At 47.1% G+C, this 288358-nt stretch overlaps 2 protein-coding genes across 5 annotated transcripts in view; both read right to left on the bottom strand.

Annotated features, from left to right (window-relative positions):
* The window catches only part of LOC148480777 (low-density lipoprotein receptor-related protein 1-like), a 363634-nt gene extending 312528 nt beyond the window's left edge, over positions 1 to 51106 (bottom strand). The window contains exon 1 of the mRNA XM_088453863.1: positions 50763 to 51106. Coding sequence (XP_088309989.1) covers positions 50763 to 50877 — 115 coding nt within the window. The 5' untranslated portion in view covers positions 50878 to 51106. The remainder of the gene's footprint in view (positions 1 to 50762) is intronic.
* A 61723-nt stretch (positions 51107 to 112829) lies between these two features.
* On the bottom strand, positions 112830 to 255630 carry STIM1 (stromal interaction molecule 1). 4 transcript variants are annotated; one of them, XM_088453870.1, is made up of 13 exons: positions 255133 to 255630; positions 204162 to 204292; positions 196829 to 196943; positions 188747 to 188858; positions 187077 to 187192; positions 171980 to 172157; positions 157364 to 157541; positions 155170 to 155337; positions 154982 to 155082; positions 153003 to 153238; positions 152624 to 152704; positions 146518 to 146908; positions 112830 to 113883 (listed from the first exon to the last, which is right to left on the bottom strand). In XM_088453870.1, the coding sequence occupies exons 1-13, from the start codon at positions 255239 to 255241 to the stop codon at positions 113385 to 113387; spliced, it is 2415 nt and encodes an 804-aa protein (XP_088309996.1). In that variant the 5' UTR covers positions 255242 to 255630; the 3' UTR covers positions 112830 to 113384. The 4 variants fall into 4 exon arrangements, with proteins under 4 accessions (XP_088309996.1, XP_088309998.1, XP_088309997.1 ...); XM_088453872.1 differs by having other exon boundaries at positions 146842 to 146908; positions 255133 to 255628; XM_088453871.1 differs by lacking the exon at positions 152624 to 152704 and having other exon boundaries at positions 255133 to 255629.
* Positions 255631 to 288358: the final 32728 nt, after the last annotated feature.

Genomic DNA, 288358 nt, shown 5'->3' with positions numbered 1-288358 from the left:
AGATGCAGGGGCTGTGGTGACATGGTGTAGGTTGTTATGAGATGCAGGGGGCTGTGGTGAGATGGTGTAGGTTGTTATGAGATGCAGGGGCTGTGGTGACATAGTGTAGGTTGTTATGAGATGCAGGGGGCTGTGGTGAGATGGTATACACTGTTATGAGATGCAGAGGGCTGTGGTGACATGGTGTAGGTTGGTATGAGATGCAGGGGCTGTGGTGACATGGTGTAGGTTGGTATGAGATGCAGGGACGGAAGTGACATGGTATAGGATGGTATGAGATGCAGGGGGCTGTGGTGACATGGTGTAGGATGTTATGAGATGCAGGGGGCTGTGGTGACATGGAGTAGGATGGTATGAGATGCAGCGGGCTGTGGTGACATGGTGTAGGTGGTTATGAGATGCATGAGGCTGTGGTGACATTGTGTAGGATGGTAAGAGATACAGGGGGCTGTGATGACATGGTGTAGGATGTTATGAGATACAGGGGGCTGTGGTGACATGGTGTAGGATGGTATGAGATGCAGGGGGCTGTGGTGAGATGGTGTAGGATGGTATGAGATGCAGGGGACTGTGGTGACATGGTGTAGGTTGACATGAGATGCAGGGGGCTGTGGTGACATGGTGTAGGTTCACATGAGATGCAGCGGGCTGTGGTGACATGGTGTAGGTGGTTATGAGATGCAGGGGGCTGTGGTAACATGGTGTAGGATGGTATGAGATACAGGGGGCTGTGGTAACTTGGTGTAGGAAGTTATGAGATGCAGGGGGCTGTGGTAACATGGTGTAGGATTTTATGAGATGCAGGAGGCTGTGGTGACATGGTGTAGGATGGTATGAGATGCAGGGGGCTGTTGTGACATGGTGTAGGATGGTATGAGATTCAGGGGCTGTGGTGACATGGTGTAGGATGCTATGAGATGCAGGGGGCTGTGGTGACATGGTGTAGGATGGTATGAGATGCAGGGGACTGTGGTGACATGGTGTAGGATGCTATTAGATGCAGGGGACTGTGGTGACATGGTGTAGGATGGTATGAGTTACAGGGGGCTGTGGTGACATGGTATAGGATGATATGAGATGCAGGGGGCTGTGGTGACATAATGTAGGATGGTATGATTTACAGGGGGCTGTGGTGACATGGTGTAGGTTGTTTTGAGATGCAGGGGGCTGTGGTGAGATGGTGTTGGATGGTATGAGATGCAGGGGGCTGTGGTGACATGGTGTAGGATGGTATGAGATGCAGGGGCTGTGGTGACATGGTGTAGGATGTTATGAGATGCAGGGGGCTGTGGTGACATGGTGTAGGATGATATGAGATGCAGGGGGCTGTGGTGACATGGTGTAGGATGGTATGATTTACAGGGGGCTGCAGTGACATGGTGTAGGTTGTTTTGAGATGAAGGGGGCTGTGGTGACATGGTGTAGGATGTTACGAGATGCAGGGGGCTGTGGTGACATGGTGTAGGATGGTATGAGATGCAGGGGCTGTGGTGACATGGTGTAGGATGTTATGAGATGCAGGGGGCTGTGGTGACATGGAGTAGGATGGTATGAGATGCAGCGGGCTGTGGTGACATGGTGTAAGTGGTTATGAGATGAATGAGGCTGTGGTGACATGGTGTAGGATGGTAAGAGATACAGGTGGCTGTGATGACTTGGTGTAGGATGTTATGAGATACAGGGGGCTGTGGTGACATGGTGTAGGATGGTATGAGATGCAGGGGCTGTGGTGACATGGTGTAGGATGGTATGAGATGCAGGGGCTGTGGTGACATGGTGTAGGATGTTATGTGATGCAGGGGGCTGTGGTGACATGGTGTAGGATGGTATGAGATGCAGGGGTCTGTGGTGACATGGTAAAGGATGGAATGAGATGCAGGGGGCTGTGGTGACATGGTGTAGGATGTTATGAGATGCAGTGGGCCGTGGTGACATAGTGTAGGATGGTATGATATACAGGGGCTGTGGTGACATGGTGTCGGATGGTATGAGATGCAGGGACTGTGGTAACATGGTGTAGGATGGTATGAGATGCAGGGGACTGTGATGATATGGTGTCAGATGGTATGAGATACAGGGGACTGTGGTGAGATTTTGTAGGTTGGTATGAGATGCAGGGGCTGTGGTGACATGGTGTAGGTTGGTATGAGATGCAGGGACTGAGGTGACATGGTATAGGATGGTATGAGATGCAGGGGGCTGTGGTGACATGGTGTTGGATGTTATGAGATGCAGGGGGCTGTGGTGACATGGAGTAGGATGGTATGAGATGCAGCGGGCTGTGGTGACATGGTGTAGGTGGTTATCAGATGCATGAGGCTGTGCTGACATGGTGTAGGTTGGTATGAGACACAGGGGGCTGTGATGACATGGTGTAGGATGTTATGAGATACAGGGGGCTGTGGTGACATGGTGTAGGATGGTATGAGATGCAGGGGGCTGTGGTGACATGGTGTAGGATGGTATGAGATGCAGGGGCTGTGGTGACATGGTGTAGTATGGTATAAGATGCATGGGCTGTGGTGACATGGTGTAGGATGTTATGAGATGCAGGGGGCTGTGGTGACATGGTGTAGGATGGTATGAGATGCAGCGGGCAGTGGTGACATGGTGTAGGTTGTTATGAGATGCAGGACGCTGTGGTGACATGTTGTAGGATGGTATGAGATACAGGGTGCTGTGGTGACATGGTGTAGGAAGTTATGAGATGCATGGGGCTGTTGTGACATGGTGTAGGATGGTATGAGATGCAGGGCTGTGGTGACATGGTGTAGGATGCTATGAGATGCAGGGGGCTGTGGTGACATGGTTTAGGATGGTATGAGATGCAGGGGGCTGTTGTGACATGGTGTAGGATGGTATGAGATGCAGGGGACTGTGGTGACATGGTGTAGGATGCTATTAGATGCAGGGGGCTGTGGTGACATGGTGTAGGATGATATGAGATGCAGGGGGCTGTGGTGACATGGTGTAGGTTGTGTTGAGATGCAGGGGGCTGTGGTGAGATGGTGTTGGATGGTATGAGATGCAAGGCGCTGTGGTGACATGGTGTTGGTTGTTATGAGATGCAGGGGGCTGTGGTGAGATGGTGTAGGATGGTATGAGATGCAGGGGACTGTGTTGACATGGTGTAGGTTGACATGAGATGCAGGGGGCTGTGGTGACATTGTGTAGGTTGTTTTGAGATGCAGGGCGCTGTGGTGAGATGGTGTAGGTTGTTATGAGATGCAGGGGGCTGTGGTGAGATGGTGTAGGTTGTTATGAGATGCAGGGGCTGTGGTGACATTGTGTAGGTTGTTATGAGATGCAGGGGGCTGTGGTGAGATGGTATACACTGTTATGAGATGCAGAGGGCTGTGGTGACATGGTGTAGGTTGGTATGAGATGCAGGGGCTGTGGTGACATGGTGTAGGTTGGTATGAGATGCAGGGACTGAAGTGACATGGTATAGGATGGTATGAGATGCAAGGGGCTGTGGTGACATGGTGTAGGATGTTATGAGATGCAGGGGGCTGTGTTGACATGGCGTAGGATGGTATGAGATGCAGCGGGCTGTGGTGACATGGTGTAGGTGGTTATGAGACGCATGAGGCTGTGGTGACATTGTGTAGGATGGTAAGAGATACAGGGGGCTGTGATGACATGGTGTAGGATGTTATGAGATACAGGGGGCTGTGGTGACATGGTGTAGGATGGTATGAGATGCAGGGGGCTGTGGTGACATGGTGTAGGATGGTATGAGATGCAGGGGCTGTGGTGACATGGTGTAGGATGGCATGAGATGCAGGGGCTCTGGTGACATGGTGTAGGATGTTATGAGATGCAGGGGGCTGTGGTGACATGGTGTAGGATGGTATGAGATGCAGCGGGCTGTGGTGACATGGTGTAGTTGGTTATGAGATGCAGGACGCTGTGGTGACATGGTGTAGGATGGTATGAGATACATGGGGCTGTGGTAACTTGGTGTAGGAAGTTATGAGATGCAGGGGGCTGTGGTAACATGGTGTAGGATTTTATGAGATGCAGGAGGCTGTGGTGACATGGTGTAGGATGGTATGAGATGCAGGGTGCTGTTGTGACATGGTGTAGGATGGTATGAGATGCAGGGGCTGTGGTGACATGGTGTAGGATGCTATGAGATGCAGGGGGCTGTGGTGACATGGTGTAGGATGGTATGAGATACAGGGGACTGTGGTGATATGGTGTAGGATGCTATTAGATGCAGGGGACTGTGGTGACATGGTGTAGGATGGTTTGAGTTACAGGGGGCTGTGGTGACATGGTGTAGGATGATATGAGATGCAGGGGGCTGTGGTGACATGGTGTAGGATGGTATGATTTACAGGGGGCTGTGGTGACATGGTGTAGGTTGTTTTGAGATGCAGGGGGCTGTGGTGAGATGGTGTTGGATGGTATGAGATGTAGGGGATTGTGGTGACATGGTGTAGGTTGTTATGAGATGAAGGGGGCTGTGTTGAGATGGTGTAGGTTGTTATGAGATGCAGGGGGCTGTGGTGAGATGGTATACATTGTTATGAGATGCAGAGGGCTGTGGTGACATGGTGTAGGTTGGTATGAGATGTAGGGGCTGTGGTGACATGGTGTTGGATGTTATGAGATGCAAGGCGCTGTGGTGACTTGGTTTAAGATGGTATGAGATGCAGGGGGCTGTGGTGACATGGTGTATGTGGTTATGAGATGCAGGAGGCTGTGGTGACATGGTGTAGGATGGTATGAGATGCAGGTGCTGTGGTGACATGGTGTAGGATGGTTTGAGATACAGGGGCTGTGGTTACATGGTGTAGGATGGTATGAGATGCAGGGGGCTGTGGTGACATGGTGTAGGATGTTATGGGATGCAGGGGGCTGTGATGACATGGTGTAGGATGTTTTGAGATGCAGGGGGCTGTGGTGACATGGTGTAGGATGGTATGAGATGCAGGAGGCTGTAGTGACATCGTGTAGGTTGTTGTGAGATGCAGGGGGCTGTGGTGACATGGTGTAGGATGGCATGAGATGCAGGGGGCTGTGGTGACATGGTGTAAGATGGTATGAGATGCAGGGGGCTGTGGTGACATGGTGTATGTGGTTATGAGATGCAGGATGCTGTGTTGACATTGTGTAGGATGGTATGAGATACAGGGGGCTGTGTTGACATGGCGTAGGATGGTATGAGATACAGGGGGCTGTGGTGACATGGTGTAGGATGGTATGAGATGCAGGGGCTGTGGTGACATGGTGTAGGATGGTATGAGAAGCAGGGGGCTGTGGGGACATGGTGTAGGATGGTATGAGATGCAGGTGCTGTGGGGACATGGTGTAGGATGGTATGAGATACAGGGGCTGTGGTGACATGGTGTAGGATGGTATGAGATGCAGGGGGCTGTGGTGACATGGTGTAGGATGTTATGGGATGCAGGGGGCTGTGATGACATGGTGTAGGTTGTTATTAGATGCAGGGGGCTGTGGTGACATGGTGTAGGATGGTATGAGATGCAGGAGGCTGTAGTGACATCATGTAGGTTGTTATGAGATGCAGGGGGCTGTGGTGACATGGTGTAGGATGGTATGAGATGCAGGGGGCTGTGGTGACATGGTTTAGGATGGTATGAGATGCAGGGGGCTGTGGTGACATGGTGTAGGATGGTATGAGATGCAGGGGGCTGTGGTGACATGGTGTAGGATGGTATGAGATGCATGGGGCTGTGGTGACATGGTGTAGGTTGGTATGAGATGCAGGGGGCTGTGGTGACATGGTGTAGGATGGTATGAGATGCAGGGGGCTGTGGTGACATTGTGTAGGATGGTATGAGATGCAGGGGGCTGTGGTGACATGGTGTAGGATGGTATGAGATGCAGGGGGCTGTTGTGACATGGTGTAGGTCGTTATGAGATGCAGGGGACTGTGGTGACATGGTGTAGGATGTTATGAGATGCAGGGGGCTGTGGTGACAAGGTGTAGATGTTATGACATGCAGGGACTTTGGTGACATGGTGTAGGTGGATATGAAATGCAGGGGGCTGTGGTGACATGGTTTAGGTTGTTATGAGATGCAGGGGACTGTGGTGACATGGTGTAGGATGTTATGAGATGCAGGGGGCTGTGGTGACATGGTGTAGGATGGTATGAGATGCAGGGGGCTGTGGTGACATGGTGTAGGATGTTATTAGATGCAGGGGGCTGTGGTGACATGGTGTAGGATGGTATGAGATGCAGGAGGCTGTAGTGACATCATGTAGGTTGTTATGAGATGCAGGGGGCTGTGGTGACATGGTGTAGGATGGTATGAGATGCAGGGGGCTGTGGTGACATGGTTTAGGATGGTATGAGATGCAGGGGGCTGTGGTGACATGGTGTAGGATGGTATGAGATGCAGGGGGCTGTGGTGACATGGTGTAGGATGGTATGAGATGCATGGGGCTGTGGTGACATGGTGTAGGTTGGTATGAGATGCAGGGGGCTGTGGTGACATGGTGTAGGATGGTATGAGATGCAGGGGGCTGTGGTGACATTGTGTAGGATGGTATGAGATGCAGGGGGCTGTGGTGACATGGTGTAGGATGGTATGAGATGCAGGGGGCTGTTGTGACATGGTGTAGGTCGTTATGAGATGCAGGGGACTGTGGTGACATGGTGTAGGATGTTATGAGATGCAGGGGGCTGTGGTGACAAGGTGTAGATGTTATGACATGCAGGGACTTTGGTGACATGGTGTAGGTGGATATGAAATGCAGGGGGCTGTGGTGACATGGTTTAGGTTGTTATGAGATGCAGGGGACTGTGGTGACATGGTGTAGGATGTTATGAGATGCAGGGGGCTGTGGTGACATGGTGTAGGATGGTATGAGATGCAGGGGGCTGTGGTGACATGGTGTAGGATGGTATGAGATGCAGGGGGCTGTGGTGACATGGTGTAGGTTGGTATGAGATGCAGGGGGCTGTGGTGACATGGTGTAGGATGGTATGAGATGCAAGGGGCTGTGGTGACATGGTGTAGGTTGGTATGAGATGCAGGGGACTGTGGTGACATGGTGTAGGATGGTATGAGATGCAGGGGGCTGTGGTGACATGGTGTAGGATGTTATGAGATGCAGGGGGCTGTGGTGACATGGTGTAGGTTGGTATGAGATGCAGGGGACTGTGGTGACATGGTGTCGGATGGTATGAGATGCAGGGGACTGTGGTCACATGGTGTAGGATGGTATGAGATACAGGGGGCTGTGGTGACATGGTCTATGATGGTATGAGATGCAGGGGGCTGTGGTGACAGTGTTGGTTGTTATGAGATGTAGGGGACTGTGGTGACATGGTGTAGGTTGTTATGAGATGCAGGGGGCTGTGGTTACTTGGCGCTGGCATTCTGACAGTAAGTACCGTGTTAAGGGTTGATGGTTAGGGTTAAGCTTTAGGGGGATAGTTAGGTTTAGGGTGAGTTGAGGGGGAGGTTCAGTTTAGGCACTGGGGCGGAGGTTAGGTTTAGGGAGAGGGGGGTTAGGATACAGACTGACAAGTGTCCTCCTAACCCTGTTGGGTTGACAGCTGCGTTATGACACAGCCACTAAGCAGGAGAACAATGCAATTTATTTACACTTATAGACCATAACTTTCTCTTGTTTCCACCATCTTTTTCTATGCTGCACATTCTTGATGTCACATGCGCTGAAGGTAGGTGGGAGGAGATATCTCCAGAAATGGATGACTGAGACAAACATGGCTCCTTATTGTGTTGGTTGCTCTCATCACACCGTCCTTGGTATAGACCTATTCATGTGGTCTTTTTTTTTTTTTAACCACATTGAAAACGATATTTGCTTTTTGGTCATACCATAGAAGGGGATATGGTTCCTGGCTGGTGGATCACCATTGGGCTCTTAAATGTATGAACAGGTAAATGGATATTTTTTGTCTCAGGTGAGGGGCCAAATGTAATAGGGTGAGAGTTTAGAAAATGTGAGAGTTTAGCAGTAATCTCTCACATTGATTGAGTTTTATCTTCAAAATGGGAAAACATCTGAATGAGATTTTAAATCGTGAGAGTTTTTTAAGTCTAAAAAAAATGCAAGTTCACTCTGTTACTTTGTTTTTGAACTCTATTACATTGGCAAAGTTTAAAAAGTGTCAGAAACTCTCACCCTATTACATTTGGCCCGATGTCTCTATTTCATTACTTACCAACAGTATATAAATTCCCTATTATTCTATATAATAATAAACTGTAATAGCTATTTTGTTATTAACTGCACTTTTAAATGGACCTTTTGAAACATCATCTTAGAAATTTGCATAAATTTAATTGGAAATAAGATGAACAAACGTTGTGTATTGGGTGTTACATTGTATACAGATCTAGACCATTCTGCACGTTGTGCTGAGGGAGACACACCTTGTCGGCAGCATAGGAGGCGATTCAATTGTTTTGTGTCAGCAGCTGTTACAAATGAACCCCTGATGGAGCAATTCAATTGTTGCTCCGATTGGACATGAATGCGCAGACGCACACATTTATGCTCGCACCCTCCTGAGGAGTTCAGACGGGCTCAGCCATTCTACACGGCTAAACCCAGTGTATTTGGGCGCGACATGCACAAAAAGCCATGGACCTTTGAGTATCGCCCCCTCCCCCCCTTCCCAAACTAAACAAAAACAAACCAAAAAACTCCTGTTACTTTAGACTGTAGACTGGTTGCAGCACATTTGCATTAAAATCATACAAACTAATGGGATAAATTGTCTGCGGACCAATAACCCTATGAGCCCAAGTTATTTTTGAGTGTTTCGCTTAGTGACCAATAATTTCACAGGATCATTCATGAGACAAGAGAGTGTACAAAGGGTTTTCAATAGAATCGATCATGGAACATGACCAGTGAAATTAGCCGGCATGCACTGGTTTATCTGTGATAGGTCATGTCATGCTGTAATATAACCAGGGAGGATTGGGGTAAACTGGTGTTTCTGGAAGGAGCCAGCAAAATGTATTTCTCTGTGCTCCTTTAAGAAATATTAGGTTTATGGCTACAGTAATGGTACAGAGGTTATGTTTTTCAGTGATGGCACTTGCTAAGGAACTAGATTTAAAGTTTTTGTAAAAAGGATATCTTCAGAATATTGGGGGTGATTCAGCATCGATTGGAATTACATAACTGTACACAGGCAGCTTTGCAATTCTGTCCTTGCTAATACGCAAATGCAGTGCAAATTTAATTTGTGACCCCAGCACTGCGACCGAGATCTCAGACTGGGATCACCATCAGTGGTTGATGGTCACGATGGTGGACGCTGCCGGCCAGCTGAGAAAGCCTCAGCTTATTCAGGCTTGCCAGCTTGTGAGTCCTGGAAACTGCAGTCCCTGACCTTGCCACACCTGGAAAACGGGGCGGACACTGTAACGTAGCATGTCGCATGCAGATACACCCACATTCACTCAGAGAACATAGGCATGCTGCATATCATTGGTAATATATATTAGTAAGGATGGCTTGGTATTCCCCCATGCATACACACTTGTAAAAGCAATTGCTGGAATGTTGCCTTTGTGGGAGGAAATTTGCTAATGAACCACAGCATTGCTTTCTGTACTTACATGACTGCGGGTGTATAATAGATTGCCAATGTCTGTGTTCTGTTTATGCCACCTTGTTTTGTGTGTGGCCAGCAGACTAAGCTGCCATGATTGATGTTGCCTGCTGATCAGTTTTCCAGCCAGTGGCCCTATGAGGCTGAAAATGCAGCATTAGAAGCAGTCTGTGCCCAGGTGCAGTATTGTGAGGCACAAAAAGTTATGTGCTGTAGGCATAACATTGCAAAAAGAGTCCTGATGAGCCCACTTGGTTGATGCATACATGCAACTTAAAAAAGGGTTCACATGCTTCACTTTAACTCTGATCATTACTTAATAAGTCACGCAGCTAAAGATTATCTTTCCAACCATCCAACTAGTTGGCTGGTTGGAACGAAAATCTGGTAATCTGTGGGAACAAATGAGAATCGATCATTCAGCCCCAAACCCTGGAAAACAGACAAAAACATTTGATCTGACTATTCCACAGGTTCTCAAACTCGGTCCTCAGGACCCCAAACAGTACATGTTTTGCAGGTCTCCTGACAGAATCACAATTGAAATAATTAGCTTCATCTGTGGATCTTTTAAAATGTGTTAGTGAGTAATGAGTACACCTGTGCAGTAGCTGGGTGACCTGCAAAACATGAACTGTGTGGGGTCATGAGGACCGAGTTTGAGAACCACTGGACCCCGATGCGCATCCCCTCCGTCATCTAGTTGGATCACAGATCAGATGGTTTTGCAGAGAGACCTACGATCTTTTCAGTAAAATCTGATTCACTTCTATGCATCTTATCCTATGATCATAACCATCAATCGTACATCTCACCACATCTTATCCTATGATGGTAACGATCAATCGTACACCATTTCACCACATCTTATCCTATGATGGTAATGATCAATCATACACCATATCACCACATCTTATCCTATGATCATAACGATCAATCGTACACCATTTCACCACATCTTATCCTATGATGGTAATGATCAATCGTACACCATTTCACCACATCTTATCCTATGATGGTAATGATCAATCGTACACCATTTCACCACATCGTATGAAGAATTTCAAGGGAAGAATTTCAAGGGCAATCGTACAACACATCTTACCAGCTTTGAATGGCACCATATATGGGGGTCATTAGTTTAAGCAGTAGTTGGGTGCTCTTTGGCCCTGCTTCTCTAGTCCATGTGGCAATGATTGCAAAGGGCACAGTATCTGCAAGCTTGGGAGTGGGCTGGTTTTGGGGCTATAATTAGAGATGATTGCCCCCTTTTAACAGAGAAATTGATCTCCCACCTCCACGTGTACCGTTCATGTCTGTTATTACTTACAGCATACACTGGAGCACAGCAGTGAAGCACCCAGCATGCCCTCCCCTACATGCTGGTACTTGGAGAACCACAAGTACCAGCATCGGGACATTGAGGGCCCAGTTGTACCTGTAGTTCACCTGTAATGAAATGTTGAAATAAACACAAGACACACACACTGTACACAGCAGATGCCAGATGGACCGATGGCCAGATGGGCCGAGCAGCAGCAGTTTTTTCTAAAGAAACAGCTTCAGGGTCAAACGCAGTGCACTGGTTCCTGCCCCCTCCCCCGCTTTGTAGCTCTGCCCATTACCCACGGGAGGGTGGGGCCAATGCAGTTTCAGACAGGTCACAGTCTACTCTATACTATAGCTTACTGAATTTGGCAGGACAGGATGGCCCACCCCTATGCTGTGTCCGTTTCAACTTTTGCAGAATGGTTATCTCAGTGGTTCTCAAACTCTGTCTTTTGCAGGTCACCCAGCAGGTTCACAGGTGTATTCATTAGTAACTGACACGTTTTAAAAGATCCACAGGAGCAGCTAATTATTTCACAGTAATTATGTGAGGAGACCTGCAAAAAATGCACTGTTTGGGGTCCTGAGGACCGAGTTTGAGAACCTGTGGGTTATCTGATCGGAACAGGATCTTCTCAACAGTGTATGAAGAGCACCGATTGGCTGAGTGACACATCAATCGGAGCATAGACACGCCCCCCTACATACACTGATTGCAGGCATAGTTGCCAAGTCCGCTTATAACAAGCAGACTTGGGCTTGTGTTTTTTGCAAGTAGCTTGTTTTTGGGCTTATTTTTTTGTGTGCATTGCTGAGGCACCCCTAGATGTAAGTAACTGTGTGTGTGTGTATTTTACGCTGGTAGTGACTGAGGGAGGGGGGAAGGTTGTGTCTGGGGAATAGAGGGCAGTAGCTGGAGTACAGGGTGAAGTTGTAGGGGGGAGGCAAGAAGGAGAGGTAAACTAGATGATAGAAATGAGGCGAGTTATAATTACTGAGGCTGTTAAATGGAAATGGAATTAGACAGGTGACAGGAATGAAGGAGGTAAAGAAGAGGGGTGAGAGAAATGGGGAGTCAGGTAAAGGAAAGGTGAGTACACACTAGACGATATGTCACCTGATCCTGCGGATTGGGACGACATAACGTCCAAATCGGCCAGTGTGTACCCACTATGCGTGACCCTGCGCACTCCCTTGGGTCTTCCATCGGGGTCGTTCCGTCGGCCTGCATGTAGGGCCGATGGAACGACCCAGATGCCGACGCCGGCATAGTGGATGGAGCCGGTGCCCGACATATCGAACATTTGGTCAACACATTGTCGAAACCGAATAATTGGGTAAGACAGAATCTGTTTGCCAATCAGGAAAACATGCACGACGCCATCTTGTGAATGGCAGCAAGACTCCATTTTAGAAAAGAAAGCTTACACAAGCGCCATTTTGTCAAAAATACATAGTACACAATCCACAGTGCAAAATTGATAAAAGTAGCAATTTTGCTACTCACAACGCAAAGTTGCTAAAAAAGTAGCACGAACAGCTTTTTAGCAATCTTACCCTAACACCTACCGACAGTGTTTAGCAGACCTAAAATAACTTTCCAACACATTAAAATCACCACAAACTTATATTTGAGCAGTAGCAAATTAGTGGTGTTTTCCCCTGCATTCACATTAACACAACGCAAAGTTGCTAAAAAGTAGCACGAACAGCTTTTTAACAATTTTCCCCTAACACCTACCGACGGTGTTTAGCAGACCTAAAATAACTTTGCAACACATTAAAATCACCACAGACTTATATTTGAGCAGTAGCAAAGTAGTGGTGTTTTCCCCTGCATTCACATTAACACATACCCGATGTAGCAAAAAGCAGCAAATTAGTGGTGTTTTCCCTGCACTTCATGTTAAACATAGGACAAAGCAAAATAGCTATTTAGACGCACCGCCAGCTTTTTAGTGACCTTTCCCAAACCCATACTGGCATGCTCATACACATACACAGAAGCCTTTCCAACTTAGTGCTGGTCGCTAAGTGCCCCACAGACCCTCAAACACACAATACAATTTAGTGTCATTTCTCCCCGCATACACATTTAAAAGCAATGGTCCCGCAGCACGAAAGGAATGATTATTACTTGGTTTAATCGCAATGTCAGCATATAAAGAAATGAATGTTTTCTGTAACTATGGCTTAGTAAATGACAATTGGACCGTGTTTGGTGCCGTACTGATCTATTCTGTTCCCACAGCATTCCGGTGGCATCGGTGAGAAGATCAGAACATACGGCTATGAAATATGAATGTTAGAGAGAATAACTTCTTGAAATGTTGTATGCCATAGTTAGATTAGATTTATTATGCAGCGGGAAGGTGAACACAATCAGGCTGTTAGAGGCTGGGTTTAGTCTTTGCACTGACCTATGAATTGTACAGTAACGGAAGAAGCAAGAAAAGGAACCAATGAGAACCTGCCAACGTATTCTATTGTATTGCTTATCCCAGTACGGGTATATATGTGAGTGCTCTGAAACAGGATGCCAGTCTGCGGTGTTCCTGTTATGCTGTTTGACGAAAGGTCTCATTATTGATGCCGGTATCTGGTCCCAGAGCGCACGCGTATGTATTGACTGTACCTTATGACCTAATGTTTGTACAATTTATTTAGCGCTCAATGTTAGATCATAGCGTGGTAACATCTGTACTTTTACCTGAATAATAATCTTTAGTGCGTTGGACCGCTATTCAACTGTCTTAGAGTTTTATTAATGGTATAATTAAACACAGCGCTAATTTACGACACCTTATGGTTTTAGAAGGTATAGGCAGGTTTTGTCTTAGAGGTTCTAGGCAGGTGAATCTTAGAGGTTTATAGGCAGGAATGTACTAAAGGTTCATTGCACGATTCAATAGTTGGGGGCTCGTAGGTTTATCACGTTATCTGATACACGGTAACACTCGGTCAGTTCTCTCTCAGCAAAAGGGAGGAGGCGCCATTTTGAGAGATGCATTAGTCTTTGATTACCACAGTGTTGCTGAGAGCGTACTGCCGGTTATTGTGTAGAGGAAGCGCTGATCAGAATTCAGGGACAAGGAGAGAAAAGTCGTTTTCTCTCATTGATAAAAGTTTAGAGGGAGTAGCATAATAGCATTAAGGTAATAACACGTGGGCCTGGTCGCATCACTGTGTATGCAACTAGTCGCACAATTGCGTACACGTACTTCCGGTTGTGCTGCCACGTGTTTGAACAAAGCCATTGAGGTTTTCATTTTTTTTTCTATTTCCAATATCTGGGTTAACGTGTATTTTTCTGTGCAGGAAAAAAGTGTGTAACAGTGAATACTTGTTGAACAAAGTTAAGGGTATCGTATGATCCTTAAGGGCTAGGTGCAAGGGTTAGCCTAGCTGCTCGGTAAGCAGCTTACCGTTCAATACACAGAGCAGGTGTATGGTTTGTTATTTTTGTTAGGGACCGGCTCTCAGTGTGACTGCAGTGTTCAATAATATTTGAGCATTGTAGTTGAGCCACACTAGGTGTGATTGTGACCTGAGATATAATAGGTGAGCGGGGGCATCTAGAATTTCTTCCGTAGATGAGCGGGGGCATCTAGAATTTCTTCCGTAGGTGAGCGGGGGCATCTAGAATTTCTTCTGTAGGTAAGTGAGAGTATCTAGATTGTCTGTCACCAGTTTAAATCTGTATTGAAAAGCATAGGATTTTGTCCCAGAATGGGAGCCATGCAAACAGTAGAGATGTTAGACAATGATGTGCTGCTAATGGAGGCGCTGATCGGATCGGCCCGTCGTATCATGCATACTAAGTATGGTACTTATGCAATAAGGTATTGTGATTTATGGTTTAATATGACGAAGAGTGTTAGACCATTTCCCAGAATTGGTAGTTTTGATAAAAATGTGTTAGGCAATGTCCGGGATCACATCAGTTTGATGCGCTCCCGAGAGAAAAAGGTTAAATATTTGGAATGTTTAAAACTGTGGCAGCACGAGGGGGAAATGTGGCTGAAGGAGGTACCCGCGACACAAACAGGCGTCATGGGCACAGTCTCGGGCAATGCGCCGGTGACACTAAATAGTGCCGCGGACGCATTGCTTAATAGCGTGCACGCACTGCAAGGTAGCATCGCAGAAGGTAGTACAGATGGTTCACGCGCACCACCACCACCCTATGCGGATGGGGGTGTAGGTGCAGTCAATGTAAAAAAATACCCATAAAAATGTAACAAGCAATTTGTACCCTCTCTTAAGCAACCATAAAGAAAATGTTCATGATGCGGATAATGAGCCTATTGTAATGTCTGCCATTTCCCATGCTGTGCAGATGATAGATGCTGCATCACCACAATTACGAGTGGTGCCGCCATCTCCATCGGTAACAGCAAGGGAAGTGTTAATGCCCTCTGCACCCGTAGAGGAAGTTGTTCATACCATATGCAGCAGCAGCAGACTAAACCCCCAGCCAGGTAACCAGGTCAAAGGTAGCAGCACTACCGGTCTGCATCCCATTCGGACAATAACTGTTCCGAATGGAAATGCAGACGCAAACGGTGTAGTGCCCACGAGGGAAGTAGTAATGCATTGTCCATGGACAAGAGCAGAACTAAATTCCATCATAAATGATTTCCCCGATCCCAAAAAGGAACTAGCCAAATGTCAAAGATTTTTGAGACATTTGGGTAGTTCACATGAGCCCACTAATAAAGATTGGCGTGTGGTGTTAAGGGCCTGTCTGCCACGCAATACCGACGTGACAAAATTTATCATGGATTGTGTATTGGATGGTGAGGTTCCCATAACAGACCAAGTAAACCAAGGTAACATTTCCCGCATTGTAACTCAATTGGGTATATATTTTCCAGTAGTAGTTAACTGGAACAAAATTTTCACAATTAAGAAAAAGGAGAGTGAAACTGCAGAAGACTATTGCGACCGGGCTCTGCAGGCTATCACCCAGTACACTGGGATAGAAGATATTAAAGATAGCACTCACCACAGGGGAATGATAGTCACGGTACTCATGGACGGTCTGAAAGACGATTTAAAGATTTGGGTTCAGACCTCACAACCTGGCTGGAGGGGACTCACAATAGATAACCTCATAGAGTCTGCCATAGAACATGATAAAAATATCACAAAGAAGAGAGAGACCCAGAGCGAAAAACTAATGGCTGTCAGTATCCAAGCTCTGGAAGGAATGACAATAAGATCACAGCCAACCAACACACCTGAACCTGAACAATTACACGTCCTCACCAATCCTACACCACAGCAAACAAATCCTTACCCCACATATCATACACAACCACAGGCCTCATACTACCCACAAACTTCATACCTCCCACAATACCCTTATCCTTCACATCCTTACCCTCCCTATCCTTACCCATACCCACCATCTTTCCCTCTTGCTCAAATCCCACAACAATCTTTTCATCCACCTCGTTAAAAATTATGTTTTAACTGTCACCAAGTGGGACACATAAGTAAGTACTGCAAAGTGAAGAACACCACACAGGAACACGAGTTTCCCATGGGTTCATAGGTAACCCCAGTATCTTCTCCCAGGCCTTATATGACTGTTTATAATCTTTTCAACCTATCAATGGATCTGTTCTAATGTAAAATGTGGATGATTTATTGTTGTATTTTAGGTCATGTTTAAATGATATTAAACTGTTGGGCTTTATCTCCCACTCATAGGACACAAGGTTGCTAAGGATAAACGGCAGCCATACCAGGCTGAGGTCGACTACTCGGAATACTATCCAACCCAGTGGCCCAGGCATTATTTAGAGCAGTAGCTATTAATAACAAAGATTTAATTGCAGGAACCTGTATGCAGATACTATATCCATAGAATTATTAAAAATGATAGGGGGACTTATTTTACAGGTGACGTTTCCCAGAACATGTGTAAGATGATGAGTAACAACACTAAGATTATCCCAGACTGTCTTTTCCTTTATTTGCCCCCCCTTGAGATACTGTTCAAACAGGCAGCCTCATGTGAAAAATTGATAATGAGGTTACTGTGCAGGGTCTCACAAAGATGAATGAGAATAACCGAAATTGAAAGTGTTATTAACTAACATGTCTAATGCAAACTGTCATGATGTCAAATCTGGAAGAATTTGTTATCATCCAAATTTTTTTTAGCTCAGGTTGTTTGACTGATCGGTGGAAAGGTCCGTATCTGACGATACAACATCCACAAAGGGTGGCCGGGGAAGATACGTGGGTCCATTCCACTCACTGTAGGGAGGTTAACCAACCGGTGGAGATACAAGGCAGAGACAAGGCCAACAACATGGACCTGTCGATTGCGAGCTTGTACCGGAAGGATTAAAAAGGTGACGGTGAGATATCTGAGCTAAAGAAATGTGTAGATCAGTGCTTCCAGCAATGGAGTGGTCTGCTGTGGTCATCCTAGTTCTTTTTCTTTCCAGAGTTTTTTTTTTGTCATGATGATCTGTTTGGGGATACTCAGTGTCTGTGATGGGGGACCGATAAAGGAGATGTGAGCTGATGGCGGAGCTGATGGAGTGGAGTCAGGAGGAGGAGTGCTATACCAAATCAGGGGAGTGCCGGTCCAATTTCAGTACAGTAAATTGTTGTGAAAATGTGAATAACAATAATAAGGAAGAACTGTATTACAATCTTGAGTTATGATGTAGTGTATAACAATGTAGCCTGAGTTTGAGTGGTCGTGCATGGATATAACGTTTATGTTGTTTTAAGTCATCTTAGGTAATGCAGTCCCAACCCCTTCCAAGGCTCTACTTATAGGATGGGTGCATCCCCACATCTTTCCCATGATCCCTTAAGGATCCGCACTGTGCGTATAAGGGCAGTTTTATGTCCCTCCCGGAGACGCATTATCTGAATGGTTCAAATGACCACACTGTGTCATACCATAATAACATTGAACGGTATATTCTCATGCATGGTTAAACAGATTCAGAATAGGTTGTGATAGCGCTTGATTGGCTATCAAAGGGTGGACTGTCGAAACCGAATAATTGGGTAAGACAGAATCTGTTTGCCAATCAGGAAAACATGCACGACGCCATCTTGTGAATGGCAGCAAGACTCCATTTTAGAAAAGAAAGCTTACACAAGCGCCATTTTGTCAAAAATACATAGTACACAATCCACAGTGCAAAATTGATAAAAGTAGCAATTTTGCTACTCACAACGCAAAGTTGCTAAAAAAGTAGCACGAACAGCTTTTTAGCAATCTTCCCCTAACACCTACCGACAGTGTTTAGCAGACCTAAAATAACTTTCCAACACATTAAAATCACCACAAACTTATATTTGAGCAGTAGCAAATTAGTGGTGTTTTCCCCTGCATTCACATTAACACAACGCAAAGTTGCTAAAAAGTAGCACGAACAGCTTTTTAGTAATCTTCCCCTAACACCTACCGACGGTGTTTAGCAGACCTAAAATAACTTTGCAACACATTAAAATCACCACAGACTTATATTTGAGCAGTAGCAAAGTAGTGGTGTTTTCCCCTGCATTCACATTAACACATACCCGATGTAGCAAAAAGCAGCAAATTAGTGGTGTTTTCCCTGCACTTCATGTTAAACATAGGACAAAGCAAAATAGCTATTTAGACGCACCGCCAGCTTTTTAGTGACCTTTCCCAAACCCATACTGGCATGCTCATACACATACACAGAAGCCTTTCCAACTTAGTGCTGGTCGCTAAGTGCCCCACAGACCCTCAAACACACAATACAATTTAGTGTCATTTCTCCCCGCATACACATTTAAAAGCAATGGTCCCGCAGCACGAAAGGAATGATTATTACTTGGTTTAATCGCAATGTCAGCATATAAAGAAATGAATGTTTTCTGTAACTATGGCTTAGTAAATGACAATTGGACCGTGTTTGGTGCCGTACTGATCTATTCTGTTCCCACAGCATTCCGGTGGCATCGGTGAGAAGATCAGAACATACGGCTATGAAGTATGAATGTTAGAGAGAATAACTTCTTGAAATGTTGTATGCCATAGTTAGATTAGATTTATTATGCAGCGGGAAGGTGAACACAATCAGGCTGTTAGAGGCTGGGTTGAGTCTTTGCACTGACCTATGAATTGTACAGTAACGGAAGAAGCAAGAAAAGGAACCAATGAGAACCTGCCAACGTATTCTATTGTATTGCTTATCCCATTACAGGTATATATGTGAGTGCTCTGAAACAGGATACCAGTCTGCGGTGTTCCTGTTATGCTGTTTGGCGAAAGGTCTCATTATTGATGCCGGTATCTGGTTCCAGAGCGCACGCATATGTATTGACTGTACCTTATGACCTAATGTTTGTGCAACTTATTTAGCGCTCAATGTTAGATCATAGCGTGGTAACATCTGTACTTTTACCTGAATAATAATCTTTAGCGCGTTGGACCGCTATTCAACTGTCTTAGAGTTTTATTAATGGTATAATTAAACACAGCGCTAATTAGCGACACCTAATGGTTTTAGAAGGTATAGGCAGGTTTTGTCTTAGAGGTTCTAGGCAGGTGAATCTTAGAGGTTTATACGCAGGAATGTACTAAAGGTTCATTGCACGATTCAACAACATCGTGCAGATATATATTGCATGGTCGGGTGTCGCATCACTGGGTACGCACATCGGCAAGTGTGTACCCGGCTGAAGACTGGTAAGGGAATGAGGTATGAAAAGAGGGAGCAGGTAACAATATGGAGGCTGGTGTAGAGGGAGAAAAGCACTATAGGCAGATAATAAGGCTGTGCATACACTAAGATATTTAGGTTAGAGAAGAGGGGGAATAAAGGAAGTTAGGCAGGTAGGGAGTGAGGGCAAAGAGACACCCCCATAAATTGGGCTTTTTAGGATTGTTTTGGGCTTGTTTTGGGCTTCTTTTTTACTTATATGTTGCTTGTTTTCCATTTCATAGTTGACAACACTGCTAGAGAGACACTGCATGCAGCAGCCACACAGAGGAAGAGCGTGGTCAGTGTCACACTCACACTAGTGTAGTGTGTGTATTGTGTGAGTGACAACCTGCCAGCTTTTGTGGCTCACCAGCATTGCGGAATGAGGAGGCTGTGAATACCCTGCCACAGTGCAAGCTGGGACTTGTTGTTCTAACAGGCTGGAGAGACCTGTGTTACCTTACTGTTGTTAGACTTTAGAGCACAAGAGCTGACTGAGACGCATGCTGTAATGGTTACTGCTCAGATCTGCACATTACACTTCTCTTTACAGCTTAGTCCATGGACCAATTACATAATCTAGAAGCAGAAAGTTCCCTACCTGTGTTTTACATCGTTCTGACACGTTGATCACGGGACAAAGAAACAGGGGGGGGGGGGGGATATATGAAGATATTAGCACCAGGTATGGGAACAGGACCAGAAATGTCTTTATAGTCAGTTTACAATATTACAGGCCTTTCCTACGCTGATGGGGATTCTGGTTAGTGCATACAAATCAGCATACTACAAAAAGTTGTCATAAAATAAACTGATCTACTTGAAATACATATTTTTACTAGGCATCATAAATTCTGTGTATTATTATTTTCCATCCAAATGTTTGTTTCCTGTGTATTCCTTGTGTATCTTTAGTAGGTGAGGATGCTGTGGTTTGGGTGTTTATGGCTCATGTTTATATTCATTCATGAAACCATCATCTGTCTCCTTCCTGATGTATGAGTGATAGATGCCCCTCACAGAGAGGAACGGCCCTTTTCTGGTGATCACTGATGCCCTAACCAAATCCTAGAGTGAACACTACAGTACATAGGACACCAAAATCTGTAGTTACTGTACGGCTGTGCTCCGGTGTGTACAGATGTGTCCTCCTCTGTGCTCAGCACCCCTGCCCTAAAACATTCCTACAGTCATCACTATCTAAAGGTGGGTACATACTACACCACAGGTTCTCAAACTCAGGGTCTCATTCAGACCCGCTTGCGAGCGCAAGACGCTCGCAAGCGGGTCGATGGTACCAAAATGCGCATGCGCACAACGGAGGCTGCTCCGTCGTGCGCATGCGCGAGACCCGGCGAGCGACGGGGAAGCCGTCAATCGGGGTCTCGCACCAAAGGGGGCATGCTGTTGATGTTGATTGACAGCACACCCCCTTTGGTGGGTGTGCCGGGGGCGTGGTTGCCCAGACGGAGGCGTTCCCATGCCTACTGTCTGGGTCCGGCCCCACTGACATCACTAGTGATGTCAGTGGGAGTGATTTTGGCTCTGATAGAGCCAAAATCACTCTAGGGCTTGCGGCAACGAGACCCTACCGCAAGGGTCTCGTCTCAAGGCTGATGGTCGCGATGGTTTGACCATCGCGACCATCATTATGGACGCTCGCATATGCTGTGGGTGGTCACCCACAGCTATGCGAGCGGCCAGGAGGCCGCTCCAAGTTTAGGTAGGAGGGCCCTGATTCAGAGCAAGCGCTCTGGTCAGAGCGTCCGGCTCTGAATCAGGCCCTCAGTCCTCAGGACCCCAAACAGTGCATGTCTTCCAGGTCTCCTCACAGAATCACAAGTGATATAATTAGCTCGACCTGCAGACTTTTTAAAATGTGTCAGTGAGTAATGACTATAACTGTGTACCTGCTGGGTGACCTGGGAAATGTGTCAGTGAGAAACAAATACACCTGTGCACCTGCTGTGTGACCTGGGAAATGTGTCAGTGAGTAATGAATACACCTGTCCACCTGCTGGGTGACCTGGGAAATGTGTCAGTGAGTAATGACTACACCTGTGCACCTGCTGGGTGACCTGGGAAATGTGTCAGTGAGTAATGACTACACCTGTGCACCTGCTGGGTGACCTGGGAAATGTGTCAGTGAGTAATGACTACACCTGTGCACCTGCTGGGTGACCTGGGAAATGTGTCAGTGAGTAATGACTACACCTGTGCACCTGCTGGGTGACCTGGGAAATGTGTCAGTGAGTAATGACTATGCTGTGCACCTGCTGGGTGGGTATGCAGTCGGGAAGTTGGCGGACATAATCTCAACAGCCGGCTTCCCGACTGTCTTATCCCGGCAAGGGTCTAAAGACAGGCGTCGATATGCCGAGGCCTGTTATTAGACATACGCAGGGAGCCGGACGCCCAGCATCCCAATTGAAGGGGCGCCATGCGCGGACAGGGGGAAAGTTAGGTTAGGGGCTCACAGGGGGGGACTTAGGGTTAGGCACCCCTCGGGAGGTTAGGTTTAGGCAAGGCGAAGGGGGTTAGGGTTAGGCACTGGGAGGAAGGTTAGGTTTAGGCACTTAGAGGGGGGATTAGGGCTAGGCACTGGGGGGAGGTTAGGGTTAGGCACCCCTAAGGGAGGGTTAGGGGGTACAATTAGGTTAGCTAATACTTACCTGAGGACGATCGGGATTTCCACTGCTGCCGGGATTCCAACTGCCGGGCATGAGGTCCAGTGGTAAATCATACCGATTCTGCTGGGTGACCTGGAAGACGTGTACTATGTGGGGTCCTTAGGACTGAGTTTGAGAACCTCTGCACTAGACGATGTAACAACCTCATTAGCGATGCGCCCCGGCTGATCCCGGCAGCGGCAAGTGCATATACACTTGCCAATGTCTGGAGCGACATTGCGACGGTGGGGGCCATGCTGCTTGTCGGACCTGCAGCAGGTCCGATGGGCAATGTCTCTGACGATGCACAGGACAATGCATCGTCGGTGACATTGAGGGTACACACTGTACGATTGTTGTTCCGATGTCTCATAATCAGCCGAAACGTGCATAAAATCATCTAGTGTGTACCCACCTTAATCCTCTACAGCTGCTAAGCTAGGGCTTGGTTATTGGGAAAATGCCTTTCCTTTCTTTGTGTGTGACCTACACCGATGTAGTGCCAGCTTTAGCCAACAGAACCAACCAAATGTCTGACTACTGCACATGTATGAATCCCCTGCACAGTGAGCTCCGTGGTGTGTATTGTAATGATGTACACTTGTATGCTGTCTAATATAAATTATATTTGTAAGAGTATAGCCATAAATTACAAAGTGGGAGAAGTCAGGAATAGAGGCGGGGGCTGACCTCTCTCAGCCAATGAACGCTCAGACACGGATCTACAAAGCAGGAAGCCACATCTGAGCGCTTCAGTCGGGAAGTAATAACTAAAATACAGGTTGGAAGCTTCTCAATCACTTCAGTAATATCACTCAGGTGCATGTAAGGGAGGGGTTAGTCTATACAAGAAACAACAAAAAGTATTCCCCCAGCACTTAACTATATGTTAATAAGTGAAGGTGTAATTAAAAAGCTAAGAAAAAAATATATATATATACACAAATTATATCCCAATATATTTTGTGTATATATATATATTTTTCTTAGCTTTTTAATTACACCTTCACTTATTAACACATAGTTTTTCCTTTAATCCTATACTAACACTTTAGTCTCTCACTAGTGTGCTTCGCTGGGGTGGCTGGCTATCGCCGGCTTTTTGGGGGTTCTGCACCCCAGATTCTGACCAAGTGATAGGGACCTCCGGTATCAGAGACGCCGTGACGCGGCCCGGAGGCTTAGCCATATCTTTGCAAATATATGCAACTGAGATCTCTGAATTATCTACCACCATGTAGTTTTTCAAATCTTATTGCTGATTTCATTCTGAGTGCTGGGGGAATACTTTTTGTTGTTTCTTGGGAAGTAATAACTATCCTGGTTAAGGATGGTTATTACTTAGTGCGAGGGTCGCATTTTTCATTTTTTTACTTTAAGAAGACCTTGGATGCCTACAGAGACAAGGGGTCCACTCGAGGTAATGTAGGTGAGTATTTGCGAGTGTGTATGTATGTAATAAACTTATACTGTGTGTTTAATTCAACATTTCATTACAGGTGAACTACAGGTACCAGTGGGCCTTAATGCCCTGCTTGCTGGTACTTGTGGTTCTCCAAGTACTAGCATGTGGGGGAGGCCTGCAGTTGCTGGGACCTGCAGTTCTACTGTAAAGGTAAGACCATCACGACCATCGGGGCTTGCGACGAGACCCTAAGGTTGGGTCTCGGCAACTGCAAACCCCAGGGAGCTTCCTGCTCTGATCGAGCAGGAAGCTCCCCACTGACATCACTGCTGATGTCAGTGCGGCCGCCCACAAAACGGCATGCGTTCCTTAAGGAACGCCTCCGTTTGTGAAACCAACCCCCGCCATCCCTACAAAACGGGGCGAGATGTCGATCACCGTCGACAGCCGATCCTTTTGTAGTGAGCTCCGGAGCAATAAAATTTCTCTCTCGCTCCGGGGCTTGCGCATGGCCTAAACATCGACATTCCGGTTTCTGTGATGGAGGACAGATAGAGGAGATGGGAGCTGATGCTGGTGTTAATGGAGTGGAATCGAGAGGAGGAGTGTTACACCAAATCAGGGGAGTGTCTGACCAATTTTAGTACAGTAAATTGTTAAGAGATATGGATACCAGTATTAAGGAAGAACTGTATTACAATCCTGAGTTAGAATGTACTGTATGACAATGTAATATGAATTTGTGTGGTTGTGCATAAATATATTGTTTATGTTATTTTAAGTCATCTTAGGTAACACAGTCCCAATCCCCCTTTCCAAACTTCCCTAATAGGCGAGATGAGTTCCCACATCCTGCCAATGATCCCTTGAGGATCCGAAGGTTGTTTTACCCTCCTTGAGATGCATTATCTAATGGTTCAAATGACCAAACTGTGTCATACCATAATAACATAAACGGTATATTCTCATGCATGGCTAAACAGATTCAAAATAGGTTGTGATAGCGTTTGATTGGCTATCAAAGGGTGGACTGTCGAAGCCAGATAATTGGCTAAGACAGAGTCTGTTTACAATCAGAATCTGCACAACGCCATCTTGTGAATGGCAAACTAGATGCCATTTTACAACTAGTCGCAAGATGCCATTTTTAGCTATAACTAAAGTAAAATCCTTACATTAACATTCAGGGTTGACAAGACTGGTTTTTGTGGATTTGTCTGTGACAAGTGATTGAAGAATAAACAAAACTACAGTGAGCATTTGCTCTGCACACAGAACAGTATGCCTATGAAAATTGAACTACAATACAGACATTGATATACTCAGACAGAGTGAATTAGGAAACCATTGTTAGGCATTTAAGCTATCGATAGCCATTGTAGGCCGTTAGTATCTGATGTGGTTTAAGCTAAATAAACCAGTGTATTTATGTCTGAGGCTTAAACGAATTAGCCTTGCCTTTGTGATTTCATCGTTTGATCCTCTGTGTAAACCCCATTGCCTGTCATTTTTGTAAATCCAGACAAATAATATCAAAACCAAGAAATTCATAGACAGATATATATATATATATATATATATATATATATATACAGTTGATATTTCATACACATGAACGCACAGCGCTAACTAGCGTCCTTTCCTCATATTCCTAATGCTCATATTACACAATTACATAAAAAAAGGTTCTGCATTAATAAAGGTTATTTACCAAAGTGTTATTTATATTTGCAATGATGTGAAGTGCATGTTATATGATATTTATGGTTTAGTACATAATAAGTAGATCATGTTTGGTGCCATTCTGATCCGCTGTGTATTTGCAGATCTCCGGTACTATCGGTGGGGAAATCGCTACAAGCATCTGCAAGTTATGAACTATAGGGAATTAGGTGATAGAATGTACAATGTATGAAGTGTTCATTGCTTAGTTATGCGGCAGGAAAAAGTACACAAAGAGCCACTGGGAGGCTGGACTTCTCAAGTACAAACAGACCAATGAACTATGGCCCTGATTCAGAGCCAGACGCTCTGACCAGAGTGCTCGCTCTGAATCAGGGCCCTCCTCCATTAAAATGGAGCATCCTCCTGGACGCTCGTATAGCTGTGGGTCACCACCCACAGCATATACGAGCGTCCAAAAAGATGGTCGCGATGGTCTTGACCATCGCGACCATTGGACTTGCGACGGAATCCCTGCGGTAGGGTTTCCCAGTCACAAGCCCTGGAGTGATTTTGGCTCTATCAGAGCCAAAATCAATCTCACTGACATCACTAGTGATGTCAGTGGGGCCGGCTTCCATGGGAACGCCTCCATCTGGCAGGCACGCCCCCAGCACGCCCACCAAAGGGGGCGTGCTGTCTGTCACCATCGACAGCACGCCCCCTTTGGTGCGAGACCCCGAGCGATGGATTCCCCATCGCTCGCCGGGTCTCGCGCATGCGCACGATGGAGCTCCCTCCGTCGTGCGCATGCGCAGTGGGGAACATCGACCCACTTGCGAGCGTACTGCCGCTTGCAAGTGGGTCTGAATGACCCCCTATGTTGTAACAGAAGACCAAAGTAGAAGAACCAATGAAACAATACCAGCTCATGTCCATTGTATTGCCAATTCCTGAAAGAGTATATATGTGCGCTCTCTGACCCCAGTCTGGAGTCTTCTTGCTGTGCTGTTGATGGAGGTTTCTAATGCTGATGCCGGTATCTGGGCCCAGAGCGCGTGCGTATATAACAACTGTACCTTGGGTCTGTATGATTTATTTGCGCTTATTATATTAGATCACAGCGTGTAACTATCTGTACTTTTCTTGAATAATAACTTTTGTGCGTTGGACCACAAGTGCCAAAGTCTGAGAGCATTTATTGGGGTGTGCGATTGGTCATAGCGCTACTTAGCGCCATCTATGTTTAGAGGTTTATAGGCAGGATAGTCTAGAGGTTTATAGGCAGGATTGTACCAAGGTTTAATCAGGATATAACAGCAATAAAGAGACCGTGTAGAGATGTTTCTATAAAACTCAGTTAATTCTATATGGATTTAATAAGATTAAAGGCAATTGTTTTTGTTTTTATTTTAGGTAAACAAGCAACATCCCTTCTCCCAGGCTTATGTTACATAGGGGTCTATATACTACGCCTTGGAAGGAGATAAAGTGAATGGGAGATAAAGGGTCTGATTCAGACCCGTTCGCTATCTGCGTACGCTCGCTAGATGCGTATGCAAAATTGTCAAAGTGACGCCACGGGAAGCGATCGTTCGCCAAGGCATAAGCATGCCCACCATGTCTTAGCGTGCGGCCACTTTGTGTATGCGTACGCCCAATTGCACAGGCAGAGCTGCCCACTAGCACCATGTCATCTCCAGGAAGTGTATTAAAACACTGGTACATTGAGCACCATCGGATGTGAACGCAGTGCTTGAGGTTGCTTTACCCTGCCGCAAGCATTGCGAGGAAATCAGTGTAAAAAAAGGCAAGTGACGTGTACTATGACGCTGCCTGTTAATTATGCACGCCTCTAAAACGGCGTTGAAATACCCAGGCACGCCTGCGTTCACATCTCCAACCCCCCGTTATTAGTGTCCTGCCCCTGTTACCACCCACAAACGGCCTCTCCTGTCACTCATTATCCTGGGCTGCCTTTGCTGGGCGAGCGAGAGGGTTGCGATCGCAGTGTGTAGAGCTCGCACGCGCAGAACGAAGCGTGCGCATGTGCGTACACAGAACATTGGGCCGCTTGCGAATGCACAGTGCGAGCGAGCGGCTTTGAATCAGGCCCAAAGTCCCAACCAAACAGCTCTTAACTCTCAATTTTCAAACACAGCCTGTGACTTGGCAGTTAGGGGCTGATTGGCTGGAACTTTATCCCCGGCCAAGGCTTAGTACATAGACCCTATATTTTGCCATTTGGTGTTCTGTGTTTGATTTGGTAAACGAGCATACTTCTGTCACATTACAAGCACACTGTAGTCCATGGTACAAGGACAATGGAAAAGATTGTACGGATCTATGTACTGAGGCGTCTGCTCACATTGTAAAATCTATTGTGAAATCACCATTTTTATTTTTTTTTCCATTTAAATTCTTAGGAAACAGGAAGAATCCTTTTGTGAGTCATCAAAATCTGTTACCAATAAAGAGTAATTCATTCCAAATTATACGGACAGACTCATAAACAACCAGTAAGAACAGCACTTGTCAAAAGTGTTGCTTTATGGTACAGTACAAAATCCTGAAACTGAATATTGGATTCTCTTCCCATTGCAAATACACATATATAAATATTTCTGTCATCAGTGCTTAGTGATGTCATTAATCACTTTGTGTCATTTTGTATATTTCTTGCACATCATTGATATTATCTAAGCAAGTCTAGAGAATAGGTATAGATAGTCCATATTGCTGCAATTGGTCACTACTGGAAAACATTAACATCCGAGATGAAACGATTTGTAACTGAAAAACAATGTTATTATAAATAAAAATATATAAAGTGTCTTCAAGTAAAGTAATGTGACCTGTACTGAGATGCCTCACCAACATCTAGGGTTAGTCAGCCAGTGAATGAACATTATCAGGTTTATTCAGTAATCTTACATGTTAGTACATACACTTAGATTAGATCTATTGACTACTAGCTGGGATAAAGGGTGCTGCCTGGGTTGAAGACTGGACCCTGAAGTACACCTGCAGCCAGGGTTTAAAGTGGTCCTGGAGAGGTGGTGGAACTCATCTCTGCCACCTACTCGGAAAGGAGCTGCTGGGGGGGGCAAAAGGTGTAAGGGTCACTACTATTGTGTGGAATGTGTTATATGTGGCACTACTACTATGTGGCATAATCTTAAAATGGCATTATATGTCATTACTGTGTGGCATAATGTGTAAGGGGCATTACAGTGTAGTATAAGGGACATTGCTGTGTGCCATAATTTAGAAGGGACACTACTACTGTGGGGCATAATGTGTATAAGGGGTACTACTGTGTGGCATAACCTGAATGGGCTCTGTGTGGCATAACCTGAATGGGCTCTGTGTGGCATAACCTGATTGGGCTCTGTATTTGGGGAAAATGTATTTTTATTACCCCTGGGGGGCCCTTTTAGGATCTTGCTATGTGGCCCACAAAGTTCTAGTTACGCACTTGCTTGCAAACACAGAGGCTCTAGATTTAATATGCACTTGCATGAGTCATCAAGTTTGCTCAGACTGAGGCTAAAAGGATACTTTTGTTGCTTTCTCACAGGTTTTTGGCAGACTGACAATTTCCACTGGAGCCAGCCCCAGAACCTGTGTAATTTAAGAGTGTACCCATTTTTAGGGATTGTGTCACAATGTGTGCCCTGACGTTCAAACATAGGCAAAAACATAATCCTGGCCAAACTACACCACCCATGCCAAATTTGGTGGACCTAGGTCCAAAACTCTGGTTGTGTATAAAAGGACAAAAAGACGGGACAGACAGACACGCTTTCTCGCTTATTATATAGATGTTTTATTGATGCAGGTCATTAGTCATTTATTGGACTTTTGTGTTCATTTGCTAGCAGTGTGTGTTCATCCTGTATGTTTTATCATTTATAATAGGAGGTAATTATTCCTCATATAATGGACAAGTAATGCTTATAGAAATATGAACTTCTGCAAAATACACATAACATTCCTGAAAGCATTTCCCCCATAGACACTACAGATAAGGAGTATAGTGCCATCCCAGATGTCATGATGCCAGGGCTCAGAATACCGGTGCTGGAAACCCGACACCGGTCAGAAACCCGGCGCCTGCATCCAGACGGTAAGTACTGGGGTTAGGGGTTAAGGTTAGGCACTAGGGGGGAAGTTTTGAGTTAGGCTGCTGTGGGGAAGGTTAGTTTTAGGCACTGTGGGGGTTCGGTTTAGGCTGCAGGGAGGGAGGGTTAGGAGTAGGGTTAGGATATTTACCGACAGGTGTCGGTATTCTAACCCTGTCGGGGTATAGTGATCTATACTGGTGTGCACACATTGACTGCAGCTCGACTGTACTGCAGTCGGACAGAAGACCTGACCAACGGGACAGTCTCTTGGTATGTGCACTCTCTTGGTATGTGCACTCTCTTGGTATGTGCACTCTCTTGGTATGTGCACTCTCTTGGTATGTGCACTCTCTTGGTATGTGAACGCTAGACGTTCAGTCTTTCAGGTCGCCTAGTGGATAGACCCCATTAAGGGTCTTCTACACTCTAAACAAGTCTTCAGAGACTTTGTTATATAATTTCAGAAAATAAAAAAATATTATATCTTCTTGTTTCTGGAACTATTTAGAATAATTCAAGATTAAACCAGAAGAGAAAAAAAAGTGCAGCTACTTGGTGCACACACACATATACAGTATAACGGCCACATATACAGTATAACGGCCACATATACAGTATAACGGCCACACATACAGTATAACGGCCACATATACAGTATAACGGCCACATATACAGTATAACGGCCACATATACAGTATAACGGCCACACATATACAGTATAACGGCCACATATACAGTATAACGGCCACATATACAGTATAACGGCCACATATACAGTATAACGGCCACACATATACAGTATAACGGCCACACATATACAGTATAACGGACACATATACAGTATAACGGACACATATACAGTATAACGGCCACACATACAGTATAACGGCCACATATACAGTATAACGGCCACATATACAGTATAACGGCCACACATACAGTATAACGGCCACACATACAGTATAACGGCCACATATACAGTATAACGGCCACATATACAGTATAACGGCCACACATACAGTATAACGGCCACACATACAGTATAACGGCCACACATACAGTATAACGGCCACATATACAGTATAACGGCCACACATACAGTATAACGGCCACATATACAGTATAACGGCCACATATACAGTATAACGGCCACACATACAGTATAACGGCCACACATACAGTATAACGGCCACATATACAGTATAACGGCCACATATACAGTATAACGGCCACACATACAGTATAACGGCCACATATACAGTATAACGGCCACACATACAGTATAACGGCCACACATACAGTATAACGGCCACATATACAGTATAACGGCCACATATACAGTATAACGGCCACATATACAGTATAACGGCCACACATACAGTATAACGGCCACATATACAGTATAACGGCCACACATACAGTATAACGGCCACACATACAGTATAACGGCCACATATACAGTATAACGGCCACACATACAGTATAACGGCCACACATACAGTATAACGGCCACACATACAGTATAACGGCCACATATACAGTATAACGGCCACATATACAGTATAACGGCCACATATACAGTATAACGGCCACACATACAGTATAACGGCCACACATACAGTATAACGGCCACATATACAGTATAACGGCCACATATACAGTAGAGGCACAGCAAAGATGCTGATGGCTATACCTCCTGTCAGAGAAAGCTCCTTACACACAAAAAATTGCAGGCCATACCTTAAATGGGAACAGTTGTAAGGTATATCACTTCTGTGAACTGAGGGCCTGATTTCGACCCGGACGCAAGCGCAGAGCGCTCGCAACTGGGTCGATGTTTGCCCACTGGGCATGCGCACTATGGAGCCGGCTTAGTCGTACGCATGCGCGAGACCCGGTTAGCGACAGGTGCTCCGTTGCTCCGGGTCTCACACCAAAGGGGGCGAGCTGTCGATGGTGATTGACAGCTCGCCCCATTTGGTAGGCGTGGCCGGGGGGTGGCTTCACAGACGGAGGCGTTCCCAAGCGAACACCTGCCGTTTTTGGGCGGCCCCACTGACATCACAAGTGATGTCAGTGGGAGAGCTTCCGGCTCTATTAGAGCCAGAAGCTCTCTGGGGCTTGCGGCCACGAGACCCTACCACAAGAGTCTCGTCGTGAGGCTGATGGTCGCGATGGTCTTGACCATCGCGACCATCATCCTGGCTTCTCACAATAGCTGTGGGTGGTCACCCACAGCTATGCGACCGGCCAGAAGGCCGCACAAAAAATAAAGAAAAACGCCCAGATTCAGTGCGAGCGCTCTTTCAGTTCTGAATCAGGCCCTCAGACTGGTCTGATGTTTCTGAGGCAATAGAAATTAAATTATTATATCAGCAGAATTTGTTGGTCATTAATAGAATTCCTTTTACCATCTGTTTAGACATAAAAATTGTTTTAGTGAATAACATGGTACCTCAACATGTTTACTTTTAGCACACACAACCGAGCTACATGTCTAAGGACGGGCTGCTGGACAAGGTGTCACTTCTGTACCTACATGGGTTCAATCAGACGTATGTAAGAAGTTGAGGTCATATCTACATTTTAGAAACATGTTTGTAATGCTTAGAAAATACTCACAGACATTTTAGGATAGTATTTTATTTTAATTTTTTATCATTTATCAAAAACACTACATTTATCAAAAACATTGTGTTAATCCAAAAGAAGGCAGTTTATTTGATAGAAAAATAATACAATGACTAAGTATTTATTAAATATACAGTATGCAAAGGTACATTTTGAGGAGGTCCTAAAACAAGACATCTTGAAGGCCAGGAAAGTCGTATTTTGGACTATTAAAAGCTAAATATTCCTGCTTTCATACCTAAACCTTTAACCACTTAACTGAAGATTTTTTTTTTTGCCCCAAAACCTGTCAGGGGTTTTATTTTGTATAATAAAGCTTAGAAAGTATTTTTTTTTTTTGTAATATTTTATAGAAAAATTATTATTTATACTGTAAATGTATATATATATATATCTTGCTGTAGGCCCCATTGTAAAATTACTTCCCATCTCCATTGGCAAAGAACCCCGCCCAGTTGCAGAGACTTAAGATGCGTACACACTAGGGGTGAGCGGGTTCGGATTTCTGAAATCCGAACCCCCCCGAGCCCCCCCGATCCGAGTCCGATCCGAGCCAGGCTCGACTTTTCCCGCCTGACTCGGATCTGAAATCGAGGCAAAACGTCATCATCCCGCCTTCCGAGTCTCGCGGGTTTTGGATCCTATATAAGGTACCCGCGTCGGCGCCATTTTCTCACTCGGCTGTGGACAGTGAAGAGGGAGGGTGGGAGTTAGGGCTGTGTAGTGTAGTGTAGTGTAGTGCTGCTGTTGTCCACTACTTCAAAGTCCATAGGGGCTGGCTGTGTTGTGCTGTGCTGCTGTTGTCCACTACTTCAAAGTCCATAGGGGCTGGCTGTGTTGTGCTGTGCTGTGCTGCGCTGTGCTGCTGTTGTCCACTACTTCAAAGTCCATAGGGGCTGGCTGTGTTGTGCTGCTGTTGTTAATAGGGGCTGTGTCCACTACTTCAAAGTCCATAGGGGCTGGCTGGACTGTGTTGTGCAGTCAGTTCTCCATAGGGGCTGTGTCCACTCCAAAGTCCTGTGCAGTGTCCCAGTCCTAAAGGGGTGCTGTAGTGTTGTCCAGGGGGTGCTCTGTCCATCAGGGGTGCTCCCCCCAAGTGCTAAAAAAATAATATATTTTCTGTGTTTGTGAATTGTGTGCGCAGCAGCCGCACGTGCATCAACAAAGTAGTCACAAGCGTGCGCCTGTGTCATAAGTAAAGGGCCGGCTGGCTTGACCGTTAAAGGGTGCTGTAACCCCCAAAGTACACTCCAGTCCAAACCAAAAAAATAATTATTTTCTGTGTTTGTGAATTGTGTGCGCAGTAGCCGCACGTGCATCAACAAAGTAGTGCCAAGCGTGCGCCTGTGTCATAAGTAAAGGGCCGGCTGGCTTGACCGTTAAGGGTGCTGTAACCCCCGAAAGTACACTCCAGTCCAAACCAAAAAAAATATTATTTTCTGTGTTTGTGAATTGTGTGCGCAGTAGCCGCACGTGCATCAAGAAAGTAGTGCCAAGCGTGCGCCTGTGTCATAAGTAAAGGGCCGGCTGGCTTGACCGTTAAAGGGTGCTGTAACCCCCGAAAGTACACTCCAGTCCAAACCAAAAAAAAAATTATTTTCTGTGTTTGTGAATTGTGTGCGCAGTAGCTGCACGTGCATCAACAAAGTAGTGCCAAGCGTGCGCCTGTGTCATAAGTAAAGGGCCGGCTGGCTTGACCGTTAAAGGGTGCTGTAACCCCCAAAGTACACTCCAGTCCAAACAAAAAAAAAAAATATTTTCTGTGTTTGTGAATTGTGTGCGCAGTAGCCGCATGTGCATCAACAAAGTAGTGCCAAGCGTGCGCCTGTGTCATAAGTAAAGGGCCGGCTGGCTTGACCGTTAAAGGGTGCTGTAACCCCCAAAGCACACTCCAGTCCAAACCAAAAAAATAATTATTTTCTGTGTTTGTGAATTGTGTGCGCAGTAGCCGCACGTGCATCAACAAAGTAGTGCCAAGCGTGCGCCTGTGTCATAAGTAAAGGGCCGGCTGGCTTGACCGTTAAGGGTGCTGTAACCCCCGAAAGTACACTCCAGTCCAAACCCCAAAAAAAATTATTTTCTGTGTTTGTGAATTGTGTGCGCAGTAGCCGCACGTGCATCAACAAAGTAGTGACAAGCGTGCGCCTGTGTCATAAGTAAAGGGCCGGCTGGCTTGACCGTTAAGGGTGCTGTAACCCCCGAAAGTACACTCCAGTCCAAACCAAAAAAAAAATTATTTTCTGTGTTTGTGAATTGTGTGCGCAGTAGCCGCACGTGCATCAACAAAGTAGTGCCAAGCGTGCGCCTGTGTCATAAGTAAAGGGCCGGCTGGCTTGACCGTTAAGGGTGCTGTAACCCCCGAAAGTACACTCCAGTCCAAACCAAAAAAAAAATTATTTTCTGTGTTTAGCCGCACGTATATATCAAATTGATATAACATAAATGGAGGACCAAACTTTCTCCGATAAAAATAAAATAGAGAAAGATCAAGAAGCACTTCCTCCTAGTGCTGAAGCTGCTGCCACTAGTCATGACATAGACGATAACATGCCATCAACGTCGTCTGCCAAGGCCGATGCCCAATGTCATAGTAGAGGGCACATACAATCCCAAATGGCAAAGTTCAGGAAAATGACCTTGAAAAAGACATTTAAATCAGCTGAAGAGAAATGTAAACTTGCCAATATGCCATTTACGACACAGAGTGGCAAGGAACGGCTAAGGTCGATCCCTAGTATGTTCATGACTAGTGGTTCAGCTTCACATGACGATGGAAGTCCTCCTCCCACTAAAAAAATCAAAAGAGTTAAGCTGGCAAAAGCACAGCGAAGAACTGTGCTTTCTAAGAAGATATCACAAATCCCCAAGGAGAGTCCAAGTGTGGTGGTGGTTGCGATGCCTGACCTTCCCAGCACTGGACGGGAAGAGGTGGCTCTTTCCACCATTTGCACGCCCCCTGCAAGTGCTGAAAGGAGCACCCACAGTCCACTTGCTGATATGCAAATTGAAGATGTCACTGTTGAAGTACAACAGGATGAGGATACTGGTGTAGCTGGCGCTGAGGAGGAAGTTGGCGAGGAGGATTCTGATGGTGATGTGGTTTGTTTAAATCAGGCTCCGGGGGAGACAGTTGTTGTCCGTGGGATGAAAAAGCCCATCACGGTCATGCCTGGGCAGAAGACCAAACATTCCACCTCTTTGGTCTGGCAATATTTCTATCCAAATCCGGACAACAACTGTCTTGCCATATGTACCATATGTAAAGGTGAAATAAGTAGGGGTAGGGACGTCAACCACCTAGGAACATCCTCCCTTATACGGCACCTGCAGCGCGTTCATAAAAAGTTACTGTCAAGTTCAGAAACTTTGGCTAAGACCGTAAGCAGTCCAGGGACATCTAAATCCCGTTGTCCTGTTGTATCCAAGCGCCTGCAAACCACACCGTCAACTCCCTCCTCGTCAATTTCCTCCTTAGTCAGGATCGGAAGTAGTCCTGCAGGCCATGTCACTGGCATGACTGACTCTCCTATCCGGGATTCCTCCGGAGGATCCTGCATTGCTACGCCTACTGCTGCCGCTGCTGCTGTTGCTGCTGCTGGGAGTCGTTCATCATCCCAGAGAGGAAGTAGGAACACCACTACTTTTACTAAACAATTGACCCTCCAACAGTCCTTAGCGAGGAGGATGAAGTACGACAGCAGTCATCCTGAAGCAAAACGTATGACTGAGGCCTTGACTGCTATGTTGGTGTTAGACGTGCGTCCGGTATCCGCCATTAGTGCAGTGGGATTTAGACAATTGATGGAGGTAGTGTGTCCCCGGTTCCAAATCCCGTCTAGATTCCACTTCACTAGGCAGGCGATACCGAGACTGTACAGAAACGTCAGAAAAAGTGTCCTCAGTGTCCTGAAAAATGCCGTTGTACCCAATATCCACTTAACCACGGACATGTGGACAAGTGGAACAGGGCAGACTAAGGACTATATGACTGTGACAGCCCACTGGGTAGATGTATCACCTTACGCAGCAACAGCAGCAGCGTCACCAGTAGCAGCATCTCAGAAACGCCAGCTCGTTACAAGGCAGGCTACGCTGTGTATCACCGGTTTCAGTAAGAGGCCACTTTCGCCATTCAGCGACTGCGTGCCGAAGACTGGAGCGCCAGCAAACACTCTTGAACCTGCCCCGCCATCACATGAAGCAAGAGGTTGTGACGTGGTGGAACTCAACCCTCTATATGCTTCAGAGGATGGAGGAGCAGCAAAAGGCCCTACAAGCCTATACATCCACCTATGACATAGGCAAAGGAGGGGGTATGCACCTGACTCAAGCGCAGTGGAGAATGATTTCCGTGTTGTGCAAGGTTCTCCAGCCCTTCGAACTTGCCACACGTGAAGTCAGTTCAGACACTGCCAGCTTGAGTCAGGTCATTCCCCTCATCAGGCTTTTGCAGAAGCAGCTGGAGAAAGTGAAGGAGGAGCTAAGACGGAGCGATTCCGCTCGGCATGTGGGACTTGTGGATGAAGCCCTTCATTCGCTTTGCCAGGATTCCAGGGTGGTCAATCTGTTGAAATCAGACCACTACATTTTGGCCACCGTGCTCGATCCTAGGTTTAAAGCCTATGTGGTGTCTCTCTTTCCGGCCGACACAAGCCTGCAGAGGTGCAAAGACCTGCTGGTGAACACACTGTCAGCTGAAGCGGAACGTGACACGTCAACGGCTCCTTCTTCATTTTCTCCCGCAACTGGGGCTGCCAGGAAAAAACTTAGGTATCCTAAGCAACCCGCTGGCAGTGATGCAGGACCAAGTTTGGACATCTGGTCCAGACTGAAGGACCTGGCAACAATTTCTGACATGTCTACTGTCACTGCATATGATACTGTCACCATTGACAGAATGGTGGAGGATTACATCGGTGACAGCATCCAAGTAGGCATGTCAGACAGTCCATACCTGTACTGGCAGGAAAAAGAGGCAATTTGGAGGCCCCTGTACAAACTGGCTCTATTTTACCTGAGTTGCCCCCCCCTCCAGTGTGTACTCCGAAAGTGTTTAGTGCAGCCGGGAACCTTGTCAGCGAAAGGCGTAGGAGGTTGCTTCCACAGAATGTGGAGAAGATGATGTTCATCAAAATGAATTATCAGCTCTTCCAGGGAGACCAGCCTCCAGAAGGTACAGAGGGACCTGTGGTGGTGGATTCAAGTGGGGATGAGTTAATACTTTGTGAGGATGAGGATGTACACACTGAAGAGGGTGAGGAATCGGTGGATGAGGAGGATGAGGATGACATCTTGCCTCCGTAGAGCCAGTTTGTGCAGGGACACATTAATTGCCAGCTTGTTTTGTGGGGGCCCAAACGAACCAATCATTTCAGCCACAGTTGTGTGGCAGACCCTGGCGCTGAAATGATTGCTTTGTTAAAGTGTGCATGTCCTGTTTATACAACATAAGGGTGGGTGGGAGGGCCCAAGGACAATTCCATCTTGCACCTCTTTTTTTTCTTTGCATTATGTACAGTTTGGGGCCTAGTTTTTCTAACTGCCATCCTGTCTGCCACTGCAGTGTCACTCCTAGATGGGTCACGTGTTTGTGCCGCCCACTCGTGTCGCTTAGCATAGTCATCCAGCTACCTCGGTGCAACCTTTTGGACATAAAAACACTATTGTGAGGTGTGAGGTGTTCAGAATAGACTGGAAATGAGTGGAAATTAAGGTTATTGAGGTTAATAATAGCATAGGAGCAGAAAAACCTACAAATTCTGTGATTTTAGCTGTTTTTATGCTTTTTTTCAAAAAAATACAGATCCAAAACACAAAACCCAGAACCCAAAACACGGAAGGGTGGTTTTGGCAAAACCAATCCAGATCCAAAACACGAAGAAAGATCCAGATCCAGATCACAAAACACGAAAAGTGGCCGGTGCACACCCCTAGTACACACTAGGCGATATTTTGCACGATTTGCCTGATTTCTACATATTGGAATAACAATTTGTGTAAAATATGTCCAAATCGCGAGTGCCCACTCACAATAACGATGCCCGTGCGCATACATAGCATCTTCAGATCTCGACTACAGCAGGCAAGATTTGCCAATCTCGTACACAATTTTGTGCAGATCGTTCGTGTTTTGGTACTAACGATCTATCGTCCAATTCACGTCACTTAATATATGAAATCTTGAAGATCATCGTGAGGTGTTTGGTTACAAACGATCTATCGATTTGCAAATCGTTAACGATGCACGATAGATCGTAAGATCGTTGGTTGGATTGGACACCTTTTAGCACCATATCGTGCCCTGGAGTGCCCGGGGAGAGTTCAAGGGAAATCGCGCACGATATCGCATCGTGAGCACATTGGACCTCATTCAGACCCGCTCGCTCTGGAGCTCACTACAAAAGGGGCGGCTGTCGATGTTGATCGACAGCTCGCCCCGTTTTGTAGGCGTGGCAGGGGGGTGGTTTCACAAATGGATGCATTACTTAAGGAACGCCTGCCATTTTGTGGGCGGCCGCACTGACATCATCAGTGATGTCAGTGGGGAGGTCCCTGCTCGATCAGAGCAGGAAGCTGCCAGGACTTGCGGTTGCCGAGACCCAACCTTAGGGTCTCGTCGCAAGCCCCGATGGTCACGATGGTCTTGACAATCACGACCATCAACCTGGTCGGTTGCTAAAGCTGTGAGTGGTAACCCACAGCTTAGCTAGCGACCAGGAGGCCGCCCTTCAGAAGGCAAGCGGCCACCCACATTCAGAGTGAGCGCTCACATTTTGCAAGCACCTCTGAATGAGGGCCGTTGTCTAGTGTGTACCCACCTCAAGTTTCCCTACTCGCACTTTGGTTCCCTGCGCATGCGCTCAAAAATGCAGTTTGCTCGGCATTCTGGGTTGCGATTCCGAATGTGATATCGGGTATCCCTGTATGGAGGGCCAAAAAGTCAAACAGGAGCACGCAGTAGGGGGATGCGACTTTGACAGCTAAAGCACAGCGGGCTGCAGTCGCATCCAATGCGACCATACCAGTTAAGTGGTTAATTGAAGAAAAAGCAACAAAACCCTATAACAAATCAGTAAATATCACAGAAACATTAATGCCTGGTTTGCCAGGTAGACACTGCTGCCTTCTCGTACAATAAAAGCAATACTATGCTTAGCATTACTGCCTCCCAGCACCGAGGTCGTGGGTTCAATTCCCAGCACTGACCAAACTGTCCTTGTGTTTTCTCCCTGTGCTTGTGGGGGTTTCCTCCGGGTGCTCCGGTTTACTCCCTCAATCCAAAAATATACTGGTAAGTTAAATGGCTTCCAACAAAGATTAACCCTAATGTGTATGTTTTTGTGTACATGTGGTAGGCAACATAGAGTGCAGGGGCGGATTGGGCTGCCGGGAAGCCGGGCCATTTCCCGCTGGGCCGGTCCCTTATTTTATCTTTAGGGGCTGGCGGCGGCCCTTCCCTCACCCGCCCCTCTGCCGGCCCAGCTGCAAGCTGCTGCGATCGGAGCTCACCTCTGATCGTGCAGCATTACAGCTTCCGCACATGCCGGCAACTGCCCCATTCCCCACCCACCCTTCTGTTTAGACAGCCCAGCTGCCTTCCGATCGGGCAGCGTTACAGCTGTCTGTGTGCACTTAAACAAAAATGGCAGACGCATGCCCAGCTGCTGCAGCTCCCCCATAAGCCCTTGCGGATGCCTGTCAGTCACTTCTGATGGCACCGCCTCCAGGCTGTCAGCGGGCCTGCATGGCCGCCTCCAGGACAAGTTATGTACACGCCGGCAGGGCAATGTGCACGGAACAGCAGCATCCTGCACACAGGTGCCTACAGACCAATTGTTATAGTAAGTAAACTATATTATTTGTACCTAATATATGTCTGCCTGCCTAGATATATATATATATATATATAACATACACACACTGTGTGTGTGTATATATATATATATATATATATATATATAATATACTGTGTGAGTGTATGTGTATATGTATGTATATATATATATATATATATATATATATGTATATATACACACACCCAAAGTGCCGCCCATCATTTACTTGCTATATACTGTGTATGTGTGTGCATAATAAATATATATATATATATATATATATATATATATATAGTTGCGTACAGAGATGTTGAATCGATCTCGTTGGAGGCCATACTGTGATGAAATGCAACTTGAATATGGTTGGGGCAAGTTTTGATGGCGTAAGCAATGGTGTCGTCTAAAGGTACACCAAGCAGTATTGCAGCATTTGTAGCGTTAATGCTGCGTACACATTTAACGAGCATAGTCTCAGTGATGGGCCCAGTGGTGGTGTCGGGAGCAACATCGCCATGGCAGGTGCCATGCTGCATTCGGCAGCATTGCCCTCGCTAACGATGTCACCTGTCGGACCTGCATGCAAGTCCAAGGGGCGATGTCGCTGACGATGCACGGGAGTGTGCATCGTCAGTTAAATTGAGGATACACACTAGACAATGTTCCCAATATGTCGTCCAATCCGTCCAGATCGGACAACATATCGTTTAGTGCACAGGTTCTCAAACTTGGTCCTCAGGACCCCAAACAGTGCATGTTTTCCAGGTCTCCTCACAGAATTATTAGTGAAATGATTTGCTCCATCTGTGGATCTTTTAAAATGTGTCAGTGAGTAATGAATTCACCTGTGCACTTGAAAATGTGAACTGTGTTGGGTCCTGAGGACCGAGTTTGAGAACCACTGGTTCAGTATGTACAGGCCATAAGACTATGTGTTTCAGTCCTTGCAGATTCAGATGCACGGCTGTGCACCATGCAAGGGGTTAGTAGTAGCCGCAACTGCGTTCAATTTAGAATCAGGGCCTATAAAGAGGGAGTATCCCATTCCCTCAGACCCCGCCTCTCAACAGAGCCCGCCCCCATCAGGGCTGCTTCCAAAAATTTCCCGGGCTGGTTTTCCGTCCCAATCCGCCCCTGATAGAGTGTAAGCTCCACTGGTGCAGGGGCAGATATGAATGGCCAAATATTCTCTGTAAAGCGCTGCAGAATATGTGTGCGCTATAGACCAGTGTGTGCTAGAAGCACCAGAGCAGAGAGCACCACTACAGTAAAGGCATGTTCACATATGCAATAAGTTCAGATTGACTAATTGCATATTCACCCTCCGTCAACAGTAATTAAAACTTTAGCATTACATATATCCATTATATTACAATCCTACACAGACGATGTCCCTGACATGCACAGTGCACGCCCCACTACCAATAATTATGGCTCTTTTGTCTGAGCCCCACATTGCCACCATATTGTTGTGTATGTCCCGAGCAGGAGAGAGAGGGTCTCGGCAACAGTTGATCAGGGGGATCCCACGGCCTATCTACCTGTATTTAAAATTACTGCCACCTACATGCAAATGACTGAACGGACATACTGTATGCGCTGCTGTATGAATTCAAAAGTTTCCCTTCTGGTTGATTAAGGAGTAAGAAGAGATCATGAAGATTTTATACATCATTATCAGATAATATTCTTCCACGTATAGGACACTTCATTATTGTACTGTATACGAATAGGGTAATGAGAATTTAGCATTTACCATGAATACTTCCTTGTGCGATGAGGATGTAGCAGTTACCATTGGCAATGTCAGAATACGTCCTTGTGCGATGAGGATGTAGCAGTTACCATTGGCAATGTCAGAATACGTCCTTGTGCGATGAGGATCTGTACGCCTGATGCAAATGTTACAGTTTTCAAGCTGGAAGCACCTTTAGGATACATGCACGCAGGTATATTATTTGGGTTGGGTATGAAATGCCGACAGGGTTAACATACCAAAACAAAACTTGCTGGTCGGTATGCATAACCCTCCCCCTCTCCCTACCCTAACTCTCCCTAATTTGACGCCTAAACCTAAACTCCCCCTGGAGCCAGCCCTAGCCAATTTATTGCCCAAGGCAATATATATATATATATATATATATATATATATGTAGTGTCCATATACAGTAGTAATACCACCATAGTAATGCCCCTGTCATGCTGCTTATAAAAATAAAAAAAAAACACCTTAAACCCTCTCCTGCATCCGCCGCCGTCCTGTCCGCCCGGCTGCTCCTCGGAACTATGGGTGAGACGTCATGACGCATGGGGAGAGCCGGAAGCTGGAGTTCAGGAGAGAACTCCAGCCTCCGGCTATCGCTCCGCTGCAGGGAAGGAGCCGGGTGCCCGCTGGTAATCACATCTCAGCAGGAGTCCGGCTTGGAGCCCCCCTGCGGTGTCGGGCGAAGCTCATCCTGACCTGGCCAAACGTTGAGCTGCCGATCGCGGCAGCACCGGGGGGGTGGGGGGGAGGCAGCAACAGGCGGGGGCTGCACCGTGTGGGGGGCAGCAGCAGCAAAGCTGACGTATTCCCCTGGGCATTCCAGTCGCCCCTAGGCGTTTGCTTATAATGTCTATGTCTAGGGCCGGCTCTGCCTCCCCCTCCCCGCACCCTAAACCTAACCCCCCCCCATAGTTCCTAAACCTAACCCTCCTCCCCACCCCATTACTTATCTTCAGCATCCTGGTGGTTGGAATGACAGCACCAGGATTCTCGCGCCAGTACGGCGGCATCCCTAATATTTAATTTAGTATGTGCCCCTTTCCCTACATAAGTTTACAGAGTAAATACGTCCACTTCTACATTAACCTGTAGGTGAAAAGCTCTTTGTCACATTGCGCATTGTTATAAAGAAAACGGAGGGGTGGAAAAAGATGCTCTAAAGTGCCGGAGAGCAACGTCATACTAGGGCGTGCCACAGACACTGGTCATACATCCAAGGGCGTGCCACAGACACTGGTCATACATACCAGGGCGTGCCACAGACACTGGTCATACATACCGGGGCGTGCCACAGACACTGGTCATACATACCGGGGCGTGCCACAGACACTGGTCATACATATCGGGACGTGCCACAGACACTGGTCATACATACCGGGACGTGCCCCAGACACTGGTCATACATACCGGGACGTGCCACAGACACTGGTCATACATACCGGGACGTGCCACAGACACTGGTCATACATACCAGGACAGACACTGGTCATACATACCAGGACAGACACTGGTCGTACATACCAGGACATGGCACAGACACTGGTCATTCATACCAGGACGTGCCACAGACACTGCTCATACATACCGGGACGTGCCACAGACACTGGTCATACATGCCAGCCACCAGAGAAAGCATACTGTACTACTTACATGGTAATTGAACACTGAAATAATTTTAAAATAAAACTCACACATTTGCCAAGTCAGATTTTCTATGAGTTGTACCAGCTGTATATGTGCACTTATACACACCTTATACACACCATATACACACCTTATACACACCATATACGCACCTCATACACACCTTTCCATTATACACACCTTATACACACCTCAAACACACCATATACACACCTTATACACACCATATACGCACCATATGCACACCATACGCACACCTTATACAAACCATACACACACACCTACCTTATACACACACCATATACGCACCTTATACACATCATATGTGCTGCATTTCAGATGGGCCAATTCCGAGAACAACGCGATGTTGTTACATGAAGCATATGACGATATATCGAATCATCGTATGGCGGATTGTGTAGCGTGTATGATATATGGTATATGTGTGTACCCAGCTTTACTAGTCCCTTTGTAGGTTGAACATTTTTCCTCTGTTGTTTACCCTTTAAACACATTTTAAGTTGTATATTTACTAAAGTGCGGGGTTTTATAAAGTGCGGTTGTTGCCTTTAGCAACCAATCAGTCTCTAGCTATTATACTCTAGAAGTAGAATCTTATTCATTGCTATGGGCAACATCTCCACTTTAGTGAACATGCCCCGAAATCTGTAACACTGTTTGGCTTATAACTGGCTGTTTGGTGATTATACTGATGAGATCCTTAGACCCCAATTAAATTGGTGCATTATTGATATAGATATATATTAATGGGGGGAATTATTTACTATACATTAAGCACAACTTTATTTTACAGATGGTTAAATGAAAGTTGCTACATTGTAGCTTAGGTTTTTAGCAAGCAGTATGGACTTTGGCTTTTTATTGATTTGTTCTAGCAAGTAGAACAAATCAACACAAATCTGAACTACCTACCCGAGTGCCATTACCCCAATCGTGGCGCCCTAAAGTATCAGCATTATTTTTTCACGGCACTCCCGGTCCAAAAGTATCATCTTGAGAAATTCAGAAAAATAAATGATTCATTTAGGTAAATTGTGCTGAGCTGTCATCCTTAGGGTCAGTTATGTGGTGAGGGACAGGGATGTGCTGAGCTGTCATCCTTAGGGTCAGTTATGTGGTGAGGGACAGGGATGTGCTGAGCTGTCATCCGTAGGGTCAGTTATGTGGTGGGGACAGGGATGTGCTGAGCTGTCATCCTTAGGGTCAGTTATGTGGTGAGGGACAGGGATGTGCTGACCTGTCATCCTTAGGGTCAGTTATGTGGTGAGGACAGGGATGTGCTGACCTGTCATCCTTAGGGTCAGTTATGTGGTGGGGACAGGGATGCGCTGACCTGTCACCTTTAGGGTCAGTTATGTGGTGAGGACAGGGATGTGCTGAGCTGTCATCCTTAGGGTCAGTTATGTGGTGGGGACAGGGATGTGCTGACCTGTCATCCTTAGGGTCAGTTATGTGGTGAGGACAGGGATGTGCTGACCTGTCATCCTTAGGGTCAGTTATGTGATGAGGACAGAGATGTGCTGACCTGTCATCCTTAGGGTCAGTTATGTGGTGAGGACAGGGATGTGCTGACCTGTCACCCTTAGGGTCAGTTATGTGGTGAGGACAGGGATGTGCTGACCTGTCACCCTTAGGGTCAGTTATGTGGTGAGGACAGGGATGTGCTGACCGGTCATCCTTAGGGTCAGTTATGTGGTGGGAACAGGGATGTGCTGACCGGTCATCCTTAGGGTCAGTTATGTGGTGGGGACAGGGATGTGCTGACCTGTCATCCTTAGGGTTAGTTATGTGGTGAGGACAGGGATGTGCTGACCTGACCCTTAGGGTCAGTTATGTGGTGAGGACAGGGATGTGCTGACCTGACCATTAGGGTCAGTTATGTGGTGAGGATAGGGATGTGCTGACCTGTCATCCTTAGGGTCAGTTATGTGGTGGGGACAGGGATGTGCTGACCTGACCCTCAGGGTCAGTTATGTGGTGAGGACAGGGATGTGCTGACCTGACCATTAGGGTCAGTTATGTGGTGGGGACAGGGATGTGCTGACCTGTCACCCTTAGGGTCAGTTATGTGGTGAGGACAGGGATGTGCTGACCTGTCACCCTTAGGGTCAGTTATGTGGTGAGGACAGGGATGTGATGACCTGTCATCCTTAGGGTCAGTTATGTGGTGGGGACAGGGATGTGTTGACCTGTCATCCGTAGGGTCAGTTATGTGGTGGGGACAGGAATGTGCTGAGCTGTCACCCATAGGGTCAGTTATGTGGTGGGGACGGGGATGTGCTGACCTATCATCCTTAGGGTCAGTTATGTGGTGAGGACAGGGATGTGCTGACCTGTCATCCTTAGGGTCAGTTATGTGGTGGGGACAGGGATGTGCTGACCTGTCATCCTTAGGGTCAGTTATGTGGTGGGGACAGGGATGTGCTGACCTGTCACCCTTAGGGTCAGTTATGTGGTGAGGACAGAGATGTGCTGCCCTGTCATCCTTAGGGTCAGTTATGTGGTGAGGACAGGGATGTGCTGACCTGTCATCCTTAGGGTCAGTTATCTGGTGAGGATGGGGATGTGCTGACCTGTCATCCTTAGGGTCAGTTATGTGGTGGGGACGGGGATGTGCTGACCGGTCATCCTTAGGGTCAGTTATGTGGTGGGGACGGGGATGTGCTGACCTGTCACCCTTAGGGTCAGTTATGTGTTGAGGACTGGGATGTGCTGACCTGTCACCCTTATGGTCAGTTATGTGGTGAGGACGGGGATGTGCTGACCTGTCACCCTTAGGGTCAGTTATGTGGTGAGGACGGGGATGTGCTGACCTGTCACCCTTAGGGTCAGTTATGTGGTGAGGATGGGGATGTGCTGACCTGTCACCCTTAGGGTCAGTTATGTGGTGGGGACAGGGATGTGCTGACCTGTCACCCTTAGGGTCAGTTATGTGGTGAGGACAGGGATGTGCTGACCTGTCACCCTTAGGGTCAGTTATGTGGTGAGGACAGGGATGTGATGACCTGTCATCCTTAGGGTCAGTTATGTGGTGAGGACAGGGATGTGCTGACCTGTCACCCTTAGGGTCAGTTATGTGGTGAGGATGGGGATGTGCTGACCTGTCACCCTTAGGGTCAGTTATGTGGTGAGGACAGGGATGTGCTGACCTGTCACCCTTAGGGTCAGTTATGTGGGAGTGGACAGTGTTGCACTTTTGTTCGTCTACATATATTATGATTGGCAGCCAACATCTATGGTTTTGCCCATCAAACAGACCATAAATAATTTGATTTGATCTTGGGTCATCAACCGGTGGTACCCCTGCAAGTGCCACAGCGCCCAGTTTGGGAACCACTGGGTTGACGGGTCACGTAACTATAAGGTGCTGAATATTTAGTTGGCAAGATATCTCTGTGATGTGGTAAGGAGCAGACATAAGTATTCATGTACTATATTAGTCATCTGAATGCGAGTGATATTTTATATCATTCTTCTCATTAAATAATTTTCTAACTGGCCTACAGGAGTTTACAATCTTACAGTTATCACGCTTGTGAACATTCATTAATCGCGTATATATCACCTGCGAAGTGTCAGAAAGCAGAGTGGAAGTTGCTATTCTACCAGACACTCCTATACACAGAGGTGCAGGGACCAGATGATTTAAAAGATTGGTGAACAAATCCATATGTTGCAGATTGTGACAGAACTGATTATTGCTTTATTTATAAATGATATGAAACAGTATTGAGGGCAGCTAGGACCATGTCTTCCAGCAGATGTTTGCTATACTGTACATAGCTCCCACAGTGCATATCTGCAATATTTTATTTTACCTATCAACCTACTATTAGAGGTGCAAACACACGCAATGATCTTTTGAACAATTATCGATAACGATATCGTTTATCGTTCAATCTATGAAAAAAATCGTTCACTGAGTTAAAACGATGAACGACTATCGTTCATGCGCGTTCACGTTTGTAGTTTGTAGTTCAGTCAGACTGATCAACTCAACGATTTTCAGTAAAGGAATATGCTAAAATCGTTTGTAGTTCAAAAAAATCGTTCAGTACATTTAGTAAATGAACGATTTTAGTAAATGATTTTCGTTAATTTTTTCAAGGGAAAAATGAACGAAAATCGTTTACTAAAATCGTTCATTTATGAAATCGTTGTGTGTGTATGCAGCTGAAGTTTCCCTTTCTTCAGTGTTACTGTGATTGCCGATTGATCATGCTGGTAAAGAATATTGGCATTCTTGCAACAAGTAAATTGTCAAATAATCCCCCCCTACCCATTAAAAAGAATGAAACAAACCAAAAATAAAGATAACCGATTTAGAACAGTTACACAATCTCCTGACGTTAAGTATGAAGATTTCCTGTGGTTCCCCCACATCTGGTTTCTTTCTCCCATCCATCTCCCTCTCTCTTCCTGCCCATGTTATAAGTGCCATATCACGCACCGAGAGCGCACTACAGCCTCGCTCTGTGGAGGAAGCCGCTGCTGTGCTTACAGATGAAGGGGTCTAGTTACTAAGCAGTGTTAGGAGACAGAGTGAAAAGTGAGAAGAAAGTGATAAGGTGCCAATCAGCTCCCAACTGTCATTTTTCAAACGCACCCTGTCAGATGACAGTTGGGAGCTGATTGGCTGGTACCTTATCACTTTTCACTCTGTCTCCTGAAGTTTGTAAAGTGCAATGGAGATGCCTTCACAATGTCAGCCTAGTGTGTTATTCATCAACAGCCCCAACTGCTTATGAATAAATAATTAAAACGAAGGCAGAGGGGAATCACAATGCATACATATAGATGGGATATAAGAGAAAATATATAGGTGCGCTCCTCAAAGAGTTGTTATATTAGGTCACAGGTTCTCAAACTCGGTCCTCAGGACCCAAAACAGTGCATGTTTTCCATGTCTCCACACTGAATCAAGTGAAATAATTAGCTCCACCTGTGGACCTTTTAAAATGTGTAATTGAGTAATGATTACACGTGTGCACCTGCTGGGTGACCTGCAAAACGTGAACTGTGTGGGGTCCTGAGGACCGAGTTTGAGAACCACTGTATTAGGTTATAACCTAGCAGCTCCCACAGCAGGATCTGCTACCTAGGTCACAAGAACATGGATGGGTGTGGAGCGCTGGTTTAAATAACCACACAATTTGTAAAAACAATAAATTTATTATGATAAAGTAGTATAAATCAACCAATAAAATGTAAAAAGATAATACAATCCAGTGCTATGATCTAATCAGGATCTATAATCTGACCCCAGAATCCTTTCTTAAATAGATAGCTGAAGAGAATGACCGAATGCTGACATGTGGAGACGGTAAGTGGTTTTTGGGAATTGCCTATTCTTTAGTGAATGCTTATACGAGAATATTAACCCCAGATGACAGTTAAAAACTTGGGTATGCAATGCAATGTATCGGACTTGATCCACTTGTTATGTCGGAGAATTGGATACAGAAATACAGTGTGGACTAAGGGCCTGATTCAGACCCACTCGCGAGCGGCTGTCCGCTCGCAAGTGGGTCGATGGTGTGCACTGAGCATGCGCACGACGGAGGGAGCTCCGTCGTGCGCATGCGCAAGATGCGACGAGCGAAGGACTTTCCTTCACTCGTTGTGTCTGATCAAAGGGGGCGTGCTGTCGATGTTGATTGACAGCACGCCCCCTTTGGTGGGCGTGCCGGGGGCGTGCCTCCCATACGGGGGTGTTCCCAAGGGAACGCCTACCGTCAGAAGCCGGCCCACTGACATCACTAGTGATGTCAGTGGGAGTGATTTTGGCTCTGATAGAGCCAAAATCACTCCAGGGCTTGCGGTTGAGAAACTCAACCGCAGGCTCCGGCTCGCAGTGGCGATGGTCGCGATGGTCAAGACCATCGCGACCATCATCCTGCACACTCGTATGTGCTGTGGGTGGTGACCCACAGCTATACGAGCGTCCAGGAGGACGCTCCATTTTTATGGAGGACGGCCCTCATTCAGAGCGAGCGCTCTGCTCAGAGCGTCCGGCTCTGAATGAGGGCCTAAGTGCTTTATATTGTGTACTCACTGATAGGAGTCTTATGCAGACATGCTCTCCACCGCTCGTTAGCGGGAGTGCAGGTAAGTTTTGAGTCCGCTTGACAATCCGGTGTGGTCCGGTGTAATCACTTGTGGCACAATGAGTGATAGAGTAGCAGCGGGACCACTGATGTCTCCGGTGAAGTAGCACTGAGCAAATTCAGTGTAAAGCTATCTCCTTCCATGCAGTACCGAGGTGCAGAAGCTGGTTGGTCTATGAGCGGGGTAATCTGGAGGGTTAGAGCTGATCAGGATCTCCGTCCTTCACGCGTTTCTCCGGGAATGACAACCCCTGGTTCTTCAGAAGGTGTAGGAGGATTTGTTTGATAATGTAAACCTGTCATTTGGGTACATATTTCTGTAACCTCCTGAGAAAAGGGCTTAACCTGGCCACACATCTAAAGATTTTCTGTCCAACCAGCCATCTAGTTGATTGGTTGGAATGAAAATCTGGTAACGTATGGGAGTAACTGATTATCAGCAATTTGCTCCTAAATGCCAGAAAACAGATGAAAATGACGTCAGACAAGTTTGTTAAATGTTTGATCGAAACAATTTGTTCAAAACTTGTCTGACGCCATTTTAATCTGTTTTTCTGGCATTTAGGAGCAAATTGCTGATCATCAGTTACTCCCATACGTTACCAGATTTTCATTCCAACCAATCAACAAGTTGGCTGGTTGGATGAAAGTTGGTCTAGTGTGTAGCCAGCTTTATACTGAAAAGCAGACCCTTAAGAAAAGGAATCACCCACCCCCCCGAATGGCACTTTTCTAAACAAATCACATCCCATTGTTACAGTAAAAACCACAATAGAGCCGATACCTTATCACACACAAGGGCACAGAGGAATGAATCTTTCAATATTCCAATTGTGTTAGGCAGGGACCCCTCCATGGATAGTGGGGTCTTCATCTTGGTGTCACAGTGCCTTTCCCTACTAAGGTAGAGGGACAATGGGGGATGGAGGGAATGACACCGGTGACCGGCAACTTTAGATAAGAAATAATGTGAGCAGATGACCCAGATGTATTGCACAGACAGAACTGTTACATTGTTGCATGAAATCATTTCGGGCTGTCATTCAATGCATGAAAAATGTACAATAGACCTTATGGTCCCCTGCTACAAGCCTGCGCAAACATAGGAACGTCAGGGGTGATTAGACAAGTGTGGTGCCGCCAGGCTATGCTGCACAGTACCCAGGTTGCAATCCGTGAGCAGGCTGGCAGCGAGTAGGTGCAATAACAGGAGACATCCCCCACCTCCCGTGTGCACGGTGCTGTATACCGGGCATGGCAATGACAAGGCTGTACTTACCATCCTTGACAGGGGTGGCATGGACATGCAGGACGCACAGATGCAGCAGCAGCAATCCCAGAGCCACAACTACTGGAACATCTGTCCTGAAAGACGGCATTATCAGGCGAAGCATTAAAGAAGATGGAGCGGAGCGGGTGCCTTTATCCCTGGCTAGCCTCCACCTACCAGGCTCTTTCCACCACCCCGGATACCTAGTCACCGACAGGCTCAAGGGGCGGGGAGCAGTCAACCCAAAATGGGACTGGTGGGGAAGAAGGGGGGAAACACCAGCAAAATCTGTTTTCCAGCGTTGGGAAGATTTAGTGGTCAGGTATCTCTCACAGCACAGCAGCCGTCTTCCAGCCTGGGTGTCCCCTGCCCTGATCATGAGCAGCGGTGCCAACTCTGAAATGGAAAACAAGCAACATAGAAGTAAGGAACAAGCCCAAAACAAGCCCAAACCAATCCTAAAAAATCCAATAAAAAAGCCCAATGTATGGGGGAGTCTCTTTGTCCTCGCTCTCTACCTGCCTAACTTCCTTTATTCCCCCCTTCTCTAACCTAAATACCTTAGTGTATGCACAGCCTTATTATCTGCCTATATTGCTTTTATCCCTCTACACCAGCCGCCATATTGTTACCTCCTCCCTCTTTTCATACCTCATTCCCTTACCAGTCTTCAGCTGGGTACATACACACTTGTGTGTACCCAGCGATGCGACGCCCGACCACGCAATATATATCGGGCAGTGGATACATACTGCGCAATGTGGTGACCAAACGTCTGATATGTCAGGGACAGGCTCCATCCACTATGCAAATGTCGGCATCTGTATTGTTCCACATGCAGGCCGACGGAACGACCCCGATGGACTACCCGCAGGAGTGCGCAGGGTCACGCATAGTGGGTACACACTGGGCGATATGTCGGCCCAATCAGCAGGATCAGGTGACATATCGTCTAGCGTGTACCCACCTTTCCTTTACCTGACTCTTCTCCCCATTCCTCTCACCCCTCTTCTTTACCTCCTTCATTCCTGTCACCTGACTGCCTACCCTCCAACATGACACGTTCCATTAGGTACAAAACATGCATAATATATCTCCATGTTTACTTTGCTGAATATGTTGTTTAGGTGTCTATTCATTATGCTAATTATCGGGGTCCGATAATTAACATACTAACTCGCTGCGAGCGCCAAAGCAATTCATCATTTCTCCAGCGTTGAGACAGCTGATCTGGAAATGAGCTGTCTCCACGGAGTGGAGCAGTGAAACTTAGCACTGCTGAATCGACTCGGCAGTGCTAGTGCGCCTGAGTGACCCTGAGTTTTCACGCAAAGCCCCGACTTCCGGCGGAAGAAGCCATACAGGGGCAGAGGGATCCTCTTCGGAGCCCAGGTGTGTGCTGTGAGCAGAAGCAAATGCTATTTAAATATTGTATTTTTGGAACTTCTGTCCCATGCTAGTGTATGGGGACATTGGGCCACATCGGAAGTCAAAGGTTAGCTGAAGACATCTGTGATACTAGTGTATGGAGACAGATATCTGTGATACTAGTGTATGGAGACAGATATCTGTGATACTAGTGTATGGGGACATCAGGCCACATCGGAAGTCAAAGGTAAGCAGGAGATATCTGTGATACTAGTGTATGGGGACAGATATCTGTGATACTAATGTACGGGGACAGATATCTGTGATACTATTGTATGGGGACAGATATCTGTGATACTAGTGTATGGGGACAGATATCTGTGATACTAGTGTATGGGGACAGATATCTGTGATACTAATGTATGGGGACAGATATCTGTGATACTAGTGTATGGGGACAGATATCTGTGATACTAGTGTATGGGGACAGATATCTGTGATACTAGTGTATGGGGACAGATATCTGTGATACTAGTGTATGGGGACAGATATCTGTGATACTAGAGTATGGGAACAGATATCTGTGATACTAGCATATGGGGACAGATATCTGTGATACTAGCGTATGGGGACAGATATCTGTGAAACTAGCGTATGGGGACACAAGTCTGTGATACTAGCTTACGGGGACAGATATCTGTGATACTAGCGTACGGGGACAGATATCTGTGATACTAGAGTATGGGAACAGATATCTGTGATACTAGCATATGGGGACAGATATCTGTGATACTAGCGTATGGGGACAGATATCTGTGAAACTAGCGTATGGGGACACAAGTCTGTGATACTAGCTTACGGGGACAGATATCTGTGATACTAGCGTACGGGGACAGATATCTGTGATACTAGCGTATGGGGACAGATATCTGTGATACTAGTGTATGGGGACAGATATCTGTGATACTAGTGTATGGGGACAGATATCTGTGATACTAGTGTATGGGGACAGATATCTGTGATACTAGTGTATGGGGACAGATATCTGTGATACTAGAGTATGGGAACAGATATCTGTGATACTAGCATATGGGGACAGATATCTGTGATACTAGCGTATGGGGACAGATATCTGTGAAACTAGCGTATGGGGACACAAGTCTGTGATACTAGCTTACGGGGACAGATATCTGTGATACTAGCGTACGGGGACAGATATCTGTGATACTAGAGTATGGGAACAGATATCTGTGATACTAGCATATGGGGACAGATATCTGTGATACTAGCATATGGGGACAGATATCTGTGAAACTAGCGTATGGGGACACAAGTCTGTGATACTAGCTTACGGGGACAGATATCTGTGATACTAGCGTACGGGGACAGATATCTGTGATACTAGCGTATGGGGACAGATATCTGTGATACTAGTGTATGGGGACAGATATCTGTGATACTAGTGTATGGGGACAGATATCTGTGATACTAGTGTATGGGGACAGATATCTGTGATACTAGTGTATGGAGACAGATATCTGTGATACTACTGTATGGGGACAGATATCTGTGATACTAGTGTATGGGAAAGATATCTGTGATACTAGTGTATGGGGACAGATATCTGTGATACTAGTGTATGGGGACAGATATCTGTGATACTAGTGTATGGGGACAGATATCTGTGATACTAGTGTATGAGGACAGATATCTGTGATATTAGTGTATGGAGACAGATATCTGTGATACTAATGTATGGGGACAGATATCTGTGATACTAGTGTATGGGGACATCGGGCCACATCAGAAGTCAAAGGTAAGCAGGGGATATCTGTGATACTAGTGTATGGGGACAGATATCTGTATTACTAGTGTATGGGGACACAGGTCTGTGATACTAGTGTATGGGGACAGATATCTGTGATAGTAGTGTATGGAGACAGATATCTGTGATACTAGTGTATGGAGACAGATATCTGTGATACTAGTGTATGGAGACAGATATCTGTGATACTAGTGTATGGAGACAGATATCTGTGATACTAGTGTATGGAGACAGATATCTGTGATTCTAGTGTATGGAGACAGATATCTGTGATACTAGTGTATGGAGACAGATATCTGTGATACTAGTGTATGGAGACAGATATCTGTGACACTAGTGTATGGGGACAGAAATCTGTGATACTAGTGTATGGGGACAGATATCTGTGATACTAGTATATGGGGACAGATATCTGTAATACTAGTATGGGGACAAATATATGGGATACTAATGTATATGGACAGATATCTGTGATACTAGTGTAAGGAGACAGATATCTGTGATACTAGTGTATAAGGACAGATATCTGTGATACTAGTGTATGGAGACAGATATCTGTGATACTAGTGTATGGAGACAGATATCTGTGATACTAGTGTATGGGGACAGATATCTGTGATACTACTGTATGGGGACAGATATCTGTGATACTTGTGTATGGGGACAGATATCTGTGATACTAGTTTATGTTGACAGATATCTGTTATTCTAGTGTATGGGGCAGATATCTGTGACACTAGTGTATGGGAACATCGGGCCACATCAGAAGTCAAAGGTAAGCAGGGGGTATCTGTGATACTAGTGTATGGGGACAGCGGGCCATTCCAGGAGAGAAAGGTAAGCAGGAGATATCTGTGATACTAGCGTATGGGGACAGATATCTGTATTACTAGTTTATGGGGACAGAGGTCTGTGATACTAGTGAATGGGGACAGAGGTCTGTGATACTAGTGAATGGGGACAGATATCTGTTATACTAGTGTATGTGGACAGATATCTGTGATTCTGGTGTATGTGGACAGATATCTGTGATACTAGTGTATGGGGACAGATATCTGTGAAACTAGTGTATGGGGACAGATATCTGTGATACTAGTGTATGGGGACAGATATCTGTGATACTAGTGTATGGGGACAGATATCTGTGATACTAGAGTATGGGAACAGATATCTGTGATACTAGCGTATGGGGACAGATATCTGTGATACTAGCGTATGGGGACAGATATCTGTGATACTAGCGTATGGGGACAGATATCTGTGAAACTAGCGTATGGGGACACAAGTCTGTGATACTAGCTTACGGGGACAGATATCTGTGATACTAGCGTACGGGGACAGAAATCTGTGATACTAGCTTATGGGGACAGATATCTGTGATACTAGTGTATGGGGACAGATATCTGTGATACTAGTGTATGGGGACAGATATCTGTGATACTAGTGTATGGAGACAGATATCTGTGATACTAGTGTATGGAGACAGATATCTGTGATACTAGTGTATGGAGACAGATATCTGTGATACTAGTGTATGGGGACAGAGATCTGTGATACTAGTGTATGGGGACAGAGATCTGTGATACTAGTGTATGGGGACAGATATCTGTGATACTAGTGTATGGGGACAGATATCTGTGATACTACTGTATGGGGACAGATATCTGTGATACTAGTGTATGGGGACAGATATCTGTGATACTAGTGTATGGGGACAGATATCTGTGATACTAGTGTATGGGGACAGATATCTGTGATACTAGTGTATGGGGACAGATATCTGTGATACTAGTGTATGAAGACAGATATCTGTGATACTAGTGTATGGAGACAGATATCTGTGATACTAGTGTATGGGGACAGATATCTGTGATACTAGTGTATGGGGACATCGGGCCACATCAGAAGTCAAAGGTAAGCAGGGGATATCTGTGATACTAGTGTATGGAGACAGATATCTGTGATACTAGTGTATGGAGACAGATATCTGTGATACTAGTGTATGGAGACAGATATCTGTGATACTAGTGTCTATGGACAGAAATCTGTGATACTAGTGTATGGAGACAGATATCTGTGATACTAGTGTATGGAGACAGATATCTGTGATACTAGTGTATGGAGACAGATATCTGTGATACTAGTGTATGGAGACAGATATCTGTGATACTAGTGTATGGGGACAGATATCTGTGATACTACTGTATGGGGACAGATATCTGTGATACTAGTGTTTGGGGACAGATATCTGTTATACTAGTGTATGGGGACAGATATCTGTTATTCTAGTGTATGGGGACAGATATCTGTGACACTAGTGTATGGGAACATCGGGCCACATCAGAAGTCAAAGGTAAGCAGGGGATATCTGTGATACTAGTGTATGGGGACAGCGGGCCATTCCAGGAGAGAAAGGTAAGCAGGAGATATCTGTGATACTAGCGTATGGGGACAGATATCTGTTTTACTAGTGTATGGGGACAGAGGTCTGTGATACTAGTGAATGGGGACAGATATCTGTGATACTAATGTATGGGACAGATATCTGTGATACTAGTGTATGGGGACAGATATCTGTGATACTAGTGTATGGGGACAGATATCTGTGATACTCGTGTATGGGGACAGATATCTGTGATACTAGTGTATGGGGACAGATATCTGTGATACTAGTGTATGGAGACAGATATCTGTGATACTAGTGTATGGGGACAGATATCTGTGATACTAGTGTATGGGACAGATATCTGTGATACTAGTGTATGGGGACAGATATCTGTGATACTAGTGTATGGGGACAGATATCTGTGATACTAGTTTATGGGGACAGATATCTGTGATACTAGTTTATGGGGACAGATATCTGTGATACTAGTGTATGGGACAGATACAGTTTATGGGGATAGATATCTGTGATTCTAGTTTATGGGGACAGATATCTGTGATACTAGTGTATGGGACAGATATCTGTGATACTAGTGTATGGGGACAGATATCTGTGATACTAGTGTATGGGGACATCGGGCCACATCAGAAGTCAAAGGTAAGAAGGGGATATCTGTGATACTAGTGTACGGGGACAGATATCTGTGATACTAGTGTATGGGGACAGATATCTGTGATTCTGGAGTATGGGGACAGATATCTGTGATACTAGTGAATGGGGACAGATATCTGTGAAACTAGTGTATGGGGACAGATATCTGTGATACTAGTGTATGGGGACAGATATCTGTGATACTAGTTTATGGGGACAGAAATCTGTGATACTAGTTTATGGGGACAGATATCTGTGATACTAGTGTATGGGACAGATATCTGTGATACTAGTGTATGGGGACAGATATCTGTGATACTAGTGTATGGGGACAGATATCTGTGATACTAGTGTATGGGGACATCGGGCCACATCAGAAGTCAAAGGTAAGCAGGGTATATCTGTGATACTAGTGTATGGGGACAGATATCTGTGATACTAGTGTATGTGGACAGATATCTGTGAATCTGGTGTATGGGGACAGATATCTGTGATACTAGTGTATGGGGACAGATATCTGTGATACTAGTGTATGGGGACAGATATCTGTGATACTAGTGTATAGGGACAGATATCTGTGATTCTAGTGTATGGGGACAGTGGGCTATTCCAGGAGAGAAAGGTAAGCAGGAGATATCTGTATTACTAGTATATGGGGACAGATATCTGTGATTCTGGTGTATGGGGACAGAGATCTGTGATACTAGTGTATGGGGACAGAGATCTGTGATACTAGTGTTTGGGGACAGATATCTGTATTACTAGTGTATGGGGAGAGAGGTCTGTGATACTAGTGTATGGGATGGAAAAGAGAGGGGGGATTAACCCCAATTGTTTCTCAGCACACTGAATTATACTAGCAACAATATATGAACACTATATGGTAATAGAATTTCAGAGATATTAGTTGCATGCATTTGCAAATACATGGGATGCTGCTAGGCCTCGTCAAGGCTTCTCTGTCACTAGCAGTCCCTACACTAAACGGTTCACGTCTGGGGCGCAGAGCACCCCAAAATAACGTCCAGCCCAGGACCTCCCCAGGGCATCACACGAAAAATGGAAAAAGAGTGACAGTGCAGTGTAAAGTATAGAAGTGTGCAAGTAATTACTAAGTGTTAAGGGGTTAAAATATATGTGAAAAATTACATGAATAATAAACAAACATAAAAAGGTGATGTGAAAAGTAACTATGTGTATTAAGTGGTGATGCCCTCAGGAGGCCCAGCCAGAGCAGCCTCGGGGGCCCTACGCCCAAACGCTCACCCCAAATGTAATGTATGCCAGTGTATGGAGGACAGCTATCTGTGATACTAGTGTATGGGGACAGATATCTGTGATACTAGTGTATGGGGACAGATATCTGTGATACTAGTGTATGGAGGACAGCTATCTGTGATATTAGTGTATGGGGACAGATATCTGTGATACTAGTGTATGGGGACAGATATCTGTGATACTAGTGTATGGGGACAGATATCTGTGATACTAGTGTATGGGGACAGATATCTGTGATACTAGTGTATGGGGACAGATATCTGTGATACTAGTGTATGGGGACAGATATCTGTGATATCTCCTGCTTTCTTTTAGATGAATGACCCGGACACAATTTCTACAAAAGCAGGTGAAAATGTTAATTTTCAGTCCTCTCAGAGTGCTCACCCATGGTAATTTGTGTAACACATAAAGGGGCCTATTCATTATGCCGAGAATAACACTAGTAGAAATGGTATTGAACTCACCATAAGTTCTGTGCACATATCGGAGGCATTCATCATGTTTCATTGGCTTAAGTATCACTTCTCTTTCAGCGGAGTCAGCCTTTCGGAAGTGTGAGACTTTTCCCTCGGAGCTGCGGTGTCCAGTTGCCGTTTGCATGATTTGCTTAAACTGTGCTGTGAATGTATCTTGTGAATGAAAATAATATCCTCACCAGAGGGATGTTATCAGTGGGTCAACGTTTCGGGGGCTTCTACCCCTTCCTCAGGACAACATAGTGAAAAACTGTGCAAACATACAGTGTTTGAATACATACTGTGAAAAGCCTTACCCCCCTGTACGACCATGCCCACCTGGATAGATACTATTCCCTCTCTGCGCTACCTTACCACAGCTGTAGTCTGTGCTGCACATGCACCGTTACATCCATCAAAGCAGCGCATGCACAGCACTGCCTACAGCCGCGGTAATTCTGTCCTACTCCTTCAGGGGTGCAGGGGGGGTGTGCGGGGTTACCCAAAAATCTGGAGCCACCTGCAACTCCTGGGAGATTAGGTATGTATGCCCTGTGCATGTGCATTAGGTTCTCTGGCTCTGGAAACAAAGTGATAGCGAGTGGTACTGTATTCACTCATCTCAAGATATCTCCCAACCCGACCTCTCTGCTCAGCACAAGATCTGCATTTCTCATCCAGTGGCATAACTAGGGCAGGGCGGGTAGGGCACGTGCCCTGGGCACCGTGGGACCAGCGGCGTGGGGGGCGCCGCCGGCCACGTTACCAGCCCGTCCTAGTTACCCAGTGTAGTGCCGACCGCAGTGAGTGCAGTCAGTGATACACATTTACACAGGACCGGCGCTAGGCTTCCCAGCACCGGTCCTGTGTTGCACAGCAGAGCACCTTCCCTCCATCTGAGCACTTGCCCAATAGCGCCAGGAGGAGGGTGGGAGGTGGGTGGGCTCAGGCTGTGCTAACACACACATCACTGCTGCGCGGCGGCAATGTGTGTGTTAATCAGCAGCCAATGAGAGTCAGACAGAAGTCTCTCCCATAATGCAGAGCGCGCCAGCCCGTGAGGGCTGACGTGCAGATGTCGCTGCCGCGGGAGCCAGAGCGTGGATTTAGGTAAGTATTATTTTTATTTTATTTTTTTGCTATGTATTTGGCGGGGCACCTCTACTGGGGGCAGAAATCGGGGGACTACTACTGGGGGCAGTAATTGGGGCACCACTGGGGGGAACCTCTACTGGGGGCACTAATTGGGAGGACTAGTACTGGAGGCACCTCTACTGGGGTCACCAATCGGGGGACTACCACTGGGGAGAACCTCTACTGGGGGCACTAATTGGGGGGACTACTACTAGGGGCAGTAATTGGGGGCACCTCTACTGGGGGCACTAATCAGGGGGACTACTACTGGAGCACTCCATCAGGGACCACTACTGGGGAGACTACTACTGGGGGCACTATATAAAGGGCACTGCATACGGGGGCACTACTGGTGGGGGCACTATATAAAGGGCACTGCATAGGGAGGGACTACTACTTGGGGCACTATAGAAAGGGCACTGCATAGGGGGGACTACTACTGGGGGCACTATATAAAGGGCACTGCATACTGAGGGACTACTACTGGGGGCACTATATAAAGGGCACTGCATAGGGGGCACTATATATAGGGCATTGCATAGGGGGGCACTACTGGTGGGGGCACTATATAAAGGGCACTGCATAGGGAGGGACTACTACTACTGGGGGCACTATATAAAGGGCACTGCATACGGAGGGACTACTACTGGGGGCACTATATAAAGGGCACTGCATAGGGGGGGAATACAACTGGGGGCACTATATATAGGGCACTGCATAGGGGGGCACTACTGGTGGGGGCACTATATAAAGGGCACAGCATAGGGGGACCATAACTGGGGGCACTGCTTGGGGGGGACTGCTACTGGGGCCACTATATAAGGGGATTACTACTGGAGCCACAAGGTACACTGCACTGGGAGCACTAAATAGGGAGGACCACTACAAGGGGCACTGGATAGTGGGGACCACTACAGGAGGGCTGCATAAAGGGGATTACTACTGGGGGCACTGTATAAGGGCAACTAATGGGGAGCTGCACAAGGGGGACCACTACTGGGGGTACTGTACAAGGGGCACTACTGTGGGCCTGCATAAGAGGGACCACTACTGGGGGCACTGCATAGGGCGGACTGTATAAGGAGCACTACAGGGGTTAAGGTGCATATGGAAAGGAATGTTAAGAGTGACGAGAAAGGGGTATATGTGTCCTGTTGACACGCGCCCATTGTTAAGTGACCCCTCCCCTTGTGACCATGCCCATTTTTTGCCTTCGGCGCATGCATACGGGGGTGGCCTCCTTTTTAAAATTTGCCCTGGGCTCCAAGTTATGCCACTGCTGTCATCCCCACACATTACTTGCTCCCATTCAAGGTTACAGGATTTTCTTCGGGCTGCACCCACTCTATGGAATGAAATACCTCGCACAATAAGACTTTTCTCTAGTCTCCAATCCTTCAAGCGTTCCCTGAAAACTCACCTCTTCAGGCAAGCTCATCAAATTCCAGAACCACCCACATAACCTTCATAGCTTCCATGTCTTATTACATCCCTTTTCACATTCCTCACATAACCTCACACATAGGGCCTGATTCAGAGCTGAACGCTCTGACCAGAGCGCTCGCTCTGAATCAGGGGCCTCCTCCATGAAAATGGAGCGTCCTCCTGGACTCTCGCATAGCTGTGGGTGACCACCCACAGCATATGCGAACGTCCATGATGATGGTCGCGATGGTCTTGACCATCACGACCATCGGGCTTGCGACGAAGACCCTGCGGTAGGGTCTCGCTGCCGCAAGCCCTGGAGTGATTTTGGCTCTATCAGAGCCAAAATCACTCCCACTGGCATCACTAGTGATGTCAGTGGGGCCGGCTTCAGACGGTAGGCGTTCCCATGGGAACGCCTCCCTCTGGCAGCCACGCCCACCAAAGGGGGCGTGCTGTCAATCAACATCGACAGCACGCCCCCTTTGGTGCGAGACCCGGAGCGATGGAGAGCCCGTTGCTCGCCGGGTCTCGAGCATGCGCATGACGGGGCTCCCTCTGTCGTGCACATGCGCAGTGGGGGAACATCGAACCTGCGCTCACGAGTGGGTCTGAATGACCCCCATAGTCTCTCTCTCACATCCTCCCGACATTTGGCCGACATTCCTATGTGACTGGATCATGCAGCCCACCAAGAAACTCTGCATTCTGGCCGGACCAAATGCAATAAATATAGCACCTATCCTTATGTATCAATGCCTATTTCCCTATAGATTGTAAGCTTGCAACGCAGCGCCCTCTTACCTCTATGTCTGTCTGTTATTACCCTGTTTTGTTCTATAAATGATTCCATTTGTAAAGTGCAACGGAATATGCTACGCTATATAAGAAACTGTTAATAAATAAATAAATACTGTACCTGTTACAATGCTGCCAACTACGCTCCGAATAAGCTCCAGACAGGGATTCAGTATATTATGTCTCCATTCATAATGTCCACTTGTTCAAAATGGCGACTTTGACCATGTCAACACTGATGACACTGTCTTTCTCAAGTCACCCTAACACTGGCGTTACTCCTAATGGTAACCCTAACACTGGCGTTACTCCTAATGGTAACCCTAACACTAGTGTTACTCTTAGTGGTAACCCTAACACTGGCGTTACTCTTAATGGTAATCCTAACACTGGCGTTACTCCTAAAGGTAACCCAAACACTAGCGTTACTTCTAATGGTAACCCTAACACTGGCGTTACTCCTAATGGTAACCCTAACACTAGTGTTACTCTTAATGGTAACCCTAACACTGGCGTTACTCCTAAAGGTAACCCTAACACTGGCGTTGCTTCTAATGGTAACCCTAACACTAGCATTACTCCTAATGGTAACCCTAACACTAGTGTTACTCCTAATGGTAACCCTAACACGAGCGTTAATCCTAATGGTAACGGTAACCCTAACACTGGCGTTACTCCTAATGGTAACCCTAACACTGGCGTTACTCCTAACTGTAACCCAAACACTGGCGTTACTCCTAATGGTAACCCTAGCACTGGCGTTACTCCTAACTGTAACCCAAACACTGGAGTTACTCCTAATGGTAACCCTAGCACTGGCGTTACTCCTAACGGTAACCCAAACACTGGCGTTACTCCTAATGGTAACCCTAGCACTGGCGTTACTCCTAACTGTAACCCAAATATTGTACCTGTTACAATGTTGCCAACTACGCTCCGAATAAGCTCCAGACAGGGATTCAGTATATTATGTCTCCATTCGTAATGTCCACTTGTTCAAAATGGCGACTTTGACCATGTCAACACTGATGACACTGTCTTTCTCAAGTCACCCTAACACTGGCGTTACTCCTAATGGTAACCCTAACACTGGCATTACTCCTAAAGGTAACCCTAACACTAGCGTTACTTCTAATGGTAACCCTAACACTGGCGTTACTCCTAATGGTAACCCTAACACAAGCGTTACTCTTAATGGTAACCCTAACACTGGCATTACTCCTAATGGTAACCCTAACACTGGCGTTACTCCTAAAGGTAACCCTAACACTGGCGTTACTCCTAATGGTAACCCTAACACTGGCGCTACTTCTAACGGTAACCCTAACACTGGCGCTACTTCTAACGGTAACACAAACACTGGCTTTACTCCAAACGGTAACCCAAACACTGGCTTTACTCCTAACTGTAACCCAAACACTGGCGTTACTCCTAACGGTAACCCTAACACTGGCATTACTCCTAATGGTAACAGTAACCCTAACACTAGCGTTAATCCCAATGGTAAAGGTAACCCTAACACTGGCGCTACTTCTAATGGTAACCCAAACACTGGCGTTACTCCTAATGGTAACAGTAACCCTAACACTGGCGTTACTCCTAACTGTAACCCAAACACTGGCGTTACTACTAACTGTAACCCTAACACTAGCGTTACTCCTAATGGTAACCCTAACACCGGCATTACTCCTAATGGTAACCCTAACACTGGTGTTACTCCTAACGGTAACCCTAACACTAGCGTTAATCCTAATGGTAACGGTAACCCTAACACTGGCGTTACTCCTAATGGTAACCCTAACACTGGCGTTACTCCTAACTGTAACCCAAACACTAGCGTTACTCCTAACTGTAACCCAAACACTGGCGCTACTCTTAATGGTAACCATAACACTGGCGTTACTCCTAATGGTAACCCAAACACTGGCGCTACTCCTAACGGTAAACCTAATACTAGCGTTACTCCTAACGGTAACCCAAACACTGGCGCTACTCCTAATGGTAACCCTAACACTGGCGTTACTCCTAATGGTAACCCAAACACTGGCGTTACTCCTAATGGTAACCCTAACACTGGCGTTACTCCTAACGGTAACCCTAACACTGGCGCTACTTCTAACGGTAACCCTAACACTGGCGCTACTTCTAACGGTAACACAAACACTGGCTTTACTCCAAACGGTAACCCAAACACTGGCTTTACTCCTAACTGTAACCCAAACACTGGCGTTACTCCTAACGGTAACCCTAACACTGGCATTACTCCTAATGGTAACAGTAACCCTAACACTAGCGTTAATCCCAATGGTAAAGGTAACCCTAACACTGGCGCTACTTCTAATGGTAACCCTAACACTGGCGTTACTCCTAATGGTAACCCAAACACTGGCGTTACTCCTAATGGTAACCCTAACACTGGCGTTACTCCTAACGGTAACCCTAACACTGGCGTTACTCCTAACTGTAACCCAAACACTGGCGCTACTCCTAATGGTAACCATAACACTGGCGTTACTCCTAATGGTAACCTAAACACTGGCGCTACTCCTAACGGTAAACCTAACACTAGCGTTACTCCTAACGGTAACCCAAACACTGGCGCTACTCCTAATGGTAACCCTAACACTGGCGTTACTCCTAATGGTAAGCCAAACACTGGCGCTACTCCTAATGGTAACCTCAACACTAGTGTTACTTCTAATAGTAACGGTAACCCTAACACTAGTGTTACTCCTAATGGTAACCCTAACACTGGCGTTACTCCTAATGGTAATGGTAACCCTAACACTGGCGTTACTCCTAATGGTAACCCTAACACTGGCGTTACTCCTAATGGTAACCCTAACACTGGTGTTACTCCTAATGGTAACCCTAACACTGGCCTTACTCCTAATGGTAACGGTAACCCTAACACTGGCGTTACTCCTAATGGTAACCCTAACACTAGTGTTACTCCTAATGGTAACCCTAACACTAGCGTTACTCCTAATGGTAACAGTAACCCTAACACTGGCATTACGCCTAATGGTAACCTCAACACTGGTGTTACTCCTAATGGTAACCCTAACACTAGTGTTACTCCTAATGGTAACAGTAACCCTAACACTAGCATTACGCCTAATGGTAACGGTAACCCTAACACTAGTGTTACTCCTAATGGTAACAGTAACCCTAACACTAGCATTACGCCTAATGGTAACGGTAACCCTAACACTAGTGTTACTCCTAATGGTAACCCTAACACTAGCGTTAATCCTAATGGTAACCCTAACACTAGCGTTACGCCTAATGGTAACCCTAACACTGGCGTTACGCCTAATGGTAACCCTAACACTGGCGTTACGCCTAATGGTAAGCCTAACACTGGCGTTACTCCTAATGGTAACCCTAACACTAGAGTTACTCCTAATGGTAACCCTAACACTGGTGTTACGCCTAATGGTAACCCTAACACTGGCGTTACTCCTAATGGTAACCCTAACACTGGCGTTACTCCTAATGGTAACCCTAACACTAGCGTTACTCCTAATGGTAGCCCTAACACTAGTGCTACTCCTAATGGTAACCCTAACACTAGTGTTACTCCTAATGGTAACGCATATGACACTGATCTGTGCATTTTCCCCTCTATCCCAGGTGCCTTCCTCATCCCATACTCCATCATGCTGTTCTTCACCGGCCTCCCTCTCTTCCTGATGGAGCTGAGCCTGGGACAGTACGGAGCCGCAGGACCTATAACCGTGTGGAAGTGCTGCCCTATTCTGAAAGGTACGGTGCGGTTATAGAGACGCCAGCCTCTGTCTCATTCTCTCTGCAGCTCACACAGAATGGGGCTTAGATGGTACAGTCTGTGGGCCTGATTTAGCACAGATTGCACTGCTGCATTCGCACGCAACCTCTAACTGCGAAAATATGCTAATGAATGCAATCGCACAGAACTGGTTAAGGGTTAAAATAAGAACTGTACTTAGAAATCTATCTAATATTTATAAATGTATAATTTATGAGGTAAAATATATATATTAGGGGTGTGCACCGGCCACTTTTCGTGTTTTGTGTTTTGGTTTTGGATCTGGATCTTTCTTAGTGTTTTGGATCTGGATTGGTTTTGCCAAAACCACCCTTCCGTGTTTTGGGTTCTGGGTTTTGTGTTTTGGATTTGTATTTTTTTGAAAAAAAGCATAAAAACAGCTAAAATCACAGAATTTGTAGGTTTTTCTGCTCCTATGCTATTATTAACTTCAATAACCTAAATTTCCACTCATTTCCAGTCTATTCTGAACACCTCACACCTCACAATAGTGTTTTTATGTCCAAAAGGTTGCACCGAGGTAGCTGGATGACTATGCTAAGAGATACGAGTGGGCGGCACAAACACGTGGTCCATCTAGGAGTGGCACTGCAGTGGCAGACAGGATGGCAGTTTGAAAAACTAGGCCCCAAACTGTACATAATGCAAAGAAAAAAAAGAGGTGCAAGATGGAATTGTCCTTGGGCCCTCCCACCCACCCTTATGTTGTATAAACAGGACATGCACACTTTAACAAACCAAACATTTCAGCGCCAGGGTCTGCCACACGACTGTGGCTGAAATGATTGGTTCGTTTGGGCCCCCACAAAACAAGCTGGCAATTAATCTGTCCCTGCACAAACTGGCTCTACGGAGGCAAGATGTCATCCTCATCCTCCTCATCCACCGATTCCTCACCCTCTTCAGTGTTGTGTACATCCTCATCCTCACAGAGTATTAATTCGTCCCCGCTGGAATCCACAACCACAGGTCCCTCTGTACGTTCTGGAGGCTGGTCTCCCTGGAAGAGTTGATAATTCATTTTATGAACATCATCTTCTCCACATTTTGTGGAAGCAACCTCCAACGCCTTTCGCTGACAAGGTTCCCGGCTGCACTAAACACTCTTTCGGAGTACACACTGGAGGGGGGGCAACTCAGGTAAAATAGAGCCAGTTTGTACAGGGACCTCCAAATTGCTTCTTTTTCCTGCCAGTACAGGTACGGACTGTCTGACATGCCTACTTGGATGCTGTCAGCGATGTAATCCTTTAACAGACAGACGCACGCTTGTCGCTGCTACTTTGAGGATGCAAGTGCGGCTACAGCCCACACAATTCACAAAGACAGAAAAAAGAAGAAGAATATTTTTATTGTTTGTGTAGCACACTTTGAGGGTGTCACCACCCTTTAACAGACAGACGCACGCTTGTCGCTGCTGCTTTGAGGATGCAAGTGCAGCTACAGCCCACACAATTCACAAAGACAGAAAAAAAAGAAGAATATTTTTATTGTTTGTGTAGCACACTTTGAGGGTGTCACCACCCTTTAACAGACAGACGCACGCTTGTCGCTGCTGCTTTGAGGATGCAAGTGCGGCTACAGCCCACACAATTCACAAAGACAGAAAAAAGAAGAATATTTTTATTGTTTGTGTAGCACACTCTGAGGGTGTCACCACCCTTTAACAGACCGACGCACGCTTGTCGCTGCTGCTTTGAGGATGCAAGTGCGGCTACATCGCACACAAGTCACAAACACATTAAAAAAATAGTTTTTTATTTTTTGGAGCACTTTGAGAGTTACACCACCCTTTAACAGACAGACACACGCTTGTCGCTGCTGCTTTGAGGATGCAAGTGCGGCTACAGCCCACACAATTCACAAAGACAGAAAAAAGAAGAATATTTTTATTGTTTGTGTAGCACACTTTGAGGGTGTCACCACCCTTTAACAGACAGACGCACGCTTGTCTCTGCTGCTTTGAGGACAGTATCATATGCAGTGACAGAAGACTTGTCAGAAATTGTTGGCACGTCCTTCAGTCCGGACCAGATGTCCAAACCAGCCCTTGACTTATGACACAGGTGCACGCTTGGCGCTGCTACTATGTTGATGCACGTGCGGCTACATCGCACACAAGTCACAAACACATTAAAAAAATAGATTATTTTTTGGAGCACTTTGAGGGTTACACCACCCTTTAAGAGACAGACGCACGCTTGTTGCTGCTGCTTTGAGGATGCAAGTGCGGCTACAGCCCACACAATTCACAAAGACAGAAAAAAGAAGAATATTTTTATAGTTTGTGTAGCACACTTTGAGGGTGTCACCACCCTTTAACAGACAGACGCACGCTTGTCGCTGCTGCTTTGAGGATGCAAGTGCGGCTACAGCCCACACAATTCACAAAGACAGAAAAAAGAAGAATATTTTTATTGTTTGTGTAGCACACTTTGAGGGTGTCACCACCCTTTAACAGACAGACGCACGCTTGTCGCTGTTGCTTTGAGGATGCAAGTGCGGCTACATCGCACACAATTCACAAAGACAGAAAAAAGAAGAAGAATATTTTTATTGTTTGTGGAGCGCACTTTGAGGGTTACACCATCCTTTAACAGACAGACGCACGCTTGTCGCTGCTGCTTTGAGGATGCAGGTGGAATCTAGACGGGATTTGGAACCGGGGACACACTACCTTCATCAATTGTCTAAATCCCACTGCACTAATGGCAGATACCGGACGCATGTCTAACACCAACATAGCAGTCAAGGCCTCAGTTATACGTTTTGCTTCAGGATGACTGCTGTCGTACTTCATCCTCATCGCTAGGGACTGTTGGAGGGTCAATTGTTTAGTAAAAGTAGTGGTGTTCCTACTTCCTCTCTGGGATGATGAACAACTCCCAGCAGCAGCAACAGCACTAGGAGGAAGTGGTTCTTGATCTTTCCCTATTTTATTTTTAATCGGAGAAAGTTTGGTCCTCCATTTATGTTATATTGATATATACGTGCGGCTAAAGTGCACACAAACACAGAAAATATTTTTTTATTTTTGCTGGAGAGTAGTGCACTTTGTGGGTTACACCACCCTTTAAGAAATGAGCCAGCCGGCTCTTTACTTATGGGACACAGGCGCACGCTTGGCGCTGCTCCTTTGTTGATGCACGTGCAGCCACAGTGCACACAAGTCACAAACACAGAAAATATAATTTTTTTTGGTTTGGACTGGAGTGTACTTTGGGGGTTACAGCACCCTTTAACGGTCAAGCCAGCCGGCCCTTTACTTATGACACAGGCGCACGCTTGGCACTACTTTGTTGATGCACGTGCGGCTACTGTGCACACAATTCACAAACACAGAAAAAATATTTTGTTATTTGGTTTGGAGTGTACTTTGGCGGTTAGAGCACCCTTTAACGGTCAAGCCAGCCGGCCCTTTCCTTATGACACAGGCGCACGCTTGGCACTACTTTGTTGATGCACATGCGGCTACTGCGCACACAATTCACAAACACAGAAAATATTTTTTTTTTTGGTTTGGACTGGAGTGTACTTTGGGGGTTACAGCACCCTTTAACGGTCAAGCCAGCTGGCCCTTTACTTATGACACAGGCGCACGCTTGGCACTACTTTGTTGATGCACGTGCGGCTACTGCGCACACAATTCACAAACACAGAAAAAATATTTTGTTATTTGGTTTGGAGTGTACTTTGGCGGTTAGAGCACCCTTTAACGGTCAAGCCAGCCGGCCCTTTCCTTATGACACAGGCGCACGCTTGGCACTACTTTGTTGATGCACATGCGGCTACTGCGCACACAATTCACAAACACAGAAAATATTATTTTTTTTGGTTTGGACTGGAGTGTACTTTGGGGGTTACAGCAACCTTTAACGGTCAAGCCAGCCGGCCCTTTACTTATGACACAGGCGCACGCTTGGCACTACTTTGTTGATGCACGTGCGGCTACTGCGCACACAATTCACAAACACAGAAAAAATATTTTGTTATTTGGTTTGGAGTGTACTTTGGCGGTTAGAGCACCCTTTAACGGTCAAGCCAGCCGGCCCTTTCCTTATGACACAGGCGCACGCTTGGCACTACTTTGTTGATGCACATGCGGCTACTGCGCACACAATTCACAAACACAGAAAATATTTTTTTTTTTGGTTTGGACTGGAGTGTACTTTGGGGATTACAGCAACCTTTAACGGTCAAGCCAGCCGGCCCTTTACTTATGACACAGGCGCACGCTTGGCACTACTTTGTTGATGCACGTGCGGCTACTGCGCACACAATTCACAAACACACAAAAAATATTATTTTTTTCAGCACTTGGGGGGAGCACCCCTGATGGACAGAGCACCCCCTGGACAACACTACAGCACCCCTTTAGGAGTGGGACACTGCACAGGACACATCCCCTATGGAGAACTGACTGCACAACACAGTCCAGCCAGCCCCTATGGACTTTGAAGTAGTGGACAACAGCAGCACAGCGCAGCACAACACTACTCTGCACTACACTACACTACACAGCCCAGCCAGCCCTAACTCCCACCCTCCCTCTTCACTGTCCACAGCCGAGTGAGAAAATGGCGCCGACGCGGGTACCTTATATAGGATCCAAAACCCGCGAGACTCGGAAGGCGGGATGATGACGTTTTGCCTCGATTTCAGATCCGAGTCAGGCGGGAAAAGTCGAGCCTGACTCGGATCTGCCTCGGATTGGGGGGGCTCGGGGGGGTTCGGATTTCAGAAATCCGAACCCGCTCACCCCTAATATATATGTATAGTCACAATTCATGATATATGTATTTAATGTATTAAATTATCATATCAATTCATGTGATACTTTTTTATCTCTGTGGTGAGGATGTGCACAGTGTGTTGGATGCACTGGAGGAAAAGGGGTGGAGTAATATAGCTGGGAGTGATTCGGTTCCTGTCAGGAAAAAAAGGATCCGGTGAGAGGGAGGATATATAACAGCTGTTAGCAGCAGCTGACAGGCAGTCTGCAGGTCCCTCCCTCCAGTGCTTGCCCTCCTGTGCCCTCCTGTGGCAGCCAGTGAGCGGCAATGAGCTGCCGGGCGCAGGGGGTCAGAGCCGGAGAGGGAGCCCAGCCAGAGCTAGGGAAGAAGGTGAGACAGCGGTACTCACCATGTCTGGTGGGAGAGGCGGCGCCACAGTAGGTGGTCCCGGCGGCAGAGAGGAGCGGAGGGACCCGCGCCGATGGGGGCATTCCCTGCCGGAGGAGGCGGTAGTGCTGTTGCCCGGCGGCGCTTGTTGCGAGGGGAGCCGGTGCACAGCTATGAGCTCAGCGGCTGCAGGGCCATCAATCACCGCTGCTATATGCCGCTGATTGGGAGCCGGTCCGGCATGCAGCCAATGAGAGCCGGAGACTGAGAGGCGAGGCAGCTCCAGTGTCAGGTGACCGGTATCAGCAGTGCTGGACGGGCTGTGAGTAATTAATACCTGGTGCTCACACAGACACAGATATCCCTAGTGACAGCACAGAGGCTCTATGGGGACAGGGGCTTATATCCCAGGATCATAAGGAGCACTAGAGGGTTTATATACTAGTACAGTGCTTCTACCACAGCTGTATCATTACATAGACATTTGTCTAAGAGGTGTAATTAGCAAACTTCATACCAGAGAAACTATAGATATTTACCTTTTACACTATATCACAGCAGGGCCGCCATCAGGGGGGGACCGCCGGGACTGGAGTCCCAGGCCCGGACACTCAGGGGCCCGCCTGCTCCTACCCCAGTAGTGCTAAGACCCCCCCATCCCCCGGCGGACCACAAAGGCAGCCAGGGACAGACTGGGCTGGGGGCATGCAGGCAGAGGACGCTCCCCGGTAATTCCAATTGTGTTTGTAAACACAATTAGAGTGGTCGGGCAACATAATTCTGCCTGTCACTGGCACTCACCACTACACGCAGCACCCGGCGGCCGACAGCTCTGTTTGGCTGTGGTCAGTGATGTGCCACTGTGCGATGCCGATTGGTTAATGGCTCCAGCCATCCACCAGTCACAGTGATGGGATGTATTCATGCACTGATTGGTGAATGGCTGAAACTATCCACCAATCACAGCGCAGGATTCTGTGTGATACTGTAATTCAGGAATCAGGAGGACTATCATGAGATGAGATGGCAGGGCCAACCAAAGGCAGCCAGGTGATGATTAGAATATATATTTTAATACTTAACAAGAGGTGGAGAAAACTGTGGGGTCTTTAATCAGTGAGTGGGGGCATTGTAGTTTTGGGACATGTTTTTCAATGATGGATGACAAATTGATTATTTCTCATGATGGAGTATGGGTAAATCATGTGTGTGTGTGTGTGTGTGTGTGTGTATATATATATATATATATATTTATATATACACACAGAATATATATATATATATATATATATATAACTGAAGGGCGAATAAAGAAACCCTCCCGACAAAATTTGCGCTTGCCCCTGTACCCCCCGCTACTATCCCCCCCACCACACAATAGCAGTGAGTTATTGACAGGCCCAGCCCAGGGTTGCCCTCCTGCTCCGCTCCTACCAACACCGTGGCCAGACTCTCGGGGGGGCTTGCTCGCATCTAGTACCGCCCACCTTCCTGCTACTACTATCCCCTTGAAAGTGAGGTGAGTGACAGGCCTAGCCGGGGCCGCCTCCTACAAGCACGCCACCTACCGCTACTCACCCGCGTGAGTCACTTCTCACCCAGCTGCCCAGGGCCACCCTCTTGCTCCACCTCCTACCTACATCGCGGTCGGCCCGTGCAAAAAATTTTGTCATGTTAGCCAGCATGCGCGCCGCTGAATGAGAGAAGAGTCGCGGCGTGTGAGGGTGGCCCTGCCTTTATTGTCAGTCCCGGGCCCCACAACTTCTGATGGCAGCCCTGTATCACAGGAAAGCTCTAAGCACATTCTGTAGAGATAATCCAGGGTGTGATACAGAACCTGATACAGTGTAATATGAGCCAGAGGAATCTCAGAGACAGTTACACTATAACTACGTACTGAGTATTACTATACTTATGTATCAATGTATATTATCCATGTCCTTGTCCTATTTTTTACTGCAAGTCCGTATTTGTTTATGTACTATGTAAGGCGCTGCGGAACACTTGTGGCGCCATATAAATAAATGATAATAATAATAATATTGGGAACAGCAAAAGCTACAGTGTAACAAGTGGATATGTAGGAGAGTAATTGCTCATTACTTTAACATATACAACAAAGTTTCCAAGTAAATTCTACAGAGGAGTCCAAATCTTATACAGGCACACTGCCTTGTTCTCTGGCTTTTACATGAATAATCCCACAGGATATTATATACTGACATTGGAAGAGTTTATTATTACGCCAGGCATCAGCATAGATACTTGCATGAACTTTACTGTAATTTAACCTGGAATATACAAATACTAATTTGTGGTACAACCATAACTTCACTTGTCTAAGAGGAAGTCCCATAACTAGATTACAGGACCATTGGACTAATACCAGGGACAGTATCTGTGATTTATGAACTTGAAATATTTATATCCTTAGTCCTTAGGACTGTAATACATTATTGAGTAGAAGTTTAGGATATTAGGTGCCATATTCAAGGTAGTAGTATAAGCATTGTAATTGTAATAATATTGTTACTGCGTTGTCATTAATGTTATGTCAGATGTAAAGTGAATGCCTATGTATGGGAACAACTTTCATTTAAGTTCTTCATTAAAGTAATATATGACAAGTCCACTATCTGTATGTTACTTACCTGGAGTGATTACAGTGGGAGATCCATTACTGTGTGTTACTTACCTGGAGTGATTACAGTGGGAGATCCATTACTGTGTGTTACTTACCTGGAGTGATTACAGTGGGAGATCCATTACTGTATGTTACTTACCTGGAGTGATTACGGTGGGAGATCATTACTGTATGTTACTTACCTGGAGTGATTACAGTGGGAGATCCACTATCTGTATGTTACTTACCTGGAGTGATTACGGTGGGAGATCATTACTGTATGTTACTTACCTGGAGTGATTACAGTGGGAGATCCATTACTGTATGTTACTTACCTGGAGTGATTACAGTGGGAGATCCATTACTGTATGTTACTTACCTGGAGTGATTACGGTGGGAGATCATTACTGTATGTTACTTACCTGGAGTGATTACAGTGGGAGATCCATTACTGTATGTTACTTACCTGGAGTGATTACAGTGGGAGATCCATTACTGTATGGTTACTTACCTGGAGTGATTACAGTGGGAGATCCATTACTGTGTGTTACTTACCTGGAGTGATTACAGTGGGAGATCCATTACTGTATGTTACTTACCTGGAGTGATTACAGTGGGAGATCCATTACTGTATGTTACTTACCTGGAGTGATTACGGTGGGAGATCATTACTGTATGTTACTTACCTGGAGTGATTACAGTGGGAGATCCATTACTGTATGTTACTTACCTGGAGTGATTACAGTGGGAGATCCATTACTGTATGTTACTTACCTGGAGTGATTACGGTGGGAGATCATTACTGTATGTTACTTACCTGGAGTGATTACAGTGGGAGATCCATTACTGTATGTTACTTACCTGGAGTGATTACAGTGGGAGATCCATTACTGTATGTTACTTACCTGGAGTGATTACGGTGGGAGATCCATTACTGTATGTTACTTACCTGGAGTGATTACGGTGGGAGATCATTACTGTATGTTACTTACCTGGAGTGATTACAGTGGGAGATCCATTACTGTATGTTACTTACCTGGAGTGATTACAGTGGGAGATCCATTACTGTATGGTTACTTACCTGGAGTGATTACAGTGGGAGATCCATTACTGTGTGTTACTTACCTGGAGTGATTACAGTGGGAGATCCATTACTGTATGTTACTTACCTGGAGTGATTACAGTGGGAGATCCATTACTGTATGTTACTTACCTGGAGTGATTACAGTGGGAGATCCATTACTGTATGTTACTTACCTGGAGTGATTACAGTGGGAGATCCATTACTGTATGTTACTTACCTGGAGTGATTACAGTGGGAGATCCATTACTGTATGTTACTTACCTGGAGTGATTACAGTGGGAGATCCATTACTGTGTGTTACTTACCTGGAGTGATTACAGTGGGAGATCCATTACTGTATGTTACTTACCTGGAGTGATTACGGTGGGAGATCATTACTGTATGTTACTTACCTGGAGTGATTACGGTGGGAGATCATTACTGTATGTTACTTACCTGGAGTGATTACAGTGGGAGATCCATTACTGTATGTTACTTACCTGGAGTGATTACAGTGGGAGATCCATTACTGTATGTTACTTACCTGGAGTGATTACGGTGGGAGATCATTACTGTATGTTACTTACCTGGAGTGATTACAGTGGGAGATCCATTACTGTATGTTACTTACCTGGAGTGATTACAGGGGGAGATCCATTACTGTGTGTTACTTACCTGGAGTGATTACAGTGGGAGATCCATTACTGTATGTTACTTACCTGGAGTGATTACGGTGGGAGATCATTACTGTATGTTACTTACCTGGAGTGATTACAGTGGGAGATCCATTACTGTATGTTACTTACCTGGAGTGATTACAGTGGGAGATCCATTACTGTATGTTACTTACCTGGAGTGATTACGGTGGGAGATCATTACTGTATGTTACTTACCTGGAGTGATTACAGTGGGAGATCCATTACTGTATGTTACTTACCTGGAGTGATTACAGTGGGAGATCATTACTGTATGTTACTTACCTGGAGTGATTACGGTGGGAGATCATTACTGTATGTTACTTACCTGGAGTGATTACAGTGGGAGATCCATTACTGTATGTTACTTACCTGGAGTGATTACAGTGGGAGATCCATTACTGTATGGTTACTTACCTGGAGTGATTACAGTGGGAGATCCATTACTGTGTGTTACTTACCTGGAGTGATTACAGTGGGAGATCCATTACTGTATGTTACTTACCTGGAGTGATTACAGTGGGAGATCCATTACTGTATGTTACTTACCTGGAGTGATTACAGGGGGAGATCCATTACTGTGTGTTACTTACCTGGAGTGATTACAGTGGGAGATCCATTACTGTATGTTACTTACCTGGAGTGATTACGGTGGGAGATCATTACTGTATGTTACTTACCTGGAGTGATTACAGTGGGAGATCCATTACTGTATGTTACTTACCTGGAGTGATTACAGTGGGAGATCCATTACTGTATGTTACTTACCTGGAGTGATTACGGTGGGAGATCATTACTGTATGTTACTTACCTGGAGTGATTACAGTGGGAGATCCATTACTGTATGTTACTTACCTGGAGTGATTACAGTGGGAGATCCATTACTGTATGTTACTTACCTGGAGTGATTACGGTGGGAGATCATTACTGTATGTTACTTACCTGGAGTGATTACAGTGGGAGATCCATTACTGTATGTTACTTACCTGGAGTGATTACAGTGGGAGATCCATTACTGTATGGTTACTTACCTGGAGTGATTACAGTGGGAGATCCATTACTGTGTGTTACTTACCTGGAGTGATTACAGTGGGAGATCCATTACTGTATGTTACTTACCTGGAGTGATTACAGTGGGAGATCCATTACTGTATGTTACTTACCTGGAGTGATTACAGTGGGAGATCCATTACTGTATGTTACTTACCTGGAGTGATTACAGTGGGAGATCCATTACTGTATGTTACTTACCTGGAGTGATTACAGTGGGAGATCCATTACTGTATGTTACTTACCTGGAGTGATTACAGTGGGAGATCCATTACTGTATGTTACTTACCTGGAGTGATTACAGTGGGAGATCCATTACTGTATGTTACTTACCTGGAGTGATTACAGTGGGAGATCCATTACTGTATGTTACTTACCTGGAGTGATTACAGTGGGAGATCCATTACTGTATGGTTACTTACCTGGAGTGATTACAGTGGGAGATCCATTACTGTGTGTTACTTACCTGGAGTGATTACAGTGGGAGATCCATTACTGTATGTTACTTACCTGGAGTGATTACGGTGGGAGATCATTACTGTATGTTACTTACCTGGAGTGATTACAGTGGGAGATCCATTACTGTATGTTACTTACCTGGAGTGATTACAGTGGGAGATCATTACTGTATGTTACTTACCTGGAGTGATTACAGTGGGAGATCCATTACTGTATGTTACTTACCTGGAGTGATTACAGTGGGAGATCCATTACTGTATGTTACTTACCTGGAGTGATTTCGGTGGGAGATCCATTACTGTATGTTACTTACCTGGAGTGATTACAGTGGGAGATCATTACTGTATGTTACTTACCTGGAGTGATTACAGTGGGAGATCATTACTGTATGTTACTTACCTGGAGTGATTACAGTGGGAGATCCATTACTGTACGTTACTTACCTGGAGTGATTACAGTGGGAGATCCATTACTGTATGTTACTTACCTGGAGTGATTACAGTGGGAGATCCATTACTGTACGTTACTTACCTGGAGTGATTACAGTGTGAGATCCGTTACTGTATGTTACTTACCTGGAGTGATTACAGTGGGAGATCCATTACTGTACGTTACTTACCTGGAGTGATTACAGTGGGAGATCCATTACTGTATGTTACTTACCTGGAGTGATTACGGTGGGAGATCATTACTGTATGTTACTTACCTGGAGTGATTACAGTGGGAGATCCATTACTGTATGTTACTTACCTGGAGTGATTACGGTGGGAGATCCATTACTGTATGTTACTTACCTGGAGTGATTACAGTGGGAGATCCATTACTGTATGTTACTTACCTGGAGTGATTACGGTGGGAGATCATTACTGTATGTTACTTACCTGGAGTGATTACAGTGGGAGATCCATTACTGTATGTTACTTACCTGGAGTGATTACAGTGGGAGATCCATTACTGTATGTTACTTACCTGGAGTGATTACAGTGGGAGATCCATTACTGTATGTTACTTACCTGGAGTGATTACAGTGAGAGATCCATTACTGTAAGTTACTTGCCTGGAGTGATTACAGTGAGAGATCCATTACTGCGGAACCCGTGGAAGGAGAAGACATTGGTGGTAAATGTGAAGTGAAATGATACAGTATTGTATTGTGATTACACATTATCTATACACCACACTATGGGCCTGACTCAGAGCCACTCGTAAGCGGCAGCTCATTCCCTCCGAGCAATGTTTGCCCAACTGCGCATGCGTACAGATCGTTATACGCATGCGCGAACCAGTCAGTGCGGCCAAAATTCATGTGCTCGCAAAATAGCGAATGCCTGCTAATTTGAGTGACAGGATGAGGCGTATGTGGGTGGTAACAGGGGAAGGTGCTTGAAAACGGGGAGTGGAGATCCGATCGCAGGCGTGCTTGAAGGTCAAAACGGGCGTTTTATGGGTGTGCATATTTAAAACAGCAGCGTCATTGAGCACGTCACTGGGTTATTTTATAGCCAGAACTGCTCGCAAAATTGTGGTAGCAAAAACCAACCACAAGAATAGCGAGCAGTTCATACCCTGGTCAATTTACTCGATTAATCTAATAAATAGCGGACATGACGTAGGATGCGAGCGGCCAGGGGGCGTATTTTCCCAAAAAATGACCGCAAGTTCTGTTCGCTCGTTCAGACCTAGAGGCGTGAACAGACCGCAAACAGCGAACGGTTCATTTGAATAGCCACCCCTATTTTCTGGACGAGCGAGCGCTAATTGTGTCCGGCTCTGAATAAGGCCCTATATATTTTAACCATTGAGTTTTCCCAAGTAGACCCAGATAAACCATAAGTACTTGGGTGGAGACACTGACATTGGGGATGTACACCACTTAGAGCAGGGTAGGGGAACCTTTTTTCTGCCGAGGGCCATTTTGATATGTAAAACATTATTCATGGGCCTAATGCAGACCACGCCCCCTCTGAGTGACGCCACACGGGGGGAGTGGACACACTCGCCGGTGATTATAGCAATGCCCGGAGCATCCTGAGGATGCTCTGGGGAGCTGTAAGGGCAGCGGTGTGACCATCTGAAGCGTCCTAAAGACGCTCCAGGTGACACTGCTGCATAGATTCTGGCTACAGGGGGACATTCTAGGCACAGTGATAGCCAGATGAGGCTAGCAGAAAAAACTCAGAAAGCCAGACCAAATGATTCCAGGGGCCATATACGGCCCCCAGGCCTGAGGTTCCCCATCCCTGACTTAGAGGAATGCTAAGGGTGGGTACATTAGGAGTAACAAAGGTGTTAGTAATCTGGTGGCTCTTTAGTGGTAGACTGGGGGTTACAATACCAAGACCCCATCACTGTATAAAGCTGCCCACTTCCAATGACGGGCATCCGCAAGTCAGCAAAAATATCTGTAACATCGGAACCAGTCGCACAGATGTGGGTGACCTGACCCCTACCACACAAACTGCTAAACTTCCTGTCGCCATCTAGAAATCGCAGGGGGTTAATTATGCACGCCCCTGTAACGTGTGAGGACTCTGCGTGCTCACTGCAGTCACTTCCTGATCGCAGCAGCCAGTTTGCGCACGCGCACTGCGATGCATGCGCGGATTGCACACATCGACCGGCTGCGTGCGATCCTTGCTGAATCAGGCCCTGTCTTCACTCTGCGCAGGATGTGTAATAATACCCATTAGTACCGTGATAGTACCTGTGTAATTATCTTCCTAACGCTGCGCAATTCTGCTGCCAGAGCCTAGACTGCACCGGACAAATTTACTGCATAATGTTACTGCTGGGCCCGCAAACCATTGGTAACTTTTACTGTGTATAGTACCATAATATCTGCTTTACATCATTATGAGGTTGTGATGAGAAACACAGACCAAAATTCATTTATGTATTGCCCCCCCCCCCAACATAAAATCATTCGATGCCCCTGATTAAGAGTTAGAGGTTAGGATTAGGCACTGGGGAGGGTTAGGGGTTAGGATTAGGCACTGGGGGAGGGTTTGGGATTAGGATTAGGCACTGGGGAGGGTTTGGGATTAGGATTAGGCACTGGAGGAGGGTTTGGGATTAGGATTATGCACTGAGGGTTAGGGGTTAGGATTAGGCACTGAGGGTTAGGGGTTAGGATTAGGCACTGGGGGAGGGTTTGGGATTAGGATTAGGCACTGGGGGAGGGTTAGGGGTTAGGATTAGGCACTGGGGGAGGGTTAGGGGTTAGGATTAGGCACCCTGGGGAGGGTTTGGGATTAGGATTAGGCACTGGGGGAGGGTTTGGGATTAGGATTAGGCACTTGGGGAGGGTTAGTGGTTAGGATTAGGCACTGGGGGAGGGTTAGGGGTTAGGATTAGGCACTCGGGGAGGGTTAGGATTAGGTACTGGGGGAGGGTTAGGGGTTATAATTAGGCACTGGGGGAGGGTTAGTGGTTAGGATTAGGCACTGGGGGAGGGTTAGGGGTTAGGATTAGCACTGGGGGAGGGTTAGGGGTTAGGATTAGGCACTGGGGGAGGGTTAGGGGTTAGGATTAGCACTGGGGGAGGGGTTAGGGGTTAGGATTAGGCACTGGGGGAGGGTTTGGGATTAGGCACCCGGGGAGGGTTAGGGGTTAGGATTAGGCACTGGGGAGGGTTTGGTATTAGGATTAGGCACTGGGGGAGGGTTTGGGATTAGGATTAGGCACTCGGGGAGGGTTTGGGATTACGATTAGGCACTGGGGGAGGGTTTGGGGATTAGGATTATGCATTGAGGGTTAGGGGTTAGGATTAGGATTAGGCACTGAGGGTTAGGGGTTAGGATTAGGCACTGGGGGAGGGTTTGGGATTAGGATTAGGCACTGGGGGAAGGTTAGGGGTTAGGATTAGGCACTGGGGGAGGGTTAGGGATTAGGCACTGGGGGAGGGTTTGGGATTAGGATTAGGCACTGGGGAGGGTTAGGTTTGGGATTAGGATTAGGCACTGAGGGTTAGGGGTTAGGATTAGGCACTGGGGGAGGGTTTGGGATTAGGATTAGGCACTGGGGGAGGTTTAGGGGTTAGGATTAGGCACTGGGGGAGGGTTTGGGATTAGGATTAGGCACTGGGGGAGGGTTAGGTTTGGGATTAGGCACTGGGGAGGGTTTGGGATTAGGATTAGGCACTGGGGGAGGTTTGGGATTAGGATTAGGCACTGGGGGAGGGTTATGGATTAGGATTAGGCACTGGGGAGGGGTTAGGGATTAGGCACTGGGGGGGGGTTGGGATTAGGATTAGGCACTGGGGGAGGGTTAGGGATTAGGATTAGGCACTGGGGGAGGGTTTGGGATTAGGATTAGGCACTGGGGGAGGGTTTGGGATTAGGATTAGGCACTGGGGGAGGGTTAGGGGTTAGGATTAGGCACTCGGGGAGGGTTAGGATTAGGTACTGGGGGAGGGTTAGGGGTTATAATTAGGCACTGGGGAGGGTTTGGGATTAGGCACCCGGGGAGGGTTAGGGGTTAGGATTAGGCACTGGGGGAGGGTTTGGATTAGGATTAGGCACTGAGGGTTAGGGGTTAGGATTAGGCACTGAGGGTTAGGGGTTAGGATTAGGCACTGAGGGTTAGGGGTTAGGATTAGGCACTGAGGGTTAGGGGTTAGGATTAGGTAGTGGGGGAGGGTTAGGATTAGGCACTAGTAGGAGGGTTAGGGGTTAGGCACTGAGGGAGGTTTAGTGGTTAGGATTAGGCAGTGGGGGAGGGTTTGGGATTAGGATTAGGCACTGAGGGAGGGGTTAGGGGTTAGGATTAGGCACTTGGGAAGGGTTAGGGGTTAGGATTAGGCACTGGGGGAGGGTTAGGGGTTATAATTAGGCACTGGGGGAGGGTTTGGATTAGGCACCCGGGGAGGGTTAGGGGTTGGATTAGGCACTGGGGGAGGGTTTGGGATTAGGATTAGGCACTGAGGGTTAGGGGTTAGGATTAGGCACTGAGGGTTAGGGGTTAGGATTAGGCACTGAGGGTTAGGGGTTAGGATTAGGCACTGAGGGTTAGGGGTTAGGATTAGGTAGTGGGGGAGGGTTAGGATTAGGCACTAGTAGGAGGGTTAGGGGTTAGGCACTGAGGGAGGGGTTAGTGGTTAGGATTAGGCAGTGGGGGAGGGTTTGGGATTAGGATTAGGCACTGAGGGAGGGTTAGGGGTTAGGATTAGGCACTTGGGAAGGGTTAGGGGTTAGGATTAGGCACTGGGGGAGGGTTAGGGGTTAGGATTAGGCACTGAGGGTTGGGGGTTAGGATTAGGCACTGAGGGTTAGGGTTAGGATTAGGCACTCGGGGAGGGTTAGGGGTTAGGATTAGGTACTAGTAGGAGGGTTAGGGTTATGGTGCGTGCACACGATTAGAATGGACCATATGAATGATAATGATATTGATCATATCATTATCGGTTATATTGTGCATTTTTCGGTACCCAATGACCTGCAATGCGTGGGCACGTATGGACGAAATCAATATCGTTCATCGAGCGTGCATGCAGGTCAACCTGGTCGATAATGACCAGGTTACTATAGGGACCGGCGATCGTTGATCGCGGATCGTTTTAGTCATTGGTGGGTTGGTGGTGTGCTGGATGATCGATATCGATCATCCAGCACACCTGGGGAGATCATGCAACAAAATAGTTATCGTTGTCGATCGCCCTGTGTGTAATTATGCACCATTAGGCTGTGTGGGGGGATTAGGCTGCTGGGGAGTGTGGAGTAGGGTTAGAGGCTGCGGGGGGGAGTTTAGGGTTAGTGTGTGGGAAAGGTGGGTTAGGGTACTTACATAATCCTATCGGTGTTCTGACTGTCGGGATGTCACTGTCGGTATTCTGTACGGCAGCATCCCGGCCACCGGAATTCCGTAGCCAGCCTGTGTCGTGGTGGTGATGTGACACAGGTCTGACTCCCCTCATGTCCAGGGTCACCCACTGATAACAGAGCCCAATTTGCAGTAGTAACCACGGTACCATCACTTACTGATGTATGCGCCTGTCATTGCTTTATTAATGAGGATGATATTATGTCATAGTCTATCTTTCAGCTCCCTTCTCCACCATATCAATGTCATTAAATAATTCCTAAACCCCGTGTTCACCACTTCATACAATGTAATAAGAAATCGTTTATTCTCCTAGAACCAAATTTGTAAAAATAAACGTCAAACCGCATTCATTCAGCCATTCTCGACAAAAAAACTGCAACATTTTTCTCAAAAAAACAGGTCAAAAGGCAACAAGCGAAAAAAAACTGGAGAAAAGTTTTCTCCATCCAAGACCAGGTGAAATAAAATGCAAAATTCCCCATGTGGCCAGCGGTAAATCATACCACTTCCAATTGCCCTGTTTACTGCAAAACAGGGCGGTATTCCTGCTTTGTGAATAGACCTGTAAGGTCTCCCACTGTGACACTTAACACAGTGACAAGATGTGCCGCACATGTGCAGTAGCTAAGTCCAGCAGGCATCTTGGTAGCTAAATCCGGCAGCCATCTTGGTAGCTAAGTCCAGCAGCCATCTTGGTAGCTAAATCCGGCAGCCATCTTGGTACAGGGAATGAAACCTCCCTCTGAGGAGTGTGTACAGCAATTCTCCCCACTCTCACCATGTCCCTCCTTTACACTGTACTGTAGCCGGGACACCAAGATTTGGCCCCATGAATGAGCGTAGGGAAAGGCGATACACTGGGATTTCTTTCTGGTAAATGAGGATTGTTCATGAGAAGTAACAAATTATGAAAAAAGCGGCGCTTCAAGTGTAACTATTGAAATTTATACTTAAATAAATATAGACCACACACATTTGTGTCCTGCACATAAAAATACAGGACGGTCGTTCCAAAAAAGTGGCCGTCTATTTAAATTGAGCGCTCGCTCTTTGCGGTTTGTTGACGCCTCTATGTCTGAACGAGCGAACGAAAAATGCGCTTGCTATTTTGTAAAGACGCCCCTTTGCCGTTCGCATCATACGTCATCTCCGCTATTTGATTAATCGGGTACATCGAAAGGCATCTGAACTGCTCGCAGTGCTTGTGGTAGGATTTTCTTACCGCTATCATTGCGAGCAGTTCTGGCTAAAAGACAACCAAGTGACGTGGTCGATGACGCTCCTTTACTAATTATGCACTCCCATTAACGCCCTTTTGACCATTAGGCACGCCTGCGTTCGGATCTCCACTCTCCCGTTTTCAAGCACCTTCCCCTGTTACCACCCACAAACGGTACATTCTGTCAATCAAATTACCAGCCCCTCGCTTTTTGCGAGCGCACGATTCCTGACCGCAATGACTGGTTTGCGCATGTGCATTACGTCCCATATGCATGCGCAGTTGTGCAAACATCGCTCACAGCCAAACGAGCGGCCGCTAACGAGCGGCTCTGAATCAGGCCCTGAGTTCGGTCACCTCTAATGGTAGGGGGAACTAGTTCCACCTCCACCGTCCCTGCACAAAAGTAGATGGTGGGGGAGATGAGTTCCACTACCTCTCCAGGACCACTTTAAGCCCTGCATGTTGATCATGTGTATAAAAATGATTGTAGCCTTCAAAAACACTTGTATTTCAGAAGAATATATTTCACCCGACAATTGCTATCCCGTTACATGTATAGCTTTCATAATATTAGCAGTAAAGGGGCGAGATGCATCAAGGGTAAAAATGCACTCAAACCCCCAAAACATGGGTCTGACTACATTTCTCATATGCACCAAGCCCCGGAGTGCGATGCAGTGGCTGCAGGGGGTAACGCCACCTTCGTGATGGCGTTACCCATAGAAACCTGTGGGCTTCTCTCCGCCGAGTGCTGATAGAGAGATCCAATCGGATCCCTCCCAGTACCCCCCGGGGCATGCGCAGAAGGATGCCAGAGGGGCTTCTGAGTCATAGACACAGAAATCCCTCCACCGCAAAGGGCCGCTCTTACTGACAAAGTGGTATTTTGCGATGATCGTCATACAACCCGCCGAAGAAGAGATGGAATAAGCACTGTTGTGGTATTTCGGTATAGTTACCAAAGTTCATAAAGTCTGATCCAGGGGATATCTGCTCTAATAGGAGAATCTTCTTCTAATAAAGCAGGAAGAATTGTCCAGGTATATGGTAGAATAGCAATGTCAGGTGTTCTGGCTAATTCGTTTCCCGCGGAACACCTGACCTTGCTATACTACCAAATACCTAGACAATTCTTCCTGCTCTATTAGATTAATCTGATCCAGGGATTGTGGTGTCTGACCATAACCATCCTCCCGCGGCCATCCTGCCCTACTGAGTCCCCTCCAGCTGGAATTGCACTAAGCTGCAGCCTGATTATTCCCCCGCTGAGGTCTCTCTATGCGTTATGGTGGAGTTTGTACTGGGCTTCTCATCGCACACCCTGCACTAAGCTGCAGCCTGATTATTCCCCCGCTGAGGTCCCTCTATGTGTTATGGTGGAGTTTGTACTAGGCTTCTCATCGCACACCCTGCACTAAGCTGCAGCCTGATTATTCCCCCGCTGAGGTCCCACTATGCATTATGGTGGTCTTTGTACTGGGCTTCTCATCGCACACCCTGCACTAAGCTGCATCCTGACTATTCCCCCGCTGAGGTCCCTCTATGCGTTATTGTGGAGTTTGTACTAGGCTTCTCATCGCACACCCTGCACTAAGCTGCAGCCTGATTATTCCCCCGCTGAGGTCCCTCTATGTGTTATGGTGGAGTTTGTACTGGGCTTCTCATCACACACCCTGCACTAAGCTGCAGCCTGATTATTCCCCGGCTGAGGTCCCTCTATGTGTTATGGTGGAGTTTGTACTGGGCTTCTCATCGCTCACCCTGCACTAAGCTGCATCCTGATTATTCCCCGGCTGAGGTCCCTCTATGTGTTATGGTGGAGTTTGTACTGGGCTTCTCATCGCTCACCCTGCACTAAGCTGCAGCCTGATTATTCCCCCGCTGAGGTCCCTCTATGTGTTATGGTGGAGTTTGTACTGGGCTTCTCATCGCACACCCTGCACTAAGCTGCAGCCTGATTATTCCCCCGCTGATGTCCCTCTATACGTTATGGTGGTCTTTGTACTGGGCTTCTCATCGCACACCCTGCACTAAGCTGCATCCTGATTATTCCCCCGCTGAGGTCCCTCTATGTGTTATGGTGGAGTTTGTACTGGGCTTCTCATCACACACCCTACACTAAGCTGCAGCCTGATTATTCCCCCGCTGAGGTCCCTCTATGCATTATGGTGGAGTTTGTACTGGGCTTCTCATCGCACACCCTGCACTAAGCTGCAGCCTGATTATTCCCCCGCTGAGGTCCCTCTATGTGTTATGGTGGACTTTGTACTGGGCTTCTCATCGCACACCCTGCACTAAGCTGCAGCCTGATTATTCCCCCGCTGAGGTCCCTTTATGTGTTATGGTGGACTTTGTACTGGGCTTCTCATCGCACACCCTGCACTAAGCTGCAGCCTGATTATTCCCCCGCTGAGGTCCCTCTATGCATTATGGTGGAGTTTGTACTGGGCTTCTCATCGCACACCCTGCACTTAAGCTGCAGCCTGATTATTCCCCCGCTGAGGTCCCTCTATGGGTTATGGTGGTCTTTGTACTGGGCTTCTCATCGCACACCCTGCACTAAGCTGCAGCCTGATTATTCCCCCGCTGAGGTCCCTCTATGTGTTATGGTGGAGTTTGTACTGGGCTTCTCATCGCTCACCCTGCACTAAGCTGCATCCTGATTATTCCCCGGCTGAGGTCCCTCTATGTGTTATGGTGGAGTTTGTACTGGGCTTCTCATCGCTCACCCTGCACTAAGCTGCAGCCTGATTATTCCCCCGCTGAGGTCCCTCTATGTGTTATGGTGGACTTTGTACTGGGCTTCTCATCGCACACCCTGCACTAAGCTGCAGCCTGATTATTCCCCCGCTGAGGTCCCTTTATGTGTTATGGTGGAGTTTGTACTGGGCTTCTCATCGCACACCCTGCACTAAGCTGCCATCACCACATTTTTCGCTGTGAGATATAAAGGTATGAACTGAAGATATGACAATAGTCCCTGAGAAGTGTCACCCACAGGAGTAGGACTGAGACTGGGGTTTTTGGATGATGTTGAAAATGTCCCATATAAAATATGAAGCATTTACAGTATATAATATAAACCAGCGTTACCACGGCTGTAATCAGTTATTTATAGCGGTAAAAAGGTTGGCCATCGACCATGAAACCATCGATGGCCTCACACTATTGGGCAGAAGCCATCAATGGATGGGAACAGAGCATGTGCAGATGGCGGGAACAGACACCATCGCAGCTTCACCTTTGATGCTTAAACCACAACGGATGCATATCATTGGTGGTTTGCATCGATCGATGGTCGGTAATTCTGCCATGATTATCTAGTGGCGCTGGCGTACATTCATAGTAACCGTCAATCAGCTGCAGTTCTCCGATATGCAGGATACCTCCCAGAGCCCCGACTCCTAGGTCTGACCTGTGTACTGACATGTGTAATGAGGTCATGGTGCCATCTAGTGGCAGAACGAATGTACAGCTGGGAATCTAAAGAAGAGTAAGCCAGGAAGAAAAGCACAAAATCACCCAGTATTATATGACAAGATGCCACCTGCGACACCTGTACGAGACCTTTACGTGACATCTGTATGTGATGTATGTGACACCTGTATGGGACCTTTACGTGACATCTGTATGTGACATCGGTATGTGATGTATGTGACACCTCTACGGGACCTTTATGTGACATCTGTATGTGATGTATGTGACACATGTACGGGACCATTATGTGACATCTGTATGTGATACCTGAACGGGACCATTACGTGACATATGTATGTGATGTATATGACACCCGTATGGGACCTTTACGTGACATGTGTAACACTTGTATGGGACCTTTATGTGACGTGTGTAACTTGTATGGAACCTTTACGTGATGAGTGTAACACGTGTATGGGACCATTACGTGACATGTGTAACAGTTGTATGGGGACCATTACGTGACATGTGTAGCACTTGTATGGGACTTTTACTTGATGTGTGTAAAACTTCTATTGGAATTTTATGTGACGTGTGTAACACTTGTATGGGACCTTTATGTGATGTGTGTAACACTTGTATGGGACCTATACGTGACGTGTGCAACACCTGTATGGGACCTTTACGTGACGTGTGTAACACTTGTATGGGACCTTTATGTGACGTGTGTAACACTTGTATGGGACCTATACGTGACGTGTGCAACACCTGTATGGGACCTTTATGTGACGTGTGTAACACCTGTATGGGACCTTTATGTGACGTGTGCGACACCTGTATGGGACCTTTATGTGACGTGTGTAACACTTGTATGGGACCTAAACGTGACGTGTGCAACACCTGTATAGGACCAGATGGCGAGGCGTGATTCATCACTACAGGGAATACGTTTCTAGTCACTGAGCGCTACATACTGCTAACGTGTGACTATGGAGACTGCATGGCTGTGTGCTGGATGTTACATACTAATTACAGGGGTGTCCACATACTTCAGGCCATGTAGAAAACACACACACATGTGCCTGCTGCCATCCGAAATGACTTAAGGTTATACCGGTCAGCTCCACTCTCAGCCAATCAAAGTACATGATTTAAGCTTTAAATTATAAAAAAAAAAAATCCAGATCCAAAACTAATACACTTAATGAAGGGTTTGGTAAAAGCAAAACATGACGATGAATTAGAGCCAAAATATGGGGGTCTGCGCACATCTCTAGTTAATTATACGGTTTATATTATAATACATACATATATTTATGTATCAGTGTAGTTTACGCTATAAAAGATCATTAATCTCACTTTACTTACTATGGGAGCCGCTAACCATCTAGAACACTACTATAGACATTGGCAGCGATACTATTAATGGTATAATGGGTTTCATACATTGTGCTGATCATCACAACCCACTGGCCCATTTACAGTATAGACCTACCCCTGAGTAAGGCTGGGTACAGTAAAGACCGATCCCTGAGTAAGGCTGGGTACAGTATAGAGCTATCCCTGATTAAGGCTTGGTACAGTATAGAGCTATGCCTGAGTAAGGCTGGATGCAGTATAGACCTATCCCTGAGTAAGGCTGGGTACGGTATAGAGCTATGCCTGAGTAAGGCTGGGTAGGGTATAGACCTATCCCTGAGTAAGGCTGGGTAGGGTATAGACCTATCCCTGAGTAAGGCTGGGTAGGGTATAGACCTATCCCTGAGAAAGGCTGGGTAAAGTACAGAGCTATGCCTGAGTAAGGCTGGGTACAGTATAGAGCTATGCCTGAGTAAAGCTGGGTACAGTATAGAGCTATGCCTGAGTAAGGCTGGGTACAGTAAAGACCTATCCCTGAGTAAGGCTGGGTACAGTAAAGACCTATCCCTGAGTAAGGCTGGGTACAGTAAAGACCTATCCCTGAGTAAGGCTGGGTACAGTAAAGACCTATCCCTGAGTAAGGCTGGGTACGGTATAGACCTATCCCTGTAAGGCTGGGTACCGTATAGACCTATCCCTGAGTAAGGCTGGGTACCGTATAGACCTATCCCTGAGTAAGGCTTGGTTCCGTATAGACCTATCCCTGAGTAAGGCTGGGTTCCGTATAGACCTATCCCTGAGTAAAGCTGGGTACGGTATAGACTTAACCCTGAGTAAGGCTGGGTACGGTATAGACCTATCCCTGAGTAAGGCTGGGTATGGTATAGACCTATCCCTGAGTAAGGCTGGGTACGGTATAGACCTATCCCTGAGTAAGGCTGGGTACGGTATAGACCTATCCCTGAGTAAGGCTGGGTACGGTATAGACTTATCCCTGAGTAAAGCTGGGTACACACTAGACGACCCGGCAATCTTGCTGATGGTTGGGGTGATTTACCTTTGCCCGGCACCATGCAAGATTACTGGTACACATTAGAAGATTTAATGAACGACGGAATGTTTTGTCCTTCATTAATATCCACTGCACAGCATGCAGATCTGAAGATGCCATGACTGATGCATGGGAGTGTGCAATAGTGCGTGCACATGAGACAATGTGGACGATTTGTCGTTCCAAATAATATAAAATCATCCATTGTCTTAGGATGTGTCAAACTGGATACACACATCTTCCTGTCACCTCTGAGACTGGAATGTGAGATGCGGTGGGCCTTGGTTGCGGGAGGAAGTTGAGACGAGGGGCCTGGATATATGTCCTCCTCATTCACAGGTCTTGAGTGTTGGTGAGACCTGAGCAAAGGTGCGGAGTCTAACCCACAGGATGGTGTTCGCCAGTGACCCCTCCAAGCGGGATTTGGGCTTCACTGCACCCAGTGAGCAGGTCGCGGTCCTTTGGCCAGGCACCCAAGTGCCGTGGGAATAGACACAACACCCGTGGCCCAGAGAGAATATGCCTGGGTAGGCACTAAACACTATCCTAACAGTGCGGTGTAAACCCCTTGACACGTAGATCTCTTAGTAATGTAGATATTCAAGTGGAGATGGACTCACGGTTACACAAGGAATCACCAGAGACGGGAGGCACACAGGTAGAGATGGTATACGCTGCTGCACGAATAATCACCAGAGACGGGAGGCACACAGGTAGAGATGGTATACGCTGCTGCACGAATAATCACCAGAGACGGGAGGCACACAGGTAGAGATGGTATACGCTGCTGCAGGAATAATCACCAGAGACGGGAGGCACACAGGTAGAGATGGTATACGCTGCTGCAGGAATAATCACCAGAGACATGAGGCACACAGGTAAAGATGGTATACACTGCTGCACGGATAATCACCAGAGACGGGAGGCACACAGGTAGAGATGGTATACGCTGCTGCAGGAATAATCACCAGAGACGGGAGGCACACAGGTAGAGATGGTATACGCTGCTGCAGGAATAATCACCAGAGATGGGAGGCACACAGGTAGAGATGAAATACACTGCTGCTGTAACGATGGTTAGGAACCTGGACTGGAAACTCAGCTATAGCGCACTAGGAGACAACCGTTGTTCAGGCAACTTCCTGTAACCTGTGGGGAAGTTATATACCCAGGGGAACCCTTTGATAGATGCACAGCATCAGCTGATCACTCATCTATCCTGGGATGGAGATACTGTCACATGGGCCGACTGTCATGGCGGCGCCCATGTCCGGAGTTGCGATCCCAGAGACCGGCCCACCCGGAAGCCACTGCATGTGGGGAGAATGCTCAGCTTCTCCCCTGCCGCCGCGCCAGCTGCCCGAGCGCCCGGGATATCAGGGGAAGCCGGCAGGACGGTAAGCGAGAGCTGATCCGCGGCTGAGCTCTGACAGTACCCCCCACCTTTCAGGGTGGGCACCGAACACCCATCAGGCTTATCTGGAAATCTCCTATGAAAGTTCTGAATTAATCGCGGAGCGTGTACATCAGAGGCTTCGATCCAGGCGCTTTCCTCAGGGCCGTAGCCCTTCCAATCAATGAGATATTGAAGGGTGCTAAATCTGTTCCGGGAATCTAGAATCCTTTCCACCTCAAATTCAGTACCTTGTAACGTTTTTACTTGAGGTAACTTGGGAGAACAATTCTGAAAACACCAGAGGTCGTAAGCGAGAAACGTGAAAAGTATTTGAAATCTTCATTTCAGGAGAAAGTTCCAATTTATAAGCTACCGGACTGATCACCTTGAGGACAATATATGGCCCAATAAAGCGTGGGGCGAGTTTCATAGATGGTACTCTTAACCAAATATTCTTGGAGGATAACCAAACCCTGTCCCCCAACTCTCAGCAGTGGAACAGCCAATCGTCTCCTGTCCGCAAATTTCTTGTAATTTTTAGAGGATTGTTTTAATGATTTATGAATCTTACTCCACAAAACTGAAACAGATTGGATATCTTTGTTTACTGCTGGAACATCCATAGATTGGAGCTTTTGGAAATCTGGAACTCGAGGGTGTCTTCCAAAGACTGTAAAAAAAGGAGTGGATTTAGAGGAAGAGTGGTACTTATAATTGTGATAAAACTCTGCCCACGGTAGGAGGTCCACCCAATCATCCTGGGAGGATGATACAAAGAGCTTAATGAAGGTCTCCAGCTCTTGATTAACCCTTTCAGTTTGTCCATTCGTCTGTGGGTGGTAGGCCGAGGAAAACTTCAGTTTAATTCCACATGTATTGCACAGGGCTCTCCAGAATTTAGCTATAAATTGAACTCCTCGATCAGAGACCATTTCCTTTGGAATAAAAATTTGACAATTGAGGGGCTGAAGGAAGTGTGCGATTTTAGAAAAGCGATCCACGACTACACATACCGTGTTATGCCCCTTGCACCGAGGTAGTTCAGAAATAAAATCCATTGAAATGTGGGTCCATGGAGCAGCTTGAATTGGTAAGGGGCGTAGAGGGCCAATCATCTTCCTACGAGGTGTCTTAATGTTGGGTGCATTTAACACAAGATAGGACAAATTCTCTGACATCCTTCTTCATGGTAGCCCACCAGTAGGATCGAAGTAGAAATTGATAGATCTTGGTGATTCCGGTGTGACCAGCAAACAAGGATACATGAGCCCAAACCAATATTTTTTTACGTTAATTAGAGGGTTCAAAAATTTTCCCAGGTGGTGGAGACACTACTTGAGTGGGAGCAAAAACAATTGGGTCAAACATGGAGCGAACTTGAGAGTACTCCTCCTCCTCCAACTTGGTCATAAGAGAGCGTGATAATGCGTCGGCTTTTTTGTTCAACACACCTGGACGAAACTGAAGCTTTAAATTAAACCTAGAAAAAAAAAGTGACCATCGAGCCTGTCTGGCGTTCAACCAATGGGCAGTTTGAAGATAGATCAGATTCTTATGGTCTGTAATAATCGTGACTGGAAATTTTGCCCCTTCAAGGAGATACCACCATTCCTCCAAGGCTAAACGCATGGCTAAAAGTTCTTGGTCGCCTATAATATAATTCCTCTCTGCAGGAGAAAATTTACGGGAGAAGAATCCACAGGGATGGGTTTTCCCATCTTCGGCAATTTGAGATAATACCGCCCCTACTCCATCAGATGATGCGTCCACCTCTGCCAGCCTCAAACAGACAAACCATTCACTGTAGAGGATTGGGGCTCTGGAGAAAGCAGTTTTTAATTTTTGAAAGGCTTGTACTGCTGGAACAGACCAATTAGATGGGCTGGCTCCTTTACTCGTGAGGGAGGTAATGGGTGCCACCAATGTAGAAAAGTATGGGATAAATCGCCTATAATAGTTTGCAAATCCTAAAAACCGCTGAGTGGCCTTTAATGAAGTAGGCAGAGGCCAATCAGAAATTGCTTTTAATTTGTCAGGGTCCATCTGAAGACTTTTCCCGGAGATTATATGTCCCAAAAAAGGTACCGAAGTTTGATCAAAAAAACATTTGGAAAGCTTTCCAAAAAGGTGATGATCACGAAGGCAGGACAATACCTCCCGTACATGATGACGATGGCTCTGTAAATCTCTGGAAAAAATGTAAATATCATCGAGATAAATCACAACAAATTTATGAAGAATATCCCAGAAGATCTCATTGACATAACCTTGAAATATAGCTGGTGCTTTGCAAAGACCGAAGGGCATTACAAGGTACTCGAAGTGCCCGTCTCTGGTATTAAACGCAGTATTCCACTCGTCTCCAGCTTTAATTTGAATCAAGTTATAAGCGCCACATAGATCTAGCTTGGTGAAGACCCGAGCCCCTCTGAGTTTGTCAAAAAGTTCGGAGATTAGAGGTAAGGGGTACCGGTTTTTTATGGTGATTTGGTTTAAGCCTCTATAATGTATGCAAGGACGGAGCCCTCCATCTTTTTTCCCTACAAAAAAGAAACCTGCCCCTGCAGGAGAAGAAGATGGCCGGATAAACCCTTTAGCAAGGTTTTCCTTTATGTATTCTTCCATGGCAGCAGTCTCTGGAACAGACAAGGGGTAAACTCGACCACGTGGAGGACTTTTCCCAGGAAGTAAATCGATTGCGCAATCCCATCTTCGATGCGGAGGAAGTTTATCCGCTGCTTGTTCACAGAATACGTCAGCAAAGTCTTGATAGACCTCAGGCAAACAAGGTTGATAGGGGTGTCTTGAAGGGCAGAGGAATTTCTCCACAGTGTTAGTAACTGTTGCTTGGTTACATACAGGAATGACCTTGGTCAAACAATTTTGAAAACAATGTGAACCCCAGGATAGGATTTGCATTTTAGCCCAATTGAAGACAGGATTGTGTCTTTTCAACCAGGACAATCCTAATACTAGCTCATAGGAGGATTCGGGCAATACAAAAAATTCCAGCATTTCCTGGTGCAAACAACCAATTCGGACAGCCACAGGATGGGAGAGAGAAGAAATGGGGGGCCCCACCAGAGTTTTACCTAAACTGGAGAGTAGCAACTTATTAGGTAGGGGGACGACTGGGACACCTAAAGTGTGAATCAACTTTTCTGAAATAAAATTACCAGCGGCTCCAGAATCAATTAAGGCTTGGATCCTTCTTGTCCTGGACTTATGGGAAAGCGACACTAGTAGAAGACTATCCGATATTTGGGATGACTTGAGAATGACCCCCAACTGAATGCTCCCTACTTCAGTCAGGGTCTCGCATTTCCAGCAAGCAGAGGACAATTCTTCAAAATGTGATTAGGTGCAGCGCAGTAGATAAACAATTTATTCTGGAAACGTCTATTACGTTCTGCCGGGGTGAGTTTGGTCCTATTGACTTGCATTGGTTCATCCTCACTAGCTGAAGTGGGCATAGGCGGATTTGCAGATGAAGAACGAGCTGGTAAACGTTCACCTCTTCCCCTACCAGCCCACCGCTCCCGGTGACTAAGGTCAATTTTGATGCAGAGAGAAATAACGTCAGCGAAGGATTCTGGCATATCCCTGGAGTTCATCCTTCATCCTCTCAGAAAGTCCATGAAGGAAGGATGCCTTAAGGGCCTCCTCATTCCATTTTAATTCAGATGCCAGGGTCTGAAACTGAACAACATACTGTCCTACAGATCGAGTACCCTGACGCACACGAAGTAGATCAGAAGATGCTGACACAGAGCGACCTGGCTCATCAAAAATTCTCTTAAATGCTAAGACAAATTCTTCATAGGTAGATACAATGGGGTCGGCCCGTTCCCATAGAGGGGAGACCCAATCTAATGCTGCCCCTGTTAACAGCGACATCACATATGCCACTTTCACCCGAGATGTGGGAAAATTCTGGGGCAGACATTCAAATTGGATCTCGCATTGATTAATGAATCCTCGGCACCGCCTAGGATCGCCATCAAACCTCTCCGGGGTTGCCAACTGGAGTCGGGGTTTGAGAATTGGAGCCACCAGAGGAGGAACCGGAGGAGAGGGTGCAGGGGCTGCAGCCAGATGAGCCTGAAGAATAGAAGCCAACGTGGTTTGAATAGAAACCAGTTGCCTCGATAGCTCCTGTAAGTACTGAGCCACTTGTTGTTGGGCCGCCTCTTGGTTGTCCATCTGAGAGGTCAACTCTTGTAGGGACCCAGTACCTTGGGACCCCGCAGCCTCCATTGGGCCTGAACAAACTGTTACGTCTGAGACTGGAATGTGGGACGTCTTGGGCCTAGGTTGCGGGAGGAAGCGGAGACGAGGGGCCTGGATATATGTTCTACTCATCCACAGGTCTTGAGTGTTGGCGAGACCTGGGCAAATGTGTGGAGTCTAACCCACGTGATGGTGTTCACCAGTGACCCCTCCAAGCGGGATTTGGGCTTCACTGCACCCCGTGAGCAGGTCACGGTCTTTTGGCCAGGTACCCAAGCCCCGTGGGAATAGACACAATACCCGTGGCCCAGAGAGAATATGCCTGGTAGCCACTAAACACTATCCTAACAGTGCGGTGTAATAACCCCTTGACACATAGATCACTTAGTAAAGAAGATATTCAAGTGGAGATGGACTCACGGTTACACGAGGAATCACCAGAGACAAAAGGCACACAGGTAAAGATGGTATTACGCTGTTGCACGAATAATCACCAGAGACGGGAGGCACACAGGTAGAGATGGTATACGCTGCTGCAGGAATAATCACCAGAGACGGGAGGCACACAGGTAGAGATGGTATACGCTGCTGCAGGAATAATCACCAGAGATGGGAGGCACACAGGTAGAGATGAAATACACTGCTGCTGTAACGATGGTTAGGAACCTGGACCAGAAACTTAACTATAGCGCACTACGAGACAACCGTTTTTCAGGCAACTTCCTGTAACCTGTGGGGCAGTTATATACCCAGGGGAACCCTTTGATAGATGCACAGCATCAGCTGATCACTCACCTATCCTGGGAAGGAGATACTGTCACATGGGCCGACTGTCATGGCGGCGCCCATGTCCGGAGTTGCGATCCCAGAGACCGGCCCACCCGGAAGCCACTGCATGTGGGGAGAATGCTCAGCTTCTCCCCTGCCGCCGCGCCAGCTGCCCGAGCGCCCGGGATATCAGGGGAAGCCGGCAGGACGGTAAGCGAGAGCTGATCCGCGGCTGAGCCCTGACACTTCCTTTGTATTGTTATTATAAGGCAGAGTCGTGTGTGTGTGTGTGTGTGTGTGTATGTATATGTACAGTCGTGCCCTCATATTAAGGCTGAACAAAAAAAAACTGAATTCTCCATAGAGAACTTCTGAGCGGGGGGCAGGGTGTTTAAGGGGCTACACCTCAAAAGCTATTGGAGGTACTGAGCTAAAATTTGGCATGGACAGGTAGAGCTGTCGCTCGGTGCTGCGTGCCAAAATTCAGGGCAAAAACATTAAACATGAGGATTTGGAAGTAATCTAAAGTTCCAACTGTCAGTTTTTTTTTCACACTCATTTAGGACCTTTTCTGCTGTTCTCTATGGGGGATTATTGGGAAGGCATAACTCAGGGTAGGGGGCGAATTTAGACTTGGGGTTTGTTTTATGAGGTAGCTATTGTTCCAGGGTAGGGCCTTTTGGGGTTCAGATAATTGGGAAACTTAGTTTTTAAACTATTACCTCACAATTGCGCCATTATAGAGATAGGAAGCTTCGATTTGTTGTGCAGCCTCAGTAGGGGTCTTCAACAGGGGGGGGTGTACTCAAAGTGGCTTCACTTGGGTGCACTAAGATGGTAGTCCTTTGCGGGCCGTGGGACTCGGGGGAAGGAAGCAAGCATTAGCTGTGGCGGTGCAGGCTGCAGGACCCGGGGGAGGTAGCTGGCGGTGTGGGCAGTGGTGGTGCGGGCTGCAAGACCCGGGGGAGGCAGCGTGCATTAGCAGCGGTGGTGTGGGCTGCAGGACCTGTTTTCTACCCATCTGCATCACTTTGTCCCCCAATCCACACCACTGTTTTCCACCCATCTGTATCACTTTTCCTCCCCACCATCTGTGCTACTTAATTCCCCCCTCTCCACGCCTTTCTGTCTCCCCCATCCACCCCACTCTTATTCCATCTGCACAGCTCTATCTTCTTCTCAGACCTCAGTTGCATAGACTGCATGTGTATATTCCAATGAGCACACAATTCTGTGAATTAGCAGCTCCACCATTTTGTGAGTGACAGCAATCTCACGCTGTGAGAGTGGTGAATCTGCAGTTAACCACAGGGTGTGTTGGCATACCATATCTGTATTGCGAAGGAAGACGTCGATTAAGGCATCAGCCTTAATGATCAGAATGTCATTGCTTTTTTAAGTTTGAGTGGCACAAATTCAGTAAATGTCTAAGAAGCCTTAATGGGACATGTGAAACCGTGAGGTTTTTTGTCTATGGATTTCTTATATGAGCAGGAGGGAGAGGAAACTAGTAATGCAGGAAAGTAGTAGTAGTAGTAGTAGTAGTAGTGCCATGAGGGAGGGGACACTAGTAATGAAGGAACCAGGACTGGCCCTCTGTATATTATTATAATTATTATATGAGCAGGAAGGAGACACTAGTAATGTTATCTTAACCGCCCCATTATCTCTATCACCTTTATTACCCCAAAAATCTCCATCTACTCTGTCACTCCCATTATATGCATCAAACATTCACTACATTATCCCTGTCCCGTCTATCACCCCCAACCACCATCACCATTACTATCCACATCACCCTATCAGCACAATACCCTGATCCGGTACCCAGCCCTACGAGTGGCAGTTACCTGCCTGGCCCTCGGAGATGAAGGATAGTGGTCACCCATAGACGGGGTGAGATTCTACCTATCAGCCGACTGGGAGAGACTGAAGAGTGCTCAGGTATTTACCATGTACTGTATAAATTACCCTATTTAAACTCTTTTCTATTGTCCATATAATATATATAATTTACATGTGGTGTAATATTACCCTATATAAACATTTACTCTATAATATATAGGGGCCTATGTACTAAGCCTTGCAGAGAGATAAAGTACCAACCAATCAGCTCCTAGCTGCCATGTTACGGTGTCTAAAAATTTAGTTAGGAGCAGATTGGTTGGTACTTTATCACCATCCTCTTTATCTCTCTCCGAGGCTTAGCACATCTAACCCTTAATCATTAAATATCTGCAGCTGTTTTTCGGGGGTAACTGCAAATATTAAGGATCCCCCAAGTGCACTAAAGAGGGATCGCAGCAGATATCCCTACGTTTGTGTCTTCAAATGCATAAACCCGATGCATTGATCTGTGGGGATCTTTGCTCCCTATGTTACAGGTGTGGAACGATGCAGCATCCAAAATATTCTACTCCCTGGGGATCGGCTTTGGGGGCCTGCTGTCTATGGCCTCGTACAATAAGTTTGATAAGAATGTTATCAGGTGAGTGCCAATATAATGATAGATCAGGGTAGAGAACCGTTATTCACCAGATAATGTACCAGAGGTAGCAGACCATGCCCACCATGCCCCAACCTGTGGCCCTCACCATCACATGACGCTAAAGCCGGGAGAGCCCACTGACCGCCTCACCCTCTCCTGGCTACTACAGAGCAGTCCCAACATAATAACACGCAAACCCCAAAAATCTGACACCCAGCAAAAAGCAAGCGGAACAGACCAGATGGGCCTCCGGGTTCTCTCCCGCTACAGAATTCTATGCCCTTCTTAGGTTTTGGGATGTGATGTTCGTATGGTCGCAGTGATTTTGATGCAGCGACGCAGTGGCCCATGTGTTCTGGCTCTCACCCCTTGTCTGTCTGTCGCTCAGGGACACCCTGGTCATCGCCATCGGAAATTGCTGCACCAGCTTCCTCGCGGGATTTGCCATTTTCTCTATCTTGGGTCACATGGCCTGGAAAAAGCAGGTTCCGGTGGGCGAGGTGGCGGACTCCGGTAAGAACGCACAATATATTATGGCGGTAACCTGTTTATTAACCTGGCAGTGACCTCTTCTTAGGGAATAGCTGTCCCTGATCCATGACCCTCCTCCTGGTGGTCTCGCAGGATTTGTCACCAAGATCCAGGCATCGCTAAGGCTAATTTGGATGAGGCACATGCTGGGTGACGTACCAGTCTGCTACTATACCGTCATTGTGGTGGGAATCCTCGTTACGTTATATGTCCATGTACAGTGAAGGTGGAGGCCCTGGACCAGATGTCGTAGACTAATGTTAGGGTATTTGGATGAAAGCCCTCTTAGAGAATAGCGCTATATAAATATAATTATTATTATCACCCTGCTGTTTTATTATTGATGAACAGTACAAGGTGCAGATAATGAGGTATATAGGCTGTATACATACTGTCGCCCCCTATCCCGCACATGGGCAGCATCCGGGTAACCCGCCTTTTTGTCCTGGTAGGTCCTGGCTTGGCATTTGTTGCTTACCCAGAAGCCCTTGCACTCCTGCCTGGCTCAGCCTTCTGGTCCATCCTGTTTTTTCTGATGCTCTTCACTCAGAGTGGACATTCTGGTAAGTAGACTCACTGAGTGCACCCTAAGAACTAGAAGATTCCTGCATCCAACCACAGTAAAGAGCTCACAGAGGTTTTTTCTGAATTGCTATCTTACTATAATATAAACTGTGAGAAACTAGCAAATGACTTATCTGATATATTGGAATTTGTTGTTAATAACCTTAGAGCATCGTGTGTCTAATATGTAATGGCTGTCTGGCTGGTGGCCCACATGCTGTATTTCCTCTTCCTTAATAGCCCAGTCACCATTGGTCGTATATACACTGTATCAGTAAGATCTGGCCAGTAGGTGTGGAGTTTTCTGTCCATATGGGGAGTGAGTGACCTCTCACGCGCTTCATTGCTCTATAACTTATATACATATAAGGGGGTCTGGTGGTGGTCTCTGTGTCACTTACTCCATGCTCTCTCTACCCAAAAAGTTTGGGAACATGGAGAGGATCGTGACAGCCATATTGGATAAGGTCCAATATCTCAAGGAAAGGAAGAAGAAGACAATGTTCCTGGGAGCTCTGTGTCTGTTCTTCTACCTAAATGGGCTCCTAGTGGTAACTGAGGTGAGACCCCAGAGAATGTACCAGGAGATGAGGGGGCTGGGATATATGATTGGGCTACTGCTAGCCACTAAGGTGAGACACCAGAGAATGTATCAGATGAGGGGGCTGGGATATGATTGGGCTGCTGCTGGTCACTGAGGTGAGACCCCGGAGAATGTACCAGGAAATGAGGGTGCTGGGACTCATGATGGGGCTGCTGCTGGTCACTGAGGTGAGACCCCGGAGAATGTACCAGGAAATGAGGGTGCTGGGACTCATGATGGGGCTGCTGCTGGTCACTGAGGTGAGACCCCAGAGAATGTACCAGGAGATGAGGGGGCTGGGACATATGATGGGGCTGCTGCTGGTCACTGAGGTGAGACCCCAGAAAATGTACCAGGAGATGAGGGGGCTGGGACATATGATGGGGCTGCTGCTGGTCACTGAGGTGAGACCAAATAGAATGTACTAGGAGATGATGTGGCTACTGCTGGTCACTCAGGTGAGACCCCAGAGAATTTACTAGGAGGAGATGGGGCTCCTGCTGGTCACTGAAGTGAGACCCCAGAAAATGTACCAGGAGATGAGGGGGCTGCTGCTGGTCAGAGGTGAGACCAAATAGAATGTACCCAGAGCAGATGATGCGGCTACTGCTGGTCACTCAGGTGAGACTCCAGAGAATGTACCAAGAGGAGATGATGCGGCTACTGCTGGTCACTCAGGTGAGACTCCAGAGAATGTACCAAGAGGAGATGATGGGCTCCTGCTGGTCACTGAGGTGAGACCCCAGAGAATGTACCAGGAGATGAGGGGGCTCCTGCTGGTCACCGAGGGGAGACCAAATAGAATGTACCAGGAGGAGATGACTGGGCTACTGCTGGTCATCCAGATGACACCCCAGGGAATGTATCAGGAGGAGATGAGGGGGCTGGGATATATGATGGGGCTGCTGCTGGTCACTGAGGTCAGACCAAATAGAATGTACCAGGAGATGATGCGGCAACTGCTGGTCACTCAGGTGAGACCCCAGAGAATGTACCAGGAGATGATGGGGCTCCTGCTGGTCACTGAGGTGAGACCCCAGAAAATGTACCAGGAGATGAGGGGGCTGCTGCTGGTCAGAGGTGAGATCAAATAGAATGTACCTGGAGCAGATGATTGGGCTACTGCTGGTCATCCAGATGACACCCCAGAGAATGTACCAGGAAGAGATGAGGGGGCTGGGAAATAATGGGGCTGCTGCTGGTCACTGAGGTGAGACCAAATAGAATGTACCAGGAGGAGATGATGGGGCTACTGCTGGTCACTGAGGTGAGACCCCAGAAAATGTACCAGGAGATGAGGGGGCGGCTGCTGGTCAGAGGTGAGATCAAATAGAATGTACCTGGAGCAGATGATTGGGCTACTGCTGGTCATCCAGATGACACCCCAGAGAATGTACCAGGAAGAGATGAGGGGGCTGGGAAATAATGGGGCTGCTGCTGGTCACTGAGGTGAGACCAAATAGAATGTACCAGGAGGAGATGATGGGGCTACTGCTGGTCACTGAGGTGAGACCCCAGAAAATGTACCAGGAGATGAGGGGGCGGCTGCTGGTCAGAGGTGAGACCAAATAGAATGTACCCAGGGCAGATGATTGGGCTACTGCTGGTCATCCAGATGACACCCCAGAGAATGTACCAGGAGGAGATGAGGGGGCTGGGAAATAATGGGGCTGCTGCTGGTCACTGAGGTGAGACCAAATAGAATGTACCAGGAGGAGATGATGGGGCTACTGCTGGTCACTGAGGTGAGACCCCAGAGAATGTACCAGGAGATGAGAGGGCTGAGACATATGATGGGGCTGCTGCTGGTCAGAGGTGAGACCAAATAGAATGTACCAGGAGGAGATGATGGGGCTCCTGCTGGTCACCGAGGTGAGACCCCAGAGAATGTACCAGGAGATGAGGGGGCTGGGACATATGATGGTGCTGCTGCTGGTCACTGAGGTGAGACCCTAGAGAATGTACCAGGAGATGAGGGGGCTGGGACATATGATGGGGCTGCTGTTGGTCACTGAGGGGAGACCAAATAGAATGTACTAGGAGGAGATGATGTGGCTACTGCTGGTCACTCAGGTGAGACCCCAGAGAATTTACAAGGAGGAGATGGGGCTCCTGCTGGTCACTGAGGTGAGACCCCAGAAAATGTACCAGGAGATGAGGGGGCTGCTGCTGGTCAGAGGTGAGATCAAATAGAATGTACCCGGAGCAGATGATGCGGCTACTGCTGGTCACTCAGGTGAGACTCCAAAGAATGTACCAGGAGGAGATGATTGGGCTTCTGCTGGTCATCAAGATGACACCTCAGAGAATGTACCAGGAGATGAGGGGGCTCCTGCTGGTCACTGAGGTGAGACCCCAGAGAATGTACCAGGAGATGAGGGGGCTGGGACATATGATGGTGCTACTGCTGGTCACTGAGGTGAGACCCTAGAGAATGTACCAGGAGATGAGGGGGCTCAGACATATGATGGGGCTGCTGTTGGTCACTGAGGTGAGACCAAATAGAATGTACCAGGAGGAGATGAGGGAGCTGGGACATATAATGTGGCCGCTTCTGGTCACTGAGGTGACACCAAATAGAATGTAACAGATGATGGGGCTCCTGCTGGTCACTGAGGAGAGACCCCAGAGAATGTACCAGGAGATGAGGGGGCTGGGACATATGATGGGGCTGCTGCTGGTCACTGAGGTGAGACCAAATAGAATGGAACATGAGATGATGGGGCTCCTGCTGGTCACTGAGGTGAGACCCCAGAGAATGTACCAGGATATGAGGGGGCTGGGACATATGATGGGGCTGCTGCTGGTCACTGTGGTGAGACCCCAAAGAATGTATCAGGAGATGAGGGGGCTGGGATATATGATTGGGCTGCTGCTGGTCACTGAGGTGAAACCCCAGAGAATGTACCAGGAGATGAGGGGGCTGGGACATACGATTTCCATTTGTGTATATAGAGTAAATATGTATAATTAAGTATATATATACTTATATAATGAAAAGTAATACATATCATATATGATTTTTATATATATATATTATATGTATGAGGTATCTAGTATAGGGAGGGAGAATGGGAGAGAGGGGACTCACAGAACTCAGCGGTGGACGCTGGAAGCCTTGCACTGTGCTGCATCTGCTGACTGGTTGAACTTGTGACTTCGGAGGAGGCTGGAGACTGGCTGCGGAGAAGCTGCAGGCGGAGCAGTCAGTGGTGACGGCTCTGCAAAGGCTCATGGGAGGAGCTGCTGCGGCAGCTCCCCCGTCGGGCAGTTTTTTTCTGTGTAAGCTGCCCGATCGGAGCTTAAAGTTCCGATGGCGGCAGCGGAAGCCTGGGGAGGGGGGTGAGTGAAGGGCTGGCTGTGCGGCCGCCGGCCACCAAAGGCACCAGCCCAGTGGGACCTTGCCCAGAGTCCTGGCGGCAGGTGGCCAGGGTTCAATAGGAGAATGTGGCTGGGCATAGTGTGTGGGGGCCCCTTATGCGTGGGGGCCCCAAGACGACCGCCCCTGTCGCCCCGCTTATAATCCGGCCCTGCAAGCTACACAGAGGCCTGGACATCTGCTTATCAGCTGGCATTTTATTAGCTGAGAGGTTTTGGCGAGCGCTATGGTGCTGGTAATGCTAAACTAGAAAGACTATTCCACAAAATGTCCAAAAGTAACTAACAATGGGCATAAAAGGGCCGGAACTGGGCCTTGGACCGATGTTTTCTGTTGCAGCATGTGGATGGCCAGGTATGTATGCATCAATTACTCAGGGACGAGATGGCACCAGGATGCATTGTGGGAAGGAAACAAGCCAACAGAGGTAACATTATGTTTTGGGCAATGTTCTGCTGGGAACCCTGGTACCACCTACCTAAATATCATTGCAGACCAAGTACACTTTCTTGGCAATGGTATTCTCAGGTGGAAAGACCATGCACACTGGACAGGATGCTCAAGAATGGTGTGAGAAACATAATGGAGGGTTCATGGTGTTGTCCTGGCCTTCAAATTCATCAGATCTCACTCCAATCGTGCATCTGTGGTATATATTGAGGGGGGGGGGGGGGGCGGACACCAGCATATCAGGCAGCTAGTGATAATGTGTTGGCTCATCAGTATGTGAGTATATAATACTCACAGAATATGGTGGAACATAAATATTGCACAAATTCTCCTCCAGAAACCATGTTAGATAACGGGTCTTAAGCTGTGTAGGTTTCCCGTGACTGACAAAAAAGCGCGCCTTAACTATGGACCAACGCTCCGCTATTTCAAACATTGATCCATAACGCCACTAAGTCTTACCAAAACCACCTCCCATCCGGCAGACAGTGCTCAGCTTCCAGTCCTTGTAACAAGTTCTTCATGATCACTTCCCCCCCATACCATCACTGATTGTCATACCTCCCAATACACCCCACATGCCACGTACTGTATACTGGAACCCTGATACCTCCCAATACACCCCACATGCCACATACTGTATACTGGAAGTCAGATACCTCCCAATACATGCCACATACTGTATACTGGAAGCCAGATACCTCCCAATACATGCCAAATACTGTATGCTGGAAGCCAGATACCTCCCAATACATGCCACATACTGAATACTGGAAGCCAGATACCTCCCAATACATGCCACATACTGTATACTGGAAGCCAGATACCTCCCAATGCATGCCACATACTGTATACTGGAAGCCCGATACCTCCCAATACACCCCAGATGCCACATACTGTATACTGGAAGCCAGATACCTCCCAATACACCCCCACCTACTGTATACTGGAAGCCTGATACCTCCCAATACACCCCACATGCCACGTACTGTATACTGGAGCCCTGATACCTCCCAATACACCCCAGATGCCACATACTGTATACTGGACGCCTGATACTACCCAATACACCCCAGATGCCACATACTGTATACTGGAAGCATGATCCCTCCCAATACACCCCACATGCCACGTACTGTATACTGGAACCCTGATACCTCCCATATGCTGGTCTACGTGGCTGCACAGTAAGCTACATATTCTGAATTTTACATTCTTTGTAGGATAACCAGATATTACAGCAGGCTAAAGGAATAGGACCGGCCATGGTATATGGCCCTGTTCTAGACTATAGGCCACATTGAGAGCCAGAACAGCAACAAAGTCTTAGACCCCAAAGCAAAATTTGAATAGTCCCCAACAAGATTTATTGCACATAAATACCATTATGCCCCCCATATTACCAACCATACATTGCACAGGGCCCCCTCCACCGACAGCCCTATACTGCACAGGGACCCCTCCACTGACAGCCATACACTGCACTGGGACCCCACCACCGACAGCCATATACTGCAGAGGGACCCCACCACCGACAGCCATATACTGCAGAGGGACCCCACCACTGACATCCATTTCTACCCTAACCCTTCACTGACAGCCATATACCACAGAACTCAATCCCCCACTGGCTGTCATATACTGCATGGAGATCTCCCCCAGACAGCTGTATATTGCAGACCCCTCCCCTCCCACCCAGAATAGCAGCCAATCATTGCAGCCACCCTAACCCAGCACTTACCAAAGACCCAGAGATGATTATCCAGGCACATTGGAGATGAAGAGATACTGGGGTCAATCAAGACTATGACCCCCCGGCCCTGTAGACAGCGGAGGCACCACGAGAACGATCCACTCTGGAGAGAGAATTTAGCGCTCATAACAGTGTATGATCCAGATGGCTTGAATCTCTTAAATACAGTCAGGTGCATAAATATTGGGACATTGACAGAAGTTTCATATTTTGGCCTCTATTCACCACAATGGCTTTGAAATGAAACAAACAAGATGTGCTTTAACTGCAGACTTTCAGATTTAATATGAGGGCAATTACATCCAAATCAGGTGAACGGTGTAGGAATTACAACGGTTTCTATATGTGCCTCCCACTTTTTAAGGGGCCAAAAGTAATGGGACTATTAACTCAAAAGCTATTTCATGGACAGGTGTGGACTATTCCCTCGTTATTTCATTATCAATTAAGCAGGTAAAAGGTCTGGAGTTGATTCTAGGTGTAACATTTGCATTTGGAATCAGTTGCTGTCGACTCTCAATATGAGATCCAAAGAGCTGTCACTATCAGTGAAGCAAGCCATCATTAGGCTGAAAAATCAAAACAAACCCATCAGAGAGATAGCAAAAACATTAGGTGTGGCCAAATCAACTGTTTGGAACATTCTTAAAAAGAAAGAACGCACCGGAGAGCTCAGCAACACCAAAAGACCCGGAAGACCACGGAAAACAACTGTGGTGGATGACAGAAGAATTATTTCCCTGGTGAAGAAAAACCCCTCCAGGAGGTAGATGTATATGTGTCAAAGTCAACAATCAAGAGAAGGCTTCACAAGAGTGAATATAGAGGGTTCACCACAAGATGTAAACCATTGGTGAGCCTCAAAAACAGGAAGACCAGATTAGAGTTTGCCAAACAACATCTAAAAAACCATTACAGTTCTGGAACAACATCCTATGGACAGATAAGACAAAGATCAACTTGTACCAGAATGATGGGAAGAGAAAAGAGTATGGCGAAGGAAAGGAACTGCTCATGATCCAAAACATACCACCTCATCAATGAAGCATGGTGGTGGTAGTGTCATGGTGTGGGTATGTATGGCTGCCAATGGAACTGGATCCCTTGTATTTATTGATGTGATTGCTGACAAAAGCAGCAGAATGAATTCTGAAGTGTTTCGGGCAATATTATATGCTCATATTGAGTGAAATGCTTCAGAACTCATTGGACGGTGCTTCACAGTGCAGATGGACAATGACCCGAAGCATACTGCAAAAGCAACCCAAGAGTTTTTTAAGGCTAAAAAGTGGAATGTTATGCAATGGCCAAGTAAATCCCCTGACCTGAATCTGATTGAGCATGCATTTCACTTGATGAAGACAAAACTGGAGGGAAAATGCCCCAAAAAATAAGCAGGAACTGAAGACATTTGCAGTAGAGGCCTGGCAGAGCATCACCAGGGATGAAACCCAGCGTCTGGTGATGTCTATGCGTTCCAGACTTCAGGTTGTAATTGCCTGCAAAGGATTTGCAACAAAGTATTAAAAAGTGAAAGTTAGATTTAGGATTGTTTAGTTTGTCCCATTACTTTTGGCCCCTTAGAAAGTGGGAGGCACATATAGAAACCGTTGTAATTCCTACACCATTCACCTGATTTGGATGTAATTACCCTCAAATTAAATCTGAAAGTCTGCAGTTAAAGCACATCTTGTTTGTTTCATTTCAAGGCCATTGTGGTGGTGAAGAGGCAAAAATATGAAAATGATGTCAATGTCCCAATATTTATGCACCTGACTGTATGTGCACCCTACATACAGAGGTATCTGGTCCCTGATTCCGTGGACGCCAAACCTGAGACACATCTGGTGACCGGCAGAGAACAGACAACCGAGGACCCTATGGCATATGTGTGGACTCCTATCACTGTATCATCTGATCATGGGGCCATCAGCCCAGCATGTATTACGGTCACAGAGGGAGATGTATCATCTGATCCAGGGGCCATCAGCCCAAACATGTAATACCGTCACTACCGTCACAGGGGGAGATGTATCATCTGATCCAGGGGCCATCAGCCCCAACATGTGATACCGTCACTACAGTCACAGGGGGAGATGTATCATCTGATCCAGGGGCCATCAGCCCCAACATGTAATACCGTCACAGGGGGAGATGTATCATCTGATCCAGGGGCCATCAGCCCCAACATGTAATAGGGGGAGATGTATCATCTGATCCAGGGGCCATCAGCCCCAGCATGTAATGCTGTCACAGGGGGAGATGTATCATCTGATCCAGGGGCCATCAGCCCTGTCGAAGCCGGATAATTGGCTGAGACAGGATCGGTTTAGAATTAGATCTGCACTACACCATTTTGCGAATGGCAATGAGACGCCATTTTGCGACTGGCCGCCCAGCGCCATTTTAGTGAAACTCGCAATTATAAGTACATAAGGCGATGCCATTATTTAGCGTTGTGCGATTCCCATGCAATAGAAAGAAGTTAAGTCCTCACCATGTAAATACAGTCACTAAAACATATAAAATGATTATCCCTGCATAACACGTACCATAATGTACTCCACAAAACATAGACGCACAGCGCTAACTAGCGTCTTTTTCCTATTCCCCAATAATTACACACTGCACACTTACATAAAAGGTTCCCTAGTATTAAAGTGTAATATTCAAGGTTTCTTCAGTAATTATTAATGTTGTGAAATAAAGATTTGATATCTAAGGTTTAGTACATAATAAGCAGACCGTGTTTGGTGTTGTACTGATCCACTGTGTCTCAACAGATTCCCGGTATCATCGGTGAGAAGATCGCAACATGCGTCTGCAAGTTATGGATTATTTAGATATTTGGTGATAGAAATGTACTATGTATGTAGTATTTCCCTTTAGATTAGCACACCAAGAGCGGGAAAATCAAGAACAAAGCAGCAATGGAAGACCAAGAACTACCCCTAATGACATCATACTAATTGTCCAAGAAACTGTTGAAGGCTACTATGACCCTTATCAAAAAAGCCAATGAGATTGTGTTTGCCTGTTTGCATTTTGTACAGTGTGTACATCAATATCACCATATAATATAGAATATATTAAGACCAATATATAATCAAAAATATATATATTAATGTGAATCAGTTATCCCAGAGCTCAGATAACTTGTGATTCCAGTTCACACATAGAGACCACTTCCTGAGATCCTACACATCACAATAAGGTTATGGAAACGACCTCACAGGTGAGGGGGGAGGAGTATGGTTCACACACTGGGGATATTCTTACAGAGACACGGGCTGGCCTTCACACTGGGAGCAGACACACTAACAATGCAGCTACAAACGTCTGGAACAGATACCAAGTCCTCCGGGAAATATGGCCAAGTATATTGTTGTTAAACTATACAGTAGTTAGTCTATTTGGGTATCTGTAGCTAGTTGTGTGTTAATCTGTAATGTAGCTTATAAAGATTGTATGTAACAAGTTTGTAGTTAAAGGAATTCATAAGTCTGTGTTAGCATACAGTGGATGATATAGCGTGATCTAGCCTGTAAGATTATCATCCACGCCGCAGTGTACAATTGTCTGTTTATACTGGTTGTATTATCAGCATGCAGGAAAGGGATTGATTATGGAGTTTTTGTAATATGTGAAACAGAACTATGGTATTTGTAATGATTGGTGCTGGTTGATATAATTGTTTGAGATCCGCTGGTGAGCTGTGTTAGGGCCTGGAACCATGTACTTGATTCAATGGAATGGTGAGTGTTATTTCAGTGTTCCGATAGAATTGGGTACTGTGAGTACTGGTATTCTGGCTACTATATGGTGCTTACTATCTGAATAAGTTTATATAGTACCATGATTGTAATCATAGGCTGGTATCAGTGTTATATAATGGAAGTTTAATGAATAACAGATTTGAATGGTGTAAGTAATAACCGTGTGTAAGATAGAGACTGCAGTTTTTGTTAAAGATGGTTACCAGCAAGTGGGTTAGACAATGGCATTACATGTGATACTCCCCTCCCCCCCATTGAAACGTGCTTGATTCATGGAAGTTGTGAATTAATAGTCTTGTGATTATAGTTATAATTCTACCTAGTTTTGTTGTTGTACAGTACCAATAGGTTGTTGTAGTATTATAATTGTGATCATTAATGGATATATGATTTACAGAGTTACAACATAATGTGAGTTTTCTTACTTTCAAAATGGAGTTAGTCTAGAGACCATGTTGTTTGGACAATAGGGCATGTGTCATTCCCAGCATGTAATACTGTCACAGGGGGAGATGTATCATCTGATCCAGGGGCCATTAGCCCAGCATGTAATACTGTCACAGGGGGAGATGTATCATCTGATCCAGGGGCCATTAGCCCAGCATGTAATACTGTCACAGGGGGAGATGTATCATCTGATCCAGGGGCCATTAGCCCAGCATGTAATACTGTCACAGGGGGAGATGTATCATCTGATCCAGGGGCCATCAGCCCAGCATGTAATACTGTCACAGGGGGAGATGTATCATCTGATCCAGAGGCCATCAGCCTCAGCATGTAATACTGTCACAGGGGGAGATGTATCACCTGATCCAGGGGCCATCAGCCTCAGCATGTAATACTGTCACAGGGGGAGATGTATCATCTGATCCAGGGGCCATCAGCCCAGCATGTAATACTGTCACAGGGGGAGATGTATCATCTGATCCAGAGGCCATCAGCCTCAGCATGTAATACTGTCACAGGGGGAGATGTATCATCTGATCCAGAGGCCATCAGCCCAGCATGTAATACCATCACAGGGGGAGATGTGTCATCTGATCCAGGTGCCATCAGCCCAGCATGTAATACTGTCACAGGGGGAGATGTATCATCTGATCCAGGGGCCATTAGCCCAGCATGTAATACTGTCTCAGGGGGAGATGTATCATCTGATCCAGGGGCCATTAGCCCAGCATGTAATACTGTCACAGGGGGAGATGTATCATCTGATCCAGGGGCCATTAGCCCAGCATGTAATACTGTCACAGGGGGAGATGTATCACCTGATCCAGGGGCCATCAGCCTCAGCATGTAATACTGTCACAGGGGGAGATGTATCATCTGATCCAGAGGCCATCAGCCTCAGCATGTAATACCATCACAGGGGGAGATGTGTCATCTGATCCAGGTGCCATCAGCCCAGCATGTAATACTGTCACAGGGGGAGATGTATCATCTGATCCAGGGGCCATTAGCCCAGCATGTAATACTGTCACAGGGGGAGATGTATCATCTGATCCAGGGGCCATTAGCCCAGCATGTAATACTGTCACAGGGGGAGATGTATCATCTGATCCAGAGGCCATCAGCCTCAGCATGTAATACTGTCACAGGGGGAGATGTATCATCTGATCCAGGGGCCATTAGCCCAGCATGTAATACTGTCTCAGGGGGAGATGTATCATCTGATCCAGGGGCCATTAGCCCAGCATGTAATACTGTCACAGGGGGAGATGTATCATCTGATCCAGGGGCCATTAGCCCAGCATGTAATACTGTCACAGGGGGAGATGTATCACCTGATCCAGGGGCCATCAGCCTCAGCATGTAATACTGTCACAGGGGGAGATGTATCATCTGATCCAGGGGCCATTAGCCCAGCATGTAATACTGTCACAGGGGGAGATGTATCATCTGATCCAGGGGCCATTAGCCCAGCATGTAATACTGTCACAGGGGGAGATGTATCATCTGATCCAGGGGCCATTAGCCCAGCATGTAATACTGTCACAGGGGGAGATGTATCATCTGATCCAGAGGCCATCAGCCTCAGCATGTAATACCATCACAGGGGGAGATGTGTAATCTGATCCAGGTGCCATCAGCCCAGCATGTAATACTGTCACAGGGGGAGATGTATCATCTGATCCAGGGGCCATTAGCCCAGCATGTAATACTGTCACAGGGGGAGATGTATCATCTGATCCAGGGGCCATTAGCCCAGCATGTAATACTGTCACAGGGGGAGATGTATCACCTGATCCAGGGGCCATCAGCCCAGCATGTAATACTGTCACAGGGGGAGATGTGTCATCTGATCCAGGTGCCATCAGCCCAGCATGTAATACTGTCACAGGGGGAGATGTATCATCTGATCCAGAGGCCATCAGCCTCAGCATGTAATACCTTCACAGGGGGAGATGTATCATCTGATCCAGGGGCCATTAGCCCAGCATGTAATACTGTCACAGGGGGAGATGTATCAATACTTCTAAAGAGATAACGTGGAATATTTGCCCATAGCCACCAATCAGCTTTTGTCATGTTACAGACGTACCAGAGAACCAATAGCCTTTTCCTCTTTAGAAGGTTTGATGCAGCTTCCTTATAGTCAGTGTTTCATGTAACATCACCAATAACTAATATTTATTTGTTATACGTCTAATTACTGTAAATGGATAGAAACCCCCACTTAATTCCTTTAATAAGGATTGTGCCATTACTTTACATGCTTTAGAAAAAATAGGGATAAGCTAATGAATTGAGATGAATAATTACAAAGGCCTGGCTTGTCAGTCTCCTGCAGAATGTAACCAATACGCTACAAGTGCCAATATTAATGTGAGCACGGCACTTACCAACTGGCCCTATCACTAGTGATGTTGTAGATGTCGCTCCATGATAATGTGATGAGTAAGTTACATAAGGACCAGGAAATGTGTCCATGTGAATCTGTAATAATCGGCCATCACTCCTCAGTATCTGGGATATTATGTGGCACCTGCGAGAGGTGAAATAGAGGAATCGGTCATGTAGAGATCGGTATATTTGCTCCTAGTCTTATCCCAGAGACAGCGCCCTAAGGTTCTGAGTGAGTCTCTGGCAAAACATCACTTGCCGGGTAACTGTGTAGAAACACCTGCCGGTGGCACCAACACGCTGGTTAATAAATAGTCTTTTGTTTTTATTGTGTTTTGTTGTTTTATACGCATGCCCATCCAAAGCAAAGAATACAGGAAAAAAAACAAAAGGAACAAAAAAAGGTAAATCATACAAACATCCCCACAAAATAAAACTCAATGACCCACATCCCTTCCCTAGTAAAAATCTATCAATGCCCTCATAGGAGGCTTTTGTCTGGTGGCAAAGGGAGAAGACTTCCCAAAAGCCATGCATAGCAAAGCGAGGAGGCTCTTAACTGGGGGGGGGGAGGGGAGAGGTGCAGCAGGAAAGTGTGATCAGCCAGGGTCCCCGACATAAATACGAGGATGAACAGCCTGTCCCCTTTCCTCCCCTCCTGTGTATAAATACCGCATTGATTGTACGTGCAAGGTCTTTGTAAGGGGAAAGGAATGGGAGAAAGCAGGTCCTGGCTCCCACCCCACCGCCTCCATAATTCTGCATATATCATCTAATTGGAGGGTGACAAAGATAACAGAAGTGATTTCTCTCTTCACCTCACTGTGTTCTTTTGCTCTACAAGGACAAACCATGTCTGTTATTTCTTTGGCTTTTTGAAGATATTCAGTGTCAGCTTCTTCTTGCCACAGCTTGGGTCGTTCTCCTCTCCTGTAGAGCCGCTGTCCTCTTCTCCCGGGCTCTTCTTGGTTGCCAGTTGTGGGATACGTGTGCTCTTGGAGTGGTTGAGCTTGGACTCTGTACCAGGAGATGGTGTATCGGCTTCGGTGGAGCTCGGGCTGTGAGATCGGGAAGAGTCGGAATGGGACTGTACTGTCCCGGCCAAACTGATTTCTCCTAAGCTGATTGACTTCTCCATCAGCTTGGTCTCCAGCTGTGGGCTCTCAGACAGTCTCTGCTGAATGGTCGCTATACTGGCCATTTCCAGTTGGCGGTTTCCACCATTGGCAGTTTGGCTACTGGACAGCTGATCTTCCAAGCCTCTATAGGACAAGACTTTGGCACTGGGGATTTTGGAGCTGACTCGTTGCTCCCCCATGTAGGGGATGGATGAATCAGAGTCGGAACGACTCAAGTCCCTTGGATTAGAAGAAAAGACAATTTGTTAGCTACTGTGATACAACATTTCAAGACCCTTCATATATGGGGGAAATGATAGCACATTGGGAATAGGTCAATGTTTAGTATAAAATCTGCTAATAAGATAAATTAGTAATATGTCAGTATGACCCTAGGGCTGGGCAAGGCTCCTGCCGTGAGAGCCATTCTATAATATGCGCCAACATTACATTACACGCTGTACACTAATAGCCATCTGCTCTGCCGAATACCACAGCCAGACATAAAGGTCAATGTATGAAAATAAAAAACATGCTCTGCATATATTATGTTTCATCTGAATGCAGAATTTATCCTCATCTCCTGATGGGGGAATACATACAATAAATAGAATTTATTCCTCATGCCGTCACCTGTACAATAAGGACCACAGTCAGGATTTCTCTTCCAATGTCAGAAACAGAAATCTTTGTATACTTTTTAAATTGTATAATCTTGGACTTTAGGTGTCATAGCTCCCTTACATTGGATTCTCAGGCTTCATCAGTGGGAATATATATCCCGTACTCTGTCTACATCAGACCCCAGTGATCTGTCAAAGAGCGAATGTCATTGGGTTTGAGCGGATTATGGGGAATAGTTTTTCACACGGCTGACTTTGGCCAAAGTGGGGGCTGAGGTGACAGATTACGGTGTATATATTCCCATTGATGATAAATTCTCAAGAAAGATGGATACAAAAGAGACTGATGTAGCCTGAGAATCCAATGTAAGAGGGATAAGGGCGGGATGTACTAAAGCCTGAAATGTGGTGAAAACTCTGAAAACCAGAATTTGATACATTCTGGAGCTTGGACCCAGTAAGCAACGCAATCTGCAGATGGCACTGCCCAATAGATGCCTATGGGCTTCTTATCACAGTGTGCTCAGCACAACCATCAGCTCTCGCGTCGTACCGGGCATGCACAGAGGGATCTGGGTCATTAACCCAGAACTCAGTCTATCGCAAAGAACAGTTCTCATTGGTCGAGCTGTCCTTTGCGATTTTAATTCCATTTCTAGGTGCATACCGTAATTAACATGATATAAGATCATTTCCATTGTTTGTGGCATTGGGAGAAGAAATCTGACTGACTGCTGGGAGGATCCGAATTATGATAACAGGACCAAAGAACCTTGGACTTTCCCAGCAACTTATTGGTGAATATTATTCTAGAACTTAAGTATGCGCCACACATCTCTACCTCAATTTCTGATCTCCCGATGGGGGGCTAGGTGGGATCTGGGACGTTACTAGTACAGGATGATGGGGGTCTAGGTGGGATCGGGGACATTCCTAGTACAGTATGATGGGGGGCTAGGTGGGATCTGGGACGTTCCTAGTACAGTATGAATGGGGCTGGGTGCAATCCAGGGCACTCCTAAGTACAGGATGATGGGGGACTAGTGGGGATCCGAAGCATTTCTAGTACAGTATGATGCTAGGCTGGGTGGGTTCCATGGCATTCCCAGTACAGTATGAGAGGCTTGATGGTATATATGGCATTCCTTTTACAGGCTGGATGGGATTGGAGGCATTTCTAGTACACTATAAAAGGGATCTGGAACATTTATAGCAGAGCATGATGGAAAGGGTTGAGGGAGATCCATGATATTCTTAATAAAAAATGATGCAGATCTGGGTGGGATTGGAGGTATTCCCAGTACAGTATCAGGAAGGTCCTAGAAAGGTATGATGCAGGGCAGGTCAGGATCCATGGCGTTCCTAGTAGAGTATGACAGGGGCTGGAGGGCATTCCTAGAAGAGTATAAAGGGGAGCTGGGTGGAATGGAGGGCATTCCTAGTAGAGTATAAAGGGGGGCTGGGTGGAATGGAGGGCGTTCCTAGTAGAGAATATAGGGGGGCTGGGTGGGATGGAGGGAAATCCTAGTAGAGCAGAGGTTCCCAAACACGGTCCTCAAGGCTCCCCAACAATTCTGATTTTAGAGATATCCATGGATAAGCACAGGTGGTTAAATCAAATTGACTGAAGTACTAATTAAGTCACCTGTGCTCAACCATGGATATCTCTAAAACCAGGACTGTTGGGGAGCATTGAGTACCGCGTTTGGGAACATCTGTAGGAGGAGTATAAAGGGGGGGCTGGGTGGGATGGAGGGCATTTCTAGTAGCGTATAAATGGGGGGCAGGGTGGGATGGAGGGCATTCCTAGTAGAGTATAAAGGGGGGGCTGGGTGGGATGGAGGGCATTCCTAGTAGAGTATAAAGGGGGGGCTGGGTGGGATGGAGGGCATTCCTAGTAGAGTATGATGGGGGCTGGGTGGGATGGAGGGCATTCCTAGTACAGTATAAAGGGGGGCTGAGTGGGATGGATGGCATTCCTAGTAGAGTATAAAGGGGGGCTGGGTGGGATGGAGGGCATTCCTAGTACAGTATAAATGGGGGCTGGGTGGGATGGAGGGCATTCCTAGTACAGTATAAATGGGGGCTGGGTGGGATGGAGGGCGTTCCTAGTAGAGTATAAAGGGGGGCTGGGTGGGATGGAGGGCATTCCTAGTAGAGTATAAAGGGGGGCTGGGGGGGATGGAGGGCATTCTGAGTAGAGTATAAAGTGAGGCTGGGTGGGATGGAGGACAAACCTAGTACAGTATGATGGGGGCCGGGTGGGATGGAGGGCATTCCTAGTAGAGTATAAAGGGGGGCTGGGGGGATGGAGGGCATTCCTAGTACAGTATAAATGGGGGCTGGGTGGGATGGAGGGCGTTCCTAGTAGAGTATAAAGGGGGGCTGCGTGGGATGGAGGGTATTCCTAGTAGAGTATAAAGGGGGGCTGAGTGGGATGGAGGGTATTCCTAGTAGAGTATAAAGGGGGGCTGGGTGGGATGGATGGCATTCCTAGTAGAGTATAAAGGGGGGCTGCGTGGGATGGACGGCATTCCTAGTAGAGTATAAAGGGGGGCTGCATGGGATGGAGGGTATTCCTAGTAGAGTATAAAGGGGGGCTGGGTGGGATGGAGGGCATTCCTAGTAGAGTATAAAGGAAGGGATGGGTGGGATGGAGGGCGGTCCTAGTAGAGTATGATGGGGGGCTGGGTGGGATGAAGGGCATTCCTAGTACAGTATAAATGGGGGCTGGGTGGGATGGAGGGCATTCCTAGTACAGTATGATGGGGGCTGGGTGGGATGGAGGGCATTCCTAGTAGAGTATGATGGGGGCTGGGTGGGATGGAGGGCATTCCTAGTAGAGTATGATGGGGGCTGGGTGGGATGGAGAGCATTCCTAGTAGAGTATAAAGTGGGGCTGGGAGGGATGGAGGGCATTCTGAGTAGAGTATAAAGTGAGGCTGGGTGGGATGGAGGACAAACCTAGTACAGTATGATGGGGGCTGGGTGGGATGGAGGGCATTCCTAGTAGAGTATAAAGGGGGGCTGAGTGGGATGGATGGCATTCCTAGTAGAGTATAAAGGGGGGCTGGGTGGGATGGAGGGCATTCCTAGTACAGTATAAATGGGGGCTGGGTGGGATGGAGGGCATTCCTAGTACAGTATAAATGGGGGCTGGGTGGGATGGAGGGCGTTCCTAGTAGAGTATAAAGGGGGGCTGGGTGGGATGGAGGGCATTCCTAGTAGAGTATAAAGGGGGGCTGGGGGGGATGGAGGGCATTCTGAGTAGAGTATAAAGTGAGGCTGGGTGGGATGGAGGACAAACCTAGTACAGTATGATGGGGGCTGGGTGGGATGGAGGGCATTCCTAGTAGAGTATAAAGGGGGGCTGGGTGGGATGGAGGGCGTTCCTAGTAGAGTATAAAGGGGAGCTGGGTGGGATGGAGGACATTCCTAGTAGAGTATGATGGGGGCTGGGTGGGATGGAGGGCGTTCCTAGTATATAAATGGGGGCTGGGTGGGATGGAGGGCGTTCCTAGTAGAGTATGATGGGGGCTGGGTGGGATGGAGGGCGTTCCTAGTAGAGTATAAATGGGGGCTGGGTGGGATGGAGAGCGTTCCTAGTAGAGTATAAAACAAGAGATATGGTAAGAACTTACCTTTATATCTCTGTTTCTACGATGTCCATAGGGTCCACAGGGTGACCTTGGGGTATAGCTGGATCCTGGATCCTCGGGCACCACGGAGTTAAAGCTTTTAGCTGCTCCCAGGATGCACTTGGGTCCAACCTCCCCTATACCCCGTCCCCGAGCCACAGGCACCTCAGTTGGTAAGCAGCCCAGTCCGGAGGAGGAGACGAAACAGAGAGAAGGAAGACTGGAACACACAAGAACCATACTCACAGAAATGGGAGACGGAAAACCGGTGACCAGTCACAGAGCCCATATGAAGCCAGGTGCGTCAGGGCGGGTGCCCTGTGGACCCTATGGACTTCGTAGAAACAGAGATAACAAAGGTAAGTTCTTACCATATCTCTTGTTTTCTACTTCAGGGTCCATAGGGGTCCACAGGGTGACCTTGGGGATGTCCCAAAGCAGTCCAACTAAGGGCGGGGACGCTCCTGTGCTGATAGGAGAACCCGGCGCCCAAAGGATGCATCCTGAGAGGCAAAGGTGTCAAACGCATAGAACCTCAAAAAGGTCTGAATGGAAGACCAGGTGGCCGCCTTACAGAGCTGAACAGCAGAGGCGCCACGGCTAGCAGCCCAAGAAGGGCCCACGGACCGAGTGGAATGAGCCTTAACAGAGGCTGGAACAGGTAAACCCTCCTGCATATAAGCCTCAATAATAACAGAACGAAGCCAACGGGCTAGAGTCTGTTTGTTGGCAGGCCAACCCCTCTTGTGAAAACCAAAGAGGATAAACAAAGAATCCGACTTCCTCACAGAACTAGTCCGGTCCACATAAACCTGGAGTGCCCTTACAACGTCTAAGGAAGTCTCCCCAGCCGAAAGATCAGGTGACTGAAAGGCTGGTACAACAATTTCCTGATTAATGTGGAACCTGGAAACCACCTTAGGCAGGAAATCAGGACGAGTGCGAAGCACCGCTCTGTCCTGATGAAAAATCAGAAAAGGGGGGCGACAAGAAAGCGCCCCCAAATCTGAAACCCTCCTGGCAGAAGCAATTGCCAAGAGGAAAACAGTTTTAAAAGTTAGCCACCTGAGCTCCACTGACTCCAAGGGCGCAAAAGGAGGACCCTGTAAGGCCCTAAGAACCACCGCCAAATCCAACGGGGCCACAGGTGGCACAAAGGGAGGCTGGATTCTCAAAACACCCTGGAAAAAGGTGTGTACGTCCGGCATAGCAGCGATCCTGCACTGGAACCACACCGACAGAGCAGACACGTGTACCTTCAGTGAAGAAAGACGTAATCCTAAATCCAAACCCGACTGAAGGAAAGCCAGAATACGCGAAACCCGGAACATCTGGGGATCATAGTTTCTGGCCTCGCACCACTGAAAGTAAGTGTGCCACACTCTGTGATAGATCCTCGCGGAAGCAGGCTTGCGCGCCCTCAGCATGGTGGTAATAACGGAGCTAGAAAAGCCCCGAGACCTCAGGACGGCTGTCTCAAGAGCCACGCCGTCAAAGATAGTCGACCCAGATCCGGGTGAAGACAGGGCCCCTGAGACAACAGGTCCCGCCGTTGAGGTAGGAGGTACGGAGCGTCGATGGACAGGCTCCGCAGATCGGAGTACCACGGCCTTCTGGGCCACGCTGGGGCCACCAGGATCAGTGTGCCTCCGTCCTGTTTGAACTTGCGCAGGACCCGAGGCAGCAGAGATATCGGAGGGAACAAGTAAGCCAGTTGAAACAGCCATTTCACTGACAGCGCGTCTATCAGACTTGCGCCTGCGTCCCTTGTCCTTGACCCGTACACAGGCAGCTTGTGATTGTGACGGGACGCCATCAGGTCCAGCTCTGGCAGCCCCCACTTGTCCACGAGTAGTTGGAATACCTCTGGATAAAGCGACCATTCCCCGGGATGCACATCGTAACGGCTGAGGAAGTCTGCCTCCCAATTGAGGACTCCTGGGAGCTGGAAGATAGCGCTCCGCCCAAGCCAGGACGCGGGACACCTCCGACATCGCAGCTCGACTGCGAGTCCCTCCCTGGTGACTGATGTACGCCACCGTGGTGGCGTTGTCTGACTGCACCTGAACGGCCCTTCCGTGAAGAGCGGTGCCGGACGACTGCAGGGCTCTGTATACTGCCCACAGTTCCAGGATGTTGATGGGAAGAATCGCTTCCTCCGCCGACCAACGACCCTGAAGTGACAAGGAGCCTGTCACCGCCCCCCAACCCCGGAGACTGGCATCTGTCGTGAACAGAACCCATTCCGGGATCCAAAAGGGGCGCCCCTCCAGGAGATGCGCTGTCTGCAGCCACCAGGCTAGGGACAGACGCACCTCCGAGGACAACACCAGCATCTGAGAGCGGATCCTGTGTGGCAATCCGTTCCATTCCGAAAGAATCAGCCCCTGCAGGGGCCTGGAATGGAACTGGGCAAACTCCACCATGTCGAATGCCGACACCATGGACCCCAAAACTCTCATCGCTGAGTGCACCGACACTCTGCCCCTGCTCAGACAACTGTGAATCCGCAGTTGTAAGGAGGAGACCTTCTCTGGAGTGAGAAAAATCCGTTGCTGACGAGAGTCCAGCAGGGCCCCCAAATGAACCATCCGTTGTGATGGGATGAGGGAGGATTTCTTCCAGTTGATCAACCAGCCGTGCGCCTGTAGACAAGCGACCGTCAGGTGGAGATGCTGGATCAGTACCTCCGGGGAGCTTGCCAGCAAGAGGAGGTCGTCTAGATACGTTAGCAACCTTTTCCCCTGGCTCCGAAGGTGAGCCGCCATGACCGCCATCACCTTGGTAAATACCCTTGGTGCCGTGGAGACACCAAAGGGTAGAGCCCTGAATTGGTAGTAGTTGTGGAGAATAGCAAACCGCAGAAACCGTTGGTGCGATGTTGCTATAGGCACATGGAGGTAAGCGTCCTGGATATCCAGGGAGACCATATAATCCCCCGGTTCCATCGCCAGTATGATGGAACGCAAAGTTTCCATCCTGAATTTGGGAACCCTGAGAAACCTGTTCAGGGACTTCAAATTGAGGATGGGGCGATGAGAGCCATTGGGTTTCTGCACCAGAAACAGCGTAGAGTAATACCCCATCCCACGTTGAGACTGTGGTACGGGTATAATGACCCCCGCCGTCAGCAAGGCCTCTATGGCTTCCTGAACCTGCAAGGCCTTGGTTTTGTCCTGAGAAGGACTTGTGCAAAAAAACTGGCAAGGCGGCCTGTGCCGAAAAGACAGGGCGTACCCCTGGGAGACCACTTCTCGCACCCAGGCATCCATGATGGTATTGTGCCAGCACTGGGCGAATTGAAGAAGTCGGCCTCCCACTCTGGGGTCCCCCAGAGGGAGGCCCGTCCCATCACGCAGAAGGCTTATCTTCTGGCTTGGAAGAAGGGCGTCTAGCACTCCAGGCTTGCTTCTTTGGCTTTGAGGCGGTCTTGGGTGCGGACTGCCTCGGGAAGGACTGACCCTTTGCCTTGCCCTGAACCCGAAAGGAACGAAACCCCGAGCTCCGGACCTTAGCAGGTGTAGTAGCTGAAGGGAGGAAGGCTGACTTGGATTTTGCCAGGGTATCTACTATTTTGTCCAGGTCCGGACCAAATAGTAATTCCCCATTAAAAGGTAAGGCCTCCAAGCCTTTCTTTGAATCCGCGTCTGCTCTCCAAGACCGCAACCACAAGGATCTACGAGCAGACACTGCGGCCGCCGAAACCCTAGAGGTCAGCAGGCTAGCATCCAAAGATGCTTCTCCAATTTAGGAGGCGGCATCTCTCATCTGTCCTAACAACGCCCTCTGGACGTCCGGAGATTCATCCGTAAACGTGTCCTCCAAGGCGTTGGCCCACCCCTCAATGGCCTTGGCCACCCAGGAGATGGCCATGGACGGCCGGGCTACAGCCCGAGAGAGAATAGACTTTAGACAAGTCTCCACCTTCCTGTCCGTAGGATCCTTCAGCGAGGATATAGACGGCAATGGCAAAGTAGCACTCCTGATGAGGCGTGTTACATGGGAATCGACTGCAGGCGGAGTTTCCCATTTCTTACAATGCGCTTCCGGGAATGGATAATTGGACGCCAAGCGTTTCTGTGGCAGGAAACGCTTACTGGGCGTCTGCCAGGCCACCGCCATGTGATCAGTCAACTGATCAGACAAGGGGAACGCTGTAGAAGTAACCTTAGCTTTTTTAAAACTAGGATACCTTGACTTGGGAGCGGGTGCCTCATCCTCAATCAGAAGAATAGCCCGCACCGCCTTAACCAGAGCCCGCACATTGATGGAAGACTTAGTGTCTACCTCCTGGACTGAGGCATCTGCACCTCACCATCATCCGAGGACCCCTCAGAATCCGAAAGATGCGCAGCCTGTGCCATGACTGAGCGTTTAGACGCCCTGGAGGGCACGTCACTGCGCAACATCGACTGTCCAAGATTTGGCGGCAGCATCTTCGGCTTTTCAGTGTGGGAAAGCGCATCCACCCAGGGTGGAGGAGCTGTCACAGGAGCCTGAAACGGCACCACAGCAGGCTGTGCCACAGGGGTGGACTGAATATACATTGGCAACCCCGCATAGGGACCAACAGGCTGAGACCCCGGGGGAGTCTGCAATAATTGTGGGACACCCGGGAAATGGGGGATGGCAGGCTGGGGCAACGCCCTAGTAGGGGCGGCAGTCGGGACCGACAGACGGTCCGCGATGGACACCAGCACCTGGGAAAACATCGCCCATGGTGGCTCCTGCGACATGGGAGGTTTAGACATACCAGGGACCGCCTGGCACCATCCGCACAGGCCGTCCTGTGACAAATCCTCCCTATCCACTCCTGCAGAACAGCGCCTGCAGGAGAACAATGCCGGAGCCCCGGAGTGCTCAATCTCCTCCTCAGACATGACTTAGGAAGAAAACGTGCGCACTCACCAGTGTGCTGAACAACAGCCCACAATATGGCACCGTGTAGCACACAACTGTATGTGACGGACCTCACAAATACGTGATCTATATAGGTGAGGTCAGTAGAAACACCCTTCCCCCGCACACCTGTAGGGCTTGTAGGAGAAGGAAAGGGATAGGTACAGGCTGACAGTAAGTAGAAAAAAGACACAGACAGGCAGCACTAGCAAAAGTCACATACCATGCAGGAAGATATACTCACTGCACCTTTCCACTACAATCAACCTGCCCAGATTCAGTGTCTGGGAGGGCTATAGTGCTGTGTACACTGTCCTTGTCGGGGGAGAGGTACACAGGGGGACCGGTCCGCGTGCTCCCTGAGAGTATCTGCGCTGCCAGTAAGAAAATGGCCGCTGGAGACCTCAGAGGAGGAGTGGCCCGAGTAGCTGCAGCTCAGCGACGCCAGACTCCGAGCTGAAAGGCGCGCTGAGCTGAGGGGAGGAGCCGCTGACAGGGAAGGCTTCCTCCCCTGGCTAGCATATTTAACCCCCAAGGTTACGGCATCCCGCTTGCCGCTTAATTACCCTGGTGGTCTAGTGGTCTGGCGGGGTATGCCTCCGATGGAGGGGGGGCCCGCCGCCAGCGCTAGCGCCCCCGGTCTGTCCCCTAGACCGGGGGCATGGGACTGCATATAAAAGGCATTACCCGCGCACCACCGCTAATCAGCGGTGCGCGGCTTACCTGATCTCCCCAGCGTCTTCCGGCAGCAGTCCCGGGGGAAGCCAGAGTCCGGCTAGTACAGACTCTGGCTTCCCCCGCCGCGATCCCCAGTTCAGTGCTGGCGTCGCGGCGCCAGCAGGGAGAAGGAGCGGCAGCGTGGGCGTCTGTACAGACAGCCGAGCGCTGCCGCTCTGGAAAAAATAACTAATGTAAAAATAAATTTAACCTAGTTAAATAAAAAGCTTTAGGGGGCTGCTCCTGCAGGACCCCCCCGCATGGTGACCCAATTCCGGCCGGGCACCATCTTAAACTGAGGTGCCTGTGGCTCGGGGGCGGGGTATAGGGGAGGTTGGACCCAAGTGCATCCTGGGAGCAGCTAAAAGCTTTAACTCCGTGGTGCCCGAGGATCCAGGATCCAGCTATACCCCAAGGTCACCCTGTGGACCCCTATGGACCCTGAAGTAGAAATGGGGGCTGGGTGGGATGGAGGGCATTCGTAGTAGAGTACTGAATGGATTACATGCAGAATTCTGGATATACAGGGTAAGCATTATGAGATTTTGTTTGTGGGATGTGATTTAAATGACGTTTGAGGGGTGAGACGTTTCCAGTTGAGCTGTGGGCGGCAGATCTCAGTCCTCATCTTACTTTGTACCATGAATGGGATGCTCTATATCGCCTTCAGTCCCTATTTGTATAGAAGTAATAATTCTAGGTTGTATGTAATGTAATAGAAACACATACGTGACACGTGTAAAATGAAGTCTTTGCCTCCCCTTACCCGTATTATAGGAGACACCCAGAAAGAAAGCTCCAATATTCTCACTCTCCCCACAGATGATTTCCTGATCTAGTTCCCAAACTGTATATATAGCGCTATGAGCGCGTTCTGCACTCACACTAACGCTTTACGCTGCGCTCCGTCTACACAGAGTCATTCCCGGAACTCTCCGAGGCTACAGCGGTAATGTATGAGCACGCAATCAGCAGGCGGCAGACACCCCCACAGCAGTGCAGAGCATTCAGCTCTATGTATTATATCGGACAGACTGACACACTGGGCCTGTGGGGGGACGCAGCGCCGAAGTCTGCGCAGTTAAATGATTATTTGGTACAGCGTGTGCAGAAAGTCCTGGAAATTGCAGCGTCCATGGTCAGTGACAGTGGGCGTCACAGGGCTGGCACTGGCAAATCCATATTACTGCCGCTGCGACTACACAAAGATACGCAACCGCGTCCACCATGTATAATAATCTGTATGACCCATCGTGCAACATATTCTGACTATAGCTGCTGTGACGGTATGACGTGCAGAGAGCACTGCACAGACCCTGCACACCAAGGGGGAACGTGTCATCTATCAACAGTGACCGGGGGACTGAGGTGCTAACCGCCTACTGCCCAGCACCCACTCACTGTATGACATCACTACATCATGTGCAGCTCATCACACCTCCCCAACATACAGGGGATAGGGGGTCTGTACTGCCCAGCACCCACTCACTGTATGACATCACTACATCATCTGCAGCTCATCACACCTCCCCAACATACAGGGGATAGGGGGTCTGTACTGCCCAGCACCCACTCACTGTATGACATCACTACATCATCTGCAGCTCATCACACCTCCCCAACATACAGGGGATCTGTACTGCCCAGCACCCACTCACTGTATGACATCACTACATCATCTGCAGCTCATCACACCTCCCCAACATACAGGGGATAGGGGTCTGTACTGCCCCATACCCACTCAGTGTATGACATCACTACATCATGTGCAGCTCATCACACCTCCCCAACATACAGGGGATAGGGGGTCTGTACTGCCCAGCACCCACTCACTGTATGACATCACTACATCATCTGCAGCTCATCACACCTCCCCAACATACAGGGGATAGGGGGTCTGTACTGCCCAGCACCCACTCACTGTATGACATCACTACATCATCTGCAGCTCATCACACCTCCCCAACATACAGGGGATAGGGGTCTGTACTGCCCCATACCCACTCAGTGTATGACATCACTAAATCATGTGCAGCTCATCACACCTCCCCAACATACAGGGGATAGAGGAGTCTGTACTGCCCAGCACCCACTCAGTGTATGACATCACTACATCATGTGCAGCTCATCACACCTCCCCAACATACAGGGGATAGAGGAGTCTGTACTGCCCAGCACCCACTCAGTGTATGACATCACTACATCATGTGCAGCTCATCACACCTCCCCAACATACAGGGGATAGGGCGTCTGTACTGCCCCGTACCCACTCAGTGTATGACATCACTATATCATCTGCAGCTCATCACACCTCCTCAACATACAGGGGATAGGGGATCTATACTGCCCAGCACCCACCCAGTGTATGACATCACAATATCATCTGCAGCTCATCACACCTCCCCAACATACAGGGGATAGGGGTCTGTACTGCCCAGCACCAACTCACTGTAGCATTTCCCTTAATAAGTGTTCTATAAGTGCCTGGATCCAGCTGTAGCATTTCCCCTAATAAGTGTGCTATAAGTGCCTGGACCCAGCTGTAGCATTACCCCTAATAAGTGTGCTATAAGTGCCTGGATCCAGCTGTAGCATTACCCCTAATAAGTGTGCTATAAGTGCCTGGATCCAGCTGTAGCATTACCCCTAATAAGTGTGCTATAAGTGCCTGGATCCAGCTGTAGCATTACCCCTAATAAGTGTGCTATAAGTGCCTGGATCCAGCTGTAGCATTACCCCTAATAAGTGTGCTATAAGTGCCTGGATCCAGCTGTAGCATTACCCCTAATAAGTGTGCTATAAGTGCCTGGATCCAGCTGTAGCATTACCCCTAATAAGTGTGCGATAAGTGCCTGGATCCAGCTGTAGCATTACCCCTAATAAGTGTGCTATAAGTGCCTGGATCCAGCTGTAGCATTACCCCTAATAAGTGTGCTATAAGTGCCTGGATCCAGCTGTAGCATTTCCCCTAATAAGTGTGCTATAAGTGCCTGGGTCCAGCTGTAGCATTTCCCCTAATAAGTGTGCTATAAGTGCCTGGGTCCAGCTGTAGCATTTCCCCTAATAAGTGTGCTATAAGTGCCTGGATCCAGCTGTAGCATTACCCCTAACAAGTGTGCTATAAGTGCCTGGATCCAGCTGTAGCATTACCCCTAATAAGTGTGCTATAAGTGCCTGGATCCAGCTGTAGCATTACCCCTAATAAGTGTGCTATAAGTGCCTGGATCCAGCTGTAACATCACCCCTAATAAGTGTGCTATAAGTGCCTGGATCCAGCTGTAGCATTACCCCTAATAAGTGTGCTATAAGTGCCTGGATCCAGCTGTAACATCACCCCTAATAAGTGTGCTATAAGTGCCTGGATCCAGCTGTAGCATTACCCCTAATAAGTGTGCTATAAGTGCCTGGATCCAGCTGTAACATCACCCCTAATAAGTGTGCTATAAGTGCCTGGATCCAGCTGTAGCATTACCCCTAATAAGTGTGCTATAAGTGCCTGGATCCAGCTGTAACATCACCCCTAATAAGTGTGCTATAAGTGCCTGGATCCAGCTGTAACATCACCCCTAATAAGTGTGCTATAAGTGCCTGGATCCAGCTGTAGCATTTCCCCTAATAAGTGAGCTATAAGTGCCTGGGTCAGGCTGTAGCATTTCCCCTAATAAGTGTGCTATAAGTGCCTGGATCCAGCTGTAGCATTACCCCTAATAAGTGTGCTATAAGTGCCTGGATCCAGCTGTAACATCACCCCTAATAAGTGTGCTATAAGTGCCTGGATCCAGCTGTAACATCACCCCTAATAAGTGTGCTATAAGTGCCTGGATCCAGCTGTAGCATTTCCCCTAATAAGTGAGCTATAAGTGCCTGGGTCAGGCTGTAGCATTTCCCCTAATAAGTGTGCTATAAGTGCCTGGATCCAGCTGTAGCATTACCCCTAATAAGTGTGCTATAAGTGCCTGGATCCAGCTGTAGCATTACCCCTAATAAGTGTGCTATAAGTGCCTGGATCCAGCTGTAGCATTTCCCCTAATAAGTGTGCTATAAGTGCCTGGATCCAGCTGTAGCATTACCCCTAATAAGTGTGCTATAAGTGCCTGGATCCAGCTGTAGCATTACCCCTAATAAGTGTGCTATAAGTGCCTGGATCCAGCTGTAGCATTACCCCTAATAAGTGTGCTATAAGTGCCTGGATCCAGCTGTAGCATTACCCCTAATAAGTGTGCTATAAGTGCCTGGATCCAGCTGTAGCATTACCCCTAATAAGTGTGCTATAAGTGCCTGGATCCAGCTGTAGCATTACCCCTAATAAGTGTGCTATAAGTGCCTGGATCCAGCTGTAGCATTTCCCCTAATAAGTGAGCTATAAGTGCCTGGGTCAGGCTGTAGCATTTCCCCTAATAAGTGTGCTATAAGTGCCTGGATCCAGCTGTAGCATTACCCCTAATAAGTGTGCTATAAGTGCCTGGATCCAGCTGTAACATCACCCCTAATAAGTGTGCTATAAGTGCCTGGATCCAGCTGTAACATCACCCCTAATAAGTGTGCTATAAGTGCCTGGATCCAGCTGTAGCATTTCCCCTAATAAGTGAGCTATAAGTGCCTGGGTCAGGCTGTAGCATTTCCCCTAATAAGTGTGCTATAAGTGCCTGGATCCAGCTGTAGCATTACCCCTAATAAGTGTGCTATAAGTGCCTGGATCCAGCTGTAGCATTACCCCTAATAAGTGTGCTATAAGTGCCTGGATCCAGCTGTAGCATTTCCCCTAATAAGTGTGCTATAAGTGCCTGGGTCAGGCTGTAGCATTTCCCCTAATAAGTGAGCTATAAGTGCCTGGGTCAGGCTGTAGCATTTCCCCTAATAAGTGTGCTATAAGTGCCTGGATCCAGCTGTAGCATTTCCCCTAATAAGTGTGCTATAAGTGCCTGGATCCAGCTGTAGCATCTCCCCTAATAAGTGTGCTATAAGTGCCTGGATCCAGCTGTAGCATTACCCCTAATAAGTGTGCTATAAGTGCCTGGATCCAGCTGTAGCATTACCCCTAATAAGTGTGCTATAAGTGCCTGGATCCAGCTGTAGCATTACCTTTAATAAGTGTGCTATAAGTGCCTGGATCCAGCTGTAGCATTTCCCCTAATAAGTGTGCTATAAGTGCCTGGATCCAGCTGTAGCATCTCCCCTAATAAGTGTGCTATAAGTGCCTGGATCCAGCTGTAGCATTTCCCCTAATAAGTGTGCTATAAGTGCCTGGATCCAGCTGTAGCATTACCCCTAATAAGTGTGCTATAAGTGCCTGGGTCCAGCTGTAACAGAGAGGTCAGACCTCCGGTGTCTGAGCTGGAGTGATACAATGTACGGAGCTGAGCTCTCACAGGAATGAGCCATGCTAAATAAATAAACCTAGTAAACGCTTTGGCGCATAGCCCACTGGTATATAATATAACGTTACTGGCCTCCTGGGCCGCCAGACAAGTACCAATTGGGTGATACTATCCCTGTCCTGGCCGCTGCTGTTTCCTCTCAGTAAAAGACGGATGGATGTGTGAGGGATTGTACAGATGACTGAGAGCTGTACATCTGCACTTCCTGTGGGCACACGGCTGTAGTTGTGACTATGTTTAGTATGGAATAAGGGAAAGACGCTCGCTGCTTCGGAGGTGACCTTGGCAGTGTGCACAAATTGTCTCGCCGTCTAGTTATTACCTTTTATGTACTAAAATGTCAAAAATGCTACAAAGTCTGAATTCCAGGCTTCATTACTGACCCCGTGTGTGTGATCCTGACTCCACATTAATAATGGACACGTGACACACATGTAATAGAAAGGAAACACACAACACTTATCACCTGTAGTTAACCCTTCTGCTCCCAAACTCAATATAATTTTCAGAGTAGACCTGAATTTCCTGTAATATGGCACCAGCAGTATATTATACAGCTAGCAAAGATCCGAGCTATAATACCAACCTGCCAATCTGTATCTCTACGTGCTCCCCATCACACGTTACACACACAGTATCTCTCCGTGCTCCCCATCACACGTTACACACACAGTATCTCTCCGTGCTCCCCATCACACGTTACACACACAGTATCTCTCCGTGCTCCCCATCACACGTTACACACACAGTATCTCTCCGTGCTCCCCATCACACGTTACACACACAGTATCTCTCCGTGCTCCCATCACACGTTACACACACAGTATCTCTCCGTGCTCCCCATCACACGTTACACACAAAGTATCTCTCCGTGCTCCCCATCACACGTTACACACACAGTATCTCTCCGTGATCCCCATCACACGTTACACACACAGTATCTCTCCGTGAACCCCATCACACGTTACACACACAGTATCTCTCCGTGCTCCCCATCACACGTTACACACAAAGTATCTCTCCGTGCTCCCCATCACACGTTACACACACAGTATCTCTCCGTGATCCCCATCACACGTTACACACACAGTATCTCTCCATGATCCCCATCACACGTTACACACACAGTATCTCTGTGCTCCCCATCACACGTTACACACACAGTATCTCTGTGCTCCCCATCACACGTTACACACACAGTATCTCTGCATGTTACCCATCACACGTTACACACACAGTATCTCTCAGAGCTCCCCATCACACGTTACACACACAGTATCTCTCAGTGCTCCCCATCACACGTTACACACAGTATCTCTCCTTGATCCCATCACACGTTACACACACAGTATCTCTCCGTGCTCCCCATCATACGTTACACACACAGTATCTCTCCATGTTACCCATCACACGTTACACACACAGTATCTCTCCGTGCTCCCCATTACACGTTACACACACAGTATCTCTCCATGTTACCCATCACACGTTACACACACAGTATCTCTCCGAGCTCCCCATCACACGTTACACACACAGTATCTCACCGTGCTCCACATCACACGTTACACACACAGTATCTCTCCATGTTACCCATCACACGTTACACACACAGTATCTCTCCGTGCTCCCCATCACACGTTACACACACAGTATCTCTCCATGTTACCCATCACACGTTACACACACAGAATCTCTCCGTGCTCCCCATCACACGTTACACACACAGTATCTCACCGTGCTCCACATCACACGTTACACACACAGTATCTCTCCATGTTACCCATCACACGTTACACACACAGTATCTCTCCGTGCTCTCCATCACACGTTACACACACAGTATCTCTCCATGTTACCCATCACACGTTACACACACAGTATCTCTCCGAGCTCCCCATCACACGTTACACACACAGTATCTCTCCATGTTACCCATCACACGTTACACACACACAGAATCTCTCAGTGCTGCCCATCACACGTTACACACACAGTATCTCTCCATGTTACCCATCACATGTTACACACACAGTATCTCTCCATGTTACCCATCACACGCTACACACACAGTATCTCTCAGTGCTCCCCATCACACGTTACACACCCAGTATCTCTCCGTGCTCCCCATCACACGCTACACACACAGTATCTCTCAGTGCTCCCCATCACACGTTACACACACAGTATCTCTCCGTGCTCCCCAACACACGTTACACACACAGTATCTCTCCGGGCTCCCATCACAAGTTACACACACAGTATCTCACCATGTTACCCATCACACGTTACACACACAGTATCTCTCCATGTTACCCATCAAACGTTACACACACAGTATCTCTCCGAACTCACCATCACACGTTACACACACAGTATCTCTCCATGTTACCCATCACACGTTACACACACACAGTATCTTTCAGTGCTCCCCATCACACGTTACACACACAGTATCTCTCCATGTTACCCATCACACGTTACACACACAATATCTCTCCGTGCTCCCCATCACACGTTACACACACAGTATCTCTCCGTGATCCCCATCACACGTTACACACACAGTATCTCTCCGTGCTCCCCATCACACGTTACACACACAGTATCTCACCGTGCTCCACATCACACATTACACACACAGTATCTCTCCATGTTACCCATCACACGTTACACACACAGTATCTCTCCGTGCTCCCCATCACACGTTACACACACAGTATCTCACCGTGCTCCACATCACACGTTACACACACAGTATCTCTCCATGTTACCCATCACACGTTACACACACAGTATCTCTCCGTGCTCCCCATCACACGTTACACACACAGTATCTCTCCATGTTACCCATCACACGTTACACACACAGTATCTCTCCGTGCTCCCCATCACACGTTACACACAGTATCTCACCGTGCTCCACATCACACGTTACACACACAGTACCTCTCCATGTTACCCATCACACGTTACACACACAGTACCTCTCCGTGCTCCCATCACAAGTTACACACACAGTATCTCTCCGTGCTCCCCATCACACGTTACACACACAGTATCTCACCATGTTACCCGTCACACGTTACACACACAGTATCTCTCAGTGCTCCCCATCACACATTACACACACAGTATCTCTCAGTGCTCGCCATCACACGTTACACACAGTATCTCTCCGTGATCCCCATCACACGTTACACACACAGTATCTCTCCGTGCTCCCCATCACAAGTTACACACACAGTATCTCTCAGTGCTCCCCATCACACGTTACACACACAGTATCTCTCCATGTTACCCATCACACGTTACACACACAATATCTCTCCGTGCTCCCCAGCACACGTTACACAGTATCTCTCCCCGTGTTCCCCATCACACTGCTGCCATTACACACACACACAGTATCTCTCACCGTGTTCCCCATCACACTGCTGCCATTACACACACACACACAGTATCTCTCCCCGTGTTCCCCATCACATTGCTGCCATTATACACACACACACAGTATCTCTCCCCGTGTTCCCCATCACACTGCTGCCATTACACACACACAGTATCTCTCCCCGTGTTCCCCATCACACTGCTGCCATTATACACACACACAGTATCTCTCCCCGTGTTCCCCATCACACTGCTGCCATTACACACACACAGTATCTCTCCCCGTGTTCCCTATCACACTGCTGCCATTATACACACACACAGTATCTCTCCCCGTGTTCCCTATCACACTGCTGCCATTACACACACACACAGTATCTCTCCCCGTGTTCCCTATCACACTGCTGCCATTACACACACACACAGTATCTCTCCCCGTGTTCCCTATCACACTGCTGCCATTACATACACACACACACACACAGTATCTCTCCCCGTGTTCCCCATCACACTGCTGCCATTACACACACACACAGTATCTCTCCCCGTGTTCCCTATCACACTGCTGCCATTACATACACACACACACACACACAGTATCTCTCCCCGTGTTCCCCATCACACTGCTGCCATTATACACACACAGTATCTCTCCCTGTGTTCCCCATCACACTGCTGCCATTACACACACACACAGTATCTCTCCCCGTGTTCCCTATCACACTGCTGCCATTACACACACACACAGTATCTCTCCCCGTGTTCCCTATCACACTGCTGCCATTACATACACACACACACAGTATCTCTCCCCGTGTTCCCCATCACACTGCTGCCATTATACACACACAGTATCTCTCCCCGTGTTCCCCATCACACTGCTGCCATTACACGCACAGTATCTCTCCCCGTGTTCCCCATCACACTGCTGCCATTACACACACAGTATCTCTCCCCGTGTTCCCCATCACACTGCTGCCATTACATACACACACAGTATCTCTCCCCGTGTTCCCCATCACACTGCTGCCATTATACACACACAGTATCTCTCCCCGTGTTCCCCATCACACTGCTGCCATTAAACACACACAGTATCTCTCCCCGTGTTCTCCATCACACTGCTGCCATTATACACACACACAGTATCTCTCCCCGTGTTCCCCATCACACTGCTGCCATTATACACACACACAGTATCTCTCCCCGTGTTCCCTATCATACTGCTGCCATTACACACACAGTATCTCTCCACGTGTTCCCTATCACACTGCTGCCATTACACACACAGTATCTCTCCCCGTGTTCCCCATCACACTGCTGCCATTATACACACACACACAGTATCTCTCCCGTGTTCCCTATCACACTGCTGCCATTACACACACACACAGTATCTCTCCCCGTGTTCCCCATCACACTGCTGCCATTATACACACACACAGTATCTCTCCCCGTGTTCCCCATCACACTGCTGCCATTACACACACACACAGTATCTCTCCCCGTGTTCCCCATCACACTGCTGCCATTACACACACACTGTATCTCTCCCCGTGTTCCCCATCACACTGCTGCCATTATACACACACAGTATCTCTCCCCGTGTTCCCCATCACACTGCTGCCATTATACACACACACACAGTATCTCTCCCCGTGTTCCCTATCACACTGCTGCCATTACACACACACACAGTATCTCTCCCCGTGTTCCCCATCACACTGCTGCCATTATACACACACACAGTATCTCTCCCCGTGTTCCCCATCACACTGCTGCCATTACACACACACACAGTATCTCTCCCCGTGTTCCCCATCACACTGCTGCCATTACACACACACTGTATCTCTCCCCGTGTTCCCCATCACACTGCTGCCATTATACACACACAGTATCTCTCCCCGTGTTCCCCATCACACTGCTGCCATTACACACACACAGTATCTCTCCCCGTGTTCCCCATCACACTGCTGCCATTATACACACAGAGTATCTCTCCCCATGTTCCCCATCACACTGCTGCCATTATACACACACAGTATCTCTCCCCATGTTCCCCATCACACTGCTGCCATTATACACACACACAGTATCTCTCCCCGTGTTCCCCATCACACTGCTGCCATTATACACACACACAGTATCTCTCCCCGTGTTCCCCATCACACTGCTGCCATTACACACATACACAGTATCTCTCCCCGTGTTCCCCATCACACTGCTGCCATTACACACACACAGTATCTCTCCCCGTGTTCCCCATCACACTGCTGCCATTATACACACAGTATCTCTCCCCGTGTTCCCCATCACACTGCTGCCATTACACACACACTGTATCTCTCCCCGTGTTCCCCATCACACTGCTGCCATTATACACACACAGTATCTCTCCCCGTGTTCCCCATCACACTGCTGCCATTACACATACACAGTATCTCTCCCCGTGTTCCCCATCACACTGCTGCCATTACACACACACAGTATCTCTCCCCGTGTTCCCCATCACACTGCTGCCATTACACACACACACAGTATCTCTCCCGTGTTCCCCATCACACTGCTGCCATTATACACACACACACAGTATCTCTCCCCGTGTTCCCCATCACACTGCTGCCATTATACACACACACAGTATCTCTCCCCATGTTCCCCATCACACTGCTGTCATTACACACACAGTATCTCTCCCCATGTTACCCATCACACTGCTGCCATTACACACACACAGTATCTCTCCCCGTGTTCCCCATCACACTGCTGCCATTACACACACACACAGTATCTCTCCCGTGTTCCCCATCACACTGCTGCCATTATACACACACACACAGTATCTCTCCCCGTGTTCCCCATCACACTGCTGCCATTATACACACACACAGTATCTCTCCCCGTGTTCCCTATCACACTGCTGCCATTACACACACACAGTATCTCTCCCCGTGTTCCCTATCACACTGCTGCCATTACACACACACAGTATCTCTCCCCGTGTTCCCTATCACACTGCTGCCATTACACACACACAGTATCTCTCCCCGTGTTCCCTATCACACTGCTGCCATTACACACACACAGTATCTCTCCCCGTGTTCCCTATCACACTGCTGCCATTACACATACACAGTATCTCTCCCCGTATTCCCCATCACACTGCTGCCATTACACACACACAGTATCTCTCCCCGTATTCCCCATCACACTGCTGCCATTACACACACACAGTATCTCTCCCCGTGTTCCCCATCACAATGCTGCCATTACACACACACAGTATCTCTCCCCGTGTTCCCCATCACACTGCTGCCATTACACACACAGTATCTCTCCCCGTGTTCCCCATCACACTGCTGCCATTATACACACACACAGTATCTCTCCCCGTGTTCCCCATCACACTGCTGCCATTACACACATACACAGTATCTCTCCCCGTGTTCCCCATCACACTGCTGCCATTACACACACACAGTATCTCTCCCCGTGTTCCCCATCACACTGCTGCCATTATACACACAGTATCTCTCCCCGTGTTCCCCATCACACTGCTGCCATTACACACACACTGTATCTCTCCCCGTGTTCCCCATCACACTGCTGCCATTATACACACACAGTATCTCTCCCCGTGTTCCCCATCACACTGCTGCCATTACACATACACAGTATCTCTCCCCGTGTTCCCCATCACACTGCTGCCATTACACACACACAGTATCTCTCCCCGTGTTCCCCATCACACTGCTGCCATTATACACACACACAGTATCTCTCCCCATATTCCCCATCACACTGCTGCCATTACACACACACAGTATCTCTCCCAGTGTTCCCCATCACACTGCTGCCATTATACACACACACAGTATCTCTCCCCGTGTTCCCCATCACACTGCTGCCATTACACACACACAGTATCTCTCCCCGTGTTCCCCATCACACTGCTGCCATTACACACACACACAGTATCTCTCCCGTGTTCCCCATCACACTGCTGCCATTATACACACACACACAGTATCTCTCCCCGTGTTCCCCATCACACTGCTGCCATTATACACACACACAGTATCTCTCCCCATGTTCCCCATCACACTGCTGTCATTACACACACAGTATCTCTCCCCATGTTACCCATCACACTGCTGCCATTACACACACACAGTATCTCTCCCCGTGTTCCCCATCACACTGCTGCCATTACACACACACACAGTATCTCTCCCGTGTTCCCCATCACACTGCTGCCATTATACACACACACACAGTATCTCTCCCCGTGTTCCCCATCACACTGCTGCCATTATACACACACACAGTATCTCTCCCCGTGTTCCCTATCACACTGCTGCCATTACACACACACAGTATCTCTCCCCGTGTTCCCTATCACACTGCTGCCATTACACACACACAGTATCTCTCCCCGTGTTCCCTATCACACTGCTGCCATTACACACACACAGTATCTCTCCCCGTGTTCCCTATCACACTGCTGCCATTACACACACACAGTATCTCTCCCCGTGTTCCCTATCACACTGCTGCCATTACACATACACAGTATCTCTCCCCGTATTCCCCATCACACTGCTGCCATTATACACACACACAGTATCTCTCCCCGTGTTCCCTATCACACTGCTGCCATTACACACACACAGTATCTCTCCCCGTGTTCCCCATCACACTGCTGCCATTATACACACACACACACACACATTATCTCTCCCCGTGTTCCCTATCACACTGCTGCCATTACACACACACACACACCACAAGAGATATGGTAAGAACTTACCTTTGTTATCTCTGTTTCTACGAAGTCCATAGGGTCCACAGGGTTGACCTTGGGGTATAGCTGGATCTGGATCCATGGGCACCACGCAGTTAAATCTTTAGCTGCTCCCAGGATGCACTTGGGTCCGTCCTCCTCTATACCCTGCCCCCGGCCACAGCACCTCAGTTGGTAAGCAGCCAAGGCCGGAGGAGGAGACTAAACAGAGAGAAGGAAGACTGGAACACACAAGAAACCATACTCACAGAAATGGGAGACGGAAAACCGGTGACCAGCCACACAGCCCATTTGAAGCCAGGTGCGTCAGGGCGGGCGCCCTGTGGACCCTATGGACTTCGTAGAAACAGAGATAACAAAGGTAAGTTCTTACCATATCTCTTGTTTTCTACTTCAGGGTCCATAGGGGGTCCACAGGGTTGACCTTGGGGATGTCCCAAAGCAGTACAACTAAGGGCGGGGTCGCTCCTGTGCTGAAAGGAGTACCCGGCGCCCAAAGGATGCATCCTGAGAGGCAAAGGTGTCAAACGCATAGAACCTCAAAAACGTTTGAATTGAAGACCAAGTGGCCGCCTTACAAAGCTGAACAGCAGAAGCGCCACGTCTAGCAGCCCAAGAGGGACCCACAGAACGAGTGGAATGAGCCTTAACAGAGGCTGGCACAGGTAAGCCCTCCTGTGCATAAGCCTCACAAATAACGGAACGAAGCCAACGGGCTAACGTTTGTATGTTGGCAGGCCAACCCCTCTTGTGAAAACCAAAGAGGATAAACAAGGAATCAGACTTCCTAACCGAAGCCGTCCGGTCTACATAAATTCTAAGCGCCCGGACCACATCTAAGGAAGTCTCACCAGCTGAAAGATCAGGGGACTGAAAAGCTGGCACAACAAGTTCCTGATCAATATGGAACTTCGAGACCACTTTGGGCAAAAACTCAGGACGAGTGCGGAGCACCGCTCTGTTCTGGTGAAAAATCAGGAAAGGAAGGCGACAGGAAAGCGCCCCCAATTCAGACACCCTCCTGGCCGAAGCAATTGCCAGGAGAAAAACCGTCTTAAATGTCAGCCACTTGAGCTCCACCGCCTCAAGAGGCTCAAACGGAGGACCCTGCAGGACCCGTAGCACCACCGCCAAGTCCCAAGGAGCCACAGGAGGCACAAAGGGAGGCTGGATCCTGAGAACACCTTGGAAAAAGGTGTGAACGTCTGGTAGTATTGCAATCCGCCGTTGAAACCACACGGACAAGGCGGACACATGAACCTTCAGAGATGCAAGGCGTAAGCCGAGATCCAATCCTGACTGAAGAAATTCCAAGATCCTAGAAACTCGGAACACCTGAGGATCATAATGTCTGGACTCACACCACTGAAAGTAAGTGTGCCCCACACTGTGATAAATCCGTGCTGAAGCAGGCTTGCGTGCCCTGAGCATGGTACCAATAACCGAACTGGAGAAGCCCCGAGACCTCAAGACGGCTGTCTCAAGAGCCACGCCGTCAAAGACAGCCGACCCAGATCCAGGTAAAGGCAGGGCCCCTGAGACAACAGGTCCCGACGCTGAGGAAGAAGGTACGGAGCGTCGATGGAGAGGCTCCTGAGATCGGAGTACCAAGGACGTCTGGGCCACGCCGGAGCTACCAGCACGAGCATGCCGCCGTCCTGCTTGAATTTCCGCAGAACCCGAGGAAGCAGGGATATCGGAGGAAACAGATACGCCAGGTGAAACGTCCATTTCACCGACAGCACGTCCACCAGACTTGCACCTGCGTCTCTTGTCCTTGACCCGTAAACGGGCAACTTGTGATTGTGACGGGAGGCCATCAAGTCCAGCTCCGGCAGTCCCCACCTGTCCACGAGTAGCTGAAACACCTCTGGGTGAAGCGACCATTCCCCGGGATGCACGTCGTGACGGCTGAGGAAGTCCGCCTCCCAATTGAGGACTCCGGGGATGAAGACCGCCGAGATCGCTGGAATGTGACCCTCCGCCCAAGGCAGGATACGAGACACCTCCGACATCACTGCCTGACTGCGAGTTCCGCCTTGGTGGTTGATATACGCCACCGTGGTGGCGTTGTCGGACTGCACCTGTACCGCCCTTCCGTGAAGAGCGGGGCCGGACGACTGCAGGGCCCTGTATACTGCCCGCAGTTCCATGATGTTGATGGGGAGAAGTGCTTCTTCCGCTGACCAACGACCCTGAAGCGACAAAGAGCCGGTCACTGCCCCCCAACCCCGGAGACTGGCATCCGTCGTGAGCAGGACCCAGTCCGGGATCCAAAATGGGCGCCCCTCGACCAGATGAGCTGTCTGAAGCCACCAAGCCAAAGATAGCCGAACGTCCGGAGACAACACCAGCACCTGAGAGCGGATCCGGTGAGGTAACCCGTTCCATTCTGATAGAATCAGCCCCTGCAGGGGCCGGGAATGGAACTGGGCAAATTCCACCATGTCGAATGTCGACACCATGGACCCCAGAACTCTCATAGCCGAATGGACCGACAGGCGGCAACGGCTCAGGCAACTGCGTATCCGCAGCTGTAGGGAGGCGACCTTCTCCGGAGTCAGGAAGATCCTTTGCTGACGCGAATCCAGCAGGGCTCCCAAATGAACCATCCGCTGTGATGGAATCAGGGAGGACTTTTTCCAATTTATCAACCACCCGTGTGCTTGCAGGCAAGCGATCGTCAGGTGGAGATGTTGAAGCAGTACCTCCGGGGAGCTCGCCAGCAACAGGAGGTCGTCCAGGTAGGGCAGCAGCCGTACATTCTGGTTCCGAAGATGTGCGGCCATGACCGCCATAATCTTCGTGAACACCCTCGGTGCCGTGGAGAGACCAAAGGGTAACGCCCGGAACTGATAGTGGTGTTGAAGGATAGCGAACCTCAGATACCGCTGGTGTGAAGATGCTATCGGAACATGGAGGTAGGCGTCCTGGATGTCCAGGGACACCATGTAATCCCCCGGTTCCATCCCCAGAATGATGGAACGTAACGTTTCCATCCTGAACTTGGGAACTCTGAGGAATTTGTTCAGAGACTTTAAGTTGAGGATAGGGCGATGAGAACCATTGGGTTTCTGCACCAGAAACAGAGACGAATAATACCCCGTCCGTCGTTGTGATAGAGGAACGGGAACAATGACCCCTGCTTTCAGCAAGGGCTCTATAGCCTCCTGAACCTGTAACGCCTTGGTCTTGTCCTGAGAAGGACTTGTGCAGAAAAACTGGTGGGGTGGTCTGTGCCGAAAAGACAGGGCGTACCCCTGGGAGACCACTTCTCGAACCCAGGCATCCGTGGTGGTATTGTGCCAGCACTGGGCAAATAGAAGAAGTCGGCCTCCCACTCTGAGGTCCCCCAGAGGGAGGCCCGTCCCATCAGGCCGCAGGTTTATCTTCCTGCTTGGAAGAAGGGCGCCGAGCACTCCAGGCTTGCTTCTTGGGTTTAGAGGCCGTCTTACTCGCAGACTGTCTCGGGAAGGACTGACCTTTCGCCTTACCCTGAACCCGAAAGGAACGAAAAGCAGAACTCCGAACCTTAGCAGGCAGTGCCGCCGAAGGGAGGAAGGCCGACTTGGATTTAGCCAGGGTGTCCACTATTTTGTCCAAGTCCGGACCAAATAGTAATTCCCCATTGAAAGGTAAGGCCTCCAGACCTTTCTTTGAATCAGAGTCCGCTCTCCAGGACCGCAACCATAAGGATCGGCGGGCAGACACCGCTGCAGCCGATACCCGCGAGGTCAGCAGACTAGCATCTAAAGAAGCTTCTCCAATGTAAGAAGCAGCGTCCCTCATTTGTCCCAACAACGCCCGCTGGACATCCGGAGCGTCATCCGGGAAGGTATCTTCAAATGCATTGGCCCACCCCTCAATGGCCTTGGCCACCCAGGAGATGGCCATGGACGGTCGGGCCACCGCCCCGGAGAGGGAGTAAATAGACTTTAAGCAAGTCTCAACTTTCCTGTCCGTGGGATCCTTCAGCGAGGATATCGACGGTAATGGTAAGGTGGCGCCCCGAGTTAAACGGGTGACATGGGAATCCACCGCCGGTGGAGTTTCCCATTTTTTACAATGTGCCTCAGGGAAGGGGTAATTAGAAGCCAACCGCTTCTGAGGAAGGAATCTCTTACTGGGCGCCTGCCAAGCTACCGCCATATGATCAGTCAACTGATCCGACAGGGGAAACACCGCAGAAGCCACCTTAGTTTTTTTGAAACTAGGAAACTTCGACTTAGGGCGGTGCGAGCTATTCTTCTTATAGAGGATGAGGCACCGGTTCCTAACTAGTGCTCGCACATTAATGGACGACTTGGTATCCATTTCCTGGACCGAGGCGTCCGAGTCAGTGTCATCAGGGACCTCCCCATCATCTGAGGAACCCTCTGAGTCCGATACCTGAGCAGCCCGTGTCATGAGTGGGCGTTTTGAAATCCTAGAAGGCACGTCAGTCTGCAACATTGACTGAAAAGCCGAGGAAGCGGCCGCCAAATTTTGCACGGAGTTGGAGAGCACATCCACCCAGGGTGGAGGAGTCACCATAGGGGCCTGAAAAGGTACCACAGGCTGCTGCGGCACAGGGGAAGCCTGTATATACATAGGCAACCCCGCATAGGGACCCACCGACTGAGACCCAGGAGGACTCCGCAATAACTGCGGGACACCCGGGGAATGGGGGATGGTCGGCTGGGGCAACGCCCTAGTAGGGAGAGCAGTCGGGACCGACAGACGGTCCGCAATAGACACCAGCACTTGAGAAAACATCGCCCACGGTGGTTCCTGCGCCAGAGAAGGTCTGGATGGGCCAGGAGCCACCTGGCATCGACTACACAGGCCATCCTGTGACAAATCCTCCCTATCTACTCCTGCAGAACAGCGTCCGCAGGAGGCCAACACCGGAGCCACTGAGCGCTCAACCTCCTCGTCTGACATGACAGAATATATTATATAGTCAAAAAATATATCTGGCAACAGGGCAGAAGAAAACGCACTCACCGGTGTGCTAAACAACAGCCCACAATACGGCACTGTGTAGCACACAACTGTATGTGACGGACCTCACAAATACGTGATCTATATAAGTGAGGTCAGTAGAAACGCCCCTCCCCCACACACCTGTAGGGCTTGTAGGAGAAGTAAAGGGATAGGTATAAGCTGACAGTAAGCGGAAAATAAGCACAGACAGGCAGCACTAGCAAAAGTCACATACCATGCAGGAAGATATACTCACTGCACCTTTACACTACAATCAACCTCCCAGATTCAGTGTCTGGGAGGGCTATAGTGCTGTGTACGCTGTCCTTAATCAGGGGAGAGGTACACAGGGGGACCGGTCCACGTGCTCCCTGAAGATCTGCGCTGCCACTGTGAGAAAATGGCTGCTGGAGACCTCAGAGGAGGAGTGGCCGAGTATCTGCAGCTCAGTGACGCCAGACTCCGTGCTGAAAGGCGCGCTGAGCTGAGGGGAGGAGCCGCTAAACAGGGAAGGCTTCCTCCCCTGGCTAGCATATTAACCCCAGGGCTTGCCGGCATCCCGCTTGCCATATATCCCTGGTGGTCTAGTGGTCCCACGGGTTATTCCTCCTCAGAGGGGGAGCCCGCCGCCACCGCTAGCGGCCCCCGTTCTGTCCCCTAGGACCGGGGGCAAAGGACTGCATTTGCAGGCAAAACCCGCGAGACGCCGCTAATCGGCGACTCGCGGCTTACCTTGTCCCCGGCGACTCCGGCAGCAGTCCAGGGAGGGACCCAGAGTCCGGCTAGTACGGACTCTGGCCTCCAGCCGCGATCCCCAGTGCAGTACTGGCGTCGCGGCGCCAGCGGGGAAGGAGAGCGGCAGCGTGGGCGTCTGCATAGACAGCCCGTCGCTGCCACACTAGAGCCTCTGTTTTAAAATAAAAATCTAACAGGCTCTTTTTTTTTTTTTTAAATAAAAATAGAAAGCTTTTGGGGGCTGCTCCTGCAGCCCCCCTTGCGCAGGTGACCCGACTCCGGCCGGGCACCAACTCAAACTGAGGTGCTGTGGCCGGGGGCGGGGTATAGAGGAGGACGAACCCAAGTGCATCCTGGGAGCAGCTAAAGCTTTAACTGCGTGGTGCCCATGGATCCAGATCCAGCTATACCCCAAGGTCAACCCTGTGGACCCCCTATGGACCCTGAAGTAGAAACACACAGTATCTCTCCCCGTGTTCCCCATCACACTGCTGCCATTATACACACACACAGTATCTCTCCCCGTGTTCCCTATCACACTGCTGCCATTACACACACACAGTATCTCTCCCCGTGTTCCCCATCACACTGCTGCCATTACACACACACAGTATCTCTCCCCGTGTTCCCTATCACACTGCTGCCATTACACACACACAGTATCTCTCCCCGTGTTCCCCATCACACTGCTGCCATTACACACACACACAGTATCTCTCCCCGTGTTCCCCATCACACTGCTGCCATTACACACACACAGTATCTCTCCCCGTGTTCCCCATCACACTGCTGCCATTACACACACACAGTATCTCTCCCCGTGTTCCCCATCACACTGCTGCCATTACACACACACACAGTATCTCTCCCGTGTTCCCCATCACACTGCTGCCATTATACACACACACACAGTATCTCTCCCCGTGTTCCCCATCACACTGCTGCCATTATACACACACACAGTATCTCTCCCCATGTTCCCCATCACACTGCTGTCATTACACACACAGTATCTCTCCCCATGTTACCCATCACACTGCTGCCATTACACACACACAGTATCTCTCCCCGTGTTCCCCATCACACTGCTGCCATTACACACACACACAGTATCTCTCCCGTGTTCCCCATCACACTGCTGCCATTATACACACACACACAGTATCTCTCCCCGTGTTCCCCATCACACTGCTGCCATTATACACACACACAGTATCTCTCCCCGTGTTCCCTATCACACTGCTGCCATTACACACACACAGTATCTCTCCCCGTGTTCCCTATCACACTGCTGCCATTACACACACACAGTATCTCTCCCCGTGTTCCCTATCACACTGCTGCCATTACACACACACAGTATCTCTCCCCGTGTTCCCTATCACACTGCTGCCATTACACACACACAGTATCTCTCCCCGTGTTCCCTATCACACTGCTGCCATTACACATACACAGTATCTCTCCCCGTATTCCCCATCACACTGCTGCCATTACACACACACAGTATATCTCCCCGTGTTCCCCATCACAATGCTGCCATTACACACACACAGTATCTCTCCCCGTGTTCCCCATCACACTGCTGCCATTACACACACAGTATCTCTCCCCGTGTTCCCCATCACACTGCTGCCATTATACACACACACAGTATCTCTCCCCGTGTTCCCTATCACACTGCTGCCATTACACACACACAGTATCTCTCCCCGTGTTCCCCATCACACTGCTGCCATTACATACACACGCACAGTATCTCTCCCAGTGTTCCCCATCACACTGCTGCCATTACACACACACAGTATCTCTCCCTGTGTTCCCTATCACACTGCTGCCATTACACACACACAGTATCTCTCCCCGTATTCCCCATCACACTGCTGCCATTACACACACACACAGTATCTCTCCCCGTATTCCCCATCACACTGCTGCCATTACACACACACAGTATCTCTCCCCGTGTTCCCCATCACACTGCTGCCATTATACACACACACAGTATCTCTCCCCGTGTTCCCTATCACACTGCTGCCATTACACACACACAGTATCTCTCCCCGTGTTCCCCATCACACTGCTGCCATTACATACACACGCACAGTATCTCTCCCAGTGTTCCCCATCACACTGCTGCCATTACACACACACAGTATCTCTCCCTGTGTTCCCTATCACACTGCTGCCATTACACACACACAGTATCTCTCCCCGTATTCCCCATCACACTGCTGCCATTACACACACACACAGTATCTCTCCCCGTATTCCCCATCACACTGCTGCCATTACACACACACAGTATCTCTCCCCGTGTTCCCCATCACACTGCTGCCATTATACACACAGTATCTCTCCCCGTGTTCCCCATCACACTGCTGCCATTACACACACACAGTATCTCTCCCCGTGTTCTCCATCACACTGCTGCCATTACACACACACACAGTATCTCTCCCGTGTTCCCCATCACACTGCAACCGTTACACACACACAGTATCTCTGTATAAATACCAGGTGTACTAGTGTTACTGTAGGATATATTACATTCCAGCACTATACTCAGAGGCCTGAGCTAAGGAAGTAGACAGCAGATTGATGAGCAAGCGAAATAACGTAGAAATAGCTTAGTCACTGTGCGCGGTATGGTATATACAGAGGAGGGAAATTTCATAGCAGGTCACACTCTGCCCAGCAGTGGATTCTGGCTGTTAACGGAACTGTACCATATGCACTATGCCCTAACATAAGACCACCATGGCTCCATCCTGAGCAGGAATGTTAGGGTGGAGGCTTAGTGCTGCTCTCCTGTGTCCTTACGTTCCTGCTCAGGGTGGAGGCTTAGTGCTGCTCTCCCGTGTCCTAACGTTCCTGCTCAGGGTGGAGGCTTAGGGCTGCTCTCCTGTGTCCTTACGTTCCTGCTCAGGGTGGAGGCTTAGTGCTGCTCTCCTGTGTCCTAACGTTCCTGCTCAGGGTGGAGGCTTAGTGCTGCTCTCCCGTGTCCTAACGTTCCTGCTCAGGGTGGAGGCTTAGTGCTGCTCTCCTGTGTCCTAACGTTCCTGCTCAGGGTGGAGGCTTAGTGCTTCTCTCCCGTGTCCTAACGTTCCTGCTCAGGGTGGAGGCTTAGGGCTGCTCTCCTGTGTCCTGAGCAGGAATGTTAGGACACAGGAGAGCAGCACTAAGCCTCCACCCTGAGCAGGAATGTTAGGACACAGGAGAGCAGCACTAAGCCTATACCCTGAGCAGGAACATTAGGACACAGGAGAGCAGCACTAAGCCTCCACCCTGAGCAGGAACGTTAGGACACAGGAGAGCAGCACTAAGCCTCCACCCTGAGACGGAACATTAGGACACGGGAGAGCAGCACTAAGCCTCCACCCTGAGCAGGAACATTAGGACACAGGAGAGCAGCACTAAGCCTCCACCCTGAGCAGGAACGTTAGGACACAGGAGAGCAGCACTAAGCCTCCACCCTGAGACGGAACGTTAGGACACAGGAGAGCAGCACTAAGCCTCCACCCTGAGCAGGAACATTAGGACACAGGAGAGCAGCACTAAGCCTCCACCTTGAGACTGAAGATTAGGACAGAAGAACATGAAAGCAGAGCGGCATGCAGTTACCCTGAGAAACACACCAACCCACCACATCACTCCGAGAGCTGCTGTGCTCAGACTATCACAGCAGGTGGAGAAGCAAAGACAGGCTCATGCAGAAATACCCAACACTGGGAGAGCGACAGGGAATCCCGGAGGTGACGTCTGGCGGGGGCAGGTCAGGAAGAGAGTCCATCTGCAGATAGTAAGTAGTGGAGTGGTGATAGTAGACAGGATGGGGCAGTGACCCAGCAGGATTTGGTGGTGGCGGGGAGGAAAAGGGAGGACATGTGGAGGATGCACTGGAAGATGAGCTGGAAGGATAATGCTCGGAGCTGAAAGACTGTCCGTGAGAGAGGCTGCGCATTCGGTGGAGAGAAACTTTGCTGGGCCGATAAGGGACTGGTGGGCTGGTCTCACTTTGGGTTATTGCATAGCCCTCTACCAACCTCTGTGATCCCAGCGCGGGGTGCGGCGAGTCCGTGTGCCTCTGACGGAGAGAGCTCAGGCTGGGTGCTGGGGGAAAGAAGAGAGAATACAATGAGCTGGATGGAAGCCGTGTATGTGACATAATACATTCCCGACATGCACAAACAGCAGACGTGCGAGGGGTGAACATGCTGGAACAGAACGTTAGGCAAAGGATCACAGTCCAGACGCAGAGCCCTGGAAGATGTCTGGGCAGCAGGAGGGTTGGGGAAGGGAGAGCAGTTAGTGTGGCCAGGACTGATCGAGATTGAGTCAGGGTCCAGCTTAATGTGATCGGTCATTTACCCTCCATGATTCGCTCTGACTGGGGGAAATCAGACGGAGGAGCTGCTCACTGTAAGAGGGGGCGATGTATGTTTATAACCTGTCCAGCGGCTCCTCTATGTATGATGTATGTATGTACAGTGGGGCAAAAGAGTATTTGGCCAGCTACCGATTGAGCAAATTGTTGCACTGTAAAAGATGAGAGGGGTCAGTAATTCCCAGCATGGGTACACTATAACTGTGAGAGACAGAATCAGAACAAAAAATTCCGGAAATCACATTGTATGATTTTTAAACAATTTATTTGTATATTCTTGCGGAAAATAAATATTTGGACACCTACCAACCAGCAAGAATTCTGGCTTTCACACACCTGTTACTTCTTCTTTAGGAAGCTCATCTATCCTCCACTCGTTACCTGTATTAATGGCGCCTGTTTGAACAGGTTACCTGTATAAAAGACACCTGTCCACACCCTCAAACAGTCAGACTGCAACCTCTCCACCATGGCCAAGACCAGAGAGCTGTCTAAGGACACCAGGGACAAAATTGTAGACCTGCACAAGGCTGGGATGAGCTACTCGACAATAGGCCAGCAGCTTGTTGGAAGAGATCAACTGTTGGCGCAATTATTAAAAAAATGGAAGAAATACAAGATCACTGAATGTCCCTCGAGCAGGGGCTCCATGCAAGATCTCTCCTCGTGGGGTATCAAGGATCTTGAGAACGGTGAGGGATCAACCCAGAACTACACGGGGGGACCTGGTCAATGACCTCAAGAGAGCAGGGACCATAGTCACAAAGGTTACCATTAGTAGCACACTACGTCATCATAGATTCAAATCCTGCAGCGCCCGAAAGATCCCCCTGCTTAAGCCAGCACATGTCCAGGCCCGTCTAAAATTTGCCCGTGACCATCTGGATGATCCAGAGGAGGATTGGGAGAATGTCATGTGGTCAGATGAGACCGAAATAGAACTTTTTGGTATTTGGAGGGAGAAGAATGATGAGTGGCATCCCAAAAACACCATACCCACTGTGAAGCATGGGGGTGGAAGCATCATGCTTTGGGGATGCTTTTCTGCAAAGAGGACAGGACGACTGATCCATCTCACAGAGAGGATGAATGGGGCCATGTATCGTGACATTTTGGGGAAAAACCTCCTTCCCTTAGTAAGAGCATTGAAGATGCAACGTGGCTGGGTCTTCCAGCATGACAATGTCCCCAAACACACCGCCCGGGCAACTAAGGAGTGGCTCCGTAAGAAGCATTTCAAGGTCCTGGATTGGCCTAGCCAGTCTCCAGACCTCAACCCAATAGAAAATCTGTGGAGGAAGTTGAAAGTCCGTGTTACCCGGCGACATCCCCAAAACATGACACATCTAGAGAAGATCTGCATTGAAGAGTGGGCCAAAATACCTGCTGCAGTGAGTGCAAACCTGGTCAGGAACTACAGGAAACGTTTGACCTCTGTAATTGCCAACCAAGGTTACTTTACAAAGTATCGAGTTTAACTTTGTGATTGTCCAAATATTTTTTTTCCTGAAAGAATATACAAATAAATTGTTTAAAAATCATACAATGTGATTTCCGGAATTTTTTGTTCTGATTCTGTCTCTCACAGTTAAAGTGTACCTATGATGGAAATTACAGACCTCTCTCATCTTTTAAAGGGCAACAACTTCCATAATCGGTGGCTGTCCAAATACTTTTTTGCCCCACTGTATGTATGTATGTATGTATGTATGTATGTATATATAGTCGGGTGCATAAATATTGGGACATTGACAGAATTTTCATATTTTGGCCTCTATTCACCACCACAATGGCTTTGAAATGAAACAAACAAGATGTGCTTTACCTGCAGACTTTCAGATTTAATTTGAGGGTAATAACATCCAAATCAGGTGAACGGTGTAGGAATTACAACGGTTTCTATATGTGCCTCCCACTTTTTAAGGGGCCAAAAGTAATGGGACTATCAACTCAAAAGCTATTTCATGGACAGGTGTGGGCTATTCCCTCGTTATTTCATTATCAATTAAGCAGGTAAAAGGTCTGGAGTTGATTCTAGGTGTGACATTTGAATATGGAATCAGTTGCTGTCGACTCTCAATATGAGATCCAAAGAGCTGTCACTATCAGTGAAGCAAGCCATCATTAGGCTGAAAAATCAAAACAAACCCATCAGAGAGATAGCAAAAACATTAGGTGGCCAAATCAACTGTTTGGAACATTCTTAAAAAGAAAGAACGCACCGTAGAGCTCAGCAACACCAAAAGACTCGGAAGACCACGGAAAACAACTGTGGTGGATGACAGTATAATTATTTCCCTGGTGAAGAAAAACCCCTTCACAACAGTTGGCCAAATCAAGAACACTCTCCAGGAGGTAGGTGTATATGTGTCAAAGTCAACAATCAAGAGAAGACTTCACAAGAGTGAATATAGAGGGTTCACCACAAGATGTAAACCATTGGTGAGCCTCAAAAACAGGAAGACCAGATTAGAGTTTGCCAAACAACATCTAAAAAAGCCATTACAGTTCTGGAACAACATCCTATGGACAAATAAGACAAAGATCAACTTCTACCAGAGTGATGGGAAGAGAAGAGTATGGAGAAGGAAAGGAACTGTTCATGATCCAAAACATACCACCTCATCAGTGAAGCATGGTGGTGGTAGTGTCATGGTGTGGGCATGTATGGCTGCCAATGGAACTGGTTCCCTTGTATTTATTGATGATGTGACTGCTGACAAAAGCAGCAGAATGAATTCTGAAGTGTTTCGGGCAATATTATATGCTCATATTCAGTCAAATGCTTCAGAACTCATTGGACGGCGCTTCACAGTGCAGATGGACAATGATCCGAAGCAAACTGCAAAAGCAACCAAAGAGTTTTTTAAGGCTAAAAAGTGGAATGTTATGCAATGGCCAAGTCAATCCCCTGACCTGAATCCGATTGAGCATGCATTTCACTTGATGAAGACAAAACTGAAGGGAAAATGCCCCAAGAACAAGCAGGAACTGAAGACATTTGCAGTAGAGGCCTGGCAGAGCATCACCAGGGATGAAACCCAGCATCTGGTGATGTCTATGCGTTCCAGACTTCAGGCTGTAATTGCCTGCAAAGGATTTGCAACAAAGTATTAAAAAGTGAAAGTTAGATTTAGGATTGTTTAGTTTGTCCCATTACTTTTGGCCCCTTAAAAAGTGGGAGGCACATATAGAAACCGTTGTAATTCCTACATCGTTAACCTGATTTGGATGTAATTATCCTCAAATTCAATCTGAAAGTCTGCAGTTAAAGCACATCTTGTTTGTTTCATTTCAAAGCCATTGTGGTGGTGAATAGAGGCCAAAATATGACAATTCTGTCAATGTCCCAATATTTATGCATCTGACTATGTATGTATGTATGTATGTATGTATGTATGTATGTATGATCCATGTGCAGTACAGATGTGTCCTCATACACGGTGGCTCTAGTTGCGCCAGGTCCCAGACGGCTCAGCCAATCCTAGTGTCGCTCTCAGTCTGCATCTTATTCACATAACTAAAAGAACTGGGAGACAAAACGACTCCGCTAGGCTGCACCGATCAATGCCATGTGCGACATTTGTACATCTGTGCGCGACTGAGGCCCGTATTCAATTAGAGGCAAAAAGTCGGAAAAGTTTCGTCTGTGCGACTTTCCGTCTCTTTTGCCTGTTTCAGAGGCAAATATTCAATTCCTAAAACAGGCGAAAATGGAGAGCGGCGAATGCGGACCAGGCGGAAAGTAGTGTCAGAATTGGGGAAATCAGTCTGTACCCCCAAAAAAGATGGGAATGAATGTAGATGTGTACTAATAGCCTTAATAAGAGTGTTTGGGGTAGTTTAAATAGCTTTTTATTAGCGTCTTTGCACAAGTGGTGAAGAATGGCGTAAAGCTGTATTTCTTGGTGAAAATCAGTAGTCCTGTCAAAGTTAGGGTACTTGAAAATGGGTGTTAGTATATTTCTATGTCTCTAAAGTGAACTTTTAAAAAATGTGAAAAACCACCCTCATACATGCACCTGCAATCCCAAAATCACCTGGCCCCTCCTTACAGCACCCCTAGGGGTCTATTTCACTAGCTCTTATAGTTGTACCCCCACTTTTCTGCCCCAAAGACAAAAGTACTTTTTTGGGGTCTTCTGAGGTAATTTGTTTTGCCGATTTGTCCTTGGGGGCTTTCCCAAGGGTTCTGAGGCGTTCCCCAACGTTTTGCACTTTTATTCACCTGTTATTTACAGGAGATCCTTTCCCGCCTATTACAATGCATTGACTTCCCACTTAGGCAAAATCGTCCTGGAATTGAATATGGAGATAATTTGAAAAACAGGCGGAAAGTCCGAATCCGCGGAAAATTTATCTCCAAACGGCACTTTGCTCCTCTAATTGAATCCGGCCCAGAGTCTGAATCTGTTTACAGAGGACGCGAAAACGTGTCTAGGCGATATATAATTGACTAGGGAGAATTGCGGTGACGAGCGCCATACTTTTCCGGAGCCTTACGGCGAAAACTCTGACATGTGGTTAACAGTTGCAGCCTGACATCTTTAGTACACTCAGCGGTGTTTTGCTGCGTCTGCGATGCACATAAAGCCAGGTGTATGAGGACACATCTGGATATTGTGTCTCCGATGCTGGTGACCTCTGTGCAGGTTCAATAAGCTAAATTTACTGTCATCAGAAGGGTCCGTAAGTTACACAGGAGTGGAGTACAGAGTACTGTGAGAGCATGAGAAGAGGGACAGAGACTTATTCCCCTACGCTGGGCAGCGTGGCAGAGGTTAGATACCTGTAAGTTACACCTGTCACACAGGAGAGGAGGACAGAGTACTGTGAGAGCATGAGAAGAGGGACAGAGACTTATTCCCCTACGCTGGACAGCGTGGCAGAGGTTAGATACCTGTAAGCTACACCTGTCACACAGGAGAGGAGGACAGAGTACTGTGAGAGCATGAGAAGAGGGACAGAGACTTATTCCCCTATGCTGGGCAGCGTGGCAGAGGTTAGATACCTGTAAGCTACACCTGTCACACAGGAGAGGAGGACAGAGTACTGTGAGAGCATGAGAAGAGGGACAGAGACTTATTCCCCTACGCTGGGCAACGTGGCAGAGGTTAGATACCTGTAAATTACACCTGTCACACAGGAGAGGAGGACAGAGTACTGTGAGAGCATGAGAAGAGGGACAGAGACTTATTCCCCTACGCTGGGCAGCGTGGCAGAGGTTAGATACCTGTAAGTTACACCTGTCACACAGGAGAGGAGTACAGAGTACTGTGAGAGCATGAGAAGAGGGACAGAGACTTATTCCCCTATGCTGGGCAGCGCGGCAGAGGTTAGACACCTGAGTGCACATTCTGAGCAGGAAAGTGACTGATTATTCCCACAAAACAGGAAAGTGACAGATTTGGAAGATTTTTGTAATGAAAACGTTTTCAAACCCGGAAGTTTCCAGAGAGCGGCGTCCTCCAAACAGGCAGCCGGGCGGTCACTGTACGTATGTCCCATGAGCCAGGCAGCGTCTGTCTCAACCAATGGGAGGAAGAGCGAGGGAAAGAAATGTTTCATGTGTAGTGACAATGACGGGTTATCGCGACAATGACGGGTTATCGGGACAGTAACTGCTCTCAATTACTCCCAGGAACTTATATTACATAGAACTAGATTTACTATCGCGGCAATTCACTAACATGCCCATGAAGTTACTGAGAGATTAGCAATGTGATTCCAGCACTCTCTGTATTACATGAATGCAGTGATACCACCAGTGACACACCCATGTTACAGTAAGGCACAGCACGCCCCATACCACCCACTTACACTGCATGCTGACCGGGGAGACGATCTCTTCATCCAGGTCGTCCAGGTCATCCGACATGATGAAGTGAGTGGGTGCAGGCCGGGCTCCCCCCATCAGACTGGGGTCTATATTCAGGGATGTAATCAGGACATGGAGGCCAGGATTGTTAACGATCTGGAAGCCGCAGAGCATCTCAATCTGGTGCCATCGATGCAGGCGTTCCCGTAAAGCCGCTGTGACTTCACCCAGTGCTTGCCTAGATGTGGGGCACAAGAGCAGATCATTAGCAGCGCACATCATGGGTTGTCATACCACAGGGAACGGGACACTAGGGTGAGGCCTGTAACCTTACACAAACCATACAGACCCTGTGCTGTGACTGAGTAGCTGTGCGGTGTCTGTCTGGTGGACACGGGTCTATGGACAGAATCTCGTCCACTGCAAGGCGCCCTTCACCAACACCAGCACCCACCCAGGGACGGCGCCCTTCACCAACACCAGCACCCACCCAGGGACGGGGGCCCCAGACACACCAGCACCCACCCAGGGACGGGGGCCCCAGACACACCAGCACCCACCCAGGGACGGGGGCCCCAGACACACCAGCACCCACCCAGGGACGGGGGCCCCAGACACACCAGCACCCACCCAGGGACGGGGGCCCCAGACACACCAGCACCCACCCAGGGACGGGGGCCCCAGACACACCAGCACCCACCCAGGGACGGGGGCCCCAGACACACCAGCACCCACCCAGGGACGGGGGCCCCAGACACACCAGCACCCACCCAGGGACGGGGGCCCCAGACACACCAGCACCCACCCAGGGACGGGGGCCCCAGACACACCAGCACCCACCCAGGGACGGGGGCCCCAGACACACCAGCACCCACCCAGGGACGGGGGCCCCAGACACACCAGCACCCACCCAGGGACGGGGGCCCCAGACACACCAGCACCCACCCAGGGACGGGGGCCCCAGACACACCAGCACCCACCCAGGGACGGGGGCCCCAGACACACCAGCACCCACCCAGGGACGGGGGCCCCAGACACACCAGCACCCACCCAGGGACGGGGGCCCCAGACACACCAGCACCCACCCAGGGACGGGGGCCCCAGACACACCAGCACCCACCCAGGGACGGGGGCCCCAGACACACCAGCACCCACCCAGGGACGGGGGCCCCAGACACACCAGCACCCACCCAGGGACGGGGGCCCCAGACACACCAGCACCCACCCAGGGACGGGGGCCCCAGACACACCAGCACCCACCCAGGGACGGGGGCCCCAGACACACCAGCACCCACCCAGGGACGGGGGCCCCAGACACACCAGCACCCACCCAGGGACGGGGGCCCCAGACACACCAGCACCCACCCAGGGACGGGGGCCCCAGACACACCAGCACCCACCCAGGGACGGGGGCCCCAGACACACCAGCACCCACCCAGGGACGGGGGCCCCAGACACACCAGCACCCACCCAGGGACGGGGGCCCCAGACACACCAGCACCCACCCAGGGACGGGGGCCCCAGACACACCAGCACCCACCCAGGGACGGGGGCCCCAGACACACCAGCACCCACCCAGGGACGGGGGCCCCAGACACACCAGCACCCACCCAGGGACGGGGGCCCCAGACACACCAGCACCCACCCAGGGACGGGGGCCCCAGACACACCAGCACCCACCCAGGGACGGGGGCCCCAGACACACCAGCACCCACCCAGGGACGGGGGCCCCAGACACACCAGCACCCACCCAGGGACGGGGGCCCCAGACACACCAGCACCCACCCAGGGACGGGGGCCCCAGACACACCAGCACCCACCCAGGGACGGGGGCCCCAGACACACCAGCACCCACCCAGGGACGGCGGCCCCAGACACACCAGCACCCACCCAGGGACGGCGGCCCCAGACACACCAGCACCCACCCAGGGACGGCGGCCCCAGACACACCAGCACCAAGTCTCGGACGTTGGGAACTTACTTGGCTGAGAGGATTTTATGATCCACGTCATCCAGCGAGGAGCTGTGAGCCACATGAAATGTTCCAAACAACGTGTTCCTCTTCTTCTTTATCTTCTCTGCCTGCAATGTACCACAACAGTAAGCTACGAGGACGCCAGGCCCCGGGAGGGCTGCTAATCACACGCAGGGTCTGTGACCGCTCCTCACCCCTTCCTTGGCCAGCAGGAGCTGCTTCTCCGCATTCTGCTTCTTGATATTGTAGTACTGGACCTCCACCTCGTGCGTCAGCTGCAGCCACTTCTGCAGAGCCTCTGGTGCCGACCAGCTACTGTGAGACTCCAGCTCCTTCTCCGCGTTCTTCAGAGCCATGCGCACCTGTAACGGAGAGCCACGGTCAGTCAGTGGCAGAACACTGGGCCACAAGGGGGCGGACTGGAGAAGGGCAGACGGCCACATAGGGGATGACGGATACAACAGGCGACTCCATTAGGAGCACATTTTATCTTATTTCCTTGCGCTATAATGTTCTGTGGACAATAACGAGATATTTCATTTGCTTTGTGCTGTTAAGTTCATCTGACACGCATCAAACTAGGTCTTGTGCGGGGTCCCGACTCATTTCAGGGAGGGCCGATCTCAGCCTCTGTAACGTACCCAAATAGCCGGAGGGGCTTTGTGCCACAAGCCTGGCCAGAGACCACCTCCAATAATCTCTAAGCCTGCATGAACCATCTAACTGTGCCAAGTTACCCCTAGCACCTACTGTGCAGACCACCTCCTCACGTACCTTCGTAGCTCATGCTGTGATTATCAGTCTGCACCATTTTGTGTCTAGCACACGAGCTTGTATTCCCCGTATCCGGATTGCCTCTGCCTCCCTGAGAGGTGCCACCCCGGGACTTCCCGGGAAATCTACTTCACCCATGGTTGATGTGACCACGGCTACTTATTTGGGTGTCACGCTACAATAAATTTTGTAGGCTGTGGTATTATGTGAAAAATTAGTTTCTACCACATGACTTAAACAAGGTGGAGGAATATTGTGGGGAATTGAGTCCTGCATCTTAAATCTGGAGGATACCCGCTCCCGCTCCCCGCTGCTGATCCAGTTAGGTGACTTGGAGACTCAGGTGGCCGTAGAGTAAAATGGACTAATATTGGAGGTCGGTTCCCCAAAAATACTGTGCGTCCCGCTGGGATGTAGAAGACAGGAGAGGAGGCGGCTCCAGAGATCCTGGTTGGACGATGCCTATGGAATGAATGCTTCCAGGGTTCATTCTGCGATTGCATACGCTCATACTATACCGACCTGTCCTCTACCTCTTCGGACTTCCGTCTGACCAAATACTGCGACTTGGCTTCACTGCCAGGACAGAGCTGTTATTCTCAGACTGACCAGTACTAAGAGCCGCACTGAGCGACATAACCAGAGCATATCTGCATTTCCTGATTGTGCCCCTGGGGTCCAGAAGAGTCCTGTGCAACTTATTCCTAGCACCGGGCATTGGGGATCATTTCCTCACAGTGCACCCCTATCCTATCCTGCACCCCACCCTACCCACCGCACCCGGCACCCCAGCCTACCCCGCACCCCAGCCTACCCCGCACCGCAGCCTATACTATATTCTGACCCTGCCACATTAAAATTAATCTTTCAAATTCACCACCAGCTTTGGACTTGTAGGTAAAAGTCAGCGAGATAAGCAGATTGCACCTACGGTAATCTCAGGTTCTGTAACTGTACAGCTCTATTCTGCATTTACTTTACATACAAAAAAACTATTGCAGAATGTGAAAATGTATATTTCTCTGTTTACTAAAACCCAATATAGTGCCAGAAAATGAAGGAGAATTAGGTGTACAGCAGCAGGCCACAAGGGGGCAGTCACAGGCATAGGGGGCAGAACATGAAGAAGAATTAGGTGTACAGCAGCAGGCCACAAGGGGGCAGTCACAGGCATAGGGGGCAGAACATGAAGGGGAATTAGGTGTACAGCAGCAGGCCACAAAGGGGCACTCACAGGCATAGGGGGCAGAACATGAAGGGGAATTAGGGGTACAGCAGCAGGCCACAAGGGGGCAGTCACAGGCATAGGGGGCAGAACATGAAGGGGAATTAGATGTACAGCAGCAGGCCACAAGGGGGCACTCACAGGCATAGGGGGCAGAACATGAAGGGAAATTAGATGTACAGCAGCAGGCCACAAGGGGGTACTCACAGGCAAAGGGGGCAGAACATGAAGGGGAATTAGGTGTACAGCAGCAGGCCACAAGGGGGCACTCACAGGCATAGGGGGTAGAACATGAAGGGGAATTCGGTGTACAGCAGCAGGCTACAAGGGGGCAGTCATTGTTTAGGGCACGCTGTGAGAGGATCTGTGGCTATCCTCCGTGGTCTCACCTGCTCCAGCTCCTGCTCTGCATATTTCTGTCTGCTCAGCTCGTTCTCTGTCCCCTCTCGGAGCTCCCGGAGCCGCTGGGCCTCATGCTTGGCCAAACTAATTTCATTTTGCAGTTTCTTCTCCAGGTGGACCTTCTCCACCTCCACCGTGCGGTGTTCCTCCTGGGCCTTCTGTAGTCTGGAACACAAGCCGGGACAAAATCAGGTCTCATGCATATACAGGGGAACACAGCATAAGTGGTACACATCCCAACAGTGTCGCAGAGAGCGTTAATATACATGAGATCGCTGCGTAGGTGAGCAGAGTCTGCTGGCTTCAGCTTCATTCACTGTCCATCGATTGCAGCACACAAGATAGGTACTGTATGCATAGCTTATCACACGCTGATTTCCCCTTATACTGGGTGTGCCTGCAACTCCCTGCCATATTACTCCTGACCACACACACTGACAGATCACAGCTTATCACACGCTGATAACCCCTATACTGGGTGTGCCTGCAGCTCCCTGCCATATTACTCCTGACCACACACGCTGATAACCCCCTATACTGGGTGTGCCTGCAGCTCCCTCTCATATATTACTCCTGACCACACACACTGACAGATCACAGCTTATCACACGCTGATAACCCCCTATACTTGGTGTGCCTGCAGCTCCCTGCCATATACTCCTGACCACACACACTGACAGATCACAGCTTATCACACGCTGATAACCCCTTATACTGGGTGTGCCTGCAGCACCCTGCCATATTACTCCTGACCACACACACTGACAGATCACAGCTTATCACACGCTGATAACCCCCTATACTGGGTGCATCTGCAGCTCCTTGCCATATTACTGCACACACTGATAGATGGCTCATTACCAGCAACTGGTTCTTTGTCCTCTAGGAGGCGCTGTGGTGACATGCACAGTATGGCAGATAGTTACTATATCATCCGCTGGGATAGTCAGCATTCCTCACACATATCTGGGACAGATCTCAAGGACAGAAATCTGAGAGATGCGTAACTCCCATAGGACTCATTTTGTTGATCGCTATTTGCTATAACCTACTTACGCAATAATCTGCTTCATTTAGATTCCTTCCTCTCTTCAAACTCAGTGGCCTGATGAGGTTGCTATGTGGGTAGTTGATAATTTTCCATCCGAGGCAAAGTAACAAGTGTAGGCTCAGCCCGGAGAGAACGCACCAGGGAGAATACTGCGCAACTAGAGTCACATTCCGCCTTCCCTACTAACACCGACCGCAGCCCGACGGCAAATGAGCCTCTCTCAGGACCCCCTTAGCTCCGGCCTATCACCAAAAGCTGCCAAAACATGGAGAGGACACCTGCAGAGGCTCCGTGACAAGTGACAAGGCAGGCACTCTATTGGTTACTGGATTACAGGCAAAATGTCCAGAAACAGAATTAACTTCATTAAATATAAGAGCAATTAGTGTTCAACCCGAAGAGTGTAGCAAGAGCCCCTCCTATTCTCCCTGAGTGACAGACCTAGATTTACGATCAGGCTAACCTTGCCTAATCCACCATCACCTGGCACCTCCTAATTCATAGCCAAAAGATCTCCAGGCCGCAGAGTCCCCAGGCCGCAGAGTCCCCAGAGCCCCCAGGCCGCAGAGCCCCCAGGCCGCAGAGCCCCCAGGCCGCAGAGTCCACAGAGCCCCCAGGCCGCAGAGTCCACAGAGCCCCCAGGCCGCAGAGTCCACAGAGCCCCCAGGCCGCAGAGTCCACAGAGCCCCCAGGCCGCAAAGCCCCCAGGCCGCAGAGCCCCCAGGCCGCAGAGCCCACAGGCCGCAGAGCCCCCAGGCCGCAGAGCCCCCAGGCCGCAGAGCCCACAGGCCGCAGAGTCCACAGAGTCCCCAGGCCACAGAGTCCACAGAGCCCCCAGGCCGCAGAGCCCCCAGGCCGCAGAGTCCACAGAGCCCCCAGGCCACAGAGTCCCCAGGCCGCAGAGCCCCCAGGCCGCAGAGCCCCCAGGCCGCAGAGCCCCCAGGCCGCAGAGCCCCCAGGCCGCAGAGCCCCCAGGCCGCAGAGCCCCCAGGCCGCAGAGCCCCCAGGCCGCAGAGCCCCCAGGCCGCAGAGCCCCCAGGCCGCAGAGTCCCCAGGCCGCAGAGTCCCCAGGCCGCAGAGTCCCCAGGCCGCAGCCCCCAGGCCGCAGAGTCCACAGAGCCCCCAGGCCGCAGAGCCCCCAGGCCGCAGAGCCCCCAGGCCGCAGAGCCCCCAGGCCGCAGAGCCCCCAGGCCGCAGAGCCCCCAGGCCGCAGAGCCCCCAGGCCGCAGAGCCCCCAGGCCGCAGAGCCTATAGCTTCATGCTGTTCCTGCTAAGAAACCAATTTACAGACGTGTCCTCATACATTACTTCTACAGTGGCTCAAAAACGCCCTTTTAGAGCGTGAGGTCCCATGCGATGTGGCTTGCACCGAACACCTTAGTCGCAATGCGATACGCTGGTACGCGGTGAGACTTCACTGATTACTTTGATATGGGGCATGTGTATATCTGTGCGCTACGGAGTCTGAATCTGTATACGGAGTGATACGATACAGCGGCCGCGTTTTTTTTTTTCCACGCCACGTACCGTTGTGCTGCGTATACAGACTCAGTTTCACACAGATATAAAAGTGTTGCTTATAATATAGATCGGTGCAGTATGGTGACGCGGTTTGTCACTTCGGATTGAGACTAAGCTGTATTTTGGGGGGAAAGCCGCTGTACAGATCGGTGCAGCCTACATGCGCCAGGCATCTCGCGTTACATGGCTTATTGAGCCTAGGGGTACGAGGACACATTTGTAGTTCCTTTTTAGGTGTATATTTACAAAAGTGACGGTTTTTAGAAGTGGAGATGTTGCCCGCGGCAACCACTCGGATTCTACTTCTCATTTCTCTAGCACCTTCTAGAAAATAATATCTAAAATGAGATTGGTTGCTATGGGCAACATCTCCAATTCTAAAAACTTTCACTTTAGTAACTATAACCCTTACTACATTGCCCGATGTGTACAAATCAAGCACCCACAAACCCGACAAAGATCCAAATCTATACAAAAATATCGCTACATAATGTCAATAAATGACACAGTAAATCAATATGGGATTGGTGATCAGAATTAATGTAGCGCTTGTGTAAGTAGTGGGTGATCAATGATGCTGAACCATTACTAAGTAACCGATTACACAGTGATACCCTCTTCCCATCCCGAGCTCAGGACATGGCCAGCTAGAGATCTATGTGGTGTCCTCTTCTGTAACCAATAACTATCACATACTTTGTTCACTACAAAAGGGCCATGGGTGAATTTACCCTGCGATAAATCTACAGCCTCTTCACATCGCCCTGCGACTGTCCAACGGGACAGGCGCCGCCCTGCGACTGTCCAACGGGACAGGCGCCGCCCTGCGACTGTCCAACGGGACAGGCGCCGCCCTGCGACTGTCCAACGGGACAGGCGCCGCCCTGCGACTGTCCAACGGGACAGGCGCCGCCCTGCGACTGTCCAACGGGACAGGCGCCGCCCTGCGACTGTCCAACGGGACAGGCGCCGCCCTGCGACTGTCCAACGGGACAGGCGCCGCCCTGCGACTGTCCAACGGGACAGGCGCCGCCCTGCGACTGTCCAACGGGACAGGCGCCGCCCTGCGACTGTCCATTAGTACAGGAAAACTGCATGTTGTACTACTCGGATCTCCAGGACTGCAAGTGCTGTGGGACTCCTGTATCAGTGCCTATGAGGGCACTTGGACACGGCATACATTTCGTCACACTACACATTACCTGCACCCATACTTCAGTTGCGCATGTAGCCCTTTAGGCTAAGCGACAGGTCTGGGCATTCATGTGTTTCACAGTAAGGCTGTACATAACCTATTGCCAGATTTATAGGCACACGTTAGGGGGTGTATCTCGGCCTCCATAATCCAGGTGCAAGTTTACCATTTAATCAATATAAATGTTCAGGCAGATCCTTGCTGTTGCGCAAAAAGGTGGAACTTCATAGGAAACGGTGAATGAGGCCCTATGCCTGCACTATTACACACTACATAACTATCTGCTCTACTTTACCCAAACTACATTCATTCTGAAAATGAAACGCGTGGTTCTGCAATGGCTAAACGTGAGTGATCATTTCATAGCGACGTGTTTACATAAGGCAGCAGAACACTATTCTTCTAAGCCTACATAGAAGGCCTAACATTACAGCAATAGCCTTAACAGCTCACACTCTACAGCGGAAGCCCAGGGTGCATAGCGCCGTACTGGGCCGTACCCTCCCCGTCTAATTATAGAAAGACCAACAAATATCAGATGAGGGGACAATAAGGAAACGCTCCGGTGACACTCGGCGTCCGTCCTGTGTTTACATTAGATAGTTCTTCAGTCCAGTGCACGGAGTCTGCTCAGGCAGAGCGACGTCTGATTTATGGCATAAACACAGCAGAGTTCACTCGCCATACCGCCATCTTCTATAGATAGATGTACAATATACACAATATCAGCCACCAATTCTGTATACCCCTTACGTGACCTCATATTCATCCTCCCCGAGCCACATCAGTCATCAGGGTGTCCGACTGTACTTATATACAAATACTGTCACATACACTGATATAACAGCCATGGCTTTCCACAGACACCTACATATACTGTCACATACACTGATATACCTACATATACTGTCACATACACTGATATAACAGCCATGGCTTTCCCCAGACACCTACATATACTGTCACATACACTGATATAACAGCCATGGCTTTCCACAGACACCTACATATACTGTCACATACACTGATATAACAGCCATGGCTTTCCCCAGACACCTACATATACTGTCACATACACTGATATAACAGCCATGGCTTTCCACAGACACCTACATATACTGTCACATACACTGATATAACAGCCATGGCTTTCCACAGACACCTACATATACTGTCACATACACTGATATAACAGCCATGGCTTTCCCCAGACACCTACATATACTGTCACATACACTGATATAACAGCCATGGCTTTCCACAGACACCTACATATACTGTCACATACACTGATATAACAGCCATGGCTTCCCCCAGACACCTACATATACTGTCACATACACTGATATAACAGCCATGGCTTTCCACAGACACCTACATATACTGTCACATACACTGATATAACAGCCATGGCTTTCCACAGACACCTACATATACTGTCACATACACTGATATAACAGCCATGGCTTTCCACAGACACCTACATATACTGTCACATACACTGATATAACAGCCATGGCTTTCCCCAGACACCTACATATACTGTCACATACACTGATATAACAGCCATGGCTTTCCACAGACACCTACATATAACACCTACATATACTGTCACATACACTAATATAACAGCCATGGCTTTCCACAGACACCTACATATACTGTCACATACACTGATATAACAGCCATGGCTTTCCACAGACACCTACATATACTGTCACATACACTGATATAACAGCCATGGCTTTCCACAGACACCTACATATACTGTCACATACACTGATATAACAGCCATGGCTTTCCACAGACACCTACATATACTGTCACATACACTGATATAACAGCCATGGCTTTCCACAGACACCTACATATACTGTCACATAACAAGAGATATGGTAAGAACTTACCTTTGTTATCTCTGTTTCTACGAAGTCCATAGGGTCCACAGGGTTGACCTTGGGGTATAGGTTGGGAACCAAATCCGGGCACCACGCAGTTAAAGCATTTAGCTCCCAGGATGCACTTGGGTCCACTCTCCCTATAACCCCACCCCCAAGCCAGAGGCACCTCAGTTTGTAAGTAGCCAAAGGCCGGAGGAGGAGAAAAAAAGAGAGAGAAAACTGGAACACTCGATAACCATACTCACAGAAATGGGAGACGGAAAACCGGTGACCAGCCACACAGCCCATTTGAAGCCAGGTGCGTCAGGGCGGGCGCCCTGTGGACCCTATGGACTTCGTAGAAACAGAGATAACAAAAGTAAGTTCTTACCATATCTCTTGTTTTCTACTTCAGGGTCCATAGGGGGTCCACAGGGTTTACCTTGGGGATGTCCCAAAGCAGTTCAACCAAGGGAGGGGACGCTCCTGTGCTGAGAGGAGAATCCGCCGCCAAAAAGGAAGCATCCGGAGAGGCAAAGGAAACCAATGCCTAGAACCTTAAAAAGGTGTGGGCAGAAGACCACGTGGCCATCTAGCAAGGCAAAACAGCCAAGGCGCCACAGCGAGCCACCCACGAGGGTTACATGGCCCGAGAAAAAACAAGCATCAACAACAGAAAGGCCTACCCATGGGTAGGCCCCTGAAGAAGACATACGAGGCCGTCCAGCCAACATTTGGCCATAGGCCGGCCATCCTTTCCTGTTAAAACCAGAAATCTCAGACCACCAATAAGGAGTCCGATTTCCGTCAGGAACTTGAACGGATCACATAAATCCACAGAGGCCGGACCACAGTCAATGAGGCCACACCAGCCGATAAGACCGGGGACTGAATGGCCTCACCATAAGTTCCAGAATAATATGGAACCTAAAAATCACTAAGAAGAAACACAGGGTGAGAGCAACTCACACCCTGACAAGATGCCCTCCAGAAGAGGGAGCCACATGAGAAGGCTCCCAATTCCGACACTCACCTGGGTGATATAAACTCCCTGAGAGAAAGAGAGAAAGCCAAAGCAATAGACCATGTAATGGCAATCACAACCAGCGGTTCCATTAACTTTCCCCGGAGTCAACGAAGAACCACTACTAACTCCCAAGGAGTCCCTAGGGAGGACAAATGGAGGCATAATCCAGAAAACACTCCAAAGGATGAACTGGATACCAGAGCGGAGCAATTCCATATCTTAATCATACTGACAGTGTAGAGATCCGCACTGTCAGGAAGGCCAGGCCGAGGGTGAAACCCAAGCCAGCCGGAAGGAATGCCAGAATATCTGGAAATCCTGGACACCAGAGGATCATATCGACAGGTATAATACCATAAGAATTATGGCTGCCACAGTTTGTGGTAGGTCCCAGCAAAAACTGATCCATGTGCTCTAATCATTCCAACGATGACAAAGCCAGGGAAGCCGTAAGACCACTGTAGGGACGCAGTCAAAGACAAACGACCCAGGTCCAAGACAAACCCCAGGACCCTGAGACAACAGGTCTGGGCAGTGAAGCATCAGGAATGGAGTATCGATGGAGAGACTCCGAAAAACCAAGTACCCCTGACATCTGGGGCAATCAGGAGCCACCAGCAGGAAAGCATCTCCGTCTCGATTGAAACACTTCCCTCGAGGAAGAATGGAGACCGGAGAACACAGGTACGCAAATTGGAAGAACTACTTCACCGACAAAGAGTCACTGAAGGTTGCTTCAGAATCCCCAGAGTTGGACTGTAACACCATAGTGTGATAGAGTCAGAAGGCCATGAGGGTCACCTCAGGAGGACCCCCCCCCCCTGCTCACCAGGAGATGAAACCTCTCTTGGGGAAGAGACTAGTCCCCTGGATGCACGTCGTGACGGCTGAGGACTCCCGCTTACCAATGGAGAGCACCTGAAATGAACACTGTCGAGATGGTCGGGAGGAGACCCTCAGACAATGTCCGAATGTATGACATACCTGACATTGCCACCCAACGAACAGTATTGCTAAAAAGGAAGCCACTGTTCTGACCCTGTCGGACTGAACTTTTTCAGGTTCACCGGGAAACAAGGGTTATGCCAGAGTGAAGGCCCAAGACAGGCTAAAGTTCCAACCAGTTAATTGACAGGGTGGAATCGACAGACATCCAACTGCACTGAAATGGATGCGAACCAGACACTGTCCTTAGCAAAGAATACCCTGGACGAGATGGCCATAGTCACCCGAAAAGGGACCGACTTGCCTCCGGGGAGAGCATCATCGTTTGAACAGTGATCAGACAGAAATAACTTGTTCCATCTGGAGATAAGCCAATTATGGAAAGGCCTGGAATGGAACTAAGCCCATTCCACCCTTCCAAAGGCAGACACTGAATAGTGGACCATGCATCCCAGAGTGTAAAGACATATGTCGACTGCGCAGACATCCATGTACTCCTAATGGAAGAGTGGAGATGCCGTCTTATGCCAGAAGAATTCTCAGATTCTGAGAATCCAGCAGGGCTCCTAGGTGAAGAATACCCAGAGAGGGATGCAGGGAGGACTTTTTCCCCATTGATTAAACGTCTGCAGTCAACCCCCCTGTCAGTCAGTCAGACCCGGCTGTAAAGTACCCCGGTGATCCTGCTAAGAGCAGGAGGCCATCCAGGTACAGGAGCATTGGGATATACTGAACAGAAGAACTGTCAGAAAATCCAAAACGCTGGTAAACCCCTGTGGGGCTGAGAGCAGTCCCAACAGGCAGAGCCCGAAAAATCGTAAGTGCTGTGATACAGCAAACCTCAGTCCATGCTGAGGTAAGGTCTCTGTAAGTACCCCAGGCACGCGTCCTGTATATCCAGTGATACCATAAAGTCCCCAGGTTCCAAACATAGTATGATGGAGCATAGGGATTGCTTCCTGAGCCCAGGTAGCTTTAGGAACTGGTTCGGGGAATTGAGACAGAGAATAGGCCAAAGAGGACCATTCAGCCACCGCACCAGAAAGAAAGCAGAACAACCAGTCCCTCGCTGAGAAAGTGGGGATGGCCCAATTAGCTCCGCTTACCGCAACAACTGTATAGCTTTCTGGATTTGTAAGGCCCTGTTCCGAATAAGGGCCTGCGTACCATCACATGGAAATAGGCCGCCTGAGCAAAGAGAGTGCGTACCCTCCTACCCACGTAGCCGCGGCAACTAGACACTAGTACCGGGCAAACTGAGAAATCGCCATCTCCCAGTGGTAGGCCTGTCTCGTCAGGCTGACGATATATCCGTAGGTTCAGAAGCAGGATCGGCTGGCAGTCCAGGTCTGCTCGGAACTGGATATGTCGGCCCTTGTAAAGGCCGACAGTCTATGAAGAAACAGACCTTTAGGCTGACCCAGAGGACAAAAAGACTTAATAGTCTGAGGCCCCGTAGTGAGCATAGCTGACGGCGGGAAATTTGTACTGCCACTGTCAAGGTCAGGACCCAACAAGATATACCCTATAGATGGTATCTGCACCTCTGCATTCCCAGAGCGCAGCCATAGGGTATTACGGAGGATACCGTCGCAGCCGGAACTCTGAAAATTAGGAGCTGGTATCCAATATAGGCATGTCCACCTATGACAACTGCATATATTACGTGAGCAACCAAATACATTTGAACCCCAGACGTGTTGGAGGGGAAAAAACATTACAAATGCATCAGCTCAGTATGCAAGAGTATTAACCACCCATGCTATAGCCATGGTAGGATGGGTAACAACCCCTGAAAGCGAGTATACTGATTTCAGGCAGAGTTACCACCTACTGATCAGAAGAATCCGACCACGCAGGAATGGGAGGCGTAGTAACGTCTGTAATCCGACGAGTAACACGCCCATCCACCCCAGGAGGGGCTCATGATGACCCTCAGGGAATTTGGGACAGGAGACCAAACACTGTTGTAATACCTCATATCTGGCAACAGCCAGAGTCCCGCTATGCGATCCACCCGCTAGTCAGCAACAGGGACCCAGAAGGCACGTAATACTGAGGGTGTATGATACAGGTGCAGAATGGACCTGCTACCAGCCCTAAAACAGGGATAATAATACTTGAGATAGGCTTCCCCCCGTGTAAGAGGGAAAGAGCCCACAACAGTATCCAGTTCCCGGTAGAGCCAAGTGGGAAGTAACCACAGGGCGTCCACCACGCCAATTAGCGTTTCGTAGAAAACGACATCCACCCAGGGTGGCTGTTGTGGTAATCCCTGCAAGGGGCATGACAGACTATTGTGGCACCAGGGGAAATCATATACTCGAAAAACCCCTGCAGGGAGCGGTAGTCTGTGTCACAGGCGAAGAGTGCAAGAAACTGCGAGATACCCTGAGATGAAAAGGGCAGTATGGTGAAGTAACCCCAAGTGAGGTACAACACTGGGGCCCGCCCGGCGATCCGCAATTAAGAGGATCCCGAGAAAACAAACCGCCCAAGGGGGTCGTGAAAGGGGCCGGCACCCGATGACGCCACATACAGAACCCTTTAAGAGTTAAATCCTCCGCACTAACACCTGCAGCACATGGCTTGCAGGATAGTAAAAATGGGTGCAGTATAACGCTCTATCTCCTGGTCAGACATATCTGACCAAGCCTTGTGATCAAGCAGCGCTATACTGGTCCTGACTGAAACTAAAAATTAGCTGCAGGGACCCATTTTCAGCGTATGCAACACACAGTTCCACTCAAAATATGGCAACGTGCAGCACGCAACAGTATGTGACAAACCTCACAAATATTAACAAGTATATAAATGTGAGGTCTCAGAACCACCCCAAGTACAGTTGTATTAGGGCAGATAAAGAAAAGGGATAGATATACACTGACAGGTGAGAGAATAAAGTACAGTCAGCACTAGCATAAGTCACATACAATGCAGATATATACATATATACATAAACATGTCATATAATATACTGCACTATTACACTGCATTCAACTGCCCAGATTCAGTGTCTGGGAAGGCTACAGCGCTGTGTACACTGACCTGATGGTGAGGTACGCAGGGGGACTGGACTCACTGCCATCCTGAGAGATTTCTGCTGCACCACAGAGATAAAATGGCCGCTGGAGACCTCATAGGAAGCGTGGCCCGCGGAGGAAGCAGCTCAGCGACGCCAGACTATGGATACTGAAAGGCGCGCTGAGCTGAGGGGAGGAGCCTCTGTAACAGGGAAGGCTGTCTCCCCTGGCCGGCTATTAACCCCCGGGACACCGGCTCCCTGCACCGAACACTAAGTCCCTGGTGGTCTAGTGGACACACGGGGTATGGGGGGCCCGCCGCCACTGCCGGCGCCTCCGGTCTGTCCCCAGAGACCGGAGGCACAGGACTGCATTTCAAATGCGCGGATCACCGCAAGCGGTGACCCGCGCCTTACCTGCTCCCCGTGGATCCGGCAGCAGTCCTGGGCGCCCGCAGAGTCCGGCTAGTACAGACTCTGGGGTCCCGCTGAGATCCCCAGATCTGTACTGGCGTCTCAGCGCCAGCGGGGTGACGGAGCGGCAGCTTAGACGTCCTATGGACAGTCTGACGCTGCCGCTCTGAAGAATCCAAAGGAAAAATAAAAAACTCTGTCCTTTAGAAAAAATAAAGCTTAGGGGCTGCTAATCAGCTCCCCACTGCACTAAACGGTGACCCGATTCCGGCCGGGCACCAACTTAAACTGAGGTGCCTCTGGCTTGGGGGTGGGGTTATAGGGAGAGTGGACCCAAGTGCATCCTGGGAGCTAAAAGCTTTAACTGCGCGGTGCCCGGATTTGGTTCCCAACCTATACCCCAAGGTCAACCCTGTGGACCCCCTATGGACCCTGAAGTAGAAACACTGATATAACAGCCATGGCTTTCCCCATACACCTACATATACTGTCACATACACTGATATAACAGCCATGGCTTTCCACAGACACCTACATATAACACCTACATATACTGTCACATACACTGATATAACAGCCATGGCTTTCCACAGACACCTACATATACTGTCACATACACTGATATAACAGCCATGGCTTTCCCCATACACCTACATATACTGTCACATACACTGATATAACAGCCATGGCTTTCCACAGACACCTACATATACTGTCACATAGACTGATATAACAGCCATGGCTTTCCCCAGACACCTACATATACTGTCACATACACTGATATAACAGCCATGGCTTTCCACAGACACCTACATATACTGTCACATACACTGATATAACAGCCATGGCTTTCCACAGACACCTACATATACTGTCACATACACTGATATAACAGCCATGGCTTTCCACAGACACCTACATATACTGTCACATACACTGATATAACAGCCATGGCTTTCCCCATACACCTACATATACTGTCACATACACTGATATAACAGCCATGGCTTTCCACAACCTACATATACTGTCACATACACTGATATAACAGCCATGGCTTTCCACAGACACCTACATATACTGTCACATACACTGATATAACAGCCATGGCTTTCCACAGACACCTACATATACTGTCACATACACTGATATAACAGCCATGGCTTTCCACAGACACCTACATATACTGTCACATACACTGATATAACAGCCATGGCTTTCCACAGACACCTACATATACTGTCACATACACTGATATAACAGCCATGGCTTTCCACAGACACCTACATATACTGTCACATACACTGATATAACAGCCATGGCTTTCCACAGACACCTACATATACTGTCACATACACTGATATAACAGCCATGGCTTTCCCCAGACACCTACAAAAACTGCCTCTTAAAGTAGAATGTCAGTGGCGTAAATCTTAATTCAAATGACTTCCACACATACTGTAAAATAGGAATCCACCCATCTGTCATCCTTACCCTCTGTCCCATGCTCACTGTCCCCCCCATCTGTGTCACCCCTGTCTGTTTGCCCATCCCCTTTAGAATGTAAGCTCTCACGAGCAGGGCCCTCTATCCTCTTGTGCTTATCCTTTCTTTACTTATACTATCTGCTCTATACTCAAAAGCACCTAACCCGTGACGTTTGCCATCCTGCTTCTGTTGCAGCAGTGTTTATATACCATGTACTTCTCTTGTAGTGTCTTAAACTGTATGACACTGTTTTCTTGTTCTGTTCAACTGTTTATGTACTATGTTTCTGTACTATGTAATGCGCTGCGGAACCCTTGTGGCGCCATATAAATAAAGGATAATAATAATAATATAGGGATATATTTAGAGCAGAGGCCTCTCTGGCCCATATGTACGTAGATAGTATAGAGCAGGGGTCTTCAAACTTGGCCCTCCAGATGCTGTGGAACTACACATCCCAGCATGCACTGCACATAGTTTTAGCATGCTGTTATATCAAAAAGGTGGCAGTGCATGCTGGGATGTGTAGTTCCACAGCAGCTGGAGGGCCAAGTTTGAAGACCCCTGGTATAGAGGGAAGGGGCAGGTGACACGTGCTGGCTGCCTGAACAGCTCTACGGCACAATGGATTAAATGCACCCACTTAGTATTCCATGCCACGGCTGCTAGGCCACGTGTGGCATTTCCCAATACAGAATAACGTGCACCTGGGTTCAGGGGGTTTCATGTCTCAGGATCACGTGGGCTCTAGACAGCGGAAATGACGGGATCACATGGGAAGGGGGAACCAAACCCAGAACGCACCGTCACAGTCACCCTCTTACAGCGGCTCAAGTATAGTACATAAGAGACCAAAACGCAGACCTGCTGCCTGCCAGCCCCCTCCAACATATACTGATCAGTGTGTAGCTGCTGCAGCACCTTGTTACAGGCAAAGGGCTTCTATTATTGATTACATTGGGAGGATAGTGCGGGAATGAAGCACAGTGGGGACATGCAGGCACACAGTGCTGGAGGGAGGAGGCCCCCTTACCCAATACACGAGGATCTGTCCCCAGGAGGCCAGGGTGGATGCTCTGTGCGTGCTCATGGAGTGGGTTACAGATGGGTTATTAGACGTCTCAGTGACGATATGATCTCCATGTACTAATATTAAGGACATAGGCAACTGTGAGAGATTCGCCAGCTCAAAGGATAGATGGAATTTTTACAACAAATTTTTTTTTTCAGACCTAAAAAAAAAAGTGCCTGGAATGAAGGGGGTCTTGGGGACTGATAGTGACGGCACAACATATACCCTGCGTGCAGCTGCTGGCCGCAGCACCTCGATATAGCTGGAAACTACAACTTCTGTTTCTGTAGGTCACCCATAACGCAGCCGCAGGTCTCCCCATAACGCAGCCACAGACGCAGGTCTCCCCATAACGCAGCCACAGACGCAGGTCTCCCCATAACGCAGCCACAGACGCAGGTCTCCCCATAACGCAGCCACAGACGCAGGTCTCCCCATAACGCAGCCACAGACGCAGGTCTCCCCATAACGCAGCCACAGACGCAGGTCTCCCATAACGCAGCCACAGACGCAGGTCTCCCCATAACGCAACCACAGACGCAGGTCTCCCCATAACGCAGCCACAGACGCAGGTCTCCCCATAACGCAGCCACAGACGCAGGTCTCCCATAACGCAGCCACAGACGCAGGTCTCCCCATAACGCAGCCACAGACGCAGGTCTCCCATAACGCAGCCACAGACGCAGGTCTCCCATAACGCAGCCACAGACGCAGGTCTCCCATAACGCAGCCACAGACGCAGGCCTCGCCACAACGCAGCCACAGGTCCCTCCTTACTGACAGATGTTATGGTCACATGTGCATTTGCATCTATATCTCTCTATTAACAGGACAGACTGGTAGTAAACGTCCAATTATTCAGAATAATTCTCATAATTTTATCTCAGCTGGGCTCAGTTACACATTTCAGTCCAGACCCCCCAGTTTGGGATGTGGTTCCCCCCAGTGTCCTCACATTGGTCACAGCTGCCCCCCGGAGGACACTCACCTCTCCTGAAGATCATGGAGGCTTTGCTCAGCGTGGTGCAGGCCCTCCAGGTCTTTCATCATCTTTTTCATGTGGTCCTTGGAGTAACGGTTCTGGATGTAGGCGAACCAGCAGCCCCCAACCCCGATGACGATGGACACGACCAGCATGAAGTCTTTGAGGTGGTTATGACGGGTCACTGGGAATAAAAGCAATTATCACAGGATTCATATACAGCAAACTACAAACACCTGACAGAGGAGGGAAGGATGAGTAAGGGCTAAGGGTAAAGTCATGGAACGGTCACAACATACAGATCAACTAGGATGTTTCTCAGTGGTCGTTACCATATCACTGCGAGTGTCTGTCCCATATCACTGACTTGGCCAATGAACAAACTGCTATAACAAAGTGCGCAGCACCTGACATCACTCGCTTTGTGTGTATATACGGCAGAGAGATATACGGGCGTCCAAAATCCCAAAAGTCGGGATGGTGGCTCTGGCATCTCCACACCCGTCAGAATCCCGGTGCCCCGACGGTAAGTACTGGGGTTAGGGGGAGTGTTAGGCACTAGGGGGGAGCGTTAGGTTTAGACACCAGGGGGGGGGAAGGGAGGTTAGGTTTAGACACCAGGGGGGGGAAGGGAGGTTAGGTTTAGACACCAGGGGGGGGAAGGGCGGTTAGGTTTAGACACCAGGGGGGGGCAGGGCGATTAGGTTTAGACACCAGGGGGGGGAAGGGCGGTTAGGTTTAGACACCAGGGGCGGGGAAGGGCGGTTAGGATTAGACACCAGGGGCGGGGAAGGGCAGTTAGGTTTAGACACCAGGGGCGGGGAAGGGCAGTTAGGTTTAGACACCAGGGGCGGGGAAGGGCGGTTAGGTTTAGACACCAGGGGCAGGGAAGGGCAGTTAGGTTAAGACACCGGGGGGGGGGGGGGGGTAGGGCAGTTAGGTTTAGACACCGGGGGGGGGGTGGGGGTGGGGGGGAGGGCAGTTAGGTTTAGACACCGGGGGGGGGAGGGCAGTTAGGTTTAGACACCGGGGGGGGGGAGGGCAGGTAGGTTTAGGCACCAGGGGGGGGGAAGGGCAGTTAGGTTTAGGCACCAGGGGGGGGGGAAGGGCAGTTAGGTTTAGGCACCAGGGGGGGGGGAAGGGCAGTTAGGTTTAGGCACCAGGGGGGGGGAAGGGCAGTTAGGTTTAGGCACCAGGGGGGGGGGAAGGGCAGTTAGGTCTAGGCACCAGGGGGGGGGAAGGGCAGTTAGGTTTAGGCATCAGGTGGGGGGGAAGGGCAGTTAGGTTTAGGCACCAGGGGGGGGGGAAGGGAGGTTAGGTTTAGGCACCAGGGGGGGGGGGAAGGGCAGTTAGGTTTAGGCACCAAGGGGGGGGGGGGAGGGAGGTTAGGTTTAGACACCAGGGGGGGGGAAGGGAGGTTAGGTTTAGACACCAGGGGGGGGGGGGGGGAGGGAGGTTAGGTTTAGACACCAGGGGGGGGGGGGAGGGAGGGAAGGGAGGTTAGGTTTAGACACCAGGGGGGGAAGGGAGGGGAGGTTAGGTTTAGACACCAGGGGGGAAGGGAGGTTAGGTTTAGACACCAGGGTGGGAGTGTTAGGATACTGACCGACAAGCTATCCTAACCGTGCCGGGATCCCGAGCGCTGGCATCCCGTACCCAACCATGTTTAGTCATGTGATACCAGCCGGATCTGGAAGACACTTCCAATACTGTGAGGATGATACTGCTCAGGTTCTAAATAATGATACTAAATTATAATGAAGGGGGGGGAGACGCTGAGATCCCAGACCAGCTGCACCTCATGTCTCAGGTTCCAGCTCAGAGGAGGTCATTTACCAAGCACCTCCTACATGCCGAGCATAACGCTGTAGTTGTGGATCCGGTCAGTGGGCACAGATAAGCTTCGCTGCCTGGAGTCCTCCGACCACTTTAGAACCATCCTTTTCAATATCAGTCTTTTCTCGGTGTTGCCTCGTTTTCTTATGAAAGTGAGAGGAAAATGAGCAGGTCTGTACTGCAGGAGAAGCGACACATTGCATCCCTTCCACAGTACAGGAATAGACCTGAAAACCACCATAAATATTGGCATATGGTGCCATTGGCCAGTCTCTCAGCAAATGTCGCCATATTGCCCTGCAAGCCTATTTACTTCGATGAAACTAAGGCAACCGACGCCCGCAGAACGCCCTGCAATGCACGAGGCTCCGAGCGTGCTCGTGTCCTGTCTATGCACCCTCCGTGTTTATTCTATAATGGGTAAGGGTTTATTTAGAGAGAGCAGGAATGGATCATTCTTTATTATACAGCTCACTGCTGCCATATGTGTCTTATTCCCTCTGACAGATGGTATACATGACGGGATTTCATGTATATACAACGAGACCACCAGAACTGCACTGGGCTGAGGGGAGACACAGATCAGGTAACAATGAGGGACACAGGGAGAGACAGCCAGAAACTCTGCGTTATCAGGTACAGAGATCACAGGATGCAAATCAAGGTCAACTTCCTCAAAATGACAATGTGCATGTACTCACTGCACCCCAGTGCTTACTGAGAGGGGGGAGGGGATGGAGCAACCCAGTGCACAATGAGAGTGGGGAGGGGACGGAGCAACCCAGTGCACAACGAGAGGGGGGCGGGGACGGAGCAACCCAGTGCACAACGAGAGGGGGGAGGGGACGGAGCAACCCAGTGCACAACGAGAGGGGGGAGGGGACGGAGCAACCCAGTGCACAACGAGAGGGGGGAGGGGACGGAGCAACCCAGTGCACAACGACAGGGGGGAGGGGACGGAGCAACCCAGTGCACAACGACAGGGGGGAGGGGACGGAGCAACCCAGTGCACAACGACAGGGGGGAGGGGACGGAGCAACCCAGTGCACAATGAGAGGGGGGAGGGGACGGAGCAACCCAGTGCACAATGAGAGGGGGCGGGGATGGAGCAACCCAGTGCACAATGAGAGGGGGAGAGGATGGAGCAACCCAGTGCACAATGAGAAGGTAGAGAGGATGGAGCAACTCATTGCAGTACGAGAGGGTAGAAAGGATGGAGAAACCCAGTGCACTATGAGAGGGGGAAGGGTGGATGGACTAATCAAGAGGAGGTGGAGGAATTGCACCAGTGGGCAAAACCATACAAACCTTTAATAGAGGAGGTACAGTACATACTATTAACAGAGGGGAAGGGTGGAGCAGTGCAGTATATACCATAAATTCAGAGTGTGTGTGTGTGTGTGTGTGTGTGGGGGGGGGGGGGGGGGGGGGGGGGGGGGCACTACAGTAGACACCATTATTAGAGGGTGGAGTAGTACAGTACACATTAAAATAAAACACTGACTCCACCTAAGCAGCCTCATTTTTCTTTTACAGGAGGAAATGTGTCTGGGACACATTAAAAACAAACAGGATCAGATGTACACCGGACACCATCTATAGAGGGGGTGGTGGGTGGAGCAGTGGAGGACACACCATGGCTAGTGGGTGGAGCAGTGAAGGACACACCATGGCTAGTGGGTGGAGCAGTGAAGGGCACACCATGGCTAGGGGGTGGAGCAGTGAAGGGCACACCATGTTAGGGGGTGGAGCAGTGAAGGGCACACCATGTTAGGGGGTGGAGCAGTGAAGGGCACACCATGTTAGGGGGTGGAGCAGTGAAGGGCACACCATGTTAGGGGGTGGAGCAGTGAAGGGCACACCATGTTAGGGGGTGGAGCAGTGAAGGGCACACCATGTTAGGGGGTGGAGCAGTGAAGGGCACACCATGTTAGGGGGTGGAGCAGTGAAGGGCACACCATGTTAGGGGGTGGAGCAGTGAAGGGCACACCATGTTAGGGGGTGGAGCAGTGAAGGACACACCATGGCTAGTGGGTGGAGCAGTGAAGGGCACACCATGGCTAGGGGGTGGAGCAGTGAAGGGCACACCATGTTAGGGGGTGGAGCAGTGAAGGGCACACCATGTTAGGGGGTGGAGCAGTGAAGGGCACACCATGTTAGGGGGTGGAGCAGTGAAGGGCACACCATGTTAGGGGGTGGAGCAGTGAAGGGCACACCATGTTAGGGGGTGGAGCAGTGAAGGGCACACCATGTTAGGGGGTGGAGCAGTGAAGGGCACACCATGTTAGGGGGTGGAGCAGTGAAGGGCACACCATGTTAGGGGGTGGAGCAGTGAAGGGCACACCATGTTAGGGGGTGGAGCAGTGAAGGGCACACCATGTTAGGGGGTGGAGCAGTGAAGGGCACACCATGTTAGGGGGTGGAGCAGTGAAGGGCACACCATGTTAGGGGGTGGAGCAGTGAAGGGCACACCATGTTAGGGGGTGGAGCAGTGAAGGGCACACCATGTTAGGGGGTGGAGCAGTGAAGGGCACACCATGTTAGGGGGTGGAGCAGTGAAGGGCACACCATGTTAGGGGGTGGAGCAGTGAAGGGCACACCATGTTAGGGGGTGGAGCAGTGAAGGGCACACCATGTTAGGGGGTGGAGCAGTGAAGGGCACACCATGTTAGGGGGTGGAGCAGTGAAGGGCACACCATGTTAGGGGGTGGAGCAGTGAAGGGCACACCATGTTAGGGGGTGGAGCAGTGAAGGGCACACCATGTTAGGGGGTGGAGCAGTGAAGGGCACACCATGTTAGGGGGTGGAGCAGTGAAGGGCACACCATGTTAGGGGGTGGAGCAGTGAAGGGCACACCATGTTAGGGGGTGGAGCAGTGAAGGGCACACCATGTTAGGGGGTGGAGCAGTGAAGGGCACACCATGTTAGGGGGTGGAGCAGTGAAGGGCACACCATGTTAGGGGGTGGAGCAGTGAAGGGCACACCATGTTAGGGGGTGGAGCAGTGAAGGGCACACCATGTTAGGGGGTGGAGCAGTGAAGGGCACACCATGTTAGGGGGTGGAGCAGTGAAGGGCACACCATGTTAGGGGGTGGAGCAGTGAAGGGCACACCATGTTAGGGGGTGGAGCAGTGAAGGGCACACCATGTTAGGGGGTGGAGCAGTGAAGGGCACACCATGGCTAGTGGGTGGAGCAGTGAAGGGCACACCATGGCTAGGGGGTGGAGCAGTGAAGGGCACACCATGTTAGGGGGTGGAGCAGTGAAGGGCACACCATGTTAGGGGGTGGAGCAGTGAAGGGCACACCATGTTAGGGGGTGGAGCAGTGAAGGGCACACCATGTTAGGGGGTGGAGCAGTGAAGGGCACACCATGTTAGGGGGTGGAGCAGTGAAGGGCACACCATGTTAGGGGGTGGAGCAGTGAAGGGCACACCATGTTAGGGGGTGGAGCAGTGAAGGGCACACCATGTTAGGGGGTGGAGCAGTGAAGGGCACACCATGTTAGGGGGTGGAGCAGTGAAGGGCACACCATGTTAGGGGGTGGAGCAGTGAAGGGCACACCATGTTAGGGGGTGGAGCAGTGAAGGGCACACCATGTTAGGGGGTGGAGCAGTGAAGGGCACACCATGTTAGGGGGTGGAGCAGTGAAGGGCACACCATGTTAGGGGGTGGAGCAGTGAAGGGCACACCATGTTAGGGGGTGGAGCAGTGAAGGGCACACCATGTTAGGGGGTGGAGCAGTGAAGGGCACACCATGTTAGGGGGTGGAGCAGTGAAGGGCACACCATGTTAGGGGGTGGAGCAGTGAAGGGCACACCATGTTAGGGGGTGGAGCAGTGAAGGGCACACCATGTTAGGGGGTGGAGCAGTGAAGGGCACACCATGTTAGGGGGTGGAGCAGTGAAGGGCACACCATGTTAGGGGGTGGAGCAGTGAAGGGCACACCATGTTAGGGGGTGGAGCAGTGAAGGGCACACCATGTTAGGGGGTGGAGCAGTGAAGGGCACACCATGTTAGGGGGTGGAGCAGTGAAGGGCACACCATGTTAGGGGGTGGAGCAGTGAAGGGCACACCATGTTAGGGGGTGGAGCAGTGAAGGGCACACCATGTTAGGGGGTGGAGCAGTGAAGGGCACACCATGTTAGGGGGTGGAGCAGTGAAGGGCACACCATGTTAGGGGGTGGAGCAGTGAAGGGCACACCATGTTAGGGGGTGGAGCAGTGAAGGGCACACCATGTTAGGGGGTGGAGCAGTGAAGGGCACACCATGTTAGGGGGTGGAGCAGTGAAGGGCACACCATGTTAGGGGGTGGAGCAGTGAAGGGCACACCATGTTAGGGGGTGGAGCAGTGAAGGGCACACCATGTTAGGGGGTGGAGCAGTGAAGGGCACACCATGTTAGGGGGTGGAGCAGTGAAGGGCACACCATGTTAGGGGGTGGAGCAGTGAAGGGCACACCATGTTAGGGGGTGGAGCAGTGAAGGGCACACCATGTTAGGGGGTGGAGCAGTGAAGGGCACACCATGTTAGGGGGTGGAGCAGTGAAGGGCACACCATGTTAGGGGGTGGAGCAGTGAAGGGCACACCATGTTAGGGGGTGGAGCAGTGAAGGGCACACCATGTTAGGGGGTGGAGCAGTGAAGGGCACACCATGTTAAGGGGTGGAGCAGTGAAGGGCACACCATGTTAAGGGGTGGAGCAGTGAAGGGCACACCATGTTAAGGGGTGGAGCAGTGAAGGACACACCATGTTAAGGGGTGGAGCAGTGAAGGACACCATGTTAAGGGGTGGAGCAGTGAAGGACACACCATTGCTAGTGGGTGGAGCAGTGAAGGACACACCATTGCTAGTGGGTGGAGCAGTGAAGGACACACCATGTTAAGGGGTGGAGCAGTGAAGGACACACCATTGCTAGTGGGTGGAGCAGTGAAGGACACACCATGTTAGGGGGTGGAGCAGTGAAGGACACACCATGTTAGGGGGTGGAGCAGTGAAGGACACACCATGTTAAGGGGTGGAGCAGTGAAGGACACACCATTGCTAGTGGGTGGAGCAGTGAAGGACACACCATTGCTAGTGGGTGGAGCAGTGAAGGACACACCATGTTAGGGGGTGGAGCAGTGAAGGACACACCATGTTAAGGGGTGGAGCAGTGAAGGACACACCATGTTAAGGGGTGGAGCAGTGAAGGACACACCATGTTAGGGGGTGGAGCAGTGAAGGACACACCATGTTAAGGGGTGGAGCAGTGAAGGACACACCATGTTAGGGGGTGGAGCAGCGAAGGACACACTATTACTATAGGGTGGAGAGTACAGTACACCCCTTAACTATATGGTGGAGCAGTGAAGGACACACTATTACTATAGGGTGGAGAGTACAGTACACCCCACAACTATATAGTGGAGCACTACAGTACACCCCATAACTATATAGTGGAGCACTACAGTACACCCCATAACTATATAGTGGAGCACTACAGTACACCACCATAACTATATGGTGGAGCAGTACAGTACACCCCATAACTATATGGTGGAGCAGTACAGTACACCCCCATAATTATATGGTGGAGCAGTACAGTACACTCCATTACTATATGGTAGAGCAGTACAGTACACCCCATTACTATATGGTGGAGTAGTACAGTACACCCCATTACTATATGGTAGAGCAGTACAGTACACCCCATTACTATATGGTGGAGCAGTACAGTACACCCCATTACTATATGGTGGAGCAGTACAGTACACCCCATTACTATATGGTGGAGCAGCATAGTACACCCCATTACTATATGGTGGAGCAGCATAGTACACCCCATTACTATATGGTGGAGCAGCATAGTACACCCCATTACTATATGGTGGAGCAGCATAGTACACCCCATTACTATATGGTGGAGTAGTCCAGTACACATTAAATAAAATGGTAACCCCACCGAAGAAGCCCCACTCTATCTTTTACTGAATGAAACGTGTCGGGAAACACACCAAAAACTGACAGGATCCGATATCCACATAACATGTATAACATGGCGGTCATTCATGGTAACTGGCGCAAAGAAAAAAAGTGCTATTGTCCATGGCGACTAAGGAGATCATCACTTTACTTTCTAAACTGCGCTAGAAAACCTGAAAGAGTGCTGTGCGCACATCCCTTCTCATCACTCGCAGCAATCGGCACGCGCTCAGTGTATGAGGAGTACAGGAGGCAAAAAACGTGCGTCACGCTGCCACAACGCCTTACTCCCACTTTATTCCGGCTGTTCCTGGGGGAGCCGGCTTCCTCCTATTATGAAGGAGTTACTTGGACGTTTCCCTCTGGCTGTGTTGCTGGGGTTGGGTTTCATTCTGTGCGAATTTATAAATTAAATGGCCTAAAAATAATCGTGTGTTTATGATCAGCGCTGTGTGTACGACGTGCTGCAGTCTGTGGCTCGTTGCTAGGGATGAGGAAATGCCGGGCAGCAGAGAACGCAATAAGTCACATTTATTATCCAAAAACACCAACACTATAATCTGTCCGCAGTCTGCACAGTGCTCTGTAATATGTACAGTTACACACACACAGTGCTCTGTAATATGTACAGTTACACACACACAGTGCTCCGTAATATGTACAGTTACACACACACAGTGCTCTGTAATATGTACAGTTACACACACACAGTGCTCCGTAATATGTACAGTTACACACACAGTGCTCCGTAATATGGACAGTTACACACACAGTGCTCTGTAATATGTACAGTTACACACACAGTGCTCTGTAATATGTAGTTACACACACACAGTGCTCCGTAATATGTACAGTTACACACACAGTGCTCTGTAATATGTACAGTTACACACACAGTGCTCTGTAATATGTACAGTTACACACACACAGTGCTCCGTAATATGTACAGTTACACACACAGTGCTCTGTAATATGTACAGTTACACACACACAGTGCTCCGTAATATGTACAGTTACACACACAGTGCTCTGTAATATGTACAGTTACACACACACAGTGCTCCGTAATATGTACAGTTACACACACACAGTGCTCCGTAATATGTACAGTTACACACACAGTGCTCCGTAATATGTACAGTTACACACACACAGTGCTCCGTAATATGTACAGTTACACACACACAGTGCTCCGTAATATGTACAGTTACACACACAGTGCTCTGTAATATGTAGTTACACACACACAGTGCTCTGTAATATGTACAGTTACACACACACAGTGCTCCGTAATATGTACAGTTACACACACAGTGCTCCGTAATATGGACAGTTACACACACAGTGCTCTGTAATATGTACAGTTACACACACAGTGCTCTGTAATATGTACAGTTACACACAGACAGTGCTCCGTAATATGTACAGTTACACACACAGTGCTCCGTAATATGTACAGTTACACACACAGTGCTCCGTAATATGTACAGTTACACACAGTGCTCTGTAATATGTACAGTTACACACACACAAACACACACAGTGCTCCGTAATATGTACAGTTACACACAGTGCTCTGTAATATGTACAGTTACACACACAGTGCTCCGTAATATGTACAGTTACACACACACAAACACACACAGTGCTCTGTAATATGTACAGTTACACACACACACAAATACACACAGTGCTCCGTAATATGTACAGTTACACACACACACAAACACACACAGTGCTCCGTAATATGTACAGTTACACACACAGTGCTCCGTAATATGGACAGTTACACACACAGTGCTCTGTAATATGTACAGTTACACACACAGTGCTCTGTAATATGTACAGTTACACACACACAGTGCTCCGTAATATGTACAGTTACACACACACAGTGCTCCGTAATATGTACAGTTACACACACACAGTGCTCCGTAATATGTACAGTTACACACACAGTGCTCCGTAATATGTACAGTTACACACACACAGTGCTCCGTAATATGTACAGTTACACACACAGTGCTCCATAATATGTACAGTTACACACAGTGCTCTGTAATATGTACAGTTACACACACACAAACACACACAGTGCTCCGTAATATGTACAGTTACACACAGTGCTCTGTAATATGTACAGTTACACACACAGTGCTCCGTAATATGTACAGTTACACACACACAAACACACACAGTGCTCTGTAATATGTAGTTACACACACACACAAATACACACAGTGCTCCGTAATATGTACAGTTACACACACACACAAACACACACAGTGCTCTGTAATATGTACAGTTACACACACAAACACACACAGTGCTCTGTAATATGTACAGTTACACACACACAAACACACACAGTGCTCCGTAATATGTACAGTTCCACACACAGTGCTCCGTAATATGTACAGTTACACACACAGTGCTCCGTAATATGCACAGTTACACACACACACACAGTGCTCCGTAATATGGACAGTTACACACACAGTGCTCCGTAATATGTACAGTTACACACACAGTGCTCTGTAATATGTACAGTTACACACAGTGCTCTGTAATATGTACAGTTACACACAGTGCTCCGTAATATGCACAGTTACACACACACACAGTGCTCCGTAATATGGACAGTTACACACACACACAGTGCTCCGTAATATGGACAGTTACACACACACACAGTGCTCCGTAATATGGACAGTTACACACACACACAGTGCTCCGTAATATGGACAGTTACACACACAGTGCTCCGTAATATGTACAGTTACACACACACAGTGCTCCGTAATATGTACAGTTACACACACACAGTGCTCCGTAATATGTACAGTTACACACACACAGTGCTCTGTAATATGTACAGTTACACACAGTGCTCTGTAATATGTACAGTTACACACACACAGTGCTCCGTAATATGTACAGTTACACACACAGCGCTCCGTAATATGTACAGTTACACACACAGTGTCCTGTAACATGGACAGTTACACACACACAGTGCTCCGTAACATGTACAGTTACACACACACAGTGCTCCGTAACATGTACAGTTACACACACACAGTGCTCCGTAACATGTACAGTTACACACAGTGCTCTGTAATATGTACAGTTACACACACACAGTGCTCTGTAATATGTACAGTTACACACAGTGCTCTGTAATATGTACAGTTACACACACACAGTGCTCTGTAATATGTACAGTTACACACAGTGCTCTGTAATATGTACAGTTACACACACACAGTGCTCTGTAATATGTACAGTTACACACAGTGCTCTGTAATATGTACAGTTACACACACACAGTGCTCCGTAATATGTACAGTTACACACACAGCGCTCCGTAATATGTACAGTTACACACACAGTGCTCCGTAACATGTACAGTTACACACACACAGTGCTCCGTAACATGTACAGTTACACACACACAGTGCTCCGTAACAAGTACAGTTACACACACACAGTGCTCCGTAACATGTACAGTTACACACAGTGCTCTGTAATATGTACAGTTACACACAGTGCTCTGTAATATGTACAGTTACACACACAGTGCTCTGTAATATGTACAGTTGCACACACAGCGCTCCGTAATATGTACAGTTACACACACAGTGCTCTGTAATATGTACAGTTACACACACACAGTGCTCCGTAACATGTACAGTTACACACACACAGTGCTCCGTAACATGTACAGTTACACACACACAGTGCTCCGTAATATGTACAGTTACACACACACAAACACACACCGTGCTCTGTAATATGTACAGTTACACACACACACAAATACACACAGTGCTCCGTAATATGTACAGTTACACACACACAGTGCTCCGTAACATGTACAGTTACACACACACAGTGCTCTGTAATATGTACAGTTACACACAGTGCTCTGTAATATGTACAGTTACACACACAGTGCTCTGTAATATGTACAGTTGCACACACAGCGCTCCGTAATATGTACAGTTACACACACAGTGCTCTGTAATATGTACAGTTACACACACACAGTGCTCCGTAACATGTACAGTTACACACACACAGTGCTCCGTAACATGTACAGTTACACACACACAGTGCTCCGTAATATGTACAGTTACACACACAGTGCTCCGTAATATGTACAGTTACACACACAGTGCTCCGTAATATGTACAGTTACACACACACAGTGCTCCGTAATATGTACAGTTACACACACACAGTGCTCCGTAATATGTACAGTTACACACACAGTGCTCCGTAATATGTACAGTTACACACACAGTGCTCCGTAATATGTACAGTTACACACACACAGTGCTCCGTAATATGTACAGTTACACACACAGTGCATGTCAGATATTGTCTGACATGCGGGACCGCGCATGGTTCATCGTTGCAGGAACACGTCAGATTTTCTTTCAGATATGTATGATTGAAAGATTTTTAAAATAGTTATCGTTCAGATCTGACAACAAATCTGACCGTGTGTATGCACCATTATCATTCATCTGACCGTGTGTACGCACCATTATCATTCATCTGACCGTGTGTACGCACCATTATCATTCATCTGACCGTGTGTATGCACCATTATCATTCATCTGACCGTGTGTATGCACCATTATCATTCATCTGACCGTGTGTATGCACCATTATCATTCATCTGACCGTGTGTATGCACCATTATCATTCATCTGACCGTGTGTATGCACCATTATCATTCATCTGACCGTGTGTATGCACCATTATCATTCATCTAACAAATCTGAGCGTGTGTATGCACCATTATCATTCATCTAACAAATTTGACCGTGCGTATGCACCATTATCATTCATCTAACCGTGTGTATGCACCATTATCATTCATCTAACAAATCTGACCATGTGTATGCACCATTATCATTCATCTAACAAATCTGACCATGTGTATGCACCATTATCATTCATCTAACAAATCTGACCGTGTGTATGCACCATTATCAATCATCTAACAAATCTGAGCGTGTGTATGCACCATTATCGTTCATCTGACAAATCTGACCGTGTGTATGCACCATTATCAATCATCTAACAAATCTGACCGTGTGTATGCACCATTATCATTCATCTAACAAATCTGACCGTGTGTATGCACCATTATCATTCATCTGACCGTGTGTATGCACCATTATCATTCATCTGACCGTGTGTACGCACCATTATCATTCATCTGACCGTGTGTACGCACCATTATCATTCATCTGACCGTGTGTACGCACCATTATCATTCATCTGACCGTGTGTACGCACCATTATCATTCATCTGACCGTGTGTACGCACCATTATCATTCATCTGACCGTGTGTACGCACCATTATCATTCATCTGACCGTGTGTACGCACCATTATCATTCATCTGACCGTGAGTACGCACCATTATCATTCATCTGACCGTGTGTACGCACCATTATCATTCATCTGACCGTGTGTACGCACCATTATCATTCATCTGACCGTGTGTATGCACCATTATCATTCATCTGACCGTGTGTATGCACCATTATCATTCATCTGACCGTGTGTATGCACCATTATCATCCATCTGACCGTGTGTATGCACCATTATCATCCATCTGACCGTGTGTATGCACCATTATCATTCATCTAACAAATCTGACCGTGTGTATGCACCATTATCATCCATCTAACAAATCTGACCGTGTGTATGCACCATTATCATTCATCTGACCGTGTGTATGCACCATTATCATTCATCTGACCGTGTGTATGCACCATTATCATCCATCTGACCGTGTGTATGCACCATTATCATTCATCTAACAAATCTGAGCGTGTGTATGCACCATTATCATTCATCTAACAAATCTGACCGTACGTATGCACCATTATCATTCATCTAACCGTGTGTATGCACCATTATCATTCATCTAACAAATCTGACCATGTGTATGCACCATTATCATTCATCTAACAAATCTGACCGTGTGTATGCACCATTATCGTTCATCTGACAAATCTGACCGTGTGTATGCACCATTATCAATCATCTAACAAATCTGAGCGTGTGTATGCACCATTATCATTCATCTAACAAATCTGAGCGTGTGTATGCACCATTATCATTCATCGAACAAATCTGACCGTGTGTATGCACCATTATTATTCATCTAACAAATCTGACCGTGTGTATGCACCATTATCATTCATCTGACCGTGCGTATGCACCATTATCATTCATCTAACAAATCTGACCGTGTGTATGCACCATTATCATTCATCTAACAAATCTGACCGTGTGTATGCACCATTACACACACACACACACACAGGTTAGTCACAGTTACCTGTCTGTATAAGGACCTCCACATTAATACATGGACACCGCTGCTCAGTGGTACAGCTCACAAAACCGCTGTGTCCACGGCTGCGCCCAGGGCACCGTCTGACCTCTCCGGGGACAACCCATATGAAGCACTTCCCTGTTCACTCATTAAAGTAAAATGATGTCTGGCCACCTTACTAATCACTGTATATAGAACAGGTAACTAATAAATGACCAGCAGTTTTTATCTAATGGTTTGTAGGTAGCAGCTCACTTATAGTGTTCCACGAATGTGGCGCAGAGGCCGATCCGGCAGAGAAATATTACCACTTACACAACTTTTCTTGTACTTTGTTGTATATTAGAGAACAAGCTCGTTTCCTAAACATATAATTAGAAGCACATATAACACGTATAACTATATGACCAGGCGAACAGTCACCCTAAGTACAACTTCTTCCTTTAGTTTTTGGACAGTTCCCTTATGAAGAATCAGTGTAGGTGTAAGTGTGTAATCTATATCTGCTTGGCATGTTATGTATTTACTCTAACACGGTCAGCGCAGCCCTGGATGTACGGACAGGAAGGCAGAGATAAGTCATTGATTATTGGGCAGATGTCCAGATGTTGTCCCTGCTCAGCCACAAGTACAGCGCCCTCTCCTGGCTTCCCCTCCTTCCTCACTATGGCAGAGAGCTGGGCGTCAGCGCACTGAGCGCGGTCCGCTTCCTCTGAAAGAGCCAGAGATAGAACTGTTCCACAAGACATCAGGTCTGGGAACGGCTGAGCTCAGCCCCATCGTACAATACTTCCCACTACTACCATCTACGCCCGTATCACAGGTCACGCGGGTCCCTAGCCGCCGCCAGTAAAGCAGATATTCCGTGGCCATGAGGATAGTCCCAAACCTATGGTACATAACGGAGCACTGTGGATAAGACAGGGAGGGGGGTTACTCACACAGAGGGGGTCCAAACAGCACGGTGTCCAATGCCTTGAGCTGCAGCTTCTGCCTATGGCTCCGGTCTGTCATTTTCAGAAGAGCACCGGTCATGGTTGCGTTGGTTATCGCCAACCTGGGGGGAACAGAACTCAGATAAAGACGCTGCAGAGGGGGACGATGAATACAGAATAGAGAACATACAGAAACCTCAGATGTCTGATACATAACGAGCGCTACATACAGCTGCGCCAGACGGGGAGGTCTCAGGGCTGAGGTATGAGGCTCTCAGGCCACGTCCAGCGTATTTAAAGTTTTTGTCAATCATAAGCGTTATATTATATTATTTAAGCGCTTTAAAATTAATTAAAATCAAACAAATGTTTCCTATGACTGTGTGGGATCTGATTTGCGCATAGAGGAGCCAGTTGTGGACATTTAGTACCTTACGATACTGAGGATACCTTCTGATAATGACATTAAGATGCTTTAATTCCCCTGCTATAGAGCGCTGATGAGGAAAGGAGAACTACAGTAAATTACCCCAATCACACTGTACAAACAGCCATCCACTCTGTACTATGATTAACACACACAGTCATTTACAGGTATGACCACTTATCGCCTGCTCCGTGTACCGCTCAGTCTCTGAGCAACGTGAATAGGAAACAAAACCGTTTCATGGGGCCGCCAGAGCCAGGCATCCACCACAAGGGGCCCCCAGTGCCAGGCACCCACCACACGGGGCCCCCAGATCCAGGCAGCCACCACACGGGGCCCCCAGAGCCAGGCAGCCACCACACGGGGCCCCCAGAGCCAGGCAGCCACCACACGGGGCCCCCAGAGCCAGGCAGCCACCACACGGGGCCCCCAGAGCCAGGCAGCCACCACACGGGGCCCCCAGAGCCAGGCAGCCACCACACGGGGCCCCCAGAGCCAGGCAGCCACCACACGGGGCCCCCAGAGCCAGGCAGCCACCACACGGGGCCCCCAGAGCCAGGCAGCCACCACACGGGGCCCCCAGAGCCAGGCAGCCACCACACGGGGCCCCCAGAGCCAGGCACCGACCACACGGGGCCCCCAGAGCCAGGCACCCACCACACGGGGCCGCCAGAGCCAGGCACCCACCACACGGGGCCGCCAGAGCCAGGCACCCACCACACGGGGCCGCCAGAGCCAGGCACCCACCACACGGGGCCGCCAGAGCCAGGCACCCACCACACGGGGCCGCCAGAGCCAGGCACCCACCACACGGGGCCGCCAGAGCCAGGCACCGACCACACGGGGCCGCCAGAGCCAGGCACCGACCACACGGGGCCGCCAGAGCCAGGCACCGACCACACGGGGCCGCCAGAGCCAGGCACCGACCACAGGGGGCCCGCCAGAGCCAGGCACCGACCACAGGGGGGCCTCCAGAGCCAGGCACCGACCACAGGGGGGCCGCCAGAGCCAGGCACCGACCACACGGGGCCGCCAGAGCCAGGCACCGACCACACGGGGCCGCCAGAGCCAGGCACCGACCACACGGGGCCGCCAGAGCCAGGCACCGACCACAGGGGGCCACCAGAGCCAAGCACCGACCACATGGTGCCACCAGAGCCAGGCACCATATAAGGCAGCTAGATGAGCTTGCACCATTTATGTTGCACACATACATACCTCTCTATGTTGAATGTTGGGGGTAACCTACCTGGGCATATCTCGCCCGCTCAGGTGTAGTTTTCTGAAGATCTCCTCGTACTGCGGCAGCTCCACATATGTGATGAGCCACTGAACCACCTCGTCCACGGTCCAGTTATACACTGAGACACAGGAGAGAAAGACAGGTCAGAGGTTATGGCACTATATTATGTCCATATACAATGTGACTGGTGTTATCCAAGAGGGTGACACATATAACACACGGTACTCACAGGAGCGCCATGCAAACAGACTGCAAGTGTTTCCTGTAATAGTCCGATTAGGATCAGTCACAGGGACCTATTCACGTGTGTTCGCAGTGTTAGCAGATGTTACTTGGTAAGTGTCAGGCTGTGCTATCCCCACTCCCAGTATCAGTAAGTGTCAGGCTGTGATATGTGACAGCTGTATATCTGTGCGCTCCTGAGTCTGTATATAGGAGACTATGCTGAGTAATGTGATAGATGACCCCTGTATATCTGTGTGCTCCTGAGTCTGTATATGGGAGATTGCGCTGAGTAATGTGATATGTGACACCTGTATATCTGTGTGCTCCTGAGTCTGTATATAGGAGTAATGTGATATGTGACACCTGTGTGCTCCTGAGTCTGTATATGGTAGACTGCGCTGAGTAATGTGATATGTGACACCTGTATATCTGTGTGCTCCTGAGTCTGTATATGGGAGACTACGCTGAGTAATGTGATATGTGACACCTGTATATCTGTGTGCTCCTGAGTCTGTATATGGAGACTGCGCTGAGTAATGTGATATGTGACACCTGTATATCTGTGTGCTCCTGAGTCTGTATATGGGAGACTGCGCTGAGTAATGTGATATGTGACACCTGTATATCTGTGTGCTCCTGAGTCTGTATATGGAGACTGCGCTGAGTAATGTGATATGTGACACCTGTATATCTGTGTGCTCCTGAGTCTGTATATGGGAGACTGCGCTGAGTAATGTGATATGTGACACCTGTATATCTGTGTGCTCCTCAGTCTGTATATGGAGACTGCGCTGAGTAATGTGATATGTGACACCTGTATATCTGTGTGCTCCTGAGTCTGTATATAGGAGACTGCGCTGAGTAATGTGATATGTGACACCTGTATATCTGTGTGCTCCTCAGTCTGTATATGGAGACTGCGCTGAGTAATGTGATAGGTGACACCTGTATATCTGTGTGCTCCTGAGTCTGTATATGGGAGACTGTGCTGAGTAATGTGATATGTGACACCTGTATATCTGTGTGCACCTGAGTCTGTATATAGGAGACTGCGCTGTGTAATGTGATATGTGACACCTGTATATCTGTGTGCACCTGTGTCTGTATATGGGAGACTGTGCTGAGTAATGTGATATGTGACACCTGTATATCTGTGTGCTCCTGAGTCTGTATATGGAGACTGTGCTGAGTAATGTGATATGTGACACCTGTATATCTGTGTGCTCCTGAGTCTGTATATAGGAGACTGCGCTGAGTAATGTGATATGTGACACCTGTATATCTGTGCTCCGGAGTCTGTATATGGGAGACTGTGCTAAGTAATGTGATATGTGACACCTGTATATCTGTGCGCTCCGGAGTCTGTATATGGGAGACTGTGCTAAGTAATGTGATATGTGACACCTGTATATCTGTGTGCTCCTGAGTCTGTATATGGGAGACTGCGCTGAGTAATGTGATATGTGACACCTGTATATCTGTGTGCTCCTGAGTCTGTATATGGGAGACTGCGCTGAGTAATGTGATATGTGACACCTGTATATCTGTGTGCTCCTGAGTCTGTATATGGAGACTGCGCTGAGTAATGTGATAGGTGACACCTGTATATCTGTGTGCTCCTGAGTCTGTATAACAAGAGATATGGTAAGAACTTACCTTTGTTATCTCTGTTGCTACGAAGTCCATAGGGTCCACAGGGTTGACCTTGGGGGTATAGGTTGGGAACCAATCCGGGCACCACGCAGTTAAAGCTTTTAGCTCCCAGGATGCACTGGGTCCACTCTCCCTATAACCCCACCCCCAAGCCAGAGGCACCTCAGTTTGTAAGTAGCCAAAGGCCGGAGGAGGAGAGAAAAAGAGAGAGAAAACTGGAACACTCAATAACCATACTCACCGAAATGGGAGACGGAAAACCGGTGACCAGCCACACAGCCCATATGAAGCCAGGTGCGTCAGGGCGGGCGCCCTGTGGACCCTATGGACTTCGTAGAAACAGAGATAACAAAGGTAAGTTCTTACCATATCTCTTGTTTTCTACTTCAGGGTCCATAGGGGGTCCACAGGGTTGACCTTGGGGATGTCCCAAAGCAGTTCAACCAAGGGTGGGGACGCTCCTGTGCTGAGAGGAGAATCCGTCGCCAAAAAGGATGCATCCTGAGAGGCAAAGGAAACCAATGCCTAGAACCTTAAAAAGGTGTGGACAGAAGACCACGTGGCCACCTAGTAAGGCAAAACAGCCGAGGCGCCACAGCGAGCCGCACACGAGGGTCACATGGCCCGAGAAAAAACAAGCATCAACAACAGGAAGGCCTACCCATGGGTAGGCCCCTGAGGAAGACCTACGAGGCCATCCAGCCAACATTTGGTTATAGGCCGGCCATCCTTTCCTGTGAAAACCAGAAATCTCAGACCACCAATAAGGAGTCCGATTTCCGTAAGGAACCTGAACGGATCACATAAATCCAAAGAGGCCAGACCACAGTCAATGAGGCCACACCAGCCGAGAGGACTGGGGACAGAATGGCCGTACCATAAGTTCCAGAATAATATGGAACCTGAAAACCACTAAGAAGAAACACAGGGCGAGAGCAACTCCCACCCTGACATGATGCCCTCCAGAAGAGGGAGCCACATGAGAACGCTCCCAATTCAGACACTCTCCTGGTTGATATAAACACCCTGAGAGAAAGAGAGCCTAAGCAATAGACCATGTAATGGCTATCACAACCAGCGGTTCCATTGACTGTCCCCGGAGGTAACGAAGAACCACTACTTACTCCCAAGGAGTCCCTAGGGAGGACAAATGGAGGCATAATCAAGAAAACACTCCAAAGGATGAACTGGATACCAGAGTGGAGCAATTCCATATCTTAACCATACTGACAGTGTAGAGATCCGCACTGTCAGGAAGACCAGGCCAAGTGTGAAACCCAAGCCAGCCGGAAGGAATGCCAGAATATCTGGAAATCCTGGACACCGGAGGATTGTATCGACAGGTACAATACCATAAGATTTATGGCTGCCACAGTTTGTGGTAGGTCCCAGCAAAAGCTGATCCATGTGCTCTAATCATTCCAACGATGACAAAGCCAGGGAAGCCGTAAGACCACTGTAAGGACACAGTCAAAGACAAACGACCCAGGTCCAAGGCAAAACCAAGGACCCTGAGACAACAGGTCCGGGCAGTGAAGCATCAGGGATGGAGTATCGATGTAGAGACTCCGAAGATCCAAGTACCCCTGACATCTGGGGCAATCAGGAGCCACCAGCAGGAAAGCATCTCCGTCTCGATTGAAAACACTTCCAAAGACCTCGAGGAAGAAGGGAGACCGGAGAACACAGGTACACAAAGTGGAAGGACCACTTCACCGACAAAGAGTCGCTGAAGGTTGCTTCAGAATCCCCAGAGCTGGACTGTAACACCATAGTGTGATAAAGTCAGAAGGCCATGAGGGTCACCTCAGGGGGGCCCCCCCTGCTCACCAGGAGATGAAACCTCTCTTGGGGAAGAGACTAGTCCCCGGGATGCACGTCGTGACGGCTGAGGACTCCCGCTTCCCAATGGAGAGCTCCTGAAATGAACGCTGCCGAGATGGTCGGGAGGAGACCCTCGGACTATGTCCGAATATGTGACATACCTGTCATTGCCACCCAACGAACAGTGTTGCTAAAAAGGAAGCCACTGTCCTGACCCTGTCGGACTGAACCTTTTCAGGTTCACCGGGAAACAAGAGTTATGCCAGAGTAAGTTAATTGACAGGGTGGAATCGACAGACGTCCAACTGCACTGAAAAGGATTCGATCCAGACACTGTCCATAGCAAAGAAAACCCTGGACGAGATGGCCATAGCCACCCGGACAGGGACCGACTTGCCTCCGGAGAGAGCATCATCGTTTGAACAGTTATCCGACAGAAAAAACTCGTTCCATCTGGAGATGAGCCAATTATGGAAAGGCCTGGAATGGAACTGAGCCCATTCCACCATGCATCCCAGAGTGTAAAGACATCTGTCGACTGCGCAGACAACCATGTACTCCTAATGGAAGAGAGGAGATTCCGTCTTACGCCAGAAGAATTCTCAGATTCTGAGAATCCAGCAGGGATCCTAGATGAAGAATACCCAGAGAGGGATGCAGGGAGGACTTTTTCCCCGTTGATTAAACGTCTGCACCCTGAAGAAGCCACAGTCATCCTGACCTGGCCGTAAAGTACCCCGGTGATCCCGCTAAGAGCAGGAGGCCGTCCAGGTACAGGAGCATTGGGATATACTGAACAGAAGAACTGTCAGAAAATCCAAAACGCTGGTAAACCCCTGTGGGGCTGAGGACAGTCCCAACAGGCAGAGCCCGAAAAATTGTAAGTGTTGCTGTGATACAGCAAACCTCAGCCCATGCTGAGGAAAGGTCTCTGTAAGTACCCGTAGGCACGCGTCCTGTATATCCAGTGATACCATAAAGTCCCCAGGTTCCAAACATCGTATGATGGAGCATAGGGATTTCCTCCTGAGCCCAGGTAGCTTTAGGAACTGGTTCAGGGAATTGAGACAGAGAATAGGCCAAAGAGGACCATTCAGCCACCGCACCAGAAAGAAAACAGAACAACCAGTCCCTCACTGAGATAGTGGGGATGGCCTAATTAGCTCCGCTTACCGCAACAACTGCATAGCTTTCTGGATCTGTAAGGCCCTTGTAAAGAGGGCGTACCCTCCTACCCACGTAGCCGCGGCAAGTTGACACTAATACCGGGCGAACTGAGAAAATCGGTATCTCCCAGTTGTAGGCCTGTCCCGTCAGGCTGAAGAGATATCCGTAGGTTCAGAAGCAGGATCGGCTGGCAGTCCAGGCCTGCTCGGTACTGGATATGTCGGCCCTTGTAGATGCCGACAGTCTACGAAGAAACAGACCTTTAGGCTGACCCAGAGGACAAAAAAGACTTAACAGACTTAGTCTGAGGCCTTGTAGTGGGCATAGCTGAAAGCGGTAAACTTGTCGTTAGTAATACTGCCAATGTTACTACAATCTTGTCAAGGTCAGGACCAAACAATATCAACCCTAAAGATGGTATCTGCACCTCTGCATTCCCAGAGCGCAGCCATAGGGTATTACGGAGGATACAGTCGCAGCCGGAACTCTGAAAGTTAGGAGACTGGTATCCAATATAGGCATTTCCACCTATGACAACAGCATATATTACGTGAGCGACCAAATACATTTGAACCCCCGACGTGTTGGAGGGGAAAAAACGTTACAAATGCATCAACCCAATATGCAATAGTATTAACCAACCATGCTATAGCCATGGTAGGATGGGTAACAACTCCTGAAAGCAAGTATACTGATTTCAGGCAGAGTTACCACCTACGGATCCGAAGAATCCGACCACGCAGGAATGGGAGGCGTAGTAACATCTGTAATCAGACGAGTAACACGCCCATCCACCCCAGGAGGGGCTCATGATGACCCTCAGGGAATTTGGGACAGGAGGCCAAACACTGTTGTAACACCTCCTATCTGGCAACAGCCAGAGTCCCGCTATGCGATCCACCCGCTAGTCAGCAACAGGGAACCCGAAGGCACGCAATACTGAGGGTGTATGATACAGGTGCAGGTCAACATTCACTCTAACCAGAATGGACCTGCTACCAGCCCTAAAGCAGGGATAATAATACCTGAAATAGGCTTCCCCCCGTGTAAGAGGGAAAGAGCCCCAAACAGTACCCAGTTCACGGCAGAGCCAACTGGGAAGTAACCACAGGGCGTCAACCACGCCAATTAGCGTTTCGTAGAAAACGACATCCACCCAGGGTGGCTGTTGTGGTAATCCCTGCAAGGGGAATGACAGACTATTGTGGCACCAGGGGGAATTCATATACTGCGAAAAACCCCTGCAGGGAGCGGTAGTCTGTGTCACAGGGGAAGAGTGCAAGAAGCTGCGAGATACCCTGAGATGAAAAGGGCAGTATGGTGAAGTAACCCCAAGTGAGGTACAACAATGGGGCCCGCCCGGCGATCCGCAATTGAGAGGATCCCGAGAAAACAAACCGCCCAAGGGGGTCGTGAAAGAGGCCAGCACCAGATGACGCCACATACAGAACCCTTTATGAGTCAAATCCTCCGCACTAACACCTGCAGCACATGACTTGCAGGATAGTAAAAATGGGTGCAGTATAACGCTCTATCTCCTGGTCAGACATATCTGACCAATCTTGGCGGAAATATTAAGCAGCACTATACTGGTCCTGACTGATGCCAGAAATTAGCTGCAGGGACCCATTTTCAGCGTATGCAACACACAGTTCCATCTAAAATATGGCAACGTGCAGCACGCAACAGTATGTGACAAACCACACAAATATTAACAAGTATATAAATGTGAGGTCTCAGAACCACCCTAAGTACAGCTGTATTAGGGCAGATAAAGAAAAGGGATAGATATACACTGACAGGTGAGAGAATAAAGTACAGACAGTCAGCACTAGCATAAGTCACATACAATGCAGATATATACATATATACATAAACATGTCATATAATATACTGCACTATTACACTGCATTCAACTGCCCAGATTCAGTGTCTGGGAAGGCTACAGCGCTGTGTACACTGACCTGATGGTGAGGTACGCAGGGGGACTGGACTCACTGCCATCCTGAGAGATTTCTGCTGCACCACAGAGATAAAATGGCCGCTGGAGACCTCAGAGGAAGCGTGGCCCAAGGGAGGAAGCAGCTCAGCGACGCCAGACTATGGATACTGAAAGGCGCGCTGAGCTGAGGGGAGGAGCCGCTGTAACAGGGAAGGCTGCCTCCCCTGGCCGGCTATTAACCCCCGGGACGCCGGCTCCCTGCACCGATCGTTAAGTCCCTGGTGGTCTAGTGGACACACGGGGTATGGGGGGCCCGCCGCCACTGCCGGCGCCTCCGGTCTGTCCCCTGAGACCGGAGGCACAGGACTGCATTTGAAATGCGCGGATCACCGCAAGCGGTGATCCGCGACCTTACCTGCTCCCCGTGGATCCGGCAGCAGTCCTGGGCGCCCACAGAGTCCGGCTAGTACAGACTCTGGGGTCCCGCTGAGATCCCCAGATCTGTACTGGCGTCTCAGCGCCAGCGGGGTGACGGAGCGGCAGCTTAGACGTCCTATGGACAGTCCGACGCTGCCGCTCTGAAGAGTCCAAAGTCCATGGAAAAAACTTTGTCCCTAAAAAAAATAAAATAAGCTTAGGGGCTGCTAATCAGCTCCCCCTGCGCTAACGGTGACCCGACTCCGGCCGGGCACCAACTTAAACTGAGGTGCCTCTGGCTTGGGGGTGGGGTTATAGGGAGAGTGGACCCAGTGCATCCTGGGAGCTAAAAGCTTTAACTGCGTGGTGCCCGGATTTGGTTCCCAACCTATACCCCCAAGGTCAACCCTGTGGACCCCCTATGGACCCTGAAGTAGAAATGGGAGACTGCGCTGAGTAATGTGATATGTGACACCTGTATATCTGTGTGCTCCTGAGTCTGTATATGGGAGACTGTGCTGAGTAATGTGATATGTGACACCTGTATATCTGTGTGCACCTGAGTCTGTATATGGAGACTGCGCTGAGTAATGGTATATGTGACACCTGTATATCTGTGTGCTCCTGAGTCTGTATATGGAGACTGCGCTGAGTGATGTGATAGGTGACACCTGTATATCTGTGTGCTCCTGAGTCTGTGTAAGGAAATGAATAATCTGCGGTCGGTACATTGTAACACTTTCTATACAGATTCAGAGAGTCAGTAGCAGTATATACAGGAGAATGACAGTGTACATGATATTACAGGCCCAGTATGAGAAGAAGAAGGGTGAGAGTATGGAGACGGGTGAGGACGTTACCTTCTGAGACTTTCCATGTGTTCCATAGATCCGCCACACTAATGAGCTTGTCCTCCCCATGGAACGTGCTGTGTTTCACTGTTGGGTCATGATAATTCAGATCCTCCCTCAAAAACTGACAAGGAAACAAGGAGGTCATAAATAACCAATACTGTAATACTGTACACACTGACCCACAATCACCTGGCTCCACCCCACCCAAATAAAACACCCCAAGACAGCCATAAGGAAATACGCCCCCCGTTCCCCGCTCTCCTGATCTGGTGAATGAATTAGTGGAGAGGACAACGTAACAATACAAAGCCTGTCTCCTAATGTACATAGTTTATCTATGACATGCTCCCAGTACACATGAAGACACGGGTTACACATATGAAACTGCTGGACTAGACGTGTACCTGGGGGCTGGGGAATCGGCCTTGGAAAGATTTATCAAAGTTTGCAAAGTTAATTTGCAGAACATGTATAAAAGTTTTAACCCAGAACAATTCAGTATATTGTTAGTGTTAGCTACAGCACAAAGTAATAAGCGTGTCAGCTTCCTATCACTGACCTCTATGGAAAAGTGCTCCGTACGTATGCAGACTGGGAGAGACTGGTACTGTGAGATCGGGAGATCGGGTGATGCAGGTAGGGGATGAGACTTATGGCGCATACACACGGTCAGATATGTCAGATGAGCGATTGAACGATTTACCAACAATTTGACCAACTATGTGAATGATTTGAACGATTTTTGCCTGTATTAAAATAAATGGAATCGTCCAATTCTGACAGCAAACACATCAGATTTCGTTATCTGACAAGCAGGAACGCGCATCGTTCATCTGACAAACATGTCAGACATGTCAGATTTTCCTTCAGATACGAACGATTTCTAAACTCATTATTGTACAGATGTGAAGGAAAATCTGACCGTGTGTATGCACCATTATCTGACCGTGTGTATGCACCATTATCTGACCGTGTGTATGCACCATTATCTGACCGTGTGTATGCACCATTATCTGACCGTGTGTATGCACCATTATCTGATCGTGTGTATGCACCATTATCTGACCGTGTGTATGCACCATAATACCCCTCTGGCTGATGCATCTGAGAAGGAGAAAGAGGCTTTCTGGAGATTGCCTTCATTGGGTTGAGGGTTCTCACCTCCCCTCCCAACCCCCTTCCTTTCACTTATCCTTTCTGGCTCCCAATAGCGTGAGAGCAAGGGTGTGGGGTGGGGTGTGGGGTGGGGACTGCACATATCGATTTTGGGACAGGCCATCCACGATTATATAGCTATGGCACTGCAGAAAGTATACGTCACCTTATAACTAAAAGCCATTACTGATCATTTGATTTGTTCTGGGTATGAAGTTGGGCCACAGTCTGGTGGAGGCCGCGGAGTAGGTGACGTTCGGATGAGGGTCAGCGCTGAGGGGAGGACGGCAGGCTGTTATCAGCATTGCTTGTGTATCACAGGATTATAGGTGCGTCTGACACCACAATCTACTCACACCGCTGGGACAGGACTCTGGGCCTGATTCAGAGCCGGACGCTATTTGCGCTCGCTCGTTCAGAAAAAGGGGACGGCTATTTAAATTGAAAGCTCGCTCTTTGCGGTCTGTTGACGCCTCTATGTCTGAGCGAGCGAGCGAACAAAATATGCGCTCGCTATTTTGTAAAGACGCCCCTTGGCCGCTCACATCATACGTCATCTCCGCTATTTGATTAATCGAGTACATCGAAAGGCGTCTGAATTGCTCGCAGTGCTTGTGGTTGGATTTTCCTACCGCAATCATGAGAACAGTTCAGGCTAAGAGACAACCAAGTGACGTGGTCAATGACGCTGCTTTGTTAATTATGCACACCCTTAAAACGCCCGTTTTGACCGTTAGGCACGCCTGCGTTCGGATCTCCACTTCCCGTTTTCAAGCACCTTCCCCTATTACCACCCACAAACGCCTCATCCTGTCACTCAAATTAGCAGGCACTCGCTATTTTGCGAGTGCTCGATTTCCGACCGCAATTACTGGTTGGCGCATGCGCATTACGACCCATACGCATGCGCAGATGTGCGAACATCGCTCGGAGCGAACGAGCGGCTCTGAATCAGGCCCTCTGTGCTGTAACAACTCTATGAGCAGTCTAGCTGAAATACTCTGTACTGCAGGCTACATTCCACTGCTTCAATCGGCTGCAAGAGCGCCTACCGTCCCCCACTTTCTCTCCTGCCTATCTGTGTGTAACCAGCTCTGGAGAAGGAATACGATAGATGCATCATTACTGATCCCCTGTGTGTGCCGCTGTACAATCCTCCTGCTGAGTCACCCTGACCAGGCGCTGGGGATAACGGCAGCCACTGACACACACAGAGCTGTCATTCCCTCACACGCTGCAGTGTGAATGTGTCGTAGATAAGCTGGAGGTGTGTAATAAGTGACATATAATAAACACTCTGCACTCCCTGCCTGTCACTACACACTTCTTACATCCTCGGGAGGAACAGCGCCCCCTACTGTACAAAGACCCCTGAAACAGAGCATCGCAGCTGACTATCCCTGAGGAGAGACTTCTTCTGACATGTAGACAGTAATATAGTATATAACCATGTATGCACCAGGCACAGGAGATGCACCATAAAACACCAGGACAAAAGGTGCACAATCCCTGTCTTCCGGAAACGTCTGTAGTGTGTAAATGAACAGTCCCTGTCCCCCGTCTCCTATGCTGATGGCTTCCAGTGACGCGGCGGCTGGTTAGCAGCGAAGGTTTATTTTGTGCCGTGACACCAAGGCTGCGCCCATCCCCCGGTCTTGGTGTTTCAGCTGTCGCTCTGTATATATAGCCTGGGAAGAGGTAAAGTGATCTCTCCTTTCTGCTTTCCTCCGTGAGCAGAGCGGCAGCACAGAGGGGATCTGCCTGGGGAGTAATCAATCACTAATCGCTGTATGACTACAGGCAGGTCCAGCAGCTCCAATAGGGCCACACGCGTGCCGCCAAAATGGGCAAGGGGGCTGTTGGGTACTACAGGAAAGAGGTCTCAGTCTAACAAAAAAAGGTTCCCAAAGTGGGTGATAAACCCCTAAGGAGCCCGGCACTGCCGGGCTCCCATACCCCTTGGGTATGGGATCCCGGCACTCAGGTTACCGGCTGTCATAAGTCCAACAGGGGCATCCCGATGCTGAGAGTCCCGACAGGGGCACAGTAAGTACTCTAACCCTCCCTACCTCACACACTAACCCTCCCGGTTAGTGCCTAACCCCAACCTTCCCCATATGGTCCTTAAGCCTAACCCTAAGCTCCCCCTTCCCGCAGCCTAACCCTAACCTCCCCCCACCAGCAGTTTAACCCTAACACCCCCACGGCTACCCGCTAACTGCGGCAGCTATACATCTCCACTGACGTCAGCATTCCGGCGCCGGTCTTCTGTACGCGGTTTGGGATTCCGGCGCCAGGATTGTAACATCCGGTCCCCAATGGTAAGTTTATTAACTACATCCCCCTAGGTAGCTGCCCCCACCTACTGCATTATATGTTTTATGGGGCTTGTTGGACCGTTCTGGGAACGTAATAGTAGATGAGCTTGTTCTTCAGCATCAGCTGCACCATTACGAGTGGTCCCAACTATCGGTAACGATTATCGCCAGTCTTGTATATTAGTAATGGCCATGTACATCTTCAGGGAGTGACAGCTGCACCATTACGAGTGGTCCCAACTATCTGTAACGATTCTGGTCAGTCTTGTATATTAGTAATGGCCATGTACATCTTCAGGGAGTGACAGCTGCACCATTACGAGTGGTCCCAACTATCGGTAACGATTATCGCCAGTCTTGTATATTAATAATGGCCATGTACATCTTCAGGGAGTGACAGCTGCACCATTACGAGTGGTCCCAACTATCGGTAACGATTATCGCCAGTCTTGTATATTAGTAATGGCCATGTACATCTTCAGGGAGTGACAGCTGCACCATTACGAGTGGTCCCAACTATCTGTAACGATTATGGCCAGTCTTGTATATTAGTAATGGCCATGTACATCTTCAGGGAGTGACAGCTGCACCATTACGAGTGGTCCCAACTATCGGTAACGATTATCGCCAGTCTTGTATATTAGTAATGGCCATGTACATCTTCAGGGAGTGACAGCTGCACCATTACGAGTGGTCCCAACGATCGGTAACGATTATCGCCAGTCTTGTATATTAGTAATGGCCATGTACATCTTCAGGGAGTGACAGCTGCACCATTACGAGTGGTCCCAACTATCTGTAACGATTATGGCCAGTCTTGTATATTAGTAATGGCCATGTACATCTTCAGGGAGTGACAGCTGCACCATTACGAGTGGTCCCAACTATCGGTAACGATTATCGCCAGTCTTGTATATTAGTAATGGCCATGTACATCTTCAGGGAGTGACAGCTGCACCATTACGAGTGGTCCCAAATATCGGTAACGATTATCGCCAGTCTTGTATATTAGTAATGGCCATGTACATCTTCAGGGAGTGACAGCTGCACCATTACGAGTGGTCCCAACTATCGGTAACGATTATCGCCAGTCTTGTATATTAGTAATGGCCATGTACATCTTCAGGGAGTGACAGCTGCACCATTACGAGTGGTCCCAACTATCGGTAACGATTATCGCCAGTCTTGTATATTAGTAATGGCCATGTACATCTTCAGGGAGTGACAGCTGCACCATTACGAGTGGTCCCAACGATCGGTAACGATTATCGCCAGTCTTGTATATTAGTAATGGCCATGTACATCTTCAGGGAGTGACAGCTGCACCATTACGAGTGGTCCCAACTATCGGTAACGATTATGGCCAGTCTTGTATATTAGTAATGGCCATGTACATCTTCAGGGAGTGACAGCTGCACCATTACGAGTGGTCCCAACTATCGGTAACGATTATCGCCAGTCTTGTATATTAGTAATGGCCATGTACATCTTCAGGGAGTGACAGCTGCACCATTACGAGTGGTCCCAACTATCGGTAACGATTATCGCCAGTCTTGTATATTAGTAATGGCCATGTACATCTTCAGGGAGTGACAGCTGCACCATTACGAGTGGTCCCAACTATCGGTAACGATTATCGCCAGTTTTGTATATTAGTAATGGCCATGTACATCTTCAGGGAGTGACGGCTGCACCATTACGAGTGGTCCCAACTATCTGTAACGATTATCGCCAGTCTTGTATATTAGTAATGGCCATGTACATCTTCAGGGAGTGACAGCTGCACCATTACGAGTGGTCCCAACTATCGGTAACGATTATCGCCAGTCTTGTATATTAGTAATGGCCATGTACATCTTCAGGGAGTGACGGCTGCACCATTACGAGTGGTCCCAACTATCTGTAACAATTATCGCCAGTCTTGTAGATTAGTAATGGCCATGTACATCTTCAGGGAGTGACGGCTGCACCATTACGAGTGGTCCCAACTATCTGTAACGATTATCGCCAGTCTTGTATATTAGTAATGGCCATGTACATCTTCAGGGAGTGACAGCTGCACCATTACGAGTGGTCCCAACGATCGGTAACGATTATCGCCAGTCTTGTATATTAGTAATGGCCATGTACATCTTCAGGGAGTGACAGCTGCACCATTACGAGTGGTCCCAACGATCGGTAACGATTATGGCCAGTCTTGTATATTAGTAATGGCCATGTACATCTTCAGGGAGTGACAGCTGCACCATTACGAGTGGTCCCAACTATCTGTAACGATTATGGCCAGTCTTGTATATTAGTAATGGCCATGTACATCTTCAGGGAGTGACAGCTGCACCATTACGAGTGGTCCCAGCTATCTGTAACGATTCTGGTCAGTCTTGTATATTAGTAATGGCCATGTACATCTTCAGGGAGTGACAGCTGCACCATTACGAGTGGTCCCAACGATCGGTAACGATTATCGCCAGTCTTGTATATTAGTAATGGCCATGTACATCTTCAGGGAGTGACAGCTGCACCATTACGAGTGGTCCCAACGATCGGTAACGATTATCGCCAGTCTTGTATATTAGTAATGGCCATGTACATCTTCAGGGAGTGACAGCTGCACCATTACGAGTGGTCCCAACTATCGGTAACGATTATCGCCAGTCTTGTATATTAGTAATGGCCATGTACATCTTCAGGGAGTGACAGCTGCACCATTACGAGTGGTCCCAACTATCTGTAACGATTATGGCCAGTCTTGTATATTAGTAATGGCCATGTACATCTTCAGGGAGTGACAGCTGCACCATTACGAGTGGTCCCAACGATCTGTAACGATTATGGCCAGTCTTGTATATTAGTAATGGCCATGTACATCTTCAGGGAGTGACAGCTGCACCATTACGAGTGGTCCCAACTGTTGGTAACGATTATGGTCAGTCTTGTATATTAGTAATGGCCATGTACATCTTCAGGGAGTGACAGCTGCACCATTACGAGTGGTCCCAACTATTGGTAGCAATTATGGTCAGTCTTGTACAGTACATGGCCATAATCAATATACAAGACTGACGATAATTGTTACAGATAGCTGGGACCACTCATAATGGTGCAGCCGTCACTCCCTGAAGATGTACAGTACACGGCCATAATCAATATACATCTTCAGGGAGTGACAGCTGCACTATTACGAGTGGTCCCAGCTATCTGTAACGATTATAGTCAGTCTTGTATATTGGTTATGGATATGTACCATCTTCAGGGAGTGACAGCTGCATATAAACTTGGGGCCTGATTCAGACCCGCTCGCGAGCGCTCTGCGCTCGCAAGTGGGTCGATGGTGGCCCAGTGCGCATGCGCACGACGGAGCCGGCTCCGTAGTGCGCAAGCGCGAGACCTGGATAGCGACGCGCAAACCGTCGCTCCGGGTCTCGTACCAAAGGGGGCGTGCTGTCGATGTTGACATGTTCCCATGTGAACGCCTCCGTTTGGGAGAGATTTCGGCTCTGTGAGAGCCGAAATCTCTCTGGGGCTTGCGGCAACGAGACCCTACTACAAGGGTCTCGTTGCAAGCCAATGGTAGCGATGGTCTTGACCATCGCGACCATCTTCCTGGCCGCTCGCTATAACTGTGGGTGGTCACCCACAGCTATGCAAGCGGCCAAGAGGCTGCTCTAAAAAACAAGAAGGCCGGCCCTGATTCAGAGCGAGCGCTCTGTCATAGCGTCCGTCTCTGAATCAGGCCCTTGGTGCGGTCTTGTTCCCCTTCGTGTGTTCTTAGCAAGTGGAGTAGAAAAGTTTTTTATGCAAATAAAACTTGAATTTGACCATACAGTACTTGCGTTTGCGAACGCCTGCGATTACCCCCAGCTCACCTCGTCACTCTCCTCCACGTCTACGTTTCCGTTGGCGTCATCGTCCATCTGCTTATGGATGTTGACAACCGCCTCGAAGCTCAGAAGCTCGTCATCTTTTTGACACAAGACCTTATCGATTCGGCAGAACTCTGTGGGGAGAAAAGGGGACAGTGTGAACAAAGAGGGTCCTGGACGGACACGTATGACGCGGGTGTAACCGTTATTTGTTCTCAACCAAACACTCATGGGAATGCAGTCTAACTACTACAAGTCAGCGACACGCTCAGCCTAATAATGCACTACGCCCCAGCGACATCACTGAGGAAGGAGGCGATTTGTGACTCATGCCTCCGCAATGGGTGCACACTGCTGTGTTTTCTCTGCCGTAATACTGGAGGTGACATGACACCTGCACTGACCCCCCCCCCCCATCTCCCACTACACCTGCACTGACCCCCCCCCCCCATCTCCCACTACACCTGCACTGACCCCCCCACCTCCCACTACACCTGCACTGACCCCCCTTTCTCCTCTCCTCACACTACACCTGCACTGACCCTGCGTCCCCCGGCACTACACCCTAAAGGCTGACGGACCCCTCCACACACTACATCTGAACTGACAACCCCCTTCCTCACACCACATAAAACCTGCAAGGCTCACTTACCCCTCCTACACACTATATACTATACACACACACTATACACACACTATACACACACTATACACTATACACACACTATACACACACACTATACACTATACACACACACTATATACTATACACACTATATACTATACACACACACTATATACTATACACACACACTATATACTATACACACACACTATATACTATACACACACACTATATACTATACACACACACTATATACTATACACACACTATATACTATACACACACTATATACTATACACACACTATATACTATACACACACTATATACTATACACACACTATATACTATACACACACTATATACTATACACACACTATATACTATACACACACTATATACTATACACACACTATATACTATACACACTATATACTATCCGTATACATTGCAGGAACAAATAAAAAGTGAAAACCGTTAAAAAAAAAAAAAAAAGTCAAAACTTTGGCATTAACCACATAAGAGCACAACAACTATACATGTATTTACCCATTAGTCCATTTATATGGTGCCATACAGTGATTTCAGATCTATAATATACTATATAATTGCTATGATGAGGAAGTAGCTCCAGTCATACAGTGATCCGGTAACACAGCGATACAGACACCCGGAAGCCACAGAAAGTGCAGGGAGAGCGATTACCAGCTTCCTGGGCACACACTGGTACGTCTCTGCCACCCACATCCGCTCCCTGCTTCCCCATGGCATTATCTGCTCTTATTTGTGCCATTTATATGTAACCAGGTTGTTTTTAGGAGGGAACAGAAAGCAGCATTATACACGTATTGTCACTGTAGAGTGTAAGCTCTTGCGAGTGGGACCCTCGGCCTGATCACCTATGCACTATGTAATATTGCTGTGTGTCCCATACACTATATGATGCTACTGAACGCCATATAAAAAGAATAACAGCTCTGCATACAGACAGGACGGAGGCGTATAACACCAAGATGTAGATGGCACAGAGCTACTACGCTCATTGCTTGATAAACTAGTGAGGTCGGCAATAAGCCAAACATGGTCATGGACAATCCCTAAGGTGCAACGGGGCAGAGCAGGAAGGGGGCACCTTCTCTGGAAACCGTTCCACAAACCAGAAGACATGGGGCACTGTGAGGAGCACTGCTAAGACATTTACTGAGAGGTGGAAGTACTGGGGTCATGTTGTACTCAATGTGACCACATTACAGAAAAGACCCTTATCTGACCCAAGCCAATTCCAGATACCGGTCCTTTACCTTCATTGTGATACAGTGCAGGGAACCCCCTTCCGGTGTCACTAACTCACTATACAGTGCAGGGAAGCCCCTTCCGGTGTCACTAACTCACTATACAGTGCAGGGAACCCCCTTCCGGTGTCACTAACTCACTATACACTGCAGGGAACCCCCTTCCGGTGTCACTAACTCACTACACAGTGCAGGAAACCCCCTTCCGGTGTCACTAACTCACTACACAGTGCAGGGAACCCCCTTCCGGTGTCACTAACTCACTACACAGTGCAGGGAACCCCCTTCCGGTGTCACTAACTCACTATACAGTGCAGGGAACCCCCTTCCGGTGTCACTAACTCACTATACAGTGCACTCTGCACCACATCAGGGCCACTGAGAGGGTGAGCGCTCACCGCCACACATGCCACCTGCACATATTCTATACAGGTGCCATGACTGGAGGAAAGCTCCTATGTATCGATACTGGGCACATTACTAAGGGCAGGAGGGTACAGGCACATTGCCAGGTCCCATAGCACACAGACAACCATTAGAGCACTAATAACAGACAGCACAGTACTATAACAAGAGATATGGTAAGAACTTACCTTTGTTATCTCTGTTTCTACGAAGTCCATAGGGTCCACAGGGTTGACCTTGGGGGTATAGCTGGATCTGGATCCATGGGCACCACGCAGTTAAAGCTTTGCTGCTCCCAGGATGCACTTGGGTCCGTCCTCCTCTATACCCCGCCCCGGCCACAGGCACCTCAGTTGGTAAGCAGCTAAGGCCGGAGGAGGAGACTAAACAGAGAGAAGGAAGACTGGAACACACAAGAAACCATACTCACAGAAATGGGAGACGGAAAACCGGTGACCAGCCACACAGCCCATTTGAAGCCAGGTGCGTCAGGGCGGGCGCCCTGTGGACCCTATCGTAGAAACAGAGATAACAAAGGTAAGTTCTTACCATATCTCTTGTTTTCTACTTCAGGGTCCATAGGGGGTCCACAGGGTTGACCTTGGGGATGTCCCAAAGCAGTTCAACTAAGGGCGGGGACGCTCCTGTGCTGAAAGGAGTACCCGGCGCCCGAAGGATGCATCCTGAGAGGCGAAGGTGTCAAACGCATAGAACCTCAAAAACGTTTGAATTGAAGACCAAGTGGCCGCCTTACACAGCTGAACAGCGGAGGCGCCACGTCTAGCAGCCCAAGAGGGACCCACAGAACGAGTGGAATGAGCCTTAACAGAGGCTGGCACAGGTAAACCCTCCTGTGCATAAGCCTCACAAATAACGGAACGAAGCCAACGGGCTAACGTTTGCTTGTTGGCAGGCCAACCCCTCTTGTGAAAACCAAAGAGGACAAACAAAGAATCCGACTTCCTAACCGAAGCAGTCCGATCCACATAGATTCTAAGTGCCTGGACTAAATCTAAGGAAGCCTCACCAGCTGAAAGATCAGGCGACTGAAAAGCTGGCACAACAAGTTCCTGATTAATGTGGAACTTCGAGACCACTTTGGGCAAAAACTCAGGACGAGTGCGGAGCACCGCTATGTCCTGATGAAAAATCAGAAAAGGAGGGCGACAGGAAAGCGCCCCCAACTCTGACACCCTCCTGGCAGAAGCAATTGCTAGAAGAAAAACGAACGTCAGCCACTTGAGGTCCACCGCCTCAAGAGGCTCAAAAAGATGACCCTGCAAGACCCGTAGCACCACCGCCAAGTCCCAAGGAGCCACAGGAGGCACGAAGGGAGGCTGTATCCTGAGAACACCCTGGAAAAAGGTGTGAACATCCGGTAGTGTAGCAATCCGTCGCTGAAACCAAACGGACAATGCAGACACATGAACCTTCAGAGAGGCCAGGCGTAAGCCGAGGTCCAAACCTGATTGAAGGAACTCCAAGATTCTGGAAACCCGGAACACCTGAGGATCATAGTTTCTGGATTCACACCACTGAAAGTAAGTGCGCCACACCCTGTGGTAAATCCGTGCGGAGGCAGGCTTGCGTGCCCTAAGCATGGTACCAATGACTGAACTGGAGAAACCCCTAGACCTCAAGACGGCTGTCTCAAGAGCCACGCCGTCAAAGACAGCCGACGCTGAGGAAGAAGGTACGGAGCGTCGATGGAGAGACACCTCAGATCGGAGTACCAAGGACGTCTGGGCCACGCCGGAGCAACCAGCACGAGCGTGCCGCCGTCCTGCTTGAATTTCCGCAGAACCCGAGGAAGTAAGGATATCGGAGGAAACAGATACGCCAGGTGAAACGTCCATTTCACCGACAGCGAGTCTACCAGACTGGCGCCTGCGTCTCTTGTCCTTGACCCGTAAACGGGCAACTTGTGATTGTGACGGGAGGCCATCAAGTCCAGCTCCGGCAGCCCCCACCTGTCCACGAGTAGCTGAAACACCTCTGGGTGAAGCGACCATTCCCCGGGATGCACATCGTGACGGCTGAGGAAGTCCGCCTCCCAATTGAGGACTCCGGGAATGAAGACCGCCGAGATCGCTGGAATGTGACACTCCGCCCAAGCAAGGATGCGAGACACCTCCGACATTGCTGCCCGACTTCGAGTTCCTCCTTGGTGGTTGATATACGCCACCGTGGTGGCGTTGTCGGACTGCACCTGAACCGGCCGTCCGTAAAGAGCGGGACCGGACGACTGCAGGGCCCGATAAACCGCCCGCAGTTCCAGAATGTTGATGGGAAGAAGAGCTTCTTCCGCAGACCAACGACCCTGAAGTGACAACGAGCCGGTCACTGCCCCCCAACCCCGAAGACTGGCATCAGTCGTGAGCAGGACCAGTCTGGGATCCAAAAGGGCGCCCCTTGACCAGATGAGCTGTCTGAAGCCACCAAGCCAAAGACTGCCGAACCTCCGGGGACAACACCAGCAACTGAGAGCGGATCCGGTGAGGTAACCCGTTCCATTCCGATAGAATCAGCCCCTGCAGAGGCCGGGAATGGAACTGAGCAAATTCCACCATGTCGAATGTTGACACCATGGAGCCCAAAACCCTCATAGCCGAATGGACAGACAGGCGGCAACTGCTCAGGCAACTGTGTATCCTCAGCTTCAGGGAGGAGACCTTCTCCGGGGTCAGGAAGATCCTTTGCTGCCGAGAATCCAGCAGGGCTCCCAAATGAACCATCCGCTGAGATGGAATCAGGGAGGACTTTTTCCAATTTATCAGCCACCCGTGCGCTTGCAGGCAAGCGACCGTCAAGTGGAGATGATGAAGCAGTACCTCCGGGGAACTCGCCAGCAACAGGAGGTCGTCCAGATACGGTAGTAGCCGTACATTCTGGTTCCGAAGATGTGCAGCCATGACCGCCATAATCTTCGTCAACACCCTCGGTGCCGTGGAGAGACCAAAGGGTAGCGCCCGGAACTGGTAATGGTGTTGAAGGATAGCGAACCTCAGATACCGCTGGTGCAAAGGTGCTATCGGAACATGGAGGTAGGCGTCCTGGATATCCAGGGACACCATGTAATCCCCCGGTTCCTTCGCCAGAATTGTGGAACGTAACGTTTCCATCTTGAACTTGGGAACTCTGAGGAATTTGTTCAGAGACTTCAAGTTGAGGATAGGGCGATGAGAACCATTGGGTTTCCGCACCAGAAACAGAGAAGAATAGAACCCCGTCCCTCGCTGTAATTGAGGAACGGGAACAATGACCCCTGCTGTCAGCAAGGACTCTATAGCTTCCTGAATCTGTAAAGACTTGGTCGTATCCTGAGAAGGACTCGTGCAGAAAAATTGGTGGGGCGGTCTGTGCCGAAAAGACAGGGCGTACCCCTGGGAGACCACTTCTCGAACCCAGGCATCCGTGGTGGTATTGTGCCAGCACTGGGCAAATAGAAGAAGTCGGCCTCCCACTCTGGGGTCCCCCAGAGGGAGGCCCGTCCCATCAGGCAGTAGGTTTATCTTCCTGCTTGGAAGAAGGGCGCCTGGCACTCCAGGGCTGCTTCTTGGGCTTAGAAGCGGCCTTGGTCGTCGACTGCCTCGGGAAGGACTGACCTTTTGCCTTGCCCTGAACCCGAAAGGACCGAAAAGCAGAGCTCCGTACCTTGGTAGGAGCTGAAGCCGAAGGGAGGAAGGCTGATTTAGACTTAGCCAGAGTGTCCACAATTTTGTCCAAGTCTGGACCAAAAAGCAACTCCCCATTAAAAGGTAAGGCCTCCAGTCCCTTTTTGGAGTCAGCGTCAGCTCTCCAAGACCTCAGCCACAAGGACCGACGTGCCGACACAGCTGCAGCCGACACCCGAGAGGTTAGCAGGCTTGCGTCTAACGATGCCTCCCCAATGTAGGAAGCCGCATCCCTAATTTGACCTATCAACGCTCTCTGGATCTCCGGAGCATCTTCCGGAAAGGTATCCTCCAAAGCATTGGCCCAGCTCTCGATGGCCTTAGCCACCCAAGAGATGGCCATGGACGGACGGGCCACCGCCCCCGAGAGAGAGTAGATAGACTTCAAACAAGTCTCCACCTTCCTGTCCGTGGGATCCTTCAGGGAGGGGATCGACGGCAAAGGCAGCGTAGCGCTTTTAATTAAGCGGGTAACGTGGGAATCCACCGCTGGAGGAGTTTCCCACTTCCTGCAATGAGCCTCCGGAAACGGATAGTTCAAAGCCAACCGCTTCTGCGGTTGGAACCTCTTGCTGGGCAACTGCCAGGCCCCTGCCATATGATCCGTCAATTGATCGGACAGGGGAAAAACCGTCGAAGCTACCTTGGCCTTTTTAAAATTTGGGTATTTTGACCTGGGGGCGGGCACATCCTCCTCAATGTGAAGGATGGCCCGCACCGCCCTAACCAATGCCGGCACATTAATGGAAGACTTAGCCTCCATCTCCTGGGCCCCGGCATCCGAGTCAGAGTCTTCATGGATCTCCCCGTCATCCGAAGACACGTCCGTGTCCGTGAACTGAGCCGCCAGTGAAGCCGGAACGGAACGCTTGGACGCCCGTGGGGGCAAATCACTGTGCAACATATGTTGAAAAGCCGATGACGAAACCGCCAGACTCTGAACAGAGCTGGAGAGGATGTCCACCCAAGGCGGGGGTACTGCCTGAGGATACCCCTGAAAAGGTACCATCGACTGCTGCGGCACCGTGGGGGTTTGCACGTACACCGGCAAACCCGCATAAGGACCCACAGTCTGAGACCCGGGAGGAGACTGCACCAGACGAGTCACACCCGGGGAACGGGGCATGGTAGGCTGGGGCAACGCCCTAGAAGGGGCCGCAGTCGGGACCGCAAGTCGGTCCGCGATTGACGCCAGCACTTGCGTAAACATTGCCCACGGAGGATCCTGCGCCACCGGGGGTTTAGAGGGTCCAGGTACCAACTGGCACCGCCCGCACAGACCGTCCTGAGACAAATCTGCCCCGTCAATCCCTGCCGAACAGCGTCGGCAGGAAAACAACACAGGAGTCTCGGAGAGCTCATTCCCCTCATCAGACATGACACAAATTTTTTTATACTTACCAACCATCGGGATACCAACCATTGCAATGCCGCTATCGGTATTCTGACAGGAGGCATCCCGATAGCCGGCATTACATACCCATTCCGTTTAGCTCCATTTCACTTATGGCACATTGCGGCCAGAGATTAACCCTTTAAATAACAGCGCTGGACTGAAGGTGCCTACACACTTAGCGATATATTTTACACGATTTGCCCGAATCCGACGCATCGTGACGACAAATCGTGTAATATATATGTCTACTCACGATGCACTGGAACAGTTAGGAGGCACGATGCACTGGAACAGTTAGGAGGCACGATGCACTGGAACAGTTAGGAGGCACGATGCACTGGAACAGTTAGGAGGCACGATGCACTGGAACAGTTAGGAGGCACGATGCACTGGAACAGTTAGGAGGCACGATGCACTGGAACAGTTAGGAGGCACGATGCACTGGAACAGTTAGGAGGCACGATGCACTGGAACAGTTAGGAGGCACGATGCACTGGAACAGTTAGGAGGCACGATGCACTGGAACAGTTAGGAGGCACGATGCACTGGAACAGTTAGGAGGCACGATGCACTGGAACAGTTAGGAGGCACGATGCACTGGAACAGTTAGGAGGCACGATGCACTGGAACAGTTAGGAGGCACGATGCACTGGAACAGTTAGGAGGCACGATGCACTGGAACAGTTAGGAGGCACGATGCACTGGAACAGTTAGGAGGCACGATGCACTGGAACAGTTAGGAGGCACGATGCACTGGAACAGTTAGGAGGCACGATGCACTGGAACAGTTAGGAGGCACGATGCACTGGAACAGTTAGGAGGCACGATGCACTGGAACAGTTAGGAGGCACGATGCACTGGAACAGTTAGGAGGCACGATGCACTGGAACAGTTAGGAGGCACGATGCACTGGAACAGTTAGGAGGCACGATGCACTGGAACAGTTAGGAGGCACGATGCACTGGAACAGTTAGGAGGCACGATGCACTGGAACAGTTAGGAGGCACGATGCACTGGAACAGTTAGGAGGCACGATGCACTGGAACAGTTAGGAGGCACGATGCACTGGAACAGTTAGGAGGCACGATGCACTGGAACAGTTAGGAGGCACGATGCACTGGAACAGTTAGGAGGCACGATAGATCATCTGTCACATTGGACAGTTAACACCAAATCGTGCCCACGACTGCCGCGGAGCTGCTGGGGAGAGTTCAAGGGGGCATCAGTGTGACCGGACGCCTTTCGCCTAAGCTGGCCGTGGTCACGGGTTAGCGCTTTTGGACTCCCACTCACCGCCTGTCACTGACTCCGCCCACTGCGCAGTGGGCGTGTAACGATGCTGCCACCACCAAACTACCACCAGCGTTTGGAACCGCTTTTTACGTTACCCTCAGGCTCCTCCCTCGGCACCTGGAACCACTTCTGCGTTTGACTAGCTGCGGCCACACCCCCTGATTGGTGTCGGCTGATCCCTCCTGATCCCTCGCAATGGACCAGGTCCGCACGGTAGCTTGGCGGAGGGCTTGAACTTGGAGACACAGAGCTCTTACCCAGAACAGCCGGAGAACGGAATAGCGTTTGGCGCAATTCTTTTGGTCGCAGGTTCGAGGCAATTGAAGTAAAAGCAAACAGTGTTTTATTGCTCAATGTCTTAAAGAAGGCTCAACCTTCCGAATGAAGGGGTACATCACATTGCATACAGGAATCTTATCAGCAGCTCTTCTCCTCAAAGTAGTTACAGGGTTGTACACATACAGGGCTCACAGTCCCTCTTTTTAAGTCATTCTTACACACAACATCACAGGGGGGCAAATCCACCCTGTGCTCCCTCTAGCCAATCATTCTAGCTCACAAAATATAAATTAACAACATATTACATTTCAAAGGAGTCACTCAATATCCTCCTTCCTAATCCACCATCCAAACTTTATACACAACTGATTTATCATACATTATACTGTCTCCAACAATGTTGATATAACATAAAACATGTCACAGGAAATGGTAAATGACATTCATCCTTATCAATCAGTTTGGTATTTCCAACCTTAACACATTCAGTGACATCCAAAAGGTTCTTAAAAACAGATTGTCTTTTCAAAGGAAGTTCTGTACATGAAGGGTTTGGCTATATGACACCAGTCACACCTTTACACAGAGAACTTCCAGTCACCCTATTCATCAGACCTCTTGCTAAGGGAATGACAATTAGCATCTTGTTTCTGCACCACAGAGGCTGCTAATGTCATATACAAAAAGTGCATTTAGAACCAGTTTACATTTAAACCATATAGTGCATAGCCCATTAAATATATGTTGCTTCACGCACTAATGCATTGCAGATCAGCTGCAGTGCATTACAGCAATATATATATACACTTTAATACAGTTTATTATAAACCATGTGCAGTGTGCTTTTACACTGTCCTTTTAAAAATGGCGCAACGCCATGAGGGTTAATCCCCTCAATGCCTTGACAGCCATTTTGATCACGTGTGGGCGGCCTCCGGCCACAATCAGACACAATGTCAGATCGAGAGCACATCGCCAAGTGTGTAGGCCCCTTATGTCCGAGTGCAGCAGCAAAATACATTTTAATAAAATGTTTAACATTGGGCGCATAAAGCAGGTATCCACTGCTAATGTGCTGCAGGACGGAGGGTTAAACACTTCCAGTACCGTGTTCGACATCTCTAGCCACACAGAGAAATATCGGGTAGAGTGAGAGACAGAAAAAAAATCTAATCTAAATCTATTATTTAATAAGCCAGGTCTGTAAGTAAACCCAGCTCAGGCCTCCAGCCCCCTACCCGGCACAGCAGGGGATACAGCCAAGCTGCTGAGAAATTATTACAGGTTGATGCTCTGCCCCCTGAGTCCTTCCAGGCTCAGGTCATAAGTCCATCTGACATTTTATAAAGAGCTTATAGTCTATAAACACATGGGAATACCCAGCTCCGACATGGTAGAGAGTACACACCAGAGGAGTGCAGTCTGTGCCTCTCTCTGTGTTACACAGTCACACCCCAGCACAGTGTACAGACAGGGGAGTGCAGTCTGTGCCTCTCTCTCAGGGTTACACAGTCACACCCCAGCACAGTGTACAGACAGGGGAGTGCAGTCTGTGCCTTTCTCACAGGGTTACACAGTCACACCCCAGCACAGTGTACAGACAGGGGAGTGCAGTCTGTGCCTCTCTCACAGTGTTACACAGTCACACCCCAGCACAGTGTACAGACAGGGGAGTGCAGTCTGTGCCTCTCTCTCAGGGTTACACAGTCACACCCCAGCACAGTATACAGACAGGGGAGTGCAGTCTGTGCCTCTCTCTCAGTGTTACACAGTCACACCCCAGCACAGTGTACAGACAGGGGAGTGCAGTCTGTGCCTCTCTCTCAGGGTTACACAGTCACACCCCAGCACAGTATACAGACAGGGGAGTGCAGTCTGTGCCTCTCTCACAGTGTTACACAGTCACACCCCAGCACAGTGTACAGACAGGGGAGTGCAGCACTCTCTCTGTGAGATGCGTGTTATACCCTAGCACAGTGTATATGGGAGATGGCCACTGCATGCCACCGTCTCCCCATCTCCGTTCACACTGTAAGCCATGTATGTACAGTCAGGTCCATAAATATTGGGACATTGACAGAATTTTCATATTTTGGCCTCTATTCACCACCACAATGGCTTTGAAATGAAACAAACAAGATGTGATTTACCTGCAGACTTTCAGATTTAATTTGAGGGTAATTACATCCAAATCAGGTGAACGGTGTAGGAATTACAACAGTTTCTATATGTGCCTCCCACTTTTTAAGGGGACAAAAGTAATGGGACAAACTAAACAATCCTAAATCTAACTTTCACTTTTTAATACTTTGTTGCAAATCCTTTGCAGGCAATTACAGCCTGAAGTCTGGAACGCATAGACATCACCAGACGCTGGGTTTCATCCCTGGTGATGCTCTGCCAGGCCTCTACTGCAAATGTCTTCAGTTCCTGCTTGTTCTTGGGGCATTTTCCCTTCAGTTTTATCTTCATCAAGTGAAATGCATGCTCAATCGGATTCAGGTCAGGGGATTGACTTGGCCATTGCATAACATTCCACTTTTTAGCCTTAAAAAACTCTTTGGTTGCTTTTGCAGTTTGCTTCGGATCATTGTCCATCTGCACTGTGAAGCGCCGTCCAATGAGTTCTGAAGCATTTGACTGAATATGAGCATATAATATTGCCCGAAACACTTCAGAATTCATTCTGCTGCTTTTGTCAGCAGTCACATCATCAATAAATACAAGGGAACCAGTTCCATTGGCAGCCATACATGCCCACGCCATGACACTACCACCACCATGCTTCACTGATGAGGTGGTATGTTTTGGATCATGAGCAGTTCCTTTCCTTCTCCATACTCTTCTCTTCCCATCACTTTGGTACAAGTTAATCTTTGTCTCATCTGTCCATAGGATGTTGTTCGGCAAACTCTAATCTGGTCTTCCTGTTTTTGTGGCTCACCAATGGTTTGCATCTTGTGGTGAACCCTCTATATTCACTCTTGTGAAGTCTTCTCTTGATTGTTGACTTTGACACATATACACCTACCTCCTGGAGAGTGTTCTTGATTTAGCCAACTGTTGTGAAGGGGTTTTTCTTCACCAGAGAAATAATTCTTCTGTCATCCACCACAGTTGTTTTCCGTGGTCTTCCGGGTCTTTTGGTGTTGCTGAGCTCTCCAGTACGTTCTTTCTTTTTAAGAATGTTCCAAACAGTTGATTTGGCCACACCTAATGTTTTTGCTATCTCTCTGATGGGTTTGTTTTGATTTTCAGCCTAATGATGGCTTGCTCCACTGATCGTGACAGCTCTTTGGATCTCATATTGAGAGTCGACAGCAACTGATTCCAAATGCAAATGTCACACCTAGAATCAACTCCAGACCTTTTACCTGCTTAATTGATAATGAAATAACGAGGGAACAGCCCACACCTGCCCATGAAATAGCTTATGAGTTGATAGTCCCATTACTTTTGGCGCCTTAAAAAGTGGGAGGCACATATAGAAACCGTTGTAATTTCTACACCGTTCACCCGATTTGGATGTAATTACCCTCAAATTAAATCTGAAAGTCTGCAGGTAAAGCACATCTTGTTTGTTTCATTTCAAAGCCATTGTGGTGGTGAATAGAGGCAAAAATATGAAAATTCTGTCAATGTCCCAATATTTATGCTCCTGACTGTATATGGGATATGGCCACTGCATGCCACGGTCTCCGTATCTCCGGTCACTGTAAGCCATGACTGTATATGGGAGATGGCCACTGCATACCACGGTCTCTGCATCTCCGGTCACACTAAGCCATGACTGTATATGGGAGATGGCCACTGCATGCCACGGTCTCCCCATCTCCGGTCACACTGTAAGCCATGTATGTATATGGGAGATGGCCACGGTCTCTGTATCTCTGGTCACACTGTAAGCCATGTATGTATATGGGAGATGGCCATGGCATGCCACGGTCTCCGTATCTCTGGTCACACTGTAAGCCAAGTATATATATGGGAGTTGGCCACTGCATGCCACGGTCTCCCCATCTCCGGTCACACTGTAAGCCATGACTGTATATGGGAGATGGCCACTGCATGCCACGGTCTCCGCATCTCCGGTCACACTGTAAGCCATGTAAGTATATGGGAGATGGCCACTGCATGCCACGGTCTCCGCATCTCCGGTCACACTGTAAGCCATGAATGTATATGGGAGATGGCCACTGCATGCCACTGTCTCCGCATCTCCGGTCACACTGTAAGCCATGTATGTATATGGGAGATGGCCACTGCATGCCACGGTCTCCGCATCTCCGGTCACACTGTAAGCCATGTATGTATATGGGAGATGGCCAGGGCATGCCACAGTTTCCGTGTCTCTGGTCACACTGTAAGCCATGACTGTATATGGGAGATGCCCACTGCATGCCACGGTTTCTGCATCTCCGGTCACACTGTAAGCCATGTATGTATATGGGAGATGGCCACTGCATGCCACGGTCTCCCCATCTCCGGTCACACTGTAAGCCATGTATGTATATGGGAGATGGCCAGGGCATGCCACGGTCTCCCCATCTCCGGTCACACTGTAAGCCATGTATGTATATGGGAGATGGCCAGGGCATGCCACGGTCTCCGCATCTCCGGTCACACTGTAAGCCATGTATGTATATGGGAGATGGCCACTGCATGCCACGGTCTCCGCATCTCCGGTCACACTGTAAGCCATGTATGTATATGGGAGATGGCCACTGCATGCCACGGTCTCCGCATCTCCGGTCACACTAAGCCATGTATGTATATGGGAGATGGCCACTGCATGCCACGGTCTCCGCATCTCCGGTCACACTGTAAGCCATGTATGTATATGGGAGATGGCCACTGCATGCCACGGTCTCCGCATCTCCGGTCACACTGTAAGCCATGTATGTATATGGGAGATGGCCAGGGCATGCCACGGTCTCCCCATCTCCGGTCACACTAAGCCATGACTGTATATGGGAGATGGCCAGGGCATGCCACGGTCTCCCCATCTCCGGTCACACTGTAAGCCATGTATATGGGAGATGGCCACTGCATGCCACGGTCTCCCCATCTCCGGTCACACTGCAAGCCATGAATGTATATGGGAGATGGCAACTGTATGCCACGGTCTCCGCATCTCCGGTCACACTGTAAGCCATGTATGTATATGGGAGATGGCCACTGCATGCCACGGTCTCCGCATCTCCGGTCACACTAAGCCATGTATGTATATGGGAGATGGCCACTGCATGCCACGGTCTCCGCATCTCCGGTCACACTGTAAGCCATGTATGTATATGGGAGATGGCCACTGCATGCCACGGTCTCCGCATCTCCGGTCACACTGTAAGCCATGTATGTATATGGGAGATGGCCACTGCATGCCACGGTCTCCGCATCTCCGGTCACACTGTAAGCCATGTATGTATATGGGAGATGGCCACTGCATGCCACGGTCTCCGCATCTCCGGTCACACTGTAAGCCATGTATGTATATGGGAGATGGCCACTGCATGCCACGGTCTCCGCATCTCCGGTCACACTAAGTCATGTATGTATATGGGAGATGGCCAGGGCATGCCACGGTCTCCGTGTCTCCGGTCACACTGTAAGCCATGTATGTATATGGGAGATGGCCACTGCATGCCACGGTCTCCGCATCTCCGGTCACACTGTAAGCCATGTATGTATATGGGAGATGGCCACTGCCTCCGCATCTCCGGTCACACTGTAAGCCATGTATGTATATGGGAGATGGCCACTGCATGCCACGGTCTCCGCATCTCCGGTCACACTAAGTCATGTATGTATATGGGAGATGGCCAGGGCATGCCACGGTCTCCGTGTCTCCGGTCACACTGTAAGCCATGTATGTATATGGGAGATGGCCACTGCATGCCACGGTCTCCGCATCTCCGGTCACACTGTAAGCCATGTATGTATATGGGAGATGGCCACTGCCTCCGCATCTCCGGTCACACTGTAAGTCATGTATGTATATGGGAGATGGCCAGGGCATGCCACGGTCTCCGTGTCTCCGGTCACACTGTAAGTCATGTATGTATATGGGAGATGGCCAGGGCATGCCACGGTCTCCGTGTGTCTGGTCACACTGTAAGCCATGACTGTATATGGGAGATACCCACTGCGTGCCACGGTTTCTGCATCTCCGGTCACACTGTAAGCCATGTATGTATATAGGAGATGGCCACTGCATGCCACAGTCTCCCCATCTCCGGTCACACTGTAAGCCATGTATGTATATGGGAGATGGCCAGGGCATGCCACGGTCTCCCCATCTCCGGTCACACTAAGCCATGACTGTATATGGGAGATGGCCAGGGCATGCCACGGTCTCCCCATCTCCGGTCACACTGTAAGCCATGTATGTATATGGGAGATGGCCACTGCATGCCATGGTCTCCCCATCTCCGGTCACACTGTAAGCCATGTATGTATATGGGAGATGGCCACTGCATGCCACGGTCTCCCCATCTCCGGTCACACTGTAAGCCATGTATGTATATGGGAGATGGCCACTGCATGCCATGGTCTCCGTGTCTCTGGTCTCCCAGGAAGGGGATTGGTCACATGTGCAGATATAAGCAGACAGGTGACAGAACAGTGTAGTAGATGATACGTAGCCAGAGCTGCAGGACACAGAATGTAATCCCGCTGACAGGCACATACATGCCGCATTGTTTGCTCAGTAAAGCAGCTTTGTGCACCCTGCAGGTACCAACATGAAGAAAGGGTTCTAAGTGCGTCACCAGGAGGACACAGAGAGCAGCCGGGGGAGAGACTGTTACTCACATACAGAGTGCAGCACAGAATCCAGCTCCTGCACAGCAGCTACATCCCCCTAGCCCATGACTCTGGATACAGTATATAAAGGGGAGTGGGCTGTAAGGTGCAGAGTACGGGCTGCAGGAAGTAACACTCTCCCCGATACAGTTATCTCTATTCAGTCATAAAACTGAGCAACAGCCAAGTACAGGAAACCACATGAGGAAGCTCCTCCAGCAATCACCCCCCCCCCCCCCATTTATACATCTAGCTGCACAGCTCACTTGTCCTGTACACTGTAATGATCCCAGATAGAACCAGCAGAAACACAGGGACAATGGCCTATTGTCTGGTCATCAAGGGGTGAGAACCTGTTACATACATGTGTGGTGGACAACATGTCTGTCCATGAATACTTCATGCAGGGTACAATACAGCTACTCCCACTGCGTAGCAACATTATACTGCACGCAGGGTACAATACAGGTACTCCCACTGCAGAGATCATTATGCAGGGTACAATACAGGTACTCCCACTGCAGAGATCATTATGCAGGGTACAATACAGGTACTCCCACTGCAGAGATCATTATGCAGGGTACAATACAGGTACTCCTACTGCAGAGATCACTATGCAGGGTACAATACAGGTACTCCTACTGCAGAGATCATTATGCAGGGTACAATACAGGTACTCCCACTGCGTAGCAACATTATACTGCATGCAGGGTACAATAAAGGTACTCCCACTGCAATGAACAATACAGCTACTCCTACTGCAGAACTACATTATACATTTATGCAGGGTACAATACAGGCACTCCTACTGGATTCCGGCAGTCAAAATGCTGACCAGCGGCATCCCGACTGTCTAATCCCGGCAAGGTACTAATGACAGGAGTCGAAATCTGGTTAGGGGCTCCCAGGGGGGGACTTAGGGTTAGGCACTTGGGGGGGGGGGGGGTTAGGGTTAGGCACCCCTAAGGGAGGATTCCCCCCCTCCTACTTCGGAGCAACATTATACTGCATGCAGGCTACAATAAAGGTACTCCCACTGCAGAGAGAACATGATGCAGGGTACAATAAAGCTACTCCTACTGCAGAGTAACACACAGGTACTCCTAGAGCGGAGTGACATCACACTTCATGTACGACACAAGGAAGGTACTCCCACTGGGGAGCCGTCATAACGGCACACCCAATAGCACCAAAAACACCAGCTTCTATCCAAAACCTGGATTTACAGAAACTGAAATAACATTTTTGCTGTTTAATGTCTGCAAGAAAGTTCTCTATGTGGTTCAGTGATAAAAGCTAAAGCTGACAATGAGAACTTCCTGTAATGTAATAATCTCCCCCCCGGCATCTGCAGCCAGAAACGGTCACATTCCCTAATGCCGAGTACACCGGAGAGGACTCACCAGCTGCCTGTGGCCGGGAGGAGTAACCATGGGCTCTGCGCTTATAGAGAACTGGAAATGAGGAGCTAGTGAAGGTGGCATGGGTGGCATGTACTGTACTAAGGACAATGCTTTGCAGCCATGTGGTGGGGGAGCTTCTCTCTGAGAATACTGACAAGACCTGGCTGTCACCTGAATACAGGAATAGAACCAATGCATAGTGAAGATGATGTAGCCGAGACTATATTAAATTTATATCTGAAAGTAGAACATCTGCTTGTTCCCCCAGCCCAGGTTCAGATCTTACACTGAGAAACACGACCAGCCCTGTGTACCGGCAGATGGCCCATCTGCGTGAATGCGTATTGAAGCCTCAAGAAGATGGGTGACCTGACACGGAACGCGGTCATAATCCCGACCGCTAATCCTAACCCTGTCAGGATGCCGACGTCGGGATCCCAGGTGCCAGCATTCCATAGCCCACCCGAACGCTGGCACTCTGGCGCTCAGAATGCCGGCACTGCTCAGAATCCCGGTGCCGGCACCCCGAAGGTAAGTAGCGGGGTTAGGGGGAGGATTAGGTTTATGGTGTGGGGAGGGGAGGGGGAAGTTAGCGTACGGCACTAGTTGGAGACGGAGGGTTATGGCAGGATGAGGAGGAGGGAACCTATTGACAAGTGTCTGTATCCTAACCGTGTCTGTATCCTAACCCTGTCGGCGGGGGGATTCTGGTGGCCGGTATCCCGTGCGCCTGGCCTGCAGGTCACACACAACAGTACAGAGCAGCATTTGTGGCAGCAGCAGGCCTTATAGTAATCCACCTGCCGTTGCAGAAGTTATAAAAGAAACTTTTCTCCCACAATCCAGGTCACCTACTTGCCTGTAGGACAGGGACATCTATTTATTACACGTAATTAGCGCGGAGGCTGCGGCGGTCTCGTGGGCCCACCTGCTGTTACTCAGCATTAGGCTTTATGGCCGGTATCAGGAGGAAACTTGTGCCTTAGTTTTATTGGCCTAGTATCACCCAGCACAGGGCACAGTGCCAGACGCTGGCATAGAATAGTGAAAGGCGGCGACGGACACAATTACAGAACACACTGAGGTCTTGGACACACTGGGGGATATGAAACTGGATCCCAGGAATATTTCATTCTAGTCAGATTTTTCCGATGGCTAAACCCAGGTGAGGGACCCTCCCCCCCCCCCCCCCCCACATACTGCCAAGTCTGCAGCATTACAGACCACCTGTGTCATAGGCTGGCAAGGCATGCGGTTAAGATCCCGACAACCGGGATGCTGCCTGCCGGCACCGGCATCCCGATCACCGACAGAACACCGGCGACAGAACCCCCGACATAACTGGGATGCAGACGCCGGCAGACGGCATCCCGATCATAAGGAGACCATGGAAAGGAAAGCATGGGCACTGGTACTCACCGTTCCCGTCAGGATTTGAACCATCGGATGCCGCAGTCAGTGTACGGACAGCCGGCATCATGTCCATCGGTATTTCATACCCATTCCGGCTGGCAACATAAAAAGGGCGCCATTATACAAAGTTATAGCGTTGGTAAAACACACATTACGTGTCCCCGTCATGCTGGTTCCTGTGTGGTTAATACAAGAGATGAAGTACCAGAGCTCTGTGATATTAGGAACGCAGACAGCGACTTTACTTTGATACAGGGGACGGCAGACAGACAATATACACAAGGCACCAGTGCGCGCTAATACAGAGCCGGGCATTCCTGCGTGCCACCTCAGGATGGTGCGAGCAGAAATAATGGGCATCTGCGGCACTCGCGCCCCATCAGCAAAACAAACGAATAGCTTCATCAGCCGCCCATGGCTTACGGGCAACCAAAAAGCAATTGTACTTCCCCAAAAAGTTACTTTATAAACTAAAAAAAAAACAAAAAAAAACAGAAGCATTACATATACATTCACGGCTATCACTGGCTCCACACCCCATGGGGGAACCGCTCAAGCAGCAGGAAATTAAAGTGCTGTATATGCCTGCTGTAAGGTCCTGTGAGTGACAACGCCTGCAGCGGTACTTTTGGAATGAGCCCCACGTACATTGTACATAGACGGAGGTATTTGGATAGAATTCCTATGGATTGTTCCCTATTCCCGCTTCCACCTAATCGGTGAAGATCCCTGCCATAGCACGGCCTGGTGTAAGCCGCCACGGTCAGCCCTACAGTCTAATTCCCCATGGTACATACAGCATGGCTGAAAGCCATAGGAGATGGCGGAATGATGGCGGAAGGGGTGGGAGAGGTAATCAAGGGGTCACCAACCTACTTATTCGCACAGTCCGTCACGATGTTCATTTCTGTACGTCACAGATAATTATGGGACAGAAGCATCACTCATTTTACTCCGCACCCCGAGGGAAAAAATCAGCGCCACTGTTCCAAGGGCACATCACCACCCTCACAGAAGACTGGGTGACTGAACTGCCCCATCCCCTCAATAGACAGGATGACCGTGTACAATGGTAAATAGAATTGGAGAGGTAATGGGCTCCCAGGTGAGGTAAGAGGGAGACGTCGCGTCTAATTCCGCCATGTTTACATGGATCCTTGTAACACAACATTTCCATGAGCAGAAGGGCGGTTACCAGCTCAGTGCTTACACCAAGGACGGAGCCCGTAAACGGTCTCTTAGCGTCTGTGTGGGAGACTTACAGATGAACATCAACCACTGATGGTCGGCCACCGATGGTAGTTTTAAGGTGGAGCATCAGACGGGTTCTCACCATCGATGGTGGCCATGGGCCCGACGTCCCCCTCCCTTACAGTGCTGCACTGTGTGTAAGAGGGAGCAGGGGGTGGTGCAGTCACGTCAGCTATAGAGCGAGACCAGATTTATTTTAGTTTTCACTTTCGCAGTATTGTTATGTGCAGGAGTACGGCCACAAGTATTACTGGTTAGGGGAGAACGTCTGAGCACAGGGAAAGATTTACACAGACGGAGGACACGGAGCTGCTGGCCGATCACACTGCAAAGGTGAGAACCCACAGGTGCGACATGCAGCATTATCACTGTATAACTAATACTACACATTTCCTCCAGCCTCCTCTCCAGCTACCCAGCGTCAAAACCTCAGGCCTCCTCTCCTGCTACCCAGCGTCAAAGCCTCAGGCCTCCTCTCCTGCTACCCAGCGTCAAATCCTCAGGCCTCCTCTCCTGCTACCCAGCGTTAAATCCTCAGGCCTCCTCTCCAGCTACCCAGCATCAAAGCCTCAGGCCTCCTCTCCAGCTACCCAGCATCAAAGCCTCAGGCCTCATCTCCTGCTACCCAGCGTCAAAACCTCAGGCCTCCTCTCCTGCTACCCAGCGTCAAATCCTCAGGCCTCCTCTCCTGCTACCCAGCGTTAAATCCTCAGGCCTCCTCTCCAGCTACCCAGCATCAAAGCCTCCTCTCCAGCTACCCAGCTTGAAAGCCTCCGGCCTCCTCTCCTGCTACACAGCATCAAAGCCTCCGGCCTCCTCTCCTGCTACACAGCGTCAAAGCCTCAGGCCTCCTCTCCTGCTACCCAGCGTCAAAGCCTCAGGCCTCCTCTCCTGCTACCCAGCGTCAAAGCCTCAGGCCTCCTCTCCTGCTACCCAGCGTCAAAACCTCAGGCCTCCTCTCCAGCTACCCAGCGTCAAAACCTCAGGCCTCCTCTCCAGCTACCCAGCGTCAAAACCTCAGGCCTCCTCTCCAGCTACCCAGCGTCAAAACCTCAGGCCTCCTCTCCAGCTACCCAGCGTCAAAACCTCAGGCCTCCTCTCCAGCTACCCAGCGTCAAAACCTCAGGCCTCCTCTCCAGCTACCCAGCGTCAAAGCCTCAGGCCTCCTCTCCAGCTACCCAGCGTCAAAGCCTCCGGCCTCCTCTCCAGCTACCCAGCTTGAAAGCCTCCGGCCTCCTCTCCTGCTACACAGCATCAAATCCCATGGCCGGGCCTCCTCACCTCCTACAAAGTGCAGAAACCTCCATCTTCCTCTCCATCAATCAACACTTTCATGCCCCTTTCTATCGTTAAAGCCTCCATCATGTCCTTATACTGAGTGTGAAGTAGTAAATGATTTCTGCATGCCATCAACCAGACTAGATTAAAGCCGCGTATCCACTTGCAGATATAAATGAGCGATATAAATGACACCGTAACCGTTCAGTTGCTCATCAATCGTGCATAAATCGGGCAGTATAGTGTCGGAAATTACCAGTGATACGCGCTCCCGCTGGTCGTTTCCGACATCAATCATCGCCTGAACATGCCGGTCACTCTGCAGATAACGACAGATTGGCCATGTGCAGGGATGAGGGAGGGTGAATGACATATCGTACAGTGTAGGCCCTGCAGGGGATGTGGAACGGCTGTATGATTACAATGTTGTAACCGTACTGTCGTTATACGCGGCATAAGACCATCTCCCTGAGCACAGTGCAATTACTTACAGTGAAATTACATATGGGTTAATAAAATGAATAGCCTCTATTCCCATACACCCCCGTTACAGGCTTTTATTAGCATCACAAAGCGCTACTAAAATAGGTTTTGATACAAGTGGTTCAGAGGCCTAAACTACAAGTTACAGGTAGGAAGAGACGGCACTAAGAGCTCCTGGTCACATTACATGGGGCTCCTGGATACATCCATGTGTACTGGTTACAGGTGGTGTGCACGATCTATGGTAATCCGAGCGCCATGACCGTATGGTATGCGAGAGAACGGGGACCTCTGCTCACAGATCTCATCGCATCAATATATAAGGTGATCTGTGCGAGTGATTCTCTGCTACAGAACCCTCATCTAAATGGCATCAATAGTTTTATATCAATATATATAATTATTGAGCGGAACCAATTTTAGTAATTGCAGAGTTTCATGGTCCTTCTAATGAACTCCCCCACATGTCAGCCAGCATGGTCCTTCTAATGAGCTCCCCCACATGTCAGCCAGCATGGTCCTCCTAATGAGCTCCCCGGCACGTCAGCCAGCATGGTCCTTCTAATTAGCTCCCCCAAACGTCAGCCAGCATGGTCCTTCGAATGAGCTCCCCCACATGTCAGCCAGCATGGTCCTCATAATGAGCTCCCCCGCACGTCAGCCAGCATGGTCCTTCTAATGAACTCCCCCACAAGTCAGCCAGCATGGTCCTTCTAATGAGCTCCCCCGCACGTCAGCCAGCATGGTCCTTCTAATGAGCTCCCCCGCACGTCAGCCAGCATGGTCCTCCTAATGAGCTCCCCCGCACGTCAGCCAGCATGGTCCTTCTAATGAGCTACCCCGCACGTCAGCCAGCATGGTCCTTCTAATGAACTCCCCCACATGTCAGCCAGCATGGTCCTTCTAATGAACTCCCCCACATGTCAGCCAGCATGGTCCTTCGAATGAGCTCCCCCACATGTCAACCAGCATGGTCCTTCTAATGAGCTCCCCCGCACGTCAGCCAGCATGGTCCTCCTAATGAGCTCCCCCGCACGTCAGCCAGCATGGTCCTTCTAATGAGCTACCCCGCACGTCAGCCAGCATGGTCCTTCTAATGAGCTCCCCCGCACGTCAGCCAGCATGGTCCTTCTAATGAGCTCCCCCACACGTCAGCCAGCATGGTCCTTCTAATGAGCTCCCCCACATGTCAGCCAGCATGGTCCTTCTAATGAACTCCCCCACATGTCAGCCAGCATGGTCCTTCTAATGAACTCCCCCACATGTCAGCCAGCATGGTCCTTCTAATGAGCTCCCCCACGTCAGCCAGCATGGTCCTTCTAATGAGCTCCCCCACACGTCAGCCAGCATGGTCCTTCTAATGAACTCCCCCACATGTCAGCCAGCATGGTCCTTCTAATGAACTCCCCCACATGTCAGCCAGCATGGTCCTTCTAATGAGCTCCCCCACGTCAGCCAGCATGGTCCTTCTAATGAGCTCCCCCACATGTCAGCCAGCATGGTCCTTCTAATGAACTCCCCCACATGTCAGCCAGCATGGTCACCAACCTCAGAAAACTGGCTAAAAACATCAATGTCTGGATAAAAACCCCGGCCTCCGAGCATTGGATGACATTTACAGGAGGCCGTCATGCGCCCACAGAGCGGACATTGCCTTCAGATGGAAAAATAAATAAAGACCAAATGTAAAACATTGTGGCAGGAAACAAACTCCCCACCTACGTTAAGGAAGAAAGGGGCGGGGGGGGGGAGAGAGCATTGAACATCGACCACAAAACACCCGATGTCCACCCCTAACTCAGACCCTGCGTCCCGTGATCTCTGCCGTGCGGTGTAACCAGCCGGCACTGCGGGAGGGAACATGGGACATCTGTATGGTAAGTACATACACGGAAACATGCTTGGTGTAAACACAGGTGTGACCAGAATAAGCCGGTAATAAGGGAACTGTAACTCGCTCATGTGTAAATGAACAATATAATAAAGAAAGATCACAGGTCGTGCGAAGACTCATTGCTGCGTCTGACACATGACAAAGGATTACAGAGCGGAGAGAAAAAGCCATCGCTGACCCAGAAAGAGGAGATGTGCCCGGGGCAAAATATATCAGCTCTCTAATTAAGAGTTATTTATAGCATCCAGGTAATCCGTCCCGGGGCTGGGAATAACCGAGGCACGCAGGACACGCTGAACTCTCACACACACACTTCCATCACGCAGGACACGCTGAACTCACACACACACACTTCCATCACGCAGGACACGCTGAACTCTCACACACACTTCCATCACGCAGGACACGCTGAACACACACACACACTTCCATCACGCAGGACACGCTGAACACACACACACACACACTTCCATCACGCAGGACGCGCTGAACACACACACACACACTTCCATCACGCAGGACACGCTGAACTCTCACACACACACACTTCCATCACGCAGGACACGCTGAACTCTCACACACACACACACACTTCCATCACGCAGGACACGCTGAACTCACACACACACACACACTTCCCATCACGCAGGACACGCTGAACACACACACACACTTCCATCACGCAGGACACGCTGAACTCACACACACACTTCCATCACGCAGGACACGCTGAACTCACACACACACACTTCCATCACGCAGGACATGCTGAACTCTCACACACACACTTCCATCACGCAGGACACGCTGAACTCACACACACACTTCCATCACGCAGGACACGCTGAACTCACACACACACTTCCATCACGCAGGACACGCTGAACACACACACACACACACTTCCATCACGCAGGACACGCTGAACTCACACACACACACACACTTCCATCACGCAGGACACGCTGAACTCACACACACACACACTTCCATCACGCAGGACACGCTGAACTCACACACACACTTCCATCACGCAGGACACGCTGAACTCACACACACACTTCCATCACGCAGGACACGCTGAACTCACACACACACACACACACTTCCATCACGCAGGACACGCTGAACTCTCACACACACACTTCCATCACGCAGGACACGCTGAACTCACACACACACACACACACTTCCATCACGCAGGACACGCTGAACTCTCACACACACACTTCCATCACGCAGGACACGCTGAACTCACACACACACTTCCATCACGCAGGACACGCTGAACTCACACACACACACTTCCATCACGCAGGACACGCTGAACTCACACACACACATCCATCACGCAGGACACGCTGAACACACACACACACACTTCCATCACGCAGGACGCGCTGAACACACACACACACACACAATTCCATCACGCAGGACACGCTGAACTCACACACACACATCCATCACGCAGGACACGCTGAACTCACACACACACTTCCCATCACGCAGGACACGCTGAACACACACACACTTCCATCACGCAGGACACGCTGAACTCACACACACACACACTTCCATCACGCAGGACACGCTGAACTCACACACACACACACTTCCATCACGCAGGACACGCTGAACACACACACACACACACTTCCCATCACGCAGGACACGCTGAACACACACACACACACACTTCCATCACGCAGGACACGCTGAACACACACACACACACTTCCATCACGCAGGACACGCTGAACTCACACACACACTTCCATCACGCAGGACACGCTGAACTCACACACACACTTCCATCACGCAGGACACGCTGAACTCACACACACACTTCCATCATGCAGGACACGCTGAACTCACATACACACACACTTCCATCACGCAGGACACGCTGAACACACACACACACACACACTTCCATCACGCAGGACGCGCTGAACACACACACACACAATTCCATCACGCAGGACACGCTGAACTCTCACACACACACACTTCCCATCACGCAGGACACGCTGAACACACACACACTTCCATCACGCAGGACACGCTGAACACACACACACACACACTTCCATCACGCAGGACACGCTGAACTCTCACACACACACTTCCATCACGCAGGACACGCTGAACTCAGACACACACTTCCATCACGCAGGACACGCTGAACTCACACACACACACACTTCCATCACGCAGGACACGCTGAACTCACACACACACTTCCATCACGCAGGACACGCTGAACTCACACACACACTTCCATCACGCAGGACACGCTGAACTCACACACACACTTCCATCACGCAGGACACGCTTAACTCACACACACACTTCCATCACGCAGGACACGCTGAACACACACACACACACACACACTTCCATCACGCAGGACACGCTGAACACACACACACACTTCCATCACGCAGGACACGCTGAACACACACACTTCCATCACGCAGGACACCCTGAACTCACACACACACACTTCCATCACGCAGGACACGCTGAACACACACACACTTCCATCACGCAGGACACGCTGAACACACACACACTTCCATCATGCTAAGTATAAAGGTTACAGGAGACGTCCTGCCATACATGCACATTCATGTATGATATATACTCCTAAAGGGCAACTCTGGGGCAATCTAGGGGCCTGATTCACTCTAATGTCGCCGCTGCTACCCCCCAAAAACTCCCTTACTGTCAATCACACTGAGCAGTCGCTGCTAGCGACTACAGTAACGTACCATCACGCATACGCAGATCGCCGATTATCGCTTAATTGCGGAAACATCGGCCTAGTGTACATCTGTTAAACAAGCCCAGTGTCGCCTCCGCACACCATTACACCACCTGGTTCCTGCCCCTGGTTCCCAGTCTACATTCCTTACCGCGCAGAAACACATACATTGTACCACAACAGACAAACACGCAAACGCCGCACCCTAACGGACACAGAACGCAAACGTGGCACTGTTTTCTCAGAAGCCAATCAACAGCCCAGGATATATAGCTGTACATAATGATAGAAGGGCGCTGACCGACGTCCGATTGTACATAATGACAAGAGAGCGCTTACCGCCGTTGCGCACCAAGAGAGCGCTTACCGCCGTTGCGCACCAAGAGAGCGCTTACCGCCGTTGCGCACCAAGAGAGCGCTTACCGCCGTTGCGCACCAAGAGAGCGCTTACCGCCGTTGCGCACCAAGAGAGCGCTTACCGCCGTTGCGCACCAAGAGAGCGCTTACCGCCGTTGCGCACCAAGAGAGCGCTTACCGCCGTTGCGCACCAAGAGAGCGCTTACCGCCGTTGCGCACCAAGAGAGCGCTTACCGCCGTTGCGCACCAAGAGAGCGCTTACCGCCGTTGCGCACCAAGAGAGCGCTTACTGCCATTACGGCAAAACTGTGAGGCGGTCGGTGGGATTGTTCATGGTACCAGGAGGACTGAATGGAAGAGGCTGATAATTTATATAACACAAGGAAATAAAATACCAAACTTAACTGTGGAGGAGACACTGCCGGGACGGTGTGCGTCTGCAGCGTTACGTGGCCCATCAGCTAGAGGCCCATGGTGACACGGAGATATGGACAGTACTGGATGAACGTGATGAGAAGATAATGCGGCATTGGGACACCGGATGTTGGCGATACGATCATCTGTCATCACACGTCACAGAAACATGAATAGCAACTCAACACATTTTCCTATTCCATTCATTACTAGATGAGCTGTAATAGGCCTGGACCCATGGCACTGCAGCAGAGCATGTTAGGACAATGCTCTGATCGGTCATGGTGCATGCAGAGCCCGTGTGTCCTCGGCACAGCCTTCCTGCGCAGCACTGGCCACAGACAAGAATCTCAGACACGTCACCTCGTTAGGGGGGAGAGGCTGAAAATAGCTCAGAGTTGAGAATCTCGCCAGCTGGTGACTCGTTTCCCTCAGAGTGGCCAGTACCTGCGACAACCCCGGGGCAGGTCCGACAACCCCGGCCTGTCCCGCAAACAGCGTCACAGAGTATAGTGGCAAGTTATCTAATAAATGCTCAGCAGAAATTACTCCGGGTCTCTCTCCAGCACTTTCCTATATACGCCTCAATGTGTTGTAGCAGCAATATCACAAGACAGTCATGTTCCTTAGCATCCCACCAGCAAATTGTCTCCTTTTCAAAATCTCTCTGGAGGAAAAACAAATATGTTGGCCAGACAGACTCACAGTATAGCATGTGTTATCAGAGGTTGCCAGAGAAAGAGGGGGAGGGTGTCACAATATAGACAGAGCACAGAGGGGTAGGCCAAAGTCTCCTCCGCTCACTATGTGACTGTGGTTGCCATGGTGGTCACATAACACTAATGCTTTGCTGCAGGAATACTTTGCTCTGAACAGGTATCAGGAAAAAAAAAAAAAAAACGACCTTTCAGCAATATAAATATATCTTTTGGTAGAGGAGGTAAAAGTTTAATATTCCCTCCCTGCAAAAAACAGGAAAGGAAATAATTCTACCCCCCCCCCCCCCACCCAGCCCCCATGAGAAGCTGCCAACTGGAGGAGGCTGCTCGCATAAAGGCTGAGGCCGACAATCTCGTGCGAGTAACGTACAATCCCCAGTACACGAGAGGGAAGAAGTGCATAGGCGGCAGGGGAAGGAGACGCAGACGTCAGACAGACAGCGGCCAGCAAGGGTTTGTGTGAGCTGATATTTCCAGTTCTTCCAACCAAGCATGCAGTAACAATGGTGAGATGTGTATCTATGGCAGTAAGACTTATGTCAGCACATTACAGCGTTTACACACAGACCATAGCTACAGGCAGATTATATATTCCTGGGCTAAGCCGATGTTGTCCTCGATGCTAAGCAGCAGTAGTGTGAGAGTGAGAATGTGTGTGTGTGTGTGTGTGTGTGTGTGTGTGTGTGTGTGTGTGTGTGTGTATGTATGTATATGTATGTGTGTATGTGTGTGTGTGTATAAGTATGTATGTATGTATATGTGTGCGTGCGTGTGCGCGTGTGTGTGCGTGCGTGTGTGCATGTGTGCGTGCGTGCATGTGTGCGTGCGTGCGTGCGCATGCGTGCGTGCGCATGCGTGCGTGCGTGCGCATGCGTGCGTGCGCATGCGTGCGTGCGCATGCGTGCGTGCGTGCGTGCGCATGCGTGCGTGCGTGCGCATGCGTGCGTGCGTGCGCATGCGTGCGTGCGCATGCGTGCGTGCGTGCGCATGCGTGCGTGCGCGCGCATGCGTGCGTGTGCGTGCGCATGCGTGCGTGCGTGCGCATGCGTGCGTGCGCGCGCATGCGTGCGCGCGCATGCGTGCGTGCGCATGCGTGCGTGCGTGCGCGCGCGTGCGTGCGTGCGCATGCGTGCGTGCGTGCGCATGCGTGCGTGCGTGCGCATGCGTGCGTGCGCATGTGTGCGTGCGTGCGCATGTGTGCGTGCGTGCGCATGTGTGCGTGCGTGCGCATGCGTGCGTGCGTGCATGCGTGTGCGTGTGCATGCGTGTGCGTGTGTGCATGCGTGTGCGTGTGTGCATGCGCGTGCGTGTGTGCATGCGCGTGCGTGTGTGCATGCGCGTGCGTGTGTGCATGCGCGTGCGTGTGTGCATGTGCGTGCATGTGCGTGCGTGTGCATGTGCGTGCGTGTGCATGTGCGTGCGTGTGCATGTGCGTGCGTGTGCATGTGCGTGCGTGTGCATGTGCGTGCGTGTGCATGTGCGTGCGTGTGCATGTGCGTGCGTGTGCATGTGCGTATATATATGTATGTATGTATCAGGACAAATTACTTCTGTAAAAGCTCAGAATGACTAAATGGAAGAGTCCTGGTACGATTACCCTGACTCTAGGAAAGGATCGCACATATATGGGGGGGGGGCCTCAGATCACAGCTAGAGATTAATCTCACCCACTGACGCAGAGAGAGTCGCTTTGCTCTGTCACAGGCCATACCGCACAGCTCGGTGCAATAATAACCTGACGCTGGGTGTAGGAACCGGAATTATTACATATATGTTCCATGCGATTACTGGATGGAGAGATCGGAGGCACAGCGCCTGGCAGAGGGCACTGCTGGTAAAGGCGGCACCACATGTGTAGCTCCAGCTAAGATACCGGATTATAGGTCAAGGTGTTTAATAAGCACATAGAATAGCGCACATTGTGCCACTTGTTTGTTGTTTTCCTCAATAAGAGCCCCCCCCCAAGGCCCATGTTCTAAGCCAACATTGCGCTAGGTGCCTGCGTGCGCTGCAATTAGCAGACTCTAGCTGACATATTGGGGGGTGGGCTAGCTAGGGCTTCAGGTCGGTTCCCCACTCCTTGAGAATGAACCACTATAGAAAAAGCTTATTCCTCAGAAAGGGGCATCCTGAGGTTCCCAGTACAGGGCAGGCCAGCAAGGGGCAGGAGACCAGGGCACAGCACCTACAGAGCACTCTGGTGGACAAAGTGTTAATCAGATGCTCTAGCGAGTATGAGCTCAATAAATAGAATACTGCTGATGTGGGCATCACAGGGGGTCACGTCCTTGGGGAGGAATCCACTTGCCGGCAATGTGAAAGGACGTGACCATGTGGGGGGGTAAGAGGATTCATTTAGTGGAGATCTATAGGAAGTCCAGGCAATACATTATCACAAAAGCCTATATAAGTATTTCACCTTCCTTTCCCAGCATAGGGGGCACCCGCCTTCATGTTCAGCTGTGAGGGTCTCTGCGACATGATACACCTGGGGTATATTACTACCCTTCCTCAGACTATCACAGAACTATCAGCACAGGAGTAAGGGGAATGGTCTCCATGCAGAGTACAGTACAAATCAGCAAAGAGCATTCGTCCCTCGCACGGAAGGAACTGGATCCTCCGTCCATAGAGAACACTGTATATACACCCAGTCACCCTCACCACCCTGACAGGAAGAAAACAGCTCGAACAAAGCAGCAATGTACAAGGGTAAGCAGCCTGGCGTTCACAGGCCAGCTCTCCAGGCTGAGGGCACGGCTCCTTTTACACTGGCACGCAGCCGGTACAGACACTACTTTACATGAAATGAATACCCAGGAGGACTCTGCCAACCTGCAGTAACATCCAGCACATGCGGCTCTACAGAGGCTATAGTGGAATCCGCTGGCAGCTGTAACCTGCACCCTCGCAGCCAGAGCCAGGGAACTACTTATAGCCAGACTAATGATCGGATGGGCTTCCTCTGTCTGGTGATTCTCAGCGTAGCCTCCTAAAACACTGCCAACAATCCAGGTTTACAGGATAGCCCAGATTACCAGACAAATCAATGAACCACTCAGCGATCAGGAACATAAACATACGAGCGTTTAATTGCACAATTATAGCGTAGGCCGGTTACAGCACACTGGGGGCGCAGACACGTCCTGTACTAAGGGGGTCACACTAATCCAGGCACAATTATAGCGTAGGCCGGTTACAGTACACTGGGGGCGCAGACACGTCCTGTACTAAGGGGGTCACACTAATCCAGGCACAATTATAGCGTAGGCCGGTTACAGCACACTGGGGGCGCAGACACGTCCTGTACTAAGGGGGTCACACTAATCCAGGCACAATTATAGCGTAGGCCGGTTACAGCACACAGGGGGCGCAGACACGTCCTGTACTAAGGAGGTCACACTAATCCAGGCACAATTATAGCGTAGGCCGGTTACAGCACACTGGGAGCGCAGACACGTCCTGTACTAAGGGGGTCACACTAATCCAGGCACAATTATAGCGTAGGCCGGTTACAGCACACTGGGGGCACAGACACGTCCTGTACTAAGGGGGTCACACTAATCCAGGCACAATTATAGCGTAGGCCGGTTACAGCACACTGGGGGCACAGACACGTCCTGTACTAAGGGGGTCACACTAATCCAGGCACAATTATAGCGCAGGCCGGTTACAGCACACTGGGAGCACAGACACGTCCTGTACTAAGGGGGGTCACACTAATCCAGGCATAATTATAGCGTAGGCCGGTCACAGCACACTGGGGGCGCAGACACGTCCTGTACTAAGGGGGTCACACTAATACAGGCACAATTATAGCGTAGGCCGGTTACAGCACACTGGGGGCGCAGACACGTCCTGTACTAAGGGGGTCACACTAATCCAGGCACAATTATAGCGTAGGCCGGTTACAGCACACTGGGGGCGCAGACACGTCCTGTACTAAGGGGGTCACACTAATCCAGGCACAATTATAGCGTAGGCTGGTTACAGCACACTGGGGGCACAGACACGTCCTGTACTAAGGGGGTCACACTAATCCAGGCACAATTATAGCGTAGGCCGGTTACAGCACACTGGGGGCACAGACACGTCCTGTACTAAGGGGGTCACACTAATCCAGGCACAATTATAGCGTGGGCCGGTTACAGCACACTGGGGGCACAGACACGTCCTGTACTAAGGGGGTCACACTAATCCAGGCACAATTATAGCGTAGACCGGTTACAGCACACTGGGGGCACAGACACGTCCTGTACTAAGGGGGTCACACTAATCCAGGCACAATTATAGCGTAGACCGGTTACAGCACACTGGGGGCGCAGACACGTCTTATACTAAGGGGGTCACACTAATCCAGGCACAATTATAGCGTAGGCCGGTTACAGCACACTGGGGGCGCAGACACGTCCTGTACTAAGGGGGTCACACTAATCCAGGCACAAAAATAGCGTAGGCCGGTTACAGCACACTGGGGGCACAGACACGTCCTCTACTAAGGGGGTCACACTAATCCAGGCACAATTATAGCGTAGGCCGGTTACAGCACACTGGGGGCACAGACACGTCCTGTACTAAGGGGGTCACACTAATCCAGGCACAATTATAGCGTAGGCCGGTTACAGCACACTGGGGGCACAGACACGTCCTGTACTAAGGGGGTCACACTAATCCAGGCACAATTATAGCGTAGGCCGGTTACAGCACACTGGGGGCACAGACACGTCCTGTACTAAGGGGGTCACACTAATCCAGGCACAATTATAGCGTAGGCCGGTTACAGCACACTGGGGGCGCAGACACGTCCTGTGCTAAGGGGATCACACTAATCCAGGCACAATTATAGCGTAGGCCGGTTACAGCACACTGGGGGCGCAGACACGTCCTGTGCTAAGGGGATCACACTAATCCAGGCACAATTATAGCGTAGGCCGGTTACAGCACACTGGGGGCACAGACACGTCCTGTACTAAGGGGGTCACACTAATCCAGGCACAATTATAGCGTAGGCCGGTTACAGCACACTGGGGGCACAGACACGTCCTGTACTAAGGGGGTCACACTAATCCAGGCACAATTATAGCGTAGGCTGGTTACAGCACACTGGGGGCGCAGACACGTCCTGTACTAAGGGGGGGTCACACTAATCCAATTAGGGAGCGAAAAGTCCATGGTGCACTTTTAATTCCACAACGCTGATTTTCTGGGGATAAAGTATCGGGCGCATGCCAGCTTTATCCCCGTATTCAATTAGGAAGCAGCAAAAACGGGAGCCAGCGGAAAGGTATCGCTAAAAATTCAGGAATTTGGGGTTTTGTTCCTAGGACCCCCCTAAAAATGTCCAGACATGGGGGTTCAGTCTGGGTTCCCCCGTTTAGCCCTGCAGAATGTGTTCTGCATTTATAAATAGCGGCTGCAGGTGTTTTTTCCCCGACATTGATGAAGTGATGCAGTTAAGTGGTCCCATCAAATTTGGGGTACATGAAAATGGGTACTAGCTTATTTTTAAGTCCTTAAACACATTTTTTTTAAATTCTGCAAAAAAGCACCTGCCGCTAATAGCCTATGCTAGAAAACACCTGCCGCATACTTACAGAATACTCCTGAGCCTACTGCGCTATTTTTAAAGACTGTACCCCATTTTTGACCCAATTTTTTTTTTACTTATTTTGACAGTTCGTTTTTATGGGCCATTCCCAGGGGTGCAGGCTATTTTTTTTAAGCCTGCACCCCTAAACCCCAATTCTGCACTTTTTTTCGCCATGTAAAACATGGTGAAAAGTTATCCCCTTTGTTTTTCAAAGACTTTTCGAACCTGCGAAAAGTCTTCGAAATTGAATAAAGGGAGAATTGAAATTGGTGAAAATGACGTCATCGGCAATAAATTATCGCCGATTCCGACTTTTCGCAGCCTAATTGAATACCCCCCATTAAGTAGTCCTGTCAAATTTGGAGTACTTGTAAATGGGTGCTAGCATATTTAAAATTCTGTAAAATGAAGTTTAAAAAAACGTGAAAAGCGCAGCTGCTGCACCTGCAATCCTAAAAGCACCTTTCCCACCCTTGCAGACCCCTAAGAAGTCTATTTCGCTAGATTTATGCTTGTCCACCCACTTTGTACTTTTGTGCCCCCAAAATGAAGTTATTCAGGGGAAGTTTTTCCCCTGAATTTTTTCTTGTAGTTATCCTTTGGGGGGGGGGGCTGTCCCAGGGGTTCGTAGTGGTTTCCGCACATTTGTACCCCAAAATAAAAATGTTGCACTTTTCTACTGCTATTCCTAGGCAAATCTTTTTCGCTATTACATTGCATGGACTTTCCGCGTAGACGAAAACCGGCTGGAATTGAATTTGGAGAAGCTCCAACCACACGTAAAGCCCCGATCGGCGATACATTTCCACGGATAATGGCTTTTCGCTTCTAAATGAATACGGCCCTAAATGGGGAAGGGCACACACACCCACTTCACCATGTTATCGCTCTTGTCGTGCCCACATGCACTGTGTTTACCCATCTAAAAGTACTGGGTGCGACAAAAAATAAAAACGGACTTTGATGATTTCTGCTCTCCACCTTGGGAGGGTGTGAGCAGAGATAATGGTCGCCCGTAGCACTTGCGACCGATCGGAGTAACAATTGAATTTCTCCGTCGGGCGCCCATTAGTTACAGGTGTTCTTCCCAATGAGTTCCAACCACAACATTAGTTTAGCAGAGACGTCTCTCTGGGCTGAGGAAGGATTTGGATCTCTATTCCCCTCAGGTGACTTTCACAGACCTCCCTTAGGTGTTTATACCCATGAGGAGGGCCCGGCTGTAGGGCAAGGTACGTGTGAGGCGATCAGTGCGTGTTTACCAGGCGTAATCACGGATAAGCCGGCAGCAGATGGGAAAGACCGTACAGTACAAACTATATCTACCCATGACTCGGACAGTATGTGTCTCAGGAGTTCTCTGGTTTTAGCCTCACAGCAACCAGCAGTAAACAGAGAGCAGGAGGCGCAACATACCAGGAGCGAGAGCTTATCATGGCAACGTCCGGCTCCGAGGAGGAGAGGGAGGGAGGGCACGCTACACAAAGTACAGGAGAAAATAGGAGCGTTTTATTGTTTATCTAAGGTACTCAGTGGTGTCAGAACTGAGGGAGACTCTGCCCGTCTCACCTGTGCCCGTCTCACCCTCCTTATTGATAAATAGGTAATAAAAGGTCTCATTCCCGACAATATCATTGCTGTGACTCTGAATGCTCAGCTGAGGTACAAGGCTCCTGGAAGAGGCATCAGCTGTGCCTCTACAATGATGGCATGGCTATGAGAGGACACCAAATCCTCAAAGGGCCCACCACCCATGGAGCACCCCTGAATGCCCCCATCAGGGAGCTAGCCCTCCATTATGTCAGGGATACATGAGCAGCTTTCAGCCTCTGCGAATAAGGGCAAAACCTTGTATACTGTCTGACCTCACAATAAGCAGTATACCGTATACCATGTACGCTGTCTGACCTCACAATAAGCAGTATACCGTATACCATGTACACTGGCTGACCTCACAATAAGCAGTATACCGTATACCATGTACGCTGTCTGACCTCACAATAAGCAGTATACCATGTACGCTGGCTGACCTCACAATAAGCAGTATACCGTATACCATGTACGCTGTCTGACCTCACAATAAGCAGTATACCGTATACCATGTACGCTGTCTGACCTCACAATAAGCAATATACCGTATACCATGTACGCTGGCTGACCTCACAATAAGCAGTATACCGTATACCATGTACGCTGTCTGACCTCACAATAAGCAGTATACCGTATACCATGTACACTGTCTGACCTCACAATAAGCAGTATACCGTATACCATGTACGCTGTCTGACCTCACAATAAGCAGTATATCGTATACCATGTACGCTGTCTGACCTCACAATAAGCAGTATACCATGTACGCTGGCTGACCTCACAATAAGCAGTATACCGTATACCATGTACACTGTCTGACCTCACAATAAGCAGTATACCGTATACCATGTACGCTGGCTGACCTCACAATAAGCAGTATACCGTATACCATGTACACTATCTGACCTCACAATAAGCAGTATACCGTATACCATGTACGCTGTCTGACCTCACAATAAGCAGTATATCGTATACCATGTACGCTGTCTGACCTCACAATAAGCAGTATACCATGTACGCTGGCTGACCTCACAATAAGCAGTATACCGTATACCATGTACGCTGTCTGACCTCACAATAAGCAGTATACCGTATACCATGTACGCTGTCTGACCTCACAATAAGCAATATACCGTATACCATGTATGCTGGCTGACCTCACAATAAGCAGTATACCGTATACCATGTACACTGTCTGACCTCACAATAAGCAGTATACCGTATACCATGTACGCTGTCTGACCTCACAATAAGCAGTATACCATGTACGCTGGCTGACCTCACAATAAGCAGTATACCGTATACCATGTACACTGTCTGACCTCACAATAAGCAGTATACCGTATACCATGTACGCTGTCTGACCTCACAATAAGCAGTATACCGTATACCATGTACGCTGTCTGACCTCACAATAAGCAGTATACCGTATACCATGTACGCTGTCTGACCTCACAATAAGCAGTATACCGTATACCATGTACGCTGTCTGACCTCACAATAAGCAGTATACCGTATACCATGTACGCTGTCTGACCTCACAATAAGCAGTATACCGTATACCATGTACGCTGGCTGACCTCACAATAAGCAGTATACCGTATACCATGTACACTGTCTGACCTCACAATAAGCAGTATACCGTATACCATGTACGCTGGCTGACCTCACAATAAGCAGTATACCGTATACCATGTACGCTGGCTGACCTCACAATAAGCAGTATACCGTATACCATGTACGCTGTCTGACCTCACAATAAGCAGTATACCGTATACCATGTACACTGTCTGACCTCACAATAAGCAGTATACCGTATACCATGTACGCTGTCTGACCTCACAATAAGCAGTATACCGTATACCATGTACGCTGTCTGACCTCACAATAAGCAGTATACCGTATACCATGTACGCTGTCTGACCTCACAATAAGCAGTATACCGTATACCATGTACGCTGTCTGACCTCACAATAAGTAATATACCGTATACCATGTACGCTGTCTGACCTCACAATAAGTAATATACCGTATACCATGTACGCTGTCTGACCTCACAATAAGCAGTATACCGTATACCATGTACGCTGTCTGACCTCACAATAAAGCAGTATAAGAAACACATCATCATCATTATCTTGCTATTACTTTCAACTTACCACAGTGCTCCCCAGCACAAGCCTAGTCAGTGCATAATATTTTAGAATGTAAGCTCTTACGAGCAGGGCCCTCTCCCCTCTTGTGCTTCTCCCTACTTCTCCCCACCAGGGCACCTAACACTTGGTTGCTTATTCTCTGTTGCTCATCTGGGTGATATGGTCACTAATGTAACAATATATATAATCCATGTCCTGGTCCTGTAGTGTATTGTTACTGTAAGGCGCTGGTCACCTATGTGTTTATGTACTATGTAAGGCGCTGGTCACCTATGTGTTTATGTGCTATGTAAGGCGCTGGTCACCTATGTGTTTATGTGCTATGTAAGGCGCTGGTCACCTATGTGTTTATGTACTATGTAAGGCGCTGGTCACCTATGTGTTTATGTGCTATGTAAGGCGCTGGTCACCTATGTGTTTATGTGCTATGTAAGGCGCTGGTCACCTATGTGTTTATGTGCTATGTAAGGCGCTGGTCACCTATGTGTTTATGTACTAAGTAAGGCGCTGGTCACCTATGTGTTTCTGTACTAAGTAAGGCGCTGGTCACCTATGTGTTTCTGTACTATGTAAGGCGCTGGTCACCTATGTGTTTATGTACTATGTAAGGCGCTGGTCACCTATGTGTTTATGTGCTATGTAAGGCGCTGGTCACCTATGTGTTTATGTGCTATGTAAGGCGCTGGTCACCTATGTGTTTATGTACTATGTAAGGCGCTGGTCACCTATGTGTTTATGTACTATGTAAGGCGCTGGTCACCTATGTGTTTATGTACTATGTAAGGCGCTGGTCACCTATGTGTTTATGTGCTATGTAAGGCGCTGGTCACCTATGTGTTTATGGGCTATGTAAGGCGCTGGTCACCTATGTGTTTATGTGCTATGTAAGGCGCTGGTCACCTATGTGTTTATGTGCTATGTAAGGCGCTGGTCACCTATGTGTTTATGTGCTATGTAAGGCGCTGGTCACCTATGTGTTTATGGGCTATGTAAGGCGCTGGTCACCTATGTGTTTATGTGCTATGTAAGGCGCTGGTCACCTATGTGTTTATGTGCTATGTAAGGCGCTGGTCACCTATGTGTTTATGTGCTATGTAAGGCGCTGGTCACCTATGTGTTTATGTGCTATGTAAGGCGCTGGTCACCTATGTGTTTCTGTACTATGTAAGGCGCTGGTCACCTATGTGTTTCTGTACTATGTAAGGCGCTGGTCACCTATGTGTTTATGTACTATGTAAGGCGCTGGTCACCTATGTGTTTATGTGCTATGTAAGGCGCTGGTCACCTATGTGTTTATGTACTATGTAAGGCGCTGGTCACCTATGTGTTTATGTACTATGTAAGGCGCTGGTCACCTATGTGTTTATGTACTATGTAAGGCGCTGCTGAACACTTGTGGCGCCATATAAATAAATAATAATAATAATATCAGTGTTCTCCACAGAAATTCTTCCAGCCAGGTGGCATAAAAGGTTTTATACCCTGACCTTATAAGGATTTAAGCTTGAAATAACATTTTATATATTAATTCTCCTCTTATTAGAGGCCGGGTCGTCGGATTATGAATAAGCTGCAAAGTCTGTAGGATCTGATCCTTTTTATACAGATACCAGGATACTGTCCCCACTACAGGCTCCCAAAGTGCCGGGTGGTGCACCACAAACACCAGCCTGGGGAGAACACTGTATACACACACTATACACAGTACACACTATACACAGTACACACACTGTACACCCACAAACACAGCCTGGGGAGAACACTGTACACACACACACACACACTATACACAGTACACACACACTATACACCCACAAACACAGCCTGGGGAGAACACTGTATACACACACACTATACACAGTACACACTATACACAGTATACACACACACTGTACACCCACAAACACAGCCTGGGGAGAACACTGTACACACACACACACACACACACACACACACAATACACAGTACACACACACAGCCTGGGGAGAACACTGTATACACACACACTATACACAGTACACACACACTGTACACCCACAAACACAGCCTGGGGAGAACACTGTACACACACAGCCTGGGGAGAACACTGTATATACACACACACACACACACTATACAAAGTACACACAGCCTGGGGAGAACACTGTATATGCACACACTATACACAGTACACACACACAGCCTGGGGAGAACACTGTACACACACTGTACACCCACAAACACAGCCTGGGGAGAACACTGTACACACACACACACACTATACACAGTACACACACGCACACACACTGTACACACACACACACCTAAACAGACAATGTATAAATGACAGAAAGCAGAACACTGCCCAGCACACACATCATTCGCTTTCATTATTTTGGCATTTAATATAGAGGTCGCCCAAAGAGGCAAAGACTAAATAAAAATAAAAATCCTCCCTTCCTGCGTTTCACCATTTCCATGAGCATTTCCTTCCAGAATCATCTGAAAAGGCAATTACAGTCTACGGAGGCGATGAATCACCTAAAGCTCGCACATTGCGGCATTGCGCGCCTGACGCAGATCGGACTACAAAGCATTGATCTGTGTTACGAGATTAATCTCTGCAGGTCACATGGCTGAATACAGCCAATGAGCAGTAGCTTACCTATTACACGCTATCCTGATGTACCCACCACACCTGCAGTAATCAGTGATGGAAGACTTAGCCTATGTGCTTAGTGCGGCTGACCAGCGGCAGCCATAGAAGAGAATAGGATGTATGGAAGCGTTACGGCCCAATGACCAGCCTGACTGGGTACATACCTGCTCCGTGACAATCTACCACACAGTGCCATATGGTCAGGGTGGTTACTGGGACCGAGCAGCTGGTGACTGGGTGCATACCTGCTCTGTGCCAATCTACCACACAGTGCCATATGGTCAGGGAGGTTACTGGGACCGAGCAGCTGGTGACTGGGTGCTTACCTGCTCTGTGCCAATCTACCACACAGTGCCGTATGGTCAGGGTGGTTACTGGGACCGAGCAGCTGGTGACTGGGTGCATACCTGCTCTGTGCCAATCTACCACACAGTGCCATATGGTCAGGGTGGTTACTGGGACCGAGCAGCTGGTGACTGGGTGCATACCTGCTCTGTGCCAATCTACCACACAGTGCCATATGGTCAGGGAGGTTACTGGGACCGAGCAGCTGGTGACTGGGTGCATACCTGCTCTGTGCCAATCTGCCACACAGTGCCGTATGGTCAGGGAGGTTACTGGGACCGAGCAGCTGGTGACTGGGTGCATACCTGCTCCGTGACAATCTACCACACAGTGCCATATGGTCAGGGAGGTTACTGGGACCGAGCAGCTGGTGACTGGGTGCATACCTGCTCCGTGACAATCTACCACACAGTGCCATATGGTCAGGGAGGTTACTGGTACCGAGCAGCTGGTGACTGGGTGCATACCTGCTCCGTGACAATCTACCACACAGTGCCATATGGTCAGGGAGGTTACTGGTACCGAGCAGCTGGTGACTGGGTGCATACCTGCTCCGTGACAATCTACCACACAGTGCCATATGGTCAGGGAGGTTACTGGTACCGAGCAGCTGGTGACTGGGTGCATACCTGCATTGTGTCGATCTACCACAAAGTGCCATATGGTCAGGGAAGTTACTGGGACCGAGCAGCTGGTGACTGGGTGTTGTACAGGTTTCAACACTTCTGTCCTTCACCTACCACCTAGATAACCTGCCAATCATGGGACCCAACTGGCTGCGGTCACGTCACTATGCACAGACCTTTCCCAGCATCAGGCTTCAGGCCATATGCTCCATTCCAAGACTGTAACCTCACTGCGGCACATCGCGTACACATCTGTAGTGGGAGGAGCTTTGGGCTCATTGGTGGTGGGTTACGCTCACTTTGAAACTTGCGTCTCCCAAACGATAGCTTCTTCCAAGTGTTTTATGCTGTATTTCATAATAAGAAGGGACCTCAATGACGCTAAAGGAGAAAAAATGCCCACCTATTATTTTATATGATGAGATTTACATTCCGCAAGCAGCAAAACGACAGGAATCGTGCATGGTCTCCATATCCCCTGCCATGCAAACATGCTCATAGTGCCACCTCCACAGCACCACATCCTGGGTCACTATGGCACAGTACAGAAATCCTGCCCTAATAAGGAGCTGTGCCCACTCCCTGCCCCTCACATACTACCTGAGGCACAGCACCACATCCTGGGTCACTATGGCACAGTACAGAAATCCTGCCCTAATAAGGAGCTGTGCCCACTCCCTGCCCCTCACATACTACCTGAGGCACAGCACCACATCCTGGGTCACTATGGCACAGTACAGAAATCCTGCCCTAATAAGGAGCTGTGCCCACTCCCTGCCCCTCACATACTACCTGAGGCACAGCACCACATCCTGGGTCACTATGGCACAGTACAGAAATCCTGCCCTAATAAGGAGCTGTGCCCACTCCCTGCCCCTCACATACTACCTGAGGCACAGCACCACATCCTGGGTCACTATGGCACAGTACAGAAATCCTGCCCTAATAAGGAGCTGTGCCCACTCCCTGCCCCTCGCATACTACCTGAGGCACAGCACCACATCCTGGGTCACTATGGCACAGTACAGAAATCCTGCCCTAATAAGGAGCTGTGCCCACTCCCTGCCTCTCGCATACTACCTGAGGCACAGCACCACATCCTGGGTCACTATGGCACAGTACAGAAATCCTGCCCTAATAAAGGAGCTGTGCCCGCTCCCTTCCTCCCACGGGCACAGTGCATAATTGTTGTCTCTGGCACGGGCACAGTACAAGCTACGTCCCGGCTGCTCGCTAGCAGTTCACACGCTGCACAATGGTCAGTAGAAGGGGCAGAGCGCTTGCACCAATTAATCCTTCTCTGGCCGCCTCAAGAGTATAGGAGGCACCCACAATGGGCAACACTGCACATAAACCACTGGGGTGGTCGTGGCTGAATCAGAGGTCCTACAATCCTCTTCTTTTAAGAAATGACCATTACACAGTCCCACGCTGCCGTCTCTCACCGCTGTCTGCTATTACATAGAAAGTAAAACTTTCCTAACGTCGGGCGGATGTATCACAGAGCAGTAATAATACATTGCAGACCACACAAAACTAGGCTGCTCAGCACATACTCCGATCTAGCATCATGTGTGGAGCAGTTTGAGGCCTGGACAGGAAACCGCTCAGAGACGGGCGACTCTCCAACCTGAATTTCCAGCTTATACTGCGACTTCAAAAATCTTAGCAAGCGTAACAGTGACAATGCCTCCGCTAGATAAGCATGAGGAAGGGGAGGCTCAGATACGGCCGCCGTACAGGCATTCACGTGTAACTGCAGAGCGCTTCATACAGGATTGTTGTAAAAGGGCAGAGATGTGGCACTGTGGTAGAGGGATAACATGGCAGCTGTGACAGTCTCAGATGATGTAACACACCCGGATACTACAGACACCTGACGTCAGATCCTCTGCTGCAATATCACAGCCAGATCCCGTGTGCGACATGGCGAGCTCCGAGCAAGGCCGAGCGGCCACACAAATCAAACCAAGGTCTCTGTGGCGTGATGGCCATAACCCTGAATATGGGGGCTGGACGCACGAGAACGTTATAGGACGTAATCTTTACTCTCAGTCAAAAAAACAAAAAAAACAAACAGTAACAGAAAACGGTACAGACTACAATATAACACACGGCAATGAATGCAGGAAACGAATGAAGACAGCGAATGCCGGCCTGGCTGTGCCACGGCAGCCCACACAGGTGTCCCAGTAACCTCTGTGGTTTTTACGTAATACCACCGCCGCCCCCAGGCCAATTACAAGCTTCCACATCAACTGAGCTTAAATGCAGCACAATGGCTCCTCTATGTAACGAACCCAGGAACTGAGGAAGCTTCATTACTTTATACCCTGCATGATCGATTCATCATCCTGTGCCAGGAACCGCGACCAAAGCAGCTGGATGAGAACTGGTTAACGAACACACAATAGTTTAAAATGCCAATCAGACCGGGTATAATATTACAGCTACTACCAGGACAGGCCGTGTTGGCAGAGTTACTGGCTGCCACCTGAATACAGGCTGGTTAGGAGGGGACTGTAAATAAGGAATTAGCAAGATGCCAAGCTTGGGTGGTTTCTCCTGGTGGCAGGAGAGCGAGCGATCCCCTGCGCCATTCTCATCACGCAGTAATATTATCGTCAGGTGTCCATACTATAAGCAGAGATACCGTAAGCACCAAGTGTCAGGTAACTGTCTATATGCACGTAACAGAGGTTCCCGAGCTCGGCCTGTACAGTCCAGGGTTTAAGGCTATCCTTGCTTGGGTTCAGATGCTTAAATTAAATTGACTGAAGTACCAATTAAGTCAGGCATGAATATCCTTATAACCTGGACTGTAATGGCGAGTTTGGGAACCTCAGACATAGAATCGGGTCGGGTACTATTATCCGGAACACTTATTTATTTAGCGCTTCTGCAACAGGGTCAGCAATAAAAGGAGACGAAGCATTAACAAGAGGGCGCTGCTTGCAGTCCAGTTATAGAGAACGCCGCCCTTCGCCTCTAGCTTTCGTAAATGTTCTCTTTAAAAATCGCATCTCAAACTCTGATTCAGTAAGTATCGCTAATGCGATCGCAGCTGCAATTTCGCACGGAACGCAGCTAAAATATGCTAATGCCGGCCAAAGCACATCCGGCATAAAGACCCCGTTGCCGCCTTCTCACACGCGTGCGACGTCGCTTACCTGCATAAACATCGGTACCAGGGCGGCACACCGGCAAGTCATGCAGCATTTACACCAGGGCTGACCTGTCGCAGACGCTGCCAGTCTCCTCGCACGCAGAGAGCTCTCATGCTGCATATGCAATCGCGGTGGTTAATATATGCCCATGAGACGGCGTTCAAACGGACAGGCACGCCAGCGTTTTCCCAAACACTCCCCCGTCACCACCCCCAAACGCTCACAGCCTGTCACTCACTCTTTGCTGGATTCCTCTGTGCATCCATAATTACAGTGCGATCGCAACACGTGCGCAGCTTACATGCGCAATGGCTAACAAACGCTCCAGTGCGATCGCAACACGTGCGCAGCTTACATGCGCAATGGCTAACAATCACTCGATCTGCGTACGCAGATGATTTTGCGAATGCTACTGAATCAGGCGCTCTGTTCTCACGGCACGCTAACAGTCCATGTGGTAAATGTAATAGCCTGCGGACTGCAAGCCTCTGCGAGGCCCGTGCGAGACTGCCCCATGTTCTAAAGTCGCTGTCTCTTAAAAGGCAAAAGCAGGTTGATTTTAAATGACTGGTACTGTAACACATAGAGCACTGGACCCGCCGATGCCCGCAGGTTTTAAGGATATTCATGCTTGAACAAAGATGGTTAAATAGAAAATGACTGAGGTACTAAGTAAGCCACCTGTGCTCAAGCATGGATATCCCTAAAACCTGGACTGTTAGTGTGTTGTGAGGAGAGAGTTTGAGAGACACCCCCCCCCCAGGGCTGATATTCTGTAACCCGTTATTTTTAGCTCTGGTGTACTCCCAGTTACCACGCTGACACAGAGGGGGAAATTAAATGCGATGTGCCGGCAGAACGGCGTGGAAGGTTTAGAACGCCGGTATATTGCAGCCGCTACATCGCTTATACTCCCGTGCACCCCTGCAAGGATGCGCAGTAAAATGCGCAATGCTGGGCTACCATACGCATCAGAGACGTGCGCAGCCGAACATCTCATATCACTGATTTACCCCTTTAGAACTTCTCCAGGCCGGCTGCAGTCACCACTCATCTCTATACTATATAAAACATAAGCAGGGAGCAGCAGCGATAGCACGAGACACACCGGGAAGGGGGGGGGGGGTGTCAGCACTGGCCCCAGGCCTGATAAATGACCGGTACAAGTAGGCACTTGTCAGACAGGTGGAATGATTGCTCCTGCCCTGAACACACAGGAGAATAACACGGTAACTGCACATTACAAACGTTAGGGGGTGGATGTAACAGTCCAGCCGGCTCCTGAGTTTGGCTGACATACTCATAACAACTATTTACAGCTGCAGCTACATATAGGACACAATGGTATAATATTAGCTACTTATAATTACACCACAGAAATTGCCCGTCCCGTAGAACTCCCCTCCTTGGCAGCCTTGTTCCCTGGCAGCCTGCATAACCCTTATATCCTCTGCCGGATGGGATAGGGATCATTAGCAGCCCCAGAAACACTCTGTGCCGTCACTGCCCAGCTCAGTCCCCTGGGGCTGTTCCCAGGCTGCGGTTTCAGGACAGCGCCACGGAAAGTTCGCTCTTTATACACACGTCCGATTAGGGAACATCCAACAATCTGGCAGAAGCATGGCCCATGGGAGGAAGAGCTGGACATCTCTTGTGCAATGGAGGCCTGATCTGCCTTGGTGTAACTTCTGAGCAGGAAGAACGTGCGGCTCAGGACAGGATATTGCAGCACATCTCAGTAAGATAAAGGGGAACTCAAACCGTACATTGCAGAATGGAGCGGGAGGAAGTGCCGCGTGTACCCCCCATGTTCCCTCACCTGAGAGACATTGCAGAACTGAGGTGTAATATGCATGGTGACTGGACAGGTCTGCAATCTGCAAAGAGTGACACAATGTATACACCAGACCAACACATCCAAAGTGCAGGAGAATAACATCCAAACGTGGGACCAGGTCAATTATTATTACTATCATTTATATGGTGCCACAAGTGTTCCGCAGCGCCTTACAAAATATATAAACAAATACGTGACTAAAGACTTACAGTACAGTACAATACAATGCAGGACAAGGACATGGATAATATACATTGCTACATTAGTGACCATAACACCCAGATAAGCAGCAGAGCAAAGTAAATGAAAGTAAAGTAGGGAGAAGCACAAGAGGGGAGAGGGTCCTGCTCATAAGAGCTTACATTCTAAAGGGGAGGGGCAGACAAACAGGTGAGAGACAGATGGGGAGGAAGGTACATATAATAATAATTTTATATAGCGCTTTTCACGGTCGCTCTAGTATAAGTAGTCAGCCATCGGACTTCCATCAGAAATGCAGAAAACACACACACACACACATGCCTGCTGAGACCTAGAGAAAGTCACTTTACCAATCCCCCCACTAATCTGTAATATATAGCGTTCTCGCTAGGCTGTTTTAGCGGGGCACGGCGCCCTGCCCTCCTTCTAGAGGGCAAAGAGCACCCTGCCCTCCAGGAGGAGGGCAAAAAGCACCCTGCCCTCACAGCCTGCAGGTGCCGTTCTCACCCGCGGGACACAGGGTCCCGCGGGTGGAGAAACATGCGGTGTCGCAGTGACGTCCCGGTCACCGCCGGAGAATAGACGGCGGGCGCATGCGCCCGGCATCTATTCTCCCTTTCTGCAGCGCTTGGGGGCTGCCCGGCATATCCGTAAGCGCCGGGCACGCCCCCAAGTATGACGAAAAGGGGACGCGTCTTATAGACACACCGCCTTTTCATGGCCACGCCCCCTTCTCGGGCGCGCGCATAAGGTTGCCCTCTCTAGTTACGGCGCCCTGCCTGCCGCTGGAGCTAGAGTGAATACTAATATATATCCTGCCCCGACAGTCACTTTACCAATCCCCCCACTGATCTGTAATATATATCCTGCCCCGACAGTCACTTTACCAATCCCCCCACTGATCTGTAATCTATATCCTACCCCTATAGTCACTTTACCAATCCCCCCACTGATCTGTAATATATATCCTGCCCCGACAGTCACTTTACCAATCCTCCCACTGATCTGTAATATATATCCTGCCCCGACAGTCACTTTACCAATCCCCCCACTGATCTGTAATCTATATCCTGCCCCTATAGTCACTTTACCAATCCTCCCCCTGATCTGTAATATATATCCTGCCCCTATAGTCACTTTACCAATCAACCCACTGATCTGTAATCTATATCCTGCCCCTATAGTCACTTTACCAATCAACCCACTGATCTGTAATCTATATCCTGCCCCTATAGTCACTTTACCAATCCCCCCACTGATCTGTAATATATATCCTGCCCCTATAGTCACTTTACCAATCCCCCCACTGATCTGTAATCTATATCCTGCCCCGAGAGTCACTTTACCAATCCCCCCACTGATCTGTAATCTATATCCTGCCCCGACAGTCACTTTACCAATCCCCCCACTGATCTGTAATATATATCCTGCCCCGACAGTCACTTTACCAATCCCCCCACTGATCTGTAATATATATCCTGCCCCTATAGTCACTTTACCAATCCCCCCACTGATCTGTAATATATATTATGCCCCTATAGTCACTTTACCAATCCTCCCCCTGATCTGTAATATATATCCTGCCCCTATAGTCACTTTACCAATCCTCCCCCTGATCTGTAATATATATCCTGCCCCTATAGTCACTTTACCAATCCCCCCACTGATCTGTAATATATATCCTGCCCCGAGAGTCACTTTACCAATCCCCCCACTGATCTGTAATATATATCCTGCCCCTATAGTCACTTTACCAATCCCCCCACTGATCTGTAATATATATCCTGCCCCTATAGTCACTTTACCAATCCCCCCACTGATCTGTAATATATATCCTGCCCCTATAGTCACTTTACCAATCCTCCCCCTGATCTGTAATATATATCCTGCCCCTATAGTCACTTTACCAATCCTCCCCCTGATCTGTAATATATATCCTGCCCCTATAGTCACTTTACCAATCCCCCCACTGATCTGTAATATATATCCTGCCCCTATAGTCACTTTACCAATCCCCCCACTGATCTGTAATCTATATCCTGCCCCGACAGTCACTTTACCAATCCCCCCACTGATCTGTAATCTATATCCTGCCCCGACAGTCACTTTACCAATCCCCCCACTGATCTGTAATATATATCCTGCCCCTATAATCACTTTACCAATCCCCCCACTGATCTGTAATATATACCCTGCCCCGACAGTCACTTTACCAATCCTCCCACTGATCTGTAATATATATCCTGCCCCGACAGTCACTTTACCAATCCCCCCACTGATCTGTAATATATATCCTGCCCCGAGAGTCACTTTACCAATCCCCCCACTGATCTGTAATCTATATCCTGCCCCGAGAGTCACTTTACCAATCCCCCCACTGATCTGTAATATATATCCTGCCCCGACAGTCACTTTACCAATCCCCCCACTGATCTGTAATCTATATCCTGCCCCTATAGTCACTTTACCAATCCCCCCACTGATCTGTAATATATATCCTGCCCCTATAGTCACTTTACCAATCCCCCCACTGATCTGTAATATATATCCTGCCCCGACAGTCACTTTACCAATCCTCCCACTGATCAGTAATATATATCCTGCCCCGACAGTCACTTTACCAATCCCCCCACTGATCTGTAATATATATCCTGCCCCGAGAGTCACTTTACCAATCCCCCCACTGATCTGTAATATATATCCTGCCCCGACAGTCACTTTACCAATCCCCCCACTGATCTGTAATATATATCCTGCCCCGACAGTCACTTTACCAATCCCCCCACTGATCTGTAATATATATCCTGCCCCTATAGTCACTTTACCAATCCCCCCACTGATCTGTAATATATATCCTGCCCCTACAGTCAGTTGCATAAATATTGGGAATTTTCATATTTTGGCCTCTATTTACCACCACAATGTCTTTGAAATGAAACAAACAAGATGTGCTGTAACTGCAGACACCCACTTTTTAAGGAGACAAAAGTAATGGGACAAACTAAACAATCCTAAATCTAACTTTCACTTTTTAATACTTTGTTGCAAATCCTTTGCAGGCAATTACAGCCTGAAGTCTGGAACGCATAGACATCACCAGACGCTGGGTTTCATCCCTGGTGATGCTCTGCCAGGCCTCTACTGCAAATGTCTTCAGTTCCTGCTTGTTCTTGGGGCATTTTCCCTTCAGTTTTGTCTTCATCAAGTGAAATGCATGCTCAATCGGATTCTGGTCAGGGGATTGACTTGGCCATTGCATAACATTCCACTTTTTAGCCTTAAAAAACTCTTTGGTTGCTTTTGCAGTATGCTTCGGGTCATTGTCCATCTGCACTGTGAAGTGCTGTCCAATGAGTTCTGAAGCATTTGACTGAATATGAGCATATAATATTGCCCGAAACACTTCAGAATTCATTCTGCTGCTTTTGACAGCAGTCACATCATCAATAAATACAAGGGAACCAGTTCCATTGGCAGCCATACATGCCCACACCATGACACTACCACCACCATGCTTCACTGATGAGGTGGTATGTTTTGGATCATGAGCAGTTCCTTTCCTTCTCCATACTCTGCTCTTCCCATCACTCTGGTACAAGTTGATCTCTGTCTCATCTGTCCATAGGATCTTGTTCCAGAACTATGGCCCTCATTCAGAGCCACTCGCTATTTGCGGTCGTTCGTTCTAAAATAAGGGCTGGCTATTCAAATGAACCGTTCGCTGTTTGCGGTCTGTTCACGCCTCTATGTCTGAACGAGCGAACAAAACCTGCGTTTGTTTTTTGGAAAAATACGCCCCCTGGCCGCTCGCATCCTACGTCATGTCCGCTATTTATTAGATTAATCGAGTACATCGACAAGGGTATGAACTGCTCGCTATTCTTGGGGTTGGTGTTTGCTACCACAATTTTGCGAGCAGTTCTGACTATAAAATAACCCAGTGACGTGGTCAATGACGCTGCTGTTTTAAATATGCACACCCATAAAACGCCCGTTTTGACCTTTAAGCACGCCTGCGTTCTGATTTCAACTCCCCATTTTCAAGCACCTTTCCCTGTTACCACCCACATACGCCTCTTTCTGTCACTCAAAATAGCAGGCATTCGCTATTTTGCGAGCACATGAATTTCGGCCGCACTGACTGGTTAGCGCATGCGTATAACGATCCGTACGCATGCGCAGTTGGGCTAACATCGCTCGGAACGAACGAGCGGCCGCTTACGAGCGGCTCTGAATCAGGCCCTATAATGGCTTTTTTAGATGTTGTTTGGCAAACTGTAATCTGGTCTTCCTGTTTTTGTGGCTCACCAATGGTTTACATCTTGTGGTGAACCCTCTATATTCACTCTTGTGAAGTCTTCTCTTGATTGTTGACTTTGACACATATACATCTACCTCCTGGAGAGTGTTCTTGATTTGGCCAACTGTTGTGAAGGGGTTTTTTCTTCACCAGGGAAATAATTCTTCTGTCATCCACCACAGTTGTGTTCCATGGTCTTCCGGGTCTGTCGGTGTTGCTGAGCTCTCCGGTGCGTTCTTTCTTTTTAAGAATGTTCCAAACAGTTGATTTGGCCACACCTAATGTTTTTGCTATCTCTCTGGTGGGTTTGTTTTGATTTTTCAGCCTAATGATGGCTTCACTGATAGTGACAGCTCTTTGGATCTCATATTGAGAGTTGACAGCAACTGATTCCAAATGTAAATGTCACACCTAGAATCAACTCCAGACCTTTTACCTGCTTAGTTGATAATGAAATAACGAGGGAATAGCTCACACCTGTCCATGAAATAGCTTTTGAGTTGATAGTCCCATTACTTTTGGCCCCTTAAAAAGTGGGAGGCACATATAGAAACCGGTGTAATTCCTACACCGTTCACCTGATTTGGATGTTATTACCCTCAAATTAAATCTGAAAGTCTGCAGGTAAAGCACATCTTGTTTGTTTCATTTCAAAGCCATTGTGGTGGTGAATAGAGGCCAAAATATGACAATTCTGTCAATGTCCCAATATTTATGCACCTGACTGTACATAGGTATAGGTGAGTGGTTACCTGGATATGGGCACCTGGAGGTCTTACCTGCCAGAATGGGCTCCTCCGGCGGGGCCCCTGTAGGCTTGTCAGCATGCCCAGGCTGGAGGAAGGAGGCACATACGATCCACACCACCACCCGGGAGCACAGATCCATACTGAGCTGGGATAATAATTACAGACGTGTAGATTCCGGTATCAGCTCATCCGCAGCATCCACCCCTACTGTATACACCACAGGCAGGAGTCCTAGCTCCCAGAGCTGCCACTTAGATCCGGAGGGCACGGGGAGCGCAGCTTAGAGCCTGTGCCATGCCAGTGCCGGGTATAATCACCAGGGGCCAGTCCATGCCAGTCACAGTGTCCTGGGGGCAGCTCGGCCGGCGACACGGGGCCCCGGGGGCATGTGCAGCACAGGGGTATAGACCGTGCAGGGCGCTATGGCCGGGACATGACAGCACACTGTACCCCGGACCCCGGCTCCGTCTCTCCGTCCCCGCTGCCTGCTGCGCCGGCTCTGACTCTGCGCTCTACGCCCCGCCCCACACGTGACGTGTTAGACGTCATCACGCTGCAATCACAGAGGGCGTGGCGTGTTCTGTAACTGACACAGGGGGGCGGGGCGTGACCAGTGACTGACAGCTGAGGCTGATGTACTGTCAGGGCGGGAAACTGCGCCAATATATACTACTACTAACTATAATACCCTAATCCCATATCCTCCTATCATTACTTACTACTAATACTAACTATAGTACCCTGATCCCATATCCTCCTATCATTACTTACTACTACTACTAACTATAATACCCTAATTACCATATCCTCCTATCATTACTTACTACTACTACTAACTATAATACCCTGATCCCATATCCTCCTATCATTACTTACTACTACTACTAACTATAATACCCTGATCCCATATCCTCCTATCATTACTTACTACTACTACTAACTATAATACCCTAATCCCATATCCTCCTATCATTACTTACTACTAATACTAACTATAGTACCCTGATCCCATATCCTCCTATCATTACTTACTACTACTACTAACTATAATACCCTAATTACCATATCCTCCTATCATTACTTACTACTACTACTAACTATAATACCCTGATCCCATATCCTCCTATCATTACTTACTACTACTACTAACTATAATACCCTGATCCCATATCCTCCTATCATTACTTACTACTACTACTAACTATAATACCCTAATCCCATATCCTCCTATCATTACTTACTACTAATACTAACTATAATACCCTGATCCCATATCCTCCTATCATTACTTACTACTACTACTAACTATAATACCCTAATCCCATATCCTCCTATCATTACTTACTACTACTACTAACTATAATACCCTAATCCCATATCCTCCTATCATTACTTACTACTACTACTAACTATAATACCCTAATTACCATATCCTCCTATCATTACTTACTACTAGTACTAACTATAATACCCTAATCCCATATCCTCCTATCATTACTTACTACTACTACTAACTATAATACACTAATCCCATATCCTCCTATCATTACTTACTACTACTACTAACTATAATACCCTAATCCCATATCCTCCTATCATTACTTACTACTAATACTAACTATAGTACCCTGATCCCATATCCTCCTATCATTACTTACTACTACTACTAACTATAATACCCTAATTACCATATCCTCCTATCATTACTTACTACTACTACTAACTATAATACCCTAATCCCATATCCTCCTATCATTACTTACTACTAATACTAACTATAATACCCTGATCCCATATCCTCCTATCATTACTTACTACTACTACTAACTATAATACCCTGATCCCATATCCTCCTATCATTACTTACTACTACTACTAACTATAATACCCTAATCCCATATCCTCCTATCATTACTTACTACTAATACTAACTATAATACCCTGATCCCATATCCTCCTATCATTACTTACTACTACTACTAACTATAATACCCTAATCCCATATCCTCCTATCATTACTTACTACTACTACTAACTATAATACCCTAATCCCATATCCTCCTATCATTACTTACTACTACTACTAACTATAATACCCTAATTACCATATCCTCCTATCATTACTTACTACTAGTACTAACTATAATACCCTAATCCCATATCCTCCTATCATTACTTACTACTACTACTAACTATAATACACTAATCCCATATCCTCCTATCATTGCTTACTACTACTACTAACTATAATACCCTAATCCCATATCCTCCTATCATTACTTACTACTAATACTAACTATAGTACCCTGATCCCATATCCTCCTATCATTACTTACTACTACTACTAACTATAATACCCTAATTACCATATCCTCCTATCATTACTTACTACTACTACTAACTATAATACCCTAATCCCATATCCTCCTATCATTACTTACTACTAATACTAACTATAATACCCTGATCCCATATCCTCCTATCATTACTTACTACTACTACTAACTATAATACCCTGATCCCATATCCTCCTATCATTACTTACTACTACTACTAACTATAATACCCTAATCCCATATCCTCCTATCATTACTTACTACTACTACTAACTATAATACCCTAATCCCATATCCTCCTATCATTACTTACTACTACTACTAACTATAATACCCTAATCCCATATCCTCCTATCATTACTTACTACTACTACTAACTATAATACCCTAATCCCATATCCTCCTATCATTACTTACTACTACTACTAACTATAATACCCTAATTACCATATCCTCCTATCATTACTTACTACTAGTACTAACTATAATACCCTAATCCCATATCCTCCTATCATTACTTACTACTACTACTAACTATAATACACTAATCCCATATCCTCCTATCATTACTTACTACTACTACTAACTATAATACCCTAATTACCATATCCTCCTATCATTACTTACTACTAATACTAACTATAGTACCCTGATCCCATATCCTCCTATCATTACTTACTACTACTACTAACTATAATACCCTAATTACCATATCCTCCTATCATTACTTACTACTACTACTAACTATAATACCCTAATCCCATATCCTCCTATCATTACTTACTACTAATACTAACTATAATACCCTGATCCCATATCCTCCTATCATTACTTACTACTACTACTAACTATAATACCCTGATCCCATATCCTCCTATCATTACTTACTACTACTACTAACTATAATACCCTAATCCCATATCCTCCTATCATTACTTACTACTAATACTAACTATAATACCCTGATCCCATATCCTCCTATCATTACTTACTACTACTACTAACTATAATACCCTAATCCCATATCCTCCTATCATTACTTACTACTACTACTAACTATAATACCCTAATCCCATATCCTCCTATCATTACTTACTACTACTACTAACTATAATACCCTAATTACCATATCCTCCTATCATTACTTACTACTAGTACTAACTATAATACCCTAATCCCATATCCTCCTATCATTACTTACTACTACTACTAACTATAATACACTAATCCCATATCCTCCTATCATTACTTACTACTACTACTAACTATAATACCCTAATTACCATATCCTCCTATCATTACTTACTACTAGTACTAACTATAATACCCTAATCCCATATCCTCCTATCATTACTTACTACTACTACTAACTATAATACCCTAATCCCATATCCTCCTATCATTACTTACTACTACTACTAACTATAAAACCCTAATCCCATATCCTCCTATCATTACTTACTACTACTACTAACTATAATACCCTAATCCCATATCCTCCTATCATTACTTACTACTAGTACTAACTATAATACCCTAATCCCATATCCTCCTATCATTACTTACTACTAGTACTAACTATAATACCCTAATCCCATATCCTCCTATCATTACTTACTACTACTACTAACTATAATACCCTAATCCCATATCCTCCTATCATTACTTACTACTACTACTAACTATAATACCCTAATCCCATATCCTCCTGTCATTACTTACTACTACTACTAACTATAATACCCTAATCCCATATCCTCCTGTCATTACTTACTACTACTACTAACTAGAATACCCTAATCCCATATCCTCCTATCATTACTTACTACTACTACTAACTAGAATACCCTAATCCCATATCCTCCTGTCATTACTTGCTACTACTACTAACTATAATACCCTAATCCCATATCCTCTTATCATTACTTACTACTACTACTAACTATAATACCCTAATTACCATATACTCCTATCATTACTTACTACTTGTACTAACTATAATACACTAATCCCCATATCCTCCTATCATTACTTACTACTAGTACTAACTATAATACCCTAATCCCATATCCTCCTATCATTACTTACTACTAGTACTAACTATAATACCCTAACCCCATATACTCCTATCATTGCTTACTACTACTACTAACTATAATACCCTAATCCCATATCCTCCTATCATTACTTACTACTAGTACTAACTATAATAACCTAATCTCATATCCTCCTATCATTACTTACTACTAGTACTAACTATAATACCCTAACTCCTATCATTACTTACTACTACTACTAACTATAATACCCTAATCCCATATCCTCCTATCATTACTTACTACTACTACTAACTATAATACCCTAATCCCATATCCTCCTATCATTACTTACTACTACTACTAACTATAATACCCTAATCCCATATCCTCCTATCATTACTTACTACTACTACTAACTATAATACCCTAATCCCATATCCTCCTATCATTACTTACTACTACTACTAACTATAATACCCTAATCCCATATCCTCCTATCATTACTTACTACTACTACTAACTATAATACCCTAATCCCATATCCTCCTATCATTACTTACTACTACAACTAACTATAATACCCTAATCCCATATCCTCCTATCATTACTTACTACTACTACTAACTATAATACCCTAACTCCTATCATTACTTACTACTAGTACTAACTATAATACCCTAATCCCATATACTATCATTACTTACTACTACTAACTATAATACCCTAATCCCATATCCTCCTATCATTACTTACTACTAGTACTAACTATAATACCCTAACCTCATATACTCCTAATCCCATATCCTCATATCATTACTTACTACTACTACTAACTATAATACCCTAACTCCTATCATTACTTACTACTAGTACTAACTATAATACCCTAATCCCATATACTATCATTACTTACTACTACTAACTATAATACCCTAATCCCATATCCTCCTATCATTACTTACTACTACTACTAACTATAATACCCTAATCCCATATCCTCCTATCATTACTTACTACTACTACTAACTATAATACCCTAATTACCATATCCTCCTATCATTACTTACTACTAGTACTAACTATAATACCCTAATCCCATATCCTCCTATCATTACTTACTACTACTACTAACTATAATACACTAATCCCATATCCTCCTATCATTACTTACTACTACTACTAACTATAATACCCTAATTACCATATCCTCCTATCATTACTTACTACTAGTACTAACTATAATACCCTAATCCCATATCCTCCTATCATTACTTACTACTACTACTAACTATAATACCCTAATCCCATATCCTCCTATCATTACTTACTACTACTACTAACTATAATACCCTAATCCCATATCCTCCTATCATTACTTACTACTACTACTAACTATAATACCCTAATCCCATATCCTCCTATCATTACTTACTACTAGTACTAACTATAATACCCTAATCCCATATCCTCCTATCATTACTTACTACTACTACTAACTATAATACCCTAATCCCATATCCTCCTATCATTACTTACTACTACTACTAACTATAATACCCTAATCCCATATCCTCCTATCATTACTTACTACTACTACTAACTATAATACCCTAATTACCATATCCTCCTATCATTACTTACTACTACTACTAACTATAATACCCTAATTACCATATCCTCCTATCATTACTTACTACTACTACTAACTATAATACCCTAATCCCATATCCTCCTATCATTACTTACTACTACTACTAACTATAATACCCTAATCCCATATCCTCCTATCATTACTTACTACTACTACTAACTATAAAACCTTAACCCATATCCTCCTATCATTACTTACTACTACTACTAACTATAATACCCTAATCCCATATCCTCCTATCATTACTTACTACTACTACTAACTATAATACCCTAATCCCATATCCTCCTATCATTACTTACTACTAGTACTAACTATAATACCCTAATCCCATATCCTCCTATCATTACTTACTACTAGTACTAACTATAATACCCTAATCCCATATCCTCCTGTCATTACTTACTACTACTACTAACTATAATACCCTAATCCCATATCCTCCTGTCATTACTTACTACTACTACTAACTAGAATACCCTAATCCCATATCCTCCTGTCATTACTTACTACTACTACTAACTATAATACCCTAATCCCATATCCTCCTATCATTACTTACTACTACTACTAACTAGAATACCCTAATCCCATATCCTCCTGTCATTACTTGCTACTACTACTAACTATAATACCCTAATCCCATATCCTCCTATCATTACTTACTACTACTACTAACTATAATACCCTAATCCCATATCCTCCTATCATTACTTACTACTACTACTAACTATAATACCCTAATTACCATATCCTCCTATCATTACTTACTACTACTACTAACTATAATACCCTAATTACCATATCCTCCTATCATTACTTACTACTACTACTAACTATTATACCCTAATTACCATATACTCCTATCATTACTTACTACTTGTACTAACTATAATACACTAATCCCTATATCCTCCTATCATTACTTACTACTAGTACTAACTATAATACCCTAATCCCATATCCTCCTATCATTACTTACTACTACTACTAACTATAATACCCTAATCCCATATCCTCTTATCATTACTTACTACTACTACTAACTATAATACCCTAATTACCATATACTCCTATCATTACTTACTACTTGTACTAACTATAATACACTAATCCCCATATCCTCCTATCATTACTTACTACTAGTACTAACTATAAAACCCTAATCCCATATCCTCCTATCATTACTTACTACTAGTACTAACTATAATACCCTAACCCCATATACTCCTATCATTGCTTACTACTACTACTAACTATAATACCCTAATCCCATATCCTCCTATCATTACTTACTACTAGTACTAACTATAATAAACTAATCTCATATCCTCCTATCATTACTTACTACTAGTACTAACTATAATACCCTAACTCCTATCATTACTTACTACTACTACTAACTATAATACCCTAATCCCATATCCTCCTATCATTACTTACTACTACTACTAACTATAATACCCTAATCCCATATCCTCCTATCATTACTTACTACTACTACTAACTATAATACCCTAATCCCATATCCTCCTATCATTACTTACTACTACTACTAACTATAATACCCTAATCCCATATCCTCCTATCATTACTTACTACTACTACTAACTATAATACCCTAATCCCATATCCTCCTATCATTACTTACTACTACAACTAACTATAATACCCTAATCCCATATCCTCATATCATTACTTACTACTACTACTAACTATAATACCCTAACTCCTATCATTACTTACTACTAGTACTAACTATAATACCCTAATCCCATATACTATCATTACTTACTACTACTAACTATAATACCCTAATCCCATATCCTCCTATCATTACTTACTACTAGTACTAACTATAATACCCTAACCTCATATACTCCTATCATTACTTACTACTAGTACTAACTATAATACCCTAATCCCATATACTCCTATCATTACTTACTGCTAGTACTAACTATAATACTCTAATCCCATATCCTCCTATCATTATTTACTACTAGTACTAACTATAATCCCCTAATCCCATATCCTCCTATCATTATTTACTACTAGTACTAACTATAATACCCTAACCCCTATATACGCCTATCATTACTTACTACTAGTACTAACTATAATACCCTAATCCCATATCCTCCTATCATTACTTACTACTAGTACTAACTATAATACCCTAATCCCATATCCTCCTATCATTACTTACTACTACTACTAACTATAATACCCTAATCCCATATCCTCCTATCATTACTTACTACTACTACTAACTATAATACCCTAATCCCATATCCTCCTATCATTACTTACTACTACTACTAACTATAATACCCTAATCCCATATCCTCCTGTCATTACTTACTACTACTACTAACATTAATACCCTAATCCCATATCCTCCTATCATTACTTACTACTACTACTAACTATAATACCCTAATCCCATATCCTCCTATCATTACTTACTACTACTACTAACTATAATACCCTAATCCCATATCCTCCTATCATTACTTACTACTACTACTAACTATAATACCCTAATCCCATATCCTCCTATCATTACTTACTACTACTACTAACTATAATACCCTAATCCCATATCCTCCTATCATTACTTACTACTACTACTAACTATAATACCCTAATCCCATATCCTCCTATCATTACTTACTACTAGTACTAACTATAATACCCTAATCCCATATCCTCCTATCATTACTTACTACTACTACTAACTATAATACCCTAATCCCATATCCTCCTGTCATTACTTACTACTACTACTAACTATAATACCCTAATCCCATATCCTCCTGTCATTACTTACTACTACTACTAACTATAATACCCTAATCCCATATACTCCTATCATTACTTACTACTTGTACTAACTATAATACACTAATCCCCATATCCTCCTATCATTACTTACTACTTGTACTAACTATAATACACTAATCCCATATCCTCCTATCATTACTTACTACTAGTACTAACTATAATACCCTAACCCCATATACTCCTATCATTACTTACTACTAGTACTAACTATAATACCCTAACTCCTATCATTACTTACTACTACTACTAACTATAATACCCTAATCCCATATCCTCCTATCATTACTTACTACTACTACTAACTATAATACCCTAATTACCATATCCTCCTATCATTACTTACTACTACTACTAACTATAATACCCTAATTACCATATCCTCCTATCATTACTTACTACTACTACTAACTATAATACCCTAATCCCATATCCTCCTATCATTACTTACTACTACTACTAACTATAATACCCTAATCCCATATCCTCCTATCATTACTTACTACTACTACTAACTATAAAACCTTAACCCATATCCTCCTATCATTACTTACTACTACTACTAACTATAATACCCTAATCCCATATCCTCCTATCATTACTTACTACTACTACTAACTATAATACCCTAATCCCATATCCTCCTATCATTACTTACTACTAGTACTAACTATAATACCCTAATCCCATATCCTCCTATCATTACTTACTACTAGTACTAACTATAATACCCTAATCCCATATCCTCCTGTCATTACTTACTACTACTACTAACTATAATACCCTAATCCCATATCCTCCTGTCATTACTTACTACTACTACTAACTAGAATACCCTAATCCCATATCCTCCTGTCATTACTTACTACTACTACTAACTATAATACCCTAATCCCATATCCTCCTATCATTACTTACTACTACTACTAACTAGAATACCCTAATCCCATATCCTCCTGTCATTACTTGCTACTACTACTAACTATAATACCCCTAATCCCATATCCTCCTATCATTACTTACTACTACTACTAACTATAATACCCTAATCCCATATCCTCCTATCATTACTTACTACTACTACTAACTATAATACCCTAATTACCATATCCTCCTATCATTACTTACTACTACTACTAACTATAATACCCTAATTACCATATCCTCCTATCATTACTTACTACTACTACTAACTATTATACCCTAATTACCATATACTCCTATCATTACTTACTACTTGTACTAACTATAATACACTAATCCCTATATCCTCCTATCATTACTTACTACTAGTACTAACTATAATACCCTAATCCCATATCTTCCTATCATTACTTACTACTACTACTAACTATAATACCCTAATCCCATATCCTCTTATCATTACTTACTACTACTACTAACTATAATACCCTAATTACCATATACTCCTATCATTACTTACTACTTGTACTAACTATAATACACTAATCCCCATATCCTCCTATCATTACTTACTACTAGTACTAACTATAAAACCCTAATCCCATATCCTCCTATCATTACTTACTACTAGTACTAACTATAATACCCTAACCCCATATACTCCTATCATTGCTTACTACTACTACTAACTATAATACCCTAATCCCATATCCTCCTATCATTACTTACTACTAGTACTAACTATAATAAACTAATCTCATATCCTCCTATCATTACTTACTACTAGTACTAACTATAATACCCTAACTCCTATCATTACTTACTACTACTACTAACTATAATACCCTAATCCCATATCCTCCTATCATTACTTACTACTACTACTAACTATAATACCCTAATCCCATATCCTCCTATCATTACTTACTACTACTACTAACTATAATACCCTAATCCCATATCCTCCTATCATTACTTACTACTACTACTAACTATAATACCCTAATCCCATATCCTCCTATCATTACTTACTACTACTACTAACTATAATACCCTAATCCCATATCCTCCTATCATTACTTACTACTACAACTAACTATAATACCCTAATCCCATATCCTCATATCATTACTTACTACTACTACTAACTATAATACCCTAACTCCTATCATTACTTACTACTAGTACTAACTATAATACCCTAATCCCATATACTATCATTACTTACTACTACTAACTATAATACCCTAATCCCATATCCTCCTATCATTACTTACTACTAGTACTAACTATAATACCCTAACCTCATATACTCCTATCATTACTTACTACTAGTACTAACTATAATACCCTAATCCCATATACTCCTATCATTACTTACTGCTAGTACTAACTATAATACCCTAATCCCATATCCTCCTATCATTACTTACTACTACTACTAACTATAATACCCTAATCCCATATCCTCCTATCATTACTTACTACTACTACTAACTATAATACCCTAATCCCATATCCTCCTATCATTACTTACTACTACTACTAACTATAATACCCTAATCCCATATCCTCCTGTCATTACTTACTACTACTACTAACATTAATACCCTAATCCCATATCCTCCTATCATTACTTACTACTACTACTAACTATAATACCCTAATCCCATATCCTCCTATCATTACTTACTACTACTACTAACTATAATACCCTAATCCCATATCCTCCTATCATTACTTACTACTACTACTAACTATAATACCCTAATCCCATATCCTCCTATCATTACTTACTACTACTACTAACTATAATACCCTAATCCCATATCCTCCTATCATTACTTACTACTACTACTAACTATAATACCCTAATCCCATATCCTCCTATCATTACTTACTACTACTACTAACTATAATACCCTAATCCCATATCCTCCTATCATTACTTACTACTAGTACTAACTATAATACCCTAATCCCATATCCTCCTATCATTACTTACTACTACTACTAACTATAATACCCTAATCCCATATCCTCCTGTCATTACTTACTACTACTACTAACTATAATACCCTAATCCCATATCCTCCTGTCATTACTTACTACTACTACTAACTATAATACCCTAATCCCATATACTCCTATCATTACTTACTACTTGTACTAACTATAATACACTAATCCCCATATCCTCCTATCATTACTTACTACTTGTACTAACTATAATACACTAATCCCATATCCTCCTATCATTACTTACTACTAGTACTAACTATAATACCCTAACCCCATATACTCCTATCATTACTTACTACTAGTACTAACTATAATACCCTAACTCCTATCATTACTTACTACTACTACTAACTATAATACCCTAATCCCATATCCTCCTATCATTACTTACTACTACTACTAACTATAATACCCTAATCCCATATCCTCCTATCATTACTTACTACTACTACTAACTATAATACCCTAATCCCATATCCTCCTATCATTACTTACTACTACTACTAACTATAATACCCTAATCCCATATCCTCCTATCATTACTTACTACTACTACTAACTATAATACCCTAATCCCATATCCTCCTATCATTACTTACTACTACTACTAACTATAATACCCTAATCCCATATCCTCCTATCATTACTTACTACTACAACTAACTATAATACCCTAATCCCATATCCTCCTATCATTATTTACTACTAGTACTAACTATAATACCCTAACTCCTATCATTACTTACTACTAGTACTAACTATAATACCCTAATCCCATATACTATCATTACTTACTACTACTAACTATAATACCCTAATCCCATATCCTCCTATCATTACTTACTACTAGTACTAACTATAATACCCTAACCTCATATACTCCTATCATTACTTACTACTAGTACTAACTATAATACCCTAATCCCATATACTCCTATCATTACTTACTGCTAGTACTAACTATAATACTCTAATCCCATATCCTCCTATCATTATTTACTACTATTACTAACTATAATCCCCTAATCCCATATCCTCCTATCATTATTTACTACTAGTACTAACTATAATACCCTAACCCCTATATACGCCTATCATTACTTACTACTAGTACTAACTATAATACCCTAATCCCATATTCTCCTATCATTACTTACTACTAGTACTAACTATAATACCCTAATCCCATATCCTCCTATCATTAGTTACTACTAGTACTAACTATAATACCCTAACTCCTATCATTACTTACTACTAGTACTAACTATAATACCCTAACCCCTATATACTCCTATCATTACTTACTACTAGTACTAACTATAATACCCTAACTCCTATCATTACTTACTACTAGTACTAACTATAATACCCTAACCCCATATCCTCCTATCATTACTTACTACTACTAACTACTAACTATAATACCCTAATCCCATATCCTCCTATCATTACTTACTACTAGTACTAACTATAATACCCTAACTCCTATCATTACTTACTACTAGTACTAACTATAATACCCTAACCCCTATATACTCCTATCATTACTTACTACTAGTACTAACTATAATACCCTAACTCCTATCATTACTTACTACTAGTACTAACTATAATACCCTAACCCCATATCCTCCTATCATTACTTACTACTACTACTAACTATAATACCCTAATCCCATATCCTCCTATCATTACTTACTACTAGTACTAACTATAATACCCTAACCTCATACACTCCTATCATTACTTACTACTAGTACTAACTATAATACCCTAATCCCATATACTCCTATCATTACTTACTGCTAGTACTAACTATAATACCCTAATCCCATATCCTCCTATCATTATTTACTACTACTACTAACTATAATACCCTAATCACCATATACTCCTATCATTACTTACTACTAGTACTAACTATAATACCCTAATCCCATATCCTCCTATCATTACTTACTACTAGTACTAACTATAATACCCTAACCCCTATATACTCCTATCATTACTTACTACGAGTACTAACTATTATACCCTACCCCATATACTCCTATCACTACTTACTACTACTACTAACTATAATACCCTAATCCCATATCCTCCTATCATTATTTACTACTAGTACTAACTATAATACCCTAATCCCATATCCTCCTCTCATTATTTACTACTAGTACTAACTATAATACCCTAATCCCATATCCTCCTATCATTACTTACTACTAGTACTAACTATAAAACCCTAATCCCATATCCTCCTACCAATACTTACTACTAGTACTAACTATAATACCCTAATCCCATATCCTCCTATCATTACTTACTATTAGTAATAACTATAATAACCTAATCCCATATCCTCCTATCATTACTTACTACTAGTACTAACTATAATACCCTAACCCCTATATACGCCTATCATTACTTACTACTAGTACTAACTATAATACCCTACCCCCATATACTCCTATCATTACTTACTACTAGTACTAACTATAATCCCCTAATCCCATATAATCCTATCATTATTTACTACTACTACTAACTATAATACCCTAATCCCATATCCTCCTATCATTACTTACTACTAGTACTAACTATAATACCCTAATCCCATATCCTCCTATCATTACTTACTACTAGTACTAACTATAATACCCTAATCCCATATCCTCCTATCATTACTTACTACTAGTACTAACTATAATAACCTAATCCCATATCCTCCTATCATTACTTACTACTAGTACTAACTATAATACCCTAACCCCTATATACGCCTATCATTACTTACTACTAGTACTAACTATAATACCCTACCCCCATAAACTCCTATCATTACTTACTATTAGTACTAACTATAATACCCTAATCCCAAATCCACCTATCATTACTTACTACTAGTACTAACTATAATTCCCTCACCCCATATACTCCTATCATTACTTACTACTAGTACTAACTATAATACCCTATCCCCATATACTCCTATCATTACTTACTACTACTACTAACTATAATACCCTAATCACCATATACTCCTATCATTACTTACTACTAGTACTAACTATAATACCCTAACCCCATATACTCCTATCTTTACTTACTACTACTACGAACTATAATACCCTAACCCCAGATACTCCTATCATTACTTACTACTACTACTAACTATAATACCCTAATCCCATATCCTCCTATCATTACTTACTACTAGTACTAACTATAATACCCTAACCCCATATCCTCCTATCATTACTTACTACTAGTACGAACTATAATATCCTAATCCCATATCCTATCATTACTTACTACTAGTACTAATTATAATACCCTAATCCCATATCCTCCTATCATTACTTACTACTTGTACTAACTATAATACTCTAATCCCTTATCCTCCTATCATTACTTACTACTACTACTAACTATAATACCCTACCCCCATATCCTCCTATCATTACTTACTACTACTACTAACTATAATACCCTAATCCCATATCCTCCTATCATTACTTACTACTACTACTAACTATAATACCCTAACCCCATATCCTCCTATCATTACTTACTACTAGTACGAACTATAATACCCTAATCCCATATCCTATCATTACTTACTACTAGTACTAATTATAATACCCTAATCCCGTATCCTCCTATCATTACTTACTACTAGTACTAACTATAATACCCTAATCCCATATCCTCCTATCATTACTTACTACTACTACTAACTATAATACCCTACCCCCATATCCTCCTATCATTATTTACTACTACTACTAACTATAATACCCTAATCCCATATCCTCCTATCATTACTTACTACTAGTACTAACTATAATACCCTAATCCCATATCCTCCTATCATTACTTACTACTAGTACTAACTATAATACCCTAATCCCATATCCTCATATCATTACTTACTACTAGTACTAACTATAATACCCTAATCCCATATCCTCCTATCATTACTTACTACTAGTACTAACTATAATAACCTAATCTCATATCCTCCTATCATTACTTGCTACTAGTACTAACTATAATACTCTAATCCCATATCCTCCTATCATTACTTACTACTAGTACTAACTGTAATACCCTAACCCCATATACTCCTATCATTACTTACTACTAGTACTTACTGTAATACCCTAACCCCTATATACTCCTATCATTACTTACTACTAGTACTAACTGTAATACCCTAACCCCTATATACTCCTATCATTACTTACTACTAGTACTAACTATAATACCCTAACCCCATATACTCCTATCATTACTTACTACTACTACTAACTATAATACCCTAATCCCATATCCTCCTATCATTACTTACTACTAGTACTAACTATAATACCCTAATCCCATATCCTCCTATCATTACTTACTACTAGTCATAACTATAATACCCTAATCCCCATATACTCCTATCATTACTTACTACTAGTACTAACTATAATTCCCTAATCCCATATCCTCCTATCATTACTTACTACTAGTACTAACTATAATACCCTAACCCCTATATACTCCTATCATTACTTACTACTAGTACTAACTGTAGTACCCTATTCCCATATCCTCCTATCATTACTTACTACTAGTACTAACTATAATACCCTAATCCCATATCCTCCTATCATTACTCACTACTAGTACTAACTATAATACCCTAACCCCTATATACTCCTATCATTACTTACTACTAGTACTAACTATAATACCCTAATCCCATATCCTCCTATCATTACGTACTACAAGTACTAACTATAATACCCTAATCCCATATCCTCCTATCATTACTTACTACTAGTACTAACTATTATACCCTACCCCATATACTCCTATCATTACTTACTACTACTACTAACTATAATACTCTAATCCCATTTCCTCCTATTATTACTTACTAATACTACTAACTATAATACCCTACCCCCATATCCTCCTATCATTACTTACTACTAGTACTAACTATAATAACCTAACCTCATATACTCCTATCATTACCTACTACTAGTACAAACTATAATACCCTAATCCCATATACTCCTATCAATACTTACTGCTAGTACTAACTATAATACCCTAACCCCTATATACTCCTATCATTACTTACTACTAGTACTAACTTAAGTACCCTAATCCCATATCCTCCTATCATTACTTACTACTAGTACTAACTATAATACCATAACCCCATATCCTTCTATCATTACTTACTACTAGTACTAACTATAATACACTAATCCCATATCCTCCTATCATTACTTTCTACTAGTACTAACTATAATAACCTAACCCCATATCCTCCTATCATTACTTACTACTAGTACTAACTATAATACCCTAACCCCATATCCTCCTATCATTACTTACTACGAGTACTAACTATAATACCCTATCCCCATATCCTCCTATCATTACTTACTACTACTACTAACTATTATACCCTAATCCCATATCTACCTATCATTACTTACTACGAGTACTAGCTATAATACCCTAATCCCATATCCTCCTATCATTACTTATTACCAGTACTATCTATAATACCCTACCTCCATATCCTCCTTTCATTACTTACTACTAGTACTAACTATAATACCCTACCCCCATATCCTCCTATCATTACTTACTACGAGTACTAACTATAATACCCTAACCCCATATCCTCCTATCATTACTTACTACTACTAACTGTAATACCCTAATCCCATATCCTCCTATCATTACTTACTACTAGTAGTAACTATAATACCTTAATCCCATATCCTCCTATCATTACTTACTTCTAGTCCTAAGTATAATACCCTAATCCCATATCTACCTATCATTACTTACTACAAGTACTAACTATAATGCCCTAACCCCATATCCTCCTATCATTACTTACTACTAGTACTAACTGTAATACCCTAACCCCATATACTCCTATCATTACTTACTACTAGTACTAACTATAATACCCTAACCTCATATACTCCTATCATTACCTACTAGTAGTACTAACTATAATACCCTAATCCCATATACTCCTATCATTACTTACTGCTTGTACTAACTATAATACCCTAACCCCTATATACTCCTATCATTACTTACTACTAGTACTAACTATAATACTTTATCCCCATATACTCCTATCATTACTTACTACTACTAACTATAATACCCTAATCACCATATACTCCTATCATTACTTACTACTAGTACTAACTATAATACCCTAATCCCATTTCCTCCTATCATTACTTACTACTAGTACTAACTATAATACCCTAATCCCATATCCTCCTATCATTACTACTAGTACTAACTATAATACCCTACCCCCATATACTCCTATCATTACTTACTACTACTACTAACTATAATACCCTAATTCCATATCCTCCTATCATTACTTACTACTACTACTAACTATAATACCCTACCCCCATATCCTCCTATCATTACTTACTACTAGTACTAACTTTAATACCCTAACCTCATATACTCCTATCATTACCTACTAGTAGTACTAACTATAATACCCTAATCCCATATACTCCTATCATTACTTACTGCTTGTACTAACTATAATACCCTAACCCCTATATACTCCTATCATTACTTACTACTAGTACTAACTATAGTACCCTAATCCCATATCCTCCTATCATTACTTAATACTAGTACTAACTATAATACCCTAACCCCATATCCTCCTATCATTACTTACTACTAGTACTAACTATAATACCCTAATCCCATATCCTCCTATCATTACTTACTACTGGTACTAATTATAATAACCTAACCCCATATCCTCCTATCATTACTTACTACTATTACTAACTATAATACCCTACCCCCATATCCTCCTATCATTACTTACTACGAGTACTAACTATAATACCCTAACCCCATATCCTCCTATCATTACTTACTACTACTACTAACTATAATACCCTAACCCCCATATCCTCCTATCATTACTACTAGTACTAACTATAATTCCCTAATCCCCATATACTCCTATCATTACTTACTACTAGTACTAACTATAATAACCTAACTCCATATCCTCCTATCATTACTTACTACTAGTACTAACTATAATACCCTACCCCCATATCCTCCTATCATTACTTACTACTAGTACTAACTATAATACCCTAACCCCCATATACTCCTATCATTACTTATTTCTAGTCCTAACTATAATACCCTAATCCCATATCTACCTATCATTACTTACTATGAGTACTAACTATAATACCCTAATCCCATATCCTCCTATCATTACTTACTACCAGTACTAACTTTAATACCCTACCCCCATATCCTCCTATCATTACTTACTACTAATACTAACTATAAAACCCTACCACCATATCCTCCTATCATTACTTACTACGAGTACTAACTATAATACCCTAACCTCATACTCCTATCATTACTTACTACTAGTACTAACTATAATACCCTAACCCCATATACTCCTATCATTACTTACTACTAGTACTAACTATAATAACCTAACCCCATATCCTCCTATCATTACTTACTACTAGTACTAACTATAATACCCTAACCCCATATACTCCTATCATTACTTACTACTACTACTAATTATAATACCCTAACCCCATATTCTCCTATCATTACTTACTACTAGTACTAACTATAATACCCTATCCCCATATACTCCTATCATTACTTACTACTAGTACTAACTGTAATACCCTAACCCCCATATCCTCCTATCATTACTTTCTACTAGTACTAACTATAATACCCTAACCCCATATACTCCTATCATTACTTACTACTAGTACTAACTATAATACCCTATTCCCATATACTCCTATCATTACTTACTACTAGTACTAACTATAATACCCTAATCCCATATACTCCTATCATTACGTACTACTAGTACTAACTATAATACCCTAATCCCATTTACTATCATTACTTACTATTTGTACTAACTATAATACCCTAACCCCTATATACGCCTATCATTACTTACTACTAGTACTAACTATAATACCCTAACCCCATATCCTCCTATCATTACTTACTACTAGTACTAACTATAATACCCTAACCCCATATTCTCCTATCTTTACTTACTACTAGTACTAATTATAATACCCTAATCCCATATCCTCCTATCATTACTTACTGCTAGTACTAACTATAATACCCTAATCCCATATCCTCCTATCACTACTTACTACTAGTACTAACTATAATACCCTAACCCCTATATACTCCTATCATTACTTACTACTAGTACTAACTGTAATACACTAACCCCCATTTCCTCCAATCATTACTTACTACTAGTACTAACTATAATACCCTAACCCCATATTCTCCTATCATTACTTACTACTAGTACTAATTATAATACCCTAATCTCATATCCTCCTATCATTACTTACTACTAGTACTAACTATAATACCCTAATCCCATATTCTCCTATCATTTCTTACTACTAGTACTAACTATAAAACCCTACCCCCATATTCTCCTATCATTACTTACTACTAGTACTAATTATAATACCCTAATCCCATATCCTCCTATCATTACTTACTACTAGTACTAACTATAATACCCTAATCCCATATACTCCTATCATTACTTACTTATAGTTCTAACTGTAATACCCTAACCCCCATATACTCCTATCATTACTTACTGCTAGTACTAACTATAATACTCTAATCCCATATCCTCCTATCATTACTTACTACTAGTACTAACTATAATACCCTAACCCCATATACTCCTATCATTACTTACTACTAGTACTAACTATAATACCCTATCCCCATATACTCCTATCTTTACTTACTACTAGTACTAACTATTATACCCTAATCCCATATACTCCTATCATTACTTACTACTAGTACTAACTATAATACCCTAATCCCATATCCTCCTATCATTACTTACTACTACTACTAACTATAATACCCTAATCCCTATATACTCCTATCATTACTTACTACTAGTACTAACTATAATACCCTAATCCCATATCTTCCTATCATTACTTACTACTAGTACTAACTATAATACCCTAATCCAATATCCTCCTATCATTACTTACTAGTAGTACTAACTATAATACCCTAATCCCATATCCTCCTATCATTACTTACTACTACTACTAACTGTAATACCCTAATCCCATATCCTCCTATCATTACTTACTAATAGTACTAACTATAATAACCTAATCACATATCCTCCTATCATTACTTACTTCTAGTCCTAACTATAATACCCTAATCCCATATCTACCTATCTTTACTTACTACTAGTACTAACTATAATACCCTAACCCCATATCCTCCTATCATTACTTACTACTAGTACTAACTGTAATATCCTGCCCCCATATACTCCTATCATTACATACTACTAGTACTAACTATAATACCCTAACCTCATACTCCTATCATTACCTACTACTAGTACTAACTATAATACCCTAACCCCATATCCTCCTATCATTACTTACTACTAGTACTAACTATAATAACCTAACCCCATATCCTCCTATCATTACTTACTACTAGTACTAACTATAATACCCTAACCCCATATACTCCTATCATTACTAACTACTAGTACTAATTATAATACCCTAACCCCATATTCTCCTATCATTACTTACTACTAGTACTAACTATAATACCCTATCCCCATATCCTCCTATCATTACTTACTACTAGTACTAACTGTAATACCCTAACCCCCATATCCTCCTATCATTACTTTCTACTAGTACTAACTATAATACCCTAACCCCATATACTCCTATCATTACTTACTACTAGTACTAACTATAATACCCTATCCCCATATACTCCTATCATTACTTACTACTAGTACTAACTATAATACCCTAATCCCATATACTCCTATCATTACGTACTACTAGTACTAACTATAATACCCTAATCCCATATACTATCATTACTTACTATTTGTACTAACTATAATACCCTAAACCCTATATACGCCTATCATTACTTACTACTACTACTAACTATAATACCCTAACCCCATATCCTCCTATCATTACTTACTACTAGTACTAACTATAATACCCTAACCCCATATTCTCCTATCATTACTTACTACTAGTACTAATTATAATACCCTAATCCCATATCCTCCTATCATTACTTACTACTAGTACTAACTATAATACCCTAATCCCATATCCTCCTATCATTACTTACTACTAGTACTAACTATAATACCCTAATCCCATATCCTCCTATCACTACTTACTACTAGTACTAACTATAATACCCTAACCCCTATATACTCCTATCATTACTTACTACTAGTACTAACTGTAATACCCTAACCCCCATATCCTCCTATCATTACTTACTATTAGTACTAACTATAATACCCTAACCCCATATTCTCCTATCATTACTTACTACTAGTACTAATTATAATACCCTAATCCCATATCCTCCTATCATTACTTACAACTAGTACTAACTATAATACCCTAATCCCATGTTCTCCTATCATTACTTACTACTAGTACTAACTATAATACCCTACCCCCATATTCTCCTATCATTACTTACTACTAGTACTAATTATAGTACCCTAATCCCATATCCTCCTATCATTACTTACTACTACTACTAACTATAATACCCTAATCCCATATCCTCCTATCATTACTTACTACTAGTACTAATTATAATACCCTAACCCATATCCTCCTATCATTACTTACTACTAGTACTAACTGTAATACCCTAATCCCATATCCTCCTATCACTACTTACTACTAGTACTAACTATAATACCCTAACCCCTATATACTCCTATCATTACTGACTACTAGTACTAACTATAATACCCTAACCCCATATACTCCTATCATTACTTACTACTAGTACTAACTATAATACCCTGTCCCCATATACGTCTATCATTACTTACTACTAGTACTAACTATAATACCCTAATCCCATATCCTCCTATCATTACTTACTACTAGTACTAACTATAATACCATAACCCCATATCCTTCTATCATTACTTACTACTAGTACTAACTATAATACACTAATCCCATATCCTCCTATCATTACTTTCTACTAGTACTAACTATAATAACCTAACCCCATATCCTCCTATCATTACTTACTACTAGTACTAACTATAATACCCTAACCCCATATCCTCCTATCATTACTTACTACGAGTACTAACTATAATACCCTATCCCCATATCCTCCTATCATTACTTACTACTACTACTAACTATTATACCCTAATCCCATATCTACCTATCATTACTTACTACGAGTACTAGCTATAATACCCTAATCCCATATCCTCCTATCATTACTTACTACCAGTACTAACTATAATACCCTACCCCCATATCCTCCTTTCATTACTTACTACTAGTACTAACTATAATACCCTACCCCCATATCCTCCTATCATTACTTACTACGAGTACTAACTATAATACCCTAACCCCATATCCTCCTATCATTACTTACTACTACTAACTGTAATACCCTAATCCCATATCCTCCTATCATTACTTACTACTAGTAGTAACTATATTACCCTAATCCCATATCCTCCTATCATTACTTACTTCTAGTCCTAAGTATAATACCCTAATCCCATATCTACCTATCATTACTTACTACAAGTACTAACTATAATGCCCTAACCCCATATCCTCCTATCATTACTTACTACTAGTACTAACTGTAATACCCTAACCCCATATACTCCTATCATTACTACTAGTACTAACTATAATACCCTAACCTCATACACCTATCATTACCTACTACTAGTACTAACTATAATACTTTATCCCCATATACTCCTATCATTACTTACTACTACTAACTATAATACCCTAATCACCATATACTCCTATCATTACTTACTACTAGTACTAATTATAATACCCTAATCCCATTTCCTCCTATCATTACTTACTACTAGTACTAACTATAATACCCTAATCCCATATCCTCCTATCATTACTACTAGTACTAACTATAATACCCTACCCCCATATACTCCTATCATTACTTACTACTACTACTAACTATAATACCCTAATCCCATATCCTCCTATCATTACTTACTACTACTACTAACTATAATACCCTACCCCCATATCCTCCTATCATTACTTACTACTAGTACTAACTTTAATACCCTAACCTCATATACTCCTATCATTACCTACTAGTAGTACTAACTATAATACCCTAATCCCATATACTCCTATCATTACTTACTGCTTGTACTAACTATAATACCCTAACCCCTATATACTCCTATCATTACTTACTACTAGTACTAACTATAGTACCCTAATCCCATATCCTCCTATCATTACTTACTACTAGTACTAACTATAATACCCTAACCCCATGTCCTCCTATCATTACTTACTACTAGTACTAACTATAAAACCCTAATCCCATATCCTCCTATCATTACTTACTACTGGTACTAATTATAATAACCTAACCCCATATCCTCCTATCATTACTTACTACTATTACTAACTATAATACCCTACCCCCATATCCTCCTATCATTACTTACTACGAGTACTAACTATAATACCCTAACCCCATATCCTCCTATCATTACTTACTACTACTACTAACTATAATACCCTAACCCCCATATCCTCCTATCATTACTACTAGTACTAACTATAATTCCCTAATCCCCATATACTCCTATCATTACTTACTACTAGTACTAACTATAATAACCTAACTCCATATCCTCCTATCATTACTTACTACTAGTACTAACTATAATACCCTACCCCCATATCCTCCTATCATTACTTACTACTAGTACTAACTATAATACCCTAACCCCCATATACTCCTATCATTACTTATTGCTAGTCCTAACTATAATACCCTAATCCCATATCTACCTATCATTACTTACTACGAGTACTAACTATAATACCCTAATCCCATATCCTCCTATCATTACTTACTACCAGTACTAACTTTAATACCCTACCCCCATATCCTCCTATCATTACTTACTACTAGTACTAACTATAATACCCTACCACCATATCCTCCTATCATTACTTACTACGAGTACTAACTATAATACCCTAACCCCATATTCTCCTATCATTACTTACTACTACTACTAACTGTAATACCCTAATCCCATATCCTCCTATCATTACTTACTACTAGTACTAACTATAATACCCTAATCCCATATCCTCCTATCATTACTTACTTCTAGTCCTAACTATTATACCCTAATCCCATATCTACCTATCATTACTTACTACTAGTACTAACTATAATACCCTAACCCCATATCCTCCTATCATTACTTACTACTAGTACTAACTGTAATACCCTACCCCCATATACTCCTATCATTACTTACTACTAGTACTAACTATAATACCCTAACCCCATATACTCCTATCATTACTTACTACTAGTACTAACTGTAATACCCTAACCCCCATATCCTCCTATCATTACTTTCTACTAGTACTAACTATAATACCCTAACCCCATATACTCCTATCATTACTTACTACTAGTACTAACTATAATACCCTATTCCCATATACTCCTATCATTACTTACTACTAGTACTAACTATAATACCCTAATCCCATATACTCCTATCATTACGTACTACTAGTACTAACTATAATACCCTAATCCCATTTACTATCATTACTTACTATTTGTACTAACTATAATACCCTAACCCCTATATACGCCTATCATTACTTACTACTAGTACTAACTATAATACCCTAACCCCATATCCTCCTATCATTACTTACTACTAGTACTAACTATAATACCCTAACCCCATATTCTCCTATCTTTACTTACTACTAGCACTAATTATAATACCCTAATCCCATATCCTCCTATCATTACTTACTGCTAGTACTAACTATAATACCCTAATCCCATATCCTCCTATCACTACTTACTACTAGTACTAACTATAATACCCTAACCCCTATATACTCCTATCATTACTTACTACTAGTACTAACTGTAATACACTAACCCCCATTTCCTCCAATCATTACTTACTACTAGTACTAACTATAATACCCTAACCCCATATTCTCCTATCATTACTTACTACTAGTACTAATTATAATACCCTAATCCCATATCCTCCTATCATTACTTACTACTAGTACTAACTATAATACCCTAATCCCATATTCTCCTATCATTTCTTACTACTAGTACTAACTATAAAACCCTACCCCCATATTCTCCTATCATTACTTACTACTAGTACTAATTATAATACCCTAATCCCATATCCTCCTATCATTACTTACTACTAGTACTAACTATAATACCCTAATCCCATATACTCCTATCATTACTTACTTATAGTTCTAACTGTAATACCCTAACCCCCATATACTCCTATCATTACTTACTGCTAGTACTAACTATAATACTCTAATCCCATATCCTCCTATCATTACTTACTACTAGTACTAACTATAATACCCTAACCCCATATACTCCTATCATTACTTACTACTAGTACTAACTATAATACCCTATCCCCATATACTCCTATCTTTACTTACTACTAGTACTAACTATTATACCCTAATCCCATATACTCCTATCATTACTTACTACTAGTACTAACTATAATACCCTAATCCCATATCCTCCTATCATTACTTACTACTACTACTAACTATAATACCCTAATCCCTATATACTCCTATCATTACTTACTACTAGTACTAACTATAATACCCTAATCCCATATCTTCCTATCATTACTTACTACTAGTACTAACTATAATACCCTAATCCAATATCCTCCTATCATTACTTACTAGTAGTACTAACTATAATACCCTAATCCCATATCCTCCTATCATTACTTACTACTACTACTAACTGTAATACCCTAATCCCATATCCTCCTATCATTACTTACTAATAGTACTAACTATAATACCCTAATCACATATCCTCCTATCATTACTTACTTCTAGTCCTAACTATAATACCCTAATCCCATATCTACCTATCTTTACTTACTACTAGTACTAACTATAATACCCTAACCCCATATCCTCCTATCATTACTTACTACTAGTACTAACTGTAATATCCTGCCCCCATATACTCCTATCATTACTTACTACTAGTACTAACTATAATACCCTAACCTCATACTCCTATCATTACTTACTACTAGTACTAACTATAATACCCTAACCCCATATCCTCCTATCATTACTTACTACTAGTACTAACTATAATAACCTAACCCCATATCCTCCTATCATTACTTACTACTAGTACTAACTATAATACCCTAACCCCATATACTCCTATCATTACTAACTACTAGTACTAATTATAATACCCTAACCCCATATTCTCCTATCATTACTTACTACTAGTACTAACTATAATACCCTATCCCCATATCCTCCTATCATTACTTACTACTAGTACTAACTGTAATACCCTAACCCCCATATCCTCCTATCATTACTTTCTACTAGTACTAACTATAATACCCTAACCCCATATACTCCTATCATTACTTACTACTAGTACTAACTATAATACCCTATCCCCATATACTCCTATCATTACTTACTACTAGTACTAACTATAATACCCTAATCCCATATACTCCTATCATTACGTACTACTAGTACTAACTATAATACCCTAATCCCATATACTATCATTACTTACTATTTGTACTAACTATAATACCCTAACCCCTATATACGCCTATCATTACTTACTACTACTACTAACTATAATACCCTAACCCCATATCCGCCTATCATTACTTACTACTAGTACTAACTATAATACCCTAACCCCATATTCTCCTATCATTACTTACTACTAGTACTAATTATAATACCCTAATCCCATATCCTCCTATCATTACTTACTACTAGTACTAACTATAATACCCTAATCCCATATCCTCCTATCATTACTTACTACTAGTAGTAACTATAATACCCTAATCCCATATCCTCCTATCACTACTTACTACTAGTACTAACTATAATACCCTAACCCCTATATACTCCTATCATTACTTACTACTAGTACTAACTGTAATACCCTAACCCCCATATCCTCCTATCATTACTTACTATTAGTACTAACTATAATACCCTAACCCCATATTCTCCTATCATTACTTACTACTAGTACTAATTATAATACCCTAATCCCATATCCTCCTATCATTACTTACAACTAGTACTAACTATAATACCCTAATCCCATGTTCTCCTATCATTACTTACTACTAGTACTAACTATAATACCCTACCCCCATATTCTCCTATCATTACTTACTACTAGTACTAATTATAATACCCTAATCCCATATCCTCCTATCATTACTTACTACTACTACTAACTATAATACCCTAATCCCATATCCTCCTATCATTACTTACTACTAGTACTAATTATAATACCCTAACCCATATCCTCCTATCATTACTTACTACTAGTACTAACTGTAATACCCTAATCCCATATCCTCCTATCACTACTTACTACTAGTACTAACTATAATACCCTAACCCCTATATACTCCTATCATTACTGACTACTAGTACTAACTATAATACCCTAACCCCATATACTCCTATCATTACTTACTACTAGTACTAACTATAATACCCTATCCCCATATACGTCTATCATTACTTACTACTAGTACTAACTATAATACCCTAATCCCATATCCTCCTATCATTACTTACTACTAGTACTAACTATAATACCATAACCCCATATCCTTCTATCATTACTTACTACTAGTACTAACTATAATAACCTAACCCCATATCCTCCTATCATTACTTACTACTAGTACTAACTATAATACACTAATCCCATATCCTCCTATCATTACTTTCTACTAATACTAACTATAATAACCTAACCCCATATCCTCCTATCATTACTTACTACTAGTACTAACTATAATACCCTAACCCCATATCCTCCTATCATTACTTACTACGAGTACTAACTATAATACCCTATCCCCATATCCTCCTATCATTACTTACTACTACTACTAACTATTATACCCTAATCCCATATCTACCTATCATTACTTACTACGAGTACTAGCTATAATACCCTAATCCCATATCCTCCTATCATTACTTACTACCAGTACTAACTATAATACCCTACCCCCATATCCTCCTTTCATTACTTACTACTAGTACTAACTATAATACCCTACCCCCATATCCTCCTATCATTACTTACTACGAGTACTAACTATAATACCCTAACCCCATATCCTCCTATCATTACTTACTACTACTAACTGTAATACCCTAATCCCATATCCTCCTATCATTACTTACTACTAGTAGTAACTATAATACCCTAATCCCATATCCTCCTATCATTACTTACTTCTAGTCCTAAGTATAATACCCTAATCCCATATCTACCTATCATTACTTACTACAAGTACTAACTATAATGCCCTAACCCCATATCCTCCTATCATTACTTACTACTAGTACTAACTGTAATACCCTAACCCCATATACTCCTATCATTACTTACTACTAGTACTAACTATAATACCCTAACCTCATACACCTATCATTACCTACTACTAGTACTAACTATAATACTTTATCCCCATATACTCCTATCATTACTTACTACTACTAACTATAATACCCTAATCACCATATACTCCTATCATTACTTACTACTAGTACTAACTATAATACCCTAATCCCATTTCCTCCTATCATTACTTACTACTAGTACTAACTATAATACCCTAATCCCATATCCTCCTATCATTACTACTAGTACTAACTATAATACCCTACCCCCATATACTCCTATCATTACTTACTACTACTACTAACTATAATACCCTAATCCCATATCCTCCTATCATTACTTACTACTACTACTAACTATAATACCCTACCCCCATATCCTCCTATCATTACTTACTACTAGTACTAACTTTAATACCCTAACCTCATATACTCCTATCATTACCTACTAGTAGTACTAACTATAATACCCTAATCCCATATACTCCTATCATTACTTACTGCTTGTACTAACTATAATACCCTAACACCTATATACTCCTATCATTACTTACTACTAGTACTAACTATAGTACCCTAATCCCATATCCTCCTATCATTACTTACTACTTGTACTAACTATAATACCCTAACCCCATATCCTCCTATCATTACTTACTACTAGTACTAACTATAATACCCTAATCCCATATCCTCCTATCATTACTTACTACTGGTACTAATTATAATAACCTAACCCCATATCCTCCTATCATTACTTACTACTATTACTAACTATAATACCCTACCCCCATATCCTCCTATCATTACTTACTACGAGTACTAACTATAATACCCTAACCCCATATCCTCCTATCATTACTTACTACTACTACTAACTATAATACCCTAACCCCCATATCCTCCTATCATTACTACTAGTACTAACTATAATTCCCTAATCCCCATATACTCCTATCATTACTTACTACTAGTACTAACTATAATAACCTAACTCCATATCCTCCTATCATTACTTACTACTAGTACTAACTATAATACCCTACCCCCATATCCTCCTATCATTACTTACTACTAGTACTAACTATAATACCCTAACCCCCATATACTCCTATCATTACTTATTGCTAGTCCTAACTATAATACCCTAATCCCATATCTACCTATCATTACTTACTACGAGTACTAACTATAATACCCTAATCCCATATCCTCCTATCATTACTTACTACCAGTACTAACTTTAATACCCTACCCCCATATCCTCCTATCATTACTTACTACTAGTACTAACTATAATACCCTACCACCATATCCTCCTATCATTACTTACTACGAGTACTAACTATAATACCCTAACCCCATATTCTCCTATCATTACTTACTACTACTACTAACTGTAATACCCTAATCCCATATCCTCCTATCATTACTTACTACTAGTACTAACTATAATACCCTAATCCCATATCCTCCTATCATTACTTACTTCTAGTCCTAACTATAATACCCTAATCCCATATCTACCTATCATTACTTACTACTAGTACTAACTATAATACCCTAACCCCATATCCTCCTATCATTACTTACTACTAGTACTAACTGTAATACCCTACCCCCATATACTCCTATCATTACTTACTACTAGTACTAACTATAATACCCTAACCTCATACTCCTATCATTACTTACTACTAGTACTAACTATAATACCCTAACCCCATATACTCCTATCATTACTTACTACTAGTACTAACTATAATAACCTAACCCCATATCCTCCTATCATTACTTACTACTAGTACTAACTATAATACCCTAACCCCATATACTCCTATCATTACTTACTACTACTACTAATTATAATACCCTAACCCCATATTCTCCTATCATTACTTTCTTCTAGTACTAACTATAATACCCTATCCCCATATACTCCTATCATTACTTACTACTAGTACTAACTGTAATACCCTAACCCCCATATCCTCCTATCATTACTTTCTACTAGTACTAACTATAATACCCTAACCCCATATACTCCTATCATTACTTACTACTAGTACTAACTATAATACCCTATTCCCATATACTCCTATCATTACTTACTACTAGTACTAACTATAATACCCTAATCCCATATACTCCTATCATTACGTACTACTAGTACTAACTATAATACCCTAATCCCATTTACTATCATTACTTACTATTTGTACTAACTATAATACCCTAACCCCTATATACGCCTATCATTACTTACTACTAGTACTAACTATAATACCCTAACCCCATATCCTCCTATCATTACTTACTACTAGTACTAACTATAATACCCTAACCCCATATTCTCCTATCTTTACTTACTACTAGTACTAATTATAATACCCTAATCCCATATCCTCCTATCATTACTTACTGCTAGTACTAACTATAATACCCTAATCCCATATCCTCCTATCACTACTTACTACTAGTACTAACTATAATACCCTAACCCCTATATACTCCTATCATTACTTACTACTAGTACTAACTGTAATACACTAACCCCCATTTCCTCCAATCATTACTTACTACTAGTACTAACTATAATACCCTAACCCCATATTCTCCTATCATTACTTACTACTAGTACTAATTATAATACCCTAATCCCATATCCTCCTATCATTACTTACTACTAGTACTAACTATAATACCCTAATCCCATATTCTCCTATCATTTCTTACTACTAGTACTAACTATAAAACCCTACCCCCATATTCTCCTATCATTACTTACTACTAGTACTAATTATAATACCCTAATCCCATATCCTCCTATCATTACTTACTACTAGTACTAACTATAATACCCTAATCTCATATACTCCTATCATTACTTACTTATAGTTCTAACTGTAATACCCTAACCCCCATATACTCCTATCATTACTTACTGCTAGTACTAACTATAATACTCTAATCCCATATCCTCCTATCATTACTTACTACTAGTACTAACTATAATACCCTAACCCCATATACTCCTATCATTACTTACTACTAGTACTAACTATAATACCCTATCCCCATATACTCCTATCTTTACTTACTACTAGTACTAACTATTATAACCTAATCCCATATACTCCTATCATTACTTACTACTAGTACTAACTATAAGACCCTAATCCCATATCCTCCTATCATTACTTACTACTACTACTAACTATAATACCATAATCCCTATATACTCCTATCATTACTTACTACTAGTACTAACTATAATACCCTAATCCCATATCTTCCTATCATTACTTACTACTAGTACTAACTATAATACCCTAATCCAATATCCTCCTATCATTACTTACTAGTAGTACTAACTATAATACCCTAATCCCATATCCTCCTATCATTACTTACTACTACTACTAACTGTAATACCCTAATCCCATATCCTCCTATCATTACTTACTAATAGTACTAACTATAATACCCTAATCACATATCCTCCTATCATTACTTACTTCTAGTCCTAACTATAATACCCTACCCCCATATACTCCTATCATTACTTACTACTACTACTAACTATAATACCCTAATCCCATATCCTCCTATCATTACTTACTACTACTACTAACTATAATACCCTACCCCCATATCCTCCTATCATTACTTACTACTAGTACTAACTTTAATACCCTAACCTCATATACTCCTATCATTACCTACTAGTAGTAC

This window comes from Taudactylus pleione, unplaced genomic scaffold (genome assembly GCF_031769625.1).
Source record: "Taudactylus pleione unplaced genomic scaffold, aTauple2 ptg000597l, whole genome shotgun sequence".
NCBI classification, from domain to species: Eukaryota; Metazoa; Chordata; class Amphibia; order Anura; family Myobatrachidae; genus Taudactylus; species Taudactylus pleione.
Note: the sequence above shows the minus strand (reverse complement) of the source record. Positions and strands in the feature narration are given on the sequence as shown.

Bases quoted from the DNA above. Each gene is read 5' to 3' on its own strand.
- STIM1 (XM_088453870.1), bottom strand. From the start codon at position 255,241: ATGGATCTGTGCTCCCGGGTGGTGGTGTGGATCGTATGTGCCTCCTTC. The intron at 157,542-171,979 runs GTGAGTGTCCTC...CTTGTGTTCCAG, and splicing joins CTCCATGATCTTCAGGAGAG to ACTACAGAAGGCCCAGGAGG. The intron at 155,338-157,363 runs GTGAGACCACGG...TCTCCGTTACAG, and splicing joins CAGAGCAGGAGCTGGAGCAG to GTGCGCATGGCTCTGAAGAA.